The 278266-nt window shown below is 37.5% G+C and overlaps 2 protein-coding genes and 1 pseudogene across 24 annotated transcripts; 1 reads left to right on the top strand and 2 right to left on the bottom strand.

Moving 5' to 3' along the window:
* Window positions 1–7913: 7913 nt before the first annotated feature.
* CDC14A (cell division cycle 14A) lies at window positions 7914–159465 on the bottom strand. Of its 22 annotated transcripts, none has more exons than XM_077120111.1 (16): window positions 159285–159465; window positions 151560–151650; window positions 133725–133800; window positions 128604–128648; window positions 122425–122517; window positions 90293–90372; window positions 69859–69925; window positions 66804–66866; window positions 53387–53474; window positions 45843–46073; window positions 38707–38845; window positions 19047–19206; window positions 13239–13354; window positions 11705–11752; window positions 9186–9308; window positions 7914–8447 (listed from the first exon to the last, which is right to left on the bottom strand). In XM_077120111.1, exons 3-16 carry the CDS (start codon window positions 133764–133766, stop codon window positions 8000–8002), a joined length of 1743 nt encoding a protein of 580 aa, XP_076976226.1. In that variant the 5' UTR covers window positions 133767–133800; window positions 151560–151650; window positions 159285–159465; the 3' UTR covers window positions 7914–7999. The 22 variants fall into 22 exon arrangements, with proteins under 22 accessions (XP_076976226.1, XP_076976229.1, XP_076976237.1 ...); XM_077120114.1 differs by lacking the exon at window positions 159285–159465 and adding an exon at window positions 153689–153790; XM_077120122.1 differs by lacking the exon at window positions 159285–159465 and adding an exon at window positions 153772–153788.
* Window positions 159466–219553: 60088 nt separating this feature from the next.
* RTCA (RNA 3'-terminal phosphate cyclase) lies at window positions 219554–256162 on the bottom strand. 2 transcript variants are annotated; one of them, XM_077120125.1, is made up of 11 exons: window positions 255866–256162; window positions 255656–255756; window positions 254283–254426; window positions 249223–249346; window positions 246789–246847; window positions 245351–245492; window positions 244968–245092; window positions 244008–244066; window positions 242657–242751; window positions 224610–224714; window positions 219554–219930 (listed from the first exon to the last, which is right to left on the bottom strand). In XM_077120125.1, the coding sequence occupies exons 1-11, from the start codon at window positions 255908–255910 to the stop codon at window positions 219829–219831; spliced, it is 1101 nt and encodes a 366-aa protein (XP_076976240.1). In that variant the 5' UTR covers window positions 255911–256162; the 3' UTR covers window positions 219554–219828. The 2 variants fall into 2 exon arrangements, with proteins under 2 accessions (XP_076976240.1, XP_076976241.1); XM_077120126.1 differs by lacking the exon at window positions 255866–256162 and having other exon boundaries at window positions 219555–219930; window positions 254283–254441; window positions 255656–255744.
* LOC143650913 (iron-sulfur cluster assembly 1 homolog, mitochondrial pseudogene) lies at window positions 239851–240301 on the top strand (annotated as a pseudogene).
* Window positions 256163–278266: the final 22104 nt, after the last annotated feature.

The following is a 278266-nucleotide window of genomic DNA, read 5'->3' on the forward strand; positions in this document are numbered from 1 at the left end:
AGACGGAAGGGAGAAAAAAGGCAAAATAACATTCTAGAAAGATTACACGGAAAGAAGGTGGTCAGTATTGTCAAATCCTTCAGAAAGACTGAGAAGAATGAGGACTAGCAAAAGACCAACAGATCTAGTCTTAAAGAAATCAATAGCGACCTGTAGAAGGGATTTTCACTACTGGGAGAGGAGGGCATGGGTAGAGGGGTGCCTCCCAGCTACAGAGGGCAGGGGGTAACCTGGGAGGTAAGGGAGGCCTGAATGTGGAGGTGTGAATGTAGGTTCCTCTTCACCAAGCAAGGAGAACTTGGCCCAAAAGGAAAAGTTATAAAAGAGAGACATGACCGAGGGAAGACTCTTCTCCATCTCCACCACCTCTGCCAACCTGGGTGAACATGTTTGCAGGTAAGGGGACAGGAGCACAGAGGAGAAGAGACTGAAGATATAAAAGAGGGCAGCCAATGGTGGCACAGTGGCAGAGTCCTCACTTGCCATGACAGAGACCTGGATTCGATTCCTGGTGCCTGCCCATGCAAAAAAAAAAAAAAGAAAGAAAGAAAAGGAAGGAAATAGGGCAACTTCCTAGAAAAGCTTGGAAAGAATAGTGCAGTAGATGGGGTTATCATTGGAAAATAATGGGATTGCTTTTTATTTAAAAGGCAGGGGGGAAAGGAAGAGAAGAGGAAAGTTAAGTGATAAATTCTATATTCTTAGAGGAACTCAAGGCAAGGTTAACCATCTGTGGAGGTTAGGAAGGATTGTACCGATGAAGGGTGTTACAAAATTTTGGAACAGTGTGGAGAAGAGAAAGAGAACCAAATAGAGATATGTAAACTAATACGAGCACTCAAGGGTCAGATAAAATAGAAATTAATTTAAAATGGAAACAAATGGAAAGTTATAAAATTTCATACAGCAGTGTTTAGAAGAGCGAGAGACTTTGACCAGATACTGGAAATGCTTGAACTGATCTAATTTTGGAGGCCGGCAATAAAATAGATACAAAAAGAAGGTCCAAGTGGAAGTGAGAATGTTAGAAAAAGGAAGCAGAAAAGACTATGTAATCTGAAGAAGTAAGTAAACTGTGAAGGCTGGAGAAATAGGGAAGAGTTAGAAAGAGGTCATGGAGCAGAATCAGTAAAGAAGACAGGTTTTGAGAAGACCCTCACAGGATTCAAGTAATCATAAGCGATGCTCTAAGCCCAACAACAAGGCCTAGCCATTGAATTTCCAAATGAATAAAAATACATGGCAAGAGTTAAGGACATTTAAAATACAGTAAATAAGAGAACCTGGACAGGTTACTGTATGAGTCTTGATTTCTCTATCTGCAAAATGTGGGTTATTAATCAGTGTAAACAAAATAGTGCATATAAAGCACTTCACGCAATGGCTAGAACATAGAAGGTAACTATCTATGGTTGATGATGATGATGATTTTTAAAAAGTTAGTTGCCTAGGCAATCCATAGTAGCCTGGTAGTTAAAAAATATAAACCAAAGTCCTGGGTGGGCCACAGTGGTTCAGCAGGGCGGGCCACAGTGGCTCAGCAGGCAAGAATGCTCACCTGCCATGCCAGAGGACCCAGGTTCGATTCCCGGTGCCTGCCCATGTAAAAAAATAAAATAAAATAAAAATAAACCAAAGTCCTAAGGAATGAAGATAAGTGGATGACAGAAATGAGGACAAAAAGAGCAACATATCGGACAGTGTTTCCAAAGGAGAAGAAGTTACTGAACCAAGGTGTCTGATAGGAACCCAGAAAACTGCCTTTATTTCTAAACCATACAATGTGAGAGCTATTAGAGAGTAAGCAATTGGCATTAGGGGTGAATGAGGAGAATCAGGTAGGAATGGGTCAACCTTATTTTTGTTCACTTTCAAATGGAGACTTCCTGATTTCCTCTTTTGGCTGTTTTCTGTATCTTTTCTTTCCACCTCAACATTTTCCAACCAGAGACTGAACCTGAGAATGCTTAATTATCTGCTTAGCCCATAGAGAGATGACCTCACTAACATCACAGAAGATTCACAATGGCATGACCATGAGAAAGAAACATCCACTTCTATGCATAGAACATTTCGTTGTCTCCTAACACATCTCAACCACTCGTATGAACCAAGTTTAGGATTTGGAGACTAGTCTTACATATATGGGCTATAAATAAACAAATATAGATATGCATGTATGCTAAGAGCAACATTATATACTGATATAACAGAGTTTCATCATGGATAAGAACAGAAGATAAAAAGTAAAACACTGGGAGGATTTGATTTATTGGGGAAGGTTTCACAGAGGGCTTCCAATTCCAAGTAAGTGCTTCCCAAAAGCCAGCAAGTGGGAGAGGACAGAGTAGGGGAAGAGGATAAGGAAGCACAACCTTCAGGACAAGCAGGGTAAATGTGGGTGCTTACAAACAGTACTGGGAACAGATTGTCAAGGCCTGAAAGTTCAGCAAAGGAATTCAGAATTAATGTTCTAGCACCGGAGGATCACGAGGTATACTGAACCAGGAACTAAGAGGATGAAATCAATATCGATTATCTGGCAACGCTTTAAAGCAGGGGTCGACAAACTATAGCTCATGGGCCAAAGCCAACCCACAACCTGTTTTTGTCCAGTTTTATTGGCACACAGCCACACTCACTAATTTACATACTGAGTCGAATAACTGGGATAGATTGAATAGCCCAGAAAGCTAAGTCTGTTTACCATTTGGCCCTTTACATTAAAAAAAAAAAAAAGTGTGCAGACCCTACTCTAAAGTATAAATTAAAGGTAGGAAGAGACTGAGTCAGGAAGACTGAAGAGGTAAACACAACAAAGGGGATGAGGAAGAGATAAGAGTGAGAAAACTCCAAGAGACACTGAGTGGTGTCACTGTCATACCTTACAACCTTCCCCATGAGAACAAACCTGGAAATCTCTGCAGAGTAATAATGAGTGGATGACAAAGCTTAATACATGATTACTTAATAAAAAATATTTTCATAGGTGATAGCCAAACCAGATTCCAGAAGAACTTCATTATAGCATAGCTTAGCATTACATACATTTTTATACCCTATAGGTCAATGTGATAAAAGCTCGTTCTATAAGGTTGCTCTCATGAACAAGGATTAACGTGACTATCAACACAGAAGTTACACAAATTTCTCTGTAACTAAACTGACTATACACACACACACATATATGTTATTATACAGCAATTATTTTACAAATCTGCATGCTCAAATGTAAAAAGATGCTTACCACTAAGGACCACGATTTTTCTTTGGGTAATGAAGTTTTTACTTTCAAAAACAATATCATTTAAAAAATTCATAACAAAAATATGTTGGCGCTATGGATCATACATGAATGTTTAATAGTATCAACACTATTACATGCATTCAAACAGAACAATCCTTGAATAACCACTGCATTTACTCAAGGAAACCTCCTGAAGTAGAGAATGGGGCAGGAAATAGGCTCAAGCTATTTTCCCTGCCTTTGGGGTTTTCCTCCAAGAACTATCATCGACCCTAGCCAGAATTATCTTCATCCATTCGGATCTGATCAAGTTACTGTGGACAAGATTCCTGGGGCTCATCACTGCACCTTCCAATATGGTTTCAGCTTAACTTCCAGCCTCATCTCCTAACTCCTTCTGCTTTAGCTACATCAGATTGCTCACTGCTGGGCGGGCCACAGTGGCTCAGCAGGCAGGAATGCTTGCCTGTGATGCCAGAGGACCCGGGTTCAATTCCCGGTGCCTGCCCATGTTAAAAAAAAAAAAAGAATGCTCACTGCTCTTAAATTAATAATAGCTAACAATTACTGAACACTCTTAAGTTCTTGCAAAATATTTCAAATGGCTTATATCAATCATCATAACCAGTTATTATTTTCATTATAATATTTAAATATCAAGGCCTCACAGTCCCACAAACCCCTTTTCAAAGCATAGAGCCATATGTTTGTATAAAATTTACAAAAAATAAGACATTTAGGTATTTTTATCTGAAATAGGTCCCCCGAATTGTATAAGCTTCAGGTTATACAAAACCTAGATCTGCCCCTGACTATTATGTTTCCCATTGTACAGGAAACAGCTCAGAGAGGTTAAGTATTCAAGTATTTCACTTGCCCAAATATTTTATCACTAGGATATGTCAGAACTAGGATTTGGATTACCTGACTTTAGAGCCTAAGATCTTAAACTACCTCCTGCTATTCTCACTGCCTGCAATGCCCATCCCTCCCCTTCTAACTTTCATCCCTAGATTCCTGGCAGGCTGCTATTTGCCCTCCAAAGCCCAACTAAACTGCTACCCCTTCTACATAGGTATCCCTGACACTTTCAGACAAAATGAAGTATCTTTTGCATAGCTATTTTAAATAACTACAATATATACATGGCATAACATAATCAAAATATATGTCTTTTGGAGTCCAATTGACCTAGATTCAAATTATGGCTCAGCAGTACAATCTTGGGCAATATATCACCTCTCAGGCTCTCAAGTTTTTCATCTTTAAAATAGAGTATAATAATTCTTACCACATTCACTCAGTTAAATATCCATCCATTTATCTATTAGACAAATAGCCAATGGGTGTCTAGAATATGCCAGGCACAGGGCACACAACTGTGACAAACAGAGATGTAGTCCCTGCCCTCACTGAGGTTACAATCTAGCAGAGGACAAAGACAGGGGAAGAGATGATTAAAACGCAGAGCGAGAAGAGAATTGTGAGTGAGCCCAAGGCAGGGTACAGAACAGCTTATGGGAGAACCACCATCACCTAACCCAGACTTGGGGGTCAGGTAAGGACAAGGGAGATGAATAGCAATTCAGTGATAAGTCTCTTAAAAAAAATTATTCAAGACAGATACCTCAAGTAATTTCAGTTTAATAAAATACTTCCACCACACCCACACCATAATCACATGCCCCTCATTTCTCAAGCATTTGAAAACTACTCTGAGTGTCAGGGAGTGAAACTGATTTTTTACAGTAAGTGGGTCAAACTAAATAAAGCCATTTGCACTGCACTGGGCAGGAGAAACCTCATGACTAACAGAAGAGGCCAAAGGAATAAAAATAAAATTTGACTGTTTCTCACCATTCTGTCACAATCAAGGATTCCTTAACAGTTGCTCTTGTTTTCTGTGTTAAAGCATTTAATGACAGAACAAGGAAATCATTTTTACATTTTTCTGGGGGCTGAGCTGCTGCATAGAGTGAGAAAGCAATTGCAGCTTTCAAAAGAGATGCTAATTGTAGCTTTTAAAATATTAGACTCCCTCTAAACACCCGTCACCCACATCACCTAAGAGTTTCTGGGTCTTTCCAAAGGTGTTGAGAGGATATCGCCATGCAGATTTCATTTTCTACCTAAGGATTTAACAACTTTTTGTTCAGTGGTTTATTCCTATCTTTTAGAATCCTGTGCCCCAAATCTTCAGAAGCGCTGGAAAGATGGAAGATCTTATTTAGACAATAAACCCACAATAATTTAAAAAGCTGCACTGGATCGGTAAAGGAGAAATAACTTACAACCTCATTTTATTCTACCTAAAATGGGAATTTCCATTCTTAAGTTAGACTTTCTGCCAGAAGCCTTCATATATGTGCAGGAGATTTTCTAGGCAAATATAAAGAAGGAGGGTCTGCTATATCAGAGACCTACTTCTTCTTACTTCCTGGGGGGGGGCAAGAGGAGGAAAATGTTGTCATGCTGGCAATTCCATTTATAAATATTTTTCTTTAAAACGAGGTGACAAATTTAGGAAGGAGAAGAGGGGTGTAGCAGCAGCTGCCCACACAGACTATTACTTTAAATTCAATTATTGGAAAATTAGTCTATTCCAGCCAGAAGAAGGATAAGGAGGAGGAGGAGAAGTGACAAGAAATAAACTATGTAATGAGACCAAAATTGAATTATATAAAAAATCACCAGGCAGGGGGAACCTAGCAGTTTCCTAAAGAATGCTCCCAGGCTTCCACAGACAAAGAGGAAAACTGATACCTAGATAAAGAAGGACAAATTCTTGTCAAGTTACCGATCCTTCTGGTATTCAGCTGTAAGTGTGGATTATACAAAAGCTTTAGCTATGAAATCTGCAAGAAATGTATATGATTATCTACAGAGCTACATATATAACACCTTCCAAAACTGGAAAAGATCTGTACTCCTGTTTACAAAAGAGGCTGACATAAGATACAATGTTCACGACAATCCGTATGTGGAAAAAATTGGCTGAACTCAATCCCTGCTGTGAAGTACTTGTAAACATAGCTGTGAAGATTTAAATATATTATCATTTTCCATCTCATCCCCAGTTACATGGGTCTAAGTTTTAATGATATACAGGTACCCAATTTATTTATAATAGGATGAGGGTCAGATTAAGGGTGGGATGGCCTGTCAGATTAGATTACTAATCTATAAAGTAATCTAAAATAATGCTTAAAAAATCATTAGGAATAAAACCAGATGGAGAAAATTATATATCTCATAAAGCCTCTTAGGGAAAGAAGTGTGAGAGGATATAGAAAAACAGAAAACACTGAAAAGTGGGCTAGGATGGGGATGTGGGTGGAAATGCATTCACACTAGTCACACACATATGCACATGCCCATTTCATACATGAAATATAATGAAATTTCATATACATTTCTTGCAGATTTCATAGCTAAAGCTTTTGCATAATCCACACTTACAGCTGAATACCAGAAGGATTGGTAGCTTGACGAGAATTAGTCCTTCTTTTTCTAGGTATCAGTTTTCCTCTTTGTCTGTGGAAGCATGGGAGCATTCTTTAGGAAACTGCTAGGTTCCCCCTGCCTGGTGATTTTTTATATAATTCAATTTTGTTCTCATTGCACACACACCACGTCCTCATGTTGGGAAAGGGTTTTCTAAACTGCCACCTAAGAGGAGCGGATCCCAGTAACTCTCAGCAGCAGGACTGCTGCTTTGCTAAGTGGGCCATGGTGGCACATCATGCACTTCCACCAGCACTGTTCCTTCTCGCCTCTTCTCCCATGCAGAAATCAGCTTCTCCCTGGAGAATGGCTGAGGGGACATTTAAAGAACAGTGGGTGTGAAGGGGTGGGGTGCCAGACTGTAGCCTTCCTGGGACACCCAATTATTTGCCTTTCCAGGATACTCCCAGGGCTTGCTTGAGCCCTGGATACAATTAAAAGTTTCAAATTTTCTTGAGACATAGGATCTATTTCTCCTTCCTATTTCATCCTTTTGCCTCTCCAATCAAAACTCACATGTCTTAGATCTCAATTTTTTTGAGGCAATCAAAATAAGTGATTTAAAGTGATTCATAGTAGGGAGTGAATCAATATTACACTAACAGGGATTATTGGTAATTTCAAAAGGAAGTCTGGGGACCTAAATAAATATCTCATTGATAATATGGATTTAGGGCTCTTCCTGCCTGTCTTTAGAAGAATGATGGCTAATTTTAAACATCTTCTGGATACTCTGCCTTCCCCTCCCCCTACAGTCCCAATACCCCCTATAAGCCTTCCTTATAAGCAGCTTCCATTTGCCACTTAGTTAATTCTGGGTCAGTTCCCTGCAGGAGGTGAAATATTCATGGCCTGAAGCATGGTTCTTGGAAGATACTGTTCAGTCAGCACATTCCATTTCTAAATACTCCAAAATCCATTCATGAATAAAGGATGTGGAAAAAGCCATAATTCCTAACACCACCACAACCAAACCAAATACTGTGTATCACACAAATCGTTTCCTGGCTTTCTGCTAGACACTCAAAGCGGTTTGAAAACTTAGCTGAAAATTAATTAAATGAACAGTATCCATGATGAAGGGAATGAAAGGTGCTTCCCTTTTAAGAGAAACTGCTTTAAAAGGATGAAGGGAGAAAGAGAAAAAAGGAAAGACAAAAACCCAGTTGAAACTCGGCATTTACTTGAAGAGGCGCCAGCAGAATGTACATGCGGAGACAGTCTCAGAACACAGAGGGAAGGCAGGGCTCAGAAGGCTTCCTCAGCGCTACTAAATTTCTTTGGTGGCAGCCTTGGCTGGGAAGGCAAGGCACAAAAGTTGCGCTCAGGGTTCTGAGGACCAAGAGGTGGTGTCTGCGAACTTACGGGGATTGAACGGCTCAGGAATCTGGCAGGAGAAGAAGAGAGTCCGCTATAGGAGGGCCGGAGGATGGCTGTGTGTTCCTCTGTCTTGGCACTCCGGGGCGGGGAGTGACTGTTGAGGTTGCTTCCACTGCTGCTGCTGCTTCTGTTGTACTGGTTGTTGTTGAGCTCAGGGTAATTTCTGGCATTCGGCTGGGAGCTGCCATTCAGGAGGTTGGTGAATGGGCTGGCTATGAAACCTGCCTTAGAGGGTGATGAGGTCTTTTTCTCTGGATCATCTGCTGCAGCATTCAAGTTCCCTAGAGAACTGGCTAGCCGGGAGTTTATGGAAAAGCTGAATGGAAAACACAGGAGAGGAGGGAAAACACACTGACAATAATGTATACTCATGCAGAGAGTTCATGTTTCTAAAACACATATTAATGGCATCAGGGGAATGTGATGAAGACAATTCTGATCAATGCAAATGATGACAGAATGGCTTCTTTATCATTCTTGGTGATTATATAATATGTGACCCTTAGTTCCACATAACAACGTCCTCTGTCAAAAGTAGCTAATTAAGACCCAAGAAGCTGGCTGGTACACTCTCACTAGAGAGCTTGAAATAGAACATATGGGGGTTCTATTTGTCCTGAGGTAGGAAGTAAATGACACAGCCTTCACAGGGGAGAATAAAAAAAGAAAAGCACACTTAAGTACAAGGTTAACTTATACATATTCAATCACCCAACTACATCAAGTGCCTGACCCATTTGAGTTCTGTCTATGGTGTCAGGCGAGAAATGACAATACCATTTTATCATTTGCATGTGCAAATGAACTCTGGGTCACGTTAGGCAAGCTGGAAGTTCACTAGAAGAAAGGGATGCTATTCAAAAACTGTCTGCACAACCTTGTCCCCTGCAATGCAAAAGAGGAATAGGAGCACCAGGACATCACAGTGTCTTTTGCAGTTTCTCCCTCTCTCGCAGGTCCCTTCTTCTGACACAACTACAGCCAGACTCAATTGTATGCTACAGATGTCCTTTACTTCCTGCCAGTACCTTGGAAGAAGGGAGAAAAGAATTACCTTCTTACACTGGCACCTGAGGACAAAGAACCCCTGTTTATCTTCTTGGCTGTCACTGAAGGGGACAAAGCCACTTTTGAGGTCTTCAAAGAAGATGCAGATCCTTGTGGGGAAGAACTCAGCCTTTAAGATAAAAAAATGTACAAAGTATCACACTAAAGTTGTATCATCTTAAACTTTCAGCCATTGACTAAGATAACTAATAAACACTAACCTATCGTGAGAGGTCTTCAGAATAGTGACGGCAGCAGCAGCCAACACTTACGCAGCACTAACTCTGTGTCAGGTGTGGTTCTAAGAACCTTAGCAATGTTAACTCAGTCAATCCCCACAAACAATCCTAGGAGGCAGCAGTGCTGGTTTGAATCTCTTATGTACCCCAGAAAATGCCATGCTTGTTTAATCCTTCCCTGTGGGTGCAGACTTGTTGTTGGCTAAGACCTTTTGTTTAAGTTGTTTCCATGGAGATGTCACCCTGCCCCTTCAAGGTGGGTCTTAATCTCCTTGAAGGAGTCCTTTGCAAGAGAATAAAAGGCAGAAACATTTTAGAGAGAGCTCAGAGAAAGAAAACACCCTGGGAGAAGCCAGAAGGACCCACAGGAGCTGAGAGAGCCTTGAAACCAGAATCCAGGAGAGAAGGACCAGCAAACATGGCTATGTGCCTTCCCAAGTGTTAGAGGAACCCCAAATGCCAGCTTCCTTTCCTCAGAGAATGTATCTCCCTCTCAATGCCTTAATTTGGACACTCTCATAGCCTTAGAGCTGTAAATCTGTAACCTAATAAATCCCCTTTGTAAAAGCCAACCCATTTCTGGTATATAGCATTCCAGCAGTTTTAGCTAACACGGCTGCCTCCAACTGACAAGTGAGGAAACGGATGCACAAAGGAAAAGCTCCTTCAATACAGGATTCAAAGTCCTACTCTTCACCATGATCCCATCAGCCTTGATGACTCTCCTTCCTGACTGCTGGCTTTCACTCCTTGGCAATTCTACCTCTTCATATTTCATGTCCATCCTCTCCTTTCCACCATTCAACTGCCCTAGATGATGGCACCATCATTTCTTCCCTGGACTACTAGGAATAAAGTTTAATCTTACTCTTTAACAATTCAAATTCTGAATTGCCTCCAGCGAAATCTAAAATATAAATTTGATCATGTTGCTTCACTGCTTAAACCACTTCCTCAGTTACAACAAAGTCTAAACTCCTTGGCTTAGATTATAAAATCCTCCAAAATCTGACCCCTGCCTCTCTGAGCAGATCCGACTATTGAAACCTTCTCACTCCAGCTGCACAAAACTCCTTGACTTGCCTGCATGTGCTACATTCACAACTTTGTCTTGTTTCCATATGCTATTTTTCCCGCCAGGGCATCTTATCTCCTTACCTCCCACTTCCATCTGATTCACTCCTATTACTTATCCTTTAATAGTCCGCTCCGCTTTTACCTCATATAGCTATCACTGAATTCCCAGGTAGGTTAAACATACCATTTCATCATATATTCTCATAGTAAAACATAGCTCTTATACAGTACTTCATTGCCTGATATTTGTCCATTTCCTTCACTCGATATAAACTCCCTGAGAATAAAGAACTGCCTCTCATTTCAATTTCCAGTGACTGTCACCCTGTCAACCTCCGAGAAGGTGTTCAATCAGTCAAAACGGAAAAATGACTCAAATCTAGACAGCCAGGGCCAAGTCATGGTTTCAATACCAAATCTGTTTTACCCTGGGCAAACCATCTGATGCATCTGGACCTTGTTTTCCTATCTGCTTCAGAAAGTTTATTTATTTGTAGACTTTCCCCTTGCCATCCTCCCTCCAAAGAACAGCTTAAGTACATGGAAACAATCGGAAAAGCTGGACAAGGAAGCTACTCAAGCTTCCAGAGAAGTCTGTGCCCTCCCTGAACAATCACCACTAAACAACTGGAAGCCTAGGGTTGGAAAAAAGCTGAAGGCGGAGAATGAATCAGCTCCTTTCTTCTATTCCAACAACAGTTTTGGTCAAATGTTTCTATTGCTCTCACCAAGCCCTACACTGGTACCCCTGCATCATCTCTGGGAGACATTTTTCCAGAGAAAAATACTGATATTTTTTCTCCTTAAACAGAGGACAGGAAAGGGAATAGGCCTAAAAATATTAAGGAGTTGAATAAACATATGCATAAATAGGGAGAAGGAAAACTAACAAGATCTCTTCTGATGAGAAAGTAATGTGGCAGAGCAGCTGTAACAGGGGCCACCATGGGCTGTGTGCAGAGTACCTTGAGATGGCTACGAAACCACACAGACCTGTAGGGTCACAGGAAAACAGAAGTCCCTTTTCATGCGGAATATTAAAAATAAAATGAACTGTCACAATCCAGGATGGGGAGAAAGAAACTTAAAAAGTGTAAAGGTGGGTGCAGTTTATTTTCTTTAGTGTAAGGTTGGTTAGGAAATTTATCGAAAAAGTAGCTCTTTTTTTTTTTTTCACAGGTTACTAGAAATTTAACCTCATTAATAGTACCTGAAAGGCTGGGATACTGCTCTTGGGTGCCCTTTCATATCATCCAACCTAGGGAAATCAAAAACAAATGTTCATACATTACGAAGTTCACACATTTAAGGAAAGACTAAAAGGTACATCATATGGAGTCTAGACTAATAAAAATATGAAATTGACAGAAGGGAGAAACTTTACAAATGGATATTATTCAACTACTTTATAAAATAAGTCCTAATTAACCGAGCAGGTAATTCATTTTACTCATTTTACTTCATCTTGAACTTCACTTACAACATCTTATTTTTTAATCAGAATATGGTATTGGATCCTTTTGGGGTAAAAATTTTGGATGATGGTATCATGATGCTGTCAAGAAAACTAAATTCTAAGAAATGAGAAGAATTCTAAAAATAAAAATTAAAGTAAATAAAGAAAATAGAAAAATCATATTGTAACAAGCCTGCTAAATTTATGTAGCAGATTTTCTCACACTTCTTTTGCCTATTTATTTGCCAAATTATACACTTTTCCAACTTATCCTTTCTTCCCCATTATGATTAAACAATCAACTATAAATCTGTTTCAAATGAACTATAAACAATGTAAAGCAACTTCATAGATTTCATGAAAAAAAGTGAGTAAGAAAGATTGATAACATAAATTGGTCTCTGAGGACCTTGTGCTAAAAAAGAGGCAATACATATAATACATTTCCTGCAATTCTGTCTAATGTTTATCATGCTGGTGAAGGTGAAACACTCTTTCTGCTATGCAAGTCTCTCACTTAAAAAAGTCAAATAAAAGTAGCTGTTTCCCAGTATATTTGTCGATAGACCGAGTTATATCCACCTGATCTATCAGATCAACAAACTAGTATTCCAAGCACAAGAAAGCAATCATGAGACCACCCCAATCTTGCACCCCATATACAGCAATAAAAAATCTTGATGATACTCACCGATTTTTACACCCATATTGATCCTGAAACCTTTTTTTACCCAACCTGAACTATCAGCAGATTTCAAATATGGTGGTCATAAGTTCCATCATCAGCTCCTGATAAGTAATTTTAGGCTTCAAAATCAAGATGGTTTATAACTTTATAGGAACAGGTAAGAACTCCTTATTCATTTCTCAAAAAGAAGGAGGTATGGCTAAGGAATTAGTTCAGGAATGCATACCAAAGGCTGGCACAGGACACTTTTTCTGCATACCTGGCTTCAATATAAAAGCCTTAGCATACCTGTGAGGATTTGCCGCGAGGCAGGGAGCCTAGTCCCAGGAGAAGGGTCTAATTCTAAGTGGAACTTGGAACAGAATTCTCAGAGACAGCTAACTGCGTAGCAGCTTAAAGTAGAATTCCAGCACTTTCCTGCAATACACTGCTAAAGTTTAACTACTCCCCATAATGATAAAATAAATAACACAAAATGTAACAAACTAAAAAATGAGAGGTAAACATGGTAGTTGTAGAATGATATTCAAAAGAGAAGATCAAATATTCTAACCACACAGGGAAGCACGCTATACATTTAAAAGTTTAAAATGGAGCTACCTAAATGCACAGGATGGTGAGGAGCGTGGTTGTCTCTGACTTTTTAAGGCACGTAGTTTGTCTCCTTGTGTTATACCATTTTTCATTTCCACATCTTCATCCTCTACTAAATTATCCTGGAAAAAAAATTCACATTCCACAGGAAAGTCATTCCAAATAATTTTGTTTTATACAGATTATATTAATTCATTTATATGCATGGTGAATCAGCATTGCCCACACATAGGATACTCACCTATTGGCCAGTTATATATACCGATCAAACTCTAAACCAAAGTAGCAAGGACATGGATGTGGCAGAATTAAATAAGCGCTGTTTGTTACAATGGGCCACAAGCAGAGACCCTCATGCACACATAATCATGCTTTGAGATGTAGTCTGGACAAAGCCAGCTCAACGGATATAGTTCAAATATGTTCCCAAATAACACCAGGGTCCATTGTTGCAAACTCCGTAACTTGTTTACAAAAATAAAAGATAAAAACATTTAGGATATCTACATGGTAACTTACCATCACTTAGCACTAGTAAAAGCAGTCAAGGCCTAGACTACGAAAGTGTGTTTCCTGCCAAAATTTAGTCTTATAGTTTGAAAACTCTTAAGTACCATGCTACATCTTTTTGCATGCCAGCTCCCATTTAATTCTTATAACAATTTTGTGGAAAAGGCATAGTTGTCCTTAATTTTAGAAGAAAAAAGAGAAGTGCTCAGAAGTTAAGAAGACTGCCCAAGCTCCCTTAACTCTTTATGGCAGAGTTATGATTTTAAAATCAGGTATCTTATCCCCAGAAGCAATGTTCTTTCTAAAACATACGCCGCAGCACACTAACAAGGCTATCAGTGAAGACAGTACTTTGCCTATTTCCTCACCTGAAAATCAAAGGGCTGGGATTTCAGCCATAACAGTTTCCTCCCGTCTTTAAAGCTAGAACTCTTATTTGGTAAGGAATATTGAAGAGTATACCTTTTTCAGTCTCACTCCAATTATTTCTGATGGCCATTCCTGGATCAAAACATCTGTTCCCCTACCCCCATACCCTCCCCACCCCACTACCTATGTTGGGTTCCATGGATACATCTGGGGCTCAGTAGGTATGTCCTGGGTAAAAAAACCACACATCACTACTACAGCTCTGAGTTTAAAAAGGAAGAAAAAAAGACATGCAAAGCATACTGCAGAAGTGAATGTCCCAGTACAGTCAGCACACAATCATTCACTCACTTAGTCATTCATTTGTTCATTTCAATGAATGGGCCAGAACTATCCTATAGCACAGAATAGACAAAGATGAATAAATTCCAACTAGTCATATTTAAGAGCTGCTTTTCCCTGGATCCTTGACTGTACTGTATGTGTTTCTTTAGTCTCACACAACTCAATAGCATCTCATCATTTGAATTTGTGTTTAATTTCTACATAAGTAGAATATTTTTTATTTTTGCCAGCCATGAAGGTGCCCCCACCTTTTTTTTTTTTAGGAGGATGGTATTTTCATATTGGCTCTTAAAAAGTCTTTTACACAGAAAACCTTCATCACATGTTACAAATATTTCCTGAGTTGGTTACTGTGAGGAGAATGGATTGAAGAGGGTCAAAATTGGATGTGGAGGAGTACAGTTAGGCAGCCAGTGCACAGTCTAGGGAGAGGCAACAAATTGGATTAGGGTATGGGAAACTGCTAAGAAGTAAAGACCTGGGGAAGAGGGAGGGAAGGAAATGGATAGGTCTGAGGAAATCTACAAAAATATAAACCATGTTTGTTTGTTTTTTATCTCAACTTATCTTCTCTTATTTCGGTAGCTATTCTATGATGTTTTGGAAATTTAAGGACTAAGCGGTATAGAACACATAGCCTTCTGCCTTGACAAAAATAGCTAAATGTTATTCAAAAGATATTTGAATTTAATTACAGAACTGACACTAAAAAGCTATATAGAGAAAGACTGGCCTCCTGAAATACTCAATATGAGACAAAGACATGAATACAACTAAGCCCTTGTATTTATTAGGGGACCCTACTACACAAACAAGATCACAGGAGCCAGTGGAGGGAAAAAAGTATATTAGAAAGCAAGTTTCTATTATCATGGAGTATAAATCAATCCCATGAATTGGTGGATCTGAAACAGTTTAAACGGTATTTATCATAAGGTGCTGTTAGGCCTCATTCTTTTATATCCAATTCATTCCTCATGATGGCTAATGCATACCAATGAATGCATTCAGAAATGACGAACATGGAGAACCTAACTTTGACTGCCCTTCAGCTCTTGGGCTTCAGTCCCTAACCCCACACGGTCCTAACATGCTCTGAGCTGGTCAGGAAGATGGAGATTCCCTGAAACCTACTTGAAGAAATCAAAGTCACATGAGAAAAGGTGAGGAAGCCTACTACTGGTAAGACCCTCAAATCTTTGCTCCCTAAAAGAGAAGGGTTTGCTCTCAGACTCTCTGCTGCCCTGTGGAGGGTCCAAGTACTGACAGTCTTTCTTTCGGTGGCCATGCATAAAGGTAGGAATTGAGAGAAAACTAAAATACATAAAGAAATGCTGTTTTCACAGATAACTTTATTTACAGACAATAATCTAGCTAAAGAACAAATAATAGGGTAAAGTATGAAAAATTATCTTATCCCATCAGTTGTTCTTTATATAAAGATAAGATAAAAAAAAAAAAAAAAAAACCAAAATAAAATAAAGTGTGTCCATAGAATTCGGTTGGATAAAGTAATTACTGACTAACATCAATAAAATTAGGGCAGAGGAAGCTACTGGGAGGGCATGTTGTGTGCCATTAAGAAAATATTTATTAGATAAAATGTAGCACTCTAGGAGAAAAAAATGGAAGAGCTAAAATAGAAATAAGATTTAAAAGGAGAGCTTCCTTTTATATAGAAACGAGTAAAAATAGAAGTCAAAGGATTGGAAGATAAAGACGAAGATGAATTTTTAGCAAATTTAAATGATCTGGCTAGAAAAGTGGCTAGTTCATCTTTAAAGTTCTTTTCAGCTCTCAGATGTTGAAACTAGGAGATTAAAAGTTGGGGAAAGGCAAAGATGCCCTTTTAATAATAAGCTGCTTCAGGTCAATAGAAAGTTTGGACTTATCAGAGCCTCTCAAATATGCCTTCTCTCCTTCCTCGCCACCCCTCCCTTGGTTCAGATGTTATCACCTGGTCCGCTCTACCATCAGCAACTTCCCATTACACCACCCTACACACAGCTCACCTTCCATACCACAGCACAGTCATTTCCCCGAAACGTGAATCTGTACACCATTTAACAGCTTCCAGTGTATCCCCATGGTATTCAGACTTGAACTGAAATGCCTTAGTGGCTGTTCCTCAGAGGGGAAGGAAAAGCAGGGAGCCTACCTACACATACAGGATGAGCTGTGTCCTACATGCTCTCTGCATACTTCATAATGCCTAGTCCAGTACCAAGCACCAGGCTCACTAAAGGCAAAGACTCTATTTTTAAAAGATTTCTTATAACTCTAAGCAGGCTAAGGAAATTTATTAAGAACACAGACTCATTCATCACCATGACCTGCATCACTCTGGTTGTTCATACTTTGTTTATTTTTCTTTCACACAACTCCTGAGTGCTGAAAAATCATGCATTCAAATCCTCCAAGTCAGGTAATTGCAGAGCTTCCTAAAAACCACTCACAGGCAAATTCCTGTAGGTCTAGGAACTAAAAATAAATAAATAATTTAGTATCTCTGCTTTCAATCTGACTTTAAATTAAAAATAAATAAGTAAATAACGTGACCACTTGAGGAATGTTGGGTTTTTTTTGTACTTTCTTTATTCACAATCTAAATTAAATGCAGAACTTTTATGGGATTCTATCCCCAACATTGGTATGGAACTTAAAATCCATGCAGCAATCTCAACTTATTTTCCCACTTATAACTAACTCTCTAGAAGAAGAAAGATATTGCTAACTCTCTTCAGTTCACTTTTGAGTAAACTAACCTTCCATATTAATATAATGTTCTGGAACTCATACATGCACCAGATAAGAATGGTGAGTAAGGACTAGAGTTACTGGCACAAAGCATTACCTAACTACAAAGTGGCCCAAAAGCCATATCACCATTCTCTGGTTATTTCCAGATTACTTCATTTCTATCCTTTCAGAAACAATAGCACTTACGAATGGCTAGAGGAGAAATGGCCCAATATTTGAATACATGCTCATATTTTAAACTGACTAATTTTTCATTATTATTTTAAATTCCTTTCCTTTCCGGTGATAAATTTTACTCTTAAGTTCAACAAACTGAGGCCTAAAAATGAGAATGAACTGTTCTAACCACCAGATATTAAAATATAGATTATAATATTGAAAGCATTACTATCCTGTAACTAAATATGTTTCTCAGATATGGTGATAAATTTTATCTTGCCTTTTCACACGACATCACTCTAGCTCAGCTTGGGAAGGAAATGTTGATCAGAGCAGGAAAGTATTCTCACGTAGCTGTATTATCACATTAAAATGTCAGTTCACATCCCTTTTGTTTGTTTCTATTAGGCCAGACAGCAACACAGACACAAGAAAAAGTGAGTAATGACTCTGAACATCAAATTGACCTCCACTAAGATTTACATTTCATCAGGACCAACGACTCAAACAAGCAAGCTTAGTCACTTCAACAGTGTCTGTCTTGGAGCAAATACTGCAGGGTTTAAAGATCAGTTCCTTTGTTGTTGGAAGAAAACTCACTCTCCTTGACTCCAAGCATCTTGGTCTTCTTTTTTGCTGAACAAAACCTGATTTGGATCCCTATTGTTGACCTGAGAGAGTTACAATGCATTCTTTCCATTTTAGATTCCTTGAAGGTTAAGACTGGGTTATGGTATTTTGATCGAGGCCCTTGGGATCTAAGAAGTCACCGTCTAATGAAATACAAGTTGACGCTTGCTGTTTAAATATTTTTTACAGCTTTTTTTTAATCATTTGAGGACATAAGAATATAAGTCAGGTGCTTAGCTTTACCTCAGATGTAATGTGAAAAGAATTAAACCAGGAGTTATGTACGTCACAAGGAGTTCTCAAGCTGGCCCCATGACAACTGTGTGACCTGGGTCACAAATTTCAGTTGTTTCTATCTCCAAAAATGCCCATGATTCTAACTCTTGATAAATCTATTTACATTGTTAAAGAGAGGTGGTAGGGTATAAGAGAAAAACACACATTTGGAAGCAGCAGACATGAATAATGTTTTTTAACAATGAATTAGAACATCTCTGAATGCAATTTCCTTATCTATAAAATGAAGATAACTAACTCATCAGGTACTTATGAAGAGTAAATCAGACAACGTATATCAAGCCTCTAAAAGGATTTACTTATAGCAGAAAATCAATTAAAAAGTTGCCCCTAACTAGATTTTGACTCCGGGCTAACTTGAAAAATCAGAATGATCTGAGACTTTCAAAGTACCATTTGTGGTCTGTATTATTTCTTCAATTGTCACGTTAAAGTTTTTTCTTCTTAATACCTATTTCCATTTTCAAATACAAAGCATGCTTTTCTATTTCCATTCTGTAAATATTCTCCAAACTAGAGTAGCCTTCTGTATAACTATATACAGAAGTTACAGCTTTTTCCTTTTTAAGGGCAATTGCTTTCTTTGCTCTGGTTCTTGTAGGTGGATGACTCCACAGCTAAAATTTGGTACTGGCAATTCCTCAGAGAACAGAGAGTTTCAAATTATATGTGCTCAATTGGAAAACAAAGAAATGCAGGACATTAGTCTAAGTATATATGAAAATCTTTCTGGAGGAAACTCACCTCTCCAAATCTTTCCACATTTTGTATTTTAGTTAAGTTTCCACTAATAGACATGTCATCCAAGTTAGAAAGAATTTTGTTAATACTTCCTTCACTAGATGGTCTATTTTTCAGTTTGGATCGAAAAATGTCTCCTTGGACCCACAATGATGCTTGTTTTCTGCAAAAAGAAGAGAAAACAAAATTATTCATTAAAATAAACCACCATCATTTCCTCAGATGTCTTAGAGACAAAAAGATCAGTAGACAAAGATTTACATATCAGACTAGAAGATAATGAAATCTCAGAATAAGGAAAATGAAATCCCTTCTAAAAATAAAATTTAAAGTTCCATGTTAAAAATAAAGACCCATCTTCCATATATATATATATAAAATCAGACATGGGTTGACTACTGGATTCCTTAGATGCCCAGAACAAATTCCACACCAATAAAGACTGAGTCCATCTGTCTTTTAAATGTGAACTTGAAATTTGTAAGATATTTCTCATATAGCAATTTGGGGTGTTCATTTGTGAAACAGCTGGAGTTAACTGAATCCAAAGACATACTGAAGGAAGCTGAGTTGGAATGGTGATATTACCTTAAAAAGTATTAAGTACCTAATTGTGCATGTCACTATGAAAGTCTCTGAACAAATAACTTAAGAAACTCGCTCTTACAATCTAAAAGCAAACCTTATAGCCTCAATGAGATTTCCCTCTAGGAAGAGGAAACAGGTTTGTAGTTCATCTATAAGCTTCCTTTTATTTAATAAGGTACAATTACAACTGCTTTTCAAGGTTAAAAGAACTTAAAATATGTAAGCAAAACGACAATTGGAGTCATCTTCATACGCTAAAACTCCTACACAGAAAAGCTTTAATTCCATTTCGTAGCATGCTATACAAAATAGAATTAAACTAAAAATACTATGGCTCATTATGAGGAATATCAATGTCCAATGAGATAATAACAACCCAGGAGATGCTCTGAAAAAGTAAGCGCAGATTTTCTTTTTTAAAGCAAAAGGCAGACTGAGTGATACTTTCTCTCAAAGATTTCACATAGCAAATAAAATTCAGGTTAAAGCATGAGGGAACAGATGAATGGACAAGCAAAATATAGTATAGATATACAACAGAGTATTATTCAGCTGTAAAAAGGAATGAAGTTTCTGATATATATAACAACATGATGAACTTTTAAATTATTATGTTGAATGAATTAAATTAGACACAAAAGGACAAATGTTGTATGATTTCATGTGATGATTGGAAACTATATGCACCCCAGAAAAACAATTTTCTTAAATTTAATCCATTCCTGTGTTTATGAACGCATTGTAAATAGGACCTTTTGATGAGGCTACTTTACTTCGATATGACCCACCTCAATCAGGACAGAGTTCTTTATAAGAGAATGAAAATCAGACAGAGAGAAGCCACAGATGCTAGAACAATGAAACCCAGAAGAGAAGGGAGAGACCAGTAGATATCGCCATGTGCCCTCTTATGTGACCGAGGAGTTAAGGATAGCTACAGCCAGCATTCAGGAAGAAAGCATTGCCTTGATGAAATCTCAATTTGAACAACAATTTTCCTGGCCTCAAATCTGTAAGCAAATAAATTCCCACTATTTAGCCTGACCCATTTCACGGATTTACTTTCATCAGCCTAGGAAAATAAAACATTTCACTTACATGAAATATTTAGAATAAGTAAATTCATAGAGACAGAAAATAGAGATTATGAGAAACCAGGTGAGGTGGAATGGGCAATTATTGTTTAATGAGTACAGAGTTTCTGTTTTGTATGGTGAAAAAGCTTAGGTAATGGGTGGTGATGGAAATACAACATTATGAATCTAATTGATACCACTGAATTGCTAATTTAAAAAATGGTCAAAATGGGAAATTTTGTGATATATATGTGATTTCATATAAATATAATATATACATATATATAAAATGTATATATATATAAAATCACAATTTAAAAAAAAAGTGGGAATAAACAACAACAAAAATCCTCCCTGAGCTGTATCAATGGGCCTCAGAGACAGAAATCAGATTCTCCTTTTAAACATAGTTTATTCTCAAATCAGAACTTTATAGTTAAGGGTAAAATATTAGAAGTCTTAAAAGAAAAATTACAGGAATCTGCTTAAATTACAGCAAAACTTTACATGCAATCCCACGTTCAGGCATCATCCAATAGAAATACTATTGTTTATAAAATATAAAATATAAAAATACTTATTGTAGCATTATTTATAGTAGCAGAATATTGGTGGCACCCCAATGGAGAACGAATCTATTAAGTTACAATAGACACATTCTGTGAAATATTAGATAACCACTTAAAAGCCTAAATTGGATCTAACTGTGGTGACAGGGAAGAATGGCCATGAAATATAACATTAGTGAATGAAAAATACAAGTGACTTAGTATGGAAAGTGTGATCCTATTTAGTAAAAAAAAATTAAAAAGAGGGTGGAGGATATTAAAACGTTAATGAAAGTTTAGAGTTATCTAGAAGAAAATTATACACCAAAATATTAACTAGTTATCCCCGAGGACAGGGAAATGCAAGCTTTCTATTGTATAAGATCTACTGTTTGACTTTTTAACAATGTGCCTCATTTGCTTTTTAACAAAATAAATGATCTAAAAGCAAATAAATTTTTTTAAAAAAACATAAAAGCAGAACAGTGCTAGAGTTGAGTATGAAAAGGAATCTTTAAAGTTATCATGAAAGTAGACAGCACATCAATTTATTGTTTTAACAGCAGCACCTATAAACTATCTTTAGAAGTTAATAGAATAAATGCCAAAATGTTAACTGCATGGGTAGGACTGGATGTCTGGGGAACTTTGATTTATATATATATTCTACCCTACTTCCAAATGAGGTAAAATTTTTTCTTTTACCTTTTGCCTATTTTGTCATCATTTTCTAAATAAAACAAAAGAGAAAAGGAATACCTTTAGGTCCAATATCTGAGACAGCCAGTATAGAAGCACTAGGAATAAAATATATTGTCCACAAAGAAGATAAACTTACACTTCAGGCACTGTTTCATGGTTGACACTAATTTAAACTATCTTAAGAAACTTTCAGTATATTTCTAAATAGATTAAATTTTAAAAGCAAAAATCAGGTGAGTTTTTAAATATATGAACAAAATAAGAATTCCAGAAGTCTACTCACACCAATTCACTAGGGAGTGTGGCGGTATCTGCCTCCTATTATGGCAAAAGTTCCTTTTTGTAAGCAGACCATTTCTGAGCTAATGGTATATAAATTCATGAGGTCAGCATAACCACTGAGTTTCAATTAATTTTTCTATATTAACTGTAAAAATACATATTCAAAACAAACTCTTCTTTACATTTCCATCCTTTGTGTAAATCTTTATAAAACCATGTAATAACCTCCCCTATATTTCGCATCTTCAAAAATCCTTGCTTTAATTGGTTGTATCCATTCTCTCTACTTAATGCTGCACCCAGACAATCCCTCATCTGATGCTTGAATCTTATAAACTCCAAAGAATAGTAAACAAACATCACAGACCTTGGCACAGAATGAGTGGTTCAAAAAATAATTATTTAATTCATAAATGTTGTTTTGGGCCTTTGGCCAAAACTTCGGGTAATGAAGAACTCACTGTTTCACAGAAAGAGCAGATAAAGCTCTATCACAAAGAGTGAGAAATTAAATGAAACTCATGAAAGGGATAGGGATATACAGATAAAAGACAGAAGCTCTGCCCCTCAAAAAGTTCCAGCTGAGCACGAGGAAGTAAACAACAGATATCCAGTATCATGGGCCTTATGATCAAGATTTACACAGAATCCTAGCAGGAGGGACCCCCTTTCTCAATCAGAAGGAATCAGAGAAGTTTCCCCCAAATCCTGAAGTATCTGGTAAGATACACAGGACTTAGCTTGCAAAGGGCATACCCAAATCAGAGAAAACAACACAGGCTGAAGAAACAGTGACATCCAGGAATAAAGCATGTTTGGGAAACGGGTTGTTTGATTTAGCCAAAGCAGAGGATATGAAAGGAGAAGCGGGTATGAACCAGATGATGATTGGCCCTGCATGCATGCTAAGGAATTTAGATTTTATTCCAAAAATGAAGTGAAGACCCTGAAAGGGTATTTAGGAATAAAAAACAGAAAGTATAAACAGAGGCCAAGACACTGGAGGACCTAAGAGGCTAAAATGAAAAAAAAATTTTAAGATCCAATTCCAAAACTAGTTATAAAATGAAGTCTGATGCAGCTTCCAACCTAAGATTAAAATTACAGTGACATCTTTTACCTGCTTGGTTTAAAAGACTCAGTCAGCCCCATCATGGGAAAGACTTATCTGAACCTGAATATTAAAGATGAATAAGGTGTCAAAGCTGATTTGTGTGTTGCTAAGCAATGCTGTACGCAAGTGCTTCTTAAGAAAAAGCAGTACTTCATGCGAAAACCTTTTTTATTGACAATGAAAACTACTTTAGCTTTTATTGTGGTGTCTGTTACTCCTTAAAAGCTTTATCTCAAACAAAAGAAGTAAAACATGTATTTTTACATATTTGGCATTTAAAAATCAAATCCTTTGACGCTATCACACCAGCTCAAAGTAAATTCCCCAACAATGTAGTATACTTTCAAGTGAGAAGGACATTACTGACCCTTTGCCAATAGGACATGAGCTTTGAAATGACAGGAGGAAATCTGTCTCAATCTATGTAGAACCTTATGGAAAACTAGACAATGTTGGGGCAATTTTTTCAGACATGTCCTGGCTCTAGATTAATCAGACTTGGACTAGCTAGGCCTGGGACATAAGAAAATAACTAAATTGGCTTCATTGTGAGCCAAACAGCAGTTAATCTGGTATTGAGCATTTGAGTATTCAGCAGGTCTTTTTAAAATCTACTTTTTAAATTGCTTTAAAGAAGCTCAAGACCATTGCATTGTTCTTAGTACTTTGGGTTTTGAATTTAGAACACAATGGAGGCCATTGTGGGCTTCTTCTGTTTGTAGCTGACTTGTTTTTCCTCACCTCCTTAAATCCAACCTAATCCTTTATCTACACTTTAACTCTCCATCTTCATCACTCCTTCCACCTGGACATATCTTTTCCCAGTACAACCAACCCTGATCCCAATGACTATCCAAAGCTACTATCTGAGAATTTTGCATAGAAACCCAACCTACTTTCCAGCTCGGCCCTAGGCCTACTCTAGCTATGACTCGGATACCAATCTGCCCTGCATACCTAGTACTTCACTGCCCCAGTGCTATTACAGAAACAGAGGTTGACTTAAAAAATATCGAATTAACGAAAAAGCAACACCCAAGATGCAGGGGGCAGGTATTCAGGAAATTCTACTCATTCTGAGATGCCACTGGAAGAAGTTGTGAGAAGATGTTTACAAACAGAATTTATCAAAGTACGGGGGAAAACTCCTGATTCTGAAACATACACACAAAAAAATGGCTAGAAGGGAAAAAAGTGAGTTTGGGAATTCTTGAAAAGATTTAACTAGCTAAACCTAGGTATAGAGTCATACAATCAGAGCATTGGCATCATGCCAACATACAAACTTTGTAACGAAGCTTATGCATTCATGGCTTACAATATATTTTTTGTCCTAGTTCTAATATTTTTCACGCATCTTTATTCAGAACCCAGAAAATCAAACAAAAACCATTCAGTTGCTATTGGCATGAGTATTTCAATCTAATTATCTGATGCTACCATTGCCAAAAATTCTGTTACCTAATTATCTTTTAATACTTAAACCATAAAGGATTTTATTTTTGCTTAATAACAAATAGTTCAATGCCAACTGACAGTAAGGATCAGATGATGCAACAATAAAAACTGGAAATTGGAAGCTTCTATAATTGAATATTTTATTGCAGAAACGAGACAATAAGCAGTGAAAATGTGAAACCTATACAATATGCTCATATGCTAATCAAAAAAGCAAGATATCTTCTATTGTTATTGTCTGTTTTTAATAATATTTCAGATTTTAATTTCTGTATTCAGGAATGACAAATTTTTAATCCTTAAAATAGATTATAAAAACTGATCCACATTCCTTGATCTACTGCATGTATCTGAAAAAATAAATTATAAAAGCAAACAGTGGCATCATAATGAAAACTTCAAGCCATTATTGTTTGATAAATATTCAGTGTGGTCCATGATCAGCAGCTATTGGCATATGGTGCATGTTAGAAATGCAGGCACTCATGTCCCAACCCAGACCTATAAAACCGGAAACTGCATTTAACAAGATATCCAAGTAATTCTTATGCATTTTAATGTTTGAGAAACACTAGCAGACAACTAAGTTAGAATGGTGAAAAATATCCAACTGACTAAATGTTGATGAAAATATCTATGATAATAAAGCAGAATGGGAGAATTTTCCATTTATACTTCTACAGTCTGTCTTTGAAAAGGACAAGTTTAGAGTTGGCTTAATAACAAAATAGATGTGTTTGTGCATCATTTTAAGAACACTGAGGATGTTTGGTAGAAGGCACATTTCTGGGTTCAGGATGGTATTTTTAGGCGAAGAACATCAGCTTTAGGTAGAAGAAAAACATTTATTGGTGTTTTGTAAATAGATAGCTTTATTTATATCCGAGGAAAAAATTTTAATATAAAATTTCCAACTGTAACAAAGGAAAGGTCTGGATTTGTTTACACAAATTCACCAACAACTCACAGGATACCAATAAACATCTCACTGCTGAAGGTATAAAAGAAATGTTTTTTTTAAGACACAGAAATCAAACACCTGGACATATTTTGGTCTTCAAATACTAGCAGGATATGACAAATCAGCTTTCATAAAGTCATAGATTTGGAATGAAAATCTAAAAAGCACTGATTGGCTTTTTTCACCTTTTACAAGCTTTTTATCTTGTTCAGTTATTTTTAACACATGAAGACCTATCAGAAAACTTTTTTTTACCCTCTAATTTCTTTTTTAATGAACACCTTACTTATTCATGCTTTTGCGTCATCATTGACTTCACTCTCTTCGTCTCTTATATCCAATCAATCATTAGTCAGTCTGCACTGCCTGATATTTATTTCTTTGAATTGTCCTTGGCATCCACCTCTAACTCTTCAGAGTCAAAATTCTAGTTCCTTCAAAAAGTCCCGGTCCCCAAGGCAAATTAGAGTGGTCTCTTTTTTAGCCTTTCTGATTCCAGTCTCCCACCCACACACTGCTTGCAACCCAATCTTTTAAATAACACTTGGATCACAAGACTCCCCTACCTCAAATACTTCAAATTAGAAACTAATTTGAATGGAAAGTGCCGCACACCTGTGCTCATCACTATAATCTGCACATCTCACTGTACAAATTTACCAAGTATCTACACAAAATAGATGCTTTGTTTCCTATGGCTGCTGTAACAAATGACCACAAACAGTGTTTATAACACAAGTTCATGCTCTTAGAGAAGCCCAAAGTAAGTTTCTCTGGGCTAAAGCCAAGGCGTCAGCAAGGCTGGTTGGTTCTGGAGGCTTGCCTTTTCCAGCTTCTAGTGGCCGCTCATATTCCCAGGCTTGTGGCTCCCATCTCTGCTTCCATCATGACATTACCTTCTCCTTTAAATGACCCTCCTGCCTCTTCTTATAAGGACTATTGTGATGACATCAGACCCACCTGGATCATCCAGGATAATCTCCCCATTTCAAGATCCTCAACTTGATCACCTCTGCAAAGTCCCTTTTGCCATATAAGGTAACATTCACAAAATGTTGCGGACATATTTTGGGGGCCATTATTAAGCCCAACACAGCGGATTTCAGGCTGAACAAAACAGCCAGACTAATTCTTTGAAAATATAAGGCAAGCCTGCCCTCCCCGCTACGTGGGCCATAACTCCCAGGGGTGTAAATCTTGCAGAAATGTGGAAACACAACTCCTGAGATTTGCCAGGACTGGTATCATGGGAATAAAAAAGCCTTCTTGACCAAAAGGGGAAAGAGAGAAATAAGACAAAATAAAGTATCAGTGGCTGAGAGATTTCAAACAGAATTAGGAGGTTATCCAGGGGGTTATTCTTATGCATTATATAGATATCCCTTTTTCAGTTTACGGTATATTGGAGTGGCTGAAGGGAAGTACCTGAAATGACTGAGCTGTGTTCCAGTAGCCTTGATTCTTGAAGATGATTGTATAATGACATAACTTCTACAATGTCACTGTGTGACTGTGAAAACCTTGTGTCTCATGCTGTTTTTATCAAAGGTATAGACAGATGAATTAAAAAAAATAAGGATAAAAAATTAATAATGGGGGGATACAGGATAAAATAAATTGGGTAGATTGAAATTCTAGTGGCCAATGAAAGGGAAGGGCAAGGGGTATGGGATGTATGAGTTTTTTCTTTTTGTTTCTTTTTCTGGAGTATATGTTCTGGATGCACATGTTCTAAAAATGATCATGGTGACAAATACACAACTATAATATTGTGACTCCTTGATTGTACACCATGTATGGACTGTATGTGTGTGAAGATTTGTCAATAAAACTACTTTTTTAAAAAATTAACCCTTCCAACATGAAAAGGCTAGAATGGCCAAAGTCCAAACATATATTTAATACATGAATATGACTGCTGAATCATTAAATTTTTATCTCTTTTAGTCTCCGGTATCTTAGAGCAGCTAGCAGTAAAAACCTAAATTTATGGAAGAGTATCCCAGGTCAAACTCTGAAATATGTTCTACAACTAATTGTGGTGCTGTGCTTTGAAATTTATTGCTTTTATATATATACTTTATTTTTCACAAAGAAAAAATGCCAATTGTGGTGATAAAAAATATTTACGCCTTCTAGCCTCCTATATTCTGGAGTAGCTAGAAGGAAAAATCTGAGAGGATCGTATGGTAGCCCATGACAAACACTGGGATCTGTTTGCAACTACTTGTTGAAGAGTGCTTTGAAAACTATTGCCTTTTTATTTCTTTGCTTTGTATATATGTTATCCTATACAATAAAAAAGTTTAAAAAAAATATTTTTAAAAATGCAAGACAAGATTTCCACTTACAGGAAGGTCAAATAAATATACTTTTCCCTATTCCTCCCATAAGTACAACAATATATTACATATATTACATTAAAAAGACAAGATTTTAAAGGGTACAGAGAAATAGGCAGACCATTTAAGAACCTCAGGACATGAGGAACAACAATTGTATATTGCAATTATATGGCCATAAAAAATAATTAAGTACTAACAAATGCTACAACTTGGAAGAACACTGAAAATATTATGCTAGGTGGAAGAAACCAGATGTAAAATTGTTATATTGTTAGATGATTTCTTTTATAAGGAATATCAAGAATAGGCAAATCCTCAGAGACAAAAAACAGATTACTGGTTGCCAGGGGCTGGGGGTTCAGAGGACTTGGGAGTGATTATTTAAAGAGTATGGAATATTCCTTTTGGGTAATGAAAAAGCTTTCAACTAGAGACAGGGTCACTGCAGAACATTTGTGAGTGCAATATATGGCAGTAAATTGTACACTTTAAAATGCTTAAATGTACGTGTACCAGTTTGAATCTGTTGAGTACCCCAAAAAGCCCAGTTCTTTAATCCTCATTCAATATTGCCAAGTGGGATCTTTTTATTGTTTCTGTGGGGATGCGACTCACCCAACTGTGGGTGTTAACTTTTGGTTAGATAGTTTCCATGGAGACGTATCTCCACCCATTCAAGCTGGGGTTGCTTACTGAAGTCCTGTAAGAGGGAACCATTTTGGACAGAACCACTAGAGCCAAAAGAGCCCACACAGCCAGAGACTTATGGAGATGCATAAAGAAAATGCCACCGGAAAGCCACTGAAGAAGCTGGGAGAGAAAGCTAGCAGTTGTCACCATGTGCCTTCCCAGCTAAGAGACAGGTGTAGAACCCAAAGACCCCAGGAAGCCAGCCACATGACTTCCCAGCTGACAGAGCTGCTTGGATGGCATCAGCCTTTCTTGAATAAAGGAAACCGCTTGTTGGTGCCTTAATTCAAATATATTCACAGCCTTAGAACTGTAAACTTGCAACTTAATAAATTTCCTTTTTAAAAGCCGGTCCATTTCTGGTATATTGTATTCTGGCAGCTTTTACAAACTAAAACAGTATGTTAACATGAATTACACCCTCAATTGAAAGAAAAAAGAATGAGAAATCAAGACACTCTCAGATGAAGAAAAACTAAGAAAATTTGTCACCAGCAAACATACCCTAAAAGAATCACAAAAGATATTCTCAAAATGAAAGGAAACAAAAAAAATATGAGGAATGTTGGAGCACAAGGAAGGAAGAAAAGAAAACGTGGAGGAATAATATGGATAAGAGGAATAAGTTTGTTGTATTTATCAATAAACTTTCCTTCTCCTCTTGAGTTTTCGAAACGATGTTTGAAGGAAAGATTATAACACTTCTGATGTGGCTCAAAATGTTCACAGATGAAATATTTAAGACCATTTTATTATTAACAGGGAAGGTAAAGGGATGCAAAGGGAGGTAAGAGTTTTATACCTTACTTGAACTGGTAAAATAACATTCTAAACTGTGATAAATTATGTATATATAATGTAACACATACCTAGAATAACCATGAAAAAAAGCTATATTCTCTAAAACACTATAGATAAATTAAAATAGCATCCTTAAAAAAAGTTCAAGTAACACACAGGATGGAGGGAAAACAAAAGCTAATTAAAAAATAGGACAATCACAAAGTAAAGTGACAGATTTAAGCCCTAGCATGTCAATAATTATATCAAATATAAATGGCTTAAATATACCAATCAGAAAACAGAGATTGGCAGAGTAGTTTAAAAAACTTGCCCCAACCATGTATTGTCAACTAAAACTCACTTCTAAGGTAATGATACAGGCAAATTGAAAGTAAAAGGATATGTATATGAACATTAATCAAGGGGAAAGAGAAGTAGCTATATTGATATCAAATATGGTATTCTTCAGAGTAAAGAAAATTACCAGAGACTGACAGGGACAAAATATAATGATAAACTTTTTCACTCCATCAAAAAGATATAACATTCCTAAATAAGTATGCATCAAAGCTGCAATATATGTGAGGCAAAAACTGATAGAATGGAAAGAAACAGACAAATTCACAATTAGAGTTGGAGATTTCAACATCCCTCTCTTAACAATTGATAGAGCACTAAACAGGAAATCAGCAATGATTCGGAACAAGCAACACACCATCAACCAACAGAATGAAATCAATATTTATAAAATATGTCACCCAACAATAGCAGAACATACATTCTTTTCAAATGCTCATGGAACATAATATAAGACAGACCATATCCTGAGTCATAAAACAAACCAACAAATTTTAAAGAATTGAAATCATATGAGTATGCTCTCTAACCACAATGATATCAAACTAAAAATTAATGACAAAGATAACAGGAAAGTCTCCAAAATTTGGAAACTAAACAACACATTTCAAAATAATCCATAGGTCAAAGAGGAAGTCTCAGGGAAATCAATAAAACCTCAAACTGAAGGAAAAGGAAAATATATCAGAACTTGTGACACAGATGTAAAGTTGTGCTGAGAGGGAAATTTATAGCACTAAATGCATATATTAAAAGAGGAAAAGTCTCAAATCAATAATCTAAAGTCCTACCTCAGAGCCTAGCGACAGCAGAGCAAAACAAACCCAGAACAAATGAAAAAATAAATAAATATAAGAGTAGAAATCAATGAAATTTAAGACAAAAGAAAGCAGTAGAGAAAATCAATGAAATGAAGAGCTTATTTTGAAAAGATCAATAAAATTGACAAACTACTACCAAGACTGACAAGAAAAAAGAGAAAAGAGAAACTAATATCACAAATGAAACTGACAGTACCACTACAGACCCTAGAGATATGAAAGGAAAATAAGGGAATACTGTAAATAATTCTACATACATAAATTTTTTTTAGATAAAATGGACCAATGCTTCAAAAAACACAAACTATCACACTCACTCAACATGAAACAGATTATTTTGAATAGCTCAATAACTATTAAGGAAATTTAATTCATAATCTTAAAACTCCCAGATCTAGATGGTTTCACTGGGGAAGTCTATCAAATGTTTAAAGAGTAATTAATTAAATCAATTCTACACAATCTTTTCCAAAAAAGCAGAAGTGTACAGAACAATTCCCAATTCACTGTATAAATTCTGGTACCTTAATACCAAAACCAGACATAGATAGTACCAAAAAGGAAAACTGCAGAACAGTATTTCCTATCAGTATAGATGCAAACATCCTTAAAACAAAGTTAATAAATAGAATTTAGCAAAATATTAAAAAAAAAAAACACTGTAACAAAGTGGCATTTATTCCAAGGAATCAAGGCTTGTTTAATACCTGCAAATCAATCAGTGTAATCTACAATATTCACAGGCTAAAGAAGAAAAATCTCCTGGTAATATCAATTGATGCAGAAACAGCATTTTAAAAAATTCAACCCCATTCATGACAAAAAGAAAAAAAGCTCTAAGAAAAACAGAAATAGAGGGGAACTTCCTCAACTTGATAAAATGTATCTATTAAATATTCTATACTTAAAATTATACTTAAGTGAAAGACTGGATGCTTTCCCTCCTCATATTGGTAACAAGGCAAGGACGTCTCCTCTCACCACTCTTATTCAATATGGTGATGAAAGCTCTAGCCTGAGCAATAAGGCAAGAAAAATAAATAAAAGGCATGTAAATATAATATAGAGGCTTAATGCATTCCTATCAAAATCTGAGCAAGGTTTTTTTGAAGATATTGATAAGATTATTATAAAATTTACAAGGAAAAGCAAAGGAATTGGAATTACTAAATCAATTTCGTTAAAGAAGAATATATGCAAACCACATATCTGACAAAAGGCTACTATCTAGAATATACAAAGAACTCTCAAACTCAGTATTAATGGGAATTCCTTAATGAGTAGAGAGTTTGTTTGGGGTCATGAAAAAGTTTTTGATGGTGGCAGTGATAATAGCATATCATTGTAAATGTAATTAATTCCACTGAATTGTGGAGAATTGAAAATGGTCAAAAGAGCAAATTTATATGGATGTTACCACACTTTTCAAAAACTCAAAAATAAAACAGACCTCCAATAAAAAAATGAGCAAAAGATTTAAACAGATACATCACACTTCACAAAAAAAGTTATACAGGTGGCAAAGAAGCAAATGAAAAGTTATTCAACATCATTACTTCTTAGTAAAGTGCAAATTTACAACCACATGATTTCATTACATACCTATCAGAATAGCTAAAATTAAAAAATAGTGACATCGCCAAATGCAGGCCTTCACAGAGAAGCTGGACCATGCACACTTTTTCGGTAGGTATGTAAAATGATACAGCTATTCTGAAAAAAGTTTGTCAGTTTCTTAAAGATCCAAACATGCAACTACCATATGACATAACAGTTGTACTCTCTGAGTAGTTACCCCAGAGAAATAAAGTTATGCTCACACAAAAACCTGTGCATAAAGGTTTACTGAAGCTTTATTTGTAATAGCCAGAAAACAATAAACAACCTAGATGTCCTTTATCAGGTGAGTGGTTAAATAAACAGAGGTGCATTCATAACTTGTCAGACTTCTTAGCAATAAAAAGGAACCAACTATTGAAGCCTGCCACAGCGTGAATGAATGTGCTCCTACTTCCTCAAGACTGTTGCTCAAAAGCTATCTTTTCAATGAGGCTTCTTCTGACCACCATATTTAAAACTGTCTTCCCTTCTGTTCCCTATTCTTCTCTGCTCTTTTACCCACATAACATTTATCCTCATATTTTATTCATTTGTCTCTTAATCCCCTCCCCCAAAGAAAAACACTCTACTATGTAAACTCCAATGGTCAGGGATTATTTTTTTACTTTTATAGCAATGTCTCTAGTGTTTAGATCATTGCCTAATACATACTGGCTTTCAACCAGTATTTATGGAAGGAAATGAGGAAGAAAGGAGCAGAAGGAGGAAAGCATGCTAGCTCTGAGACTACCTCAAAGGTAGACAGGAGTGATGTGGATATTAAAGACCAATGAACATACAACCATACAGATAATTATAATAGCACAGTTCAAGGTGGGGAATGATTATTTAGAAGTCATATCACTAGGAACTTTAGGACGCATGTTGAAATACTTCCACGTTATTTTATAAGGTCAACAAAATCCTGATGTCAAAACTTAAAGGCATTATAAGAAAATTATGCATTAATATTCCTCTTGTGAACGTAGACACAAAAATCTTTAACAAACATTAGTACATAGAATCCAGCAATATATAAAAAGAATAGTACATTTATGATCAAGCCAGGTTTATCCCAGAAATGCCAGCTGCTCAAGATTCAAAATTCAATCTAATCATCAAATTGGCAGAATAATGGAAGGAAAGTATATGATTATCTCAATTGATGTACAAAAAAATGACAAAATTCAATGCCCGGTCTTAAATAAAACTCTGAACAAACTAGGAATAGAAAGAAAATTCCTCATCCTGTTTAAAAGGCATCTATAAAAACCTATTGTTAGGTTGGACCTTTTGATCAAGCTGTTTCCATGAAGATGTGACCCTGCCCATTCAAGGTGAGTCTTAATCCACTTGCTGGAGTCCTTTAAGAGAGCTGAGAGAGTTTAGAGAAGCTAAGAAAGAATACACCCCAGGGAGAAGCAAGAAGAACTCCCAGGAGCTAAGAGAGCCATTTTGAAACCAGAATCCGGGATAGAAAGATCAGCAAACACTGCCATGTGCCGTCCCATGTGACAGAGGAACCTTGTCTTTCCTCCAATAAGGTATCTTCCTCTTGATGCCTTAATTTGGACATTTTCATGGCCTTGGAACTGTAAATTTGTAACCTGATAAATCCCCTTTGTAAAAGCCAATCCATTTGGGTATATTGCATTCTGGCAATTTCAGCAAACCGAAACAATCACCAATTAGTGTCTAAAATTATTCAATCACGTTGGAAAACTGTTTGGTAGTTTCTCATCAAGTTAAAATACTCTAAAATCCAGCAATTTATTCCTAAGAATTTACACGAGGGAAATGAAAACATACATACACAAAAAGACTTAGACAGAAATATTCATAGCAGCTTTATTCATAACAGCCAAAAACTGGATATCATTCAAATGTCCATTCACAGTTCTATAGATAAGTTTATCATATTTTCATTCAGTAGAATGCTAATAATAAAAAGAATGGAATATTGATATATTCAACATAGTTGAATCTCAGAAACATTATTCTGAAAAAAAAAAAAGGCAGACATAAAAGAATACGTACAGCATGACATAAAGTCCAAGAACAGGTAAAACTAATCTATGGTGATAGAAATCTGAAAGCAGTTGCTTCTGAGGTATGTCAGGAGAAATGACTACAAAGGAGCATAAGGAAACTTTCTGTGGCATATGAAATTCTTTATATTTTGTTTCGGGTGGTGGTTACACAGGTATTGTCAAAACTCATCAAACTGTATTCTTTACATTTTATTCTATGTAGATCACACTTCAATTTTTAGAAACCTATGTGAATATATTATTTGTAAAAAAAAAAATCAATTGTGTTTCCATATACAAGCTTTAGACAGAAAATAAACCTAAAAAAAGATGCCATTTATAATGCATCCAATATCAAATATCTAGGAATAAAAATAGCAAAATAAAAATAGCAAAAAAACACCTCTCCACAGAAAATTACTGAGAAATTAAAGAAGGCCCAAATAAATGGAGGGACAAAGAAAATCATGAATATGGTCAAACTGGAAGGCTTACACTACCAGACATCAAGATTCATTTTAAAGGTATAGCAACTAAGACATTGAAGTAGTGGTGTCAAGATAGACAGATTAACCAATAGATGGAATACAGTCCAAAAACAAACCAACCTGTACACAGACAGTTGATATATGATAAAGGTGACACATAACAGCAATCGGAAAAAGGTAGTCTTTTCAATAAGTTGTGCAAGGTCAACTGGATTATCCACATGGGTGAAAAAAATAACCTTGGCCTCTAATTTACAATATAATTTTTAAAAAGCATTTCTTAACAAATCAATACCTAAAGGTGATATTAAAATCAACAAAGCCTCTTAGAGATAGCATAAAAGAACACATTCATATATTATAATTGACAAAGAAGTTTGAAGTAGAATATAAAAAGCATCACTTAGAAAAGATTAATGAAATTGGACAATATTCAAATTTAAAAATTCTATTCATCAAAAGAAACTATTCAAAGAGTAAAAAAGCAAACCACAGAGTAGAAGAATATATTTGAATTGCATATAATAGACAATGAACTTTTACCCAGAATTTATAAAAACTACAAATCAACAAGAAAAAGACAATCTAATAAAAAATAATAGTCCAAGACATGAAAAGATACTTCATAAAAGAAAATATGCAGATGTCCAATAAATACATGAAAAGATATGCAACTTCATTAGCCATCAGTGAAAAGCAAATTAAAACTACAAAACAAATTACCACCTCAAATAAAATATAATGACTTGAATTTAAAAGACTGACAATACCAGTCTTAGCAAGCATTGAAAAAACAGGAACCTCCCAACCATGGCTGGCAGGAATGTAAACTGGTATATCTACTTTGAAAAATGGTTTAATAATGTCAGCTTAAGCTGAAAATGCACATCCCAGACTGTTCTACTCCTAGATATACATCCAACAGATAGGCATACTAAAGAACGTGAAACAGCCAAAATCTGGAAACAACCTAAATATCCATGGATAGGAGAATTAAAATGTCATATATTCAAACAATAGAATGTTACACAGCAATGAAAACAAAATTACTGCTACACAAACAATAAGGTTAATTTTGAGTAAAATAAGTCAGAAACATATCTCGTGCGGTCCTATTTATAGAATGTTCAAAAATAGGCAAAACTCTTCTATGGTGTTAGAAGTCACAAAATGATAGCAAGGGGGCACTAGCAGGGCTTCTGAGTGCTAATAATACCCTCTTTCTTGATCTAAGGATGGTTACAGGGGTAGCTCACTCAATGAAAAGACACTCAGCCTAAGCCTCAAACCACCCACTCCTAGCTCATTATACTCCAGTCACACTAGGCTTCTCTCTGGGCTTCCAAAAATGGTAAGCTTGGCACCATCTCAGGGCTTTTATGTGCCTCCTGCCTAGGACACAATTCAGACTTTGACAGAACCAGCTCCTTGCCCATCAGGTGTGACCTCTCCTTAGAGATACCTTCCTCCATGGCTCAATCCAAATGACTCACCTCACCCTCATCAATCACAATCACACTCGTCTTTATCACATTTTCATAACACTATCACATCAGAAATCATCTTATACATAAACTTAGATACCTGTTAATTATGCTCTCTCTCCACTAGAAATATAAGCACCTGGGACCTTGTCGGCTAGGTTAACTGCTGCATTCCCAGGACCAAAAACATTGCCCGAGAGGGAGCATGCACCCAGAAAATATCTGCGGAAAGAATGAATGCCACCAATGTGCTAAGCAATGCTGTCTGCCATGGGAACACCAGGACAAAGGCTTGGAAGGGAAAAAAAAGAGAGGAGGAAGAAAAGGGAGGGAGAGAACAAAAGAAGACTACACAGTCAGGTAAAGCAAAATACTAACTCTGGTGCCACTTAGAGGCATAAAGCAGAATAGGCCATGGACCCTGAAGAAGGTATTCTCATAAAGAGTGGAAAAGCCTAAAAGAGTGCAAGCATTCTTCCATGCCAGCTCTATAAAAAATATTGTAAAATATAAAAGGGAGTAACCCAAACAAAAAGAACTTTAACCTAAGCATTAGTAATGATCTACTATAATACTTTAGGTATATAAGTAAGTCATTTCTATACCTTAATTTTCACAGAAAAAAATACTTGGAAAACTATGGTATTGACCCAAACTTAAGGAAATATACTAACTTCTACAGCTTATCTATAAATTAAAAAAACAAAAACTTTCCTCAACCTAGAATGCCTTTGTGCTTTATAACCTTAATTATACTTGTATTATTATTTTGAGATATTGCAGAGAAAAGAGGCAGAATAGAGAGGAAGAAGGGAAGAGTACGCAGGTACGAAGTGGGAAGGCTTGTGGTACGCTGACACCCTCAAAAAACTAAATGAACTAGTATTCTCAGAGCCACATCTCCTCACTTTGTTCGCTGTCTCTAGTTGAGTGCCCAGGGCAAGGTGAATATTCAATAAATATCTACTGAATGAACATTATTCAAAAAAAATGGTTTGAAGAGATTGACTAGAGAGCTTAAAGAACCAGGCTTAGGAATTCTTTTTCTTTTTTTAACCCAAAGACCATTTGATGTTAACAAGGAATAAATATAAGCCCGTGCAAACATATAACAAATTTCCATGCTATAGGCACACATATGCAAAATTGCAAAATTGAGGAAACCACTGGCTGAGAATCTGATAAAGAATGACGCTCTAAAAGAACAGAATTATTTAATTTGTTTCTCACAGGCCAAAAACTTTGTCTTAATGATCCCTTTCTTGGGTAATTTTTTCCTTGCTTATTCACTCTACTTTACCTCATTCTTTTGAACTAAGGTATACCCGCATATTTTTAGTACTTGTTTTCATATTGGTTATTCCCTTTGGGATTAGCAACTAAAATGAATAATCCCTCAGCAAGTTCAAATTCTCTTAATCATTTCAGGTGCTAAGAACTTACTTATGTCATCTTTCTGTGAAATTCATGATCATTTGCTTCTCACGAACCTAAAATGATTTAAATTGAAAAGGAAATAACTATATGGAAAAGAACACTACTAAAAATAGTCATCCCAGTATTAAAAGAAAAACAAAAAAGAAATTTTAGTACAAGATATCCCTAGTTCATAACATTTAGAGGTTGCACTGGATCTGCTAACATTCTAAGGGGAAACCAAGTGAATTAGAAAGGGCTGTGCCCTTACAGGTAAAAGCTCTCTACCTGATGGACTGCAGCAGGGTGCCTGGTAGAGTGGGGCTGCCAAATAGTTAATGAATGAATGAATAAGTGAATAAATATGTAAATGAATTTAGAAGTGCTCTTCTAAATAGTGGTCCTAAACTGTTTAGTGGCAGGGCCAGGATTAAAACCCAGTTCTCCTCTTTTCCTTCTTGAGGTATACTCATAAGTTGCAGCTACATTAGAAGTTCAATTAGCTGTCAGGAGAGCAGCAATCTTAATGAAATCATTGGCTGACCTTAGTTGTGTGTGTGTGTGTCTGTTTTAGATCTGCTTTTAGACATGCAAACAAAAGGAAAGAATGAAAAGTGCCAAGTGGGATGACATAAGAAAATTGCACTGTAGCCAGATCAGACATAGAAAAATGACAGAAAAAAGGTAGGCAGAGATGGCTCTGTGATTTTCTTCTCACTCTTGCCTGATCCAAGAGATATAAAAGGTACGAAGTTAGAATGCATTAGCTGTCAAGCCAACAATATTCCATTATAGGCACAGACTTCTAACAATGCAGCCATTTTGTAACCACGGGCTTGACACAGTCCATAACCCAAAGAACAGGAGATAGAAATAATCAGGAAACAAGATGTAACAGGATAATGGACACAGTATACTCACTCTTCCAGGAAGTGCTGCTGGGGTCCTATAATGGAACCTGGCCGGCATATTCTGATCCAAGCAATGATTTCAGCATGGGTAAACCTGTAGTGCTTCATTACATAACAGGCTATCAACGTCCCTGTTCTGCCAAGACCAGCTATAAGAGAAGGAAATAGAACAAGAAATACAAAGTACAGCAAATGCACCCACAACTACAATGAAATCAAGTCCTGCCCTGAAAATGCATTGGTCTCTAACGCAATCTAAGATTTTTTAAATGCAGACAAGAATGAATTTTACATAATGTGGGGTTAACAGTTAATTCTAACTCAAGAAATCTTTCAAAGTAGATCACACGATTAAAATTAAAAAAAAAAAACATATGTAAAGAGAACACAAAAATCAGAGCAGTCTTGAAAAATTATTGAGTTCAATCCCTTGAGGTCTTGGGGGAAAACTGTCATACATAAATATTGTTAAGGCAATGCTGGTTCCATGATAAGCACTTACAAAATATCACCTGTCAGGTGGATCCTCTTATCCTCAGCTCCTGCTTAAGTGGGATAATCTATAGTTAAGACTTTCTTGGTGTGACCTCTGAATCACTGGTATAGCTGATTATATTATCATGGTCTCTTTTTTCTAACCAGTTAACTTATTAGAGAATAAAGACTAACAGAATCTAAGTCAGAAAACACAATAGCCCCTATCAACCACCTAACTCACAGTTGTTTCAATACTGTCAGGTGGCCATACTTACCTCTGCCTAACTCGTTTGGACACCAGGATTTTGTCATTCAATAGGTACTGACAGAGCACCTACTACCTCCCAGGTACCATCCTAGGGATACAGGGCAAAGCAAACACGGCCTCTGCCCTTGTGAGCGTACACAGAGGACTGATAAAGAACCAACCAAATGATTGAAAGTGTTCACGTTTCTTTTCCTATAGCTATCTATTTCATGTTTTGGTGACTTTAGTGTCAGAATATTTTCTTTATACTGAACCAGATCTGTTAACACAATATAAAACATAATACAACTGGAAATGATTTGCAATGAAGTAATGATTACTAACGTGAACCCTGATTTCTTCAGTGTTTTTACAAATTCTTATATATTTCCCCTCTCCAGAGAAATGAATGTTTTTAATATAAAATGCTTTACAAATAAATCTGTTTTTCTAAATATGTCAGCTTCCTTCTTCTTCTCCAAAAATATTTTAAAACCTATGAAGGTAGGTTCTCAAAAATAGTAGTGACTGCTCCTGTACCAGAACAACTGAGACCCCAAAATACTAAACGATGGACTCACATTAGCATAAAAGTGACTATGGAATTTAGGACTAAAATTCACCAGGTGTCCAGCCTCCCTTCCTTCCACGCACCGTTCATTCACATTTAGCCACTCGTTGTGTACTAGGCAATATGGGGATGCAGGAATGAAGAACACAAGCAGGATGCTGAGCCAATAATGCTTACTTACACTGACTTCTCTAAATCTTTTCAATTCAATTGTGGCTTCTTGAAATTAAATTCATCACTATGAGTTTATTTATTAAGTACCACCCATGAGCAAGGTCCTGTGCTATTTTCCCATTACTTAAACATCTGTTCCTAACATACAAACTTGTTCTTACAGAAAGATAAAGTATTTGTATCTGTTTTTAAACATTAGGTTCTGCTATTCATAAATTAATTCATTGCTTACAAGTTAACTCGGGACAGGGTTCTGCTCATGTGTATAAGGATATAAGCAAGAATAGGATATAAGTATAGGACATAATTCTTGACCATGATGAGTTGCTGAACAAGTTATGAACACAAGAATATTAACCAAAAAGCAATTTAAGTAAAGAAATTAGGTTTAAACTGAAACTAGGCATTCAAAGAAAGCAGGAGAAAATGTAGATTGATGTCTTCAAGGAATGTGTCCCTGGATGTCAAGAAGTTTTAGCAGACGCTAAAGAACAGAAAGATCAGAACATTTTGGACAGAGGTATCAAGTGAGTGAAAACCTGGCTGGATAGTCTATGGAGAATATGTTAGTGTGTGTGTAAAGTGGAAAATAAGGTTGGGTAGATATGGAGGGACCCGATTAAAGCCTGAAGTTGGGTAAAGTAGGTTATAAATCTGTGGACAGAAGACACATTAAGTTACTGTCAGGAGTTCCTAAATCCATATATGCATGGTATTCTGAGGACTGATTTTGTCATGTCTCATGGAAATATGGATTATTTCTTCTCAAGTATATGCAGATGATGCATTGATGAATAAAATTCAATTCATTTAAAGTATTACAGAATTCATATTAGCAATAGCTAATAAACATACAATTACTATGAAGCTGCCATGAGTTTGGGGGCAGGAAAAGTTACATGATAAAAACAGATGGATATGGGGTGGGCCACGGTGGCTCAGCAGGCAGGAATGCTTGCCTGTGATGCCAGAGGACCCGGGTTCGATTCCCGGTGCCTGCCCATGTAAAAAAAAAAAAAAGATGGATATGAATTGGAAAGAACAGAGACTGAAATCAAGAGATAAGTTGGAAGGCTGGGGCAGGAGGGGCTGCCAGGGGCTTAGATAAGGATAGTCAGTGGTAATGGAGAGAAACAGCTGAATTAGAAATCCATTTTCAGTGGGTCACAGGGAAAGTTAAAGATGACTGACATTTCTGGCCGGATAAGCTGGTACAACATTGATTTCATCCATGAAAACATTTAGTTAGGAAAGGAAACAGAAGAAAGTTTATGGCTTGGTTTTCTGATAAGGTAAGAATGCACTGCTTTTGCGGGGAGCCTTTCATCAGCTTTCTCTGGTCAAATAATAAAGAGAATCTTCTCTAATCTCAATATTTTGAAATACATAATATTTCACCAAATCTAAAACACCATCAGTTATAACAAACACTATTATTTAAATTGCACTAAAAAAGAAAAAATGCTCCCAATTAACCATGATGTCATATCCATCGTAAGATGCATCCTAACTTCAGAGATGTTGAAATGCGGAAAAGGTATGTCTCTAAATCAGTTTCTCAGCCTTTATTTTTTCATTATTGCTCATGCCCCACTTTCAGGAGATATTTTAGACATTTTTTTTCCAAATGCAAACCCTCCCCCTTAAAATTTTAATACCACAGGTAATGAATAACTGTATATGGACAGTATACTTATCTATGGTTCATACATACAAAGAATATGAATTTTTTTGCACCCTACCTAATTTTGCCCCCTTGGGGGTGATATCACCTGGGTTAAGAATGCATATACATATTCAGATGAAATCACAATCAAGCTTATGTGCTGACAATGCCTTGCATTATCTACCCTTCCTTTAAAAAATTAAACATACAGTTTTATTAGTAGATGGTTTGTGTGTTTGTGTGCGTGACCTGTTTTATCCTGAAAGGCCTCTTGTCCCAGATCAAATACCAACATCTTTTAGAAAAGAGTGAACTGGAATTCAGTGTGTCTCTTCCTCTAACACTAAGAATTGAGACTAATTTTCCTTTCGGTTCTTGCCCAGATCCTATTGTCTTTAGTTCCCCAAATTCATGACAAGACTACAAGTAACCATATGGATAAACCACAAATGAACGGCCTCGAGCAAAAGCCAGGGCCCTGTTAGTTTACAGAGTCCCTCCTTGAAGTCACTGGTTTGGGTCTCTCTGGACCCAATTATGCAAGAAAGCACGAACTCACTAATCCTCACTGCTCCCTTCCTCATGCAAGGGGCTGCCTGGTTCCCTCAGTGAGGCTCCTAGGCACACTCACAACCAAAAAACATGCTGCAGAAAATTTCCAAATTCCTCAAACTAAAGTTCTTTCCCCTTTTAAAGAAAACTAACCTCTCTACAAAATCTGTAATTTAGAGCTATAAAAAGAATGTACTTAGCACTCAATAGTTAGGAGCTCTTACCACAATTGAACAGAATAGGAACATTTCACTAAGTTTCTATAAAAACTTGAAAAAAATTGTTTTAAGCATTTGTAATTAAAGGGCTCCCTGGCACAGCTCGACAAGACACTGAAAAGTATTCTATTTATGCCAAGTCAAACGACAATTGCTCTACAATTCCAGGCATTTTTCTGAAATCCCTATAGAACATCAATAATCATATACTGGAACAACACAATGTTCATGTTCCCATTTTTATAATAATTATTATTTGTGCCAGAAAATTCCAAGAATTCATAACCCTCCCTTTTATCAACCACAAGATGAACTGCAGATATTGATTCATTGTAAGATTTCACATATTCCCAGTGAATTAGTTTCTAGTTAGTCTCTGTATCTAACTTCATACTGAAGCGTGACATATTCATTCTCTTTCCAGCAACTCACAAAGTTCATTTGACACAGGACAAGATTCTTACTCCCTCCTTCTTTTAGTTCAATTAAAATCCTCAGTGCTGCTTGAATTCCCAGAAAATTAAGCTGACTTAATTAGGACAGATGTCAAAATAATTAACAGGCCTATAGTAGATAAGTATGCTATTAAAAGCAATACAGCTGTAATTAAATTGAATGTGTAATCCTTACTAAAGAATCCTACATGTGGAAGCAAATGAAATAACACTCTAAGGATGCCACAACATGTAAATGTGACCTTCCCATAAAAAAAATTGTCCTTCAAGCTAAAGGTTCTGATTTTATACAAAATGTAAAATAAATATATTTCTTAAAATGTCAACATTTACATACTAAGGATATAATACAGAGAATACCTGTAACAATAATGTTCAACCTCAGAGAGTTTTATTTTCACATTGTTTCTGAGATGAGGAATACTATCAGGAAAGATGCTGAAATGTAATGCAAGCTTTATATCTCTTCTCCCTTTAATTTTCAATCTAAGCTAAGATATACCGATAAACTATATGACTTGGAAAGTGTAAAAACTGACTAAAGTAAATAAGGTCAAATTAGTTTCAGTAAAATAAACTGATTTTTATAATACAAAACAAAATTTTGAAAGAGAGCACATGAATACCTCTCCTACCAAGCGTTGGTAGCTGCTACATTCCCATTAGCTTGCAAGCTCCACTGACATTTGAAATATTTGAAATCCAAGCTTTTTCTTGGATCTGGGAAATCTTTAACAAAAACGGGATGAAAAGGAAAACTTAGGGTGCAAATGAATCACACCTGGGACACACCAGTTCTCCCGCACTGTGGCCTGATTAGAACCTAAACAGCAGCACCCAGCAACCCAGCACTCCAAGCCCAGAGACCCCATCCTGCTAGGAGACGAAGCACGGTGGGAGGAGGCTGTGTCAATCGTGGAGAAAGCCTGACAGAAGGAGACCTGATCTAAATCAGGGGCCACGTGCTGCTCATTTCATTTCTTCAGGTCTCTGGCAAATGCAGCTTCCCTGAGCTGCTCACATGTTCAGCAAAGTACCTCCACCTACACGAATCTTAAACATAGAAACAAGGCCTACAAAATGGTATTTTAATTTCTGTCAGAACCAAAGCCATGCTCGCCTGAAAAAGTCAGTTACAAAGGCACTAGGCACTTGAAAAGAATGGTACCGTTCCCAACACCTACTAGAGAATTAGCATAAAACACTGCAGAAACCAATTCCCAGACTCACAGCCACGAGAACAGCACCACCCAGTGACACTCTGAAAAGTCACATGTGAGGAACTGGAGGCTTCGTTTAGGGGTGGTCAATAGGATTTCATAACCGAAATCAAAGATCCCAGTCGAGCACCTCCTGCCACATTGGAAAATCTAAAATGAGCATCCTCGGAATCTAACAGGTTAGCTTAGTGCAAATGTTATTTCAGATTTTCTGAGCAACTGACATAGGATTTGCCAGATAAAATATAGAATGTATGTTTCATTATTTGGGACATACTCATATTTACTCATACACAATTCAAATTTAACTGGAAATCTTGTATCTTTCTATATCTGGCAGCCCCACACCTCCATTCATCTTAATAACCACTGCCCCAAAGGACCCCCATTCCACGCCAGAAACCAGAGATTTGGTTACATAACCTAGCTGTTCAGTTAATTCAGAGAGGCAGTATACATTGGTGGCAAGTAAGCTATCTGATTAACTCAGTATGCCACAGTCCCCCCGCAAGGGGCCTGGGAAGACCCTCTGTTCCATGATGCAAAAGAACAGTAACGACAACCTCCAGATGGGTCCCAGGACCAGGTGAGTCCTGAAATGCAGAGGGCCCAGCCTCCCCAGAACACCAGCTAATGCCATCCCCCTACCCCATGTTATCGGCAGCCTCTTGCAACATGAAAAAGAAAGAATGGGCATAGCCCAAATACCCTTAAAGAGTTGAAGAAAGATCAAAGGAGAAGGAGGAGTTATACAAAGAAGGTAGGGTTTCAGAAATGAATATGGCTGCTCAGTCATTGCATTGATATTTCTTTTAGTCTGAGTAGCTAGAAGTAAAAACCTAAAATTATGAAATTGTAACCCATACCAAACTCTGAAATCTGTTCTACAGCTAATGGTTGCAATGTGCTTTGAAATTTATTGCTTTTTTACACATATGTTATTTTTCACAAAAAAAGGGAAAAAAAGGCAATTGTGATGATAAATGAGCAGCTACATATGACGATATTGTGAACCACTGATTGTACACGTTGGATGATTACATGGTATGTGAATATATATCAATTAAAAAAGTAAAAAAAAAAAGAACAATAAGGAAAGGAGAGGAGCAAAAGGTGAGATGAGAGACTACATAACTGGTTCAGAAAATGGAGCAGAAAATAACACGCACAGTGGAAGAGAATGAAAAGGAGATGGGAAATTCTCAAAGAAAAGGAGAAAGAATAAATGGCCCTTATCTCGTGACAGTTTTACCTATTTAAAGTGTTTGTGCCAGCCTAAGAAGGCTGCTGCTGCTCCTTTCCTGCTTTGGGGCAGATGGCATCAGTGAGTATGGGCTTGGGAAGGTCAGAAACAGTGTGCTGCCAAGAAAGCCACACCACACTGACTGCCCCCGTTCAAGCACTCCTCTCCTGAAGAAAGGGGTTATTGAAATGGTTTTGTGTTTTGGTTTTTTGACATTTAAAAAAAAAAAAAGCTTCCTGTTTTTCTAAGACACTAATTTTGTTTTATATGATTTGCTTTTTTTTTTTGGCTCGCCCCTTTCAGAGGCACAGGGAGGCACGCACCTTTGCAGTGAACCGCGATAGCCCCTTCTGCGTTCTCGCAGATATTCAGGAACCTTCGCACGATGTTATCACTGGGTGTGCTGCCATCGATGAAGAACAGGTCGTAGTGCTCAAAGCCAGCATCTGTGAAGCGCTTGGCCTCATAAATCTTTTTATTCAGCCTCACGATCGCAGTCACATTATGCTTTTTGAAATAAGGAAAGTAGGCTTCAGGGGCGTGAAGAGGATAACCTAAATAGAGGAAAAAAACAAGCAGTAGGCTAAATGCATAATCTAGAACATAATCCAGAACAACAAAAACCCTTAAGGATAAAGTTGACAAATCTCAGCGGAGCTTAGGAGTCAACGGTTTCATAGGAGAGTTCATGGGGCACCCCTAGAAGCAGCAGTCTAAACGACTATAAACACTGCAGTGTTTCTAAATATTGGCAGCAGCTCATTAAAGTTTAAAAACTTGACCTCTAAAAAAAAAATGGGAAGAGAACTGTACAAATGCATCACTTTTTAATATGCTGCTTGAACAGGCGGAGGGAAATTGTCAACATTTGGGCAAAAATGCACAACACAATTCCATTTTGTCCCTGTTTATTGTTGTATTGGATTTTAAAATTGCTATCATTTTGATAATTTAAATCTGTTTTGCATTCTATGAAAGTCAGAATTATCCTATTCTGCAACTATTTTAAAAAGCTGAAAAAGTGATCAGACTTCTTCGAGAAATATGAGTGAAGTTGATCTGGATAGGACTAAGGAAAATCAGAATTATACCCAGTATTCTGATGTGCTGGTCTGAAGGATTTATGTACCATAGAAAAGCCATGTCTTAATCTTAATCCAATCTTGTGGGTGCAATGGTTTCTTTTAAACCCTATTCAGTACTGTATGTTGGAAACTTCATTAGGTTGTCTCCACAGAGATGTGCTCACTCAATTGTCTGTATGAACTTTTGAGTAGAGGGCACTGTGACTCCACCCATTCCGGGTGGGTCTTGATTAGTTTACCAGAATCCTTTAAAAGAGGAAGCATTTTGGAAACGGTTGCAGATTCTGAGAGAAACAGAGCCCACATAGCCAGAGACCTTTGGAGATGAAGAAGGAAAACACTCCTGGGGTAGCCTCATGAAACAAGAAGCTGGAAGAAAAAGCTAGCAGATGCTGCCATACTTGCCATGTGCCTTTCCAATTAAGAGAGAAATTCTGAACATCATCGGCCTTCTTGAACCAAGGTATCTTTCCCTGGATGCCTTAGACTGGACATTTCTATAGCCTTGCTTGAGTTGAGACATTTTCATGTCTTTCCAACTGTGGACTTACAACTTAATAAATTTTCCCTTTTTAAAAGCCAAATAAAAAAAACAAACAAAAAATAAACTTGATCTCTAGGATTCAAAATGTGGCAGCCTATTCTTCCCAACCCCCAAACAAAGGCATGCCTGAAGCACTCAAATGTGCCCAGTAGGCCTGGAATGATTCTTTGTGCTTTTTTCTCCCCCTAGAGCACTGGTCTCCACTGGACATATAATTTTCAATTACAATTAAAGCCTTTTCACAGATGTGCAGCCTTAGTCTATAATACAATCCCCCACAAAGGAGATCAATGATTCCTAAGCACCAACTATGTACCAATCCAACTGTATACAAATTCTCTTTTAATCCTTTGGAATAGCCTGTTGGATTCAGAATAATGAATCCCATTAAGAAATTAAAAGATGTTGGGATTTTTATTTTTACTCAAAAATGTGGCCAGTTTTCTTTTGGCGGGGGTGGGGGGACAGCAGGTTCTCAGCCTCTGCACTCTCCTCTGCTGAGGGATAATCCATTGCATGAGCACTGGTGGGAACTACTAGGTCCACCAGAGTTGGCTGGGTCACAGAGACAGAACCAGTTTGGGCCAGTTAACCAAGGGGATCACTGGGGGCTTTGGTCACACCAGGCCTTACCCAGCAGCCCCAAGCTTTATGGGGTAATTTCTCAGCACACTGTTTGCCACACCTGTAACCCATTCAGGACTCACTGAATTGCAGCATACCAAATGAGATGCTCTCTTCAGAATTCATTCATGATGGTGGGCTCCAAAGATGGCAGCAGCAAAAGCTAGTTAAGTGACCCAGGCGGGCCCAACACTGTGTCCCTGGCTGTATTTCTTACTACTTTAGATCCTGCTTATGCTAGGCATTTCCTATTTTATCTTATCTCCAGGTCAGTCCTACCCTGCTCTGTGATGCTGAAGCTGTGTTCCATATATAACATATCCCGGACTACCTGCTCATCTGGCTTCCCATCAGGTCTAAAAATGAAAGTCAAATTAAAAAGGTGATTGCAGGCTGGAGGAGGAAGAAGGGACTTCTTATTTTCCTGCAATTATCACTTTAGCAGAAGGTAGGAGTAGCAAAAGCTTGCAACTTAGCTTGGCACTCCCAGCATCAATCACAGTCAAGAACCAGCACCATCCAGAAGTACTTCCCTCTGAGGTCAGAGCCCAGCTTCACTATCTCTCCCTCAACCCCCACATCCAAACACCAGCCTCTGGTTTCCACTCAGAACGCCCAGGTTCTGACAACCCTACCTCTTCCTTTTCGTTTTGCCAGCCTTAGAAGCAATAGCTGTTTCCTGCATAATACTGTGGTTTCTTCAATACTTTTTAGCCTTCTTGTAACAAATTCCTTGAATTAAATCCCCTCCCATTTGATAGAACTAGCGTGGTTTTCATTTTCTAGCCTGTACCCTGCTGATGCATTATCTCCTTTGTATTCTGTTCATTTTCTAAACCCAGAGTCTGTGAGCCAACCCAACATACTTCCATGTTTATTGATCATCCTGTTCAGCTACCTGCAACTTAGAGCCTTAACCCGGAACCTTGCCCAAGGTCACAGCAGGGACAGCAGCAGGCCTGGAAGGCTGGACTAACAAATCCACAGCCTAGATTCACAAGCCATGCTACTTTTGAGAAAACAAATACAGAGCTTTCATGCAATCTTCTGATAGAAACAATAACATAAACAAATAGAGAGAGAGAAAACAGATGCTTTTCAACTTGAAAAAATCAAATTGTTTTTCCAGTTGGCTTATTTGTGGCAGGCTGGCTGATGAGGGCTTCTGCCTCTGGGCTCCTATCACACCCTGCACCTCCACCATGCACTCTGCTAACACCTGGTGTGCTAACGCCTTGGTGTCTATCTCCCTCCCTCACCAAGGTGTAAGAACCTCTATTTTCACATATGAATTTCCTTTAGGAGTCAGTGGCATCATGGGTTACAGTCATGAACAGAATACTAAGAGAATCAATAGGTATCTTTTGAGATAAGAATACTGGATAAAATTGTCCAAACATAAAACAACATTAAGATAATAACAATAATGATAATAATAATAGCACTTAAACTATATTGAGTACTTAGTATGTGTCAGGCACTATGTCAAGTGCTTTATGTTGATTAGCTCATTCAAACTTTACAATTAACCAATTAGTGGTACTGGAAAAAGTCAATTGGGCCATGCACACTCAGCTAGTAAGACCAAGAGTCATGGTTTGAACCCCGACAGTCAGATTCCAGACTGGGGCTGATTTCAGGTAAGATCAACTTGATTCTATCTGTTAGGCATCCAAATAAAGGAACATTATATGCATATTACATACTATGCAGTGATTAGCTAAGGGAAGACTGTGATGAACTAAATGGGATCCCAAAGCCTGATGTACCTTAGATTGTACTTTCTAGAGGTGATGAGCAGATTTCTTAAAAACCCACAAAACTATTTCAATTAAAATATCCTGTGACCTCTAAACAACTGTTTATGCATGTTGTCAATGTATCTGGATGCTTCTGATGGAAGACTGGTTTTAGCAAAGTGCACTGCTCTCTGGGAATCCTCAAGGAGACGTGGAGCTGAACTCACATTCACAAAGCCCTTACTCTATCTGGCCACAAGATGGTGCACTAACAGCAGTTAAATCACTTGCAGCCTGCAGGCACAAGGGAGTTTTGCTAACTAAACACAGAAACAAAATGTCAGAACTAAAGAGATCTTAAACTGCATCGCTTTCTAACCTCTCATTTTAAAGTTGAGGAAAATGAAGGATAGCAGAGTTAAGTGGCTAGTTCACCCAACTATTATTAAAAGTAAAAACTGCAAAATGGAAGGTAATTAAGGGAAGAAAAATAAAATGTTTTTCTATCTAATACCCATCTATTATGTGTTCAACACTATGCAAGACACTCTCATCCTTAATGAATTCCTGCAGTGTGGATCTTATTTCCCAGTTTTGATATATGAGGAAATTGAAGATCAGAGACGCTGAGGAACTCCAGGAAGTTCACACAGCTAGGAAGGGGCAGAGCCAGGCTGAAGCCTGCCCAGCTCTTTAAAATAGGCTGTTCTCATTAAATGAACTTGGAGATGCATCAAATTGTTGGGATTCTGTCTCAAGTTATCCTTCTCTGTGCTTTTTTTTCCAAACAGAGTTAAGAATGACATTGCCACTTTAAAATTTTTTGCAGAAATGTTTTAAATTGTTTGGCACAAGAAATAGTAGTGCTCTTCCCTCAAAACAATGTGAATCAAGAGGTGGAAAGAAATGCTGAGTTGCTCACTGTTGACACAAATGCATACTTAAGACACTTATAATGCATTCTGCCCAGATCCCAAGAATTTAGGGCTTCCTTTTGCTACATCCTAGCAACAGCTATTTGATTAATTCCTTAAAAATCTCAGCTTTTCTACTAACAAGTCCCTAAAATGATTTCCACAGCTTCTCAGGAAACACGGGGTTTCTCAATTCAAAGAAAAAAAAAGTGACAAGAAAAACTTTCCTGTAACTAGATGAAATTTATGAGATTCACCAAAATACTTTTTTAATTTAAAAAAGATTTTAAAAGTTACAGCCCTTTGTAATGAACTTTCTAGTGGGAGTCAAAGTAAAATAAGGAGTCAGGTAAAATATCAATAGTTTATCAATGTCAGTCTTAAATGAAATTGTTCTAAGCATCATAAAGACAGGCAAAAATTAGTGGCACTTTCAGACTTTTTGGCTTTAATGTGCATAGGCACAATATATGCATAGAAAAAAGTTAGATATTATTTCTAAATTATATAACTACAGGTGGTTTTTATTCTTTATCTGTTTTACCTAAATTTTCTACATTGAACATGTATTTCCTCTGTTTAAAAAAAAAAAAAAAACAGACCTTGAAATCAAATTGACCCTTGTTTGAATCCAGACTCTGCACTTACTGACTGCATGAACCTGGGCAAGTTACATAACTCCTCTAAGTGCCCGTTTTCTTCCATAAAATTACCATCATCTACTCCAGAAGATGGTTCTGACCATTAAACAGGTGATATATGTACAAGAGGCTTAGCATCATTCCTGGCATGTAAGCAAAGATGGCTATTATTATTTCCTTTATTGCAAAACGGGACAAAAAAATTTTTAAGATTTTGACAATGAAGAATTATTCTACTTCTAAAAATGTATCCTAAAGAAGAAACTAAGGCTGCATTGAATATATATGCCAACCACATTAGTTTTTTTAAAGTGAAAACTGTAAACAACCTCAAATTTGTTCAAAAATAAATTAAATTATAGCACAATCATGTAATGGAATAATGTACAATAGAGTCATGGAAAATGATAAAATGGATCTACATTTACTGCCCTGGAAAGAAGTCTATAATATGTTAAATGAAAAAAACTGGCTATACGACAGTAAATGTATCACATGATCCCATTTTTGTAAAAAAGAATATATTTATAAATGTGTGTGTATGTATGTGCAGACATACAGAAAAATGTTTACTAATAAAAAAAATGGAGAAGCACATGGAAGAAAGTTAGAACACTAATAATCTCACCACTGATTTTTAAAATTCATAAACTTGGATAGAATTATAGGTTAGCTTTATACTTTTATTAACTTACCTATATTTTCTTCATTTTTAAATAAGCATTACATCTATAAAAATATTTTAAGTTATTCTTTAAATTACATCTCATATATCATAAAATATATGAGCTCAAATAGCAAAATCCCTTCTGCTTTGCCATATGAGCATACAACAACAAAACCACTGCTGAAACAATACATCTACTAAGATTTTCTGGGCCTGAGTCAGATAATTTTGTACAGAAGGCCAAAGGTAGGTTTAACCAATCCTGTCTGGAAAAACCACCTGTCAGGAAGCAGTTTCCTCAGGCAATCAACGTGTTATTCCTAACAACCCAATATGACAGAGATTAATAAATATCCAGAGCAGAAACAATTCATTAGTAAATTCAAGAGTGAGATCTGACTCTGGTTTCACAGTAGAGTCTCCCATTTGTTAGCTTAACTCTCTAGACCTAGCTTGCACATCCAGAGATGAAACGCAAGATTCAAGCAGAGTTCCTTGTTAGAGATGCAACAGACATAAAATAAAAAGCACACTTTGGGAAATCCAAAAAAAATGATGAAATCGCAATGCATGAATAACAATATATAATGAAATTAGACATTAAAAGAAAAAATTCTGGTGGTGATGAAAGAATTAAAAATCAAAACTAGGGTTTTCAATTTATGTTCCCTCAGAAGAACTAGTCTTCTACCTCTAAGGCCAAATAGAGGGCCAAAAGAGTTATTATATTCATAGGTAATATTTTTCAATGTTATGTACTTCTTCCATAAATTAGTCTTAAATCTCTGGGGTCCATTATTACTGGTCTTCTAAAGAGTGTTAACAAATTTAAAAAATAAATACCTGAGTTAAAAATAAATATTAGCAGAAAAACTTAAATAGTTGATCACGTAAGGGGATTATATTTTGTTTTGCTTTTATTTCTTTTCCTGAATATGTATGTCCACGGCTATACATATAAAAAATACATATAATATAATAATATAATTACTTTCAGTTCAAAAATTCTTCCTAATTGTCATAATGGAACTAAATATATTAGGTCAGCGGCAATGTATAGGAACTCAGTTCTGGGTTGGGGTATCAATTCTGTCGATTACTATGTGGCCTTGAGCAAATTCTCTAACTTCCACCCTCTGTAAAATGAAGATCATATGAGTACCTAGACCTCCCAGAGTTATGTCATTAAATGAGATAATGCTGTGATTAGTTAGTACCTTGCACAGTAAGTGCTCAATAAATGACACCTCTTGTAATCATCATTATTCAAATAGCGTTCCCCAAGAAAAAAAACCCTGATGTGTAGCACTCTATCATTCTATCTATCAGAGAAACACTGACAGCACTCAGCAGTTTGCTTTTCCATTTGCCCAGTGTTTGTCAGATTCTTCTTTGATAACTAGGTCAGGCGAAACGGTCATCCTATTAATGGCAACCTAAATTTTGCCAGTTTTAAAACAGTGATTATAGCTTTACTTTACTGGAACTATGATACTTAACACACTAATGACTACTGTTCACATTTTAAAATTGTGAATAAATATTCTTTTGAGAATATTTTCAACAAAGAAAAAGATTATCTGAGGAAATTGAGAATATTAAAGAAGAAGAACCAAAATAAAATTTTTGGAGGGAAAAAGAAAAAAAACCTACCATTTTCAATTTTGCTTTTTGGATGTGGTCCGCTAAATGCTAAAAATTTTCCTGGAACAATCCAATTGAAGTCACCATTTTCAACTCGCTGGCAGAATTTGGCGAGAAAAGAGAAGAAAAATATTTTATAATTCTTATACAATTTAGGAAACCCTTACAAATAAAAGTGTTTTCCACTCTATTAGTGGAATTAGACTAATTGGCTATGTATTAAGATAACGTAAATTAACTTAAAATAAAAACATGGATCTTTACTGTATGCATTATGAATCCAATCTACTCCAAAAAAAAAATGCTTATCTAGACTTCATTAAGAAAGAGAACTTTAGAGATAGATGCTTATTAAAATAATTTTGTCTTAGCCACTTTACAATAAAATGAACTACTACTTGTCCCAGCAATAAATAAAGGAAGGAAAAGAAAAAGGTAAATATATGCATTTTCTATGAACATGGGAAACATACTTTAAGCACTGAAAAATCTTTATCAGGGCCATGATGAACACACTTCCAAATGTCTTCGGTTTTTATAAAGACTGATGTCTGCTGTCAATGGGAATTTTTAGACTAGGAAAAGGAAGGAAGAAGAGATGAAGGATAGAGCTCATTAAACCCTCAAGGTAGAACACAAACTAGGGTCAGTTGAGGTCTACTTCAGAGTTACCCCAAATAGCTACCTGGGGTCCGGAAGGTGACACAGAGAAGGGCAGCTGCTGCTCTGCTCTAGTTAATTAGTCACCTTGCAGGAAAGCTAGCCAAATGTGGTGCCAACCTCCTAATTGGATTGTCATGTGAAATCTCCCTATTTTTTTTTAAATGATGTTGACTATTTTAAATGAAGTTTTCAAATTCTGTGGAACCAGATAAAAAGCACCTATGGGCTGACTTTGATCGCCAGTTGTCAGCCTCTGGTCTAAGGAATCGTGAGAGAAGGTTTGAACATCAAGAGCAGAGTCAAGCATTCTCCCACTGCTCTAATATTTCCTCTACCTTCTTCCAATTCTCATGTGTCTCTGAATACACAGAACACTGAGGCTGGGCTAAGGTGATCCAAGATTTTGCATGTAACTGGGAGACATCTGTGTTATATGTTACAGAAATATATGTATCGCCTCCTCACTGAAGCCTTCCTTAGCTCTCCCTGTGAGACACAGCTGCGAGCCTCCAGGTCTCCATCTGTTCTCAGGACTCTATGGCACTTGACTGATATGTCCCCGTAGCAGGGAGGGAGCGCTGGGCCGCATGGCTCTTCCTATAATAGGCCTGTCCCCTACCACAAAGCAAGGACTGCGATGGTAGGGTCTGGACTGAACACAGAGTCTGCACTCTGCAAGAGCTCAATAAACGTTAAATAAATTAGAGAAATGCCATAAAGGAAATCTGGAGCCTCCACTTTACTTCTATTACCCACAATCATTCCCCTGAAAACCAAAACTTGGCTGTGTACAGTTTTCATTTTAAAAAGCATATGTTTCTTTCCAGTTATAAAAAGTTACAAAGGAAACTTTACATCTTATAAATGAAAGAACTGCATTAACCTCATTGTAATAAACATGAATATTTCCATAACGCCCTAAATAAAACCTTAGAGACTCTAAGAGAATTATGAGTACACATTGCAAATTAAATCTCAAGCATAGCTAGCTTTTCATAACAAATTTAATAAAGAAACTGATATACAACCCTTTATGACAAACATTTCGTTTAAATAGAACATCCCAGAATCAATGTTCATACACAGCATGTCTTTAAATATATTAAGGGAATGGATATACTTGGGAATTTTTTGAAATGGACAGTAATAAACAAATGTTCTTATATCATTTTGCTACTTGACTTCTATAAAATGTATTTGACAAGCCCAAATTCTAGGACAAAGAAATCTGGAAAAAAATCATTTCCTGGGATTGAAGTAGACAACACCTTGAAATGATATGGAGTGATTTTTCTTTCATCACATATGAATCTATGCTACAAGGGTGACTTTTTTTTCTTTTAGTCAGTTATTTGCAACATGGATTGCTAGATATTATAATCTTGGACTAGTATTTGTATTTACTTTATCAATTTAGTTTAATATCTGAACAGGGACTGTCTCCAGGTTGACATTGTCATCCTTCATTGCAGTGAATTAGTAAATATTCAAAGTGACCGGAGGGCACAGACTTCTCAGGCTGCCCTGCACCACAGACCTTGAGATAAAGGATCCTGAGGTCTCCCATGTCTTAACATGCTACTTTAGGTCAACAGCATGAGTCAGTCTTGCTGAACACCTTATGTATAAGGTTTTTAGTCTTTGATTTGGATTAGAATTTGTACAGCAAACTAGAGTGCAATCTAGTTTGGTGTTTTGTGTGCTTGCTCAAAAATATGGAAATGGAAAGCATAGACCCCTGACATTGCAATTGTGAATTCCTGCCACGAAACCAGAGTCAAGCAAGCTCCAGATGCAGAGAGGCGGGCAGGTCTGCACATGGAACTACTGTGGGGGTGTGCCACCAATCGGGATTTGACTATTAGAAGAACTATTAGAAGCATTACCCTGGAGCCATCCGATAGTGTTGATTACACCATGCAAAAGCCACAAGTTTAAGGAAGCAAAATTCCTTTCCGGCCACAGCAACTGCTAAAGTGGAAGAACCTGTTGCTTCCACATCTACTGATGCACTACACCCATTGATTTGGCATATGTTTGTTACGTTGGTTAAGTCTAGAAAAAATTTAGAGGTCTTTCCTGTCCAAAGAGAAAAAAATTTCTCCTGATTTTTTTTTTCACTTTCTCTCTAATGATTTTTCAGTCTCTGTCCACTCTTTTACATCCACACTTCTTGAGAACCATCTCTACTCCCTTGGCTTTTACTCAACCAGCAACTGATTATAGAATGACCTCTACCTTTGTGGCACTACTGAAACTGTCTTGCTAACACAGGGAGTTAGTAAAACCAAATGGCTGGGCTCAGTCTTCTCCCTACTTAATGCTGTAGCATTTTACTCTGTGGCAACTATTTCTGGAAATTTCCTGTCCTTTCCTAACTTCCAAAGTTCTGTCTCTTCCATTTTTCCTCCTGGTATCTTTGGCTGTTCTTTCTCAGTCTCCCTTGCAAGTCATTTCTCTTTCTTTGCTCACCCTGAAATGCCAGTTTCCTACGACCTTATGATTTCTGATTATACACAGTCTCTGTGATTGAGTGCGGCTGTTTCTGAATTTCAGAAACCATGGATATGCTGAGGAGACCCCAGTCTTCATTTCTTGAGCACTGGAAAAACCATCCCTAAATGTGGCCTGGATACTGCTCCTTCCCATTGCATCAATAGATATGTTTGCTACTCTGAACTGTTGCAGCCATCTCCTAAATGGTTTCTACCACCCTGGTGTCCCCACCCCAACTGTTGCAAAAGCTAAGCAGCAAAACACATGGGGCATTCTCTTCTTTTCCTCCTCCACTCTGTCGCTTTGAAAATCAAATCTAAATTAATAATCTAGAGTTTGTTTATTATTTATAGCGAATGGCCTGGCAACTTAATTTAAACCAAATAATTCAAATATTTACTTTGCCTTAAGCTCATAAAGTGCTAATCATTACAGCCTGTTTGAGTTTATGGGATACATCTGTAATGTCAACACTATTTTACTGCTTTCGAAGTTAGAGAAATATAAAGAAAGCACTTTTTAATGAATAAAAAGACACTGTAGTTCTTCTGATTTTTAAAAGCCTTCTTTGTCTGACCATTACGTCCTATATATAACTTTATTATAGAATTTACCATGGTTTAATGGAATTTTTCTGTTCATGCGATTAATTTCTCAAGAGTTTTTTTTTATTATTGATTTGAGAAATTAGCAGCATTTCCACTTCACTGCAAGCCTTTCCCACATTTTACTGAATTAAGTTGTCACTTAAACATTGACACGTTTTTGCTTTTGGATATGCATGCATACATGTATTATACAAATACAACAGGTTTTACCACTGAAGATCTGTCATTATGATAACACCATTTGGTAGCCTAACTTTGTGTGTGTATACTTAATTGCTACAAGAAGTCAATAATCTGCAACAAACAAGGTTTTGAATGTTTGCTTTTAAGTGCTGGCTATGTCTATGCCTTAAAAGCTAAAACAGAATTTCCAAAATCAACAAAGGAAACAAAAAAAAAATTTCTGAATTTTGAAAAAAAAAATAGAGCAATCTTAAATTAGTGGTTCAAGATCTCTCATGAATAATTTTTAAACCAAAACATTAGTAAATCTTCTATTTAATAAAGGTATGCTCTTAAGATCAAAAGGCTAAAACCAATCTTTAAGAACAGTAAAAGAAAACAGATTTCTATGTGCAATATTTCAGTATCCTTTAAAACTAAGTAAGTCTAGATTAATATATTGTCTGTTTATTTGGGTTCTAGATATACATTTAGTTAAATAGTAACCTTTTATAATCAATCATATGAGGAGAGGCAATGGACTCACTAAGATATATTCACTCACAGAACCAAAAGATTAAGTTTGCAAATCTGCCTACCCTAAAAGATAAATATTAGATAATACTGGACTATCTCCAGCAGCTTGGATAAGGTTGATGGAATAAATAAAGAGATTCAGGTCTTAGATCTAAATCTGAAAAAAAACTAATAAGGAAGTGAGTGCTTTTAATAGACCTAATATAATAAAAATTTACTTTAGTAAGCCTCTCAAATTAGTATTTGTGCCTTCTTTCATAGTAAATAATACAAATGCCAATATTTATTAATAACTCAATAATTTAAATCACACAAATTGGGTTTTCTAACTAGGTACACACATGCACACAAACACACACTTAAAAGAAATCTATATCAGACAAGAGTTTAAGGTACTTTACAATCCCACTTTTAAACATCTTTGAAACGTGCAATTCTCCTGCTTTTAGCATTTATTCACTCATTTATTTATTAGTTCTTTCACTCACCATATATTTAATTTCAACATTTAATGACTGCCTGCTATGAGTGTATTGTACTACCAGGTTACTTTTTCATACAAAGATGAACAAGACAGTTTCTGCCTTCAAGTATCTACAAAATGCAAGGGAAGACACAGATGGGTAAACACTGTGTGAGAAGAGCTTCCATAGAGCTAAGAATGACTTAACCATCAGCCATGTAAACACGGTGGGCAGGAGAGAAGGAATTCCAGGCAGGAAAAGGGAGCAAGACAGTGTCCAAAGGCCTAGAAGTAGGAAGATTCACTCCCACCTGTGAAGCTGCATCAATTTAGGTGTGAGGAGGGAGTGAAAAAGAACAAGACTGGTGAAGAAGGAAAAGGCAATGTCCAGATGGACATTTAGTATTGTGTTAAGGAATGTGCGTTTCCTCTTATAGTCAGCATGAGCCCATTTAATTTTTAAACCAAACAATCTGACAGCAATGTGATGATCAGGTCAAAGAGGCTCAAGATTAAAGAATGACTCAATCCCAGGCAATAAGAAACAACCAGTGCTTTCTCACAAACAGTTCCCAGATAGGCTGCAATGAGACATGGCCAAGAAAATGTGAAATCACCTTCTAGAATAGCGATGTGCTTTTCCCAGAAGAGCATCCTTTAGGTGAAGATAGAAATAATGACGCCTTGCAGATTGCTGCAATTTCTCAGGAGCAAAATTTTCCACTTTCAGTCTGTCACTGATCAACCAAAAATTCTGTATACTCAACTAATTTGATAAGCATAAAGATAGGGACTGGGGGCAAGGTCGGAGTATAGACATAACTCATTTTATGGTCTTCGCTTTATTGTACTTCAAATACACTGTGGTTTGTTTTTTTTTTAACAAACTGAAAGTTTATGGAAAACCTGCATCAAGCAAGTCTATTGACACCATTTTTACAACAGCATGTGCTTTCTTTGTGTCTCTATGTCCTATTTTGTTAATTCCTGCAAAAATTCAAACTTTTTCATTATTATTTCATCTGTTATGGTGATCTGTGACCAGTGACCTTACCACTGTAATTGTTTTGCATGCCACAAACCATGCTCATATAAAACCACAAACAATCCATAAATATTCTGTGTGTTCTGACTGCTCCACTGACAGGCCATTCCTGTCTCTCTCCCTCCCTTCAGGCCTCCCTTTTCCCTGAGACATAATAATACTGAAATTAGGACAATTAACAACCCTACAAAGACCTCTATGTGTTCAAGTGAAAGGTAGAGTTGCAGGTCTCTCACTTTAAATCAAAAGCTAGAATAATTAAGCTTAGTGAGGAAGGCATGCTGAAAGCTGAAATAAACTGAAAGCTAGGCCTCTTGTGCCAGTTAGCCAAGCTGTGAAAGCAAAGGAAAAGTTTTTGAAAGAAATGAAAAATGCTACTCCAGTGAACACACAGATGATAAGAAAGCAAAACAGCCTTATTGCTGATATGGACAAAGTTTTAGTGGGCTGAATAGAAAATCAAACTGGCCTCAACATTTCCCTAAACTGAAACCTAATCTACAGTAAAGCCCTACTCTCTTCAATTCTATGAAGGCTGAGAGAGGTGAGGAAGCTGCAGAAAAAAAATCTGAATCTACTGAGGTTGATTCAGAAGGTTTAAGGAAAGAAGTCATTTCCATAACATAAGAGTACAAGGTAAAGCATCAAGTGCTGATATAGAAGCCACAGCAAGTTATCTAGAAAATCCAGCCAAGATAATTGAGGAAGGTGGCTATACTAAACAATAGATGAAATAGCCTTCTACTGGAAGAAGATGCCATCTAGAACTTCAATAGCTAGAAAGAAGTCAATGCCTGGCTTCAAAGCTTCAAATGACAGGCTGACTCTCTTATTAGGTGCTAATGCAGCTGGTGACTTTCAGTTAAAGCCAATGTTCATTTACCATTCCTAAAATCTTAAGGTCCTTAAAACTTATGCTAAATCTACCCCACCTGTGCTCTATGAATGGAACAACAAAGACTGGATGACAGCACATCTACTTACAACATAGTTTATTCAATGTTTTAAGCCCAGTGTTGAGACCTACTTCTCAGAAAAAAAGATTCCTTTCAAAATATTAGTGCTCCTTGACAAGGCACCTGGTCATCCAAGAGCTCTTATGGAGATACACAGTGAGATTAATGTTGTTTTCATGCCTGCTAACACAACCGCTATTCTGCAGCCCATGGATCAAGGAGTAATTTTGACTTCCAAGTCTTATTATTTAAGAAATACATTTTGTAAGGCTATTGCTACCATAGATAATGATTCCTCCAATGGATCTGGGCAAAGTAAATTGAAAACCCTCTGGGAAAAGAAAAAAAAAAACCTTCTAGAAAGGATTCATCATTCTACATGCCATTAAGTACATTCATGATTCATGGGAAGAGGCCAAAATATCAACATGAACAAGAGATTGGAAGAAGTTGATTCCAATTCACATGGATGACTTTGAGGAGCTCAAGACTTCATGGAAGGGATGAAGTAACTATAGATGGGGTGGAAACAATGAAAGAACCAGACTTAGAAGTGGAGCCTTAAGATGTGACTGAATTGCTGCCATCTCATGATAAAACTTTAAGAGATGAGGAGTTGCTTCTTATGGAGAAGCAAAGAAAGTGGTTTCTTGAGATGGCTTCTACTTCTGGTAAAGATGCTGTGAATATTGTTGAAATGACACAAAAATTTAGAATATTACATAAACGAAGTTGATAAAACAGCAGCAGGGTTTGAGAGGACTGCCTCCAATTTCGAAATAAGTTCTACTGTAGGTAAACTATCAAACATTGCATGCAACAGAAAAATCTTCCATGAAAGGAAGAGTCCATAGATGTGACATACCTCACTATTGTCTTATTTTAAGAAATTTCCACAGCCACCCAAACCTTCAGTAACTACCACCCTCATCAATCTGCAGCCATCAACACTGAGGCAAAACCCCCCACCAGCAAAAAGATTATGACTCACTAAAGACTCAGATGATGGTCAGCATTTTTCAGCCAGAATATTTTTAAAGTATGGTATGTACATTGTATTGGTGGACATAATGCTACTGTACACTTAGCAGACTACAGTATTGTGTAAACATAACTTTTACATGCACTGGAAAAAGAAAAAACTCATGTGACTCTCTTTACTGCAATACTCATTTTATTGGGGTAATCTAGAACCAAACTCACAATATCGCCAAGATATGCCTCTAATTTCTGCAGAATGAGGCACAAGAATATATGTATTCTTGATAGCAAATCACAAGAACATGAAATTATAGATAGACTTCTGGGGGAAAAAAAACGGAACTGGTATACATAGCGATCAAATAGGAGGCACTTAACAGATATCTGAAAATTATAAATTGGAGAATACAATGTGACTTCTTGACTTATAATAACAAAAGTGAGTCTGCACACCATTATTTCTGTAAAATAAAGTTTCCCAACCAGTGCGGAAGAATGGAACTGCCTGGGCATGGACTGGGTCTCCAGGCCAGGTGCCAACAGCTGTGAGGTATTATCACAGGTCATTCAGCAAATATGATCATTTTCTACAAGTGCCATGATAAGAAAAACAGAAGAAAGTCCTGTGTAGTAACGCTCCTCTTATGCTCAGGCGTGCAGTATAAATCAGGTAGCCAGTAACAAAGAGGAGGCCCAAGCATGGCAGCATGTAAAAACACAGGGTCAAGAAAATAATACCTTATTATACTGAAAAATAGCCTCATTCTGACAAAGACAACGTCACAGAAAGCATTTTTTTCCACAAAAAATGCAATGTTTTATGAAAAAAAGGATAATAGTAAATATAAAATAGTTCAATGAAAGAAGTCAATTTATTTGTTAAAAGTTATTTTCAAAGTTTTTTAAGTAGGAGCTAAATGAATTATTTTAAGCTCTATCTCCCCTCACCAAAAAAAAAAAAAAAGTGTATAAGGCAGTACCCTGACACTGCATGGTCCTGACACAAATTCTGGATGGGGTAATAAACAAAAACCACAGTGGTAAGACATCCCCAAGTGTTACCACTGAAGCTGTGTTTCTGCATTTCATTTTTCTCCCACTAAGAACAGGGTCCTCCTACAGGATAAGACTGCCTCCATAATTTTCTGTTGATTTCTTCTACATTTGCCGACACAAGGACACAATCGAAAATGGAAAGGCCTCTGGTAAAAAGTGGGAAAGTCCCTCAGCAGCAACTAAAATAATGAACGACAGACACAAGCTCAAATTGCCTTTGAGGAATAACGACTGCTTAAGAATAGCAACATTAATGATGGGTGTGGTTTAAGCAAGGTCTTGTTTGGTAAGTTCTGTTCCCCAAAAGAGAAGAGAGAAAAGCTACCTGAAGACACACTCTGCATATGGACTCTTCAGGGTCTTACAAACAGAATACATTAGTGCTAATGTAGCACTAATTAAGCTTTACTACTGGTGAGCTTTACTACTGGTGAGTATATGAGGATATACACAGGTACATGATTTGACTGAATATTCAAGTTATTTCTATTTCATTGTTTTTCCCTAGAGCAAAAGGCTTATTTCTATATTTCAAGTGAATTGATCAATGGCTAGATTCCAATGGAATAACTACTCTCTTAAGTTCTCACGTTCTCTGAGAACACCTTATGAAACTTACAGTTCAGCTTCTGTAGAAGTACCAAACTGTCTTAACGTTGATTTGCAGTGGAAATTTTTGGACCACCATCTTGAAGTTACTTTACCAGTCCTTCACAGCAAAGCTGCCAGAATTATATCTATATGGATCGTTGCAAATACAAGGAATGCACAGATCCACAACGGCTTGGAAAAGGACCTGACAGACCACATTTTGGAAGACACTTTTACAAGATCGAAGCCAACCTCTGTTATTCATCAGAAGCTAATACAGTGGGCCATTTGCAAATCATGGGGAAAATAAAGCAAAAGCATATTAAATATGACAGGGCCTTAAAATTAACTCTCATGTGAACCATTAGATCACCACATACTTGGAGATAAAACCTATTCTGCTTATCCTGGGCTTCATTTCATACTGATGGACTCCAACAGTGCATTGTCAAGACTGTCCTTCTTGCACAATCTGCACTCTAGCCCACAGGTGGCTAATGAGCACTTGAAATGTGTCTTCTCCAAACTGATATTTGCTATGTGTAAACTACACACTGTATGTCAAAGACTCAATTTTTTAAAAAAAAGTTAAAACTCCTCAGTAATTTTTATAATAACCATATGTTGAAATGATATTTTGGATATACTGGGTTAAGTTAAATAAAATATAATATTAAAATTAATTCCACTTGTTTCTTTTTACTTTTTTTAAATATGGCTACTAGAATATTTTTAAAATATATATGCCTCTCATTATATTTCTACTGGACAGCACTGCTCTAGACCTCCTTGAGTCACAGAATGAAGATGGATATAACCTTTGGTAGAATGAGCAGAGATTGACCTGCAAACTTCATAAAACAGGTATTTCCCACATTTTGTGGGACCTAGTTGTTGACAGCATTTAGAAGTAGCATTCTTATTATAAAATTTTCCTTTAATCTCACACAGAGATGCAGTCTCACTGGTTTAGGTTTTTCCTTCAGTCGTATTATATACTAAATGTAGTTAAGTCAAGAACCTAAGATTTAGAGTCTCACAAATTATTGTGGATATGAAACAATTTTACTTTGCAAACTACTTTGTTGTAGCAAATAAAGCATATGAATTGAACTATTCCACAGGTTTACCAAATGTCCACACTCAATAAAGCAGGGAAAACAATGAGAAAAGTTAATGACAGAAAGTGTTTGAGCCAAGAGATAGTTTGGAAGAGAGTTATTTCTTTATTTCTATTTATTAAACAAACATTCATGCAATGCCTACCATCTGGCAAGCAATATTTCTATTTGTAATTTTTTATTTTAAAGGCTTTAAGATAGATAGGATATACCATTCTCAAAAAGGAAGTTTACTTGACAGAAAACTTCAAATGTTCACTAACTGACTGCTCCTTTCCCATTACCTGGGTGGTGGTAGTGATGGTGGGTGCTTACAGGGAAAGGTTTGACCACATTCTTACCATATTTTGTTTCTTTGGTTGGTTGGTTTGCAAGGATGAAATTTTACTGTCTGCTTCAGGTTTTTCAATAGCTTTTTCAGCTAGCCCTCAACATTACCATAAAAGTTAAACCAAAAAAATGAAGGAATAAGAAAACATCAACTAGTTTTTCTGTGTATTGTGTTATTTGCTCTGCCTCTTCCTCTCCATCTCCCACCCCCAATATCTCCTTTATTTGAAATCATATTTTGTCATAAACTGCTCCAAGCTCATATACATGGGGCAGAGATCCAAATTTGGAGGTATCTGAAATGTACTTAACTTGAGGGCCTACTTTAAGAAAATAATACAAAATTATGAACACAAAATTAAGTATAGGACCTTAAAAGGGGCCCATGCAAGTAGAGAGTATCTCAAGTTTAAGCTTTATTAGCTTCAAAGTCTCTGCTCATACAATGCATACATACACATTTATGGAGGAAGGTTCTTGTTATTGTTTGTTTTTTAATAAGGGGGTATTATATCATAAGCACTATTTTGCATCTTGTTTTATTCTCAACAATGCATTATAGAAATCATTCGAAGACAATTAGCATAGCTCAAATTCAGTTTTAAAATGATTATCCTTATTTGTGTGTATGCCCTTTGTTTCTAGTTTTTAGTCCTTCTTTTTTTTTTCAGTTTAGATTTGATTTTCTTTGCCCCTACTAGAAGTTTCAAAGTGTAAGTACTTTTATCGGTTTTTTAAAATATATTACATTGAATTTATTAATTTTGAGGTAAGTGGCAGTTTTATAATGTTAAGTCTTTCTGTCCAAGAACATGATATAGGTTTTCCATCTGGTTATATCCAATTCACAGAGTAGGTACACTCTTACAAGGGAAAATACAGCTTGTATACAAAACATCATAATGTAAGGAAAATGGAAAGTACAAATGTAGCACATGGAATTGAGGGGAACAGAATATTCTTGACTTCAGAGAAAGAGATCTGAACTGTAGAGGACTTGAACACACACAAAATGAAGGAGGGGAAAGGTTACAGGACACAGGTATCTGGGGCAAAGAAAGCTCAGCCCAGGGCATGGAGATATTCAGTAAACAGTAAGTGAACAGCTCAGCTGGGCTGGAACACAGGGTGCATATAGAAAAGAAACAGGAGACTGGGCTGGAGAGGTAAGCTGGAGCTCATCCACAGTAAACGATGCCAGGACAGAGGAGTTTATCCTCACTTCAGAAGGGCAATGGGAGCTGCAGCCAGTTTGGAGTCAAGACCAAGACGAGAACTCTGCTTTAACATCACTCAGCCAGTTGTGTGAAAGGTGGCCTAATAGGAGAAAAGCCTGGAATCAGTTCGAAGGCAGGGAGGGGAAGTGAGACTTGAACTAGGGAAAAGGAAATGCAAACAGAAAACAAAGGAGAGATGTGTGGCACACCAGAGAACACCAGAAATGGGGACTTGAATACTCCTTGGATTAGGAAAAGAGTTGGTTCTGGTCTAGTCTGATGAACGGGAGGATGGTGATGTCATGATCATAGATGCACAAAGCAGAAAACCATGTTTGAGTGAAAATGATCAGTTTCTTTTTGGGCATGCTAATTTAATATGGAGGCAGGATATCTAAACAGACATATCCTGAACTACAACCCAAATGTGGGGGCTGCCTTTGTCATATTAAGAATGCTGAAAATTTTTATAACTCCTCTGGAGAAACCCAACAGACAAGCTCAGTTTCACAGAAGGCTGAACTTATTCACATTCTACAGATTTCTTATCTTTCAGGAAAAGTTAACTACTTCCTACAGATTTCTTATCTTTCAGGACAAGTTAACTACTTCTAGACTATTTATCCTACTCAGAAAGTATTCTTTGTCTCCTTATAACACAACCTAGCTTAGACAGCCTTTGCCTAAACTCCACATCACAGAGCAAGACAGTACTAGAAAGCTCTGTAATGTGGTTCAGGGAAGGTGGGGGTAATCAATCAAATCTTAAACCTAAGTAAATTTAGCCATTTTTAAAATAAAATTATGTAGTCAATAATATTTATAATGTACAAATCTACTTCATTTTAAATGAAATCTGAATTAAAAATAAAATTAACTTATAATTTCACTACCAAACTATACTTTGAAATTATTTTCTTTTAAGCTAAAGGAACAAAGTGATTATTTAAAAAGGTTTAATAAGTTAATACAGATCAATAGATGATAATAGACAGACAGATAAGAGAGATACGGCATTTTCCCAAACTAAAATTTTGGTGACTCCTGATTCAAAGGCAGTAAGTAAAGCTGAAGGGGCAATACAACCAATTATGTTTTTATTTAGTAGCCACTCATAATGTATAATACATGAGTATTAGAAAAAAAAATCATTTGCATCAACATGAAGTTATATCTTGCAAAAAATTGAAATGTACAAACCTCATAATGTTCATATTCATCCACATCAAATGTCTCAAAGTCAAAAAATCCATGTTGTAATCCCTAAAAGCAGAATTTGAATTAGTTTTTTCCACAGTAAACTGATAAAAGTCTACTAGTCTTTCCTGGAACTCTTGTTCACAAAATGATCCTCACTGACTTGGAGGAGAAAGCATAAAACTTTGATTTTTAATGCATACCTATAAATTATCTTATAATCTAGCTAGTAATTTGGCTTTCAGACTATAAGTGAGACTGAACACTTAAAAGAATATGAAAACATGTCTCATAAAATATGCTCATTGAATTTCAATTTATATTTTGTATATAAAAAAATTATGCATATAAATAACACATAGTAGCAAATCTATAGTTAAAACTTACTGAAGACTATGCATTTAATTCATATCCATGACAAAATATATAATAGTGATTAACTTCTCAGGGAAAAAAGCCAATTATTCTTAGGAAATTTTTTTTTCCTTTTATCATTAATGAGATACTTAGAAGAAAGGGCATTTCTAATTAATAGTCCCTTATTTCTCCCTAAAACTCTTCTTTGGGATTTGTTTCATTATGATAGCTTCTAACAGAGTAAAAGTACACTTGACTGCTCTTACAATTTAGAAGAAAAATTTTTAACAACACAAAGAAAACTACATACTCCTAAATTGTAACTTAATGGATTAGAACTTTCAAAAATTATCCAGCTCACTCAGATCTAATATTTTGAAGAGGACAAAGAATCTTTTATTATATAATACATGACGCTCTACAGATTACAATAGAATACTAAACCACGGGTACTTTTAAAATTTACATGTTAGTCGTTAAAAATAGATGAAACTATTAAGCCAAATTCCAGAACACCTTTGAAAGTACTTCAGAGAACAGTGTTTTTCAAAATGTCGACCCTGAAGCACCTGCATTAGAAACATCTGGGGTTATTATTAAAAGTGAGATTCCTAAGCCCTATTCCAGAACTTTTAAATCAGAATTTCTGGGGCTGGGGCCCAGGCCCAACATTTTTAACATCCTACCTAGGTAATTCTTATAAATGCTAAATTCCGGCAGCACTGGTTTAGATAAAACCTACAAAATAAGGAGAAGTTCTTAAAATTATTTCCCTTTAAACAAAGGAACTTAGTTCATCCATTTGTAGAGAATATAGTAAGAAAAAAGTTCTTTCTCAACTATTCCCCTTTTCTTCCTTTCTCTTTAAGTGTGTGAGTCTATGCATAGTATTTCACACAATACATGAACTATAGTCATGACAATGTTAATATATCAAAATGTGAACAATATGCTTCCTAAAAGGCAAAAATGTGTACATTCTTAGGAGACCACTCTCTCCACAAAATAGCCCAGAATATGGTACATTAGGTACAGTATAGGCAATGCACCTCAATTGCCTAAACATTTGTTGAACAACCCAATATTCTCTAAAATCTCATCTGTATTTGGGTAAAACAACCCCCAACATTTGGTTAACAGTAAGTTTACAGGTGACCTTCTGAGTGAAGTCACACCTTTCCTCTACAAAAGGAAGGCGTTATAAATTTTTCTACCAGTTACCATAATAAAAGGTAGGAAACATTCTAGTGTGAACTTTTTCTGAATTTCATAGTGTTATAAAATATGTGGGCTATACCAAAGTGGGAGAAAGGGCAAAATAATGGTAATACTGATAACAAATTACATTTTTTCCTTTCGGCATAATTTTTTTGACATGCCATAATTGTAGGTATATATTGGATACTATCTCCATAAGCATTCTTAACTGGTGTTACTGGAACTGCATGTTGGAGATATTGTTTGCAAGGGAGTGGACTAGAGCAGGTATATATTTTTTAAGTGGAAGGGAAAAAATACTTGAAAACTTTTTAAAAGTTATACAAGGCTTAAATTCATTTTAAAATGAAATATCAAAATCAGAAATAAACATAAAACCTGGAGCATATTTATCACCCAATTTTCTCAACTCAAAATATAGCAAAGTAGGATTTACACCACATCAGAGAAAAGAAACGAGTTAGAATCACTAGTTACATTACATTTAGAGTCCATGATGACCCTTGGCAATGGTTATGTAAAACATACATTCCTGACTGATACATCACAGCTGTATGTTCAAGATAGAATTATGTACTTTAAACCCTGATTAGAACTCAGTATAGCTTGTATGACTCCTCAGATTAAAGATTAATGTTTGAAAGCATATTCCAAAAGTTCTCGATGACCTTCCAGATTAATTTTCCCAATTTATACCTAAATAAATACGTAACTATGACCCGGTTCTCAAGCTTTTGCATGCATTAAATGACCTGGAGAGACTATTCGAAAACAGACCGCAGGTTCCCACCCCCAGAGATTCTGATTCAGTTAGTCTAGGGTAGGGCCTTAGATTTTGCTTTTCTAATGAATCCACATAGTTTGAGAACCAATGATTTATAATATGTGCTGTTAAGATATTAGAAAGAATTCTAGATTGGATTAGGAAATTTGAGTTAGAATTAGCTCTCCTAATAATTCCCTGTGACCTCAAGAGAGGGACTTAACCTCTCTGTGCTTCTGTTTTCGCATCCGTAAAAAAGGGGATAATAATATCTGGCCTACCGATGACTTCATGTGATAATATCCAATTAGAAAACCAATGTGGAAAGGCTCTCCACACTAACAAAGGAGAACAGTGGCTTAGATAATTTCCTGTCTCTCCCATGCCAAGATCCAGCCTGATAATGAAGCTGAATGGGTTATAAAGCAGTCACAGCCACAGCAGAAGAGAGAAGTGATAAATCTGCCCCAGAATACCAATAGTTTAAATGAGAAAGGCATGCACAGCTGGCTACCATACGGAGTCAGAGTTAGCCCTCTGTTTGCACTATATTCGGTATTTCACACATCAATCATCATTCAATGAATGAAGAACCTTATGTTTACTGGCCCCACTCCGACCACAGCCCATCTTCTCTCCAACCACAAATAAAGACAGTGAGATTATTCCCCTCTCATATCTTTAAACTTCTGTGTCAACTACAGCAAGGAGAATTATTACCTTTCTGATTCCCTGCAAACAGTCCAGGATGGTGAGATTGTAAGTGCAATTTCCAAAGGAAGCATCCCTATAAACATAAATAAATTTAATATTAACAATTTTGCATTTAGAATATTCAAATAATAAAATATCAAAGTCAGTGGGAGATATGCTTGTTTGGCTTCACAGCTATCAATGTGGTAAACCTAGGCAGTACATCAGATGCTACAGTTAACTATTCCAGAAGCACTTCTGAAACTGCTTTAATCTAACAGTCAGAATTAATAAACCAGATCCAAGAGCCTAAGCTCAGAGTCAGACAGCCTTGGTTCAAATCAAACTCCAGCCCTGCCACATACTGGCTAGGATACTGAGCAGGTAATTACGTCTTTATGAGTCCTGGTATCCTCATCTGTAAAATGAAGTTAATGATAGAGCTATCACTGAGAGGACTGTTGTGAGACTACATAAATAATATATTAAATCCTTAGTATAGGGCTGCACACAAAGGAAGCACTTAGTAAATATTGTGACTATTCTTACTATTATTAACAATGAATTGGACTGTTTCATTAAGCAAATAATTCATCATCATGAGAGGTATTTTGGCAGAGGAACAACCAACTGTCAGGCACATGGTAAATAAGGAGGTAAGGAAGACAATATATATAGGTTAACAGAATCTGGCAGTTGTTTTCATGGATTAAAATGCCCCCCAAAAAACTGAAGAAAGTGTAGTCACACTTCCAAATACCACATTTTGGCATTAATGGGATCTGTGGGAGTTTCTAATGCACCATGGAGTGCTCTAAAAAAGAAGGGGTTGCCTACCAAAAATTGAGTGCTTCATCCTTTAAGTTTTCAGAGCAAACTTAGCAGATCTGCTTTAGGCAACATAAAACTCAAGTATCAAGTTCAGGTTGGTTCAGCAAGAACAGGCACTGGAGCTTTAACACTAGCAGTGTTCCAAGGTGTCCAAAACAAGAAATTTGACCCCAGGCTCAGTTTCTCTGCCCAGCCTCCACTGCTGACCTGAGGACAGAGCTGGCAGACACCCACCGATGACAAAGTCAAATGCACTGCACAATTCGTCTGAGGGGGGAGGGTACCAGAAGATGTTCCAGGGAAAAAGCAACTTTGAAGGGCTTTAATATGTAATTAACAAAACCAAGTTTTATATCACTAACCATTCCATGGTAACTTGAATCTATGGCTGCTAAACCCTGAATTAAAAATGTGACTTCAACACTGCATTTCAACATCCTGATAGCCTAATATAAAAATAGCAAATTAGCAATGCATCCTAACAAATGTCTCCTAAGTCCCGAAACTTCAAATTCAACCTATGTAAATAGAAACAGTTATCCAAGTAAGTCTGATTTCAAGAGGCTTTTTGTTTTGATTGAACATTTTTAAATTATGAAATATAACAAATACACAAAAAAGCAATAAACTTCAAAGTACATTGTAAGAAGTGGTATAAATAGATTTAAAAGTTTGGCATGGGTTATAGGTCCACAACTTCAGGTTTTTCTTTCCAGCTGCTCTAAGACACTGGAGACTAAAAGAAATATCAATATAATAATTCAGTATCATACTCATTTGTTAAATCCTACCTTCTCTGTTATATCTCCTCCTTCTTTGATCCTTCTCCCAATCTTTAGGGATATTTGGGTTCTGCCCATTCTAACTTTTTTCATGTTGAAAGGGGTGTCGACATTATGGGGTAGAAGGATGGAACTGGTTGCTGTTTTTGGAGAGACTGGCACCTCTGAGTTTCAGGACTTATCTGGCTTAGGAACCATCTGAAGGTTTTAGGTTTCTGAAAAGTAAACTTAGTATGTGAAACTTTTATAGAATCTTCAGCTAGAGCCCTGCATGGTCTTTCAGGTTAATAGAAATGACGTTGGTTGGTGTTTGGCAATCTGTGGCAATTGGAAATATCTGGCTGAAGTTTATATAAGAGAAGCCTCCAGAATAGCCTCACAACTGTATTTGAACTCTCTTAGCCACTGATTTTGTTACAATTCTTTCTCCTCCTTTTGGTCAGGATGGCATTGTCCATCCCATGGTGCCAGGGCCAGGCTCATTCCTGGGAGTCATGTCCCTGTTGCCAGGGAGACTCACACCACTGGACGTCATATTCACATAGAGGGGTGGGTAATAATTTTACTTGCAGAGTGAGGCTTAGTGAGAGAGAGGCAACATCTGAGCAACACAAGCAGTTCTCTGGAGGTAACCCTTAGTCATAATTATAGGTAGCTTATAATTCTCCCCTACAGAAGTAAGCTTCATAAGAGCAAGCCTCGAGATCAAGAGCTTGGCCTCTTAACTTGGGAATCCAGGGGTTTCTCAGGTGGTAAAGTTTAATTTTTTCTCCAGTCCCTCAAGGGACTTTGACAATACTCTTTAATTATCTGCCCAACATACTCTGGGATATATCTGAATATTGCCTTAAACGATACAGAATTACAACCCCTTGTTCCCATTCTAGGTTCCACGTGCTTGGGTTGTTTAAATGAACTATCCACACAGGTGAGGTTAGATTGTGTGCTATAGAAAATTTTAGGTTTTAGACAAAATAAAGCTCTCTTCCTTTGGTGTCATGAGTAGGTGAAGTTTTAAAATACAGACACTGTCATCCTTAACCCAGTATTCCAATTTACCTTAGTCCCAATCAGATTGGCTTCATTCTTATCTCTAATTGAAGCCTGATCTCTTCTTCAGTTTTCAAGAGGATTTTTTAAAATCATGAACTCATTGAAATTTAAATAGTTAATAATCTGTATTTTTTACTAATATATTATATTATGAGATCTGACAACTACTGTAATTTTGAAGGACTGAGCCTATAAATGATACTTAAGATATATGCAATAATTATAACGTGACATAAAAATGCTTGATTTCTAATGTGACAAAATTGCTAATACAACTATCATTTATTTCCAATATTTATAATTGAATATAATGTTATATTTCTGTTATAAGGGTAGTGAAAATAAAGATTTTTTTCCCTCATCCAAATTCATAGCCTCTCTGAATTATTTCCAAAGACCCTAGGTTAAATACTCCATTCTGGCTTAAAAAAAATTTTTGTATTTACATTAATAAAAATTATGAGAATTAGAGGTACCCTGATGTGTATACGCCCATGGCCAGACTCAGCTAAATAATTTCATATATATGAGTTATGGAGAAAGCTACAGAACTAGTCTTTCTGAATGTCTGTAAAGTATAGCAAGGCTTTCATGATATCTTTTATACCATCACAGTCACAAGTTTTGTCAGCGTCTTAAAAGAGACTCCGATGACTTAGTGATCAAAACCTGTGATCATCAAAGCTGGGTGGAAGAGTTAATATGCCATCTGACAATTAGGATACAAAGAGGTAACAACAGGCTGGAAAGACAGAATTTTACAAAATAAAACACAGGGATTAAACAATTAAGTCACATCCTTGAGTATAGGGAGTTAAAGACCGGATGGCAAACCTTTTTTTTGAGCACCTACTGTGAGCATGGCACTGAGCCTGGTGATTTACATACATTAGCATGTAATCCTCACAATAGCCACAGGAAGCCAACAGGTCCCCAAGACATGCCTTCACATATTGCAGAAGAAAGAAATGGCTTATTAGTGGCAGCTGGCTCATACAGTCTTATCTTTAGTGTCAGACACTGAGACAGGCCAAGAGAGTAACCATAATAGTGAAGAAACATAAAACATTTTATATAACTATTCTTTGGGGGAAAAACAGAGAGAGAAGATAAAGCAAACAAAATGAACCCATACTGCTACCAAAATCCCACTTAAAGGAGAATTTTAAAAGAGATTTTTTAAATGGTATATGACAAAGACAGAAAGAATTTGGAAAAAAAAAAGCAACAATATTTTGAAGCTGGAAATCAAATAGATGGGTGGTAAATAAATTAGAGGGCAAAGAAAACTGAATACTAAACTGACAGTAGAAAATCAGAAAACCAACCCAATTAATACAGATAACTTTACACAGCTCAGAAAATAGCAGCAGTGAATTCTGTGGAATTGAGGATGAAGGGAATAACTAAACAGAGACTGGTTAAAGGTTCACTTAAGAAGCTGAGATACTTAATTCTATAGCAGCAACATTACCTTGCATTTTATAATCAAACTTCCCTGTTGGCTCCCCTCACTCACTCAACACAGTTAGAACCACCTTCAAATAGAAGGGCTGGCCCTGGAAGGTAACACGATACCTGCCCCATGAATGGTCAAACTTGAATTGGAAGATCACTTGAGAGGAATTTTTGTCAACTGTGTTATTATATGAAATGGAGGTCAGAAGAAAGGAAAATATCAAGCTGTATTAACCTCAAAGAAAGATTAGATATCATTATTCAACAAGACTGATAATCTTCTCTTCCCTCACCATCTCTCTCTCTCTCCTGGATCCCATCCAATAGAATTTAAACACTCTCAGATCTCTCCCATGTTTAAAAGGAACAAACAAATCATTCAAAACCTCCTTACTCTGTACTTCCCCCCTTTCACTACCACCCTCTCTTTAACTTCACCTTTAAAATAAGACTCCTCTAAGGAACTACTCATCTTCCTGCCTCCATTTTCTCTCCTCTCACCCCTTAACACCCTCCATTCTAACACCGTCCACGCCATAAACGTGTCTTACTAAGGTCACCAGTGATCTCCACATTGCTAAGCCCAGGGGATATTTTGTAAGCATCATTTTACTTGATCTGTCAGCAGCAAGCAACTCTCTCCTTTGAACACTTCTCTTGGTTTCTTGAGTCTCTAACCACAACTTCTTTCTAATCTCTTTTGCAAAGTCATCCGCCTCCTACCAATCTCTAAAAGTTAGAGTTCCTCAACGTTCAGTCCTGGGCCCAAATTCTTCTCTCTATTCTCCTTAGAACAAAGCCTCTCAAACTTTAGCACGCATCATCATCACCTGGATGGCTCACTGAACGAGTTTTCTGGGCCCCATCTCCAGAGCTTCTGATTCATTACGTCCAGGGTGGGGCCTGAGAGTGTGCACTTCTATCAGGGCTCCAGGTGATGGTGATGCTATGGGTCCACATTTGGGGAACCACTGCCCTAGACAATCTTATCTATATAGATTACTATTTAACTGTCAGCTGCCCTCCAATTTCTTTGCAGTGCAAACCCCTCCTTAAATCGCTACAAGACATTAGGGTGTCTTAAAGGCATCACACTCAATGTGCAAGAATTCATTCTTGAATCCTCCCCCACCCTGAAAAACAACAATAGCGACAATAAACTGGTCCTCCAACACTACACACCTTGGTAAAGGACACAGGTTCTACTACTGCTCAAGTTAGAACCCAGAAGTCCCTCTATTTCTCTCTTCTCTCCTGTACATACCTATGTCCACTGTCTCTCCCTTGTAAATATCTCTTAAATCCATTTACTTCTCTCCAACTCCACTGCCACCTCTCCTATAGACTACTGTTAACAGACTTCCTACATCTATTCTTAGTTGTTTCTGACCGGTTTTCTTCACTATAGCCAGAGTGATATTTTTAAATTTGCTTATGTGATAGGGTCACTCCTCATCAGCAAACTTTCTCTGACTTTCCATTGCTCTCAAGGTAAAATTCAAATCCTTGACCGGGCCACAAGGCCTTGTGAGGTGTGGCTCTGCCTGCCGCTCCAGACTGCTCTCCCCTTCTTCTCTGCAGCCAAGTACCATGGCCTTCTCTGAGTTCCTGAGATGGGCGCTCTGCTCTCACCACAAAACCTTTGCACCTGATAGTCACATCTGCCCGGAATGTTCTTTCTATTCACCTTTGCCTTCGTTAATCCTACCCATTCCTCAGATCTCAGTTCAAAGATCATTTTTTTCAGAGGTAAAACCTTCAATGCCACCCTGGCTAAATCAGATCCCCAAACTTTTTTCCATTGGACTTTGCACAATTTGAAGTGATATCCTGATGCGCTGAGTTGATTTTCTGCCTCTTTCTGTATAATGGGCTCAAAAAGGCAGATCTATACAGTTTTTCTCACCATTGTTCTTAGCAATAAATGTTTTTTAATGAATAAATTAACTAAAGGAGAAGCAGCTCATCCCAAGGAAATATTCCATATTATTTTATGACTTTTGTTAAGTCAAGTAGCCTAATACTTAAGTCTTCATTACCAAGAAAAGCCTTCTCTGCATTAACCCCAAATCCCTTCTGTCAATTTAAGATCACCTTCTTCTGTTCTTTTCAATAAAGAGTATTAACTGAATAAAGTTGGAGCAGTGATTTTCAAGCTAATTCTTTCCTCCTTTCTCAAATGGTATTAAATACATTGTTCTGTTTTTAACTCAGATATTTTAGAAAAGTTTCAAACAGCGTTGAGGATTTAAAAAACTAAACCAATGGGCTAGAATAGAATCGTCAATAAGTTTTTAAATACTCACAATTTTGTTGCAATTACAGTGTGTAATTGCTTACATACCTCCTGATTTGCTCTTTCACTCATTAATTCATATTTATTGAACCAAATATTTACTGGATTGAATAAGAATATATTTTCCCACCTATCTCATGAAGGACCACCAAAATTCCATAAACTTCAACTAAGAAAAAAAGTTTGTACATCCCTTGCTGCCTGGAAGAACTATAGCATTTAACCTTATCTCTCAAGATAGTTTTACTATTTATTACATTATTCTGTTAAACTAGTAAACACAAAGCTACTCTGCATTCAGAAAATAAGGTAATATCTAAACACCAAGGGTTTCTAATCATCACCTCTGCTAAAGAATAAATTTGTTTGTGTTTAATCCCCAATATAAAAGGCTAATGTTACAGATGTATAGAGACATCCAAAAACAAATTTAGCTCAACCTCAGGCTTGACCATCTAAATTCCTTCCATCCTAGAAATTCTTTATTTCCATATATGACTTAGGAAATAATACTCAGCTGAAATATAAAGCTATTATGAAGTGATTATAAAAATCCACTAAAACTGTGACTTTGAAGGAGGTACTTGCAGTCAAAAATATTTTTTGAATGAATAACTAAAGAAATGAATATTTGGGTAGAAAGAGCAACTGGGATTTCTTATTTGTAGTTTTTGTATGAATTTTGCAGAGAGGCAGTCAAAAATTAACTTTAAGAAAACTGAATGTAATAAAGGCATTATGCCAAAACTAAATGAAAACAGGCAGGGGGTATGAGGGAGGGGTATGGATTTCTTGTGGACAAAAAAGAAATGTCTTACTACAGATTATGGTGGTGAAGGCATATCTACTTACTTAGGTTGGAATGTATGATATGCAAATAAAGCTGTTTAAAAATGAACAGAGAGAAACAAGTGCTAGAGAAAACAAGGAGATGTAACTTTGCACTGTCAGTAGGGATACTGAGAGGTGACGTCCCTTGGAGAGCAGTGTGATGTTTCCACAGAGGTTTGGGGTGGGGTTGCCATATGATCCTGCAACCCCATTGCTCAGAATACACCTGGAAGAACTGAGTGTGAGGACAGGAATGGACATTTTGCACACTAGTGTTTAAGGGTAAAATGACTGAGGAATGGAAAAGGGAACTATGGTGTATACATACAGTGGACTACTGAGTGGCCACAAGAAGGAATGACATTTGTGAGATATGCAATTAGATGTATGAACCTTAAGGACTGTTCTGGTTTGAAAAGAATTATGTACCTAGAAAAGTCATGTTTTAATCCTAATCAATCTTGTGGGAGCAACAGTTTCTTTTAATCCCTATTCAACAATAGAGGCTGGAAACTTGATTAGGTTGTCCCTAAGGAGATGTGACTCAATCAATTGTGGGTATTAAACTTGATTAGGTGGAGACATGCCTCCACCCATTCTACATGGGTCTTGATTAGTTTACTGGAATCCTATAAAAGAGGAGACATTTCAGAGAGAGTTCCTTTTGAGAACAAGGAGAGAGCCGCAGAACCACGACAGAAGGATGGGAGAACCACAGAGTCCACCAGTCAGCAACCCTTGGAGATGAAGAAGGAAAACACTCCCAGAGAGCTTCATGAAGCAAGAGGCCTGGAGAGAAGGCCAGCAGATGCTGCCATGTTCACCATGTGCCCTTCCAGTTGAGAAAGAAATGCTGAACCTCATCAGCCTTCTTGAACCAAGGCATCTTTTCCTAGATGACTTAGATTGGACATTCTAAAGACTCATTTTAATTTGGATAATTTCACAGCCTTGGAACTGTAAACTAGTAGCTTATTAAATTCCCCCTTCTAAAAAGCCATTCTGTTTCTGGTGTATTGCATTCCAGCAGCAGCAAACTAGAACAAGGACTATATTTTGAATGAAATGTCAGGGAGAAAAAGACAAACATTATCATGCCTCACTCCTATGGAATAACTATAACATAAAAGATCGGTGAACTGAAATAGAGAGCATGGGTTATAAGGGTGGTGCCTATTGTAAAGGGTCCTAGATTGTAAGTTCTCATAGCAGCCATAAATATTCAGGAGTTGTTAACTGTTATTTCTAAAATCTGAAATACTGAGCTGTTTTCTATAATCTGGTCATTCCCAGAAACTTTAGGTATTTATGTGACAACTAAGACTCAGAGTTAGAGCAGTACCCCATACAGGAACTCTTAGATGAAAAAGGAATCAGACTTTGACTGGAGATATGAATGAAACTGATCTGGATAGGACTGGGGTAGATCAGAATACAGGATAAAGGATAATGTCGTCCATATTTTAAAACTTCAACTTCTAGGTGAGACCAAAGGGAGAGATGTTTATTTGATGCAAAATTTATATTTTGGATAACGCATTACCTAATTTAACTTATATGGTCAGTTTACTTGAACACCATTAAGTACATGGAATCTTGAATACAGGCATGATTTGCCCAGGTTAGTGTGATCCCCCAACATATCCCAGAGTAATTTGGTCAGTGAATATAAGAGTATTTGCAAAGTTCTCTTGGGGGACTGGGGAGAGAGGAAGAATCATTCAACTTCCCCATTTGGAGGATTCCTGATATTCTCACAAGCAGTAGGGACAACCAAATCAATAGGCCGAGGCCTCAATCTTGGGGTTCACCCCTATGAAGCTTATTCCTGCAAAAAATAGGTTAAGACTATTTAAAATTGGACCTAAGAATCACTCCCAGAGAATGTCTTTTGTTGTTCAAATGTGGCCTCTCTCTCTTTAAGCCAACTCGGTAGGTGAACTCACTGCCCTCCCCACTATATGGGACATGACTCCTAGAGGCTCTCCCTGGTAATGTGGGCCAAAACTCCCAGGATGAGCTGGGACCAGGCATCAAGGGATCGAGAAAGCCTCCTTGACCAAAAGAGGAAGAGAGAAATGAGACAAAATAAAGTTTCAGTGACAGAGATTTCAAACAGAGGTGTAATATATTGAAGTGGATGGTAAACTGTGTTCCAGTAGCTTTGCCTCTTGAACACAATTTTATAATGATATAACTTTATATAATATATATATATGTGACTGTGTGATTGTGAAAACCTTGTGTCTGATGCTCCTTTTATCCAGGGTATGGACAGACAAGTAAAAAAATATGGATAAAATATAAATAAATAGGGTGGTGCAATAGTGGGTCAGTGGCAGAATTCTTGCCTGCCATGCCAGAGACCCAGGTTCAATTCCCAGTGCCTGTCCATGCAAAAAAAAAAATTTATTTTTTTTAAAAATAAATAAATAATGAGGAGGATAAGGAGTAAAATAAATTGGGTAGACTGAAATAATAGTGGTCAATGAGAGGAAGGGATATGGGGTATGGGCTGTATGAGCTTTTTCTTTTTTCTTTTATTTCTTTTTCTAGAGTGATACAAATGTCCTAAAAATGATCGTGGGTACAAATACAGAACTAAGTGATGATACTGTGAGCCACTGCTTGTATACCATGTATGGACTATATGTGTGTGAACATTTGTCAATTAAAATATTTTAAAAATAAATAAATAAAAAGCTAAAAAAGAAAACTAGAATCACCATACACAATTAGATACTAAGAGAACAAACTCAACTCACTGGCTGTCCAGAGTGGTTTATACAATCTCTCAAGAGTTGATTGTTAAATATTAAGAAATTTTGAGAACCCCAATCAACAATGGTAGGATTATTTACACCATGGAAATCAGTATTTTCTACTTAGCTGGTTTTCTAACACACCACTGCTTGTAATCTAAGAAACTGCTCCTTGTAAATACTAATAATGAGGATATGAAGTCTGAGAAGAAAGAACATATTTACACAAAACAATAAAAAAGCACTTCTGATAATGAGATTCTTCAAAATGAAGAATCAAATCACAATGATTGCAATGTGGAAACCTCACTCACTACAGAATAAAAAAGAGCTGATGGTAAATGGACTAAGAAGTGTTTGGAATGACCTAGATCTACATATGTCCGGATTTCATGAATCTCAGTAAATTTTTTAGGTAACAAGTAGTTCAGAGAATACAATTAACTTCAGAGCAATTGGGTTGGAAAGACTTCAACACCCATCTAAACAGTCTTCCAGACACTGAACAGAACCCCATCTACAGAACCACTAAAAAACCATAAGCTTCTCAAGGAGAGGGCTTTTGTTCTTTACATCTACATGCCCAAAGCCTAGTATAGCATCAAACACATTATCATGTTGTAGATACTGCTGAATGAATAAAGAAAATGAATAAATGGTCATTACCAAGAGGTCATCCAACTCACACCTGAATAATTCTAGTGGCTGAAAACTCTTGACCTTTTAAAGCAAAAACTATATAAATCAATCTTTAATCATCAGCGATATCTAATAGCAACAAGATATACTAAATATAATGGAAATATAATAGCAGCCACAATGAGAGCTACATATGTAATTTTAAATTTTCTCATAGCTAAATTAACCTAAAAAAAGAAACAAGTGAAATTAATCTTAATAATTAACATCCAATATAACCAAAATATTATATCAACATATAATCAATATAATTAACACACATAAGATACTTAACATTCTGTTTTTGTTTTAACATTCTTTTTCATTGTATTAAATCTTTGAAGTCCAATGTGTATCCTTTTTTTGCATGGGCAGGCACCAGGAATCAAACCCCACTCTCTGGCACGGCAGGCAAGAACTGTGTCTGCTGAGCCACCATCGCCCATCCCCAGTACGTATTTTAAACTTAGAATCTATCTCAGTTAGTCAGATTTCAAGTGTTCAATAAAAAAAAGCTACTAGATATTGCTAGTAGCTACTGCACTGGACAACTCAGCTCTACATTACGTATTTATATTAGAAACTAAGCAATGTTCTTTAAACAATTGTCCAACATAAAACCCTGGCTTCCAGTCTCTGAACAGATCCATAAGACATATATACTACTACAGAGAAATGAACTGATTGCTTATTATCAGGTCTTCAAGATGAAAACATAATTGATGTCAATTAGCGGGGTAACAAAACTGTCACCCACTCATGAAAGACGAAAACCGTAACCAAGAAGTTAGGAATTAACAAATGATTACTGAATCATTACACAGATGTTTCTTTTTACTTTCTAGTATATTAAATTAGCCAGAGGAAAATAACTGAAATTACTGAGCTGTAATCCAGATGCCTCTATCTTTGATAATGATTGTATAACTATATCACCTTTATTTTATGATGGTAAAACTCTTGTGGCTGGCCCCAATTTTACCCTCCTCCCCTGTTTTTCAACTTAGTCCTATGATCACAAAAGACAGCCCCTAATGTTTATTAATGAAGGAACTTGAGTCAACCCAGAACTAACCTACCTCAATTCCTAAACTATCTTGCTAGACAAAGCTGGATCTAACAGATTTGCCATGTGCAATAGCTTCATATTAAGGTCACCATTTCCTTAGATCCATTCTGTGACTGAGTATGTAATCAGTCTGTACATACTCAACAATGATCATCTCTATCTTCATCATCTCAAGCCATTGTCCTCATTATCCTAAAACCTGCCCATCTTTTGATATTATAAAACTGTCAGAATTACTACAGTTCAGGGAAACAGATTTTTAGGCCAATAGGGCAATTGATCTCCTACTTCATGCTTAGCAATAAACTATTTCTCTCTTTGAAACCCCACTGTCCCAGGAATTACTCATTTGAGAACATCAGGCAGAGAACCTCTGCTTCTGATGGGTATCAAAACCAAATGGCATTGAATGTACACCATGTATGGAATGTCTGTATGTTTAGAATGTTTGCATGTTAGCTTTTATCAATAAAAATACTTTTAAAAAAAAATGGCATCATGGGGCAGGGCTAAAAGCTCAGTACTACCAACACGTAATGAAAAACAGTACAATTTAAGATAAGGCTATACATTAGCTACAGTATTCAGCCAGAAAACTGGAGATATGTAAAAATGAATTCTAATTCTAATTCATGGTTTAAAAGTTTATATAAAGACAGAATACAATCTGTCAAGAACTAGCAACAGCAGGCACGAGAGAAACCAGGCCATGCTCTGGGCCTTTTATCGTCATCCAAGTGCCACCCATTTAACTCCATCAATTTTGCTTTAAAAATTAAAATAATCATAACTTATCTTTAACTCAGTAGAGAAAAGAAGAGCCTCATATAATAGGTAGTCAATAAAATAATTATTACTATGTTCATCAAGGTAAATGATTGCAATCTTATTCCAAACCCTCTTTATCACTTAAGGCTAGCTACTGGAAATTTACTATGAAGAGTTGTTGTATAATAAAAAAATTTGGCTTATCTTTGTCCTTCATTCCTGAGAAAGCAACCTTTAAATCTCTGTCATATCCTGTGGTAGGAGGTGGGGCCAGGACCACATCTGATAGTTCCTATGCTAAGGAGATCATTGGGAGGGGCCAGCCTCATTGCAGTCTTGGGGGTGGGGGGGTAATCATACCAGAAAGACGAACCTCGTGATGAGGCATTGCGTCTTTGAGCAAAGTCAGCTCAGCCTCATCTTCTTGACCTCTGGGAGTGGAAGGGGGCTACAGATTGAGCTCAACCCCATGGACAGTGATTCTGTCAATCATTCCTATGTAATGAAACCCCCAAGTAAAATCAGGGCACTCAAAGCCACAAGGAGCTTCCATGATTGACAAAAGATACATCACTGCTGTGCCAGGAGGATGACACCTTCTTACTCCACGTGGAGAGAATACACAAGCTTACATTTGAGGACACCTGGCCCCATACATCTCTTCCTTTGGCTTATTGGCATTTTTTTACTATAATAAAACTATAATCTTAAGTATAGCATTTTCAGTGTGTTCTGTGGGTTGTTCTAGCAAACTCTCAAACCCAAGGGGGTACTGCGAACCCCCAAATTTGTAATCAGTTGGTCAGAAGTATGGGTGGCCTGGGTTCCGACCTTGCAACTAGGACCTAAATGACAATCTTACAGAGGATCACCCTTGATCTGTAGGTCTGGCCGAACTTCAAGTACAGTCAGAATTGAACTGGGCTGAGTGACTCGGCAGTCTCTGTAGTTTCTGATTGAAGTTTTTGATACCAACACAAGAGTACAAAAAGGTTGGCACCGACTTTAACTACAGAAAGTTTGGTAATGCTGATCTAGGACCACAAACATAGGAATAGCAAAATACTCAACCAATTTTCAGAATGCAAATCATTGAACCACTGTCTTGTTCCAGCTGATAAAAAATAAAATAGATATAGTTCATCTCCCTTGAGATTATTTTAGTAGGTCACAAAGACCCTAACAGTTGTTTCTGTTCTCAGATCTCATACACAGTTGGTACTTTATCACTTTAACAAAAAAAAAATCTGATAAAGAGTCTGCTTTTCATGGTGGTCCAGGTTACTCAATATGCCCCAGCTACTAAGAATGAACTGAACAGTTTAAGATGGACAAAATACCACTGTTTGATGAGCCATCTATTTCCAACACTCAGGGAATTGGCACATCCTATTGAAAACTAATGCAGATTCTTTTCCATCATACCAAGTATCAAAAGCAAAGGTTTATTAAAGCTCCAGGGGCCAAATAGATCCTGAAGAGTAACTCCGAGAGGAGAGGCAGCAACCATTAAGAAAAAAAATAAAAATTGGAGAATGAAAGGAAATTATCTCTACAACTTTTAAGAGATCATAGAAGAAATTTGTTTCTACATTTTAAAAACTCAAGAGGAAAACAGGATAAGGAGAATTACCCATTTGACGTACAACTTTAATTGCTAAATACGTTTTGACAAAAATCACAAAACTATATTTAAGATAAATATCTGATTCAACATTTAATGTGATGAGATTTATTCAAAATTGCATTTAACCAGCACATGTTTATTTTGCTTTAGAAAAAAAGAAAGCAGTGTGATGCCAAGTTCTCAGTGGTTGACCCCTTTGAGCCTTTGTTAAGAGACCTACAAGTTTTGGCATGCCCAGAAGATCTCCAATAATTGCTTCTGAGATTTCCCAGTAAGTGAGACTCAGCCACATTAAGACTTAGCTAGGCAACAGGATATCACTAGGAGTCATCCTCAAAACACAACAAACGTTACAGTATGGATTCATTTTTGATGATACACGTCATTAAAGGATTGTGAATAAGAGGCTTGTGGGTCCTCTGTTAAGGGAGGTGTCTTATATCTGCTCTAAAAGAAAACTTAAATACTCCTGCTCACATTAGATAAAGCCATTTATTTCTAAGACTCTCAGAAAACAGCACAAAAAGATCCACAAATGGCAGCATATCATTCTAACTCGCGGAGTTTTTTAATTCCACCCGGGTGTAGATCAGGAAATGTGCCTGAGATATTTCAGAACACGAGTTCTGCTAAATGTTAACAGATATTGGGAGGGAGGAGAGATGAAGTACTTTGGAAAATTCTGGATTAAACAAAGTTAAACATGTTATTTTACTACTTAGAACCATTTACAATCTTTAGGATAAAAAGTGTTTTGTAAATCTCCAAGAAGGAAAGTTCTAAACTTATTTGATCATTCACTTTGTTTTCATGATACATCTTACAGAGCAGTAGTTCTCAACATTGGCCCCATATTGGAATCATGAAGAGAATTTTTTAAAATTCAATATCCAGCGTGAGGTTTGCTGTTGTGAAGCTTATGTATGTAGCAGAGAAGCTTAGCCTACCTATAGGCATGCCTAAGATTCACCTCCAGAGAACCTCTTTTGTTGCTTGGATGTGGCCTCTCTCTCTCTCTAAGCCCAACTCTGCAAGTGAATCCATTGTCCTCCCCCCTATGTGGGACATGACATCCAGGGTGAAAGTCTCCCTGGCAGTGTGGGAGATGACTCACAGGGATGAGCCTGGCCCGGGCACCATGGGATCAACAATGCCATCCTGAGCAAAAGGGGGAAAAGAAGTATAACTCATAAGGTATCACAGGCTGAGAGAATTCAAATAGAGTCGAGAGACTACTCTGGAGGTCATTCTTATACAAGCTTTAATTAGACATGCTACCTATCATAACTTGCCAGTTTCCAACCAAAACCATTCCTGCCAAACTCAAAGAATACCTAGGGCATTATATAAGATTCTACAAAGGTCCCCTGAACAAGGGTAACTTTTCAGAATCCTACAACCTCCAAATGGGTCTCCGGACCAGATAAGTCCTGAAATGCAGAAAGCCCAGCCTCTCCAGAATATCAAATAGTTCCAATCCCCTATTTCACATTATCGACAGCCTCTCTCAACATGAAAAAATTAGAAAGGGCATAGCCCAAATACCCCTAAGGAGTTGGAGAAAGAGTAAAGATGAGGGTGGTGTTATTCAGAAAAGGTAGGGCTTGAGTGCTGAATCATTATATTGATATTTCTTTCAGTCTACTGTACCTCAGAGCAGCTAGAAGTAAAAACCTAAAATAGTGGAATTGTAATATTGCTTTTTTGTATGTATGTTATTTTTCAAAAAAAAAGAAAAAAGAAAAAAGGAGGAGTGAGTATGATAGAGAAGACAGGAGTTAACAAATGAGTATGACTACTGAATCATCATATTGATATTTTGTTTGGTCTCCAGTGCCTTGGAGCAACTAGAAGAAAAAACAAAAAATCATGGAATTGTAACCTGTACCAAACTTTAAAATCTGTTCTATAACAACTTGTTAAAATATACTTCAAAATTTATTGCTTTTTTGTATATATGTGTTATATTCCAAAATAAAAGTAAAAAAAAAAAAAAAAAAGAAAAAATTGTGTTACCAGATGAAGGTGGTGAGTTCTTTGCCAGATGCACTCAATGACCAATTCCTAAGAGACTGGGGTTTCAAAGAAAGAGTTTATTGCTAGGTGTGAAGCAGGAGATCAGACGGCTATCGACCAAAAATCTGTCTCCTGGAACAGCAGTAATTCTGATAGTTTTATAGTAACAAAAATTGGGCAAGTTTTAGGATAATGAGCACAAAGGCCCAGATGATGTATTGAGGGGATTTGATTATTAAGCATATGCAGACTGATCATATGCTTAATCATAGAACATATGTTCTATGATTTATATGTTTCATTTATATGTTTATTTATATGTTTCATTTATATGTTAAAGTTTAAGCTACTGCACATGTCAGGTGGGGCCATTTTGGTTACCTCCAGCTTCAGTTATTAAGATAACTTTGGATTTGGGGTGGATTAGTTCTGGGCTGACCCAGGGCCCTTCATCAATAAACAACAGGGGCTGTCTTTAGTGATCACAAGACTCCAATGTCGAAAAATCAGATAAAATGAGTACAAGTGAGCATCAGTCACAAGGCTAGTACAAGGTAAAGGCTATACATCATTAACAGAGATCAAGGAAGTTGGATTACAGTTCAAAGCTTTCAGGTATTTCTCTCTTTCTACACCAATATACCAGAAAGGAAAAAGGAATATCTAAATAATGATTCAGAAACAATAATCACCCCTTAAATCTCTTAGTTACAAAGAGACTCACACAAAAAAACAAAATTAACGTCTGGAGAGAGGGCATCTAACATTCATCTGGCTTTATTCCACTGGATACTTGTACCACCTCACCTCCGAACTCGTCATTATCTTTCATGCCATGCTTTATAATGGCTTCAAAATTGAGTCCCTGAATGTTCTTTACTGTCTGCAAAGTTCATTCTCCATTTACTTTTATATGGCAGAGAAAAACTGGCTTTTAGCACATTTGTTAGTCACTACCAACATAAGAAACTTATTAAACTGGCACATACGAGCCAATAAACATAAAAGAAGGTGCAAAACAAAATTTAGAAATACAAATGGTATCTAAAAGAAAAGCTGTAAAATTTAGATAGGTTACCTTTTCAATGCTTTGCAAGACATTACATTTTCATAAATACTGTTTTGAAAACCCTTGCCATTGACTACCATGAGGACAATCTGGGAAATCCAGTCAGGGTCAGTGGTCTCTTGGGACCCTAGAGAAGCTGCCAATCAATATGTTCTTGCAGAACAATTCATAAATAGTCTTTGCCAACTCTGACCCCAGAATTGAAAGGCCCCTTGTTCTCTTGAAGGCTAAATGCCAAGCCAACGCTCAAGACAGATGGACTCAAAGAAAAGAATTTAAAATAGGTAAAAATACCCGTTCCCCCTACATTTCAACTCCAAGTGAAAAGTACAGGTTGTTTACCAATTCAATGGAACTTAACAGTAACCAAGTTCAAAATTTAACTCTCTCTAATGCCAACTACACTTAATGCAATCTCAGCAATAGGCAGTATCATATATGAATACACAAATACATTCAAGATATGTTAAGTGAAAAAAAAGCAAGGTGCAGAATAATATATATAATATGCTACATTTGTGATAAAAATGAGAAAAATAAGAATGTAAATTTTTATTTGCTTATACATAAAGACATTCTAGAAGGATATGGAATATACTAATAACAGAAGTCATCTGAAAAGAACTAGGCATATAAGGAACAAGGGTGAGAGGGTTTTCACTGTAAACATTTTATATTTTTAAACTTTTGAACCTTGTAATGTAGTTATATTTTGAAATATTTAAATAAATAAAATTTGGAAAAATAGACTACAAGCATAATAATTATGATTCAATTCTATGCTAAGTAGTAATCATTTTCTTACTATCTATTCTTCCATTCTGGACTTACTAATAATTCTAAGATTCTAGTTCTCAAAATTAGTTACCTGGTACATACAAGCTAAAATACAATTATGTTTATGGAAATAATTTGTCCTTTGTCTCCAACAAAATCTTCATTTTTTTGAAGGATAGCAAGACTATCTGACTAGTCAAACAGAAATGTACGCCTGTTGACTTCTGAGTAAACAATATCATAAGCATGAAAATTAATATATACTTTCTACTTAAAAATCATAAAAATATTTTCTTTCTGGAGCAATGAAAATGTTCTAAAATTGACTGTGGTGATGAAAGCACAACTCTATGATTATACTGAGAGCCAGGGACTGTACAAGTTGGATGGATTATAGGATGTGTGAATAAAACTGTTTTGAAAAAATTATAAAAATATATGCTGTTCACTGGGTCTATTAATTGGCAGTCCAGTTGTTGATATCCTGAGTGATTGTTAGACACACTGTTACAGACATAAAATTTCCAAATGCATGTATTATTTTCAAAACATCAAAAGAAAATTATAAATACTATTCTGATTTTAAAAAACAAATTCAAATCAGCAAGAAAAAACACTGCTCCTTCCAGAGAACTCCTGAAATTGCCTCAAACAAAACTTGTACTACCACGGCTCTCCACAGAGCACATCCCCTGCACCAAACTTTCCTTTTTCCTATCAAACTCTTACTCAGCTTTAAAAGCTCAGCTTAAATGAGTCTCACACTTTCCCAAATCTCTGAATTAGTCATTTCTTCTACTGTACAACCTAATTTTTGTACCTTTAATTATATGCCTATAGATCTGCCTAGCTCTACTAGAATGTGAGGTCATTAATATCTCTATTAGAACGTGAGATCATTTAAAGAAACACCGTGTATTCATAGTTACATCCTTGAGGATAACTTTTATTTCTTAGTAATAGTGACAGTACAAGCAACAATGAAAAAAACAAAAACCTGGTATTGTGCCAGGTACAGTGATAAATGCATTATCTCATTCAATCCTTCCTAGAGCCTTGGAAGGTATACCGAAACCATTCTCCCGATAAGGAAACTGAGGCTAACAGAGGACAGGTAACTTGCTCAAGGTTTCACAGGCAGTAAACAACAGAGTGAGGCTTCAAACCCAGTATGTCTGGCTCCAAAAAATATACTCTTAAACACCTGACTTAGAAATTAGGTAGACTGATTAATATATTGTCATTATTATCTTTTTTAAAATATAGGAACCATAAGAAGTAGGGGGGGGGGGCAGAAGGGAAGTAGGAGGAGTGGGGAGCTTTTATCTACACCATCAAAATGCTCCCATATATAATATGCCCTTCAATGGCTAAGCAGCTCCTTCTCTGAATTGAGAATATTTTCCTCTCACTGTCCCAATACCTAACCCTACATTACACTGAGAAGATTAAGTTCACCAGATGCTGCCTCTCCAAATCATCCTCCAACCCACCTTGAAGGTCTAATAACAGTCCCTTCTGTGGTCTCAGATCCACCTTAGCCCACATTTTAAGGAATTTAATCTTAACATACTGATCAATGTTTCTAAACACATCTTTAAGTGTCAGGCACTGGGGGTATTAAAATTACCAAGACCCAGGGCCTGCTTTTCCTAGGTTTATAGCAGAAGACCAAGAGGACTCATCAGTCTTTCCCACTCTTTTCTTTCATTGTTGTCAATTATGAAAACAGTAACAGTCATAAACAATACACATGCTTGTAATTCAGACACCCAAATAAGCTAAACGGAAAAAAAAATCATCTGAAATTCTATCAGAGATGGTTATTATGGGAGTTTTGATATATGCTCGCTTCTACTATTTAAATATGCTCAAGTTTAGCCCAAATTTTTAAAAGACCTTCTTCACTTGATACTTACAAAACATTCTCTTCCGACACTGTACTAAGAGATATATTCTTCAGGCTATAAGCCAGATTTGTGTTCTAAACAGTTAATTTATGGTTCCCATTAATCATGGGCTCCTGAAATTTACTTAAGAGGGTCTTATTCTATATATCAGCTCCTGAAAAGTTGCCAGAGTTCAATCAGTGTTCATGAAATGAAAGAATAAATGGATGAATGAATGTTATATATGGATGAAAGCTAACAAATCTTTACATGATTATTAGTTCATAAATCAGGCACTCCGTATACCTAAATTATCAAGATATAGGAAGGATTCAAGTAAAAATATAACTTCTAAAAAAGGAGAAAGCTATTTTATTCTTGCAGGTAGGAAAAGAGCTCTTCAAAGAAGAAATGATAAAAACTACCATCTCCTCTCATTCCATGTAGTATCATGATTACAGCCTTAAAACAATGAAAAGAACAAATAATCCAACTCTAACGTAGCAAGACCTGTAGCAAAGTGCTATATGGCTCAAGTATTATAAACAGTGATACCTGAATGGGAGATAGGGGGGGTTTGAACCAGATAGGAGTGCTCTGTAGGCTTCTTCTGGTGTCTTCTTTAAATAGATTACCTACAATAGATAAACAGCAACATTTAGAACAATGCCATAGAAAGATGCAAAACTAATTCACTTACTATCAACTTTGAGGTTTGCTTCTTCCACTTGGAATAACAACTGTCATGGTGATAACATCGAACTTTAGACAGCAACCAAGGAGCCAAAACTTCCTTTTCAGCTTGAAGCTGAGCAGCAGTCTTTGGCTTAAGATGTCTAAGAGCTTAGAGATAGAGGGCAGATCCACAGAGAGCTGTTCCGAGGCTGTTCACAAGGGCACGCTGCGCTGAGACAATGGCACGGAGAAGAGAGCAGTCTAATTCTACCTCCACTATTATTTTACTGTGTGCTCACTGAAGACCAAAACAGGCCTCCTTGTCACTCATAGATCTGCAGTGAGGTAATTCAGTGCCATGAATTTTGAAAGGCATCTCAGAGTGAACACAACACCCATGGGAGCTCTTCTGAGTTTTCTGTCTGCTCCGAGGAAAGCCAGGATTGCTCTGTAAATGCTCAATAAAATCACAATGAAATGGGTGAAGATACATGCAGGTAAGAGCACTTAGCTCTTGACACCAGGGACATTTAATCCCCTCTGGTCCAGTAGGATAAACTAATCCTAAAGAAAAAGGAGCTCTTAAAACCAACAAACAACTTCCACTTAATCAAATACTTAATGCTCACGCGCTATATGCCCGGCATGGAATCAGGTACTAGTACATCTCCATATAATTTACTTTCTAGTTCTGAATGTATTTGAATTAGTGAAAATAAATACATTCTAGGTTTGAATGTATTTGAATTACTGAAAAGTCTGACGTGCTAAAAAGGAAATAGGCAGAGTCCTGGGAAGAGAACAAAGAGGCTATTCTCAATGGCAATATACAGCACATACCTAATTATCAGTAATTTTAGGATTAGAAAACACCTGATTAAACTAAAGAAAGAAAACTAAAATAAATAGATAATCATTAACAAAATAAAAGATCCTTCTAACTTTAAGAAGAAAGCTTCCTATTCATTTGATAATTAAATGTGCAGGTCTGATAAAGCACACTTCAACCAAAGTGAATTGAGTATGAGATAAAAACAGCACAGAAAACAAAACCACTAAAAAAGTGCTGAACTTTCTAGGCTTGAAACACAGATTCTACAAACGAAGAACAACAATTCTTGTTACAGTTCAAATAAATTACCAAAATCCATTTAAAACAACCCGTGTTTTAAAGATACCATTTTTAGTAAACAACGTTAAAAACGGAATTTCATTGAATGTTTATGGGTAGGTTATATAATAAAATTAGTTTTAACACAGTGATTTCTCAAGCCAAAAAGATGCTGCAGTTTTAAAGTTGACTATGGCTACTAAACAGGAAAGACGCTTGTAGAATGCTTCTGTGTTTAGATTAGATAATTAAATCTTATACAACAAAAACTACATGTCCCACCTCAAGAGCAATTACATTTAATTTCCTTTAATTTTGAGGTAGTTGCTCCACAGAAGGCAGGCACCAGCCCACGTGAAACACTGCTTTAGACTGGCTATCCCACAGGGTTATGCTACTCATCTTACCTGCACAACTAAGCATGCATGACCCATGTTCTTACACTGTAAGATGAGAGCCTTTGTTTTTATTTTTATCTCACTACTAAAATATTAATACAAGTGCAAAGTGAAACCTAAAAGAGGCCATCTAAATTCCAAGATTCCAGGGGCAGATGTGCAGTGACCTTTTATAACCTGATGGCAGTACATGGGGAGAGTAGAGAAATGTCCCCTGATAAAGGAATGCATTACTGAATGCATATATGCTGGGCTCATTCAAACACCAAATCCCATTTTTCCAGGAGAAAACATGTATTCGGGTGTCAAAAGACATGTCCTTATTAAAAAAAGAAAGGGACAGAGAGGTAAGACAGACAAACTAGGCCTGATAAACAGAAGAGGAACATTTTTTAAGCCTTACCATTGAGGAACCTAAAGTTCAGAAAAGAAAGAAACCCTCTCAAACTCACACTGCTGCTCTGTGATGGAGTTAGATCAAACATAGACCTGACAACTACAAAGGACACAGAAACTGCATACATTACATAAGCCTGAAAATATAAACCCAGTCAACAGAGCACAAATCTGGAAGAAGGAACCTACTCTTCCTAATTCCTAAACAGCCTACACTTGACTTTTATAAAAACTAGGTGATGTCAAACTGTTAACAGTAGTTGTCTCTAATAAATAGGGCTGGATTGAGGATTGGAGGTAGAAAGGGGTACTTTCTACTTTATATATCTCCATATTTCTGGTATTTTGTACAGATGTGTAATAATCTGATCTTTAAACACTAAGCAATTAAAGTAGTTATGAAATGCCAAATTTCTTTCAAAAAATAAAACCTATATTTAAACTGAAAAATTTGTTAACAGATATTCTAATATTTCTAAAAAATAGTTTTTGAATAAAATTATTTGAAAGCATAATATCCTCCAAATATCCTGATTTTCCTTTCCTGCTTCTCAGGGGGAAACAAATACGTTGTATGTTGTCTATCCTTCTCACAAGATATTAGCATATATAAACCCAATCAGGAAGAATCTTCCCTATCTTTTGATTAATAAAAGTTAACAAAAGCCCTTCACAAAAATATACACGGAAGTACTGTGTTCAAGTAGAATGATGATGTTTATAACGTTTGTATTATTTTGTAACTGCCCTGTAAGTCTGAAACTATTTAAAAATAAAAAGTTTAAAAAAAAAAACAGCCCTATGCATAGGTTTGGTGTACCACTGCTGATTTATTCCTGGAATGGTGAATTCATGGAAAACTTTTATAAAATTGCCCTCCTCTTGACAGGAAGCCCTAGAAACCTTTTCAATAGAATAGCATTTGACATATACTTCCTTCTTTTTAAATGACCATCAAGCAGTGATTTTTTTTCTGCTTAATTATCTTGGATGATAGATACCAATGACCCAAATAACTCAGTTTTATTAATAAAAGATTCTTAAAGAGCCAGTATTCTAGTTTATATGTAGTACCCATAGCCATGAGATTTTTAACATAATAAAATAATTACAGTACAAGCCAGCAAAATTTACATTGTTTTTCAATAAACCAATGTTTCCCAAACTTCAGCTATTCACGTATCAACGTTCCCATCTTCTGCTATGCTGTCTTGGTCAGGTTCATGTGTCAACTTGGCCAGGCGGTGGTACCTGTTTGCCTGGTTGGGCAAGTGCTGGTCTGTCTTTTGTTATGAGGACATTTCATAGAATTAAATCATAATCACGTCAGCTACATCCACAGCTGATTCCATTTGTAATCAGCCAAGGGGAGTGTCTTTTTGTAATAAGTGATGCTTAATCTAAACACTGGAAGCCTTTTAAGGAGGATTCAGAAGAGACAGGCTCTCTTCCCTCTTTGGCCAGCGAGCTTCTCCTGTGGACTTCTTCCAGACCCTCCATCGGAATCGTGAGCTTATCACAGCCCGCTCTACAGATTTTGGACTCTACGTTCCCACCGTTACCTGAGACACTTTTATAAATTTTATATTTGTGACTATTTCCTGTTAATTCTGTTTCTCTAGAGAACCCTAACTAATACGTATGCTATGTACCACCAGGTACTACCATTTTTCTTTAAACAGACACGACAACACTGGAAACATAATTAACATCACTGCCTTATATCTGTGAATGTGGTTAAAAGGGGAAGCTTTAGAGTGGGCCACGGTGGGTCAGCAGGCAGAGTTCTTGCCTGCCATGTCGGAGACCTGGGTTTGATTCCTGTGGCTGCCCATGTGAAAAAAAAAAGCAGGGGAGGCTTTAGGTTGTACCTCTGTTACTAGAATTAATATTTTTTCAAAAAACCAACATGTGATTATACAGCAAATAGGGAGCTCCATTGTAAAAGATGGACCATAGTTAATAGTACAACTATAAAAATGCTATTTCATGAATTGCAACAAATGTACTTACCACATTATGGAAGATGTTATTAATAGGGTGGTATATGCCAGTGGTATATGCCTGATTTTTCTGTAGATCTATAACTTCTCTAATAAAAAATTTTAAAAATTTTAAAGATACACTTACAAAACAAGCAATAATAATATACCTGAATTTCAGAAGCATTTTGAAATTTATAATTATGTTTTCCTACTGAGATAATATAATCCCTCTGTTGCCTAAGGGATGATTTTTAAAACAACAAATGGCTTAATATAGAAGTCTAAACCAAACTCTGAGTCATAAATTTGCTAATCGTCCCTTTCTAAGGACATGTAACTCAGGCCTAACCACATTGTTAGCTTTGTTTTTAGGCGATATTGGTTCCAAAAAAAAAACCTCACCACAGAGTGAGACGAGACACACACCCACATAAACCCCTGGTACATTTTTAAATGAAACCTTTACTTCGATGTTAATTATATTTATATTCTGTGATCCGGAAAATGAAAATATTCTTGAGGATTAGACTTGGCCACTTTACAGCATTCTTCAATTTTTGGCATTTGATTTCCTATTACTTAATTTTTTCGTTTAAAAAGGAGGAAACAAACGCTGAGACCAGCCTTTCCCAGTCAGATTCTGCCATTGGAACACTGATATGGGAGATGTGAAATTAACATTCCAACCATTTCTGAGTCCATTAATTTTCTTGAACATAGAAGTTTCCAGAGAACAGATATCATGGACTTGAACATAATCTTAAAGCACTAAGATTTACCAAATATGGAAGACTTTATACCAAAAAGGAAGGACTGCCTTTAGAAGCTTCAAACAACCTTAAACAACAATATAAGGAGAATAAATGCCTAGGTTTAACGTACACAGAGGACCAAAGGCAGATACCTACAAAGACATCAGTGTGTTACACACCTCAAGCTCTAGTCCACTAATTAGTACTCATAGCTGTGTCCCTATCTCCAGCCTCTTAGAAATTAAAAGTATCACATCTGCATGACAGCAGGTGAACATGGGGATAGGGAGAATTCAGAAGAAAATGTTTCTTTCGCTGGTGAAGCTAACAGGTGCAAAGCACCTGGTCTGAAGCCCTGCTCTCTAATGGGCTCCTCCCAACCTCGCCGTTTCCCACCCTGGTCTCTCGCAGTCACCCAGCCTCAATATCGCATCAGAAGTCATGCTTGGTTTTTATTCTATGTGCCTCACTGTGCTCGTCCTCATCAAATCAATACCCGCATTGATTCTTATGGACAAGTCTCTTTCAACTATGGGGCAGTTTGGAGGCCTGATACATATTTGAGGGGACGCTCTTGAAGGAAAAGGACACAAAAGACGTTTTCAAATTTACAAAAGTATTTACCCCTTGAGAAAGGGGTCCGAATCTTAAATTTCACTAACTTCCTGGTAAATCTGCCCTGACCTTTCTTTCATGACTATCATCACCACATTATTTCAAACACTAGGACTAATACTATTTCTCTCTACCTCCACCTCCCTCCAACTCTAATATTCCAGTGAGGTTCTGAGAGTGTCAATTCTGCTTTAAAAGCCCCACCCAGATTGCCTCCCCCTCACAGGATATGATGCCAAGCTACCTTTCCATGTGAACTGGCTACTGTTCCTGAAACAAACTCTTCCTGCTAGAGTGGATCCCACACCATTCCCTAAATATAACTGTCTACTTCATGCATCTGAGAATATTTTCCTGACCACCCACCTTCACCTATTGAAATTCTTCCAATGCCATTAGACCTAACTCAAATACAGCCTCCAAAATGCCTTTCTTCTTCAGCTCTGAAAGCCCTCCCCTTACTCCTGAGACTCCAGAATAAAATGACACTATCAGAATAATAATTACCATAATGACAATAATAATAAAAACAATTTTATACAGCACACACTATGTGCCAAGCGTTTTAAATCATTTGGCTCACAATCACACTATGGGGTATGTTCTATTAGTATCTATGTACCATTATCACTCCCATTTTACACATGAAGCGCTGAGAATCAGTTGTCCAAGGTCACACAGCTAGGGCTCGGAGGAGTCAGGCAGTCTGGCTCCTCATAGGCACGCTATCCACTTCCTGATGAGCCTTTCACAGCTCTCCAACGATTATTTTCCTGTGCACTAAACTGGAAAGCTCGCTGAGTGCAGTAGCCTAGTTTTCCATACCTTTATAAACCTTACAATGCCTTCCGGCAGATAGATCCACAGTAAACATGTTCAGTGAATCACTGCTTTAAATTTATAAAGGTACTGAGAATGCATTCACCCTAGAGGCTTAATCCGGCTTAATTAATAATTAGTGATTGGGATACAAAATGTGTCACTATAACTTCAGTCTTAATGCCAGGGGAAGCTAATGAAATGAACCTTCTGAGCCAAGTTGTATGAGAGCATCAACACAGTCTTCTCCAAAGATAAGCTAAAGAGAAGGAATGAAGAAAATGAAATTAAAAATAAGAGCTATAGTTTAAATTATTGTATTTGCCCATAGAAAACATTTAGAGTCAAGGCATACTATGTGACTAGGACATTCTCTCTCCCATTTACCCTGTGTCTGTTCTGAGGCTACAGTCACCCACTCCCAACACCTGATCAAAGGCAGGAGGCAGAAAGTGGAGCTGAACACAAGTCACTAAAGATGACTGTAATTCAATCAATGCTTACAATTTGCACAGGACCCTGAACACATCTGAAGACACGGGAGGAGTCTGCAACCTCATTAAAGGCACTGACTGCAAGGGCTCTGCTGCGTGTCAGGAAGGCTCCGCGGAAGAGATCAAACTTGACCTGGCCTGCCTTGCATCACGATAGGTTTTAGGTGGCCACCTTCCCCTCTTCCTTGGAAACCTCCTCTCTGAATCACTTTGGGTGCCTTCTCTGGCAACCTGATAGGATCAGGCCTCTGGTTTACACTCTCAAAGTTCCCTGTCTTTCTTCTTCAACCTCTTCCCCTTGCGTTGCACATTTCTATAGTTATTTGATATAGTCTGTCACTCTGCCTAGTCTGTAATTCTAATTAGAGCAGGATTTCTGTCTCTGCTGTATCTGTAGGACCCAAGCTGTACCTGGCACATGGTACACACTCAAAAACATGTTTGATGATTGCATGACCAAACAAAGGGGGAAGAGGGCATTTTATGTGAGAACAAGCATGACAATCTCAGAACACCAATCATCTATCTGGAGCGTGAGGCGACAGGTGTAGTGGTTAGGTACCCCGAGACCAGAGCCAGGTGCGCGTCTTTCAAATCCAGGCTCTTTCACTGACGAGCTGCACTACCATCACCTCTCTGTGCTTCAGCTTCTTTGCTGCAAAGTGAAGTATAAATACTTCACTAGGTTGCTTTTGGGGAAGATTAAATGAATAATATATGTAAAGTGCTCAGAACTGTATCTAGTACTTCTATAGTAAAGAAGCACAGAAAAGAGATAAACTTTGGTCCCATAATATTTTTTTTTCTTTTTCATCATCTGAATCCATATGAAACAGGATTCCCAGCTGTTCTTCTCTCTCACCCCTTAGCCCTCTCGCCTGCCTTTGCATACAAACAACAAAACAGGAGGTGGTGTTTCTTCATGATTCCTTCATGAAGAATTTTCCTTCATGAAGATTTCTTCACTTCCTTCATGACTGCTACATAACAAAATCATCACACATTAGACCAGAATTTAGTTCAACCCTTTCATTTTACAGTGCAGATATTGATTCTCAGTCTCTTCAAAAAGTCTTCTGAATCTCCTGATATCTTAATATCAACAATAACAAAATAAATGACACTGGCCCCTGCTTTATTGAACTCACTCTCAAAATATCAGAAGATCCCAAGATGACCAATGACTCCCTCTCCGAAGAAATACATGTAAATAGAATAGAGTTGGTATTACTAGTTTTATACTCATTTTTTTCTTATTTGAACTTCTTATGAATAAAAACGATTACCAGGCCAGGGCATTGTTTTGTTTAGTGTTTTGTTTTGTTTTGTTTTAGGAAAGGAAAGCAACGACCAATTACCTGTAAAAAATGAACCTCAAAATTCCATGGAAAAACATCTATAAAAAACGTACTGCAAGGTGAGAATCTCTGCAAAGAGCAGAAACACAACTTTTACAGTCTCTTCCTTGGCTCCCAAGATTCTGGTTCTCAGACTACTTAAATGTCAAAGTAGTTAATTCATAAACTGCTTTTTCCTGAAGACAGTAGTAAGTTGTAAATGTCCTACACATGTACAAACAAAATGTTAATTTTTATTATTTTTAGCAACATTTTCTCCTTAAACGTTCCTCACATTATATTCAGTGGCTAAGAAAACAAAATCTGCATTCAAGTTTAATGTAAAAAAAAATAGGAGAAAGTGTATATTTCTCAAACGCACAGCAATTCAACATTTATTTTAATTGCTTATGAAACAGAAATATTCAACCTTCAACAGTCACTTACAATTAGATAGGTAAATCTAATTACAAACCAGAAATCCAGCTATATATTTTAAACAAAGTGTTTTAATCAATCTATTTTGAATATTTTGTGCTAAACAGGATAAGAATGAATGCATCTTGCCCCCTACAGAAAGCAAGTCATTCTTCCTGTTCTTTAAGTTTTGACTCTATTACAAATTTTAGAATTTGAGACCTAAAATGTATAAGACAATGTATTTGCTTAAGAAATCTGGAGCCAAGGGTAACAACTATAGAATAAGGAGAACCTGATGTCTAGTCTCTATCTCCATCACTTACTTCTGCCCTAAAAATACTAACTGATATGGCATCCTAATCATAAAAGAACAAGGTCTAGAAACGACTGTGCTTTCCCACTGAGGTAATGTTTGTTTTGAAATATTTTCATGTGACATCTCGACACTGTAATTTGAAGTTGGAATTGATATACAACCAAAAAGCAGTGGATTTTATTCTATACATTTGAGAATTAGTTAGAATAGAAATATTCTCTCCATTCTTCTCGTAGATATAATTATAGTGAGACCAGTGGGAGCTCTTTGATGAGCAATTTAGAGAATTGGGGACAAATTAGCCGTGTATATCTTCTCGCCTAATGTGATGGGGGCCATAATTTTCATAATAAGCCTAAAATGATGTCCTTCTAGAACTGACAGCTAAACCCAGGACAAATATATGTCTCTTGCTAACACTGGCTCAGTAATCCTTAGGGTCTGCTCCTGCCTGAGAAGAGCTCACTTTCCAACACAGACATGGCTGTATTTTGATGAAGTAGCCCAGCCCCTTATTCAACAAACCAAGGAAACACTAAGCCAATGTTCTCAGCAAACAGAAGTCTAAAGGGACCCAATCAAGGGAAAAGGGATAAAATGTTTAGTGCGAAGAAAATTTGAGCCCCTAGTACCACACAGGCTGAGCACAAACCTGATATGTTACAACACACGGGGTAAACATAACCCTGTGTATCATCTATCCCGCCATCATAAGAATACGGTCTCGGTATAAAACACAAACACAGATTCACTCCAGTATATCACTTGAATAATACATATTTTCAGAGGGAATGGTTTCATGTTAAAACTGATGCTGAGTTTCACTATCTACTTCTAGACATAGTATGAGTTTTAGTTCATAATATTTTTTCAAACTAAGAAAGGAAAGCGAAAATAAAAGCAAGAAAAGTGCATTCTTTACTAAATCAAAGGCTTTATTAGATCAAGCTTAGAGGACAAAGAGCCATAACTTCTTTTAGAATGAAGGTATTGATTTATGGATCTACTATAATAAACCAAATTCAATGCTGAAAGTCCTCTTAACACCTCTTATCAATTGCTAATGAATTATATTCCAAAAGTTATCTGTAAATGTTAATATTCAGAACTCTAGAAATACTTTCCTAAAGATAAAATCGTAGTTTTTAGGGTCCTAGGTTGGTCCAAAAATGATTATTTATTCCATATTGTCATGAAAATCATATATCTAAAATAAAATGTAGTGGAAAACTATTTCAAAAACTAAACACTAAAACATGAAAATAATTTTTAAAGTTTTCTTTTTAAATTATCTGCCCTCAATACTAATACTTGAGGAAAGACTAGATTAGAAAAACAGGAGGAAATCAGTGAACATGTTTATAATGATTCTAAAGTGAACCCTGAATTATTTCAAATGCTTTAGCTGGCACTTCATTATACATAATTACACTTCAAAATGCACAGCTTTCTTTAATATACTGGTATTATGATTAGGAATGATTTCAAATCTGAAGAGGTGGGAGGCAGGAAAAATAGGAAAAAAGAAAGATTTTCTTTCTATAACTAGAGGGAAATAATTGGGAAGAAAAGAGAGAAAGTTCAGAAATATTTTGGATATACATGAGAGGAAGACAGCCAAACTCGCCAGGAATGGAAACCAACTGGAGTGTAGGGGCAATAAAACCAATCTGTGGTTACTTCGCACCAACTTATAGAAGCCTATGATCTGTCTAAGAGAAATGAAGGTGGGCTAGATAATCCAATGTGTTCCTTTCAGTAACTAGAGCACACACCTGAGAGACTTTAAAAAAAAAAGCTTTTCAAACATAGCGTCTTACTACTTTTTGGATTTTAAGTTTATAGGTGAGATGTTATCTAAACTTCTAAGACAGAAGCCACCCAGCATGTGTACTAAATCTCAGATCTAGAATCTCCCAGTAACTTCTAAACCACTGTTCTTTGAACTTCCTTAAGAACAGAAAACAAACAAGGAAAACAAACAAGGAACGAGTTGTTCTCTTTCAGTATTTACAAAAGAGTTGTTGCTTAGAGAAAGGAGAAATAAGAGCTTTGCACACAAGTCAGATGTTTGCAGAAAAGATTCAGTGGCAATTTTTCTGTGCATTGGCCCAAACTGTTCAAACATATGCCACATGACAGGACCAACCTTCAAGAAGATAACAGAATAATCATTCCTATGTGTGTATAGACTTTTAAAGGAGTAACCGTATTCCTAAAGACTTTAGTTTACTAATTCCCACACAGTAGAACTGAAACAAGTGACAGCAACTCAAATTTAAATAAAAGTAACTTAAATTCAACCTACATATCTATTACATGCATAACCAATATACCCATACAAGAAGTCCATCAATCTTCCCTAGTTACTGGGAATTTCCCTCTCCTGGCTCACCGCTATAGGTAGCTCCACCACTTCCAGAAAATATCCCCCTCCTCCACTCCTGGTCAGCAACTTCTCACCTACATGTTTTGAGGAGCAGTAAGACTTGTACTGCAGATTTAGTAGTAGTAGAAAGGAAAATGAGGCAGAGGAATAAAAAGAAGATGAACAGAGACTTCTCCACAGCTCTACAGACCAGTGGTACATTCATTCATTCAGCAAAGAATGGATAAGACCATGAACAAGGAAGACATGTCCCTGACCTCATGGAACATCCCTTTGTATGTTACTGTAGATCCTCCAAGCCAGGAGATCCCAACTTCAAGTATTCTGCAGAAAAAAAACTTTAAACCTGTTTTAAGATATAGATATCCTGACCTCTCCCCTCTGAGAGTCTGATGAGAAAGGAGGTCTGGCCCATGGGCCGCTCAGATACATAATTATGGTGGAGATCCACCATTAAAAGCTTTTTTCCCTATATAAGTCAGAAGGCTTAATGCATGAACTGTATCACAGAACTACAAATAAACATGGCCTTAGTTTTCTGTTTGTTTTTGTGTTTGTTTGTTTGCACGGGCAGGTACCGGGAATCAAACCCAGATCTCCAGCATGGCAGGCGAGAATTCTGCCACTATGCTGCCACCATCGCCCACCTTGTTTGTTTGTTTTTAATACTTTCATTGAGAAATATCTACACACATACAGTCATACAGTCCAACCATAGCATACAGTCGATGGTTCACAATATCATCACATAGTTACGTATTCTTTACCATGATCATTTTTAGAACATTTGCATCACTCAAAAAAAAGAAGAACTCATACATCCCATACCCCTTACCCCTCCCTCTCATTGACCCAGAGTATTTCAAGCTACCCAATTATTACCTTTTATCTCACCCTATTATTTATTTATTTTTTGTCTATTTTTTTACGCATCTGTTCATACCCTGGATAAAAGCAGAATCAACACAAGTTTTTCACAATCACAAGTCACACTGTAAAAGCTATATAATTATACAGTCTTCTTCAAGAACAATGGCCTTAGTTTTAAGTGATAGCTGACATAAGAAAGGAAGTCTACACTCTCAATGAAACTCCAAGGGCGTATCAACAAGCTTTGCCAAAGTCCTTTTCAACCGTGCAATGAATCTACCTCTTCATTCATGTGTCTATTTCTGGCACTGAGCTATACTTTAAGGACATAAAAATGAAGATAATATGCTTTCTGTCTTAAAGAAGCTCACAGGGAAGGCAGACATGTAAACAATTCATCAGACCATTAAAGCATACGTAACATAAGGGAAATTTGGTAATTGCCTCATGGAGAGATTAGAGTGGAGTTTAAAAGATGAGTTTTAAAAATCTTTTGAAGTGCAAGTAAGATTATTTAATCTTTTTAATAGGTCCTATGTCATGGAAAACAAAATCCCAACTCTTCCCCTTACAAACAAAGGCCTGGCTGAGACCTCAGGTCTCATTGCCTCTTGATCCTCTGTGCTCCCATCAGCTTTCTCTTGGTTCCTATGTACACCAAGCTCACTGCCTCCTCAAGGTCTTTGTTCTTGCTATTCCCTCTGCCTAGAAGGTTCAACCTCTTATCAGCTTAACTGTCACCACCTCAAAAAGGACTTCTCTGAACTTCCAATCTGAAATAGCCAGCCAATCACCAGCCAATCACCACATTTTAATTACATGCATATCTGAAACTTCATTTCACTTGCTAGAATGTAAACTTCATGAGGGCAGGGGTTTTTTCTGTCTTATTCATGGCTATATCCCTAGAGCCTAGAAGAACATGTGGCACTGGTACTCCACAATTATCTATCTGATGAAAGAATGAAAGAACAAATGAACCAGACAGAAGGGGAGAGGGAAGGATTATTTCCTTTTAAAACGAATAAAGAGTTTCATTCAATAAAGACTACAGAGCTCCCTATTTCCCTGTTTTGACTAAGGTACCAGGAAATTCAGTAATACGTTTTAAGCTTTACTCTTCTACTATTTAATTGTTTAACAGCTCTCCTGTATCTAGGTTTTATATACAAACATATAAATACATATATTTATACATATATATATATATCTTATTTTGCTTGTCTGCACCTTCATCCTTTTTTACCATTTGATTTTTGTCTTTTTGCATTCATTTTATAGCTTTATGATATCATATAATATACATATATGTCAACTTATTGTGAAATTGAAAACACAAAAATATTTTTAAAGTGTTCAACCTATAGAGTTAGACAAGCAGGTATTTCTGGAAAAAAATAATATACCAATAAGGGCTTTATAAAAGTTGAGAGTAAAATTCATGTGGCTTTTTTTCTCCTTTAAAACTCCTTTTAAAGAGAAAATAGAATATTTAATAAATAATTTGAACACAAAATCTCATTCCATACACCAAATATTGAAAAAACATCTCTGGCATCTGTTGTTCCTGTTTCCCCCAACACCCAGCAGCTTCCCTGATTTTCCCCTGCTGCGGGTATAAGTCCCAAGTTAGGCCAATCAGACAAACTCTTTCAGAAATTCCAATCTTGAGTAAAATGACACAAGGACTGAAAGTATGAGTTAATTCATTTTGAGAACAGTACCCCAAAGAAACTCCTCCTAAATCCTTTTTTGCCTAAAGCCCCAGAGACATCCCTGTCCCTCACCTTTCCAGCCCTGGTTGATACTCGCATATCTGTCTTAAAAGAGCCAATTTCTGCTGCATGAAACCAAAAAAACTCCAACTAATACAATGCTGCTATTCTATATACTGGAGAGTTAAGAAAGGAGGATAAAGAGAAAGAAAACAAAGCAAGAGGGAAGAAGCAGGCCAGACAGAGAAGGAGGAAAAAGAGGTGAGAGTAACAGAAAAGAAAAAAGGAAAATGAGAGCTACAAAGAGATTATGAGGAGGGATGAGTTAACAGGCACAAAGAAAAACAGAAAGCAAAATGTGAGAAAAGATGTTATTTTCTCACATAATACTGTTCCCTTGGGCTATGAGTATCTGAGTAAGCTGGGGACTGCTAAGGCAGAACAGAAGGGACACTGGAATGCCAACAATCTGGAGGGTTCTTGTCTTTCCCAATTCTGTGTCTGCGGACAGGTTGCTTAATTTCTCTGGGTCTCCTAGTACAATGGGGCTGGGCCAGTGGGGAGGACTAGGTAAAGAGGGAAAGATCCTCTTTAAGGTTCATCTACTTCCATAACTCAGTGAAGAATCACTGTATACAACTGCAGAACAATTCATCATGGGGGGAATTGTTCTCTGGATTGCTAGAGTAGACACGGAAAAGCCAGAGACAACCCCCTACCCGACTCCACCCAATGTCACACTCAAATCTGGTATTCAATTTGATTTCAAGGTCAATGTTCATCTAAAAATAAAAAAGAAAGACAAAAAAGCTAAAGTGAATTAATAGAGGCAATCCAGTGACACTCTGGGTAAATTATAGAATATTTAATTCCATGGAAATCTGATTTCCTCTTCCATGAATTTTAAAACACTAGAGTTTTACCAGTCGGTACACATATTTAAAATTTAATATCTAATATATTTTTTAAATAACCTAATGCTAGGTGATCCTAAAACTGTTTTGGTTTTTATAACTTATACATCTGACTTAGTTAGAGACAGGAAAACAAAGATTTTAGAAAACTTTTAAATGCGAACTCCATTTTATCACTTATTCCATTAAATTTCACAAATGTGTTTTTCACAAAAGAAAAAAACTTAAATTTGGCTTTAGTTAAAACATGTAGCTTGCTGCCAAAACTACAATTCACTTGCAGGAACTGAGAAATTTCTCAAAATTTCAGGCATTTCTGAAGAGAAAAAAATGCTTTATCACATTCAAAATGATGGGATTTAAGGTTATCCCAATTCCAGGAAAGAAAATACCCTGCATGCCATTAGGAGAATCAGAGCATATCCTTAAGTTGATTTCAAAATCAAAGGCATTGTCAGGGCAGGACAAGGAGGTGGGAGCACTGTGACGAATGGACCTGGAACTTGGAGTCTATTTACAAAGCCCCATGCTGATACAGGTAGCAGGTACCACATCATTTCCTACACACTGTTAAAATGACATCCAAGATCATAGGAAATCCAAATTTGCTCCAGTGAGGTTTCCTATCTTGTTCATTCCTTTACTCATTAAAACAACAGAACCAGGAACTACGAAAGGAGTTAAGGATACAAATATGAATAAGAGACATCCCTTTGTCAAGAACCTCATTCTATTAAGAGAGTGAGACAAAAACAATGAATTGCAAGGGACTCATTCTGTAGATTATACGTGTATATGTCCATATATATTCATACACACACACACAATTAATTAATTGCAAGACAAGGTGAGTAAAGCTATAATGAAGCCATGTTCTGGGTCAGGTAATAAGAAAATGACCAAAAACATAGCTGGGAGTAAGGAGTAAAATAGTGGACAAATTAGGGAGGAAAGATCAGGAAAGGCTTCTCCAAAAAGGGGATTAGATTTGAACTAAGAAATTTCCCAGAGCAGGCCCTACCAAATGACTCCACACCCACGCACAGAAGAATTCTGACTCATGCTATAGTATGTATCTTCACATGGAAAGGCCTGTCTGCCTGCTCATTAATTTGAAACCATAAACCAGAAATGTTACTCCCCTAATTAAGTAATTCTATGGCATACTGTGGCCACTCTAAATATTTTTTCTTAGGATGAGATTACACTTTCCCAGCCCTACTGCTTATTCTTATTATCTGTGAATTTGTTATCTAACTACATCCCTGGCTTTAGGTCCTCATCAATCAAAAGCTTGATGTTCCATAATGAAAACTCTTCCAAAGGCTCCACGAGCATTTATCATGGGGGTGGGCAGAGGACTCAGGGGAAGCAAGGCTGAGGCAGAGGAGCCTCAGCTTTGAAAAAGAGAAAGCAAGAGAGACAGGACAGAATTACCCTAAAGTGAGCACGTAGGGCTCACCAATAGCTTGCATGGACACTAAGGTTATTAGTACAGAATCGTATTTTGGGCATCAAAAGTCTTAGGAATAATTGAATACACAGCAACTTCAAGAAGTACTGCTGTTATCTCTTCCTTTATTAACATTTCAGAAAGTATATATGGAGAGGATTTTTAATTTACTCATTCACTTTCAATTATGGGGAAAAGGCCACAATTTTAGTTGCTATATCAAATAGAAAAAGATTTCTTGAAATAAAATTTACATAGATTAAAATTATGCACAAAAAAACCCTTATAAGTCTAAGATTTAAGACTAAATGCCAGTGGGTAACTATGGCATTATATAACTTACAAGGTCAATTTCAGAAATAAAACTTGATAAGGCACAAATATAAACAGAGCAAATATGACAGGCTCAGGACACCCAAGGCAGACCCAAGCACATGCTTTTCTCATTCAAGGTTTTCCCCCATCTGAAATAAATGCACACTGGCTACCAGAAAGAAAGGAGTTTGAGAATAATAGTGATTCAAAAAATGTGGGAAAAAAAATTGAATCATATTATTTGAGACCTTAAAGCAAACTTGGGTTCTCCTAACAATCAAATATCAACTGAATCAATACCATCTGGAAATCAGCTGCACATCTAGATACTTAGAGATAAGAGCCTGTGAGGAGTTCAGAACACTTTCAGTATGCCTAAAGCTGTTCTTCTAAATTGTAGACTACCCCAAATGGGCAAACAATCACCTTTTCATTCAGTGCCCAAATCAAAATAGGCCTAAGAGATACACCCAGGAGAACTTCTTTTGTTGCTCAGATGTGGCCTCTCTCTCTCAGCCAACACGACAAACAAACTCACTGCCCTCCTCCTCTCTACGTGGGACATGACTCCCAGGGGTGTGGACCTTCCTGGCAACATGGGACAAAAATCCTAGAATGAACTGGGACTCAGCACCAAGGGATCAAGAAAACTTTCTGGGCCAAAAGGGGGAAGAGAGAAATGAGACAAAATAAAGTGTCAATGGCTGAGAGATTCCAAACAGAGTCGACAGTTGATCCTGGAGGTTACTCTTACACATTATATAGATATCACCTTTTTAGTTAAGGCATTACAGAGAGGCTGGAGGGAACTGCCTGAAAATGTAGAGCTGTGTATCAGTAGCATGTTTGAAGATGACTGTATAATGACACAGCTTTTGTAATGTGACTGTGTGATTGTGAAAACCTTGTGTTTGATGCTTTTTTTATCTACCTTATGGACAGATGAGTAAAACATATGAACTTAAAACAAATAAATAATAGGGGGAGCAAATGTTAAAATAAATTTAGTAGATTGAAATGTTAGTGATCAATGAAAGGGAGGGGTAACGGGTATGGTTATGTATGATTTTTTTCTGTTTTCTTTTTATTTATTTTTCTGAATTGATACAAATGTTCTAAGAAATTATCATGATGAATATACAACTATGTGATAAAAAAAGAATGTTCATATTGTATATTGATTGGTTTTATTAATAAAAAGAAAAAGACAAAAGAAAAGAAAAAAATGTAAATACATTTGTGATCTAAGCATAATAAGTAGATTCTCTAATAGTTGTGTCTTGCAGACTACTGGTCCTGACCCACTGATGAGTAGTGAAATCAATTTTATGGATAATGACTACTTTTTAAATAAATTAGAACAACTATAACATGTCAATATGCTTCACATGTTGTAAGGTAAAAATTACTTCATGAATCTTTCATTTCATTTCAACATGTGAATGATGAGGGTATGTGAATATGAGTGCGTGTACAAAGCTGCAATGTAAAATAAGTTTCATGCTGTGAACTATAGTAAAAAAAGTTTTAAAAACTCTGTTCTCCTGTTCCCCTATCACTCCCCTACACGTAGACATACCCTAAGATATCCATGGAGACATCACTAAAAGTGAATGTGAAAAGAACCAGCACTTCACTAGGTTGGTATCCAAGGGTATTTGGGGTGTTAACTTCATCAGCCACAATTAAAACTCAGATACTGCCTAGAAGAGAAACTGTATGATTAGTGAATTTGAAACAATGCTTTCTAAGTGGAAAAGTCTACCCTTCCACATTGTGTACTGTTTTCAATCTTCTGCAGACTAGTAAGGTCTAGACACAATGTGTAACTCCAAGAGGAGCACAACTCAGTTACACTGTGACTGGATAAATCTCCCAACAGACAATTTAGCAACCTCAATTTTAGTCTCCCTTTCATTAACTGGGTTTGAATTTGGGCCCTGGATTCATCAATCTGGGCTCAGATTTCCCAATTGTAAAATGAGAAAGCAGGACTGGAGCAAGGTTTTTCCAAGTGAGTTTCCTGTAGAGATATTTAAATGGTTTTACAAAATGGGGTCCAATTTTTTTAATTAATATATGCTTATTTTTAAACTAAGAGAAAACAATAAACACAATCAAATGCATTCAGTTTTAACTTTTTTACCATAGTGGAAATAATTGGCACATATACTGGGCAGCCAAATAACCTCATTTTTATGTAAAACATGGAAGAATTATCTCCAGTTTTTGTATATATTCTAATAAATGTCTTATTGATTAGGAAGATTGTAGCTTTGCACTAGAGATATGTTTAAATGTGAGCCTGTTCTTGTCCATATATTTCTATAAAATCAAACAGCATTGTTCCACAGTCAGGTTCGGGGAGACCCAGGCATGTTTGGGACATGATCTTATATCAGATATGGCAAATGCTTTTTCAGTTGCACTTAGGTAAGACCGGATAAATAAATATCTTCAGGGCTTTGGGCACCTTTTTCCTGATTTTTTTTCACAAAGGTTGAATAGGGTTGAAAATTTTTAAAGATTCAGCTTTGATTCAAAATTTTTCTAGTATTTATCTTTCAAGCCTTAGATTACTTCTTTTTTTTTGTATGCTGTATAGTAGGGTCACATTTCCTTATTTTTCCATGTGAATATCCTGTTATTGCAGGGCCACTTGTTGAATTTTTGTTTATTTGAGAAGTGCATGGACCAGGAATCGAACCTGGGTCTCCCACGTGGCAGGTGAGAATTCTACCACTGAACTACCCTTGCACCCCCTAGATTACTTTTTATTGCAAAAAGTCCTAAGATTGTAAGGACAGCTGTTAAAAAAATTGACATTTATAAGCAACTACTCATACGTACGAACAAAGATTTTCCCCTATTGAGAAAGCACAGAAATAATACTGAGGCTAAATTAAGACTATTATACACAATTCTGATTTCAAATAATTGTTTTTAATAACAAAGCTCATTTCAGTTTCAAAATTTTAGAGAACTATATAAAACACTTGTTTTACTCAATAACTTTACAAAAGATATTAACACCCCTAAAGCAAACACTATGATTCTTACTTATTATTTTTACAATTAAGAATGATTGCCATTTATTTTTAGACAATCATTTTTGGTTCTTCTATATATATAAACGTATAAATAAAGTAACAGTACATTCAAATCAATGTCTCCAAGTATAAGCCAGTATCACAGAGTTATTTCTAAGCCTTTCCTGCTTGGTATCTCCATATATTACCCCAACACTGAGAAATATACATCCCGTTATTTACAATTTAGTTATTTTTTCAACCCTAGCATACATACAAGTAGATTCATAGCTGAATATTATTTCTTTGAGAAAAATGTTATCTTACATTTAGCAATCAGTTTTTAAAATCATTCCATATTAAACTTAAAACAACTGTAAAATACAACATACTAAGCTTATTTATCAATTAAACATTCAGTCATTCATTCTACAAACATTTTTTGAGCACTTAGGAAGTTCTCATGTTTTAGATGCTAGTGCTAGTGTGGAAAACAAGGCAAATTTTCTTCCTTTAAAGGGAGAGATAATAAACAAATAATATAATTTCAGAACTTAAAAAAAGTACATTCCTATTCTGAAATGAAAATTTTCAAACAATCCCCTTCACAATAGCTCAAAAAAGAATAGCTAGGAATAAATTTAACTAAGGAAGTGAAGGACTTGTACACTGAAAACTACAAAACATTGCTGAAAGAAATAAAAGACCTAAATAAATGGCCAGACATCCCATGTTCATGGATAAGATGACTTAATATTGTTAAGATTTCATACCAAAGTTATCTATAGACTCAACATAATAGCTATCAAATTCCCAGTAGCCTTTTTGCAAATTGGAAAAGCCAATACACAAATTCATATGGAATAAGGTGGTTCAGTGGTAGAATGCTCGCCTTCCATGTGGGAGACTTGGATTTGATTCCCAGACTATGCATCAAAAAAAAAAAAAAAAATTCATACGGAATCATAAGGGGCTCCAAATAGCCAAATCAAGTTTGGAAAGAAAAAACAAAACTATGAGTCTCACACTTACTGATTTCAAAGCTTACTACACAAAGTCACAATAATCAAAAGAGTGGTATTGGCATGATGAAATAAAATTGAAAGTTCAGAAATAAATTCATACATCTATGGCCAACTGATTTTTGACAAGGGTGTCAAGCACGTTAATTGGAAAAAGAATACTCTTTTCAACAAACATACTGGGAAAACTGGCAGACAAATGCATAATAAGAATGAAGTTAGACCCCTACCTCACACTATACATAAAAATTAACTCTAAATGGGTCTAAAGGGCCATGGTGGCTCAGCAGGCAGAGTTCTTGCCTGCATGCTGGAAAACTGGGTTCGATTTCTGGTGCCTGCCCACACACAAAAAAAAAAAAAAAATGCTAAATGGGTCTACAAACAAGAGAATCTAAACACAAGAACTAAAACCATAAAACTCCTAGAAGAAAGCATGAGAGATGGGGGATCCTTCATAACCTTGGATTTGGTAGTGATTATTTTTATATATGACACCAAAAATACAAACAACAAAAGAAAAAATAGATTAAATGGACTTTTCAAAATTTAAAACTTTTGTACATCAAAGGATGCTATTAAGAAAGTGAAAAGAAAACCTACAGATTTAGAGAAAATAGTTGTGAATCATGCATCTAAGAAGGGTTTAATATTCATAATATATAAAGAACTGCTACAACTCAACAACAAAAAGACAAATAGCCCAATTTAAAAATGGGAAAAGGACTAGAAAAGACATTTCTCTAAAGAAAATACACAAATCGCCAATAAGCACATGTAAAGATGCTCAACACCACTGGTGATCAGAGAAATACAAATCAAAACCACTTCAAAATGGGATACCACTTCAAACCCACTAAGATGGCATTAATTTTAAAAAAACAGAAGAGTAATGTCAGTGAGGATGCAGAGAAATAGAAATCTTTATACACTGCATAGTAAGAATGGTGCAGCCACTGTGGAAATCAATTTGACAGTTCTTTAGAAAATTGAAAATAGAATTATCATATGACCCCACTACCCAACTTCTTGCTATATCTAAAAGAACCAAAAGCAAAGACTCAAACAGATATTTGTAACCAATGTTTATAGCAGCATTATTTATAACACAAAAGGAAGCAAGCCAAGGGTCCATCAATGGATGAATAGATAAATAATACACACACAATGGAATATTACTCAGCCATAAAAAATAAAGTTATGATGCATGCTACAACATGGATGAGCCCTGAAGACCTTAGGTTGAATGAAGCCACACACAAAAAGACTAATAGTGTATGACCTCACTTATATGAAATATAAGGAACAAATTTCATAGAGACAGATGGTGGTTTGCATGTTACCAGTGGCAGGGGTGAATGGGAAGAGAAAGTTATAGCTTAATGAGCGAGTAATTTCTGCTTAAGGTGATGAAAAAGGAGGGGTAATGGATGTCAGTGATAGCAGCACAATGTTGTGAATATAATTTATATTACTGAATTGTAAACTTGAATATATTAAAATGGGAAATTTTGTACTCTCTATTGATTACTAAAATAAAAAGTTTAAGAAAATACACTCCCTTAATTTAGTATAAAAATGAAGCAAATGAACAAAAGCTTTACACATAGAAGGTCTATGTCATTCCAAGGCTACTAATCAGATTCAGAAATGTACAACTGCTCAAAATATACATGATGCACCAGTACTAAATATACAGTGAAATCTATATAGAGATATACACACACATATGCATATATATACATATATGTATACATACACATGCATATATATACATATATGTATACATACACATATATTTCAGAGTTTATTTATAGCACAGAGGAAGTTTATCAGGTTGCTGAAAGGAGAACAAGAAAAAATGCTAAAAAAATTTATTCAGTTTAATCTGGGGAAAAACCCTTCCATAAATGAAAATAAACAGCTGATTTTCATAGCCCACAAAGCTAAATGGAACATGCAAGGAAAGATGACTAAGAGATGATACTGCTCTAACCATATGCAGAAGACTAACAGAACTTCCAACTCAAAGACATACAAAATTCAAAGATGCTGTATGTGTTCAGGAAGCATGACTGGGTTTTAAAGTCACCAAAATTACAGGCCTGCAAGGCTAAAACACTGTCTGGCCCATTTACAGGCAATATCACAAAAGCATTCTTGACTAACACTCTATAAAGGAAGGAACTGCAAACAGGAACCTGCCCTGCCCCAGCCATATGCCACCCCTCCCTTCCTCTCCAAGTTTCTATGAGCTGAAGCAAACATTATCTCTTAGAGTTACCAAACCACAGAGATGACAGAACATCACTAACTGACATCCATTATATTATTTTTTTAATAAATACATAAGGTAAATGCCTTTATTATTTTGAACCAGCATTTTTTTGATAAATTTATCTAAATTTTAAAGAATATGTGTTCAACTTACTTGTTTTTTAATGACAATTTAAAACAGTTCTGAAATCGCAATTTACTGATGAGGTAAGTTAAAAGAAACTAATATGCTTAGGCCAAACAATAAAAAATGTATTATTTCAGAGTTAGTTGACCTGCTTAATCAATTTTCAATGGTCTAAAACATACTCAAATCCTATCACTTTTAAATCAAACTGAATTGTTTTAACAACTATTTAAGGTAAATATTTATTATTTTGAACCAACATTTTTCTTGATAAATTTATCTAAATTTTAAAGAACATTTATTCAACCTAATGTTTTTTATGAAAATAATTTCCTATAATTCAGCAGACACCTCATTGTTAAGTAATTAATAGGTATATTTTCAGCAGATCTAATTAATTATCTTTACATCCAGGTATGAAGAAGTACTTATTAACAAAGCATCCAGATGAGTAAAAGAATTTAAGGTATATGGACTTCCTAATTTTTTTATAAAAAACTTGGACTGATGGGTGTGAATTCTAAGGGTCTGCATCTATTGGTACAGAGTATACACGAGGAAAAGAATTCTATTTTTAAGAAATGAGACCAATAGTCTCTTTCCAACTTTAAAATGTACTAAAACACAAAAATCAATTTTTAAAAATTAAACTATTTAAGAAGTTAATAAATCTATACATAAAACTACAGCAATAATACACTTCAAAAACCAAATAAGTGATTAGTAAAAGAATGTAATATTTTACACACCTACTAAATTTCCAAATTCTTAAGGTTTATACCTACTGTGCAAAGGAATGTGAAACAAAATAATACCAAATTTAGTGCAAACTGGCTCAAACATAATTTGCTCTAGGAACCATAATTTCACTTCTGCTGATCTAAAGATAAAACCCACCAGAAACATTTATGATGCAGATAGATGTTTGTCACATTATAAGAAATTTGAAAATCATCTAAATTGTTAAGCAAACAATGGTAAACCCTCCAAATGGGATATTATTTGACCATCTCAGCAGAAAAATGGCCAAATACATGTAGACTAAGTGAAAAGTGAAAAACTGATTCACATCACTACATTGCAACTACACTTAAGTAAACAGTTCGAGTTGAGAGTGATGTAATTATATACATATAGGAATTTTCCTATATTTCATGAAGTGGTTATGCCACTCTTTTAATTTAAAATCTGTGAGGAAAAAAAAAAATCTTCTCATTAATTCATCCTCTTTCAGACCAGATATTTAATACATAACTAATGTTCTCCCAATCCTCCCTCACTGCCTGCTGCCCACACACAAAAAGCCTTTACCTCCCTGCTATTCCCCGTTTGATATTCCCTTACCAACCTGGCCAGCCTGGGTTCATCATCTTTGATCCACCCAGGCTCCAGGGTTGACCCTCTTCTTCCCCAAGTGCACCAAAAGCCAGGAATATCAGATATTCACCTCAACACCCTCAACTCCTACATTACAGCCTGATGTAGGATAGAGGCTCAAAAAACACTCATTGAACGAATTTATATTTATCCAAAATTAGCATCTGTTGCAAACTCTCACAACTACTTATTGCTCATCTGTCTCCTCTTCCAATCTAGGCATTCTTTCTTTTTTTTAATTCCCCAGGGCACACGATAATGCCCAGCAGGGCTCATGGAAGCTTATACATATTTAGTGATTTAATGAATGCCTGAATACATGTCCCACAAATTAGAAAAATCACATGGTTTAGACAGGTTCTTCATTTAAAATGCAAACAATACCCTAAGAGAGAAAGAAAACCTCACACTCATACCTTCCAATGAATTATCCTAAACAGCAATCAGATTAACAAACCATCTGAGTATTATTGAGCCAGCAAAGGACTTAAGTATAAAATTGGGTAGAGAGGAGGGAAGATTAAGCATATAAAAGCAGGAAGTTGCCTTGAGATCGTCAGCTTTTCAGGGGAAGTGGTATGAGCACTGAAGTAGAAGTTCAGAAAACTTTTGGGGAGGCTACAAAGGCTTCCTTGTCTAGAGCCGCCAGGCACTGCAACGACATCTTTAACTGCAGGACTCCTGCAGTCCTCACCACTACTCTAGTAGGCGGGGTGTCATTATCCCTATTTTAAGGGTGAAAAACAAAAAATAGGAGTCTAGATGAATAGTGTGCTCAAGACATACAACTAACAGGGGGGCTCAAAGCTGAGCCTGTCATTCTGCTAAAGAAATTGCTCTCCACCACTACACCAGATTAAGAACAGCTCCTTTACAATTACAGATAGACTTAGTACTAGGGCACCACTGTTGTGGCTTTAAGTGTTGATCTACAAAAATAAATTGGAGACACAGACACAGCCTGGTCACACCCAATTCAGACCTGACAGCTGGTTCAAGCTAATGCCAGATATAATCCATAACAGAGCTCTCATTCAGCCACAGGAGCATTTAACAAGTGTGTTACGGAAAATACAATGTGGTTATCACCTGTTTAAGCACCCTCCAAATATGTAAAAGAAACAGCTTTAAGTCTCTTTAACTCTGAACCTAATTTGCTAGACTAAAGAATACCACTTATTTTAACTCCTCCTCATACACTTATTTTCCAATTTTGCCGTTATTTTGTGGTCTGATCCAAATTCTCCTTGACCTCTTTGTCACAGGCCTATGAACTGAAAACAATATATTAACAAGTATCAGTGAGGAATTGTTCTATAGTCACATCTTGAATAACTTAATTCATATTTATAATTTTTAAAATTTGCTTTCTTCAAACTCCGAGGAAAGGTTTTTGATGATGTGGTGGATTAAATTGTGTACCCCAGTTTAGACAAGGTCTTGGTCCTCATCCTGGCAAGTGTGGACCCATTGTAAATAAGTTACCTTCAAGAGGTTACGTCAGTTACGGTGTGGCCCAAATGAGACCCGTTGGGCTTTAATTCAGATTACTGGAGTTCTTTATAAGTAGAGTGAAAGTCAGATGGAGAGAGAAGCTACAGAAAGGGCAGGAAACCAGAAGTCAACAGAACCCAGAACAAAAAGATGGTGCAATGTGCAATGCCATGTGACAGAAAAGTAAAAAATACCCCAAAGATTGCCAACCAGCCAGAATTACAAACTCCAGAGGAAGCAAGCCTTCTGCCTCTGAAACTGTGAGCCAATAAATTCCTATTGTTTAAGCCAACCCATTATATGGCATTTGTTTTAGCAGCTATGAAACAAACAAAAGCTATGATGATTCAAGTGTCCTTACTTTAAAACTGCACAGATTATTAACTGGAAGGGAAACACCAGTCCAGCAAAGTTCAATTTTATTTTTTTCTTAAAATCTGAGCACATCTCATGGAGTACAATGTCACAGCTTAGAGAGTGAAGAGATGCTTCACCAGTAAGCACTCACCAGTAGGGTCTCCTCCGAAATGGACGCCTGCATCTGTGTCACTATCTCCAGTGGCCACAGTGTTCCAGCAACCCTGATTTTAGGATCACCCAGAGAGAAAGAAAATCCTTCCCTATTGAACATGATCTCCTATTTGAGCCTCATGACAGCAATATGAGACAAAGTATAAAGAGGTTCTTCCCTATTTAGATACAAGGAAATAGATTCACAAAGGCTTCTGTGATGTAGCTGAAATCATAATCTAACAGAGAAATCAGATTAAAGCCCTGACTCTGTAGGTACCTCATAATTTGACACAAGGTCTCATACTCAAAAGCATTTCATAAATTTGTATACCAGATACTACACTTACTCTATGACCTCTACTTTGACTCTATACCTTTAAAGACCACCACTGACTCAGTCATTACTACTACAACTATTCTGGTCATGAAGAAGCTACCACTTTATACTTTATGTCCAACTTGGGAGTTTTCAGAAGAGATCACCATATATTACCTTCCTTGTTTCTTTCATATTTTTTCATTTCATTATTCATTCCTTTAAGAGAAATTTACAGAGCACTTACTATGTGCCAGGCTGAGTTCTAAGCTGATATCTAGGGTTCAAACACTGAAAGAACTGCCTACCAGTTTGGTAAAGAGCTGCTGCCTGCAGCATCCCACTCCACCCAATCCTGGCCACCCAAGTCTCTTCCCTGGGAAACCCCACCCTCACCCCAGACTTCCCCAGGATTCAGCACAGCAGGAAGCTTCCAGAACTCAGTGGTCTGCTTCCAATTCAACTAGTGAAAGCCTGGGCCTAACCCTTTGTTAAATATTTTACCATTCCCTAGACACAACAATGAACAAAAACAGGCAAGGATCCTATATTCTAGTCTGAGTGAGAAAGAATAAGCAAGTACATACAAAAATGAAAAGGTAATTTCAACTTCTAGAGTACAGTTAAGAAAATAAAACAGAAGGGCTGGAGATAACTGGGCTAGGGTAACAGGGTGGAACTTCAGAGGGAGACTCTCTTGAGGAGATGACATTAGAAGGTACTAGGCATGCAAAGGTCTGAGATAAGAACCAGATAGAATGAACAGAAGTATCAAGGCCTCTGGTAGGAACAAACAAGGTCTTTAGAGTTAGAAAGCCCAGTACAACAGGAGCAGTCAGCAAGATCACAGAGATAGATGGGGCCTGATCAGAGAAGATCATAATGATCCGTAAGGAGGTTGAACTTCATGCCAAGAACAGTGAGTAATCATTAGACAGATCTGATACAGGGTAATGACATGTACATATGTAAAAAATTACTCTGACAATTGTGTAGATAAAAGGGAAGCAAGGATATAAAAAGGAGGGAATTATGAAGCTGTGGTAGTAATTCAGGTGAACAACGGCTGTGGCTTGAACTAGAGTGATAGTAACAAAGATGAAAAGCATATTCAGATTTAATATATGTCTTTCAGATTGAGCTGAACAAACTTGCTGATGAATAGAATGTGGAATGAGGGAAGAAGAGGGAACAAAAGACTACTAACTTTTGATTTATCACTTCACTGAATAGTAGCTCCATTTACTAAGAGGATGGCTAGGGGAATAAACAAGTTTGGGGAGAGAAGGAATGAAAAGTTCTGTTTTTACACAATAAATTTGAGATTATCTTTTAGACATTCACGTGGAGTAATCAAGCAGGTAGTTGGACCTTTGATCTTTGTAATAGTCATCTGTGATTTAGTCAAGGAAAACCTGGTATTATCCAATTTTTACATAACAAGGGAACTAAGGATCAGGAAAAAGGCTTATCTTAGAACAAAATATTTTTTTATTAGGCAATGGCCAGTTGAGAGAGGGCTGGAGCCCAAATTTAGAAGAGAAGAACATGTTCATGTTCACTGTTAAGGACTACTCTGAAAAAACACACCTACATAGCTTGACTCACATAGAATATGTGGCTACTCCATTGTAAAGGTCCATTGTATTCAACAAGATTCCCCCAGAAGATTGAGACTTATCCAAATGGACATAATGAATATACATACATTTTAATTGAAATGTATATATAACAAATATTATCTTCTTGCAAGATATGTCAACAATTAAATGCACAGAGTCAACAAAATTCTCTTTAAGGAAAGATTAAGATTCTTAGTCCTTCAACTTCTGTGTGAGACCAAAGGAAAAGATGTTTATTTGTTGCAAAAATTTATTTTTTTCAGTAACACACCATCTAATTGAACTTGTATGGTCATTTGAACACCTGTATTTGAACACCATAATTACATGGAACCTCGATTAGGGAATGAGATCTTGTTGGTTTGTACAGGTTGGTGGGATGCCCCTATACATTCCAGAGTAATATGGGTAGTAGATTAAAAAGTATTTGCAAAGCCCCCTTGAGGGTCTGGGGTAAAAGGTAGAAACATTCTACTTCTCCACCTGGGGACGACCTGATATTCTCACAATCATTAGGGACTGTCAATCTGATGGGCCAGGCCCTCAATCTTGGGGTTTGCCCTTGTGAAACTTATTCTTGCAAAAGAGAAGCTAAGCCTAATTATGATTATGCCTAAGAGTCACCCCGAGAGAACCTCCGTTGTTGTTCAGATGTGGCCTCTCTCTCTCTAAGCCAACTCTGCTAGTGAGCTCACTGCCCTCTCCCAACTCCTAGAGTTGTAAATCTCCCTGGCAACATGGGACATGGCTTCAAGAGATGAGCATGGCCCTGGCAGCGTGGTAGTGAAAAAGTTTTATTGCCTAAAAGAGGGAAGAGAAAGGAAACAAAATAAAGTTTCAGTGGCTTAGAGATTTTAACTAGAGCTGAGAGGTCATTCTGGAGATTATTCTTATGCAGTATATTGATACCCCTTTCAGTCTTTGATGTACTGTGGTAGCTAGGGGAAAATACAAATAATCAAACTGTTGAACCATAATTCAATAGCCTTGATTCCTGAAGATGAATGGATAACTACAGGGCTTTTAAAGTGTGTCCACGTGATTGTGAAAACCCTGTGACTGACACTCCCTTTATCCAGTGAATGGACAAATGAATAAAAAAAAAGAAAGAAAGAAAGAAAGACAAAAAATAAATAATAGGGGGAGGTGGGTATGGGATATTTTGACTATTCTTTTTCACTTTTATTTTTATTTTATTTGGAGTAATGAAAATGTTCAAAAATCAATTGTGATGGCAAATGCACAGCTATATGATGATACTGTGAACCACTAATTGTACAATTTGGATATTTATATGGTACATGAATATATAATATATCTCAATAAAATTGCATTAAAAAATAAAAGATTCTTAGTCTTCATTTTTACTGTTTGTGTCAAAAAGCTTTCTGAGGCATGCATTCCAAAATTAGAAAATAAAATCAACTGAGAAGTGCCCAATACAAGAACAATCACTTTATCCTGCTTCTCAGGACTGTACGTAGAGTGTGAGACAAGCCCAAGTTATACTCAGCACTTCTTCAAGCACACCAGGACTGACTGGGTTTTCCCCTTTTAAATTTCTCCTAGGTTGCTTTAAAGTAGTATAAACTTCTCTATTAAAAGATATATCTTATCACAGAGTATTTTATCACAAATTCAATATATCTACTGTAACTAAACTTCCTTTCCAAAAATCTAGAGAGGCAATGCTGAAATTAAAGACAATACTAAACGAAATGGGGCGAGAAGGTGTTTAAAAAGAAAAGTAGAGAGAGAAGGGGGGAAAAGAAGGAAGGGAAAGGGAAGGAGAGGAGCAACAAATGCCCTCTTTTCGATGGCAACCCCTTATGTCAAGAAGCCACAAACAACATGTTCACAAAGCACCAACCACAAAACCCCTCTACAAGGATATGGTTTTTTAAGTGGCTTGAATCCAGAGATTATTATAGAGTCTTCATATTTTCAGCATCGGGTCAATTACCAGTCTCAAAAAAGTAGTTTTTATCAATATAAAATGAAAAATAAGCATGCCTGCTTAATTCAGCTTATCAGCACTTCACTGAACCTTCATGCCAATAGCCAGTTTTTCATATTGGTTCTTAAAACAAAAGGAATAGCCTGGCTGGCACAACAAATAATCCTAGTATACTAAGAGTTGGAAAGAAACTTAGAGGTCATTACATCCAACCCTCTCGTTTTACAGATAAGGAAAAAGAAAGCTTAGACAGATAAAGTGGCTTACTCGCCATGACAGAGCCACTTCAGGACTAAAAACTCATGTTTTTCTGATACTTAGCTATTCCTTCTACTATACCATGATCTCTATACAGAGAGAAAGACCAAGTCCCCAAAAAACAGTCCAAGGCTTTAAAAAGCCACAGCACAGAGAAAAAGGTGGGCAGAGTTGGGCATCTCAGTTCTGGAAGCAAGGTTCTAGGCCAGCAGACTCGCTGTCTGCTTGCCGCTGTTTTCAGATCACACCCTGAAACTGCTGACAGTGTTTCCAACAACACAGCAGGACTTTCTACCCCCAGAGCTTTTGATTTGATATGGCAGAGCCTGATGTTTAGTATCTGGTACCTTCTTCTATCAAGGCTTACAGAATGAGGCTCTTTAAAGGTCATGGAGCGGTGTGCTTCCATGCTTCAGAGAAGCACAGCAACCCCCCAAGGATGAGAAATGATGCCTCTATTCTCCCTGCCTTTAAACCAGCATATACCTAACCAGATAATCACACATATCCCTAAAAAGGTTTCTGCCTACCAAGTTTGTACCCAATCTCAGTATATATATATATACTTATTATATATATTATATATATATATAATTATATATATATATATATATATATATATATATATATATATATATAATTCCAGACTTTTCCACTCCCAAACTCCCTAACATGTTCATGCACAACTTACATTTTCATTTTAGTGCTTCTGGAGAACAAAATTTCCAATCAAAATATTTTTTTTAAATCTTGTCTATTATTAGGGAAGCTATAAAACAAACTAATCTCCTCTGTCGTGATGACCGTGGACCTACAATAAATAAATCATTTATGGTCTTCCCACTGGCACTGGATTAAACCAAAAGTCCTTTGCCAATTCCAAAGTGCATGATAACTCACTGCTGCATATGGCTCTTCCTCCTCTCCTCCCTCGTACCCTCACCGCCACCCAGACCCTATACCTCAGTCATACCTAATTACAAGTCCCTATTTCATAGTTCCATATCCTATTTCCAAAAGGTGAATATTTATCCTTCAAGACCTAGCTCCGCTATTTCCTTTTCTATGAAGAGATCCCTGACCCACTCCAAGCAGAATGTATACCCATGGCTTTATGCCACTGCTTCACTACATACATATCTGGGTCATAACAAATGGCAATTCCATTTTTTTTCTGTCTATCCCCCATATCAAATTGTGATTTATTAATCAATTGTATCTCTAGCCCTTAGGACAATGCCTGACATATAGTGGATGCTTAAAGATACTGGATGGATGGATGGATGAATTAATGGATGAATGAAGAGACTGGAGGGATAGAATAATGACTAGATTAATTTAAAAAAAAAATTAATCCTCCCCCATGTAATCTAGGATATCTCCTCTTCCCCAAAATGGAATACCTCAAGGTTTTTTTAAAGTGTTCTACAGTATCATAAACAGATACACATACATATACTTCTCTTCCGCTAAAAATATCCCTACCTGGATTATTTTCATTAAAACATCTTCACAACTGTGGAATCCAAGTTATATATTTCAGTTCCAAGACTCTCACTAGCTACTAGAGGGTAAAATCTAGAAAGTAAAAAGCTTATGGACATTAGACCATACCTTCCATTCCTGATCAATTCCCAAACTGCTAATAAAGTGGCCTGGATTTACTCGAAAGTGGTAGCATTAGCCTGATTATAAAAAATAATCATGAAGAAAGTACTTACGGCATAAGAACCTATCAAAAATGCTGCGTTTGCTCTTTTCCGTTGATCAAAACAGGTATAGTGCACAATTTTCTTTCTTGATAAACTGTATGACTAGGCAGAGGAAATGAAAAGAGTTAGTGTAACCACAGAAACAATGCTAAAATACACAGAAGATAAACATCCTCTCTTAACTTTCAAAGACGCAGAACAATCAGTGAAATTTAACACCTTTCAACTTCAATTTCTCTGGCATTTAGATATGTGCATTTGGGAAGGGGAAATTACTAGCTCAAACTTCCTGTATCCCAATCATGATGTAAGAACTGTTTATGTAACAGGTATGTTTCTCACCAAGAAAGGAGACTGAAGCAGTGGAAATTATTAAATTATTGCAATCTCTACGAGCAGGAACCATTTTTGATGATTCTTTCCAATTCACTGGATTCTATAAGTCCACTCACCCTTTTTCATTCCCTACACCCCACCCTCACTCCCAGAAGTTATCTATACTTTCCATATTATGCATTTTTTAAATATGTCAATCACTCTATTTTCCTCTCAAATAATTTTTAAGTACCTATATTGGCTAGAGCACCAATAGTAATATTTTCTTTCTAGAATGTTCTATGAAAATTGCCTTTTAATTACATGAAAATAAGTGGTTAATAGGAAAAGAACCATCAAAAGAATTATATCAGGAAATAGCTTAATACAATATAGTAGTCATATATTAAATTCATGGATTCAAGCAGTTATTAAGCACTTGCTATCTGCCAAACAATATGCTACATGCTCAACTATTTAAATTTACAATAAGCAACATGGCATGTTCTATACATGCTTAGGAACATGAAAAGAAATAAACAAATAAAGAGCTCTATTAAAATCAAATGAGGGGCGGGCCACGGTGGCTCAGCAGGTAAGAATGCTTGCCTGCCAAGCCCGAGGACCCAGGTTCGATTCCCGGTGCCTGCCCATGTAAAAAAAAAAAAAATCAAATGAGGGCAAGCTACAGTGGCTCAGCAGGCAGAGTTCTCGCCTGCCATGCCAGAGACCCAGGTTCGATTCCTGGTGCCTGCCCATGCAAAAAATAAAATAAAATAAAATGACTAATTACAAGGAAAATGAATGTAAAACAATGAGAGCACAGATGCATGTCAAGGAAGTCTGTTCAATTTATTCATATTTCAAAACATACACAGCATTTTGACAAAAGGTTTTCAAAATACAGGCACATTTATACAGTTCACTTGTCTATAAGTTCATATTGACTATAAAAATTGCTTTTTTACCTTAAACAGTTGATCACAACCCACAAAGAATCCCTGCTTTAAGAGGCCCTTTAAAAATGGCAACAGAACTCAACTATTTACTTTTTCTTTATTTCCTGCAAGGAAAAGAAACTCTTCAATTCTGAAGTCTGTCTAAAATGAAACAGCAACATTCTAGCTTTAACATGTAACCACAATGAGCATGGGAACCCTTACCACTCAAGTCAGGTGTTTCTACCTTTGATAACCAAGAATTACATTTTCTGATTACTATTACAATACATCGCTTTTGTTTAATTCAATGTTTAACAATTATTGTTTATCTCAAAGAGGGCCTCTTATTACCAATGGTTTACTAAAATACCCCTACAAAATAAAGAGCATAACATTTAATTCAATTCTGCTCCGTCAGCTGTGAAAGAACTGACATTACATAAACACTTATAGGTCACTGCCTAAGGTGCTAACACTTGTCTTTGCTTTTTCAACTTGTTACTACTGACCACCTGCACATGTCCTTTTTCTATTTCATTTTACTACCTGTTCGTTTTTGCTAGTTATTATTCTCCATCAGTAAGTTATGTTTGATTCACCAAAGGAGGAATTAAGGACCTTAATCTAAACTCCTTTTATGGTCTCTGAATCCCAATATATCAGAATATCTAAAGACCGCCTTCCAGAGACCAAGCTCTCTATAGAGTCAGACTAAACACTGAGGGCTCAACCGCTCTCCCCACCATCTCACTCTTTACATTTCCTGGTTCCCCCAAACACCTGTGGGAAACAAAATATCAACAATCTACTCTGAGATTTGTACTGTTTTGATGCTCTTTTGTACTAAGAATTTATGTTCCACAATAAATTATTTCTATCATTTAATAATGTGGAACTATATTTATCTTACAGTTCCACCTGCCAGAAGTCACAACCTCAGTTATAACCTCAGTTATGTGCATCAGATTATGTCATATATTGCTGTTCTTTCATCACCAATGCTTATTTCTTGTTTGTTTGGGTCTTTTTGGATTATTTTATGTTTGCTTGCTTTTCCTCTTTTTTTTGTTGTCTCTCTTGTTCTGAAGTGTACGTAATACAGAGACCATCCTGGAATGGGAACCAAGAAGCCAGTGGACAGAATTCTGAGGGACATTTTCTTCTCACTGTATACTTCTAAAAAAAGAATTTTATGTAAATATAATGCAAATTAAAATTTTAAGGACTTTAGAAGAATTTTTAAAACTGTTCAAGCTTTCAGAAATTATAACATCAGGAAAACAATATTCTTCACAAACTATACCTAGATATTTTAACTATTTTTAAATATTTCCTACGGGAAGCTGTTGAAAGTGAACATTACTAGAAGCAAATGGTACTTTTTAAAAAAAAATTTAAATGAGAACTTCCTGTCTAATTTTCCAGGGGGAAAAAAATGTAAAACTACTAACTTAGGTATTTTGGGAATTCACATTTTTCTTTCTCAAAGGCACTACCCTCACCACCCAAGTCAGACATTTCTCTCTCTGATATCCAAGCACTAAAGCCGAGAAATCATCTTCTCTTAGCAAAGCTTGGCCAGTATCTCCTAGGTTAGCTCACAGAGAGTTGAGTTCTCGCTTAAGGAAATAAAACCAAATCAAAGTGAATTGTTACAGAAAAAAATCTTAGGTATTATAAGGCCTTGTCCTAATTTTCCTGCTTGCCAAAACAAGGCATCCCTTTTCTAAGCCTATCAGCCATTCTGCCACATAGGTTTATACTAGTGAGTTGGGAATGGTCTTCAACAAAGGAAATATTCTGGTATTGGGGTAGAAGATTTGGGGGATACTAAAACATTTTGTCATTTTGTCAACTGTTTAGCTGATGTTTTATTTTGATTGAACTGATTATACAAAAACCCTAATGTTTTTTCCTTTCCAATATTAATTATGTCCCTCCATTAAAAACAAACTAAAAAACAAACTACATATTACTTTTCAAAGCACCCCTAGAAGAAACAATGCTATCCAGTGGCAACCCTGATGACTGGCGAGCCTCTGGAGGAACACGCAGCTCATTCTCTGACACCTGTTGTGCCAGTACTAACCATTTAGGGAAAGAAAGGTAGTTTGGAGACCATAGGACTCTACCTTATGAATGAACCCAGTAGATATTTTCTCAAATTCTGCCTTAGTCCCAAGAGAACATCATACCTTAATACTCAACAGTTTCCTCTTCCTTACTCTGGCCTGTCTCTGGTCTAGTAGGCTGGCCAGACCCTTCAAGGGGAAGACTTGCAAAATCATTGGATGGCCTCTGACCTTCAATGAGATATCTATTCTATTGCAGATTCTTTCTGCTTTACACAAGAAGCTCAGAAATTACAAAAACTCTAAGTAAAGTCAGAAATAGGTCAAATCAAGTGAATACAGTCAAACATAAAGGGAAGAATGTCATCGAAGGAATACCAAGACCTGTTGATCTCTTTGCCTGCTCGGCCAAAGGCTGCACATTACCTATTACAAACCATAACCTGCACCCACTATCCACTCTATATTTTAGATTCTGTCTTGAAAGTGGAATATATAGCCTTCTGAACACTCAACTTAAATAAACACAGCCAGCCCACTACAACAACAGCAAAAACAACAACAGCTAACATTTATTGGTCACTTGCTACATTCCATCATTTCCCAAAGCAATAGGAACAATGCCAGATGGGTCCAGTTTGACAGGAACTGTAGGTCCTGTGCAAGGCTGACATATAATGAGCATGTTGTGCTTTACCAAGAAAACATAATTCAGTAGCCAGAAAGGGCCTGAGATGAACACTTACACAGTAAATGTGGTAGGCAGAAGAAGATTCAGAACTCTCTCGCTGAGCTGGGTAATTTGTGTAAATTTCAATTATGAGGCCATAAGTTTCATGATTCAAAATTTAAATAATTCTCAGGTTGAACTGGTCACTATTACTAAAACTTTTCGGAAATGAAAACAAACTAAATACTGTATTTTATTATCTTTTTGTATTATATTTCATCCTAAGATAGGGATTCAGCTCAGAATCAACTGGATTTGCAAGTGCCCCAGTGATACTCATGACACTGCTCCAGATAACACACCTTGAAACCCACAGCTCTAAAACATCACTAAACTTTGGAGAAGAGCTGTACAAAAATGTGACTAGTTACACTCCTGGAAATGGACTTTGTGCATCCGAAAATGCTGCCCATCCTTTCAAGCAGGCCCAAAAAACCTTTAAATTCTCTTATCAAGGAATGCCAAACCATGCCGTATGCCTTTATTAAGCATGTTTCAAAAAAATATATTTCCCCAGATTCCTAAGTAAAGTTTTATTACAATTTATAGTTCACACCTTCCAGGTGATAACAACTTAGGAGAAGGTTCCTTTAACGATTCTATAAGTAAGCTGCTTTAAATGGGGTTTTTCCAGAGGTTCCAACTTCAGATGCTCACAGGTTCTAAGACTTTGAAGGGAGCCAGTAGGCAAACTAGAGAAGCATGCCCTATCCAAAGCTCCAAAGTGCTACTCCCATGCAGGAATCTGGGCCCCAAACTGTCAGATACTGCAATATTTAAAAGAAGCCATAAATCCAGAATTGTATGGAAATTTTCATAAACTGCCACTGTTGACTGTAAATTCAAAATTTTAAAATCTCATTCATGTGCAGAAAAACAGGTCTGTGGACTGAATGCACCACACAGGCAACCAGTTTGCTGAATATGGTGCCATAATGAACTAAGTTCAGTTCATTCTATCAAGATATGTTAAGCAGCTCTTGTGTGCCAAGCACTGTGCTGAGCAATGCCCAGACAAAGGGGGGGGAACCTCAATCACCAGCCTCATAAGTATTCATAGTATATGAATATCTGATGTTAAACAAGGCCAAAGTATAGGCCAAGATTTATTACATAAAGAAGAGAATAACTCCATTGGGACGAACTTGCAATACACAAAGGACCAATGGAATGATCCTAATTATGGGGAGGATAATTGTTTCATTTCACAAGGTAAAAATAGTAGATAAGAGATGGGATTTATTATTTAATACTTATCACAATTAACATAATAAAACCTATTGAAATTTCTAGACCTGTATTGCTTACCTGACAGTCAAAGTTTTATCACTCTTGTGTAATGGAGATAAATGTGTAACATGAGGTAAATACTTTATGGTACTTGTAAACCAAAGTATAAAACTTCTGCAATAGAACAATGCAAACTAAGATGAAGTTACTGACCCTAGTCAGACATTTTCTATCCCATAAGGAAAGCTATGTGAAAGATTACATTCTAGTAGGATCACTCCTTGTGGAAAATAAGCCACAGCAACTTAAAGAGAGATTAAAATGATGACATGCTATACAAATAACAAATAGCCCAGGCTATCCTTGGATTATGGTGGCAGAGACGATTTACGCATTTGTTCACTTTAGGTCAGAAGACCACAAACTACTTAACATTCAACAACAAAAGGAGATGCAATCAAGTCAAAAGTAAGAAAGAAAAATAAGGGCCAATCTTTAAAAACAGATTTTAAGCAGCCTTTCATTAAAGTTGTTTGCCATGCTTTAAAAGTAAAATTCTCAAGCCATTTTGTTAAAACATTGCATTTAATGAAGCTGTGTGGAACAGTCTGGTTGAGCTAAAGAACACATTAGTACAGCCTGGAAAAGATGCTCTTCTAAAAAAAGAATCCATGCACTTCTCTAAACAAGAGCTCTGTCACGATAGTGGTCAGATGAAGGGGATCAAAACACAGGGACACTATAGTGACCAAAGGCATCATTCTCTTACAGGTAACTAAGCTAGTCCAGCAATTGTTGCAGCAATCAGCACCTCCATAGCAATCAGGGGTCATCTCACTGCAAAAGCGGTAACAATGAACAGGTCTTCCTGTGAGCAGCCATGACCGCTACAGGTTTTACCTTCAATATTTTCAGGAAAGGGATTCTCTTGAAAATTTTCTTTGGCTGTATAAAACAAAATATGGTTTACGTTTCTATTTATAGCTAAAATAATTAAAATAGATTGAACAGTTTTTTAAAAAAAAAATTACCTCTGTATTTTCCATTTGGTTTAAAACCTAATATATTTCATCAACGAAAGACACGTGTAATTAAAGTAGAAGTCAAAATGTCAGAGAACAGTTGCTCATAAAGATTATTTGATCATGCTGATAATACAGTTGAAGGCACTTGGGGATTCTTCTTATCTAGGAATTTCTGAATAAGCTTAAGAGGTCCATGCCCTGCAAACTCTGCATATGCTCCCAGGTGAGTTAGCACTACTTTAAAACCCCATTACGTCTTTAAACCACATGAACTTTCTCTAGAATGTAGCTTTTCCTTCCCCAGTGTCCATGAACCTGAAACAGAAGCTACTGCATGAAGAAATCTCAACATGTTTTTGTAGTTATAATAAAAGGGTGGTCTAATCATGACATCAAAAGAGTTCTTGTGTACAACCACCTGATACTGTGGCAGGTGCCCGGTTACCACTATCAGATTACTGCACTGATTCATTCAGCAACAAGGACATTCACTCAGCCCCAACCATCTGCCAGGTACTTTTAATGCTTTAATACAATCATTCATTCTTGGTACCCATCCCCTTCCCTTTTACTCTGAAAGGGCTATGTGGGATATTTTGTAAATTTGAAGTTCCATTTCTTTTAAAACCTTTTTAAGAGTCTCCAAGATTACTGTAATTGCCCTGTTGATTCATCGAAGCAGGTATTTTTTTCAAAGTCACTGCCCTAGAAAATGTCCCTTTTTTTTCAGTGATGCTCCTTGAAATGTTTTTTCCCCCAAGCTGAGGTCTTATTTTCCTTGAGGAAAAGTAAAATCAACAATTAAAACTGTACTGACTAATTTATGAAAAGCCAGTTAAGCCATTTTATGCTTATAAAATATGCAGATTATTAAATCAGTAATTGAAAGATTTTTAAACTGATTAGGTTTAGAGGTTTTTTTTTTAAAAAAATACTACTACTTTGTTTTTTAAAAGTACAGTCATCTCTTTTAAAAACCCTTATAAACTAGCCCACTGGTTTTAGCATTGCCCTTGCCAAGAATCCCTTTGAGAACCTGCAAAAAGCAGAGTCCTCCCAAAGAAAAAGGTAAATACACACAAAATTTTATACATAATTTCAAGGGTTTATAGATTCCTTGAACTACCACATTAATAATTCCTTCTATAACCTATCAATTGTTGATGAGGTTTTATGTTAAATAACATACACAATTTTGCAAATCGTTCTCACTTCAATATGTTTCTCCTCTTTCAATTGCTTCTCCCATTAAGATAACTATTAGCCAGAAATAGCAAAATGTAACATATTAGTGTAGAACTCTTAGTATGTACAATTTTCTAAAGTATACTTTAAAATAAGCAGCAGGATTTTTTGTTATTGGTGTTAGTTTCTGTTTTGGTTTCTTAATCTAAGCAAAGGTTTGATAGACAATTCTGCATCCTAATCAACATAAATAAAACTAAGGCCACTGGGAACATAATCCATACTGACACTCAAAAAATTAGCAATAAATCACACTTTCCAATCATCAATGTGAAAACATACTTTGACATATAAAAAAAGGACTTCAGGTTTGGAATTATTCCATTGAAAAATATTATCCAGTTCCATAAGGCATCAAATAAGGTAATTTTTCTTTTTTTAGTGGAAGGAATTAAAAAACCCTCCAACTAAAAAAATTAATTGTGCTTAAAGAGTTAGGAAACCACACAGCAGGAGAATTCTAAGGAGTTACTGGTTAAAATAGTACCAGATTATTCAGAGAACTATAGAAATCTGAGTATCTAGCAAATGCCACCAGATTCAGTGTTTAAAATGTCACTAGAGCACTTCCAGTAGATAGAGTAGGGATGGAAAAATTAAAGACCTATGAATTAAGAAATCAATGTGTAGCATAATGTAGTTACAAAAACTCCGAGGGCAGGCTATTCTGGAGGCAAAAGGATAAGAGATAATCTGTAAATCAAAGGGATCATAAGGTCAACAGAAATTTCTGAGTATTCAGTGACCTTGGGCATTGGAGACACAAAGATATAGAGGTGTCCCCAGCCACTAGGAGCTCATAGTCCAGAGAGAGACAGAAAGTACAATAAGTAATTGCAACTTGTCAATAATAGAGATCTGCACAAGAATATTTGGAAAACAAGGGAGATGCCTCTAACTCAGTCTGGAAAGGCAGGAAGTGCTTCTTAGAAGGGGCGTGCCTAAGCAAGGTCTTAAAGAACAAGGAGTTATCAAGCCACAAGGAAAGGGCATTCCCGTCAGAATGGGCATCATAGGCAAACGCGAGGAGCAATTGGTGTGGTCCAGTGTAAAGTCCAAGTCAGGGAAGAGCAAGAATACTGCAATCCTCCTAGTAAATTAAAGTGTGAAATCAGCAACTGAGAAAATCCAAGAGTTGGGAGTGGCAAGGCAAGTGAGGAGAAAGGCACAGAACAAGGTACTTGAAGGCTTTACCAAAATGACTGACCATGGGCTACAGGCAAGAAACATAAGCAGAAAGCCGAGAAAGGCAGGAATAAGGAAACTGAAAAGTCTAGAGATTACATGAAGGTGAGAGAGAAAGAGTATGGGAAATACAAACAAGAAGGGTGTACTCAGAGTGGGAAAGCCTGGAGTTAGGCTCCTGGAAGTGAAGCAGCTGGAGTAGCAGTAACAGTCGCTGCAATGGAAGAGGCAGAGGAGCCCCGCGGCCACTGTGGGACAACAAAGTGAAGTCAGTCAGAGTGAGCATGGGACGATTATAAACCAGAGGCTATGATTACCACGAAGGTAAAGAGGAGGCGCCTCAGTGATGAAATCTAGCCCGATTTTACCTTGCAGCCTTTGGCAAGTCATGTACCTCTTCAGGGCCTCCCTTTCTGTACCTATAAAATCAGGAGGCTGTACTAAATGGTCACTTAGACTCCTAAGATTATTCTAGACTGCTTTTCCACTGGAAGCGACAGCTGAGACTGACGAGCACATTTATAAACTTCATTGTTATAATAAATTTATAAAATCTATAAAATTCAAGAATTGTCTTTATTGTATTTCCTATCAGAATTCACAATTGTACATCAACTTTCTTTTGAGAAAGTCTATAATCCCTATTTTATAGACAAGGAAACTAAGATTCCACAAGGTTGAAACAAATTAGCACTTTGAATTGGTAAGACAATCTTTCCTCCTAATATAAAGATTCTACTTGGTTTGCTTCAATAAGATAACCAATGACTTGTAAAGATTTGAGTTTTGAAAATTCACACCTTCAATGAGTAATGGAGTGCCCACTATGGAATTAGGGCAAATTTTTAAATTGTTCTAAAACTAAAAATGTCATTCTAGGCACTCAACAGACCACCTGATCACTCAAATGAACCAAGGGGACTGTCTGAACTTTATTACAATTTCATAATGTTGAAAGAAAGTCTTGTAAACGAAAACAAATCTTTACACTTATACTGTTCAGTATAGATTATGGTGGAATAAAGTCTCTATTCAACCCATCTACTCTTATGCAGTTGGTATAAGTAGAGCACTGAATCAGACCAGAAATTTCATTTTCCTAATAATGATTTCTTTCTCTTTGGTCACTCCAGATACTCAGGTCCCAGGTTGTTAATTATAATACCCAGCTCACGCTAACTGCAGACCAACAGTATAATCAAGAAAACAAAGAAATTCCTTGATCTTCAAAAGGAAGAAATGGACTTCAATTATTAATAAATTATTCTTTCCTTGATAATTCATCCATTAGAAACACATTTATATAAAAGGGATATTATTTGCTTCTGTAGTAAAGACAAAAAAAATCAGTTTTATATTATAAATAACAGGCAATAGCATTTTATCTGAAAAACATAGATCTGGTTTAAATGATATTTAGTTCAAGGAATTTGCATGTGCTTCTGAGTCAGGCAGTATTTAAAAAAATGATTCCTAGAAAAATTGATTATTGACTAAAAAATCTCCTGATATCATCATTCCCTGATCATTTAGCATTTTAAACTAAAGGCAAAATTTTGTAAATTCATGAATATACTACATATTCTACAGCAAATTCTCCATAATAGATAATCTCTTAAATCTAAGCTCAATAAAAATCAATCAAATCAATATAATTACTGAGCAACTAATATGTATAAGGCACAGTATTATGTAACACCAGTGACATTTTATCCAACAGAACTATCTGAGCAGTATAATTTAGCAGTTATACTTAACAGCATGCTGTATAGCAATTTGCTTTCCAAACTGAAACATTTTATTCAAAGTCCTCATTTAGAAAATTGAAAGGAAATGGTAGATTAAATACTGCTCTCTAAGTGAGGAAATAAATTTATCAAAACAGGAAGTACAGATATTACTTTTGCTCATATATGCTTAGAGTTTAAGGGGTGGGGGGCGAGGGGAATGTCAAATGCCTAAACCCATAGATAAGTGGAGAGAATGAAACCAGATTCCCATGTAAGATAAAAAAATACATGAGTACTGTATATATGATCCTAATTCTGTCATAATAGGTAAATTCCATGCGCTATCACTGCTAGTTCATCAATCTCACTTGACTGTAGAGATGACATTCCAGCACTACACAAAAATTTCAATCTTGCTCAAAGAGAAAAATGTTTTGCCCCAGAGTACCTGGCATGCAATAATGAACCCCTTCTTCACCTAGTAACAGTGTCTAGAAGCAAAACCGAAGCTTTCAGAAAAATTATCCCAGGAGAGAATTTGAAAGAGACTCATCAATGACAATCTAAAAGGATCTGTGCTTTCTTTCTTAGATTACCACTCCAATGACTTCATTCAGCTCGTGTTTCAATTCATCCTGAAAAATGAAAGAGGCTAGCATATCCTTTGTGGTTATAATTAGGAGGATCAATTTCAACTTCTAGGTAAACTATTCACATGTATTTTCAAAAATCAAGATTATCTAACTAAATCGTATGTGCACAGCAACTTCATTTGTCAGATTTCATGGTTCGAAAATTTTAATAACAAAGTATATAAACAGCAGCACAATACTCACTTTCAGTTTCTTGTTTAATTTACAGCAGTATCTGTACACCATTGCCAAGTTCAAAGGTCCAAAATCTGCATAGAAACTGGGATTTTTAAAAAACATGGTTATTAGTAGAAAAGTAATTTTCAGTAACATCAATGCTCAATTTCCAATATCATAAAATTTGTAATCAAATTACAATTATTTTCAGGAATGAGGGCCATTTACATGACCAGTGTGATTCATGACAATCCAAATAACTAATGGTTTCACCTAACTCATCCACTCCAGTTTCAATAACCAATCTCTTAATAGGAAGCTAGTTGGACAGTGCTGTTTCATCTCTTTTTATCTCCCTGCCTGAATATGAAGCAAAAGGATAGAAAAGCAAGCACCTGAAGAACCAATATAAGCATAACATATGCATGCCCTACACCTCCTGTTTTTTATTTGCCTATCACGTACTTAGTCATAAAGTTCATGTACTCTGGGTTCTGCTTTCAACTATTTCACCATGACACTCTCAATTCTAAAGTATCTTAAATCCAGTGATCTTTTGCCGAATTCTCATTCTACTTGAATTTTCTGTATAATATGACACACTGGTTCCTCTCCCTCTCCCTACCTCCTTATATCTCCAGAATACAGTCATCAATCAAACCACAGATCTTCTCTTTCTCATCCACTGTCATGAATTTAATTGACAATCCTACAGAGAAGACATGTCTCCCATACTTACAATCCAAACATCAGTCTTTTCCATCTTTAGCTACCTACTGAACCTCACCACCTCCATGTTCTCCCATCATCTGCAACTCAAAATGTCTAAAACTCAACATATCTTTCCTTCAAATCAGCCCTTCAGACTGAAAAAAAAAGTTGCTTCTCCCTGTCACTAAGGTATGAAAACATAATTTCTCTCTTAATCACAAGAAATATTTGTTCATTTAAATCCTTCAGTATCAAATAAATTACATAAATTCATCTCTCCCTTTTCTGTCCCCTCTATAGAAACAGAAGTCCAGATTATCTTCATCAAATACCTGTAGTGTTTAAATCCTTTCTCTCCCCTTCCCAATCTTCCTATATTCCACTATAGAGATTAATCTTCCTAATATTAATGTCACTTCTCACATATTCTCCAACTACTTGTAAATGTTTAATGGCTCCTTATGGCCTCCAAAATAATTCCTTGGCCCAGCAATCAAAAACCTACATTTCATGCCTCTAGCTTCCATGCTGTCTTTATCTCCTGATATGTCTCCATATAAAATCTTCATTCCAACAAACATATCTATCCCTTATTCCCAAATATTCCATGTCTAATCTTTGCTCATGTTGATCTCCTTGTCTGGAGCCCTCTATCTTTCTGTTATACTCTAACTTCCTCAAAATCCAGTCAAATACTCACTTTTGAATTATCTTTTTAAATATAGATCCTACCTGACCAAATATTGTGTAAGCCACTTAGTCCATGTCTGTATCTTATACTTCATTAGAATGCCATGCTCATAACAGAAGACCTTCCAAAAATGGGACTTCACTATGAACAGAGCCTGCCCATTAATGTTCTCAATTTAATTTTAAACTAGAACACTAATTTTACTAAGTAACCATTTCAAAAAACTCATGTCCACATGACCCTTAGCTTGAGGGAATCATTTGCTTTAACTTGTTTCTGTCACGCAAATTACACCATTACAAATATGCCATTATACTGTATCAAATCTGCCAATACCCATTAGCCTTAGAGGAGTAAAGGATACTGAACTGCCCAATTAAGATGGTAGGGTTGAAATGCTTCAGGGCTCTGACTCCAACAAAAGCTTTGAACAACCTGCAAGATCTGGCATAAACATCTTTCCTAAAGCTCTAGAAAACAGGACTGCGGTAATGGGGTTAGTGCCCAAGCAAGAAAAAGGCTACCTAAAGTGGTAGGACCTTGTGGTGCCCTTGTTGACCACTCTCCTACCCTTTACAAGCTCTGTGCAGAGCAGGCCTGTGCTTTTAGTGCAGATGGTCCCAGTCTAGAGGGAGCAGAGTAATCCTTGTAGTACTATTGGGAGCATATATGTTTAGCCTAATCTATCTGATGGTAGCCCGACTATTCACTGTTCCAGGACTTGCACAACATGTAGAATGGAGCTCATCAAGTTCTTCTACAGAATGGTGTAGGAGAGCATCAAGTGGCTGCTTGGGGCAAAGGATTTATGTTAGTAAAACATACGGTATAGTGGCCAGAAGCATGACAAAAGAGGTCCCTAGGGAAGAGGGGATATCCATAAATGGGGAATTTCCAGTAACACATGAGCATGCCCAAGGGAAGATATACACAGAAAGGATCAGAGTGGACCCTACATTTTGGCCTAGAGCTATTCTCTAAACTCATTGTACAGAGAAGTTCTGAAGAAGAGCCCTCATGGGAGATCAATATGCAAAGACTGGGAAGGTGTTACCTTTTTGTCCTTTTGTTGGTTAGCTTCTGGCATTCAAGGAAGGCTCTGTCATAACGCTAGGGGGATAACACATTAAAATATCAAAATGTCCAAGTTTCAACAGAAGATCACAACACATACAAAGAAACAGGAAGTGGTGGTCCAGACGTTAGAAGCTATCCATGAGAAGGACATGGTCTGGTACATACCAGACAAAGACGTTTTTTAAAATTATCCTAAATATGCTCAAAGAGCTAAAGGAAAACATGGACAAAGAACCAAGGGAAATCAGGAAAATAACAGGTAAACCAAAGAGAAGATCAATAGAGCAGTGGAAATTATGAATAAGAACCAAACAGGACTGAAAACCACAGTAACAGAAATTTAAAATTCCCTGGAGGAATACAACATCAGACTGGAGCTAGTAGAAGAGAGAATAAGTAAACTTATTAATAACATTATTGAAACCATCCAGTCTGAGGAGCAGGAAGAAGAAAGAACGAAGAAAAGTGAGCAGAGCCTGAGGGACCTGAGGAACATCATCAAGCATACCAATGTACAACGTCGTGGAGGTTCCCAAAGGAGAAGAAACAGAGAAAAGGGCAGAGAAAACAGTCAGATAAATAATGGCTGAAGATTTCCAAATAAAACAACAGACATGAATATATCTATATACATACAAGACGCTCAACAAACTCCAAGCAAGATAAACTCAAATAGACCCATGTCATGACATATTATAATAAAGCTGTCAAATGCCAAAGATACAGAGAGAATTCTGAAAGCCAGAAGCGGGAAGCAACATGTTGGTCAAAACAAAATTAAATGCTGATTTCTCATCAGAAACTACTGAGCAAGAAAGCAGTAGAATGTGAAGCGCCAAAATTTAAAAACTACCAATCAAAAATTCTTTATCTGGAAAAACTGTCTTTCAAGAATGAGGGAGTGTTTAAGACATTCTGAGATACACAAAAACTGAGGGACTTTCTCACCACTAGACCAGCCCTTTAAGAGATGCTAAAAAGAATTCTTCAGGTTAAAAGGACAATAGACAAGAGAGTGAAGCTGCCTGAGCAAATAAAGATCTCCTGTAAGGGTATTTTGATTCATAATTCCACTTTTTACTCCCTATTGGAGTATAAAATGTAATGGTAAATCAGTGGTTTGGGACTCATGATGTATAAACATGAAACTTGTGAAAAGAATTACATAAAGGTGAGGGGGACACAGAGGTATAATGTACACCACTGAAGTTAATTTGGTATCAAAGCAATCAAGACTCTTACAGATTTAAGATGTTAAAATTAAGCCCCATAGCAAATACAAAGAAAATAATAGGAGAACACACAAACCCAGAGATGGAAATTAGAATACAGGTTGCCAGACACGATGGGCAGTGGAAATGGCAAAATGGGTACAGGGGTTCTGTTTAAGCAGATGGGAAGGTTTTGGTACTGCAACATAGTGAATGTGATTAATTTCACTGAATAGTATTGTTTAGGAGTAGCTGAAATGGGAGAGTTTATGTTGTATGTATTTTTCCACAGTTAAAAAAAAAGCAATTAAAGAGACAAGGTCAATTAAAGGCAAACATGATCTTAGACAGGATACAGCAAAGAAGGAAAGACTCAAAAGGATATTATTGAGACTGGATTATGAAAAACTGGAATACAGACTATAAGCTTTATATCAATATTAAATTTCTTGAACTTGATAACTTCACTTGAAGCAGAGACATGGGTGAGTACCCTTGTTCTTCAGAAATGTACATGGCAGTATTAAGTATTCAAGGAGCATGATGTATATAACCTACAGTAAAATCTTCAGAAAATAGACTGATAAACAGACAAACAGAAGATGGATGGATTGATGGATGGACAGATATAATAATATGGCAAATGTGTAAACTGCTACCATTGATGAATCTGGGTATCTGGGGAAAAGGAATATATTGGAGTTCTCCGTGTGTGGTATGCATTATTTTGTACTTGCCCTATAAGTATTTCAAAGTACTTCAAAATAAAAAGTTCAAAATTAAAAAAAAAAAAATACTGACGTTGTATATTTTATTAACTATGTTGGGAAAATTGGTAATATTTTAGAACTCACATTCCCAGCAGCACCAAAATTAGCTGCCCCTGTAAACAGATTTCATGAGAGAAAGAACAGTCACCAAAAAAGGAAGCTTACAATGATGTGAAACAAAAGGTCTTGATTTCCTTCTAAAGTTCCCAGTGTGGTGCTGTGCTGTAAATATAAACAAAATATCCAAGAATACGAACAAAATGAACTCTGCCTATAACCTACTTACTGACCAGCCCAAAAGCAGAATTGGCAATCAGCAAGAATCCACTCGAAAGAGCCAAAATGAAAACAGGATACAAATAAGTGCCTACCGGCATTGATCAAGATGAGCCTGTTTCTATCACAGAGAACTTTGTCCTTGGGTTATTTGAAGCAAATATACCTTGTTTTTTTCCTACTTGAACATGAACATTGACACTTGAAGAACTTTGATGTAAATCCTGAATATTTAGTTACTGTTATTTCAGCTTTTTAACTCACTTTGAACAAAGTTCAGAAAAGCCAAAAGAATTTAGGCCATCTAACTGCAGCTTCAGACTAATCATTATAGGCCAACTTCAACTTCAAAACTACACACTTTCTAACAACAAGCCATGACACAAGTGCTTTTGGAAGTAATATGACTAATAAACATATCTATTTCACCAAATACCAGGAAAATAAGATGGTATACTCCAATAACAAGGGAAAATGGGTCCCATTTAAAGGTTTACATTGCCTAGGGTGAGACTGCCCTAAAAAAAAAAAAGTTACAAGACATGAACGCAGCTGAGATCTTTACCTCAGGGTTTGACTTGTTTAATCAAACAAGACTTTGGGTAAGTCACAGATACCTATAAAGCAGCCAAGCTGTCACAAACACTGATCATATTAAAACACTGTCCCTAACTATTAAGCCATACTAACAAATACACCTAAAACAGCCAGTCATATTCAGGCATATCCAAACACTCCTAAGGAAAGATTTCTATAGTTGGAAAGTAATATGCAGGCTAGGGTCTGTTTTTTAACTTAAGATTTCCAAAATCCATTTGGCTCAGGATTATCTCTCTTTGACAAATTTTTGAGTAATAGAATCTAAATTCACTTATTTAGTACCTGTTTGTGTATTCAGTATATATCCACTGTGTCCTGTATACATCCACTATCAGAGTTAGGAAGTAAAAGTAAATCAAATACAGCCTTGTCCTTAAATTGATCTGCATTATCCAATATGGTAGACACTAAGCAGGTATGGCTAGTTACATTTACATGTAAATTAACTAAAGGTAAATAAATTAAAAATTCAGTTCCCCCATCACACTGCCCCATTTAGAATGTTCAAAAGCCGCATGTAGGGGCTAATGGCTACTGAATTGGACAATGCGAAAAAGAGCATTTCATCATCACAGAAAATGTTCTGCATTAATAAACAATACTGATCAATACGAAAAGATAAAATAAGAACAAAATGACCATAATGCTAGAGAAATTGCCTAGTATTATGAGTAAGTTATAGATAAATGTTTACAGACAATTGATGCCCTTCACCTTTAGGGGCTATAATGGGTTGAATAGTGTCTTCCTAAAATTCATGTCCACCCATAACTTCAGAATGTGATCTTATTTGGAAATAGGGTCTCTGAAGATTTAATAAGGGTAAGGATCGTGATGAGATCATACTGGATTAAGATAGGCCTTAAATCCAGTAAGAATATCCTTAGACAGAAAAGGACACACAGAGAAAAAGGTCACGTGAAGATGGGGGAAAAGAATGTAGTAATACATCTATAAGACAAAGAATGCCAAGAACTTCCAGGAACCACCAGAAGCTAAGAAAGAACCATGAAACAGATACTCTCCCAGTACATCTGTTTGGAAGTAATCAGTTCTGCCAAAACTTTGATCTCAGACTTCTGGTCTCTGCAACACTGAGAGAATAAATTTCTGTTGTCTTACCAAGTTTATGATAATTGGCTATGCCAGTCCTAGGAAATGAATTACAGGGGCCAGTTTATTTTCCAACAGTGAGGTTAGGTAATTCCTATCACCTTTTGTTCAAGGGGGTCGTACTTCTAAAAAGCCAGTATGGGACCTAGAGCAAGAAAGAAAGGAAAAGTAGCAGAGAATCTAATCCTCACTCTCCTTCACTATTCCTCAAAAGACCAACCATTTTAAGAGCTCTGGACAGCTACATTGAAGAACATAAGTCTCTTTCCTGGCAACAGCCTTCCAGGTTAAGAGTGTAAGAAAAACAAGCAATCTTAACCCAGCAGGCTTCCTATCCCACAACATTTTAAAGTTCAATGAGCCAGCGTTCATATCCCACCAAAGGATGGGCTTAAAAGTCACATTAAGAAATTCAAGACCTTCACAAAGCCAAGAGTAATTTGGAACAGGTCTTCAAAAGTCAGAATTGACACAGACAAATATGAAGTCAAAGAATTCGATCTTAAGGTCATTTTATATAACCTCTCCCTAATTTCTAAGAAAAAAAAATATATATATAATATATATATATAACAGATATATATAACTAAATATATGTCATTTTCTAACTAGCTAAATATATTTCTGAAAACGTCACAGATCATTGTAAAAATGGGCATATTTGCTCACATCATGCTGGGCTATCATAATTTCAGTATAATAAAATGTCATGAAAAAATGTCATGAATAAAGACAATTTCCAACAACATACTTCTTTGCAAGAATCTTCCTCAACAGAGGTTGTGGGGGGGGAATGGAAACACATTTATAATCCAAGACCATGAGCTATATGGAAATATTCAAATACAAAAATATGAATATATCAACTAAAAGTAAAAAAGTATGAAATATGTATTTGAGCAACTTGGAACAAAAGCAGGAGCATGGAATAATTGGGCTCAGAGTAGAAAAGAAGAAATGGAAGGTCACCAACCTGAGTACAGTGAAGAAGAGAAGGAAAAAATAATAGAGATAAGCCCTTTAATGACTCTATAAAGAAACTTCAGTGCTGGGTGGGCTCCTAAATCTCAAGTCAGTGGCACCAAACAGTGTCTTCTCTATCCTGGAAATTCCTAGGAAGAGGCCTCCAGAGCCATAGTCAAGCCAGGGTCCCACATTCTAGAGGTAGGGAGTTGGGGGTGTGGGATAAGGGGAAGGTAAAGGGGCTTTGATCTCATCTGAGCAGAGAAAAACATGGATATATTTCAGGGACCCCTCAGCTTCTCCTACTCAAAAACAAATGAACCAACCAACAAATAAATGAGTGACTGCATTGCGGCTAGGGCCTCCAGTGTTCTTTGCTTCTCCATCAGGCTGCGTGCTGTATGATGTTCTGGAGGTGGGACAGCCTCTTCCCCAAGAAGCTGACATAAATGTGACTGTGGTTGGTTTTGCTGTACAGGTGAAGCAAAAACATGGACCTTGAAATTGTGCCCTGATCTTAGATTAGTGTTAATTGATTGATTTTGAAATTTAAGAGTTCCAGCCTTGTACAGAAATTTTAACCTCATTTAAGGTTCCTGGGCTGGTGTCTTAGCCTCTCAGGGACTCCACATCCTCACCTATCAGATGAAGCCACCGAATTAGATGGAGTCTAAAGTTCTTTCCTGCTATCATATTTTATTAGTCTATTCAATAGTTCAAATGTTTCTTAGGGGCTGCCTGCCCTATTTGATCCACTCTGTCTTCTGAATGTGTTGGGTCTGGGTACAGAAAGCATTTCTACAAAAGCGTCTACTTGAGAAGGGGGCAGAATCTCAGACCATTCTCCCTCTTCACTATGCTTTCTGGAGGCAAGAACAACCCCATAAACAGCTTCATATATTAGAATCTTGACATCATTGTTATTTACTTAACTGCAGAAAGGTGAGCTCAGGAAAGGAAGGAAAGAACCCAATATAAACTGTCCCTCCTGTCCTTTAGTGCATTATCAGGCTTTTAAGAAAGCACAGCACTGGGAATATGAGGAAACCTTCTCCACTTACTGATTCCTTCCTGGGGCAAGTGGCACAGCCTCTCAGGGCTTCTTCCGTAGCTTCTGTAAAATGGGTTAGTGTCATCACTTGCCTTAAAGCCAAACAGCAAGGAACCTTCCATCATCAGAGTCTACATTTCTGTGACTTCCTTCTTTGAAAATAATAAGTCATCAGCTAATGAAAACTCCCTTCTATGTTTAGATTAATGAAAACAAAAGGAGGCTTCTTCAGGAATGTACTGGTAAGATTAAAATTCACTCCCACACAAATACTCTCCAACAGTGTAAATTAACCCCATTATTCATGAAAAGTGTTGAAGGTAAGGGGGGCTATGCAGACCGAATATACCACGTGGCTCTGGCAGGAAAGAGAACGATGATTGTTCCCGTGGACATACAAGACTAACCCTCACATTTCACAAAGCAGCTGAGGCCCTGAAAAGGAAAATAATCACTCTAAAACCTGCAGCGGTGATCACATTACCTCTCTAAGCTTTTGGAACTAAAACCACAGCTTTCATTGTTGCCTGCAAGGTCCTGGGTAGGTCTCTCTCATCTGCCTCATTTTGTACCCTGCTCCCATTTTATTACTAATAATCTCCAACCTTGGGATTTCTTTTAGTTTCTGCGTCAGGCCTTTAGCAATAGCCACTCTCCCTTTGCCTGGTTAACATTTATGCATCCTTTAGATCTATGTCTTTCCTTCAGAACACTTAAAAATACTGCAACCCTGTGTCTGAATATTTGATGACTATATCAAATACTCATCCACCCCTTCCACCCCTCCTTTCACCCCTCCCCCACCCCACCTCCCCCCACCCCCGCTGGACTAGAAGCTCCCTGAAAGCAGCAGCGGTGTTAAAGTTTGCTCATCCCTGTGTCCCTAGCATCTGGCACAGGGATGGTTGAGTAAGTGAATAACCGATAGCTCTGGTTGGTTCATCTGCAAAACTGCTTCCTCCTTGCTTTCTAATCCCTCTAAACTATACACTAGATTAGTGTGGGATAAGACATCAGATATCACAAGTTTTGGGGTTTTTTGGCTTTGGGTATAAAATAAGACTAAATAAACAATATTGACAAAAATGAACTAAGAAGGAAGAGAGGGCAAGAAGACCTAAGACTAGCAGGAACATCCACACCAGTCTATGAAAGAAAAGGTTAGAAACATCCCAACCAATTTCCCCTACAACCTGCATCTTTATAACTGGCATGCTGCAAATGTGACCTGCTCCAGAAGTAAACCCTGATACCTAAAAGGACTCATACTGCAACTATACATCCTTCAATTCCTTTTTTTCTTAGAAGCCCCTTCAATTCTGTCTGAGTATTGCCAAGTTACAAGCATCTAAAGCTTTGGGACACTGGAACAAAGTTTACCACAATGCTAGTGAGAGGTTGAGAAGAACAGGGAAAGCACTATTTTATAAGCCCACACTCACAGGGGCCTGGAAGCCTTTTTTTCTCATTTCACATTTAAAAAATTAATTAATAAATGGGTTTACCATTTCAGATTAATTTAGCTGCTGAGAGTCAATAATTTAACTACCAGGACTAATGCAAATGCAATATTAATTCAACGTTCCCTTAAAGAAGAGAAATGTGTAAATAAGAAATCAGTTCTACAAGAATGACAAGTTCAGAAATCTCACCATTTGGAACATAAGGGAGAGTCACAAGGAAGCCAAGAGGGCAAAGTCATTTTGTTCCTCCTAAAGGCTGCCAAAAATCCCATGCCCGTTAGCTATGTTTATAGAAGTATCCCAGTCTCACTCAGAACCTACTTAGCCTTATTTTGTAGCCAATGCTAATAAAATATTAGATCTGGTCTCCCTGACTATGGTATATTAGAAGTTTCATATGAGATTATAGGGTAGAAGCAGCTATCAGGGATGGTACATTTGCAACAATGTCAAAAGCTAACCCCAAAGCAAGTAACAACTAGCAAGCACTCAACTCATAGTAGCAAGTCACAGTAAAACCTGGCTGAATAAATTAAAACCACTAAAAGACACAAGATGTTTAGTAAACAGGGCCATCTGGCATGCAAGCAAAGAACCCTTTATTCCTTACAGCCTCTAAAGATATAGCTGAATTACAGTGAAACTGTACAATCAATGTATTCATAATGGTATAGTCTGAGTATTACAGAAAAAAGTAAATTCATGATCAGCAAATTCTTCAAGAAGGCAGGAAAACAGATTTCTTTTAGAAAGGTTCCCATAAATTATTTAAATTGAAAGACTGTTTTGGTATTTCAAGATGTGTTTTGTAATTCCCTTTAGAAACTGCCTCACTACAATGCCACACTCCCAGAGAAAACTAGGTAAATACATTACTAGACTACATCCATCAAAGAGACCAAATTTTGAATAAACTATCTTTTGTGGTTCTCAAAAGAAAACTAAATTTCATAACAAGTTAGCAAGTCCAAACTGGCAAGTTGTTCAATTCAGCAATAGGATATAAACATGTTTCAGACCAAAATATTAAATTATAATCACAAAAAGTGCTTGGCTGAAGCATTTTATTCAAAACTATACTTTTTATAAGGAAATTCATCATCAATCACAAATAATTGTGATCATTTACCAGATGTTTCCGAGCTGTCAAGGGCTCAGAATGTCACGTATTTTCAAGTAGTAGAGAAATATTTTTGATGGTTCTCATTTAATATATAATTCTTTGGTGGACCTGGAAGTGTTTAATTGATTTACAAAACCAGCATTTCAATGAAGTAAATTTAACTAAAGCTTTAAAAAAAAAGTTAAAAAGAAACAATGAATTGTACACAAGTATAGAAAGCCCAATTCAAATCACAAAGCCAGAAAGGAAACTGAGATCAGTTGTCCCACTCACCTCCCCAGACTGTAAACCAGTAAATATCTAATATCTAGGGGAACATTTTCTATTTTCTGCCTAAAGATCACAAAAGGCAAAGACTTCATTACAACGACCCCCCTTTTTTCTTCTGCTCTCCACCCTCAAAACAAAAACAAAACAAAAAATGCTGGCCCTCCTTGTGGTTTACATACTGCACCTATTAAAGGTGTTACTTTCTCCCGGTCACCCAAGCCAGAAACCTTGGACCCATCTTCCATCTCCTCCCACCCTTGTCCAGTCAGTCCCAAATCTTGTCAATCCATCATTCTGAGCCTCTCCCTCCAACATCTGGCCCTTCCTTTTTGTTCCCACTGTGACAACTCTAATCCAAGTCTTTATTACTTCCCTCCTAGATTCCGGTCATAGTCTAAATGCCCTTCACCTCCCAGCCATCAGAGCATTCTTCCTAAAGCCTCAGATATCTGCTCAGCCTCACTCCACTCTTCACAAGCATGCAGGGCTCAATGAGGTCCAAGAGACTTTCCACAATCCAGTCACCACTTACATGTCCAGACTCACCTGTGACCTCTGTCGAGCCTCATTTGTGACCACCCCCTTATTCAAATCTCGTGCTTCATCTAACAAAATCTTGCTATCCTCAAACACCTGTGTACCTTTTCTTAGGCATCTGCCAGAAATCTCTTCTTTCCTTTTACTCCCTTCCTCTTCGTTAGCTCACTGACTCATTCATCCAACTACATTTCTTGAGCACTAACCCTATGGCAGGCACTGTGCTAACAGATATTACTTGGCCACCCAAAGATCATAAAATATATTCTTCGCTCATCAAACTCTTACATACCATTCAAAACCTTGTTCAAACACCACTTCTAAGAAGTCTCAATCAATCTGAGCAGTAATGATCGCTTCCTTCCTTACAACCCTTGAAATCCTTGGATTCATCTACAGCCTTTATCATGTGTTGAACTGCACTGCATTTGTTTTCTCTTCTTTCTTTATGCATTTTGTAAATCCCCAAAGCATTAGCACAGTGGTCTGCATTAAAATCTATCTCACTTAAATGTTAGCTTCTCTACAGCAATTCCCAACCACTTACAGGTTTTTAAGTCATGCTGTAAAATGTGTCCAGTCTTCTTTACTTTTTACTTTTTTTTTTTTTTTAAGGTTCAGAGGTATTGAGCTTCGGTCAGAGTATAAGTCATTTACTTTTGGCTTTGGAATGTGTTTATGAAGTTACAAATGAAACATCTGATGTCTTAAGAACTTATTTCAAGCAAAACACTGAAGCTGCCCCAACTGGCTCCACAACAGCTGACATGGATCCCTCTATTTAGCACTTCAGTTACATCCTGGGTATTCACTCAAGCAAACTGAAAGAACTGAATAAGAGTTTATCATGATTAGAATTCTCACAAGCAGTGGGACAACCAAAGCTATAGGCTGAGCCCCCAATCTTGGGGTCTGTTCATATGAAACTTAACCCACAAAGATAGGTCAAGCCTACTTAAAATTAGGCCTAAGAGTCACCCCCAAGAGAGCCTCTTTTATTGCTCAGATGTGGCCTCTCTCTCCAGCCAACACAACAAGCAAACTCACCACCCTCCCCCTGTCTACATGGGACATGACTCCCAGGGGTGTGGACCTTCCTGGCAACATGCGTAGGAGCCAAGGGTTACTGGGAGTGACTGGCTTCAGAGTGGCATTGGCAGTAAACTGTGGAGACTGTTATCTGCTTAATTGGAGGACAGTCTGAGAGGGAGAGAATGTTTGTTTTTTCTTAAACCCCAAGGTCTTGTTAGCTATCTCTTGTATGTAGGGAGTAATATACTGAAAAGTAGGCACTCTGTTTTACCACGAAATGTATGCATGCTTTTAGTCACGCAAACCCTGCAGTATATAAGTAGGAACTAGTTAAGAATAAAGTTGTCTGTTGTTTGTTAAAGTTAAGTTTCAGACCCCCTGAACCCATCTGTGTCTTTCCTTCTTTCTCGTCATTCCTTAATATCCTTCGAGCTCCGTTTCATAGGAAGCAACAAACGTGGGACAGAAATCCTAGAATGAGCTCAGACTCAGCATCAAGGGATTGAGAAAACCCCTAGAATGAGCTGAGACTCAGCATCAGGGGACTGAGAAACCTTCACAACTAAAAGGGGGAAGAGTGAAATGAGACAAAATAAAGTGTCAATGGCTGAGGGAGGGCCACAGTGTCTCAGCAGGCAGGAATGCTTGCCTGCGATGCCAGAGGACCTGGGTTTGATTCCCAGTGCCTGCCCATGTAAAAAACAACAACAAAAAAGTGTCAATGACTGAGAGATTCCGAACAGAGTTGAGAGGTTATCCTGGAGGTTATTCTTACGCACTAAATAGAGATCACCTTGTTAGTCAAGATGTAATGGAGAGGCTGGAGGGAACTGCCTGAAAATGTAGAGCTGTGTTCCAGTAGCCATGTTTCTTGAAGATGATTGTATAATAATATAGCTTTCACAATATGACTGTGTGATTGTGAAAACCTTGTGTCTGATGCTCCTTTTATCTACCTTATCAAAAGACAAGTAAAACATGTGGAATAAAAATAAATAATAGGGGGAACGAATGTTAAAATAAATTTAGATTGAAATGCTAGTGATCAATGAAAGGGAGGGGTAAGGGGTATGGTATGTATAGAATTTTTTTCTGTTTTCTTTTTATTTCTTTTTCTGAATAGATGCAAATGCTCCAAGAAATGATCATGATGATGAATATGCAACTATGTGATGATATTGTGAATGACTGATTATATATGTAGAACGGAATGATCAAAAGTTAAGAATGTTTGCATTTGTTCGGTGTTTTTTGGTATTTTAAAAAAATTTTTTTAATTAAAAAAAAGTTCATCATCATTAGAGACTGCCTACTCACTTGGAATGCCTAGAAGTTGGTCAAACAGCAAGTATTTGAACAAATCAATATCTAGAAAGTTTAAAATTTGCCTTTAGTGGGTCATGGAATTAAGAATTAACAGGCGGATATACATAAATACATCTATATATTCATAATACATAATACACAGTAATGTTGGTTATATACATAGGTACACAATTACATAAGCACCCATCTTTAAATGTAAATGTTCAAAACAGAGGATGAAAAAAAGTGGCCCCGAGCAATACTGCATTATTTTTGCAAGGTTGGGATGGAGTAAAGGAAAAAGGAGGAAGAGAATACAAACTCATCATCCTTTAAAAGCGAGATAGTTTTCTGTACTTTTAGGAGAATTTTGTGCAGAAATCATTACATCATAAATTATACCAATTAAGCTGAGAGACCACTTACCAAGCAGTTTTCATAGGCTTATAAAAACAGCAGTTCTTTTGCTTTCATTTGTCCTACCAATATATAATTGTTAACTTAATTTACTTTTTCTTTTTGGCAGTTCACAGAAAGGAGAAAAGGCAAAATTACACCCACAAAAAAAGTGAAATTGTAAGAAAAAAATTTGAATTACCACTGTACATTCTCAGATAGGGCCTGGCAGCATATCTCCTACCACTGCCATCATATCAACTAAATGAGAGGGTCCAAGCCTACCAGGACAGGTGCTCCACACCCCACCCTACCAGCCTCAGGCTCAGGACATCTGGGAATTTCCTCTACATTAATAGCATGGACTCCTGAGCAGATTGCCTGCAACATGAACCCCAACTCGGCAATCTACTAGCTGAGTGACTTCTGGTACTTATTTATACTCTCCTGGACCACAAGAGTCCTTCCCACCAAAGCCAATTCTTCCACTCTGTTTTTGTTTCAGTTAATGGCATCAGCATGCTCAAGATGACCCAGGCTATCTTAAAGACTTATCTGACTCCTCTCTTTCCTTAGCTCCCCACTTTCTCACTTATCTACCTACCTGATCTGTAGTCAAGTCACCTGGATTATGATTCCTTCTTTCCACCATGTTTGCCACCATCCTAATCTAGACACTTGTTTCTTACCCTTGAATACTCCAGAATTTTTCTAAGTAGGTTCCCATCTCCTCTCTAATCCATCTTCAGTGATGCTATCATATTAATTTTCTGAGAGCATATATGTGTTTTCCATTAAGAGACGGTTTAGTTTCAAATTCCAGTTCTGCTACTTTTTACTTCTGTGACCACAGCAAGTTATCAAACCTCTCTGGGCCTCTCATCTATATAAAATGGGAATGATAATACTACCCGCCTCTTAGAATAGCTGTAAAAAGCAAATGAATTTATATTTGTAGAGCACCAAAAACAGATCCTGGCAAAAAATTAAATGCTTATTGAGCAATAAACATTTGCCATTATTTTCAATTCTATAGTGCAAATCTATGGACCGTCCCAAAACCCTCAATGGAGTCCTATGACCTACCGAGGAAACTTTATATGGATTCCTCACCCTGGTATTCATTCTGCCTCCATCTGACCTCTGAGCCTCCTATTCTACCTCCCCCACATGTGTCCTGGACACACACCAGGCAAACTGTAGAATTTACTGTCCCTGAACATGTGTCCATGGCCTCCTTCCTCTAAGTCACTGGTCCTTGCTATTCTCTCTTTTAGATACCTCCTCTGACTTCTCTACCTGATAAAACCCTGTCCATCCTTCAAACCCCTTTTAATTCCTCTATGAATCAATTCTTTTTTGAACCTTTCAACCAGATGTGTTACTACCCTATGAATTACTCCTAGAATAGAAGTTATGTTTCTCTTACAGCAGTCATCTTTTCCACACCCCTAATTTGCAGTACTTTTATTCCCCCTACAGGCTTGGAGCCCTTTCCCAAAATACTAATATTAAAATCACAAATCTTTTTCCTGATACATCAATATTAGAATTAAAAACCCATTCAACACTGCGTGTTGCCTTAGTTGAATAAACTAAAACTCTACTAGGTCTACCACCTAGATTAGAATCACAAACTCATTCAACACTGTGTGTTGCCTAAGTTATATAAATTAATTTTCTGCCAGCTCTACCACCTAGAAATCCCAAGAGAAGCAACTCAAGAGTTCGATGACTTGAGCTTATTCAATGGCACATTAACAACCTCTGGCATGTTAGTCACCGCAGAATTGAACATAATGGCATATGCACACTCCCTACCTCAGACGCATGGGAGGTTCCCAAACCTTAACCTCACAAAAAGACAGTCACAACAGTGCACATTCCTAACAATAAAGTGGACACTCAATAAACCCTGCTGGCAGTGACATCATCCAGGTACACAGGGTCAGGGAGCAGGCTGTGTGTAACTCCATTCTATGGAAAAGAGCTGTAATGTGACACCAGGCATTGAGACCTCTTTGCCTCAGGAACTCTGGACATTCAGGGCACAGCAAAGCGCTCTCTCATTCTCAGATTTACTTCAGACATTCAAGAAAAACCCTCCCCCCCCAGCACCACTAAGAAAAATGTCCTGAAGACATCAGTTTGTAGAACCCCTATGACAAAGTAGTAAATTCCATTTTCCCTAAAGTGAATGATAGGTTCTTGAAGGTTGAGAATATTCTCACTCTTTGAATGCAAGATGGTACCCACAATTCTTAGGCAGACCTGCCAATCTCCCTTTTAAAATATCCCTAGAAAATTTACTAGAGTGACTATGGTTCATTTAACTGTGTTCACTTAAATGCACATTTGGTTAAGACAACAAGAAAGTAAAATTAAATGTTTAAGTCAGAATATATCACTTAAATGCACATTTGGTTAAGACAACAAGAAAGTAAAATTAAATGTTTAAGTCAGAATATATTAGACTCCTTTGAAACACAAACTCTTTCAATGAAAGAACAAAGTCACTGCCTTATTCCTTATTACTGGTTGCTTTAACTGAATGGACATTTCTAATTTTTTTACTATGCTTAAAGTATGAGATATCTTTTTCCTGTAGATCAACGGTCCTTCATAGGAAACAATTTCCTACTCTAAACACTCTCCAACCCTAATCCCATAGAAGCAAAGTCAATCCGCACTCCTATGCTACTTCCTCAAAGGCAAAGATAATAATACCAAGAAACATGGGGCAACCAAATAAAATAACTCAATAATTTGCCAAACAAGCAGAATCTTACTCATAAAATAGGACTTGGATACAGCTCCCTACAGCTGAAGTGTCCCATTTTCCAAAAATGAACTGCACAAACAAAAATATCCTGAGATACAACAGAGGCTTTGTGAACTGTAAAGCTTAAACACCTGTAACACACACTGCCCTGTACCCTGCGGGTGCTCCATAAATGCTAGGTGGCTGATTCACAGGGCAATTAATCTGGTGAAGAGTGTGTCTCTCCTACTCTGGGGGGTGATAATGAGTCTATTAGTGCTGTTTGTTGTTGTGATAGGGAGAACTAATATAGACCGAAGTCTCAAAGAACCAAACTGTGACAGGTTCAAATTATATTAACTTTCCCTGAGCATCTGAGCCTAAAAAAATTTGGTACTGTTACTTGCACCATTGGGCAAAGTGACTAAAACTACCATAATAGTACCTGGTGTTTCCTCACCAAACAGCCAACAAGCCAAATGATTGAGAAAAAAAAAAACACAGAAACTTACTTTTCATAGACCAGCTCCTCATCGATGGAAAAATAGTGGGTATTTACTGTGCTTTTGGGTCTATTCCTTAAAGTAGCAAAATATAACCGATCTGAAAGACAAGTTTAAAAGATGGGAGAAAACACATGAGAAACAGGGAAGATGGAGGTGGGGATGGAGATAATAAACGAAAGATCACTGCAATGAAAATAACTGCTGCCCATAATTTAAAGATCCCAATAACACGTGAAATTCTTGTGAAAACCTGATCTCTCCCAGAATGCGTTTGAGACCCAAGAGCACAACAGTTTAAGAGGCAAGAGTAGGACTGGTTGAAGGAGCCTGGCAGGGAGCACAGTTCCCACATTTCCCTTGTTTCAGGCCAGTGGGAGTAGACAGGAGCTGGGGGTACTCCCCGAACTGGAGATGCAAGTTTGGTTCAGAAATCTCCAGACCTCGGCAGCTGCGGAGGAGGAAGAGGGAGGTAAGCTTCTCCCCAGCAGCTCCGGAGACTTCGAGAAGAGGAAGAGAGGGGAAACCTGGGGGTGTGGTGGGGGTGTCCGGAAAACGGAGGCCACCAAGGGTATGAAAAAGGCGGCCGAAGAAAACTCCCGCGGCAGGATCCCCAAGTTGTTGCCTGCAGGAGCCGGGGCAGAAGCCGGCACTGTACACCACAGGGCGGGGAGGCCATCTGAGGGAGCTGCAAAAGGAACGAGGGACGCAAGAAAGAGAAGCCGGAAGCAGGGGGTCCTCGGGGAGAGGAGAGTACGGAGTGGAGACCAGAGCGCGCACAGAGGCTTGCGGGACACTGGGGGGAGCCGGGAAGGAGCTGGGGGCCGTGGTTGGGACTTAGGGAACAGAAGTGTAGAGTCGGAGCGAGGGAGGGTTGGAGGATGCGGGGCGGCTGCTCCTCACCTTTCATGAACTCGCAAGCCCCGATTAGTTCCCCAGACTCCGCTGCCATCTTAAGCGAGATACGCACGGATAGGGGGCTGGGTCGTGGCCAGCTGAGGTCACCCACCCCCGGGGGCTTTCCCACTGCCCTGGAGCCTGGGTGCTCGCAGTCCCCAACGCCGAGACGGCCCGTGAGAGGCAGAAGGCGCCGAAGGCGGAGACGGCCAGGGGGTCAGCGCGCGGGGCGCCCCGGGGACATTCCGCCGGGAGCCCGAGCCCGCTCCGCGCGGTGCGCACACGCCCCGGGCTGTGGCCGCTCCGAGCCGGACCCGGCTGCAGCTTTTGCTGCTGCTGCTCTGCTGCCGCCGCCGCCGCCGCCGCGCCTGGGAAACGCAGACCAGCTCTCACAGCCGGGCAAAGTCTTCCCCCGGCTCCCAAAGTAATCATGGAGGAGGAGACGTCTGGCCCCGATCGCGCCCGTGGCTATTCGTGGGGCAGCGGGCAGGACTCCTGTGCCCGCGGGCTGGTAGCAGCTGCTCCGGCTGCACCTTCGCCACCTCCTTTCAGCAGCTCCTCTTCCTCCTCCTCCCCCTAGGCCCACCCCCAGACCTTCCTCCCCGCCTTCCCCCAGCCCCCTCCACTTTCACGGCTCTACGGCCCTCCCTTAAAGGGACAGTCCCGCTCCTTTCTCCGCACCGGTCCCGCACCCCAGTTTCCGGGCGCCCCATGGGTCACTAGGAGCCAGTTGCTAAGGCTTTGTTGCCGTTCACCAATTGCTGTACAGGAAACTGGGCCCTCGGCCGAGGGGAGCGGGCGGGGCCTCCAGACCAGAAACTTATGAATGAAACGGGGGAACTTGTGGGCGACGGGGGAATCGGTGGGGGACGGGGGAATTGGTAGGGGACGTCGAGGAGGGCGCTGTTGAGGCCAGCGAGGCAAGGATGCGCCGGCGCCCCCTCCTTTTCTGCCCCCACAAAGTCTTCTAGTCTGGATTTTTCTTCTCGGACCCTCATCCCCCTTCTCCCTTGCCCCGCCCACCCCCGTTCTCCTAAACTTTTAAATGCATGCACACACTTACAGCCCTCACATTTTCTCCACACCCTGCCTCGCTTCTAGCTAACTTGTTAATCAACCCCATCACTCAGGGTTTCTGTCTTCCCAAAAATGAGAGGAGTGCTACCTCCCAGTTCAGAAGTACACGTACTGGTTTCCTCTACACATACTAGAGTCTGATATAACTTGTGCTTTGTTCTCACGGGGAAAAACATTCCCATCCGGTTCCCCCGGCCCTCTTCCGCGGGCCGCCACCGTCGGCGCAAAGTCATCACAAACGCCTAACCTTTCTTCAGCTCGGGCCGCGGGAGGGGGCGGGGCAGCGCGGCCCGGCAGGGGCGAGGGGAGGGGGCCGCACGTCAAAGGGGGACAGGAACACAAAGCGTTTCTTCACGTAATCTCCGCTGGAGCGCTGCAGCGAGCGGTTCCTCTCACAGAGGTTCTTGACTTGCGTCGGCGAGGTCCTTCGTACTGTTTGAGCAACTTCCACGCTACAGGTCCCGTGGAAGTGTCTCATTAGTGGGCATTCCCTAGCCTGCAAAAATGGCGCTCCCGACCCGCCAACCGAAAAGCGTGCGCGCTGAGGGGCGTCTCCAGAAGAGGAAAGAGATGTGCGCCAGCCTTAGGGTCGGCGTCGCTTGTTTACCTTTAGGAAGCGAGGGGGCGCGCAAGGGAAGCGCCCCTGGACTGTCTTCGGGGAAGGGTTCTGAGGCAGGGAGTAGAGCTCAATGCGTTTGCTACTGTCTCTTTGGCTCTCCAAAAAGCTAAACGATAAACAAATATTACTTTGATATTTCAGATTACTTATTCGGTAAATCTCAGCAATGCTAACCAAGCATACCTTTTTAAGAGAGTTAAAACAGAACCTGCCCTAACATCAAACTCTCTATGACCTTTTAAGCCAGAACCATATAAACTTCGAGCTGGAAGAAACTACTAAGATCCTATCCTACAGTCCACTAATTTTCACCAGGGGGAAAAACTCAAGAGTCCTGCAAAGATTCATTTTAATGGGTGTTCCGCAGCTAACCTGAGATGCATTCCATATTTAACAGGTTACCAGCAGTGCCCATAGAGTTCTAAAGAATGAAACATCTCCCAGACATGTTGTCCACACGCACATTAGTTGAATTTTGCCTAATGTTTATTCCCCAAAATCTTAGTTTGTTCATCCAAAAACTTTTATTTAAAGGAAGTTCTAATTGTGATTTTATATGTGAAAAGCAGGGATCTTTCAGTAAATGTATTCACTTTGTTTTAAGGCTAAATTAATCCAGAGATGGCAATCTATTTCCAAATTTGCTGATTTTTAAAATTCTTGTAGAATCTAAGCTCGCTTAACATATTTCCTAACAGCATTTCAATGGACTGTTCTGTTAGAAAAATTGTGTTAAAAAAAGAAATCAGTTCTCATTCAAAGTAAAAATTTTTAATTTCACAAATAAAAATAGACGAATGAAAAGAACCCAAATATCTACACTTTGATTATGCTCTGGTTATTTTCTAAAATGAGTTTACAAAACTTTCAAGTAATTCCAGTACTTAGAAATTTTATTCGAGTGAATTATGACCTCAAAATTAGTCCTTAAAATCAAGAACTCAAGCTGAAAAGTTTATTTTTCCTTACCAAATAAGGAATATTTATTGGAGCATCATAATATGAATACTAGAATTAAATTTTGTAAGTATTAAGTGTCTATAAGTAATAATTTTTGCATGAAAAGAAAACAAATGGTTATCAATCTAAACAGATTTCTTTAAGTTTAAAATCTGCATAATCTAAATGGTATAGAAAATTCTTCAAGAAAAGTTGTGAAGAGAGTCACCACCCAGCAAACATACATAGAAAGGTTCTAATGAGATCATAAAACACTATTCTCTCAATTATCATGAGGTCAAAGTTTCTGTTGGTTATAGTTTCATAATAAAGGCATCTTTTTACAGTCTATGGAGGAATATAATGGAAGAAACTATTTTTAATCACCCAATTTAATATAAATGTAAGGAAATGAATTACATTTTAAGCAGTAAAATGTTTCACACATAAAGCAAATACAAAGAGAATTAAGCTGTAACCCAACTGCAGGAAAGGAAAGTGATATATGTAAACTTAAAATCAAGTATAGAACTGTCTTCAGGTTGAAAATATTTAATCTAGCTCTTCAAAAATTGCTTAAATTCTGCCTGTGAGGCAGTCCTGTAGCCTGTTCTTCTGTCCCTTTAGTGCTAGGAAGCTTACTGTCCCTCTCAGCCCCAAAATATGTGGTCACCCTTTGGTTCTAATTCTGCCCTGGAGACCATGCTGAACACCCCTAGTATCTCTTGCACATGAAAACTCCTCAAAGATGCCTTGTGCCATCTCTTCCCTTTAATCATCCTCAGATAAAATTCCCCTTTTCTTCAACCTTTTCTTAATTTACATGGCTTCAAGCCCCATCCCTGTCCACTCACTCTCTCCCCAATTTATTTATATTACTCATAAATCGTATCCCAGGACTGAATGCGGGCCAGTGGTGACCCAGTGTGACCATTTCTGAGATTAGAAAAAAGCATTCATGAAAGAGCCATATGTGAGTGAAATCAGTGAAAAACATTAAAAAATCTAATTTTTTTCCTTTAACTCCAAGAAGAAAGGGTAATATTCTTTCTTGTTTGAAGAGATCAAGGAATAATGAGCTCAGGATAGTCAAAATCCTGACAGCTGTGAAATTTACATATGCTAGTCTTATAAAATTATCAACATTTCTCATTAGAATAGCCCTCATTTAGTTACTTGTACAGTAGTGGTGATAAGTTATCTAGGCAAGTGAAAGAAAATGTAGAATAAATACCTTGAGTTTTTCCTCCAAATTAAATTTCAGATTACAAAATAAGAAGCAGTAGAAACTTGGACTTCTGAGTAATTTGAAATTGGAAGTAATTTGAAGGCAAGTAAACTCACTGCCCTGCCCCTCTCTATGTGGGTCACGACTCCCAAGAGTCTGAACCTCCCTGGCAACATGGGACAGAAATCCTAGAATGAGCTGGAACTCGGCATCAAGGGATTGAGAGAACCTTCTCGACCAGAAGGGGGAAGAGAGAAATGAGACAAAATAAAGTGTCAGTGGCTGAGAGATTTCAGAGTCAGAAGGTTATCCTGGAGGTTATTCCTACACATTATATAGACATTCCCTTTTTAGTTTCAGGTGTATTAGAGAAGCTAGAGGGAAGTGCCTGAAACTGTAGAGCTGTGTTCCAGGAGCCATGTTTCTTGAAGATGAATGTATAATGACATAGCTTTTGCAACGTGACTGTGTGATTGTGAAAACCTTGTGTCTGATGCTCCTTTTATCTATGGTATGGACAGATGAGTAAAAAAACTATGGATTAAAAATAAATTAATAATGGGGGAACAAACGTTAAAATAAATTGAGTAGATTGAAATGCTAGTGATCAATGAAAGGGAGTGGTGCGGGGTATAGAAAAACATAGGGAGAACAAAGGTTAAAACATATTGGGTAGATGAAAATACTACCCAATATATTTGGTCAAAGAGAGAGAGGTATGGAATATGGTATGTATGAGTTTTTTCTTTTTTTTGTTTTTCTTCTCTTCTTTTTATTTCTTTTTCTGGAGTGATGCAAATGTTCTAAGAAGTGATCATGATGATGAACATACAACTATGTGATAATATTGTGAACCACTGATTATACACCAAGTATGAAATGTTCATAATGTTAAGAATGTTTGTGTTTGTATGTTGTTTTGTTTGGTCAATAAAAATATTTAAAAAAAAAAAAAAAGAACGGTAGTTGAATTGTATAAAATTTTGATAATTCCTTGTCTGATGTCAAAAATAACTTGAAGCTGTTTTTATTAATGTATATATTTTTATATAAATTTTATATAAATATATATTTTAAATGTCACTAGCATAGAACCAAAAACAAAATATGTAAACAGTGTGTTCATATAATATATTGCCTATAGATGCTAAGATCTTGGCTTAATCTTGCCATATTTTCTATTAGACTAATCACCAATGCCTGTTTAAGAATTCCAAACCAGAATCAAAGACAGTAAGAACCAGGAGGAGAAGAGAAGAACTAGAGGCCATAGTGAATTACTGATTTTCCAAAGTTACATAGCTGTTTGCTCTAATATTAATAGAATCTTTTCTATTAAAAGTTTTCTCAACTTTCTCGTAAATTGGCTTAACTTTTATTCTTAAACTTTGAGAAAATAAAATAGCAAGCAAAAATAATATGCATGCATAATATCAATAACTATTTTCTTCAGAAAAAAATTGAAATAAGCTCAAAATGGAATAATGAAAGATGTTACATTATCTGCCATCGCAATTGTTATCCTGTGGCTTTTCTATAAAAATTTGTGTTTTCCTAGCCCTGTGATTTATTGATAGTATACCAGCATTCTATAGAACATAGTTTAAGAAATAGTGGTTTAGGGCAGTCAACGTTGGCTCAGTGGCAGAGTTCTCATCTGTCATGTTGGAGACTCTGGGTTCGATTTCTGGAGCCTGACTATGTCAAAAAAAAAAAAAAATCCTCTTTCAGGTGGGCCACAGTGGCTCAGCAGGCAGAGTACTTGACTGCCATGCAGGAGACCTGGGTTGGGTTCCTGGTGCCTGCCCATGAAAAGAAAAAGAACATAGTCTTTCGGGTGGGCCATGGTGGCTCAGCAGGCAGAGTTCTCACCTGCCATACCAGAGACCTGGGTTCAATGCCCAGTGCCTGCCCATGCAAAAAAAAAAAAGTGGTTTAGTAAACCTTAACTAAAACAATCTAATTAGCATTTCCAAATAAATTTAAAGAAATTGGTCATCCTTGACGAGTGCAGTTTTAGAAGTAAAAGAAAGTCTCATGGCTAGGTCAACATATTTATAAGTGGTCAATTTATTAACCAGTTTGCTATATCTTTCAAATAGGCTAACAAGCCAACGCATTTTTAAATTTGTATAGACTTTATTCATCTACATTTATTCATCATTTCTACTCTTACAAGAGAAAAAAAAGTGGACTTTTTTTCCCCAAAACTATATAAAATAACATTCTCCATACCACTCCTCATTTAACCACTACCACAACCTCAACTATCACCAGCATCCACCACTATTATACTGCTGAGAAAATCGATAGTGAGCTATACATTTTAATATCAAGTTTTGAATACTCACTTCCACATGCACATTTAATGTATGTCCCTACTATGCTCTGTACATATTTCTGTCAGGAAAGTAATAATAGCTAATATTATTAATATATTATACTATATTAATATTAATATAAAACCAAGCCCAGCAATTTATACCTCAGTGCTTATATTAGTTGCCTAGGAGGTAGACAATATTGTTCTTACTTTGTAGATAAGGAAACTGGCACAAACAGATGCTCAACAAATATTTGGAGAACAAATAACAAAATGAATAAAAACATGTTGAGAGATGAATGTTACTTGAAGCAGTGGGAAAAAGTACTGGAATATAAACTCAAAAGACTGGTTTTCAGGCATCCCTCTACCGCTAACTATATATATTATCTTGGACTTCGTTTCCTCATCATGTTAAATAGGGATTATAGTAATTTCTAATTCATAAGAATAATAGGAGAATTAAATAAAATTGTCATATGTAATTCTATAATACACAAACATTTGTTTTTGTTAAAGCCTAAATTAAGAAATATTGTATTATTTCCAAAATCTGATTTTCACAAGCCTCAAATGATTACATCTGCTTGTATCTATGTATTGTTATTTGATTTTTTTCTAGTCAACCACATAAGCAAAATACACACTCACAGAGAAGTTCCCTCTGTCAACTGAAGACAACGCCACAGGGTACAAGTTAACTTCCATCTTTCATTTCTGAAATCCTGTGACCATGGCACCTATCTCCAGGCTATGACTGGGGCCCACAATCCTACTAAAACATTAATGGATTCCTAAATTCCCCTTCTCTGGCTCACATTCTTTCAATCGTTCCGTTCCAGAAGGCTGGGGTGCAGATGTTATTGTTCTCTGAAGTTCCCACGGTGACCCTTGATGCCATTTTGGAACACCATGTTTCCTGGTGCGTCCATTGCATATGGAGAAATACTCCAGGAGGAAATAGTATTTTAAATAAACTAACAGGATACTTTTGGTTTTCATTTTTCCAATCACAAAATATTACATACCTATTGAACAGATTTCTGATGCTTGTTCTTGTTATTAATAACACCCATAATAATATTGAGTGCCATTCGGAAAAAAACCTCTTTACAACTTCTATGTACCAAGTCTTCCAAGAGGAAGAGTCAATGTTATTCTTTGAATTATATCTAAATTATAGTTGGAATTTTTAATGTAAGAGTGAAATGAATAATCTAACATAAAAAAATAAAAAATACTTTCTACTTATTCTAAAATATTTCCCTCCAGAGCTATGTTTTATTGCCCTTAATATAAAATATATTTTTTCTTTATATTCATTCATTCTCTGAGCAAATACTCACTGTCTGCTATTTGCCTGGGACTGTGCTAGGTGCAAAGATTACAATGGAGAGCAAGGCTGAGTTCCTGTCTTTACAGTATTTACAGTCTATAAAGGGAAATAGATAAGGCTCCATATAGCAGATACATGACAGGTTGCAATAAATACAGAGTTAAGGAGCTTTTGTGAAGAGCGCCAGTGCTGAAGTGTCAGAAAGCATTTTCTGAAGAATCCTAGACTTGAAGGATGAATAGGAGTTAGCCAGTGGAGGAAATCTAGATGAAGGGAGCAAGGTAGTAGAGGAAGCGGGGAGAAGGAAGACAAGAGTCCCAAGCTGATCGAATAGTATGTGCTAGGCTGGGAGAGAATAGAAAGGTTAATCCAAGGACTTGAAGTAGTTCCATTTAGCTCCAGCATAGAGTACAAAGTGGGAAGGAGAAGGTGAAGGTCTTGGTTACTTGGGTTGGAAGTTTGGACTTCATTCAAAGACCAATGAGGCATCAAAATGAAACATATTCAGTGGAAAAAGACTAATCAGGTAGGCATTTAAAAATTGATATGATTAAAAAAATTTAAAAACCCAGGGAACTGTACAACACAGTGAACTCTAAATTAAACCATGAACTATAGCTAATAAAATTATTCAAATGTGCTTTCATCAATTGTAACAAATGTACTACATCAATGCAAGGTGTTAACAATAGGAGGTATATGGGAATTCTGTGCTTTATGTGTGATTGTTCTGTAAACCCATATCTTCTCCAAGAAAAAAAAAAGCGGGAGATGGTAGGAGTAATTTGGTAAAGAGGAAGACACAGATGAAGCAGATTGAAAGAAAGAGATGAAATCATTACAAGAACAAAAATTCTATAGAAAGCAAGACAGGAAGGGATCCAGAACTCAAGTGAAGGGGTTGATATCTGATAACATTTTATCCATAATACTGGAAGGGATTATGGGAGGAGGATTGGTAAATGGGTGCTTTGTAGGATGGTAACATAAGAATGTTCCTATCTGATAATCAATTTTCTTAAAGAAATTGGAACAGTTCATCTGCAGAAAGTGGAATGGGGAGGAGGCTTGAAGATACAAGAGAAAATGTGAAAGGGTCATTTTGAGGAGGAGAAAAGGGAACACATCAGGATCATTAGGTAGTTTTGCATGCCTACTTAAGATGCTGCCATACTGAAAGATTTCAAACAGAGTCAAGAGGTTGTCCTGGAAGTTATTCTTATGAATTATATACATATCTCTTTTTAGTTTATAGTGTATTGGAGTGGTTAGAGGGAAGTACCTGAAACTGTTGAACTGTGTTCCAGTAGCCTTGATTCTTGAAGACGATTGTATAACTATATAGCTTTTACAGTGTGACTGCGTAATTATGAAAACCTTGTGTCTGATGCTCCTTTTATCCAGGGTATGGACAGATGAGTAAAAAATAAGGATAAAAAAAAATAATTTATGGGGAGGAGATAAAGGGTAAAAAATTGGGTAGATTGAAATACTTGTGGTCAATGAGAGGGAGGAGGTAAGGGGTATGGAAAGTATGAGTTTTTCTTTTTTTCTTTTTATTTCTTTTTCTGTGACAATGCAAATATTCTAAAAATGATTGTGGTGATAAATAAACAACTATGTGATGATATTGTGAGCCATTGATTGTGTACTATGGATGGACTGTATGTGCGTAAACATTTCTCAATAAAAATGTTTTTTTTAAAAAAAAGGATGATGAAACAAGATCCTGCCATAAATTAAAAGTGGCATTATTCGATCTGGCTTTTCTCAATATTTGGCTGGTTGAAATCAGACAAGGAGTAGATGTTTATCCAGGATTCAGGCCTTACCAGACAAAATAAGATGGAAGAAAAAGGTAAAGTGTTTTTGCCTATTAATAATCCCACTGAAGACTGCAGAATCTAAGCCTGCTAAAGAAGGAAGTGAATCCTTGAGGGGATCATGGTTGATAGTAGTAAGAGGCAAGGTCTTTGCAGGGCAGCCCTCAACAAGACTGAAGAACATAAGTAAGACAAGTATCTGGAAGGATAGGAGGTGATGGTCAAAGGGTAGCATATTGGAATTACAGATTTGGAGGTATAGTAGTAATATATACTCCCCAAAGTTTTTCACACTGAGGAACACATTGAAAATTGAAAAAAATTTTATAGCATATTGGGCTAAAAGACATATTTGGGGTCTTCTCCAAGGACTGAAGGAGCCAATGTCTCTGCCCACCTGAAACACACTTACAGCACACCAGTGTGTCTCAGCATGATATATTTTAAGAAACAACCATGGGAACAAGAGGTGAAGAACAAGCAAATGGGTTAAGTACCTAGATTACAGTAAATTCAGATTTCTGTTCAAAGTTCATAACACTATATAAATTTATAAGCTGCCAGAGAGGTCTAATTATGATGTATGTGAAATCTCTTCCAAGTCTCATCAGTAAATACCTGGTCTCGTGATAGCTGGAGAGGCATGCAAAAAGTTTTCGCATTCCTTCAAGACCTGGAAGACTGTTTAGATGTTGTAGAAATGCCTGTCAAGTTATTGATTAATTAGAGCATCCCCAAATACAAATTAACAACATAGCTGCTTATAATGTCTGCTGTGAAAGAGAGCTATTCACATTATAAGAATATAACTGCTAAAATTTGTTATAGGAACATAAAACAAATTCCTTCACATATTAATAAATGATTGGAAAGCTATGAAATCTAAATTTGAGTTAGTGCAGCAAATTTGACTCAGTTCTTTTTTTTACATTTACTAAAGATTCAGAAGCTTTTTAAAATTGACCCATTGCCTTAAAGTGCTTCTCACCTCTGAATACATCAGTTACCTCTTTAAAGTCAACCCCTTTGGTTTACCATCTTTTGCAAGACTGTTAGTGATGTCTCACTTCACCTCCACATACATATATCCACATAAACATAAACACACTTTGGGAAAGAGCCCTCTTTCCACTGTAATAAGCCACCTATGTCTTCTACCTACCAACCATAAGTGAAATCTGGCTCTCTGACAGTATCCATTTGGCAATCTTCATGGGTAGACGCTTTTCACCCTCACAGCCTGTATCCCAAGGGATGAGGACATGAGGTCCAACATTCTGCCAGTTTCACAATACCACTTCAAATCTAACCTTGTGAAAAATTTCTGATGCTAAGAAAAAACAAGATCATTCACCATAGTTCTAACTCTAAAATTAAAACTAAAGTCACTAACAAGATAGTCTACATTCCTTTCAATTTCTTAAATCTGAGTATCACCACCACGACCCTCAACCATCACCATCACCATCATCATATCTTTGTACAAAATGAATTATAGTTTGATATTATTTTACTATTTATAGAAAATCATGATGAGCTACTTAACGATTGCATTTCTTTCTTACTAAATAACACAGAAAAAAATGCTGTAAATAGTCTGCAAAGCAAACGAACTATAATAGAGTGGAGTTTACTCCATTAATGCCAAAGAAGCAAGAATTATAAGAGGAACCTTATAGATAAGGTCTACTTAATAGGATCTTTCATTCTTTCTTAATAGTCAATTCTCTTCTTATTCTCTCTTGAAATCACTTCAGTCAGGCTTCTGTACCCACCATTCCACCAAAACTGTTCTTGTCAAGGTCACTAATTGTGATACTAATGTCAATGACCAATTCTCAGTCCTCGTCTTACTTGACCTATTGGAACCACTTTCCTCACTTGGCCTCTATAACACCATATTTCCTGGTTTCCTTTCAGCCTCATTGGCTACTACTTTTGTAGACTTTTCCTCCTCATCTCCTCAACTTCTTAAGTTGGAGTGTCCCTGAGCTCAGAACCTATACCTCTTCTCTTCTCTTCTATTTTATCTTATCTTATCTATCTCAGCCACGTCCATAATGATCTCTCCTTATCATCTGGCTTTAACTATGAACTGTGCTGACTTCCACTGTTTTTCTCCAATACTGACCCCTCCAATATATCTTAAGTTACACATCCAACTGTACACTAGACATTTCCACTTGAATGCCTAAAAGGCACCTGAAACTCAGCATGACTCAAACCAAAGTCCTGATCTTTACCCCAAGGCTTAATCCTTGTGCAGTCTTCCTCATCTCAGTTAGTGGCAATTCCACCTTCCAGTGCTCAGAGCAAAAACCTTGGATTCATCCTTGACCTCTCTCCTTCTTTAATACACCACATCTAATCTGTAGCAAAGCCTGGCATCTCTACCTTCAAAATATATTCAGAACTGAACAGTTTTCGACTATAGTATCACACCCAAGCCACCATCATCTCTGGGTAATTGCAACAATCTCCTAACTTGTTACCCTCCTTCTGCCCTTATCCCCTATGATCTAATACTATCACAGCAGCCAAAGGGATCCTTTTAAAATGTTAAGTCAGATCATATCCCTTCTTAGATCAAGACCCTCAAATAGCATCCCAAATGATTCAGGGAAAAAGCAAAAATCCTTAGACTGGCCTATAAAACATCATTTCCCTTTGCAGTAGATTAAGATATGTGTCCCAGTTATGTACCCTAGACAAAACATCCATAATCCCCCATTGTTGTACTTGTGAACCCATTCTATATAAGACCTTTAGAAGATATTATTTTTAATTAAGATGTGGGCAACTGTGTCGAGATGGTTCTTAATCTTGTTCCTGGAGGGCTTATCAAGAAGACCACAGAGAGGAAAGCCACAGGAAGCAGCCAGAAGCTGGAAGTCAACAGAACTTGGAAAAGAAAGAAGACAATACCACCATGTGCACTGCCATTCAAAAGAAAAACCAAAGAACACTAAAGACTGTGAGCCAATCAGGACATACCAACCTCGGGAAGAAGCAAGCCTTTTAACCTCTGAAAACGTAAGCCAATAAACTGTTAGGACAAACCATTGTATGGCATTTGTTTTAGCATCTAAGAAATTAAGATACCCTTCGTCATTCCCTCAACTCCGTCTCTTATCACTCTGCCCCTTATTCACTTTACTCTTGTGGTTTGTTGAACATTACAGATACACTACAATCTCAGGGTCCTTGCCCTTACAGTTCCCCCTGCCAAGAATTCTTCCTCTGATATTTCTATGGCTCGCTCCCTCACCTCTTTAGGTCTTTGTTCAAATGTCATCTTCTCAGCAAAGCCTTCCCTGACCACCATTTAAAAGTCTGAACCCTACACTTCCCCCACCAGTATTCCCTCTCTGAGTTCTCTGATTACTTTTTCCATAGTACTTATCAGTTTTGAACATACTGGATATTTTATTTCTTTATTTTGTTCATTGTCTAATGCATAACCGCTAGATCATAAGTTCCATAATGGTAAAAATTTATGTGCATTTTGCTCACTACTCACTGTTCTATCTTCAGAGTAGAACAGAACCAGATACCTAGCGGTTCTCCAACACATTTTTTTTAATTAATCAACTAACTAAACTGATTAACTACCTGACCAACTAATAATCGTTGTGGTTGGTAATGACAGAAGCAAGACTGAAGTGGTTTGAGAAGTGTCTGGACGGTGAGGGATATAAGAGAAATTATGAAAACAAGTTTTCAAGAAGCTTGGAAGATAAGAGCTAAGGCAAGGTGGTGAAAGGTTGAAAAACTAAGGGAATGCTGTTTTGTTTTGGTTTTGTTAAGGCTGGTATCTTTGAGCACATGGTAGATTGATGCAAAGAGACCAGTAGAGTTGGAAAGGCTGAGGGCATCAAAGAGGGAAAGCCTAAATGACCTGATGAAGCAGAAGAGGTCAAGATCAAGAATAAGAAAGATTAGCCTTGGGCAGGCCATGGTGGCTCAGCAGGCAAGAATGCTTGCCTGCCATGCCAGAGGACCCGGGTTCAATTTCCGGTGCCTGCCCATGTAAAAAAAAAAAAAAAAAGAAAGATTAGCCTTGGTCAAGTAGAGGATCACCCTGTTTTTGTAGATGAAAATCAAAGAACTTTATCTTAAAGGGCCAAATAGTAAATATTTGCAGCTTTATAGGCCATATTACTCAGGGTTCTCCAGAGAAACAGAACTAACAGAGAAATTAGTAGGTAGATATAAATACTGATCTAATGTAAATATTATGAGATTTATTATAAGAATTGGTTTATGCAACCATTTGGATCCATTCAGAATTGACAAGTTAGAATTCCATAGCGCAGGCTGCAAGATCAAAACGCCAACGAAATTTTTGATAAATTCCCCAAGAGGAGATACCTGGTTGAAGTAGAGATAGAAATTCTTCTTTTTCTGACTTTAAGGCCTTCAGATCAGATGAGGTTGTTATCATTGCTGAAGACAAGCTCCTTTGTTGATTGTAGATGTAATCAGTCAGAGATGCAATTAACTGACTAGTGATTTAAATCCACAAAATACCCTCACAGTAATACTCAAGCAGTGCTTTCCTGACCAAACAACTGGACACCATAACCTAGCCAAGTTGACACATGAGTTTAACCATCACATAGGCCATACAGTCTCTATTGCCAAAGCAGTCAAAGACAATACATAAACAAATTGGCATAGCTGTGTTCCAATAAGTTTTTATTTACATAAACAAGTGGCAGACCCATAAGCTATAGATTCCCATTCCCTACTCTAAGATTAGAGGGGAATAAATAAGATTGGGTGCAAATGTAGATGAGCTTGTGAGTTGGATAGGAAGGTGGTAAAGTGGTAGGAATGGTATACTTATCTAATTACTTCATTTCTCTATAATTTGGAAGTTAAGATCACCTGCTAAGAAAGAAGGAGTGGAACTAACTAGAGGTTTTGTGGAGAGTGGTGGATATTTGAAAAAAATGGAGAGAAAAATTGTCCAACTTAGATTAAAAACCAATTCACCCAGCTGTAGTCCATCATAACCAATCTTGTGAACAGAGAGCAATTCCAAGACTGAAAGAGTTGTCTTGTATTGGCTGCCTCCCCAACATCCAGTGGCAGGAGGAAAGAAGAGGGATAGAGGAACAGTAAATAAATAAACAAACAAATAAATAAGTAACTATATCAGGAGGTGATAAGGGCAAAAAATAAAATAAAATAGGGTACAAGGATAAAGAGTAATGAGATGCTATTTTACATAGGGTAGTCAGGAGAATCTCTCTGATAAAGTATTTTTGACAACACCTGAAAGATATCAAGGAGTGGGCTGTGCAGATATTTGGGGGAAGATTTTTTCAGTTAAAAGAAACATCAGTGCTACATTCTGAGATGGGAGCATGCTTGGAGTATACAAGAAGAATCAAGATGGTAGAAGTAGAGTGAATGAGAGGAAAGTAGTAGGAAATGAGGTCAGAGATATAGGGCTGTGGGTAAGGCAGATCTTAGAGGACTTGGTAGACTTTGGTAAACTCTTTGTATTTTAAGGTATCTATCACATTTAGAACAAAATCCAAATTGCTTATCAGGAACCTTGAGATCCTTAGCCATCCATTCCTGACCACCTTCCATGCCGATCTTTGGCCATTCTTGGTTTTACCATTTTTCCTGCCCACACTATATAGATATCTCTTTCCTGGCCTCATCTTGTCCTTTATGGTCAATGCCTTCCACAACACCACAGCATAGCAATGCGTAGAATGCCCTTTTCACCACCTCTCCCTGCCAAAATCATCTCAGTCAAAACCTAGCTCAAATGCTATGGGTCACATTTAGTCATTCCCTCTTCTATGTTCCTACAACATTTTATCTGTACTTTGCTTTACAGGTGCTTAAGATCTATAATAAAAGCATCTGGGTCCATGATCATTAACACCACAAGATGGTGGAACACCTATTCTTTAAATTTCCCCAAATTTATAGTGTCTTGCATGTATTCAAGCCTTAACAAATCTTTTACATAAAAGGATAAAGCATGCCTGAGGTCCAAGAAATAATCTAGTATGACTGGAGCAAAGGGTAAATGAAAGGCAGCTCTGGGATATAGAACTAGAAAGATCATGGAGAGCTTCTAACACCAGGCTGAGGCATTTGGAGTGCAACACCATAAACCTGTATTCCCCATTCCTTAGTCAAAGAAAATACAGTAAATAAAAGCTAATAGTATTTTTTAAAGCTTTAAGTCTATGCTGGGGCTGAAAGAAGAGCACTGATTTTTAGCAAGGAATAAAATAAGATGCTCCCATACATTTAACCCTTATTAACCTGAAGCCCCGACACTATTGATGCAAAATTTAAAATATTAACAGGAAGTCAGACCCATGACTCAGTCTAGGATTTTTCACTAATTGTAAAGTGAGCTAGCTTACAACCCCTCTAAATCTCAGTTTTATCATCTGTAAAATGGGGATAACACTAGGACCTATGTTTAGGGTTGTGAGAATTAAATTATATAATGCGATGTAAAGTACTTAACCTTAGCACAGAGCCTACAGGTGAGTGTTCAATAAACATTACTATTATTATACCTTACAGTGAAGTATCAGCTAGCTGCAAACTCTACAATTTTTTTTTTTGATGAATCAGGTGAAAACCCTGAAGGTATAACACCTGAATTAAAAAGCAGGTACAAGTCAGGTACAAACATTCAGAATAAATCTATATTTCTTATTTTTCCAAGAGATTTATGATCTGCACAAAGACTGCAAAGCTTAAGTATTGTGAAATGTCCTTCCAAAGGACATTCTATCCAAAGAACTTTGGATAGAAATTATAATTCAGTATATTGCATCTCTAAACAGATGATTACTATTCTATACAAAGGGCAAGGTAGGAAATTCCACTTCACATTAGTCTTAGATCTTTAAAACTAAGAAAGTTCTTTAGATGCTTGCTCTTAAAAAATAAAACTTACGAAATATTTTATTAACTATTAGAAAGTGGAATCAGTTTTTCTAGAACGATTTGCCACTTTTAGAACTGGCATAAAATACAGAAACAGAACTTGGCTGGGAAAAATTAGAAACAACTGATACTTAATGAGTTTCCTGAAAGAAAGTTCAACTCCTTTATCCTGACTCTATTCCATTCTTATCCTCTATTCACTTCTTATTCTATTGTCTTTAGGTTCTTCAATCCTTCAGCTAAATCCTGAGCCCAAGAGCAGAGCTCCCACTGTAGGAGAGTGATTATCACATGAACCTTGGTATCAGCCAGCCTGTGTTCAAATCCCAGGTTAGCTGCTTTCCTACCAGCTGTGTGACTAAAACCAACCTGCATTACTTAATATAAATTCACTTTTCTCCTCTGTAAAATAGGAATAAGTGAAAGGGTTATGGGGATAAGTGAAGAGAGCATACTTAAGTAGTCAGTACATGCCTGGCACATTGTAGTCAGTAGATGGTAGCTGCTATTATCACCATATTATTGCTTAGTTGGGACCATAAGTATTTCTAGAGCCAAGCAGGGTTTACAATATCAATAGACATTTCTAGGAGTCGGTTGAATAACAGTAGACTCACTATAAGCCTTTCTGAAGATTACAAAATGTAAAGTTACACTACTGAACAAAAGTCTTGACCTGTTGTGAATATTTAAGATATATAACCTTTCTGTGGCTTTTAAAGACAAGAAGGGAGGAATACCAGACAGCCGCCCCCATTCCAGGAATTCAGAGAAGGAGTTAATGAAGCATTGTCTGTGAGACTTGTTGAATTATATGGGAGAATGGTGATACACCAGTCTTGATAACAGGAGAGAAAGGGTGCTTACCCGCAAAAACATCATTGCCTGCCACCCTTCCCTTTGGATTACAACAGTTTCGAGTACAGAAATCATATAAAAAAAAAAAAAAGTCAGCATCCTTGACGACTAACTCCCTAGAAGCTGTTACTGGTCCTGAGTACGACTAGGTTTTCCCTCTCTGCCAGCCAAACAGATGTGAACTCCAGGAAAGTTACTCTTTCTAAAAATGCCTTAGCATATTAAGATGCTCATACCCCCACCTATCTCAAGGATCCACCAATGAAACAGCCAAAACTATGGGTACATGCATACATATTGCTCCCAGAAAGTCATTTCAGAAACTTACTGGGACCAAGACAACACTAACTTCACACTAACCTGCAATTTGTGGGGCCCATACTTCTTCTTCTCCTTCATACGGATATCCTCCTGGACTGTAAGGACCCCACATATTCTGAGTTACCTTTTCATTCTTCTGGGTGGCACAAGCCTGTTGTACTCAGGCGAGAAGACAGAAGAATTCTGCCTGATCACATGGGCAGACATGGTGTTCCATTACCTTCCATCAGTTAGATTGTAAGGTTAGGGAACTAGATTAAATTACAGTCTGGGCATGTGCTGACATTGTAATGCAAGTAAAGGTATGGATGACAGCAGACTGTGTTTTGTATTCAGAAAACACCAAACTTTGCAGGAAAGTGCATTGTGGGTCTTAAAAATGTTTATCAAAACCTTCCCAGAAGCTCTTAGTAAAGCAGAAACCCAGTGTGAAATAATGAAAGCTGACCACATCAGAGCCTCTCAGCTGGATTTTGCTGTGTCTAATATTGTGACTTACTCTTTGTCAACACAGCCACCACCAAATTGGATAACTAACAGTTTGCTGATTCTGTTTAATTGGGTCAAATTAACATGCCAGCCATGTAACCATGTGGGGGGAATACTGATCACAAACTATATGTTGATGTTTTAAAATATAAAATTCTCTTTCCCCAAACCTGGGTTGAATTACACAGGGTTATGTCACCTTCTCTCACCCTTCAGGCTTCCAACAGCAGCATACAAACAAGAGGGCTGAACTAGTTCAGTCTGCCAATAAAGTAACGTCTAATGAGCTAACATGAAGGGAGGGCCTGGCATGGGAGTTAGAGATGCCAACTGTTTGTGGTGGTAAAGAGCAAAGAGTCAGACCTCCTGAGCTCAACTCCCAGTTCTGCCACTTACTAGTGATGAGATCTTGGGTAAGTTTTTTAAACCCAGCTAAACCTGTTTCTCCATCTATAAGATAGAGCTAATAATAATACCCACCCTAAGGAGTTGTTTTATGATTAAATGAGATGGTTCATGTTAAGTACTTACCATAATGCCTGTTATATAATAAGCCTTCAAAAAGTGTTAGCTACTACTAGCAAAAAATACCAGGCTAAAGAAAGCTTTGCTGATATTTGCTGTCTCAGAAACATTCTGTTTCAAATAGACACTAGCCTGGGATTCCCAGCCTCAGTGCTGTGGACATTTTGAATTGAATAATTCTTTGTTGGGGGTAGCTGCCATGTACATTGGAGCATGCTCAGCAGCATCCCTGGTTTCTGACCACTGTGTAGTGCTTCCCAGTTGTGACATCCAAAAAATCTCCAGACAACACTGATAGACAAAACCTCTAGGTAGCAAAATCACCCCAGCTTGAGAACCACTGTGCTGGACTGACTAATAGTCTCCAATAAGGATTTGCTGTTCTTTGTCAAAGGCTCTTGCCTAAATGCCGGATCAAGGTGGCTGTGTAACTAAATGATAATCAAAGCTCATGCAAAAAAAAAACTGCATGGAAAGTACTTTCTCGCTTACTGTTGACTCAACTCTGTGAAGACAGACAGCGTGTCTGTCTTGTCTACCCCTGTGTCCTCGGTGCCTGGCACACAATGGGGAATGAATGAATGAATGAACAAAGCTTTGACCTTTTTAGTTTTGTTAAACAACACTGAGCGTTTAGGTTGCCTAACTGACACCAGGCAATGAAGAAAGGAAATAAAAACTGATCACGTTCTCCCACGCACTCACATACCATAATGAAACATGGCAAGCTGGGCTAAACTGGGTCAGGGCCACGGGAGCAGGGCAAGGCAGGAGCACCCTTTCCGCAGAGAATCAGGGCTTGAAGCCAAGGGCCGAACAACAGATAATATCCAGGAAACAGCACCTACAGCCTAGCTGGAGAAGTGGGTCCAAGTAGGTCACTAAACAAAAGGATCTGCAGCAAATCCTGGCATGGGAGGCGTGGGGCAAGTAGAATCAAGGGGTTAGGGAATGGGGGCAGTGGGCAGAGGTTGAGAACAGGAAAAGGACTGGGAAAATCCTGTAGACAGACAGATGTACCTTTGGCTGGATTTTAAAATGATTCAGACAAACTGTGATATGGCCATTTAAAGAACCTGATATGAAGCGAAACCCAGATTCTATCATCCATCATTTGAATTAACTCTGCCAGCTTCATGTCTGTTACAGTTTCAATTGGTGTTCTTTCTATGTCTTAATCCAGGTCAGTGATAAGCATGCTAAACAAAACTTTTGAACAAAAACTGTTATTTCCCCTATGTCCCATTAAATGGAGGTACTTAATGATGTATAGAACATCTTAAATATGCTATGAGTACATATCACTAAGTCCAACAAACAGAATTATCAAGTGAACATCACTTCAACTATTTTCATATGAACCAAAAAAAAAAAAAAATGATGCAACTTTATCAGATGATTGCATGATATTTCCAAAGCACACACATGAGGATTCATAAATCCCTAGTTATTTGCTACTGAGATATAAATTGGTAAACAAATACACAGCTCTCTCAAGCCATGTCAGCTATGTCTACTGTTTCTTTCACTTCCCAATGCACAAGTTAACCATTCAATTTTGATTTAGCTAAAATTTCTTTATTTTTTCTTTGCGTTCTTTATTATTCAAAGATATGTAGAATCATTGCTTAATAATAAAAGCTTATAGATTTTGTGAGAAATTTCTTATGGAATCATGTTAGGAAAGACTACATATTTCTTTTATTTTTTAATTTGTATGCTGTATGGCGGGGGTCACATTTCATTCTTTTTCCATGTAAGTATCCCCTTATTGCAGCACCAGTTGTTGAATTTTTTGGTTTGGTTTGGTGTTTGTTTGCTTGTTTGTTTGTTTGGGAAGTGCATGGGCCGGGAACCGAACCTGGGTCTCCTGCATGGCAGGCGAGAATTCTACCACTGAACTACCCCTGCAGCCCCAAGACTAGGTATTTCTGTGGTCATAGTGAGCTTTTCCTTTTTGACAATAACCAGGGATCCTGGACCAAACTGAAACTCAATTCTAGTTCATTCTAATTCATTTGTGTTCTACTTTTATGCCTACACTCGACTTTCTAGTCTAGTCTTTATTTCTCTGTGCCTGATTTTTAATTTCTTATTTGTAACTTACCATGTCATGGTATGTACCTACTATAAGTCACCTCAAATCCTTTGTGAAATGAAGCAAGGTGTGAATAAAACTTGAATAAAATGATCACGTTTTTATATTATATAAATGATTTTGTACAACTAGAATCAGAATCAGCATTAGAAATTAGCCCAACAGTACAATAGAAAGGACAAGCATTAGAAACTTCTCCAATAATATTCATTTCTTTCAGTTGTGAGAGATTTTTGAGTTTCAGGATTTCTGATAAAATACAGAACCCCCCTTGAAAGGTGAATACTTTCTAAGGTTTATCAGTTTACTGAGAACTAGCTAACATGTATGTAAGATTATATACAAGAGAGGTTCCTGACAGGAAAAGATACAGAAAGGGCAGATAAGATGGTGTAAAGATCAACCCCAGTATACCATTTTACCATGGGATTGCTACAGCTATAAGGATCAGCCAGGGAGTATTTTATAGGTTCTTTGTACTGTCATACCAAACACACCAATCATGGTGACTGCCCCACCCAGAGCCTACTGAAGGAGCGGTACTTGCAGCCGTGCTTTACTCCAGCAAGATTCAGCCCTTGACCAAAGGGTAATCAATTCTCATTTCCACCATAGCCTGGGATAATGCACAAGATTGATTGTTTAGTCTTATTCAGCGTTGGATCACAAAACACAGGTGGAATCATTTCCACAATCACATTGCTACTTACTAAACTTATCCCCTGTTAAATCAGGACAGCCATATCTGAGCTAAACATGAATATCTGCTTTTTATTTATTTATTTTTTTGTACAGATAATACATAAGCATTAGAACTAAAAGGAGATGGTGGGAAGTATATATCCCTCCTTCCTCTGCCTGGGACTATTCAGTTCTCCACTGAAGGTAACCCTGTTGCCAGATTCTAGGTCATTTTCCAAACATTTGCTATTAATTTATAAAAATGTAGTCTCACAAACTAAAAAATAAAATAATCCTCAGTTTTTTCCTTTTAAAACCTATCACATAGATTACAATACTAGTGGTCAATGAGAAGGAAGGGTAAGGGGTATAAAGATGTATGGATTTTTCCTTCGTCTCTTTTTTTCTTTTTCTGGAGGGATGCAAATGTTCTAAAAATGATCATGATGACACACAGCTATGTGATGGCATTGTGAGCCACTGATTGCATACTTTGGATGGACTATGTGGTACATGAAAATATCTTAATAAAAACATTTTTTGAAAAATGAAAACAAAGAGGGAGATGAGAAGGAAAGAAAAGTCAGGTCTTTTTTTTAGTTGAAGTCCTGCAAAGGGTATCTTTCAAAGCTTGTGGCCTTTAACTATTTGCCAGTCCATGAGACTATTTAATTCTCAAGGATCTAGGCTCCATTCAGGTCATCTACCTCCATTTTATAGAATTACTCTCCAAATGTGTAGATCACAGTCACAGAGCTGAGCCAACAAAGACGAAAGCCCAGATCTACACTTTTTGTTTAGGAAACCTTTAGATATTTCAAAAATTGTCATCCTTTGACCAAAACAGGGAAAAGAAATGTTACAAAATAAGGTATCAGTGGCTAAGAGATCTCAAATATAGTCAAGAGGCTATTCTTGAGGTTACTCTTATGCAAGCTTCAGCTAGATATTGCTAATTGCCATGGCATGCCAAGCCCCAACCAACAGTATTTCTGAAAACCCTAAAGAATACCCAGGGCTCTTCCTGAAACTCTATAAAAATTTCACTCACTAAATTTATTTTTCAGAAATCTAAAACATCCAGGTGGTTCCTAGATAAGCCCCGAAACCCAGAGTTACCAGTCTCTCTAAGAACATCAACCAGTTGCATCCCCCTGCCCCATGATGTCGACACCCCTTTTCAATATGAAGAAGTTAGAATGGCCATTGCCCAAATATCCCTAAAGACTTGGAGAAGGATCAAAGGAGAAGGAGGAGTTGTAACAGAGAAGATAGGATTCAACAAATGAGTATAACTACTGAATCATCGTATTGATATTTCTTTTTAGTTTGCAGTGTCTTAGAGCAGCTAGGCGGAGACATTTGAACTTGTGGAACTGTAATCCATACCATATATTGATATTTGGTCTAGAACTACTTGGCAAAATGTACTTTGAAATGTGCCACTTTTTGTTTATATGTTACATTTCACAATAAAAAATGTAAAAAAAAAAAATTAAATCTACCACTCCAGCTAATTCATAAGTCCTAAGTTCTATTTCAAGGAGACTGGTGACCTCTGCTCCCCTTTTCCAATTTCTCACGGCTACATCTGTGTCTACGTTGACCTCCGTGACTCAATTGACCTCTTCTCTCCCATATAACTACCAGAGTAATCTTTAGTGCTGTTTCTGTTTTGATGAAATATATAAAGACAAAATTGTATATATAGCTTATACGTACATTCTATGTGATAGTAAGGCAAAATTTGTTGTGCATACCATCTAGCTTAAGTCACAGAACATCACCGACACTTTGGAAGCTGCTTTGTATCATTTTTTGACTCCTTCTCTTTCTCTCCTTCAGCCCCAGAGTAATCCACTTTGCTGAATATTGATTCCATTGTCTTGGTATTATTGTAGCCCAATAAAATAAACTTCTAGTTTTGCATGTTTCAGGAAAAGGACACTATACTGGATGTATGCTGTTCTAGTTTGCTAGCTGCTGGCATGCAATATACCAGAAACGAATGGCTTTTTCAAAAGGGGAATTTAATAGGTTGCTAGTTTACAGTTCTAAGGCTGAGAAAATGTCCCATTTAAAGCAAGTCTATAGAAATGTCCAATCTAAGACATCCAGTAAAAGATACCTTGGTTCAAGAAGGCCAATGAAGTTCAGGGTTTCTCTCTCAAGTGAAAGGGCACATGGTGAACACAGTCAGCATTCCTCTCTCATCTGGAAGGGCACATGGCAAACACGGCATCATCTGCTAGCCTCTTCTCCTGGCTTTCTGTTTCATGAAGCTCCCCAGGAGCCATTTTCCTTCTTCATCTCTGAAGGTCACTGGCTGGTGGACTCTGCTTCTCATGGCTATGTCGTTCTGCTCTGCTCTCTCCGAATCTCTTATTCTCCAAAATATTTCCTCTTTTATAGGACTCCAGAAACTTACCAAGACTCACCCAAATGGGTGGAGACATGTCGTCACCTAATTCAACTTAACAACCACTCTTGATCAAATCACATCTCCAGGGAGATGATCTAATTACAGTTTCAAACACACAGTATTGAATTGGGATTATGTCCGCAGCCGTCTCGTTCGGCTTCTGATCCCCGGCCGGCGAAGGGAACAGGAGGGGAGAAAGAGACGGACGCAGGCAAACCGACTCGAGTGATAAACACGGGTTCGAGGCACGCAACGGTTGTGAGCACAGACCTTTACTGGAGTTAAGCTTGCATTCTCTGTTACAGGTTCCACGCGGGACAAGATACCCCGCGGGGGAACAACCTCTATGCGGCCGTCAGGTACGGCTCCCTGTGGGTCGTCTCCACCCACCCTGTCCGGGTAACCTCTTATATACTGTGCCCAAACCCAATAGGTTAGTGCCACGTATACAGAGGTGATTGGAAGATAGGGTTGGTGGGCACGTACGTCATACGCGGAAACAGGATGCGGGCGCCATCTTGACTCACTCGATGGGCGGGGGGAACTCTAGAGCAGGCTGCAGCGCGACCACTAGGCCTGACCCGGGAGGCGGCTCTCCACATCTCCCCCTTTTTTATTATTTTTGGTCCGTAGACCCTTTCTTAGACCCAGTGTCTCCATTGATGAGTGAGCTCCCGTGAGCTTGATTAGCCCACTACTTGTTTTGGTGCTTTGGGGAGTCTGGACTAGGCTTGCTAGGCACCAACCAGAATGCCTCCTCATATAGAGACCGGAGAGCCCGTGAACTGGAAACAACGTGACTCTCCCTGCAGTGCTTCGCCTCGCAACTGGGCTAAGCGGGGCTCAGGAGAGCGGCAACCAGAGTCGAGAGTGTCACTAGATGTCTCTGTGCAATGGCCGGAGTCTAGTCTGGCCAGGACCGTGACTCTGCCTTAGAGATCATCCTAAGACCAAAATTATGACATCTGGTGCCGCCTTTTATACCCGGGACACAGCCATGGGCCTTGCCGCTGACCTTGCTTTCGAGCGTCCCGCCCTGAGTGGCCGGGATGGGTCATACGGTGAAATGGGGGACTGGGCAGCAGGGCGGTCGTTGTCAGGAGCACCAGGGGCGAGTGACATAGCCAACATGGTAGTGACACGTAATTGCTGCTGTGTCTGGAACAAGTGTTCTAACAAACATTTAACAGTGACTAAACCCACTAATAGTCCCACTGCCACGAGGATCCAAGTAGTCAAATTGGGCCAAGAGAACCAAGAGGTGACTCGGTTCCACAGACTTTGTACAGTCTCGCCCAGTTTGGAAAGGTCGAAGGCAACGGGGGTTAACTTGATCTTCCCAAGCACTTTAAGGTCTGATTCCACCTGTTGGGAGAGTGGGGGGTATTAAAACTGGTCCCCTCTCTGAACGGTCGGAGGGTGACTTGCACTTTTGTTGTCATCTTGTCGGTCGCCGCCATCATCAGCAGAGCTGGAGGCCGGGTCGGACGGTTCAGGTTGAAGGTTTGCTGATTTGTTGGGCAGCAGCTCCTTGGCCTCCTCGGGCGATGTCACGGTTCTCACCAGTCTTTCCGGAACCCACACTGGTTGACGTCCTGGCTCCTGGGGAAAAACACAAACAGAGCCTCTGGCCCAGCTGAGCACTGGGTCAGGGCCTTGCCATTGTCCTGACAGGACATCCTTCCATCGGACTAGACCTCTATGTGGAGGACTCGGAGTGGTGTGTTGAAGGGCAGGTGTCATTCCCTGTGAATTTTCATTTAAAAAATTGTACGTAAACAAGGCTATAGACAGTTGAGCCTTTGGGGACAGGCCGTGACCTATTCCCCCTTTCTGTTTCTTTAGTAAGTCTTTGATGTCTAAGATGAAAATAGGCCAATGCTCTGGCAGAGCTGAAAGAAGGGGCAACCCCATCTGAACAGGTCCTAAGGACTCCATGCAATTATTAACGGCTCTTAAATCATGTAACAATCTCCATCTGCCTGATTTTTTCTTTATGACAAATACGGGTGTGTTCCAAGGCGATGTGGAGGGAATGATATGGCTCTCTTTTAGCTGTATAAACACTAGAGTATGCAATGCTGACAGCTTTTCTTTTGGTAAGGGCCACTGAGGCACCCACACCGGGGTACTGGTCTTCTACTTTAGTTTTATAGGTGTGGGTGGGAGTCTCCCCTCAGTGGCCCCTAGGAAAAACCCAGGCCTCGTCTGTCAGAATTGGAGACAGCTTGTATAGGCCTTGCGCGCCTGTGCAATGAGGCTCCTAAGCCTTTGCCGGGGACATATCCCATTCCTTTTAACAAGCGCTTAGAAGTTGGAGAGCAGCCACTGTAATTACCTGATTCGGCCACCAGAGGGAGCCCGTGGTGAGGGTTTTTGGCGAGATCACCAAAACCATTCACCGGAAGCCGCCGCGCCCCTGCAGCAGGCGCTGGCGGGGCGGAAGGCTGCGTGGGTGAGACAGGGGGCCTCCCCCAATCGATCAGCGGAGGCGCGTCTGCACCCTCGGTCTCATCACCATCTGACTCTGAGTCAGAGCTGTCTGAACTATCGCTTGACTCTGGCGGCTTGCCTTTACGGGAGCCGTCCGCAGACGAAACTGACTGAGTTTCTTGGAGCGCGTGCCGTGCCTGCAGCAGGGCGGAAGACGGACTTAGGCCTGTAGCATTCTCCGCCTCAAGACAAGCACGAACGGTCTCCCATATAGGGACCAGGATCGGGTCCATACAAAGGCCCGTCCGGCGCGCCCGTTCTATGTCATTACCAAGTTTTAACCAAGAAGGCAAGCTGAGGCTACCGGAATGGGCGAACCAAAGGGCAAAGGTAACAACATCGTCAAGGAACCGCAGGAGGGAACTCTTCCTAACCGAGATGCCCCGCTGCTTCAAAAGGGTTTTTAAAGGAGCTAACAAAGGTGAACTTCCTGACTGCCCCATGCTTGCAGTCGGCACTGTACTTTAATCAATCGGGGAGCTCTCCCGATTCACTGGGGCTACCTGAACGCCCACAGCCCTTAACTCTCACGTAATAAGAAGTACTCACCTTCTCGCGGTGATCAGGCGCGGGAAGTCCGCTGCGAACTCAAGAAGCACGTCCTCACCAGCTCGGGGAAAGGCAGCAGAAGGGTTCCCCGTACGGGCCACCACTTGTCCGCAGCCGTCTCGTTCGGCTTCTGATCCCCGGCCGGCGAAGGGAACAGGAGGGGAGAAAGAGACGGACGCAGGCAAACCGACTCGAGTGATAAACACGGGTTCGAGGCACGCAACGGTTGTGAGCACAGACCTTTACTGGAGTTAAGCTTGCATTCTCTGTTACAGGTTCCACGCGGGACAAGATACCCCGCGGGGGAACAACCTCTATGCGGCCGTCAGGTACGGCTCCCTGTGGGTCGTCTCCACCCACCCTGTCCGGGTAACCTCTTATATACTGTGCCCAAACCCAATAGGTTAGTGCCACGTATACAGAGGTGATTGGAAGATAGGGTTGGTGGGCGCGTACGTCATACGCGGAAACAGGATGCGGGCGCCATCTTGACTCACTCGATGGGCGGGGGGAACTCTAGAGCAGGCTGCAGCGCGACCACTAGGCCTGACCCGGGAGGCGGCTCTCCACAGGATTATTCTGCCTTTATGGAATGGGATTTTGATTAAAACATGGCTTTTCTAGAGGACATATATCCTTTCAAACCAGCACATATGCCTCTGTGACTTGTCTTATTAGTTTAAAGTTGTTTTGACATTTATTCATGTAGCAGTAGATCATTGATTATTCCTTTTCACTGCTGCTTAATATTCCATTGTATGACCACACCACAATTTTTTAGGCCATCTTCCTATCAATATGCATTTGAGTTGTTTGCAGGTTCTGTGATATTTCCAATAATATTTTTATAAACATTCTTGTACATATACCTTGGTACACACATACAAGAGTCATAAATTATATATGTAGGAGGAGAATTCTGGGTCATAGGTTATGCATATCTTCAAATTTATTGAGTAATATAAACTCTTTCTCCAAAGTGGTTGTGCTAATCTACACTTCCACCAGCAGCACATGAAAGTTCCTGTTGTTCCACAACCTTACTAATCCTCAAGATTTAAAAACTTTGCCAATCTCTCATGAGTGTGATATAATATCTTAGAGTGGTTTTCATTTGCATTTCCATGATGACGTTGTGATCAAGCATCATTTCATGTCTCTTTTAAGTAGGATTCTAGCTGCCTCCAACAAGCGTTGACTTATAAAATTTTTATTATCATTCAGTTATAAGTATTTTCTAATTCCTGTTATGATTTATTCTCTAATCCATAGTTTAACTCCCAAATTTGGGGAGTATCTTTAGGCATATTTCTCTTATTGGTTTCTAATTTAATTGGTTTAACATCAGTAAATGTGTTCTGTTTAACATGAAAGTTTTCAAAGCATTTTTCTTTGGATGAGTACTTGCCATTTTCATATATAATGATTTTACTTGAAAAGAATGTGCATTCTCTAACTGGGTGTAATTAGTTTAATAAATATGTTTTGAGTTTCTACTATCTGCTAGATCCTTTTTTATAGTCTGTCACATGGGTGTTGAAGGCTTTGGTAAGCCTCAGAAACATAAAGTTGAATGGTACAGCTTAACTCATTATCATCTTGGTTGACATTTACTTTAAAATAAACCTTTGTGCAAGAGTATCAGAATTGGCTTGTGAAGAAAAAAGGAAAGTAAGTTGGAGTAGAATTCAACATTAAGGTTGCTAAAAGGGGAAGTGAGAAAAGAAACAAAATCAACTTCTCCTACTCATAATTTCGTCAAGGGACAGCTTCTACCTTTCCCATTTCATTTACTTTTACTAGGTGGTAGCAAATTAATCTGTAAATTAATCAATGCTAAAATCATCCACCATTGCAGATGCTAAGCTAATATGACACCCTTCCAAAGTGATATTTGCATTTGAACAGTCTTTCTGAAGACTCAGTGCCATAATCCAATTTTATGACCAATTTTTATCCAGTCACCTCCATCTCCCCCTCTATCTTTCATTAGTATTTATTTCCACAAATATGAGAGAAAGAAATATCCTTCTTCTACTCCAAAGCTAATCCTTCACCCAAGATCCTCGATTCCATCCTCTCTGTCTGCTGGTGTGAGACCGTGAGACTGACGTCTTCAACTTCTCCTTTTGCCTTGGCTTCTCCTCTTCAGCTTGTAAGCATACCCAATTACCCACCATTTAAAAATCCTTTATGAGGTATTGCCACTTTCTTCTCTGCAGACAATCAGGACTCTTTCTTCTGAATCTAGCTTTCTAAGAGAGCCTTTCTTCAATGGTTCCTGTCCAAGGGAGCCTCCTAAGGGAGATGCTCCAGTGATTTCACAGTACCTACCCCCTTGATCTTGGTGAAGGGAAGGTTTGCCCTTCGGAGTTCCAAGGCAATTCCCTGGCAAGTTTCTCCTTAGAGAAGAGAACAAATAACCTCTGACAGAGCACAATGATAATCCACCTCCAGCACTTCAATATTGCATGGAATTGTGACATAACCAATAGTAATAGAAATAGCTAGAATATTAGAAATATGCTTAATGGAATCTCTGTTGTAGCAGCTGCAAAACTGAAACATTCTTTCTAATTAGAATATCAATTCTGATAGAATAAAGTAAACAATTATCAGGAAGCCTCATGAAGACCTTTCTACTGTTCAACCTTGGATTTTCTTGAACCCAGGGGCTTTTTTCCTCGTTCACCATATTGTCTCTACAGTGTATCCCAGTCTGTAGACTCTCCTGCCACTATTTCTTGGGCCACAGCCTCTCCTGTTGCCCCTATCTTTCTACCCTGGAAGGAAAGCCCAGAAGTTCTCTTTTTGTACGGAGTTTACTACTCACATTAGGGAAACTGAAGAGGAAAAAAAATCAAAGAAAACATAAGAGCATTACAAAGATTAAGAAATCCAAAATGTTCTCAAACCCATGAATGATCCTTTCTGACTCTATTGCTAGGATGAAAACTAGGATGAAAATCAACTGGATTTCTGCTGTCTCTTCTTTTTGTCAGAGAAGAATACACGAAAAACCCTTCTTGCCTCTTTTGTGTCCCTGTTTAAAGAGGAAGTTTGCTAATCCCTGCCACAAAATGATCTTTTCCAACGTATTTGATCAAGGCAGAATAATAGGTGACATTCATTCTACCGAGCCTTCACTCCATTAAAGAATAATCACCTGAGACTAGTACACATGGACAGGCATTGATTAGTGTAGCATAGGTCATAGAGGAAGGGACAACAGTGAAGAGAGCCAAGATCAGATGGAAGACACTACATTTCTGGATAAAGTCTAAGCCACTTACCTGATAAGAACAATTTCTTTTTAAGTACCGGAACCATTTGACTCTGTAATAAGTGCATATTATTTGCACTTATTACTGGTATATATTAACTGTCACAGGTATATATTAACTGCTGGTGAGCCTTATAAATAAAGCTTTTCTTTACAAGTCTCTGTCATCTTTGTAAAGGCTCAAATTAAGCAAACTGGGGGTGAAAGTGTAGTTCAGTGGTAGAATTCTCACCTGCCCTGCAGGACCGGGTTTGATTCCCAGTCCATGTACTTCCCAATAAACAAACAAGCAAAACAAACAAACAAAATTCAACAAATGGTGCTGCAATAATGGAATACTTATATGGTAAAATAATGAAATGTGACCCTGCCAAACAGCATACCAAAAAATGTGAAACAAACCACTGAGAGTATTTTAGGTACATATGTCTGAATTTAAAAACACAATCATAATCTGCTATTGCAGTGGAGTCTAGATCTGTTTGATGAGATAAGCAACACCTTATCCATTACGGTGCCTGCACACAGTCTGTCTTTGTTGAGTGCACCACCCCCTCTACACAGACATGGCCACTCATTTCAAGGGTGATACCCAAATGGGGAGAAGAGCATCTAAGCAAAGCCTTCTATTTGACGACTTTGTCTACATCAGTCCGATATGTCACTTCTTTTCAGTGCTTCCATGAGCTCTTGTCACCTTCTTTTGACTGCACCCAAATGACAGTTAGTCACGCAAAAAGCTTTATAGACAGGCCTAAATCTGAAGAGCTTTGAAGTGGCATCACTTCTGAGATTCTAGGGTTTCATTGACCAGGAACACTTATGGGCATTGCCACATATAACAACCATTAAATACATTGAAAAAGAGATCAGGCTTCAATCAGAGGTAGGGACAAAGCTGATCAGGGCAGGACTAAGGTAAATCAGAATACAGGGGTAAGGAAGACAGTCTATATTTAAGAACTTCTCTTACTCTCTGAGACCAAAAGAAGACAGGTTTATTTTGTCCAGAATCTAAATTTTCTGTAGCACATAATGTAACTCAACCTGTCTGGATAGATTATTATACAACTTAAAACACATGGACCAGAATGGGAATGGGGGCTGATAATTCTTACAGCTTATTATAATGCCCAGATACATCCCAGATTATATTGAGCAGATAATTAAAAAGTATTGGGAAAGTCCCCTGAGAGATGGGAAAAAAATACATGGAACTATTAAACTTTACTACAACGTTACAACGTTACCAGGGAAACGCTTGATATGGTCTCAAACAGTAAGGACCCCAAAGTCAATACGCCAAGCCCTTATCTTGAGGTTTGCTCTTGAGAAGCTCATGTATGCAGTGGAAAAGCTTAGCATACCTATAGGTTTGCCTAAGAGTCAGCTCTGGAGGACCTCTTTTGTTGCTCAGATGTGGCCTCACTCTCTCTCTAAGCCCAACTCTGCAAGTGAAATCATTGCCCTCCCCTCTACATGGGACATGACATCCAGGGATGAAAGGCTTCCTGGAAACATGGAATATGACTCCCAGGGATGAGCTTGGCCCTGGGACTGTGGTATCGACAATGCCTTCCTGACCAAAAAGGGGGAAAGAATTGTAACAAATAGGTATCACTGGCTGAGAGAGTCCTATAGAAAAAAAGGCTACCCTGGAGGCTACTTATATACACGCTTCAGCAAGACATTACTACTTATTATGATTTGCTGAATCCCAATCATTCCTGCCAATCCTAAAGAAAACCTTTATCTGATATGCTACAAAGGTTCCATGCACTATGATTACTTTCCAGAAACCTACAACCTTCAGATGGGTTCCTAGGCCAGACAAATCCTGAAACTCAGAGGCCAGCCTCTCCCGAACATCAACTAGCTCCATCCCCCTATTCCAAATTATCAACAAGCCCTTTCCAACATGAAAAACTTAGAATGGGCATAGTCAAAATACTCTTAAAAATTGGAAGAAAGATCAGGAAGAGAAGATGGAGTTATAACAGAGAAGATAAGATTTAACAAATGAGAATGATTGCTGAATCATTATTTTGATATTTCTTTTAGTCTCCAGTGTCTTGGAGCAGCTAAAAATAAAAACCTAAAATTTGGAATTATAACCCATACCAAACACTGAAATCCATTCTACAATTAATTGTTGCATTGTGCTTTGAAATTTATTGCTTTTTTTGTATACATGTTATTTTTCATAGTAAAATAAAATATTAAAAAAGAACAGTGCTTGGCATATTGTAAGTATGATCTAAGTGTCTGATATTATTATTACTATTTACATGAGCATTAGCTTTATAACTACATTTTCAGAAAGCCATTTTAGCCCCAGGAACTTTGGTCCAAAATTGGATCTATTACATTTGGCAGAAAGAAGAAAAACATTTTTATATTTAAAAAAGACCTCTGAGTCTTAAATTGAATAAGTGTTTGTTATTGATAGACTAGATTTTCTTTACCTGCAAAACTGAATAAATTCCTTTCCATGTAGGATGAGTAGAATAAAATAAGTATCTTCTGGCATTGGTTACCTAAAGCATCAATATCTACATTCGGATTGGCCAAAATACAACAGTTTCCTTCTTATTTTCACAGCCAAAATCCCCATAAAGAGTTACATCTGTGCAACTCTTTCCTGATTCCCTTCTGTTCTTAAACAACTTTTTAATGACTTTTGATCCAACCATTCTATGATATTTCACTCTTCCAAGTTATCAATAATTTCCTAATTGCGAAATTCAATAGCTTCATCTTAACTGCACTCTTCTTGTCAAAATGACAGTAGCATTTGATTCTATTTGCCCACCCTTTCTTCAAGAACCTCTACCCTTCACCCCAAACTGTGCTTCACTTTGATTCTTCTCTACCTCCCTACCTCCCATTGCCCTGTCCAAAGAGAAGAATTTATTAAACATTTAAAATTCCTTACTGTGGAACATGTTCCTGCCTTCAAGGCACTTTATAAAACACAAAACAAGCACCAAGCTTAACGGCTGTCACATAGAAGCTACTCAACAAATTTCATTCACGTTGAAAGAATGATAAAATAATTATATAATATATAACTCTCTATATAATTCTATATATAGCCATAATTAAGGACTCGAGTCTGTGGTGCGTTGGAAATTCAGAAAGGATTGAAGTGGGGCTGAAGACGTTGGGAAGGTTTTGTCAAGGGAGGTTGACTTGGACCATGCTCTGCGGAATGGGAAGCAATTGAAAAGGCAGAGGGAAAGGAGGAAACAGACCAAGTCAGAGGATTAACAAGGGCAGAGTCTTGGAGGCAGGAAAGAGAACGGCATTTTCTAGGGCTTTAAAGAAACCACAATGACAAGACAAAGTTTTGTGCTAGCCTTAATGAGGCTAAATTATGAGGCTCTCAAGGGCCAGGTAGAGAATTGGAGGAGTGAACATTTGATTCAGTAGTCATTGAGGTCCATAAAAGCTATGTAAGAGATTATTTTGGCAGTGATGCTAAGAAAAGCTAGTGAGAGAAAAAAACTAGGGACAATTAGATTGTTCTGTAGCCTAGAGGTCGCATTGGTCTTGCCAAAGTGTCTTTAGCTTCCGTTGTAGAATATTATGTTTAAAAGACTTCACCATTAAAACATTTTTGAAGCACTTAACCTACATGAAGACACACTTACGATATAAAGCAGGGGGGGGGGGCGAGGTGGAATACTAGACATGGCTGTATTGAATATGATCCCAATTTCATTTTTTAATATATTTACTAACCCATCTCTACTTTCATATACATATATGTGTAAGCCCTCAAATGGTGGTTGAACCACAGATAACTTTAAATTTTATCCTTACGGTTTCCTTCGCTCAGTCTTTGCCACAACCCAGAGCCTACATTTCTCGGCTACACCAGATTGCTTCCCTGATTCTCTAAACGCTGCCTCCTCCTGCCCAGCACAGGTAGTCCCAGAACGTAAACACAAGTGAAATCTGGGTCAAACTTTTCTCTAAGACTTTGGCCCCCAGTGAGGAAGGTTCCTGCTTCTTCATGAAATTTTGTTTGTTTGTCAGTTCTGCTGTTACCTTATAACATCATAGAAAGATCAGAGAATCTGAGTCTATAAGCTTTGAGAAACATAAAGCAGTTGCTAAAGAACCTCTTTTTTTTTTTTTGGCAGAAAAAGTTTTGCTGTATCAGTAATTAAACATAAATGGAATAAACTTTCCAACCAAAAGACATAAATTTTTTTCCTTTTTTTAAAAACCTTTTTTTATTGTATGGTATAACATATATACAAAGCAAAGAAATAAAAAAGCACTCTTCAAAAAGTGGTTACAGTATAGATCCCAGAGTTTGTCATGGGCTGTCATATGATCCTCTCATATTTTTCCTTCTAGCTGCTCCAGAATATAGGAGGCTAGAGGGCTTAAATACTTTTTTATCATCACAATCGACTTTTCCCTCTTTTTTTGTGAACAATATCATATATACCAAAAAAAGCTATAAATTTCCAAGCACAGCACCACAATTAGTTGTAGAACATATTTCAGACTTTCACATGGGTTACAATTTCACAATTTTAGGTTTTTACTTCTAGCTTCTCTAAAATGCTGGAGACTAAAAGAGATATCAATTTAATGATTCAGCATTCATATTCATTTGTTAAGTCCCATCTTCTATGTATAATTCCGCCATAACCTTTAATCTTTCCATACCTCTCATTGGGGTTGTTTGGGCTATGGTAATTCTAAGTTTTTGACATTGGAAGGGTCTTTCACTAATGTGGGGTAGAGAGATGGAACTATCTGATGTTCTGGAGAGGCTGGACTAGGTAAGAGGACTTATTTGGACCAGGGGCCCATCTGGAGGTTGTAGGATTCTGGCAAGTTACTCTAGTACCTGGAACCCTTGTGGAATCCTATAAGTTGCCCTAGGTGTTCTTTAGAATTGGTTGGAATGGTCCTTGTTGGGGGTTGACAAATTATGATAGGTAGCAAGGTCTACCTGAAGCTTGCATAAGAGCAACCTCCAGAGTAACCTCTTGACTCCATTTGAACTCTCTCTGCCACTGATACTTTATTAATTACACTTCTTTTCCCCCATTAAAGAACCTCTTTTGAGCTATAAGTTGGCCATTCATGACCTCCATTTTCATAAATGTGAACAATAAAAACACTGATGCGAAAGGTACCACACAATGCAAAATGTTAATAATAGTGAAAACTGGTGGTGGAAACGGTGGTGGGCTATATGGAATTAATTGCTCTGTACTTCCTGCACGCTTTTTCTGTGAACCCACAACTGCTCAAATTAAAAAAAAAAAATTGATTGGGCCTTATAACAGAATTTTCAAAATTAATATTATTCATGTTATAACCAGATTCCCACACAATAAATTCAAGTTACGTCCAAAAATCCTCTTTTTCAACTTCTAAAAACATGATGGTATAATGATTGGAAAGGAAGAAACAAAACTGCCACTACTTGCAAATGATATGATTATCTAAATAGAAGATACAGATAATGTTCAGACAAATTATAATTAATAACAGAGTATGGAAAATTTACTGACTATAAGTTCAATATACAACAGTAACAAGAATTAGAAAATTGAAATTCTAAGACGACATTATGTTCACTGGTAACAAAAATATACAATAACTAGGAATAGCAAAAAAAGAGTAAGTCCTTTATGAAAAAAAGTGCTAAGACGTTATTAAAAGACATTAAAGAAGACCTGAATAAATCCAGAGACATAATAAGCTTTTGAACAGGAAGCCTCCAAATGAATCTATAAATTTAATGCAACCCCACTCAAAATCCCAACAAGTTTTCAAAGAGCCTATATCAGTCAGAGGTACAATCATAGAAGCAGAACCAATTATAACACTTCACATATAGTATAAGAAACAGACAATAGCATACTTTCATCTTGCTCTTCCTAGCCTTTGTGCTACTGTTGTCATACAGTTTACTTCTCTCTTTCTCACTCTTTATATGCATATATATTTATATATAATGCCTGTATATTCATATTACATATAAATAAACTCCATATTACATTGTTATTTTTGTTATAACAGTTCATTCTCTTATATATATTGACCTACCATTTCTGGTGCTCTTCATTCCCAAGTGTAGTTCTAGGTATCTTTGATATCATTCTCCTTCTACCTAGAGGACTTCCAATTCATAAACACAGAATATTCTTCCATTTATTTAGGTCTTCTTTTATTTTCTTATGCAATGTTTTCTAATTTTCTGTGCACATGTCCTTTATGTCTTGATAAGATTTATTCCTATATATTGATTCTTTTATTTGCCATTGTGAATATAATTTTTCCCTTGATTTCTTATTTCAATTTTTCATTGTTTGTGTATAGAAACACTACTGATATTTGGGTGTTGATCTTCTACCCTGCCACTTTGCTGAATTCATGTATTAATGCTAGAAGTTTTGTTGTGGATTTTTCAGGATTTTCTGTATATAGGATCATATCATCCACAAATAAGGAAAGTTCTACTTCTTCTGTTCCAATCTAGATATCTTTTATTCCTTTTTCTTGCTTAATTGCTCTGGCAAGAACTTCCAGGTTAATTTTGAATAACAGTATAACAGTGGTGACAAAGGGCATCCTTGTATTTTGGCTGATCTTAGAGCGAAAGTTTTCAGTCTTTCACCACTAAGTAGGGTGTTAGTCGTGGGATTTTTATAAATGCCCTTTATTGTTGAGGAAGTTTCCTTCTATTCCGTTCTAAGTGTTTTTATCAGTAAAGGGTGCTGTATTTTGTCAAATACCTTTTCTGTGTCGATTGAAATGATCATGTGATATTTTTTCCCCTTCATTCCGTTAATGTGGTGAATTACATTAATCGATCTTCTTATGTTTTACCATCCTTGTATACCAGGGATAAATCCCACCTGATCATGGTGCATAATTCTTTTGATATATTGTTGGATTTGGTTTGCTAGCATTTTGTTGAGGATTTTTTTGCATCTATATTAATAAGAGATAGTGGTCTGTAGATTCCTTTTCTTGTGGTACCTTTTTTTTACCCCCTGCATCCAACAACCAGTTTATGTGGGGTGTAATGGCCCAGTCCCCTTGCCCCATTTGAGACAAATTTCAATGGTCAACCAACTCAGACTCCCCAAATCATCTGAGGCCTCCATTTCAACCACATCACCATCCAATTCCTCTGTCTGCCTAAACCTGCTTCCCTCATCCCCTTGGAGGCATTATTAACAAATATATTTCCCCCAAATTTTCTGTACATAAATCTCCATTGCAGACTCAGTAGTCTGGAAAACTCAACTCGAGTCACTTTAGGAAAGGAAAGAATAGGGGCCAAGGGCAGATAACAGTCAAAATGCTTTGCTTGATTCTTTGTTTTTAACCTGCGGGAAACCCAGTGGGACAGAATTTTATGGTTTACAACATCTAGTTTTACATTTTATTCCAGGATGGTGTCATGGGTTGAATTGTGTCCCATAAAAAGACATGTTCAGATCCTTGTCCCCAGTCCTGTGAATATGAACTTATTTGTAAATAGGAGCTTTAAAGATGTTTTCATCAAGAAATGATGTTGAATTTTGTCGGATGCCTTTTCTGCATCAATTGAGATGGTCATGAGTTTTTTCCACTTTGATTTGTTGATATGGTGTATTACATTAGTTGATTTTCTTATGTTGAAGTAGCCTTGCATACCTGAAATAAATCCCACTTGGTCATGGTGCATAATTCTTTTAATGAGCTGCTGGATTCCATCTACAAGTATTTTGTTGAGTATTTTTGCATCTATATTCATTAAAGAACTTGGTCTATAATTTTCTTTTCTTGTAGTATCTTTGTCTGTCTTTGGTATTAGGGTGATGTTGGCTTCCTAGAATGAGTTAGGTCACTTTCCCTCTTTAATTTTTTTTGAAGCGTTTGAGAAGGATTGGTACTAATTCTTCCTTGAATGCTTGGTAGAATTGACATGTGAATCCATCTGGTCCTGGACTTTTCTTTTTGGGGAACTTCTTGATGACTGATTTGATCTCTTTACTTATGATTACTTTTTGAGGTTGTCTATTTCTTCTTGAGTCATTGTTGGTTGTTCATGCTTGTTTTAGTTGTAAGCAGCCTAAATGTGATGTGCCAGAAATGGAAGGACTTTTAAAAGGGTAATTTATTAAGTTGCAAGTTTATAGTCCTCAGGCTGTGAAAATGTCAAAATTAAGGTACCAACAAGAGGTTACCTTCACTCAAGAAAGGCCGATAAAGTTTGGGTTTTCTCTCTCACCTGGGAGGGCACATGGCGACATCTGGTTGTTTAAGAGTGTATTGTTATCAGAAACAAGGATATATGATTAAGACTGAGATGGTATAATCTAGGAATGCCTAGAGTGTATAATGATAGTGATTAAATGTACAAATTTAAAAATGTTTTTGCATGAGGAAGAACAAGGGAATGTCAATACTGCAGGGTGTTGAACATAGATGGTAATTTATATTTTAAAACTTAAACTTATGTGTGAGACTAAAGTACAAAATGTTTATTTGGTACAAAATTTATATTTTGACTACTGCATTTCTTAATATAACTTATGTGGACAGCTTAATTGAACACCATAAGTGCGTGGAACCTTGAGTAGGGCTTAAGATTTTGTAGGTTTCTCCACAGTGATGCCCTGATAAATTCCAGAGTGATTTGAACAGTGAATAAAAAAGTATTAGCAAAGTCCCCTTGGGGAAATGGTGAAAAAGGGGGAAAATTCCACGTCCCCAAGTAGAGAATTCTTGATGTTCTTTGGGGATAACCAAAGCAATAGGCTGAACCCCAATCTTAGGGCTTCTTCATTTGAAACTTAACACCCAAAGGATAGGCTAAGCCTACTTAAAATTAGGCTGAAGAGTCACCCCCCAAGAGAACCTCTTCTGTTGCTCAGATGTGGCCTCTCTCTCTCTCTCTCTCAATCAACATGATAAGCAAACTCACTGCCCTTCCCCTCTCTACATGGGACATGACTCCCAGGGGTGTGGACCTTCCTGGCAACTTGAGGCATAAATCCTAGAATGAGCTGAGACTCAGCACCAAGGGATTGAGAAAACCTTCACAACCAAAAGGGGGAAGAGAGAAATGAGACAAAATGGAGTGTCAGTGGCTGAGAGATTCCAAACAGAGTCGAGAGGTTATCCTGGAGGTTATTCTTATGCATTAAATAGATATCACCTTTTTAGTTAAGGTATAATGGAGAGGCTGGAACGAATTGTCCAAAAATGTAGAGCTGTATTCCAGTAGCCATGTTTCTTGAAGATGACTGTACAATGATATAGCTTTCGCAATGTGACTGTGTGATTGTGAAAGACTTGTGTCTGATGCTTCTTTTATCTATCTTATGGACTGATGAGTAAAACATATGGGTTAGAAATAAATAAATGATAGGGGAAACAAATGTTAAAATAAATTTAGTAGATTGAAATGCTAGTGATCAGTGAAAGGGTATGGTATGTATGAATTTTTTCTGTTTTCTTTTTATTTCTTTTTCTGAATTGATGCAAATGTTCTAAGAAATGATCATGACAATGAATATACAACTATGTGATGATATTGTGAATTACTGATTATATATGTAAAATGGAAGAAAAAAAAACGAAATTTGAGTCCATGACAAAAAAGGAAAAAAGCATGCTGTGAGCCTACATATATTTGTGAATTTTCTAGCCTCTTGCCTGTTGTTGAATTCCAGCTTCATTCCATTGTGATTTGAGAAAATGTTTTGTATGATTTCAATCATTTTGCATTTAAGTCTTGCTTTGTAACCCAGCATATGAATTATCCTTGATAATGATCCATGAGCACTTGAGAAAAATGTGCATCCTGCTGTGGTGGGTGCAACGTTCTATAAATGTCTGTTATGCCTACTTCATTTATTGTATTATTCAAATTCTCTGTTTATTTTTAATTTTTATTTTTTGTTTAATCCATCAACATCAGTGTTATTAATGCCCGGGCAGTACCCTCCTCTACCATTTTGCCTTTTGGCTTTTATACATCCTTCTAATTTTCCTTCTTTTTACCTTTACTCATGATCTTCCTTTCTACACTCTTCTCCACACCTCTCTCTTCTGCCTTCATATCTGTCTCTAGTGCTCCCTTTAGTATTTCTTGCAGAGCTGGTCTCTTGGTCATGAGTTCTCTCAGTGATTCTTTGTCTGAAAATGTTTTAATTTCTCCCTCATTTTTTTTTCCATTTTTAAAAATTTATTTATTAATTAAAAAAATAAAGAAAATAAAACAACATACATAATCAGTAATTCACAATATCATCACTTAGTTGCATATTCATAATTTCTTAGAACATTTGCATTAATTCAGAAAAAGAAATAAAAAGACAATAGAAAAAGAAAGAAAATGAACACAGGAAAGAAAAAAAATAAGAGATTATACTTACCATACCCCTTACCACTTGCTTTCATTGATCACTAGCATTTAAACTAAATTTATTTTAGCATTCGTTCCCCCTATTATTTATTTTTTCCATATGTTCTATGCCTTTGTTGACAAGGTAGATAAAAGGAGCATCAGACACAAGGTTTTCACAATCACACAGTCACATTGTGACAGCTGTATCATTATTCAATCATCCTCAAGAAACATGGCTACTGGAACGCAGTTCTACATTTTCAGGCAGTTCCCTCCAGCCTCTCCATTACATCTTGAATAACAAGATGATATCTACTTGATGCATAAGAATAACCTCCAGGATAACCTCTAGACTCTGTTTGGAATCTCTCAGCCATTGACACTTTGTCTCATTTCCCTCTTCCCCCTTTTGGTCGAGAAGGTTTTCTCAATTCCTTGATGCTAGGTCTCAGCTCATTCTAGGGTTTTTCTCAATCCCTTGATGCTGAGTCTCTGTTCATTCCAAGATCTCTGTCCCACGCTGCCAGGAAAGTCCACACCCCTGGGAGTCATGTCCCACGTAGAGAGGGGTAAGGTGGTGAGACTGCTCATTGTTCTCCCTCATTTTTGAAGGACAATTTTGCTGGGTATAGAATTCTTGGTTGGCAGTTTTTCTCTTTTAATAATTTAAATATATCATTCCACTGTCTTCTCGCCTCCATGGTTTCTGCTGAGAAATCTATGCATAGTCTTATTGGGCTTCCCTTGTATGTGATGGATTGCTTGTCTCTTGCTGCTTTCAAGATCCTCTCTTTCTCTTTGACCTCTGACATTCTGATTATTAAATGTCTTGGAGTATGTCTATTTGGATCTATTCTCTTTGGGGTACGCTGCACTTCTTGGATCTGTAATTTTAAGTCCTTCATAAGAGTTGGGAAATTTTCAGTGATAATTTCCTTCATTAGTTTTTCTTCTCCTTTTCCCTTCTCTTCTCCTTCTGGGACACCCACAACACATATATTCATGCACTTCATATTGTCCTTCAATTCCCTGAGTTCCTGCTCATATTTTTTTTCCCTATATTTTCTTTTGCTTGTTGGATTTCAGATGTTCCATCCTCCAGTTCAGAAATCCTCTGTTCTGTCTCTCTAAATCTACCATTGTAGGTTTCCATTGTTTTTTTCATCTCTTGTACTGTGTCTTTCATTCCCATAAATTCTGTGATTTGTTTTTCAGGCTTTCAGTTTCTTCTTCTTGTTCTTTCCTTGCCTTCTTTATATTCTCCCTCAATTCATTGATTTGGTTTTTGATGAGGTTTTCCATGTCTGTTCGTACATTCTGAATTAGTTGTTTCAGCTCCTGTATGTCATTTGAATTGTTGGTTTGTTCTTGTGACTGGGCCATATCTTCAATTTTCCTAGTGTAATTTGTTATTTTTTGCTGGCATCTAGGCATTTAATTACCTTAATTAGTTTATTCTGGAGATTGCTTTCACTTCTTTTATCTAGGGTTTTCTTGCTGGATGAATTTGTTGTCTATCTGTTCTTTGACATTCTGTTCAGCTTTATCTGGACCTTTAGCTTAAGTTTTGTTTAACAGAGGAAAATTTTTCAGTTCTTGTTTTCTTGTTTCTTGTCTTGCTTGTGTGGTGCCTTTCCCCTCCATCTCTCTGTTTATTTTTTATAAATATTTTTTAAATTATGAAATATAACATATATACAAAAAAGCAATAAATTTCCAAGTACATTGCAATAATTCATGGTAGAATAGATTTCAGAGTTTGGTATGCGTTACAGTCCCACAATTTTAGATCTTTATGTCTAGCTGCTCAAAAGTACTGAAGACTAAAAGAAATATAAGTATAATGATTCAACAATCATGTTCATATTTGTTAAGCCTGAACTTCTCTGTATAACTCCACCATCACCTTTGATCTTTCTCACACTCTTTGGGGGTATCTGGACTATGGCCACTCTAACTTTTTCATGTTGGAAGAGGCTGCCAATAATATGGGATAAGGGGATGGAATTAGTTGATGTTCTGTAAAATCTGGTTCCTCTAGGTTTCAGGACACATCTGATTCAGGGACCCATCTGGAGGTTGTAAGTTTCTGGAAAGTTCCCCCAATACATGGAACCTTTATTGGCGCTTACATAATGCCCTAGGTATTCTTTAGGATTGGCAGGAATGGTTTTGCTTGGGGATTGGCAAGCCATGATAGGTAGCAATGTCTAACTGAAGCATGCATAAGATGGACCTCCAGCGTAACCTCTTCTGTTTCTTTATTGATCCTCTGTCTAGATGCTCTATCCATTGACAAGAGCAGGGAATTTAAGTCTCCAAATATTATGGTAGAGGTGTCTATTTCTCTCTTCAGTGTTGTCAGTGTTTACCTTATGAAGCACTCTGGCTCAGTGAGTAAATATTTGTAATTGTTATGTCTTATTGATGAATTGTTCCTTTTATTAATACATAGTGTTCTTCTTTGTCTCTTTTAATGGTTTTACATTTGAAGCCTAATCTGTTATATATTAGTATAGTTATTCCTGCTCTTTTCTGATTGGTGTTTGCATGAAATATCTTTTCCCAACTTTTCACTTTCAACCTATTTTTGTTCTCAATTAAAAACTGACATCATATAGATGGGTCTTGTTTTTTAATCCATTTTGCCAGTTGATGTCTTTTGAAAGGGGAATTTATTCCATTAACATTTAATGTTATTATTGTAAAGGCAGTACTTTCTTCTACCATTTTGTCTTTTGGATTTTATATGTCACATCTATTTTTTTTCTCTTTTTACCTTTACTGAAAGTCTTCATTTCTACATTCTTCTCCAGACCTCTCTATCCCACCTTTCCCTATCTACCTACAGGCTTTCATGCAGAGCCAGTCTCTTAGTCACAAATTCTCTCAGTGAATGTTTTTATGAAAATATTTTAATCTCCCCCTCATTTTTGAAGGACAATTTTGCTGGATATACAATTCCTTGTTGGCAATTTTTCTCTTTTAGAATCTTAAATATATCATACCACAGTCTTCTTGCCTCCATGGTTTCTGCTGAGAAATTCACACATAGTCTTGTTGGACTTTCTTTGTATGTAATAGATTGTTTGTCTCTTGCTGCTTTCAAAGTTCTCTCTTTGTCCTTGACATTTGACAATCTGATTAGAATTATCTTGGGGTATTTCTATTTAGATCTATTCTGTTTCTGGTATGTTGCACTTTTTGGATCTGTAATTTTGTCTTTCATAAGAGATGGGAAGTTTTCAGTGGTTATTTCCTTCATTAGTCTTTCTCCTCCTTTTTCCTTCTTTTCTCCTTCTGGGATACCCACAACATTTATATTCATGCACTTCATGTTGTCATTCAATTCCCTGAGATCCTCCTCATATTTTTCCATTCTTTTCCTTATCTTTTCTTTTGTGTGTCAAATTTCAGATGTCCAGTCCTCTCATTCACTAATCCTTTCTTCTGCCTCTTCAAATCTAATGTTGTAGGTTTTCATTGTTTTTTTCATCTCTCCTACTGTGCCTTTCATTCCCATAAGTTCTGTGATTTATTTTTTCAAGCTTTTGAGTTCTTCTTTTTTGTTTGCTCAATGTCTTCTTTATATCATCCCTCAACTAGTTGATTTGATTTTTGATGATATTTTCCATGTCTGTTTGAAGATCCTGAATTAGTTTTTTCATCTCCTGTATCTCATTTGGAGTGTTGGTTTCTTCCTTTGGCTGGGCCACATCTTCAATTTTCTTAGTATGACTCAGTATTTTTTGTTGGCATCAAGGCATTTGATTTCCTTAATTATTTTTTTGGAGGTTGTTTTCACTCTTTTACCTAGGATTTTCTTGCTAGATGGCTTTATTCTCTATCTGTTCTTTGACATTCAGTTCAACTTATTCTAGACCCCTGGCATAGGTTCTGTTTGATCAGAATTTTTCAGTTCTTATTTTTCTGTTTCTTGTACTGCCTATATGGAGACTTTTTTTGAGGGGGGTCTCCTCAGATATTATAGACCCCAATCAGATTTTCCCAGACCAAACGGGACCATGTCTTAGGAAGAAAGAGTAACCAGCATCAGTTGTCCCTGGGAGTGAGACACAGCAGCTTGTCATACTTTCTTATGAAGCCTCTAGACTCTGTGTTTTCCTATCCTGCCCAGCATGTGGCACTTGTCTGCCCATGTCTTCCCATCAGCTTAAAGTGATGTGGTGCCTCTAATTTCAGCAAACACTCCCTTTCAGGGGCATGGTTGAGCAGAATTGAGATAGTATGATGGCTATAACTGCTTCCATTTTCCAATACCTGGGCCTGAATTACCTGAAGGAGAGATTCCATTTGAACTGGATCCACCCCCTTTTTCTTGAGGAAGATATACCCTTTAATGCATTAACTCCCTTCACCTGATTAGTTACTTTGTCTCTCACAGGAGTTTTATTTTGCCCTTACCTGGGACAGTACTAGAACCTGAGAGTGCTTCCAGTTCTATCTAATGAGCTGTTAAGGAATTTTTTTAAAAGCCTTTTCAGAACTGGATCCCTGCTCCTCAGGTTTGTCAGTCAAAAGCTTAGGTCAGTACATGTATCTCCAGGCTCTATGTACCCCCTTTTCTTGGGATCCAGCCCTTTTCCAGTGTTTTCTGCTCTCCAATTAAAAAAAAATCTGTCTGTATTTATTGCATATATTAAGGTCCCTGATTGTTTTGCTCTTTTTTTTTGGCAGCCCCACCCCCTCTCTGCTGGGGCAAAAATTCCTAGTTCCTTCAGGGCTTACTCCAGCTTTATCTGTGCTGGGAATCTGTTTTCAGTAGTCAGAATCTGTTAATTCAGCAATCAGAGCTTGGTTGAGCTAAGCCCTTGCTGCTAGTAAAGTCTGTTTCCTTTCATCTCAGGGAACCAGTCTGTTGTGCCCATGGGGAAGAGGCACCAACCTCAGCAGCCTGGGGTACTTGAGTTATATGTGAGATCTCAGCCATTCTACCTGGTCCAGACTGGTATACACTGTGTGGCCAGTCACTGATGTTCCCCTAGCAGTTGTTCTGTACCATTCCTAGCTGTTTACTAGCTGTTCTGGAGGACAAACTAAATTCCACACCTCACTGTGCCACCATCTTACCCCCTCTTGTGGTATCTTAATCTGGCTTTGTTATGAGGATGATGTTGGCTTCATAGAATGAGCTTGGAGTAGTCCCTCCTGTTCAAATTTTTTGGAAGAACTTAAGAATTGGATTTAAGTCTGCTTGGAATGTTTGGCAAAATTCCCCTGTGAAGCCACCTGATCCTGGAGGGTTTTGAATTCTGATTCAGTCACTTTTCTAGTAATTTGGTTTGTTGAGCTCTTTTATTTCTTCTTTAGTCCACATAGGTAGTTTTTTGTGTTTCTAAGAATTTTTTTCATTTCATCTAGGGTGTCTAATTTAGTGCTATACAGTTTTTCATAGTATACACTTATACTCCTTTTTATTTCAGCAAGGTCAGTAGTAATGTTCCCTTTTCATTTCTGATTTTCATTATGGGTTTCCTCTTTTTTTTCTTTGTCAGTCTAGGTAAAGGTTTGTCAATTTTATTGATCTTTTCAAAGAACTAACTTTGCTGCCTCCCATAGTTTTGGTATGTTGTATTTTCATTTTCATTTGCCTTAAGATTAAGTCTCCTAATTTTGATTCCCTTTAATAAACCATTGGTTGTTTAAGAGCATGTTGTTTAAGTTCCACGTATTCGTGAATTTTCCCTTTCTCTCTCTGTTACTGATTTCTACCTTCATTTTTGTGATTAGAGAATATACATTATAAGATTTCAATATTTTTAAAATTTTTGAGACTCTTTTTGTGACCCAACATATGGTCTATCCTAGAGAATGATACAGGTGTGCTTGAGAAGAATGTGTATTCCGTTTTTTGTTGAGTGTAGTGTTCTATATATGTCTGTTAGGTCTAGTAGATTTAGTGTACCATTCAAGTCCTGTCCATCCTTATTGATCTTCTGACTAGATGTTCTATCCATTATTGAGAGTTGATATTAATATTTCCTACTATTGTCAAATACTCCCTTCAAATCTGTCTGTATTTACTGAATATATTAAGGTCTCTGGTCTTAGATGCATATATAACTGTTACATCTTCCTTTGGATTGTTCCCTTTATTAGTATGTAATGACCATCTTTGTCTCTCATGTGCTGGTTTGAAACTGATGTGGACCCCAGAAAAGCCATGTTCTTTAGACCTCATTCAACATTGTTGGGTAGGATCTTTTTTATTATTTCCATGGAGATGTGATCCACCCATTTCTGAGTGGGGCCTTTTAATTAGGTGGTTTTCATGGAGATATATCTGCACCCATTCAGGGTAGGTCTTAGTCTGTCTACTGTAGCCCTTTAGGAAGGAACCATTTTGGAAAGAGCAGATAGAAGTGAAAGAGCCCACACAGAGAGAGAAATGTTTGGAGATGCAGAAAGAAAATGCTCCAGGGGAAGCTGTTGAAACTAAAAGCCAAACAACTAGCAGATGCCAACCATGTGGCTTCCAGCTGACAGAGGTGTTCCAGACCTATCAGCCTTACTTGAGTCACTTTCCCTGAGTGCCTTAGTTTGGACGTTCTTATGGCTTTAGAGCTGTAAACTTGTAACTTAAATAAATCCCCTTTATAGAAGCCATCCCATTTCTGGTATATTGCATTCCAGCAGCTTCAACAACCTAAAACATGCATAACTCTTTTTGACTTGAAATCTGTTTTATGTGATATTAATAAAGTCACCCCAGCTCTCTTTTGGTTACTGCTTGCATGGTATATATATTTTTTCCATCCTTTCACTTTCAATCTACTTGTGTCTTTGACTTTAAGATGGGGTCTCTTTCAAACACTATATAGTTGGATCATGCGTTTCTATCTATTCTGCCAATCTCTGCCTCTTGACTGGAGGGTTTAATCTATTTACATTTGAAGTCACTACTGGCAATAGTGGACTTTCTTCTGCCATTTGCTATTTAGGCTTTGTAATCTTACACTTTTTTTGTCCTTCACTTCTGTAAAAGGCTACTTTTGTTTTCATTTGCTTTCCTGTGTTGTACCATATGAAATGCCTTTCCATTTCTATCTGGATATATTTTTCATCAGTTTTCCTTGTAGTTAGTATATGGCTAAAATTTAACATCTTAAACATATAACAAGTATATTCACATTGACACCACCTTAAATTCAATAACACTCACCTACAGTTTTCATACACCCTTCTGCCTCCCCACCTCTTCTTTTCACTTGTTACCACTTATATCTTTGTACATTGTATGTCCAAGAACCTAGATTTATCATTATTTTTTATGTATTTGCATTTTAGCATTTGTAGGAAGTAAGAAGTGGAGTTACATTTCACATAATACAATAATACTGTCATTTATCATTACCCAAATTGTTACCTTTACCATAGGTATTTATTCCTTTTTACTGCTTTGAACCACTTTCTAGTGTCTTCCCTTTCAGTCTGAAGAACTTCCTTTAGCACTGCTTGTAAAGTGGGTCCAGTGGTGATGGGCCTTTGTCCTAGACTGTCCCTTTCTATAGATTTTTACACTCCTTTCAGTGTGTCCTGATGCTTTTGCCTGGAGCACAAATTCTGGGAAGCAGGTCATCCCAGAAGGACTTACCCAATTTGAACTTTTCAGCCAAAACAAGCCCAGAGCTCCCATGAAGGGGCCACAGACCAGCTTCAAAATGTTCTGTGGAAGGGGTCAAAAAGGACACCAAAAACTTCCTGGCAGCTCCCCAAATCTGAGCTATCCTGGCCTGCTTAGCAAATGCAGGTCTTCAGCTAACATTCCCTCACAGCCCTGTGGAAGCCTATATGTTTAAATCTCTACCACCTCTGCCCATATACAGGATGGGGTGAAAAAATAGCTGCCTTAAGAGCCAGGACCCAGCAATCTGAATTTGATAATCAAAAACCATGATCAGTAATCAGCTGTTCCCCAAGACAGAACACATCCCTGTTCTCGGGGAAGAGGATTTTTTTTATGTCCCTTTCTGTTAGTAGCAGCTGGCCAGGTTTTGGACCCCAGGGTGGCCTTCTGTGAGTGTTAGGGATGGGTCCCCATAGTTTGTGTGGAGAGAGCAATTTATAGTTCTTTATTAAAATTCATCAGCCTCTTCCACTCTTCACTGGATTCTGGACAGTATTCTTCTGGCCTCTGGAGTTTCAAAAAAGTTGTTTCAGACAATTCCTCCCTGTCTAATATTTGTTTTGGTGGGAAGATTGAGTCCCTGAGCTCCCTAGTCTACCATCTTCTTGGAAAGTATGCCCCCCGTCCTCTCCCCCCTCCACCTTTTTTTTGCATGGGCAGGCACGTGGAATCGAACCCAGGTCTCCGGCATGGCAGGCGAGAACTCTGCCATTGAGCTTCCGTCACACTGTCCTCCTCTTTCTTCTTTTAAGAATTCATTTTGCTTGGAGTGTTTTGTTTTTATTACTGTCTTCAAGTTTACTAATCTACTTTTCTGCAACGTCCAATCTATATTTAATCCCATCAGTATATTTTTCATCTCAGATATGATAGTTTTCATCTCTCAAAGTTCTATTTGTGTCATTGTTACATTTTTCATGTCTCTAATTAATATATCCACTCTTTCTTATAGCTTTTTGAGCATATGTAATGCAGTTATTATAATTATTTTAGCATCTACTAATTATTACAACTTTGTCAGTTCTGGGTCAGTGTCTAAGAATTTATTTTTATTAAGAGTTTTATTTTCCTGCAACTTTGATTGACAGGCAATTTTTAATTTGATGGCATATATTGTGAATTTTATCTTGTTAGGGACTGTATATTTTTGTGTTCTTGAAAATATCCTTAATAGCCACAGTTAACTTACTCGGAAACAGTTTCAACCTTTCAGATCTTTCTTTTATGTTTTTCAGGTGGGACTAGATCAGCAGTATTCTTAGGCTAATTATTCTCCACTTACAAGGCATGGCCATTGTATGTACTCTACATAATGCCCTGGGAATTATGAGGTTTTCCAGTTTCAGTTGGGATGGCGGGGGAGGTGTGAGTGGAGAGGCACTTTTCCTAGCCTTGTGTAAGCATCAAGTTGTACTCCTTCTAATCCTTCTGGGTGAATCTTCCACAGCATCGTTAGCTTTCTCCTCTGCATGCATTCTTCAGTAGTCTGCTGAAAACCTGAGGCGAACCCTCTGCAAGTCTCTGGAGTTCTCTCTCTGCCATGCTTTTACTTGTCCAGGACCCTGTCCTGCAAACTCTGGCCACCCTGGTCTCCTCAAGCCCTCAGTCATATCGTCAACCAGGGAGTTCACTGTTTCTGAGTTTCCCCTCCCTGCACTATGGCTCAGAAAATTTTTCCAGAGAGCATCCTCCTGGGGCAATTGTAGAACTCACCTTGTTTCTTCTTATCTTTCAAAGATCACTATCCTTCACTGCCTGATTCCTAATATCTTGAAAATTAGTGTTCCATATATGTGGTCACCTTTTTAGTTGTTTCAAGCAGGAAGGTTAATCTAGTCTCCATTATACTATTTTGACTAGAAGTGGAAGCCTAACAAATTCTTTTATTATAATGCTAAGAAAATATTTAGAAAGAGAAAAATAGTTACCAAACTCTTATGCATATAACTATTACACAACTAGAAAGTTAAAGCAAATTTAAGGATTAATTATAAAAAAAAATAAAATGAGTAAAATTCAAATTAATAACATTAATTTAAGGTGGCAAATGATATAATTTGGTTGAAACTAAGTGGGTACTGATTGCTTGAATGCAGGTTTGTTTTAGTTTGGCAGGCTTTTACTGTCTATGCTATATGATGATGACTCCTGCCAGTTTTCAGTATTTGAGCCCTGAGAAAATGTTCATCTGTACAATACAACATGATGTAATTCAGCCTATATTTAGTTCATATGCATCACTTATCTATTTCATCTACCTCTGTTCTCTCTGGTGCCTATTTTAGTTTTTTAATGCTTCCAGAATGCAATATACCAGAAATGGGTTGGCTTTTATAAAGGGAATTTATGAAGTGCAAGTTTACAATTCTAAGGCCATAAAAATGTCCAAACTTAGGACATCCAAAGAAAGTTACCTTGACTCAAGAAAGGTCAATGGGTCCAGCTGGAAAGGCACGTGGCTGACATCTGCTGGGGTCTTTGGCTTCTGATTTCAAATAGCTTCCCTGGGGGCAATTACTTTCTGCATCTCCAAATGCCTGGGTCTTGTGCTGGCTCTGAGCTTTCTCCAAATGTTTCCCCTAAGAGGACTCCAGTAAACTAAGACTCACCTTGAAAGGGTAGAGTCACATCACCATTTAATCAAAAAGTCACACCCACAGCTGGGTGTGTCACATCTTTATGGAAACAATCCAGTCAAAATTTCCCACCTTAAACAATAGGTCTGGCCTCACAATTTTGGATCAGGATTTTAGCATGGCTTTTCTGAGTGTACATAATAGTTTCAAACCAGTACACTCCACCCTCTAGACCCCCAAAAGACATATTCTTTCCATATACAAAATACATTTATTCCAACACAATATCATAAAAGCCTTAAACCATTTCAGTAATAATACAAATACAAGTCATAAACAGCACAAAATCTCATCAAAGTCACTTACAGGTATGGTCTATTCCAAGGCAAAAAATTCTCTTCTGGCTGTGGACCTATGAAACTCAAATAAGTTATCCACTGCCAATGTACGAAGTAGGGACAGTCATAGGATACATATTTTCATTTCCATAAGGAGAATGTAAAAGATAAATAAGGGTCACTGGACCAAAACACTTCCAAAAACCTGCAGGGCAAAATCCATTGAATTTTACTCTAACAGTCACTTATCACGGCTTTAGAAAAGGGTAGACCCATCCTTTTCAAGGGCCTATGCAGTGACCTCACTCTGCAAATGCTGGGCGAGGGTTGCAATACTGAAGATAATTGGGAGACCACCTTTTACTTGACTCCACTGTCTCCAAACATTGGGGCATCACCTGGGCTCTCTGCCATCACCAGAGTACACACTCAACCCCTTCAGAATAAGGGATGATGCCAGATTCCCCTCAATTCCAGGTTTACGTGCTCCACCCTCTCTGAGGCCTAGGACACCAAAACTCTTCCTGAACGTCGAAGCAGAAGGCCCGCTTTCTGCTTCCAGGGCAAACTAACCCTCTCCACGAGTATGGGTAGATCCACTCTACTGGCCCAATATTTCCTGGCTTCAGACCTTAGCTTCCATGGTTTTGCCTCTAAAGTCAGCTTTCCTTCAATTTGTTTCTTTTCTGTCCCTTTTAGTCCAGAATGGCAATGGTTCCATTTATACAGAGCCACAGCACTCTTTTTGGTTTTCTATTCTGTATTCAGGGATCATAACTTTCAAACAATAGGACTTTCCACAGATCCTTTCTGGATAATTCCATCTTCAATGCTCACTTGTCCTATAATGACTGACTGCTTACATGTTTGGTTAAATCCTCATGTGGGGCCCTATTCAGTGGGATCTCCCTTTCTGGAAGCCCAGAATGTTCTAGACATTTATTTTTGTTTTCTTTGTACCCAAGAGATCAGTTCTCAACTAATCTTTTTCCTGTTGTATTTTATTATAAGCTGCAGGGAGCAGCCAGACTGCATTTTCCACATTTAGTTTAGAAATCTCTTCAGCTAAGTATCCAGGTTCTTCACCTTCAAATTCTGCCTTCCATCCACAAAGATTGCCTTCCTTCTAGTTTGCAATGACATGTTCATCATTTCTGTCTAAAGCCTCATTAGGGTATCTTTAGAGTCCACATTTCTACCAATAGTCTATTTAAAGGAATTCAAACCTTTTCTATTAAACTCCTGACAACTCTTCCAGAATCTTCCCCTTATCCATTTAAAAAGCTGTTCCAACATGTTTGGTATTTGCAAACTGCAGCATTCCACTCCTGGTACTAAATTCAGTTTGGGGTTGTTAAAACTGCCAGAATGCAGTGTACCAGACATCAAACTGCTTTTATTGAGTAAGTTGCAAGTTTACAGTTCTTGCAATGAAATGTCCAAACTAAGGCATCCAGAGACTTAAGAAAGGCCAATGGGTCCAGAACATCTCTATCACCTAAGAAGGTATATGGCTGGCATCTGCTGTGGTCTTTGGCTTCTGGTTTCAAGCAGCTTCACCTCAGGCTTTTACTGGGTCTCATGTTGGCTCTTAATTTTCTCCAAAATGTTTCCTCTTTTAAAGGATTCCAGTAAACTAATCAAGGTCCATCTTGAATGGGTGGAGTCACATTTCCATCTAATCAAAAAGCCACACCCACAATTTGGTGTGTCATATCACCATTGAAGTAATCTAATCAAAGGGTCACCCCCCACAGCTAGGTGTGTCACGTCTCCATGGAAACAATCCAATCAAAGTTTCCCAATCTAAACAATAGGTCTGCCCCTACAAGATTGGATCAGGATTAAAATATGGCTTTTCTAGGGGTACATAATAGTATCAAACCAGCACAGTGCCTAGGCAACTGCATGTACAATTGCTAATATTAAAATTTTGTGATAGTATTTAGTTATAAAATTGGCACCCAGATTATCTCAAATATGTTTATATTAATTTTTAAAATAATCATTGAATTTGAGAAACTGTTTTTAAGAAAATTCTTGTAGAGAACTTGCAGTTTGGTATACACTGTTCTAATGCAAGACAACAAAATATTTCTCAATTGCTAAGCCAAGTTGAGAAGGTTAAAGCTGTGTTTGAGCCAAGAGATTCCTAAGAGAGAGTTTATACTTTGCCCAAAGGATTGATATTAGGGAAAAAAAAAAAAAAAAAAAAGAAAAACTTGTTGTGTTAGTTTGCAAGCTGCTGGAATGTGATATACCAGAACTGGAACAGCTTTTTAAAAGGGGAATTTAATAAGTTACAAGTTACAGTTCTAAGGAAGTGAAAGTGCCCAATTAAGGCACCAACAAGAGGTAAAAACTTCACTCAAGAAAGGCTGAAGGGTCTAGAACACCTGTATCAGCTGGGTAGTCACGTAACTGGCATCTATTGGTCCCAGGTTCCATTATTTTCAGCCTTTGTTTCTGTGGGGGTGCCTCACTTGGCTTCTCTAAAGCAGGCTTCAACTCTTTTCTTACCGTGGCTCTCTCCAGGTACTGGCTTTGTTAACATCTCATGGAGACATCTGCTGGGCGCCAAGCATCTCCAAACATCTGTGTCTCTGTTCTCCAAGTGATTGACTTCTGTGTCACCTCTGCTCTGAAGTTTCTATCGGCTCTCTCTCTGTAGGCTCTGAAGTTTCTGTCATTTTCTTTCTCTCTTCCAAATGTTTCCCCTTTTAAAGATCCCAGTAAGCTAAACAAGACCCACCTTAAATGAGCAGAGTCACATCTCCATCTAATCAAAAGGTCACACCCACAACTGGGTGTGTCAAATGACATGGAGATAATCTAATCAGAAGTTTACATACAATATCTAATCAGGATTAAAAGAAACAGCTGCCTCCACAGAGTGAATCAGGATTAAAACATGGCTTTTCTGGGGTACACAATACTTTCAAACTGACACAGTTGTGATGAGCTAAAAAACATACCTGCAAGAGGAAGAAGGGGTGAACGCTGAGAGAATAACTAAAAAATATGCCCGAAAAAAATCACAGGGTAGAAAAGAAAGTGTGATAGCAGAGCAATTACAAAGGAGAAAAGTAAGAGGAAAAGAAGCCCAAGAGGGAGAATCCAAAGAACGGAACTGTCTGATAGAAAAAAAAATTAGGAGACAAAAAATTATGTCATCCAGAACCTTTATGTATACCACAGGAGTGAGAGTGTAGCAGGCAGGCCTTGCCCTCTTTCTGGTTTAGCTGTGCTCTCTGTGGAAAATCCCCAGACCCCCTCTCCTTGCAGGCAAGTGAGATAAGGTTCATTTCCTGGTATAGAAACCCCCTCCCCTAGCCTTAGGAACTGGTAAAGATGCACGTAGGCAAAAGAAGACATTCCTGGGGTGGGGGCCCCTCAACGGTTCAGCTCTGGGCCATTCTCAACTTAAATCAGCCAATTGTGTACCTTGTCTTTAATATGTCAAAAAGCCTATAAAAGCTAAGGTTGCCTTTTGTTCGGGGCTCAGACTTTTGAGGTGACTTAGCTGGGCCCTCGTGCACACGAGCTAATAAAACCTACTTCCCAAAACTGCGGATCCTCAGTCTTAGGGATCCTTAGTCTCAGCCTGTTCTAACTTCGCGGAACGTTCCTGGAGGCCTGCGGCCTCATTCCTGGTTTTCGCGCTACGACAGAAAAAGTAGTATCTCCAGGGCAAGAAAAGAGAAAATACACCAGCCAAATAAGGGAGAAAATCAGTGTAGCTTTTAGCAACAGCAACAGTGTGGACCTGGAGCACAAACAGGGTAGACTCAAATTGGGCAAGCTGAGTTTTCCCCTGCTTGTCTTGGAAAGTAAGCCACTGGGATCCCTCATAAACAAGAACTCAGCAAGACAATAAAAAGAGAACATTAGTGCTTCCTTCCTGTGACAGACTTCAGTTTACTTTCAAGGTCTTGTATCTGCTTCACATTTCCTGAGCATTTTCCAGATTTGACCTGTAAATTCTCCATGACTTCTGACTTCCACTATTTTTTTTTTTTTCACTGTGGAACTTGAGAGCACTCACTCCATTTTCTTTTTATGCTTCTTTCTTGACCTTTACATTGACTTTCTTGGACCTGCTTTACTTAATATTGTTTCTCCTTGATTCAAGGATGCGGTCTACCACCTATCAGGGTGAGGGAAACAGTCCTCCACAGGACAGAAAAGTCCACACTATGAAAAGGGTATTCAAAATAGCTATATTCATAAGGGCGCGGTCCTTACAGAGGCCCAAGAGCTAAATGGGATCCCAAGAAGGGTATCTATCTGTTCAGATTCAACTACAGGTCCTTTGGCAAGTGCATAACTTGGAGCTTTAATACTGTGAAAAGCCCAAGTGAATGATATGAAGTTCATCTGAGAAGAAATCTCAACTGTAATGCTTATGCCTCAGAATCCCCACTACGCAATAAAAGTCGGTTGTCTACATAAACCTAAACAATATATGTTGGAGTGGACCAATGGGTGCCAGAAGAGTGAGGTAAAGTGGAAAAAGGAAGGAATCCTGGCTCCTGGTTTTTGATAGGAAAAATTTTCCCTTTTGTATACTCTGGTGGTGACAGGGAATGGGAAGCCTGAGACAAATCAGGGGTAAGATGAGATGCCATGCTCTATTTCAGCTCAAAGACTGCTTAGGAATTTAGCGTCATTCACTCTTTCTACACCCCACTTTGGCCCCATTAACTTCAGGGTTAGAGTGTCAGGATGCCAATTCCTAGTCACTGGACATTCTCCTTCCAAGACAGAAAGTCCATTAAGGACATTCATAGTATTTGTCTGATAAGGTGGCATTTAAGGGTCAGGTACAGGGATTGCCCTTAGCTCAGGAGACCCTATAGCTTCACCGTGTAGACTCATTTCACCTAAAGTAATCACCATATTATCTGTCTTTATTTAACAGTGGAATGCACTGCTTTTTAGAACATTTCTGCCCCAGGAAGCAGAATTAAAATAATAGTTTTTATCACAACATCATGGTTTTGTTTTGTGCAAGTTATCAGAAAGTTTCCACTTAGTTTGTAATAGTTTAATAGTCAAATAATTTTAGATCTGGAAAGAATATCAGATACTCTATTTCTCTTTTTAATTCAATTTTATTGAAGATATATTATATATATTCACATACCATATCATCATCCAAATTGTACAATCAGTTGTTCACAATATCATCATATAGCTGTACATTTGTCATCACAATGATTTTTAAATATTTTCATTACTCCAAAAACAAAAGAATAAAAGTAAAAATAAGAGTGAAAAAGAACACCTAAAATATCCCATGCCCCCATCCAACCCTAGTATTTATTTGTTTAGATCTTGTTTTTTTTCCTTATTCATCTGTCCTTACACTGGATAAAGGGAATGTCAGTCACAAGGTTTCCACAATCACATGGTCACACCTTAAAAGCTCTATAGTTATTAAATCAATTTCAAGAATCAAGGCTATTGGATTACAGTTTAACAGTTCCTAGTACTTCCCTCTAGCTGCTCCACTACACCAAAAACTGAAAGAGGATATCTATATACTGCATAAGAATAATCTCCAGAATAACCTTTTGACTCTTTGAAATATCTCAACCACTGAAATTTTGTTTTGTTTCATTTCTCTTCCCTCTTTTGGTCAAGTCTGTCTCACTCCCATAATGCCAGGGCCAGGCTTATCCCCTGAAGTCATGTCTCATGTTGCAGGGAGATTTACACTCCTGGGAGTCATGTCCCACATAGGGGTTTGGGCAGCGAGTTCATCTGCAAAGTTAGCTTAGAGAAAGAGTCCATATCTGAGCAACAAAAGAGATTCTCTGGGGGTGCTCTTAGCATAATCATAAATTTAGCTTTTCCTTTGCAGGAATAAGTTTCATAAGGGAAAGCCCTAAAATCAAGGGCCTATCTCATCAAATTGGCAGTCCCCACTGATTTTGAGAATATCAAGTCTTTCCCAGCTGGGGAAGTTTAATATTTCTACCTTTTTACCCAGTTCCTCAAAGGGACTTTGCAAATATTTTTTAATCTTCTGCTCAGATTACTCTGGGATGTATTGGGGCATCCCACCAACCTGGACAAACTAACAAGATCTCACTCCCTATTCATGGTTCCATGTAATTATGGGGTTCAAATAAGCTGACCGTACAAGTTAGACAGCATGTTACTGAAAATATAAATTTCGCACGAAATAAGCATCTCTTCTTTGGTCTCACGCAGAAGATACTCTATTTCTCTTTATTTCATGAAAGAATTGAGTGTAGAATGATTAAATATTTCAATTCAAGGGATACTTTTCTAAGCTCAAAAAAATTATTCCCATGAGCGCTCTAAGGCTCTCTCTAGAGAGAACAGTTAACTCACATGAAGTAGACAACTAATAAGTGGTGAAGCTGGTATGCAAACTCAGAGCTATCTGTCTCCATTGTCTTTGGAGGCAGCTATGATATGATAGTGAAAGAGCAATCTAATACCAGCAGCCATTATTTTGGAAAGTCTTTCTTATGCAGATAGAGAACTGCTCTGCTTACCTAGATTGGTTATGTGAGTGCAATGACTGCTGTATATTGAATCAATGCTAAGCAAAAGCAAAAAAGAATTTTGTGCTATCTTTCTATATGTGTTTTTGGAATCTGATTCTATTGACAAGAGAATAACCATTTGTATCTGTTTGTTCTTGAGTCTTATTTGACCTCTTCCTGAATTTTTCTCAGCCTTGAAGGCCCCTGTAAGCCTAGAGCAGTGTTCTTTAAAGAATGTTATATGGACCACCTAACCCAGGCATTCACTTGGGGTCCTTAAAAAAAGTACACAGATTCCAGGGTCCCACTCAGAATTACCCAGTCAGATTTTTCTGGAGGAGTGGGCTGGTATTTTGCATTTTTATAAGTCTCCCTGAAGATTATTATGTACACTGAAGTTTGAAAATCAATGAGATAATAGCGCAATGACATTGGCTGAGACTACAATAATCTGTGTCTGAGTGATTGGAAAATAATAGAACCGAAACCCTGGTTAAAATCACAACAGTCTGTAAGCAATCGTTTCTTAATCAGAAAACAAATTATTCAGGAATGCAGTTTAAAAACTATCTTCACTTGGCTTTATACTTTATTTTCCGTGCACATGATAATTTGGAAAATAGGAAAAAGTTAAAGGAAAAGGGAAAAATATATACTACACCAATCCCCATTAGACAACTACTTTTAATCTACTTTTTTTTAAGAAAGCTGGTTTTCTCTTAACATAAGGATAATCTGGGAATCAGTTTCTTTGTGAAAAGCTGGGTCAAACATCCTTAAGTACAGATAGTGGCAGAAGCACTTGGTGAGGGAAGACAAACCCATATCCTACATATGTTCTTTCCTGTGACAACAAATTTCTGCCTCTTCTGTTAATCATCTATCTGCTATGTTACCCTGCCATGAGGTAGTCTGCAGGCCTTTTCCAGGAAAAATTGCTATGTAAAGGGCTCCACACCAGTCTCTGCTGTCGGCAGTTAGGTACTCAGCAACGGCAGTGGCCAGACTAGCCTTGGTGAGGGAAGTCCATGTTGTTGAGCCCATGCAAAACCTTTATCCCCACCACTGTGGCCACTCTGGGCTCATTCTTTAAGGTAAATCCATATGCTTCTTCCTTGTCTCCAATCTGTCAGTCCTTTTTATCTGAGTCTCCAGCAGTAATACCAAGCTGTCAATCATGACCCGTGACTCAGTAAATTTGTACTCCTGACCATCTCTCAAATCCAGACAGTGGACAATCAAATATATAGCTTGGAATTCAGCCCACTGGAAGGATTTTTCAATGCCACTGTCTTGCTGGACCAACTCTAAGAGGGGTTGTAATGCTGCAGCTATCTGCTTCCAGTTGATACCAACATATTGTGCAGAACCATCTGTAAACCATGCTTTAGCTTTTCCTTCCTCAGCCAACTCGTGATTGGGAACGTCCCACGAGGCCGTAGTTGTGAGGTGACAGGGAGATGGTAATGTAGCAGAAGTGCTATAGGAGACTAAGCCACCTCTCATGCAACTGACTTACATCTTCAGGACCTCCATGTGCCTAATCTCAATCACATCATTTCTACTTGATATTGGACTGCTGCTGATGCCTCAACCAGATGTATGTCTTGGTCAAAAAATGTCCAATTCATTATGGGTAGCTTAGGTCATATGGTCACTAAATGTTCCATGACCAGAAATTCAGTCTTTGTCAGGACCCAGTAGCAAACCAAGACTGTTTCTGAAAAGATGAAGAGTTATTTATTTCAAAACCCCAGTGGTGGTGCTTCTGCCAGTATGATTGTTGTAGGGAGCCTCTGAGATGACCCCCAATGATCCCCTCTCCTGTTATCCATACTTTTGTGTAATCCCTTCCCCTTGGATGTGAGCTGGATTATTGGCTTGCTTTTGATTGATAAAACACAGCAAAAGTGAAAGGATATCACTTCTGAGATTAGATTATAGAAAGCTCCACACTTCTTGGTGGTTCTCTTTCTTGTTATCTCTCTCTCAGATGAGTCATACTAGGAGAAGCAAATTGCCATGTTATGAGAAGCTCTATGGAAAGGCCCATGTGGCATGACAAGGAACTGAGGCCCTCAGTCTTTTAGCCTTGAGAATCTGAAGCCTACCAATAAGCAAATGAAGGAGCTAGGAAGTGGGATCCTTCAACCCCAATCAAGACAATTACAGCTCAAACCAGGTACTTGATTGCAGCCTCTTGTGATACCATGAGCCAGAACTAGTGAACAAAACTGCTCTGGATTTCTGACCAATAGAAAAAGTACAATTATAAATGCCTGTTGCTTTAAACTGGTACATTTTGGTAATGGGTTATACAACAACAGATAAATACCATGGCTATCCACAGATGTGTGGATGTTATGCACAATATTGCTTCTGAACAAGGAACTCATTTTTCAGGTAAAGAAGTGTAGAAATGAACACATATTCACAGAATTTACAGGTCTTACCATGTATGACATCCCTCAGAAACAACAGATCCGATAAAATATCCAGCTAAAGACTATTACTGTGCCACCTGAGAGATGACACTCTGCAATATTGGGGCACTGTTCTATAGGATTCTTGGAAGCAAAGATTAATTTAGGGTATTCTTTCTTCCGTTGCCAGAATACATGGATCTGGGAATCAAGGGGTAGAAATGGGAGTGGCTCCTTTGTTATTACAGTTAATCACTTATGAAATTTTGTTTCCCTTCCCTGTAACTCTGATTGCTGCTGGCTTATGTTTTAGATCCCAATGGAGGAATGATTCCACCAGAGGTCACAATGTCTCCACTGAAGTGGAAGATGAGACTCACTGGCCATATTGGACTTTTCATATTATTGAAAAACAAAGAAAGAAGGGATTGTTGTTTTTGCTTGGGAAATTGCTCCCAATTACCAAGGGTAAATTGAGTAGCTGCCCTAACAATGGAGGCAGGGAGACTGTCTAGAGACCAGGGGATTCTTTGAGATGCATTTTAGAACTAGCTAATTCAGTAGAGCCCTGGGCACTATCTAAGGGTCTAAAAAGTTTTTCCTAGTAAGTTTATTTTTTTCAGAAATTTAAGACCTCCAAATTGATCCTCGGCCAGATAAGCCCTGAAACCCATAGGTAGCCCTCTCTCCGAGAATAACAATCAGGTTCATTCCTCTACCGCAGAAGGTCAGCACCCCTTTCCAGCACCAAGATGTTGAAATGGTCATTGCTAAGATATCCCTGAAGAGTGAGAGAAAGATCAAGTGAGAGGAAGGAGGTGTAACTGAGAAATTTTAGATTTAACAAATGACTGTGACTGCTGACTGACTATATAGATATTTCTTTTTAGAGTCTGGCATTTTTGAATGGCCAGAAGGAAATACCTGAGGTTGCTGAACTATATAATCTAATAACCCAGATCTTTGATAATGACTGTATAACTATATTGAAAAAAAATCAGTTGCCTGTGTTTGTATGGATCTATTTCTGGATGTTTTATGTTGTTCCACTTTTATATATATTTGTCAATATGACAGTCTTAGTTAGCCTACCTCTATTGTAAGTCTTAAAATTGGGCAGATTGCCAATATTAGTGGTCAATAGAAGGAGGGGTAAGGAGTATGGGATATAGGGGTTTTTTCCTTTTTGTTTCTTTTTCTGGGGTAATCCAAATTTCTAAAAATGATCATGATGATGAACACACAACTATGTAGGATATTGTGAACCACTTGTATAGTTTGGATGGATTGTATGGTATATGAAGGTATCTAAAAATATGTATATATATATTTTTAATTACAGCAACCCATTAAAGACAGACCCCTAAGATTCAGATCTTTTGGGAGGGAAGGCTTGAATCACCTGCACCAGGAAAGAACTCTTTCCGGCTGAAGTGCCAATTGAGGACAAAAGGAACACAGACAGGATGGTCGGTATGAATGCTTAGGACTATAGCAGTTATGCAAATTTTCTCCCTTGCTTGTTATATATATATTGATATATATTTACTTACTTCTCCCTCCATCTTTTTGTCCTTTTTTATTTTATACAAAGATTGCTATTGGTAGCTAACTTTACAATTTAGTCTAAAATATAGAATATTCAGGTAGGATGGTGTGAGATAGATAAGCCATCTAGAGATGGCTATGGTGACTGTTACAACTTTGGGTCTCCTTTTTGAGGAAAAGGGTGAAAACACCTTTTGTAAAAAAGATAGTTGCATCTTATTGGGCAAAATGCAGAAGATGCTACCTTTGTTAAACAACAAATATGTATTTGGATGCTCAATGACCAAAGGGATAGATTCTGTTGGCCATTTATTGCCACTCTGTTCCATGACATTTGGGTGTGCAAGCTATAATTCCATGATCTTCTTGCTATCTGGCTCTGGTTAAGTTTGGGGAAGCCAGGGGTAGAAACCTGGAAAGTAGAAGGGAAAAAGGACTCTCTTTTGCTTCCAGTTCCTGTCAAGAAAGTGCAAGCAGCATGTAACTGTAGTTCCAGCTTCTAGCTTCTTTCAACACTATCATCACTGGCCCTGCCATGCTACCTTCTTATGCAACCCCTGGCAGCAGGGATACTAATCCCACGGTGCTCCCTCATCTGCTGGACATACCACCTGAATCATCAAAGCACCTGCAAATTACAGAGAGAAACAAGTGCTGGAGAAAATGTGAACAAAGAGGTGTACCTATTCACTGTTGACAGGGAAGTTGAAGATGCAGCCCCTCTAGAGGACAGTGTGATGGTTTCACAGGAGGCTAGGGATGGGGTTGCCATATGATCCTGCAACCCCTTTGCTAGGTTTATCTGGAGGAAATGAGAGTGGGGACACAATAGACATTTGCATTCTGGTGTTTATGGCAGCAGTATGCAAATGTACCCAAGGGTACAACGACTGAGGAATGGAAGGGGGGAACCGTGGTGTTTACATACAAAGGACTACTGAGCAGCTACAAGAAGGAATGAATTTGTGAGGCTTGCAAACTAGGTGAATGGTCTTTGTTGAATGAAATGAAATTTAAAAAGACAAATATTATCATGCTTTACTCATATGAACTATCTATAATACAAAAACATGGAAAATTGAAGTCAAGAGGATATCAGGTTGGGGCCGATTGCAAAGGGTACTAGATTGTAAGCTCTTACAGCAGTCACTTCTGTTCTGGAGTTGTAACTGTTATTTCTGAATTCTGAGATACTGAGCTATTTGTATATAATCTGGTCGTTCCCTGAAACTTTGGGTTTTATATGACAATCTATTCTTCAGTCAAGGGTGATAGTGGAGAGTGGGGAAAGGATACTGGCTTGGGAAGGGGGAGTTATTTAAGACTTAACAAAAGAAACCAGGGGATGCAGATGAAGCACACACACCCTCAGCAGTAGTCCCACATACTGGGACCAGAAACCTTCATTTCACATCTATTCTAATAAGGGGCCCCAATTTGGATGATTGTTGTAGGGAGAAAAGGAAGGAGGAAGGAAGGGGGAGTAGACAGAGATCACTGGCATGTAATCAGAACAAGGTGATTGTGTCTTTTCAGTCGAGTTAAATGTGGCCCACAGTTATGATGGAAACCAATTTGAAGTTTCTTTTTTTTTTTTTTTTTTACATGGGCAGGCACTGGGAATCGAACCGGGGTCCTCTGGCATGACAGGTAAGCATCCTTGCCTGCTGAGCCACCATGGCCTGCCCTCAAATAGTTTCTTCTAGAAGTTCAACTATGTGGACTATGGTTATACCTGACAATATGATTTGTTACAGCATAACTTTCACATTTAAAATAGACAAAAAATTAGTATCATTTACATGTCTTAAGATAAAATGCCTTTGCATGGGAGCTTTCTTTCCAGTACTTTGAGGTCCACAAGATGTATCTAAAAAATTTACTACTATGGAAAATGAAGACTGCTTCAATTGATTGGACCTGAGGGAAGGGCCTGTGGGTTTTTTTAAAAAATTAATTGCTGTAACACTGTCATTCAGTAGGCTGAGGGTGTTTTCTATTTTCATTAGACATCATTAGGTATAAAGGTCTTGCAGGAAAACTATGCTAAATGAATTCCGCCATTTTGCTAACCCTGATATGGCTCTTGGGTTCAGCATTCCATTAGGACTATTGACTCCATTCATATTCATTTTTGTTACGAATCTTACAAAGGGGGGTGCTTCTGAGTATTTAAGTCCACATTCTATTTTAAGGCTGTATATTTGTTTTTCTAAATTTTTCTTGAAGCCCAATCATCATTTTGTCCATCTTGTGTCATGTCATCTTCTAGAACCCAGCTAACTGTGCTATCTCCTACTTCTTTCTGGCCTTGAGTTCTTACAACAGTCAGAAATTGTAAGGGACTTTTACTCCTGAGCCCATGGTAGCTGCCATCTTGTGTCGCTGTTGCTCAAAAGCCAGCCACTCAATTAGTTTTTAATACCACAAGCCAAACAAAAACTTATCTGAAGCTGAATTTGGCCAACTAGAATTTAAATTTTGCAACTCACTTAAACTGTTTATTTTTTAAACATACTCAACAAAAGTCACCTAGAGGCTGCCATGTGCTTTGCTATGTGACAGAGGAATCCAGGATCACCAGCACTGGGTCTTAGAAAGAAGATTGTTTGCTCTAGAAGAAGCCATGTCATAAACAACTCTGGAAGGCAAACACAGTGAGGAACAGAAGCCTTCCCCCAATGGCCATATGAGCAAGCTCAGAAGTTGGACCTCCAGCTCCAGAATTCAGACTGCAGCTTATGCCAAAAGCTTGGCTGCAATTCATGAAAAACCCTGGGCTAGAACTACTCAGCTAAGCCACTCCCAGATTCCAGCTCTTCAGAAACTCTGAGATAATGTTTATTGTTTCAAGCTGCTCAGTCTTGGAGTAATTTGTTAATACAGCAATAGATAATCTGCATTTAAGTACCTGGAAATAGGATGCTTCCATTAATAGAAACCTAAAATAAGGGAGTGACTTTGGAACCAGGCAGTGGTGGGCTTTGAGGGGAGTATTAGAGCCTTGAAGAAACTGTTATAATAGAAGCCACATGGCCTTGATAAAGCTGTAGGTGAGGCTGAGTAGGAAAGTGAGGTAAACATTATTGGAAACTGGAGGAGATGCTTGTAATGGCAAACAGTTTAGAAACACTGTCACCTGCAATAATGTAGAAGGTACGAATTGTCCTGAATAATCTAGATAAAGAGAACTCCAGGCCGAGTATTGAGGGTGCCATCTGGTTTATTCTTGCTGATTATAATAAAATGGATATAGTAAAATATAGCAAAAAAGGGGCCAGGACTTGCTGGCTTTGAAAATGTCCAGCCTCTCTAGATGGCAAACAATGCTAAAATTAAGAAATGGCTTCCAAACGAATCGAGGGCACTTCCAGGAAAACAGTACAAAAATAAAGCTAGGGGGCAGGCAATGGTGACGCAGTGGCAGAGTTCTTGCCTGCCATGCTGGAGACCCAGGTTCAATTACTCGTACTTCCCCATGCAAAAAAATAATAATAATAATTTTAAAAAATTAAAAACTAGGTCATAAAGATAAACATATTGATCAATGGGATAGAATTGAGAGCTAAGAAATAGACTCTCAGATCTATGGTCAATTGATTTTTGATAAGGTTACCAATCCCACTCAATTGGGACATAACAGTATCTTCAATAAATGTTGGGAGAACTGGATATCCATAAGCAAAAGAATGAAAGAGGACCCCTATCTCACACCCTATTCAAAACTTAACACAAAATGGATCAAAGACCTAAATCTGAGAACTAGCACCATAAAACTCCTAGAAGAAAATGTAGGGAAACATCAAGATCTAGTGATAGCTGGTAGTTTCTGAGACTTTACCCACAGTACAACTGCAAAAGAGAAAACAGATTAATGGGAACTCTTCAAAATTGAATACTTCAGTGCTTCAAAGGACTCTGTTAAAAGGGTGAAAAGGCAACTGACTCAATGGGAGAAACTATTTGGAAACCACATATCTGATAAGGGCCTGATATACAGAATATATGTAGAAATTCTACAACTCAACAATAAAAAGATAAACAATCCACTTTAAAAATAGGCTAAGGACATGAATAGACATTTCTCCAAAATGGAAATACAGATGACTAAGGCATATGAAAAGATGCTCAGCTTCACTAGCTATTAGGGAAACCCAAATCAAAACCACAGTGAGATATTATCTCACATCTAAAAGAATGGCAGCTATTAAACTAACAGGCAACTACAAGTGCTGGAGAGGATATGGGGGAATTGGAACACATATTCAGTGCCGCTGGGAATGTAAAATGGTATAATCACTGCGTTTGGCAGTTCCTCAGAAAGCTAAGTATAGAGCTGCCTTATGACCCAGTAATCTCACTACTCGGGATATACCTGGAAGATATAAACAAGGACATGAACAGACATTTGCTCACCGATGTTCATAGTGGCATTATTTACAATTGCCAAAAGATGGAAACAACCAAAGTGTCTATGAAGAGATGTATGGAAAAATAAAATGTGATATATACATATGAGGGAATATTATTCAGCAGTAAGAAGAAATGAAATCCTGAAGCACATTACAGCATGGATGAATCCTGAGGACATAAGTGAAATAACTCAGATACAAAAGGACACATATCTTATGATCTCACTAATATGAACTAATTATAATGTTTAAACTCACAGAAACAAAATACAGAGTATAGGTTACCAGGATATAGAATGAGGTTAAAGAACAGGGAGAAGTTGCATAATATTTATCTAGGTTTCACTTGTACATCTGAAAATGGACAGAGATGACAGTGGCATGTTACTGTGAGAATAATTAACAGTGCTGAATGGTGTGTGAGTGCAGTGAAAAGGGGAAGTTTAGAGCCATGTTTGCCACCAGAAGAAAAGTCAGAGGTTAAAACATGTGACTGTATAAAACGGTGAATATTGTGGTGAACAACGTCCATTATTAACTATACAAATATAAAAAAGTCCTTGAACTAGAGTTCAAGAATTAGAGCAGATGTATGACACTATGATAAGGGGTTAATAACGAGGGGTATATGGGAAAAATGTACCTATTGCCAACTATGGACTACAGTTAATAGTGATATTTTAATATTCCTTCATCATCAGTAACCAATGTACCACACCAATACTATGGGTCAATAATATGGGATGGGAAGAAGTATTATTTCTTTTCTGGAGTGATGAAAATATTCTTAATTTGATCATGGGGCTGTATGCACAACTATGTGATGGCACTGAGAGTCAGTGCTTGTGTGCTTCAGATGATTTCTATGCTGTGTGAATATATCTCAATAAAATTCCATTGAAAAAAACATACTCAACAAATTTAAATTTGATAAATACTTAGGAAGTGTTTAGTAAATAAAATGTACATGCAATCAGCATGAGACAATGCTTTAAATGTTATTGCTGAACTATAACCCATACAAACTTTAAAATCTGTTCTGTAACTACTTATTAAAGTATACTTTGAAATTTATTGCTTTTTGTGTATATATTTCACAACAAAAATAAAATTTTAAAAATGTAATTGTTGGAACAGCAAGACATTTGCATAAAATTGTCATATCATACTTTAGATGAGATTTCAGCAGAGGTTAGCATTATACTTGGATTACAAATCAAAGCTACTATCTTGTCTTGTATGACATAAAAAAAGGAAAGTACACTTATTTCAAGTGAAAAGAATATTTTATTTCACTACTTTAATATTGAAATCAGCTATTATACATATTCACCAACTCTTATATTTCAATATTCCTATCTCAGGAGATATCAAAGAGACTAATTTGATGAAGCATTCTCAGCAAACCTAGAATACTGTATATTTCATCTCCAAATTTGTCAGATCCTTTAATAAGTTACTGCTTATTCATCATATTTTAGTATTTATGAAATGAATTAGTGCAATACATCACTGAGGTATTATTTAAAAGGCCCTATACATTTGGATTTGTCATCCCAATTCCGTGGCACTCAATAATATAGGTGTCTTTAGAGGCATCTTCCTCATCTTCTGATTTCTTCACAGTAAATTTAGCCTGGAACCAGAAGAATATTTAATATATAAGTAATATGAAGAGAGCTAGAGGAAAAAAAAACATAAATCCTGCTTAAGCAAGATGGTAGTTAACATCAAAACCATTTTACTGAAGAATCTACATATACACAAAGACCGAATTATTCAGAGAAATTCAATGGCATACAGATAAAATATTTTGTTCTAGAACCATGGTACTTTTCAAAGATGCACATACCTATGGAATTGTTTTGGAATATAACTGGACTCCAGTCCATACCAATCAGAACCCTCAGGAGTATGGCCTGGGCAAATATTAATTTTAAAAGATCAACTGTTGACTGGAAGACACCTCCAATTTTTACCCCTAAAAATTTCCTTAAAAATGGAATTGACATACAAAACACTTTCTCAGATCATAAAGGAATGAAGGTGGAAATCAATAATAGGCAGAGTGCCAGAAAATTCACAAATATATGGAGGCACCCAACGAACTCTTAAACAACCAGTGGATCAAGGAAGAAATTATAAGAGAAACCAATAAATACCTCGAGACAAATGAAAATGAAAACACAACATATCAAAATTTATGGGATGCAGCAAAGGCAGTGCTAAGAGGGAAATTTATTGCCCTAAATGCCTATATCAAAAAAGAAGAAAGAGCAAAAATTGAGGAATTAACTGTCCACTTGGAAAAACTAGAGAAAGAACAGCAAATTAACCCCAAAGCAAGCAAAAGGAAAGAAATAATGAAGATTAGAGCTGAAATAAATGAAATTGAGAACATGAAAACAATCAAGAAAATCAACAAAGCCAGAAGTTGGTTCTATGAGAAAATCAATAAGATTGATGATTCCTTAGTGAGGTAAAAAAAGGAGAGAGAGGATGCAAATAAATAAAATCAGAAATGAAGAGGAGACATAACAACTGACCCCACAGAAATAAAGGAAGTAATGAGAGGACACTATGAACAACTTTATGCTAATAAATTCGACAATGTAAATGAAGTGGACAACGTCCTAGAAAGGCATGAACAACCAACACTGACTCAAGAAGAAATAGATGACCTCAACAAAACAATCACAAATAAAGAAACTGAATCGGTCATTAAGAAGCTCCCGGAAAAGAAAAGTTCAGGCTTCACATGTGAATTCTACAAGTCAAGAAAAGAATTAGTACCAATCCTGCTCAAACTCTTCAAAAAAATTGGAGGGAAAGCAACCTAACTCATTCTACAAAGCCAACATTGCCCTCATACCAAAGCCAGACAAAGATATTACAAGAAAAGAAAACTACAGGCCAATCTCTCTAAATAATATAGATGCAAAAAACCTCAACAAAATACTTGCAAATAGAATCCAACAGCATATTAAAAGAATTATACACCATGACCAAGTAGGATTCATCCCAGGTATGAAAGGATGATTCAACATAAGAAAATCAATTAATATAATTACACCATATCAACAAATCAAACAGAAAAAACACATGATCATCTCAATTGAGGCAGAAAAGGCATTTGACAAAATTCAACATCCTTTCCTGTTGAAAACACTTCAAAGGATAGTGTGTTCACTATGTAGTGAGATGTAGACATATTGTAGATGTCAAATGGTACAACCACTGTGGAAGGCAGTTTGGCGGTTCTTCACAAAGCTAATTATAGAACTGCCATATGACCCAGCAATACCATTGCTAGTTATATACTCAAAGGACATGAGGGCAAAGACACAAACAGACATTTGCACACCAACGTATACAGCAGCATTATTTACAATTGCCAAGAGATGGAAACAGCCAAAATGTCCATCAACAGATGAGTGGCTAAACAGGCTGTGGTATATACATATGATGGAATATTATGCATCTGTAAGACAGAATAAAATTATGAAGTGTGTAACAACATGGATGGACCTTAAGGACATTATGCTGAGTGAGATTAGCCAGAAACTAGAGGACAAATTGTGTGGTCTCACTGATATGAAGAACATTAATGAATGAACTTGGCTAACTTCGGTTAAGAACAGAGGTCATCAGGAGATAAAACAGAGTGGATATTGGGTAATTGGAACCGAAGGGATACAGATTGTGCAAAAGGGCTGATTGTAAAAATTCAGAAATGGATAGCACAGTACTATCTAACTGTAATACAATAATGTTAGAACACTGAATGAAGCTGAGTGTGAGAATGATAGAGGGAGGAGGTCTGGGGTCACAAATGAAATCAGAAGGAAAGATATACGATAAAGACTGAGATGGTATAATATAGGGATGACTAAAGTGTATAATGATAGTGACTAAATGTACAAATTTAAAAATGTTTTGCATGAGGAAGAACAAAGGCATGTCAATAATTGGAGGGTGTTGAAAACAGATGGTAATTCGCATTTTAAAACTTTAACTTATGTGTGAGACTAAAGCAAAAAATGTTTATTTGGTACAAAACTCAAATTTGACTAGTGCATTTCCTAATATAACTTATGTGGACAGCTTAATTGAACACCATAAGTACATGGAACCTTGAGTAGGGCATGAGATTTTGTAGGTTTGCCCAGAGTGATGCCTCGATAAATCCCAGAAGGATTTGAACAGTGAATTAAAATTTGCAAAGTCCCCTTGGGGGAATGATTAAGAAAGGGGGAAAATTTAACTTCCCCAAGTGGAGAATTCTTGATATTCTCACAAGCAGTGGGGACAACCAAAGTAATTGGCTGAGCCCCCAACCTTGGGGGTTGTTCATATGAACTCAACCCCACAAAGGATAGGCTAAGCCTACTTAAAATAAGGCCTAAGAGAACCTCTTTTGTTGCTCAGATGTGGCCTCTCTCAGCCAACATGACAGGCAAACTCGCTGCCCTCCTCCTCTCTACATGGGACATGACTCCCAGAGGTATGGCCCTTCCTGGCAACGTGGGCCAAAAATCCTAGAATGACCTGGGACTCAGCACCAAGGGTTGAGAAAACCTTCTTGACCGAATGGAGGAAGAGAGAAATGAGACAAAATAAAATGTCAATGGCTGAGAGATTCCAAACAGGGTCAAGAGGTTATCCTAGAGGTTATTCTTATGCATTTAATAGGTATCACCTTTTTTAGTTAAGGTATAATGGAGAGGCTGGAGGGAACTGCCTGAAAATGTAGAGCTATGTTCCAGTAGCTATGTTTCTTGAAGATGACTGTATAATGATATAGCTTTCACAGTGTGACTGTGTGACTGTGAAAACCTTGTGTCTGATGCTTCTTTTATCTACCTTATGGACAGATGTGTAAAACATATGGATTAAAAATAAATAAATAATAGGGGGAACAAATGTTAAAATAAATTTAGTAGCTTGAAATGCTAGTGATCGATGAAAGGGAGGGGTGGGCGTACAGTATATATGAATTTTTTCTGTTTTCTTTTTATTTCTTTTTCTGAATTGATGCAAATGTTATAAGAAATGATCATGATGAATATACAACTATGTGATGAAAAAAAGAATGTTCACATTATATGTTGACTGGTTTTATTAATAAAAATTAAGAAAAAAAAGAATTACACAAACTGTTAAGAATAAGGTAATAGTTGCTTTGTCTTGGTACATTTTGAATGTTTAATTTTTTTTTTTACCAGCACCCATTATTTTTGTAATTTAAACAATTCTTAAAGTAAGCGCCATTCCTTGTAAGATGCTACATTAAAATTTTTATATTACATTGTGAAATTACTTTACAAAATTATGTTATAAAGACTACAGCAAAATGGAAATATGTTTCATATTATCGAAAAAGGCAAGAAACAAACCTGTATGCATTAACTGTAAAGAATGGGAAGAGAAACAATTTCAAGAGAAAAAAGAACATACACAAATGTTAACAGTGGTTTTACTGACAAGGCGACTTATGGGCAGGTATTTTTCCTCAATTTTTCCTATTTTTAATAGAGAAATTATATTAGTTTCATGATGAAAATCTGCACATTAATCATTTTTTTAAGTCTCAATATGAGCTCATACAATGTTAACTGTATGACTCCCAGAGGTATGGTCCTTCCTGGCAATGTGGTACAGAAATCCTAGAATGGCCTGGGACTCAGCACCAAGCTGAGAGTATGGGAACTCATACAATGTCCTTCGCACTATAAAATTTTAAATCTACTCTTCTAAGTTGTGATAAAATATACAAATCACATTAAAATTGTAAATACTTTTCTAAAAGCAGACTAAAGAATGTTAAAATCTCAGCAAATATTCTTCATATTCTACCAAGACAGCCAGAAGAAAATAAAACATTTAAAACTTTATGTATTTATCTATGTTTATAGCAACTATGAATTCCTTGTGATATGATATACAGTTCTTATCAAAACACCTTTACTTACTCTGTAAAGCAGTAACTACAATGATTTGAAGTATGCCTTCCCAGGCTTTGCTCAAAACCCAGTTTTGTACCACTGAGAAATTATGAAGGCTTTGAGCAATTTACTTTTTCTTTCAGCTCCTGTGTACTCATATGCAAAATGGGAACAGGAACAGTAATAAACAGCCATCTACAGTAGTTATGATGAGTTTTAGGGTAATTCAGGCAAATTACTAGTTAACAGAAATGCCTGCCACATGGAAACTGATAGCAGGTATGATTACTATTAAGTTTTCTCTAATTAAAATTTGACCTAAAATTGGCTCCCATAAAAATCAACTGTTCTTTAGGATGGAAATACATACCTTTGCTAGTTGTTCAGCAAAATGGATAGCTGTTTGTGTATGCATCGTAACTGGTCCTGTTTTTATTCTGGAAACTCCATTGGCTAATGCCATGAAAATGATCAGCTATATAAATAAAAGAACAAAGAAGACAAAGCTTCACACATCTGTTAATAATAGAATTTAAAACTCTATTGCTGGTGATGTCATCAACACGGCAATGTAAACAACTATTGAAAACCTCTCCCTAGGGAGTGAAAAAAAAAAAGACAATTCTGATTTGTCCAGAATGCTGGAGGAACATATAAACTGATTTGTCCAGAATGCTGGAGGAACATATAAACTGCAGAAGGACCCTACAAATGTTGAATTTAAGAATAAGAAAAATTTCAGGTAGGAAAATTCCATCCTAGACTGGCTGGTCTTCTCCCCATCCCTCACCTGGTCTCATACAGCACAGGAAGTACACAAAAGAAGTGGTCAGGAATCCTCTCACCTTCCACCAGGGACAGAAACTATAAAATCAACAACAGTAGACATATCCCCATCGTTTGGAGAACTGGGGGACAAAGGGGGACAATTCAAGGCCCAGGTCAGTGAGGGACAAAGACTATGAGACAATGTAGACAGAGACTGTATTTCCAGCCCAGGGATCTGGTGCCCTGATCCCTGCTTGGGGGACAGCTGAAAACTGGGGCAGTTGGGGGGAGTCCTCTGCTACAAATACACTGACAGCCCCAACTGAGTCAGACTTTGGTTGGCAAAGTGAGGGCACAGGAACCCCATGGTTTTAGGCCCACCTAGTCAGATGCAGCCTGGGTGCCAAAAGGTAAACACCTTCTGAGGACAACAAAGTTACCGAACAGTGCTATCTGCTGGGTAGACCAGAAAGTATAAGGGAATATTACAGAGACTCTACAGACTCTACCCCAGGCCCAAAGCAGCAGGTCTATATACCCTGCATGGGAACTGGTCCCTGTTTTGGACGACAAATGGACAACCCAACTCTTAAAGCAGTGTCCTAAAACAAACTCAGGTCTTGCTGGCCAGCAAAAAAACAGATCACCACTAGAAGCTAGCATACTTGTTTTATGTACAAACAGAGACCATGCTGTGGTGCCCAATGCCTACCCCCATCCCTGTGGGTGCTGAGTTTTTGGAGCGAGAAGAGGGGACAGAGCCAATCTAACAACTGGCCAGTGAGAGAGACAAAGAACACATAAAAATCAAGGCAAACCAATAAGAAAACCCTAGGTAAAAGAGAGAAAATGAACTCCAGAATAAACCAATCAAGAAAATCAGATGTTTAGACATCAGCAAAAGATTATGTCATACTAGGAAGCACAAAGATATGGCCCAAAGTAACAAATCACACTTCAACTGAGATACTGGAATTGAAACAACTAATTAAAGATGCTGAAACAAAACTAAATCAAATCAATGAGTTGAAGGAAAATGTGGCAAAAGAGATAAAGGATTTAAAGAAGACACTGGGTGCCCATATAGAAGAACTCAAAAGTTTGAAAAAACAAATGGCAGAATTTATGGGAATAAAAGGCACAATGGAAGAGATGAAAAACACAATGAAGACATACAAAAGCAGATTTGAAGAGGCAGGATTAATGAACTAGAAGACAGAACATCTGAAATCCTACACACAATAGATGGGTAAAAGAATAGAAAAATATGCTCAGGGTCTCAGGGAGCTGGGTGACAAAATGAAGTACATGAATATGCATGTTATTGGGTATCCCAAAAGGAGAAGAGAAGGGAGAGAGGGAAGAAAGAATAATGAAGGAAATAATCAATGAAAATTGCCCACTCTTATGAAAAACACAAAATTACAGGTCTAAGAAGTACAGTGTACCCCAAACAAAACAGATCCAAAGAGACCCACTCCAAGACACTTACTAATCAGACTGTCAAATGTTAAAGACAAAGGGAGAATTCTGAAAGCAGCAAAGAAGTGTGATCCATTGCATACAACAGAAGCTGAATAAGACTAAGTGCAGCTCTCTCAGCAGAAACCATGGAGGTGAGAGGGCAGTGGTATCATATATTTAAGACACTGAAAGTGAAAAATTGCAAACAAGAATTCCTGATCTGGCAAAACTGTCCTTCAACAATGAGGGAGAGTTTAAAATATTTACAGATAGACACTGAGCAAGTTCATGAACAAGAGAACTGCTCTACAAGGGAGTGCTACAGGCAGACAGGAAAAGAGAGGAGAGAGGTTTGCAGAAGAGTGTAGAAATAAAGATTATCAGTAAGCATTACTAGTAGGGTAAAAAAAAGAGGGAAATACAAGATATGGCATATAACGACCAAATGATAAAATGGTTGGACAAAGTACTGCCTTTACAATGATAACACTAAATGTTAATGGATTAAACTCTCCAATCAAAAGACAGAGATTGGAAGAATGGATCCATCTATATGCTATCTACCAGACTCACTTTAGACCCAAGGACAACAAGAGGTTGAAAATGAAAGGCTAGAAAAAGATATTTCATGCAAGCAATAGGCAGAAAACAGCAGGGATAGTTATACTAATATCAGACAAATTAAACCTCAAATGTAAACAATTAGGAGGCAAAGGAGGACACTATTTATTAATAAAAGGGGCAATCCATCAAGAAGACATAATAATCATAAATATTTATGCACCAAGCCAGAATGCCCCAAAATACATGAGGCAATCACTGACAACTGAAGGGAGAAGTAGACACCTCTATAATAATAGTTGGAGACTTCAATACACCATTCTCATCAATGGATAGACTAAACAGAAGATCAATAAGGAGACAAGTGATTTTGAATATGATAAATGAACTAGACTTAACAGACATTTACAGAACATTTCACCCCACAACAGGAGGATATATATTTTTCTCAAGTGCTCATGGATCATTCTCCAAGAGAGATTGCATGCTGGGACACAAAGCACGTCTCAATAAATTTAAAAAGACTGAAATAATAGAAAACACTTTCTCAGATCATAATAGAATGAAGATGGAAATCAATAACAGGCAGAAGGCCAGAAAATTCACAAATATATGGAGGCTAAACAACCAGTCTTAAACAACCCGTGAGTCCAGGAAGAAATTACAAGAGAAATCGGTAAATATCTTGAGGCAAATGAAAGTGAGAACAAAGCATATCAAAACATGGGATGCAGCAAAGGCAGTGCTGAGAGGGAAATTAATTGTGCTAAATGCTATATTAAGAAAGAAGAGCAAAAAAAAAAAAATGAACTGAGGAATTAACTGTTCAACTGGAAGAACTAAAGAAAGAACAACAAATTAACCTCAAAGCAAACAGAGGGAAAGAAATAATGAAGATTAGAGCAGAAGTAAATGAAATTAAGAAAATCAACAAAATCAGAAATTGGTTCTTTGAGAAAGTCAGTAAAATCGATGAATCTGATTTTATTGGTCTGACAAAGGAAAAAATGAGAGAGGATGCAAATAAATAAAAATCAGAAATGGGAGGGAGGACATAACTACTAACCCCACAGACATAAAGGAAATAATGAGAGGACACTATGAACAACTATATGCTAACAAACTAGACAACTTAGATGAAATGGACAATTTCCTAGAAAAGTATGAACAAACACTGACTCGAGAAGAAACGGACGACCTTAACAAATAATCACAATTAAAGAGATTGAATCAGTCATCAAAAAATACAAAAAAGAAAAAGTCTAGGACCAAATGGCTTCACATGTAAATTCTACCAAGCATTCTAGAAATAATTAGTACCAATCCTGCTCAAACTCTCCAAAAAAATCAAAAGAGAGCTACCTACCTCATTCTATGAAACCAACATTACCCTAATATCAAAGCCAGACACTACAAGAAAAGAAAATTACAGACCATTTCTTTAATGAATATAGATGCAACACTCTTCAATAAAATACTTACAAATTAAATCCAGCAGCACATTAAAAGAATTATACATGACTCTCCTATTTTGAAACTGTTGTGCACCTCAGAAAAGCCATGTTCTTTAATCCTCATTCAATATTGTTGAGTGAGATCTTTTTTATTGGGTTGTTTCCATGGAGATGTGACCCACCCAAATGTGGGGGGGACCTTTTGATCAGCTGGTTTCCATGGAGAAGTGTCTCCACCCATTCAAGGTGGGGTCGCTTACTGGAGCCCTTTAAGAGGGAACCATTTGGAAAGAGCTTCAAAGCCCACACAACCAGAGACCTTTGGAGATGCAGAAGGAAAACACCCCCAGGAAAGTCCTTTGAAATGAAAAGCCTGGAGAAAAAGCTAGCAGATATGACCATGTGTCTTTCCAGCTGACAGAGGTGTTCTAGAGTGACTGGCATTTCTTGAATCAAGGTATCTTTTATTGGATGCCTTAGTTCGGACATTTTAATGACCTTAGAAATATAAACTTGCAACTTAATAAATTCCCTTTCTAAAAACCATTTCATTTCTGCTACATTGCATTTCAGCAGATTTAACAAACCAATATAATGATGACCAAGTGGGTCTTATTCCAGGTGTACAAGGTTGGTTCAAAACAAGAAAATCAATTAATGTAGTATACTACATGAATAAATCAAAGGTGAAAACCACATAATCATCTTGAATGATGCAAAAAAAGGCATTCGACAAAATGCAGCATCCTTTTTTGATGAAAATACATCAAAAGATAGGAACAGAAGAAAATTTCCTTAACATGATAAAGGGCATATTATGAAAAACCCACAGCTAACATCATACACAATGGGGAAAGACTGAAAGTTTTCCCTCTAAGATCAGGAACAAGACAAGGATGCCCACTGTCACCATTCTTCTTCAACATTGAGCTGGAAGTTCTAGCCAGAGCAATCAGCAAGAAAAAGAAATAAAAGGCATCAAACTGGAAAGAAAATAGTAAAACATCACCACTGTTTGCATATGACAGGCTCTTATATGTAGAAAGTCCCCCCAAAAAATCCACAGCAAAGCTACTACAGCTAATAAATGAGTACAGCAAAGCAGCAGAATACAAGATCAACAAGCAAAAGTTTCTGTACACTAGTGATGAGCAATGTGAGGAAGAAATTAAGAAAAAAATTCCATTTACAGCAGCAACCAAAAGAATAAAATATTTAGGAATGAATTTAACCAAGGACATAAAAGACCTATACATGGAAAACTAAAAAACACTGCTAAAAGAAATCAAGGAAGCCTGAAATAAATGGAAGGACAGACCATGTTCATGGACTGGATGAATAAATATAGTTGTCAATTCTACCCAAATTGATTTATAGATTCAATGCAATACCAATTAAAATCTCAACAACTTACTCTGCATCAATAGAAAAACGAACATTTTTTTTCCGATGGGCACGGTGGCCCAAAGAGCTAGAAATATCCTGAGAAAGAAAAATGAAGTGGGAGGCCTCACACTACCTGATTTTAAAGCATAGCACAAAGCTACAGTGATCAAAACAGCATACTGGCATAAAGACAGTCATAATGACTAGTGGAATCGAACTGAGAAGTAGACCTCTCATCACTGATTTCTGATAAGGCAATCAACTGGGAAAGAGCAGCCTCATCAACAAATGTGCCTGAAGAACTAGACATGCATATACAAAAAAAAGAAAGAGGACCTCTATTTCACACCTCACATAAAAATTAACTCTAATAAAATTAACTCTGATAAAAATCTATCAAAGACTTAAACATTAGTGTTAAGACCATAAAACTTTCAGAAGAAAATGTAGGAAAATATCTTTAAGATATTTTAAAAATATTTTTAAGATCTTGTGGTAGGAAGTGGTTTCCTAGACCTTGCACCCAAAGCTCGAGCAATGAAAGAAGAAATAGATAAATGGAAACTCATCAAAACTGAATACTTTTGTGCATCAAAGGACTACGTCAGCAAAGTAAAAAGGTAGCCTATGCAATGGGAGACAATATTTGGAAACAATATATTAGATAAAAAGGTTTAAGATCCAAACAAATAAAGAGATCCTACAACTCAACAACAAAGACAAACAACCCAATTAAAAAATGGGCAAAAGACATGAACTGACACTTGTCAGAAGAGGAAATACAAATGGCTAAAAGGCAATAAAAAAGATGCTCAATTTGATTGGCTATTAGGGAAATGCAAATCAAAACCATAATGAGATATCATCTCACACCCACCAGAATGGCCATTATCAATAAAACAGAAAATGGCAAGTGCTGGAGAGGATGTGGAAAAAGAGGCACACTTATCCACTGTTGGTGGGAATGTCAAATTGTACAACCGCTGAGGAAGGCAGTTTGGCGGTGCCTCAAAAAGCTAATTATAGAACTGCCATATGACCCGGCAATACAATTGCTAGGTATCTACTCAAAGGACATGAGGGCAAGGACACAAATGGACATTTGCACACCAATGTTTATAGCAGCATTATTTACAATTGCAAAGAGATGGAAACAGCCAAATGTCCATCAACAGACGAGTAGCTAAACAAACTGTGGTATTTACATATGATGGAATATTATGCAGCTGTAAGACAGAATAAAGTTATGAAGTATGTAACAACATGGATGTACCTTAAGGACATTATGCTGAGTGAGATTAGCCAAAAACAAAAGGACAAATACTGTATGGTCTCACTGATATGAACTGACATTAGTGAATAAACTTGGAATATTTCATTGGTAACAGAGACCATCAGGAGACAGAGATGAAGGGATACAGATTGTGCAAGACGACTGAAGATAAAAACTCAGAAATGGATGGCACAATACTACCTAACTGTAATACAATTATGTTAAAACACTGAATGAAGCTGAATGTGAGAATGGCAGAGGGAGAAGGGCTGGGGGCACAAATGAAATCAGAAAGAAAGATAGACGATAAAGATTGAGATGGTATAATCTAGGAATGCCTAGAGTGTATAATGACAGTGACTAAATGTACAAATTTTAAAAATGTTTGTACATGAGGAAGAACAAAGGAATGTCATTACTGCAGGGTGCTGAAAATGGTAATTAATATTTTAAAATTTCAACTTATGCGTGAGACTAAAGCAAAAAATGTTTATTTGGTACAAAACTTATATTTTGACTAGTACATTTCCTATTATAACTTATGTAGATAGCTTAACTGAACACCATAAGTACATGGAACCTTGAATAGGACATGAGATTTTGTTGGTTTGTCCAGAGTGATGCCCTGATAAATCCCAGAGCGATTTGAACAGTGAATTAAAAAGTATTTGCAAAGTCCCCTTTGGGGAACGGTGAGAATGGGGGAAAATTCAACCTCCCTAAATTGAATTCTTGAGATTCTCACAAGCACTGTGGACAACCAAAGCTACAGGCTGAGCCCCCAGTCTTGGGATTTGTTCATATGAAACTTAACCCCACAAAGGATAGGGCAAGCCTACTTAAAATTAGGCCTAAGAGTCACCCCCAAGAGAACTTCTTTTGTTACTCAGATGTGGCCTCTCTCTCTCCAGTCAACACAACAAGCAAACTCACCACCCTCCCCATCTATGTGGGACATGACTCCCAGGGGTGTGGACCTTCCTAGCAACATGGGACAGAAATCCTAGAATGAGCTGAGACTCAGCATCAAGGGATTGAGAAAACCTTCTCCACCACAAGGGGGAAGAGTGAAATGAGACAAAGTTTCAATGGCTGCGAGATTCCAAACAGAGTGGAGAGGTTATCCTAGAGTTTATTCTTACACATTAAGTCGATATCACCTTGATATTCAAGATGTAATGGAGAAGCTGGAGGGAACTGCCTGAAAATGTACAGCTGGGTTCCAGTAGCCATGTTTCTTGATGATGATTGTATAATGATATAGCTTTCACAATGTGACTGTGTGATTGTGAAAACCTTGTGTCTGATGCTTTTATCTACCTTGTCAACAGATGAGTAGAACATATGGAATAAAAATAAATAATAGGGGGAACAAATGTTAAAATAAATTTAGATTGAAATGCTAGTGATCAATGAAAGGGAGGGGTAAGGGGTATGGTATGTATAATTTTTTTTTTCTGTTTTCGTTTTATTTGTTTTTCTGTTGCCTTTTTATTTCTTTTTCTGAATTGATGCAAATGTTCTAAGAAATGATCATGATGATGAATATGCAACTATGTGATGATATGAATTACTGATTATATATGTAGAATGGAATGATCATAAGTTAAGAATGTTTGTGTTTCTTTCTTGTCATTATTTTTTTAATTTTAAAAATAAAAAAATTAAAAAAAAACAGAACATAATGAGATGTTATCTCACACCACTAGAGTGGCTATTATCAATAAAATAGAAAAAGACAACTGCTGGAGAGGATGTGGAAAAAGAGGCACTTAACCACTATTAGAGGGAACATAAAATGGTACAGCTGCTCTGGAAGGCAGTTTGATATTTCCTTAGGAAGCTAAGGATAGATCTGTCATATGATCCAGCAATTCCGCTATGAGGTATATACTCGGAAGACCTGAAAGCATGGGCATGAATGGACATTTGCACACCGATGTTAAAGCAGCATTATTCATGAGTGCCAAGAGATGGAAACAGCCCAAAAGTGCATCAACAGACAAGTGGCCAAACTGTGGTATATACATACAATGGAATATTATGCAGCTGTAAGATGGAATAAAGCCATGATGCATACAACAATGTGGATGAATTGAGGACATTATGTTGAATGAAATAAGCCAGAAACAAAAGGACAAATACTATATGCCCTTACTAACAAGAACTAACTATAAGGAGCAAACTTTGAGAGTTAGGGTTGAAAATATGGGTTATTAAGAGAAAGAGGATAGAGATTGGTCATTTGATACTGAAGAAGCACAAAGCATTCAACAGAAATGGATACAAAGTTTCAGAAATGGATTGCATAATACTGTGAAATGGTAGTACAATATTGTAAGCATAATGAAAAAAGTTGAAGGGAGAATATGGTTAAATGAGGAAGGTTAGGTGCTTTTTTGTCATCAGAAGGAAAGACAGGATAAAAACTGGGAGTTTATAACTTAGGAAAACCTAGAGTGAACAATAATAGTGATTAAATGTATAAATATGATAGTTTTTACATAAGGGAGAACAAATGCCTCCATGTCAAGGTGTTAAAAATGGGATGGTATACTGAAAAAATTGCACACCAGCATCTATGGTTAACAGGCAATATACTAAAACTAACTGTCAGTAAGAGGCAGATGTAAGGGAGGGTTATGGGATTCTTATTGTTTCTCCTTCTGTTTTTTTGTTTTTTTTCTTTTCCTCTTTTTTCTTTGAGGAAAAAATGGAAATGTTTCCATATAGATTGTGGTGATGAATACATAACTATGTAATTATACCAGGAACCACTGACTGTACACTTAGGATGGATTATATGGTGTGTGAACAAAACTAAAAAAACAAACAGAGAGATACAAGTGCTGGAGATATGAAGAGAGATACGTATCTATTAACTGTTGGTAGGGAGGCAGAATGGTGTGGGAGGGCAATGTGGTAGTTCCATAGGAAGTTAAGTATAGGGCTGCCATTTGGTTTTGCAATGCTATTATTAGGTATATACCTGAAAGAATTGAAAGCAGGGACATGAATAGACATTGCACACTGGTGTTTATGGCGGCATTATTCACGATTTGCAATGGATGGAGAAGGCCTAAGAGTATATCAACTGATGAATGGACAGATGAACTGTGATGTATACATATGACAAAATATTGAGTGACTGCAGGAAGGAATGATGTTGTGTAGCAGGAAACTAGATGAATGATCCTTGAGGACTTTATGCTGCATGAAATAAGCAAGAAACAAACGGACAAATATTGTATGGGATCACTGATATAAATTTGGTGTAACAATCAAAGTCTGAGAATTGAATTTTAGAGCACAGGTTATCAGGGGATAGAAACTGGGCACAGACCGGGCAATAGAAGATTAAGGAGTATGAAAAGTTCAATAAGGCTCATTGTAAAGGTTCCTAGATTATAAATTCTTACAGATGTTACAACTATTCCTGAGTTTTAACTGTTATTTCTAAATTATGAGATGCGATGCTCTTTGGTAGTATCCTGGTATCTCTATGATAACTCAGGCTCAGAGTTAGAGTTTTGTAGCCTTGAAAGACAGTATTATTCCATACAGCAACTGAAAAAGAAATCAGACTTCAATTAGAGATATGAATGAAATGGACCTGGTTAGGACTAAGGTAAAGCAGAATACAGGGTAAAGGATGATATTGTTCTGTCTTTCAAAACTTCAACTTCTGTGAGACCAAACATTCTAGTTTGCTAGCTGCTGGACTGCAACACACCAGAGATGGATTGGCTTTTAATAAAAGGGGGTTTATTTCATTAGTTCTTCAGAGGAAAGGCAGCTAACTTTCCACTGAGGTTCTTGCTTATGTGGGAAGACACAGGGTGATCTCTGCTGGCCTTCTCTCCAGGCCTCTGGGTTCCAACAACTTTCCCTGGGGTGATTTCTTTCTGCATCGCCAGAGACCTGGGCTGAGTTGCAAGTGCTGAGCTGAGGTATGCTGAGCTGCTTAGGCTGTGCTACGTTGTGCTGTCTCATTTAAGCACCAGTCAATTAAGTCAAACATCTTTCATTACAGCAGGCACACCTCCTAGCTGACTGCAGATGTAATCAGCAACAGATGAGGTTCACGTACCATTGTTTCATGTCCATAGCAACAGCACTAGGTGCCTTCACACGGCCAAGGTGACAACTGAATCTAACTACCGCACCAAAGGAAGAGATGTTTATTTGGTCTGAAATCTAATTATTCTGTAGCGCACTATCTAGTTTGTCAGGTCAGTCTATCTAAGCAACTAAATTACACAGAACCTAGAGAAGGGAATGAGGTCTTGCTATTTTGTACAGGTTAAGGTAATACCCTAATACATTCCAGAGTACTAGGGGCAGAAAACAAAAATGTATTTGCAAAGTCCCCTTGAGGAACGAACTAGGGAAAAATGTGGAACTATTAATCTTCCCCACCTGAGGAATTTCTGATATTTTCCCAAGTATTAGTGACTCCCAATTGAACAAGCTAAGCCATGATCTTGAGGCTTACCTTTATGAAACTTATCTCTGCAAATGGCAAAGCTAAGCCTATTTAAAACTGTGACTAAGAATCGGCCCCAGAGAACCTCTTCTGTTGTTTGTATGTGGCCTCTCTCTAAGCCAACTCAGCAAATAAAATCACTACTCTCCCCCCTACATGGGACATGACTCCCAGGGGTGTAAGTCTCCCTGGCATGTGGGACACACTCCCAGGGATGTGCCTGGCCCTGGCTTCATGAGACTGAGAATGCTTTCTTGACCACAAGGGTCATAAGAAATGGACAAAACAAAGTTTCAGTGGCGAAGAATTTTCAAACAGCATCAAGAGGTCATTCAGATATTACAAATTGCCACAGACTACCAAGCCCCAACAAACAGTATTCCTGAAAACCCTGGAGAATACCTTAGATCCTGGGCTTTATCTAAGTCTTTACATTTTACCTAATAAGTTTACTTTTCCATAAAGCTAAGACCTCTTTAACTTAACTCTCTCCAAGTTGCTCCAAGAACATCAACCAGTTTCATACCTCTACAGCATACAGCCAACACTCCTTTCTACCACAAAGAAGTTAAAACAATCATTGACCAGATATTCCTGAAGACTAAGGGAATGATTACATAAGAGGCAGGAGGTTTAATCAAGAAATTCGGATTTAACAAATGATTATGACTACTGACTCATCATATAGATACTATTTTTTAGTTTCTACTGTGTTAGAATAGGTAGAAGGAAATACCAGAAACTGTTGATCCCTGATCTTTGACAGTAACTGTGTAGCTACATAGCAAAAAAAAAAAAAGAAAGAAAAAGAAAGAAGTCAGTTGCTCCTGTTTGAATGCATCTACTTCTGGATGTTTTATTCTGTTCCACTCATCTATATATCTCTCTCTGACAATACTACACTGTCTTAGTAAACTTACCTTTATTTTAAGCTTTAAATTGGGTAGAATGAGATATTAGGGGTCAATGGGGGAGGGGGAATAAGGGGTATGGGATGTTTGGGGTCTTCTCTTTTCTTTTTCTTTTTTTTTTTTACTGGAGTAATACAGATGTTCTAAGATTGGTCATGGTGATGAATGTACAACCACGTGATGATACTGTGAACCATTAACTGTACACTTTGGATGGATTGTACATACCATGAATAAATCTCAATATTACATTTGAGAAATAAACTCTATTGCTGATCACAATGAAAATACTACTAGAAAGCAAAATAACTAAATAATTTCTATTCCTTTAGGTTTCTAGAAACTCTGAAATGTCAGAAAACCCAAAATCTTAAATATTTCTTTACCAGAAATAAAATAAGGAGTTGAAAGTTAACAGATTAAATAGGACCAACCATCTCTGCAAGCTGATATATGATGGTTCTTCAACTATCTAAATATTACAGCATTTTAACAGGTATGAGTACACTAATACACAATAACTGGGAGGATCAAATAGACCAGGGAAGGAGAAGACTAAAAATAGACAAAATTGTCTTACGGGAAATCCTTGAGGGATGCATTTCTAAATGCAGACTCTGATTATCTGAGATTAAGGAGAGAAAAGAACGCAGAAAGAAAAACCTATCAAGACAATAGATCATAAATAAGATCTTGTTCTAATTTGCCAGCTGCCAGAATGCAATATACCAGAAAGGGAATGACTTTTAAAAGGAGAATTTAATAGGTTACTAGTTTACAGTTTTAAGGCCGAGAAAATGTCCCAATTAAAGCAAGTCTATAGAAATGTCCAATCAAAGGCATCCAGGGAAAGATACCTTGGTTCAAGAAGGCCGATGAAGTTCAGGGTTTCTCTCTCAAGTGGAAGGGCACATGGTAAACATGGCGTCATCTGCTAGCTTCTTCTTCTGGCTTCCTGTTTCATGAAGCTCCCCAGGAGCCATTTTCCTTCTTCATCTCCGAAGGTCACTGGCTGGTGGACTCTGCTTCTTGTGGCTGTCATTCAGCTCTGCTCTCTGAATCTCTCTCATTCTCTAAAATGTTTCCTCTTTTATAGGACTTCAGAAACTTATCAAGACCCACCCAAATGGGTGGAGACATGTTGTCACCTAATCCAGCCTAACAACCACTCTTGATTAAATCACACCCCCAGGGAGATGATCTGATTACAGTTTCAAACATACAGTATTGAATAGGGATTATTCTGCCTTTATGAAATGGGATTTTGATTAAAACATGGCTTTTCTAGGGTCCATACATCCTTTCAAACCAGCACAAATCTTATTTGAAAATATTCAATATCATTTCTCAGTGTGCCTGGAACTTTCTACAAATCCTTCCTGGATAACTACATTTCCAATCCTGACTGGCTGATTGGTTCTAGGTATAGTTAAATCCTCAGATGGAATACTATTTTCTGGCAATTTGCCTTTCAAAAGGTCAGAATTTTACAAACCGTCTATTTGCTTTCTTTGTACCTAGGAGTTCAGGTCCCAGATTATCCCTTCTCTTTTGCATTTTACTATAAGGTGCAAGGAGGAATCAGGCTGTACTTTCCACATTTAGATTGGAAATCTCCTCAGCTAAATATCCAAATTTGATGGTTTGAAAGGATTTATGTACCCTAGAAAAGCAACGCCTTAATCCTAATCCAGTCTCGTGGAGGCAGCTGTTTCTTTTAATCCCTTTTCAGTACTTTAGGTGGGAAACATAATTAGATTTTTTCCACCGAGATGTGAGACACCCAATTGGGGGTATTAACCTTTGATAAGAGGTGGGTCTTTCCATGTGGGGCTTGATCAGTTTACTGAAATCCTTTAAAAGAGAAAGCATTTTAGAGAGAGTCCCTTTTAGAGCCAGGAGAGAGCCATGAGATCCACGAGAGTCGAGAACCCAGGCAGCCAGAGACCTCTGGAGATGAAGAAGGAAAACAGCCCTGGGGGAGCTTCATGAAACAAGTAGCCTGGAGAGAAAGCTAGCAGACATCATCACGTTTGCCATGTGCCTTTTCAGTTGAGAGAGAAACCCTGAACTTGATCAGCCTTTCTTGAGTGAAGGTAACCTCTTGTTGGTGACTTAATTTGAACATTTTCGTAGACTTGCTTTAGGGGACATTTTCACAGCTTTAGAACTGTAAATTTGCAACTTAATAAATTCCCCCTTCTAAAAGCCATTCTGTTTCTGGTATATTGCATTCCAGCAGCTAGCAAACTAGAACACAAGTTCATCACTTTCAAGTTCTGCCTTCCACCTACCATCAGAACTCAATTTTGTCAAGTTCTCTGCCATTTTAAAACAAGGGTTGTCTTTCCTCCTGTTTCCAATAACACATTCATCATTTCCTTCTAAGGCCATATTGAAAGTACTGTTACCATCCAAATTTCCACCAACAATCTCTTCAGAGCCATCTAGGCTTTTCCTATAAGTACCTTACAATTCTTCAACCTTCTTAACAATTATCCTATTCTAAAGCCACTTTAACATTCTTGGTATTTACAATCGCAGTTTCCCACTTTTGGTACCAAGGCTGTATCAGTCACGGTTCTCTAAGGAAACAGAACTGACAGGAGATATACAAACGTGGAGATATAAAATGTAAGTATCATGCAATTTTTATAAGAATTGTCTCACACTATGGGTATGGATAACTCCAAGCTGCACAGGGCAGAGTACAAGCTTGCAACTCTGATGAAGGTTCTTGATGTATTCCCTAGAAAAAGATGGCTGGCTGAAGTAAAGATGGAAATTAATTCTTCTGACCGCTGAAATCATCACCTATCTTTTAAAGGCCTTCAACTGATTGGATGAGACTTCTCTAATTATTGAAGGTAGTCTATTCAGTTGATTGTAAATGTAATCAGCCACAGATGCAATCAACTTATTGATTATTTAAATCCATGAAATATCCTCACAGCAATAATCACTCCAGCATTTGCCTGACTATAGAACTGGATAGAATAACTAGGTCAAGTTAACACATGAACATAACCATCACAGATGAGATGAAATAATCAAAGGGAGTGAATGTGAAGAAAGGAGGTATAAATCTACACCCATGGGTTCTCCAAAATTTGAATGTTGAGAAGAACGAAAAGAAAAAACAAAAGAAACAACAAGGAGACTAAGAATTTGTGGTCAGTGAGGCAGTGAGGTAGAAAGAGAATTGTGTTTCAGAAACCAAACAAAGAGATTGCACCCGCTATGTCCATGGAGAGAGGCTGAGGTGACTGAGCTCCAGCCGGAGGCACTAGGGCACTGGGACAGCCAAGATGTCAGCTTCATTAGTCTGGACCACCATTTGGGCTGTGAGCAAAAGGAAGCAACAATCCACCCAGGCTGCCCTCACTCTGATACCTTCAACAGCAAACAAGACAAAACAGCTTCTTAAAGATAAGCCCAAACAATAAGTGTGAAAGTTGGTGTCCAAACCAGGGGTTGTAATGTTCTTTCTTATACTCTAGGTTATAGGAAGACAAAAGGAGATTCTGATGGAGAAATTGTTCAAGATGGGGTCAGTGTTCATCGAAAAGAAAGACTGCTAACACTTTTATGAACTAGAAATGGACTATGTCAGGAGACACATTATCCAGAGAGTTTGTGTTCAATAACTCAAACATCAAAAGGCCTTGTTGCTGCTGAGACAGCTTTAATATTTGGCTCCCCAGGACTCCTCCTTCAGCTCCTTCCAGGGATGTTCCTGGAAGACCTGGGGCTTATTAAAAATATAATGTGACTGTCACATTCTCAAGGTTTCTAATGTACAGATGCCTTCTGAGGAACCAAATGCATTTTGAAAATGAATCCAGTGTGTTGAATTCAAGAAGTGATATTTGTACTCTTTTTATTTTATTTGTATTTATATTTTACTTTTTTTTTTTTTTTTTTGAGGGGGGATGCATGGTCCGGGAATTGAACCCAGGTCTATCGCATGGAAGGCAAGCATTCTACCACTGAAGCACCCATGTACCCTTGTATTCTTTACAGAAGATGAAAAATGAGAAGTCATTACTCTCTTTAGAACATTTTTCTCTTCCATAAAGAAAGAGAAAAACCCTATACTGTGCTTAACTCTCTTGCATCCTTTCCGTTAGAAACAGTTTCATTGAAGTTGCCTTAGTGGTAGGACTTCAGGTAGATCCCTATCAAATGGCTTTCTTGGCATTTTCCTGATCAAATTGATGGGTCTTGAAATTCAGAGGCAAGAAATCCTGACTGCTTATAGTAATGTGGCAGTGCATTGCTTTTATGCCCAAATTTGTCATGGCCTTTTGATCTTTTAATTAAAAATGTTATTACCGAATACCTCATTTGCCTGCTCTTTAACTGTACCAACCATCAGATGAAAGTTTTGGGCAACCATTTCCTGGAACTGAATAATGGTACAAAAGATGGAAAATACTCCAGCATCTCTTTCTTAATGCATTTATTTTACCACCCAAAGTGTCTGTTCAAAATGTGGTCTGGAGCTCACTCAGATTCTTTTAGTTGAAAAATCTCATAAAAGCCATTTAAACATGCTCTGCTCAATCCTATAGCTGAGTAAGCAGAACCCCAGGGAAGCTAAGGGCTTGTCCAACCTCATACCACAAGCTACGGCAGCACCAAGACTCAAAAACCCAGGTCTCCCGCCACCATAAGTGATACATTAGGCAGTCAGAAAAGTTAAATGCAGATCTAGTTTCTCTGTCTGGTCAATGTTTCGATAAAATTTTTTCATAATATGATAGAGATGAGATAAGTTTTTATTTTATTTTGAATGGCAAGAATCTTATTTTAAAACCCATTTATGTGAATTACCATTTTGTTTTTTCCTTGAAACTATGAAACAATGGTTTACATTAGCAGGGAAACCAAATAAGAATACCGTAGAAAAGAACATTACAGACTAACACCCCTTATGAATACGGATGTAAAAGTCCTCAAACAGAGAACCATAATGTAAACTACAGACGACAGTTAATAGTATAATTATAATATTCTTTCAGCAATTGTAACATATAAGTGTAACACTAATACAAAAGGTTAATTTAGTGAAAACTGTGAAAGGGGGATTATGGGAACTCTGTACTTTCTGCAAAACTACAATTTCTCTAAATAACAACAACAAAAAAGGTGGGGGGTGACAAACAACTTGAATAGATATTTCTCCAAAGTTATTACAAAGGGCCAATAAATACATGGAAAGATGCTTATGATTGGTAGCCATCAGAAAAACTGAAATCATGGGATACCACTTAACACGTACTAGGATGACTGCTATTTAAAAATTGGAAAATAACAAGTATTGGTAAGGACACTGAGAAATAGGAACCCTTGACACTGTTGGTAGGAATGTAAAATGGTGCAGCCTCTATGGAAAACAATTTGAAACTTCCTCAGAAAGTTAAAAAAAAACTACCAAATGACCTGGCAATCCCATCTCTAAGTATGTATATAAAAGTATTGAAAGCAGGGACTTGAACAGATATTTGTACACCAGTATTCATAGCATTATTCACAGTAGCCAGAAGATGGAAGAAAGCCATGTGTCTATCAACAGATGAATGGATACATAAAATGAGGTATATTCATATAATCGAATATTATTCAGCCATAAAAAGGAAAAGTTCTGATATATGTTATAACATGGATGATCCTCAAAGATATCATGTTAAGTGAAAGAAGCCAGCCACAAAAGGACATATTTTGCATGATTTCACTTAAAAGGAAAAAACAGAATAAAAAAATTCAGAGAGAAAGAGGGAGAACCAGAAAATCCACAAATATGCAGAAAGCAAACAAAGCATTATTAAACAGATTACAGGTTATGGGAGGATTAAAAGGCCGGGATGAGGAGTTAGAACATAATGGTGCACAATTTCTGTTCAGGATGATGAAAAAGTTTCAGTAATGGATGGTGGGGATGGCAGCATGACACTGTGAATGTTAGTTGTACCACTGAACTGCACGCTCCACAGTGTTAAAATGAAATATTTCAAATTGTTTATATGCTACCACAGTAAAAACATATATTCAATCTAATTATCAAATATTGAAATCTAATAGGCTGGAAGATTTTTATCTTAAAAGTATTACCTGATCTTGCAGATATTCATCCATAGCACCACCATGCCTGAGATTAGCTAATAGCATTTCGGCAGCTTCAATTCCAACTTTGTCAGCATTTACTCCTAATACAGACAGAAAATTTTAAAATTTAAATGAATTACTAAGAGGCAAATGATTTAATTACTACATCCCAGTTAGCACTGGTATAACTTATTTTAGGCCCCTGAACTCATCCAATCCACTCTTATCTTTAAATGCACTAGGGAAAGAAGCAGCAGGCCACTTTCCCCTGTTTATAAAAGTAAGAATTATGAAGCCAGTTTACAATAAAGTTATGACCCCACAATGCTGTCTCATTACTAAATTTAAAACCTGCGATTACACTCGTTTATAATTAGTCTCCAGGAAATTCCATCCGAATTAAATGATTAAAAAAAAAAATGGAATGCAAGTTAGTTTAAAGGACAGTAGATGAAAATGATCAGATCAAATATTGTGAGATTTTTTTTTTTCCTTTTAAGATTTGAACTGCTATTATCTTATTTTGAATATAAGTCAGAACACTTATCCCCACCCTTACTCTCCCCGCTTTTCCACATGTCCCAAATCTTTGGCACAACGTTTGAGTATAAAATAAGTCTGTCAGAAAAAGTGGAATGTCAAGTGATTCCTTCAAGCTATTCAAACCAAAAGAATCTCTTGGCTACAAATGAAAATATCTTAAGTGAAAATATGGTTAATTTTGTTTCTACTTTATATCAGACATTCATTTAATCATATATAAATCACCTTGTTAAAAGTTTCTGGAAAACCTGAAATTACAAAATTTTAACTCTATTTTTCTTTAGTGCAATTATTATAACATTTTAATAAATTTACTACTTTTATAACATCAAACAGCCAAGTTTTCACATAACTGAATAAATGGTTTGGCACATCTTGGCTTCTTGGGTAAGTACTTAACTTCTTCCATTTTTTCATCCAGATGGTGTTGGGATTGGAGATAATACTTACATTTCAAAATTGTTATAGAAATTACATATAGTATTTATAAAGCAACTATTACCAAGACCAGTGCATAATGAACTGTTAATCTGTATAAACTGGCAGTCAGAGATAAGAACAAAGTCGATCAGGTCAGGATTAAGGTAATTCAGAATACAGGGTAAGGAAGACATTGCCTGTATTTTACAACTTCACCTAACTTTTTGAGACCAAAGGAAGAAACATTTATATTATCCAGAACCTAAATTTTCAGTAGCACATAATCTAACTCAACCTGTCTGGATAGATCATTTAAACAATCCAAACACAGGCAGAGAGCTTAGAATCAGAATGAGGGCATTTGAAACTGCAGACACCCTTCATTTATCCATACCTCGTTTACCAAGTGATGATCCAGCAAACAAACAGCCAGTTGATGTTTCAGCAATAATGCTACACAAAAAAACAAACAAGTATTACCACCTATGTTATAAATAAATTCTAAAAATTACATGCAAATATGACACAGAAAAACATTGATTGTTAAGTAGGCAGAATTAAATCCAGCTAACATATAGCTAAAGTAAAATTCTTCATACAGAGCAGCATGATTAACATTCTCAATCAGCTGTAAGCAGATCTGCAGTATCCTTCGGTAATTCTGACATGGGGACATTACACACCAGTCTTTTCACAGTGGACTTCCACAGTCCACTCAAAGCTAAGGAAAAGCCCCAAGAATTATCATGTCATCAGCACTAAGTAGCACCATATCACAGGCAAAAGTATAGTAGGACCTTAAATGAAAAGGTCTATTTTATTTTTGTTCTATGCTTTTCAATAGTAACACATGCAGAACAAGCATTTACTTTAAAACCTTTAATAGAGATGCTTAGTAAGAAGCTTTAAATTTCAAATATCCAGAAAAGACACTTTTGTTCTTCAAAAGTACCAATTTAAGAATTTTGTAAAACCTTAGATCAATAGCACTTAATTAGATGAACGACAGCTATATTCCCTTTTCTAAATAGATCCTTGCCATATTTAACATCGATTTCTGAGCTGATTTCATCCTTGAGGTACATAAAAGCAACTGGAGATGTTTCTCTGAGGATCAACTTCAATGCTTAACTTCCAAGCAGCTTAAACATTTAAGTTCAGTATATAAATGAAGTGGCTTTTACAAAGGGGCATATCCTCAGAAAAAATCATCTTAATTCATCAGACTATTGATTTAAGAGAGGATTGTCCTAAAAACGTACCTCCCTGAAACTACGAGTCTTTTCATTTAAATAAGATAATTACCTCAGGGCTCTCAAGCCACGACCAGGACAATGTTAATACACTGACTCACATTATTCCATTGCCATTGCCAAAGGCTTGGTCTTGAGGCTCCTGAACGGGCTGGATGTTCACGTACAGGTCCCTGACCTCCTTCCTGATGCACCTGACCGCCGCCGCCGCCATATCTTTTGCCACCTATTTTGGCAAGATGTAAAACAGAGTTAAATAAATTAATGAAAGACTATTTTGACAATTATTTCTCAGTCTCCACAAACACATAAAATAATAACTTTTATATACATTATTTAAAATTTTGATTTCAAGAGTCGAGAGTACTGATTTTCAAGAAAAATTTCGTGAAAAGATTTATTAAAAGATAAATTATTTCGATAATTAAAAAATTTAGAAGACAATGCTGATGAAGATATATGTGAATATATCTAGACAACTTACTTTAAATGGTAAAACGCCAGCTACGAAAGCTCTTCCATATATCTTAGTCACAGAGCCACGGTCAGTTAAATTTATTGGGTTCAACTGTTTAACTGGTGACATTCGGACAATTACTTCACCACCCCCTTTTGGGTAGTAGCCCCTACAAAAAGTACGGCAAATAAATGAATGGATTGCATGACAAACAGAAAGATCAAACATTTACAATTAAATAAGCTCTAAATAATATTTTAAAACTGTGCTGTCCAATATGGTAACCTCAAGCTACACGTGACTATTTAAGTTAAAATTAATTAAATAGAATTAAAAATTCACTTCCTCAGTTATATAAGCCACATTTCAAGTGCTCAATAACAACATAAGGCTAGTAACTACCCAAGTGAACAAAAATATAGAATATTTTCTTCATCACAGAATATTCTGTTTGACTGTACTGCTTTAGAATATAAGCTCTTTGAATGCAAGAACTTTGTCAATCTTGTCCTCTGCTATATTCTCAGGGCAAAGTAAATATTTATGCACAAATAAAATTGTAATTCAAATATTTAGTGGCATTTATTCCCACTGATAACGCTGAGAAGGCACAGATGAGAATGACAGTGCTCCTATCCTCCAGCAGCTCACCATCTAGCAAGGAAATAGCTTCATATACAATCTACTAGGACACAAGTCAGTCCCCAAGGAGAACTAAAATAGAGGCATAAATACGGATTCCAACTTCCATGAACTCATGGAAGGTTCACCCAAGAAATTACAAGTTTCATTTTGAAAAAACATAATAGGATTTCCAATTTTTACAGGAGCAAACGAGGAACAGCACGAACAAAGACATGAGAGTCTGAAGGCAAAGTGTAGTTTAAGGAATAGCTAGAAATCCTGTGGTTAGAATATATAGTATGTTGAAAGGAAGGGAGGGAAAATAAAGCTAGAATGGTAAACTGGGGAAAGAATGCAAAGCATTGAAATGCCATACCAAGAAATCTGGCCTTATTATTAGGTAGCAGAAGGGAGGCCTTAAAGAGAAATATCCTGAATGTACAATGTGTTTCTTAGAAAAATAATTCTGATACCATTGCCAAAGACTAGAAGAGAGGCAAACTTCTTCCTTTTCACACCCCCACTGGGCTCAGCTCAGCTATATGCACAAAATAAGCATTCAATCTGTGCTGGGACACATATACCACTATGCACAGATCTCAATGTGGAAAGTCCCCTGAAATTTATTTTTCCCAAGAAACAAATGAATAACATGCATACCTGCTTTCAAGTCCCAATGTCCCTGCTGCTTATTAATTTTTAAGCCACAAAGTACAATCTTTTCCTACAATAAACAAAATGTATGCAGTAGGTTCCAATGATGGTTCTCTAAGGCCTAGCTTTTCCACTATTTTAAGCATAAATAATATGGATCATAAGGGCTAAGAAATAAACTACTTACCTCATTTTAACATCACAATTAAATTTGAAACCAAATTTTTCCACGATTGGCTTGAAAACCTGAAAAATCAGTTTACTGTTAATCACCAATGTTCACTCATTCAACAAGTATCACTATAATAAGTATGTTTATATATTAAACAAAGTGTTCTAAACTGAACTTGGGACTAGGCAGTACATTCTCCAGTGATACAGACAGTATTTATACTAGCTCCATTTTTTCCAAATAAAATTCTGAAATGTTTAACACTTAATCAGGGCTGTACAAGTCCATCTAAGAAAAAAGTACATCAGAATTCAGGATACTTGATCCCAGTGGTTCTTTACTCCAGAGGCCAATATTTCCTAACCCTTGCCAATAAAGTCCACTATAAGAAATTAGACATTGGTGAAAAGCATTTCATTCTGTCACCTCAATTTTTTTTTTTTTTTTTTTAACACGGGCAGGCACCAGGAACTCAACCCAAATCTCCCTTGTGGCAAGCAAAAACCCTGCCTGCTAAGCCACTGAGGCCAGCCTTCACCTCAATTTTTTTAAACAGTTGAATTCTTACTGCATATAGTGTTTCAACTGCATTTTTTCTACTTACCATTATAAACACAAGTGTTTTCCTGATACCATGAAGTTCTTCCTAAACAATACTTTAATGACTGCAGGGCACTCTATCATACTTAGCCCTTCCCCAAATTTTCATTGTTATATAACACTGTTCAAATACCTTTCATATTTATCTTTTACTATAGATTGTATACATTTTGCCCGGCACTTTCCTTGAAGTGGAATTACTTTGGTCTCATTATATATTCTAAAACTGACTTAAAAAAGATTAGACCACTTTTAGAATGGCAATTAATTAACACAGGAGAATAACAAGTGCTAGAAAGGATGCAAAACAGCTGGAGGCCTCATATATTGCTGGTGAAATGAAAAATGGGACAGCTACTTTGGAAAATGGTTTGGCAATTTCTCATAAAGTTAAACATACATTTACATACAATCCAGCCATCCCACTTGTAAGTAAGTATTTACCCAAGAGAACTGAAAACAATGTTCACTGAAAATCTATACATAAATGTTAATGGTGTCTTTATTTGTAATTGCAGAAAACTGGAAAGAACCTAGATGTCCTTCAACAGATGAACAGCTTCTAGTATATCCATACAGTAGAACACTACCTAAAAATAAAAAGGAAAGAACTTCTGATTTCACACATATAGATGAATACCAAGTGCATTATGGTAAGGAAAAAAAGCCAGACTAAAAAGGGTACAGAGTGTATTATCCTATTTAAATGACATTTTGAAAGAAGGCAAAACTACAATAGAAAATAGATCAATGGTTGCAAGGGACTAGGAGCAGAACTGACTATGAAGGACATTTTTGTACAAATGGAATTGTTTTGTATCTTTTTTTTGCTTCTTTTTAAATTTTATTTTTTTAAATACCAAAAAACACGTAACAAATGCAAACATTCCTCTTTTGATCATTCTGTTCTACATATATAATCAGTAATTCACAATATCATCACACAGTTGCATATTCACATTATGATCATTTCTTGGAACATTTGCATCTATTCAGAAAAAGAAATAAAAAGAAAACATTAAAAAAAATTTATACATACTATATCCCTTACCCCTCCCTTTCATTGATCACTAGCATTTCAAACTAAATTTATTTTAACATTTGTTTCCCCTATTATTTATTTTGAAAATTGTTCTATACCTTGATTGCATTAGCAATGCTATGTGTTTATCAAAACTTATGGAACTGTACTCTAAAAAGGGCAACTTTTATTGGAAATAATAATACCTCAATTAATCTAAGGAAAATGATTAAACCACTTTTCTCCCCCACTAGTTGTATATGAGCATGCCAGCATTGAATTTTTTCTTTTTTTTTTTTTGTTTACATGGGCAGGCACTGGGAATGAATTTTATCATTTTAAAAATCTATAGGCATTCAGGGTAGGCCATGGTGGCTCAGTAGGCAGAGTTCTTGCCTGCCATGCCAGAGACCTGGGTTTGATTCCCAGTCCCTGCCCATGCAAAAAAAAAGAAAAAGAAAATCTATTGGCATTCGGTTTCTGGAGCCTGCCCATGCAAAAACAATATATATATATATATATATTTCTATAGGCAAACCATGATGTCTAATTATTGTTTTGAGTTTTTCCCAAATTATAATTCCTATATTTATATAACTGATACATAGTTTACAAAGTAACTACAACTGAGATTTTCCAAGAATTCAATATGAACACCATTCTGAGATACAAAACATAAACATAACACTACTCCAGCAATAAACATCACAAAGAAGCAAACAGGAATGTACACAAAAATACTCAGAACAGATGTAAACAGAGTATGGAAATTCAGAAGAACATATGAGATAATCTTAGTTTGCCAACAACAACAACAAAAATCCTCACCATCACCGTGTAATCAATCTGCGGTGCCATTTCAGCGTTAGTTCCACCTTTCAAACGGAGTTCTGATGGAGAAGCAGCAAAGAGAACACAGGGCATCGAGACCTGCATCAAGAGGCACACACTCCTAAGGAGAAGGCAAAACAGGCTTAGCTGTGCTTTCTTTATCTGGTCTCAGGTATCAGATATCAAGAAAGGTGCATTTCTACATATCACCATCAGCTAAAGGAATCACAGCTGGGAAGGCAGGTACATATCCTTAGCTTTGAAGTTTAAACACACTTAAATATCTGAATGATAAAATCCTGAATTTTAAAGAAACACACTATTGCATGGTAAAGAAATGACTTTAAGTAAAAGGCAAACCTACGTTTGAGTATCAGTCTAAATGCTTCTTAGCTGTCTGACCCTGGATAAGTTCTGATTCTTTTCTTCAAATTACAAAGAAGTAAAAAAAATACATAAAGTATAAAATCAAATCAAGTCTTCTTCACGTCACTCTTTTTTAAAAGGATTCTTAAAAGTAGCAGTTGTGAAAATGCAATCAAAACAGTAAAAGTCTAGAAATATTCAAGTGACTATATCTAAGTCACTAAAGTGGCTAAGGCATAGCTTCTTCACATTTCAAGTTAAGATGTAGTTCCAATCATCGTGGAGTTCAGGATAAAAAAGAAAACAACATGTTAAATAAACTTTTACAAGAATTGACAGTCGAATATTTCACATGAAAAAAAGGCTTGCTTTATTAGTCTGTTTGGGCCTCATAAATAACGTGAGAAATCAATATTAAATGCAAAGTATTTTATAAAAAGAGAAGATTTTGTCAGATTTTCTAAATAAGCTATTATTTCACCTTCTTTCAAACTCAAGGGAAAGCAATCACATTCATAAGTAGAGTGTAGTTTGAAAGAGAATTTAACCTAAGTCTCAATATACCAAAAGAGGAATCTTTACTTAAGTTCCCTATGACAACCATTCAGATACTTAACTGGGAAGTCTCTAAACTAATATGAATTTCATTAATTCAACAATATTTACTGATTGGGAAAAATGTATGAGATATAATCTCTGTTCTCAAGGAGTTCAGCGTAGGAGAAAATTAAAAGAGACTTGGAAATGCTATTTACTATATAAGTTTCCAACTATTGTACTTCTCATTTTTTATTCCCTCCGAGGAATCCAACATTAAAAGTGTTCCTTGAAAGGATTTTAAGATATTCCTTAAAAGGATGTTCTCCCCAACAAAGCTAGATTCTAGGAATAATAAGGGAAACTTTAATTTTAGGACAGTAAGGAACTACAAAAACAAGAGTGGACCCTTTGAGAAAGCCCATGATACAGTAATCACATTTAGGGATAAAACATTAGAAATGAATAAACAAAATGTTTTCTTGCTAAGATTTTGCTTGTCTTAATCTCCTAAATGGAACTGGATTATTAACTTTAAACTCATTTTCCATACATTCGAGAGGTTTAGAAGCCAGGAGATCTGAATTCTAACTCTAATTCTGAACCTGATCTATGATCCTGGGTAAATCACGGACACCACAGGCCTTGATTTCCTCAATCACAAAATGGAGGCAGGATTGGTATATATGGTTTCTATTTTCCCTTTTGCAACTCCAAAATTCTATGATTCTGCTTTAGTTTATTTCTAGACAGTTGGTTAAATATGACTCCCTGCGATTGTTCAACTCAACAACAAAAAGATAGCCAACCCAATTACAAAATGGGAAAAAGACTTGAATAGACACCTCTCAGAGGAGGAAATACAAATGGCCAAAAGACACATGAAGAGATGCTCAATGTCCCTGGCCATTAGAGAAATGCAAATCAAAACCACAATGAGATATCATCTCACACCCACCAGAATGGCCATTATCAACAAAACAGAAAATGACAAGTGCTGGAGAGGATGCGGTGAAAGAGGCACACTTATCCACTGTTGGTGGGAATGCCAAATGGTGCAACCACTGTGGAAGGCAGTTTGGCGGTTCCTCAAAAAGCTGAATATAGAATTGCCATACGACCCAGCAATACCATTGCTGGGAATCTACTCAAAGGAATTAAGGGCAAAAACTCAAACGGACATTTGCACACCAATGTTTATAGCAGCGTTATTTACAATTGCAAAGAGATGGAAACAGCCAAAATGTCCATCAACAGACGAGTGGCTAAACAAACTGTGGTATATACATACGATGGAATATTATGCAGCTTTAAGGCAGGATAAACTTATGAAGCATGTAATAACATGGATGGACCTAGAGAACATTATGCTGAGTGAGTCTAGCCAAAAACTAAAAGACAAATACTGTATGGTCCCAATGATGTGAATCGACACTCGAGAATAAACTTGGAATATGTCATTGGTAACAGAGTTCAGCAGGAGTTAGAAACAGGGTAAGATAATGGGTAATTGGAGCTGATGGAATACAGACTGTGCAATAGGACTAGATACAAAAACTCAAAAATGGACAGCACAATAATACCTAATTGTAAAGTAATCATGTTAAAATACTGAACGAAGCTGCATCCGAGCTATAGGTTCTTGTTTTGTTTTGTTTTGTTTGTTTTGTTCTTATTATTATTACTTTTATTTTTTTTTCTTTTTCTCTATATTAACATTCTATATTTTTTTCTGTTATACTGCTAGTTCTTCTAAACCGATGCAAATGTACTAAGAAACGATGATCATGCATCTATGTGATGATGTTAAGAATTACTGATTGCATATGTAGAATGGTATGATGTCTAAAAAAAAAAAAAAAAAAAAAAAAAATGGTCAGCACAATACTGCCTAACTGTAATGTAATTATGTTGGAACGCTGAATGAAGCTGCATCTGATCTATAGTTTTTTTTTTTCTTTCTCTTATATATTTTTGTACTTTTTATTTTTATTTGTGTTTTCTCTGTGTTATCACTTTAGTTCTTTTTCTGTTGTCGTGCTATTTCTTTCTCTAAATCGATGCATATGTACTGAGAAATGATGACCATACACCTATGTGATGATATTAAGAATTACTGATTGCATATGTAGAATGGATTGATTTCTAATGTTGTGTTAGTTAATTTTTTTAATTAATAAAAAAAAAAAAAATATGACTCCCTGCTTCCTTTTTCTACAGGAGAATGCTCTAAAAAATGTCCTGACTATAAAGATACTTCAAATTCCTTAGTTTCCTTAGCAAAGTTCTCATCTGGCAAACCTCACCTCGCCTAGCAACAGGTCCTAAAGTCTATTAAAATAAGAATTCAAATCACAACTATCACTAAACATTTTCCTAAACTAAAAAAATCCTAATCCTTTAAAATAATCACTTTTGAAACAAACCAGCACCAGATTTACAGTACTATTTCTTATTTTATCAAAAATCCTAGTAATTGGATAGAATTCTGATAAAAGGATGATGTTTAAAATAGCATTAAGTGGGCGGGCCATGATGGCTCAACAGGCAGAGTTCTTGCCTGTCATGCCAGAGACCCAGGTTCGTTTCCTGGTGCCTGCCCATATTAAAATTAAAAAAAAGGTAAGAAAGGGGAAAATTCAACTTCCTCAAGTTGAATTCTTGATATTCTTACAAGCGGTGTGGATAACCAAAGCTATAGGCTGAGCCCCCAGTCTTGGGGTTTGTTCATATGAAACCTAACCCCACAAAGGATAGGGCAAGCCTACTTAAAACTAGGCCTAAAAGTCACCCCCAAAAGAACTTCTTTTGTTGCTCAGATGTGACCTCTCTCTCCAGCCAATACAACAAGCAAACTCACCACCCTCCCCTTGTCTATGTGGGACATGACTCCCAGGGGTGTGGACCTTCCTGGCAACGTGGGACAGAAATCCTAGAATGAGCTGGGACTCAGCATCAAGGGATTGAGAAAACCCCTAGAATGAGCTGAGACTCAGCATCAAGGGATTGAGAAAACCTTCTCGACCAAAAGTGGGAAGAGTGAAATGAGACAAAATAAAGTGTCAATGGCTGAGAGATTCCAAACAGAGTCGAGAGGTTATCCTGGAGGTTATTCTTAAGCATTAAATAGATATCACCTTGTTATTCAAGATGTAATGGAGAGGCTGGAGGGAACTGCCTGAAAATGTAGAGCTGTGTTCCAGCAGCCATGTTTCTTGAGGATGATTGTATAATGATATAGCTTTCACAATATGACTGTGTGATTGTGAAAACCTTGTGTCTGATGCTCCTTTTATCTACCTTGTCAACAGATGAGTAGAACATATGGCATAAAAATAAATAATAGGGGGAACATACGTTAAAAGAAATTTAGTTTGAAATGCTAGTGATCAATGAAAGGGAGGGGTAAGGGGTATGGTATGTATAAATTTTTTTCTGTTTTCTTTTTATTTCTTTTTCTGAATAGATGCAAATATTCCAAGAAATGATCATGATGATGAATATGCAACTATGTGATGATATTGGGAATTACTGATTATATATAGAATGGAATGTTCAAAAGTTAGGAATGTTTGCATTTGTTTGGTGTTTTTTGGTATTTAAAAAAAATAAAAATAAAAAATAGCAATACGCTAAATGCCACATTAAAGCAATATAAAAATTAATTACTCTCTGTTTTGCCAATAAAAAGGATACTTGAAAGATAAGCGCCCAATTTAATTGTTAAATATTTCCCAATGGGAAAAAATCAGGATATCTAAAAACCTGTAAATAAGGTTACATATTTATGACAACAAAATAACTAGACTAAAATTAGACTATGACTCCTAATTAGCTGTAAGGCAAGAAATAAATTTACTAAAATGCAAAAATGATAACTAGAGTGGATGCAAATTTAGTTTTACATATTCAATATCTAAATGTTAAAAAGTAAAGAAACAAATATATTACATACTACATACATGAGAAATTCCAGATATAGTTATAGCTACAATTAATGGGCACTTATATCCCCAAAACTTTACATATTATCTCCAACTTTGAAAAGTGTTTTATCTCTACTTTAAGGTCTTAATAAAATGATAGATTTTTGAGATTTGAGCCCAGGTCTCACTCCAAAGCCCATACTTAAATGGAATGTATGTGGCACATACCCTGCTGTTTTGGTATCAGCTGTGTGGGTTCCACCTCGGATCTTCTCTGGTGTAAAGGTGATTTCTGTTGAGCCGATTTCTGCCCCTTCCAGTTGTCCATCACACAAATCCCGAATCATTTCCAGTCCAGATAAATGTTGAGGCCTTCAGGTCATAATACTGCATCAAAACGTGTGCTTTCAGACTGCCTATCTCCCCACATTTTATGACAGGAAAAGCAATGGAAAGAAAACAGCAACGTCTAACCTAGTGGAGTTAAGTGCCACATCTTCAATTTCAAAGCTTCATTTGGGGCTTCGTCTTTTGGCATCTATACTACCTATGAGTAAGCATCATTTATTTGGACCACTTATTTGGACTATAAACACATACACTGATGTAGTGTTGCAATTCAGATGTGTGCAAAAGAGGGAAACTAGTAAAATAACCTAAGAGCCAACAGTTGCACTTCACTATATAATCTATGGTACCTTAACACAGCTTTAATGAATTGGACTCCCCTGTTGGTGAAATGGATTGTCACAAACTGCTGTGACAAATAGTCACATATATCAGTAACTGCCTTTCAATAAATTCAAAATGGTTTGTGAATAAGAAACAAAGAGATAGGTGATCTACTAAAAGGAATTTTACATGGAATACACGAGCAGGAATTAGTTGGGTGTCTCCACCCAGCTTCTGTTCTAACATGTGCATATACCTGAAGCTTATCTAGTGTATGCCCAGCTTTCCAGACAGAAGTAACCAGGAAATCAGAAGCTTCCCTCACCAAGTAATTCTGGTCTTATTCATGGCTACCTGGAGGTATGAATCAAAGATGAGGTAACACATCTAAGGTCCTCTTCTGTTCGGATGCATTTTAGTGTGCAGCAAGAGGGTGAAGTAGCAAGAAAAACGGGCTTTCCCGTCGCTATACAGACGGTTCTAATCCATATTCTTCACCAATACTTGCTCTCTGGGTACCTGTAATGCCCGATGAGGTGATGTAGCATTCCCCCCCCCCCCCCCCCCCCACGGGCAGGCACCGGGAATCGAACCCAGGTTTCCTGCACGGCAGGTGAGAACTCTGCTACTGAGCCACCGTCGCACCGCCCGGATGTAACATTTTAAAGGGTAATTCTTTAGGAAACGAGACTTGAGCCCTGTAGAAAACGCGCAGGTCTATTCCTAAACTCGCCTCTTGATGTTTTCAGGAATGCACAACCCGGCCGCTCCTCACTGTCCTGGCAGAGCATCCCGGGGCTAGTAACGAAGGCCGCGACGCAGCCCCCCGAGATCCCGCCCCCCGGCCCCCAGACGCAGGAATCCTCGCCCACCCGACCCCTCCCCCTGCTACTGCCCACGGCGGCGGCCCGGCCCCCGAGCCGACTGACCTCAAGCCGGGCGTGCTGCGGCCGGCTCGGATCTTCTGCACGCGCAGAGAAAGGCCCAGAAGACAGCTCAGGGCCGTAGAAACCCGCAGGATCTGGCCGCCCTGTAAAATGTGGGGGTTAGGGAAGAAGAGAAGAAGGTGAGTCGCGAAAGCTCTCCTCCCGATCCCCGAACACAGCCGCAACCCGCTCTGCCGCGGGTCCCGCACTCACCCCTTCCAAGATCCCACCGTCGACCTCCACCCGCGGCCCCGCCATGGGGAGGGTCCCGGGGCCCGGCCTGCAGCCACGAAGCCCTCGCCGCCACCGGGGGAAGAAGAGACACTGGCTGTGGCTCCGCAGCTCTAGACCTCGGACCCCGCTGGGGGTCGCGGAGGCCTAGAGGTACGGAGAAGAAAGCGGCCGCTCCCCCCGAATCCGATTCAGCAACAAGAACCCCGACCAGTCTACCCCCAGAAGTCCGGGTCCTCCAGCCCGGCAGCGCGTGCGCCTGCGCGCTGTGAGCTGCTGCGGCGCTTAAAGAGGCCGCGCCGGGAAAATTGTGGCGCGGGACTCGGAAGTCCTCCGGGGGGGAGGGTTGGCGGCCGGGAAAGTGCTCGCGTGGCTGTAGGAAACGTGACGGTCACAGACTTGTGCCTTGAACACGGCAAAACTTGCTGATTGCAGAAATTCTCCTTTTCCACTCTGACCGCATCCTCCAGTTGCCCGTAAATTTGTGCAAACTTTGTTTTTATCTCTGTTATCTCGAGTATCCCACAGTACCCAGAGCTGGAGACTCTTACAGCTGAGAACGAAACCCCGCAAGCCACCGACCACTACCTCTCTTGATGGGTGTGCTTTCCCTGAAGCCTGTACCTGGAAATGTGTGTGCCCTGGTGCATGGAGACCAGTGAGCTTCTTGTGCCTGATGGGTATGTTTTTTATATGTGTGTGTGTGTGGAGAGTATTCTCATAGTGTATTCTCTTGGGAGTCACTGTTTATTCGGAGAAGGATGGAGGTGGGTGGGGAGAAACAGAATCAGTAATATATGACTCTAAATGCCAAAGGACGCCAGCTTGTCCAGTGTGAGTGCAAGCTCATTATTCCAATAAACAGTGCAATAACTAACTCATTTCTGGCCAGTGCAGAAACAATAGCCAGTCTTTTGGTTCTGTTTGAGTGCCAAAAAATAGCTAAGCCTAAGTAAGCAAAGAAAATTAAGGCAGTTTTTACCCCGAAGTTACTGGAGGCAAGAGTAGGGGAGAGATTAAGTAATCAATTACAATGTCATTAGCAATGATAATAAAATAATTATTATTAACATGTACTGATCTCACATGTTATTAGGCTGACAGCTAGTTAATTACAATATAATAAGAAAACAGCCAACCTTTATTGAGCACTTACCACTAATGAAGTACTTACTCTATTTACCTGTTTTACAGCTGCCTTCATTTAGCAATTTGCCACAAGGTCACATAGTTAAGCAGAAAACTGGAATATGAACCTTATGTGAATACCACTATCTTGTAATCCAACATTTTACCACTTTTGTGACAGAGAATTTTATAGGAACACTGAAGATATATACCTAATCCAATTTGGGACATCAGTGAAGACTTCAGTAAGCTATTGATCAAGGAAGTCATCATATTTCCATTTTAGAATGATGGCTTTGAAAGCATGTGGAGTGGGAATTAGAAGCTTAGGAGGCTAGAGGGAGAAATGCCAATGATGCAAATAATCCAACACGAGATCATGAGAAGTTGAAGCAAGGCAGCGGCAGTGTGGATGAAATTTAAATAATCTACTCCTAATTAACTGATGTCTTAGATTTCTGTTACAGAAACTTAACTTTGCCAAAAGCCTTGGACTCCTTCGCTTCTAACTTCACTATGAATTCCTGGTTCTAGTCCATTTGCCACATTCCAGCTACCTTCAATGATAGGGGCAGATGAATAAGATGGTAATATGATGGAGAGACAAGCCAGGCAAGAGTAGAAAATAATACTTGGCACTTTCATGTACATTATCTGTGTTGATGTTCACAACAAACCTCTGAGGCTGGTGTTATTGTCTCTATTTGGCCAACGAGAACTGAGCCTAAAAGTGAAGCGACATGCCAAGTAGACATAAAAGTGAGAGGCAGAGTTGGGTTAGGTGCTGGGTCTTTTCAGTTATCTTCAAAGAAAGGACATTTAGGCTGACAACAGATACCTTCACAATGCTCAAGGAAAATAACCAACTTAGAATTGGATACCAAGCAAAATTATCTTTCAAGAATGAGGTTGAAACACAACTCTGCAAGTAAAACGATTGCGCTCCCCACTACGTGGAACATGACATCCAGGGGTGAGAGTCTACTTGGTGGTGTGAGACATGACCCCCAGGGATGAGCCTGGCCCTGGCACTGTGGGATCAGCAATTCCCTGCTGACCAAAAGGGGGGTAAGAAGTGTAACTAATAAGGTATCCATGGCTGAGAGAGTTCAAATAGAGTCATGAGGTTACACTGGAGGTCATTCTTATGCAAGCTTCAGTTAGACATTACTACCTATCATAGTTTACCAACCCCCAGCCAAAACCATTCCTGACAATCCTAAAGAACGTCTAGGGTATTGTATAAGATTCTACAAAGTTTCCATGCACTAGGATAACTTTCCAAAACCTACAACCTCCAGATAGTTCCCTGGACCAGATAAGTCCTGAAATACAGAGAGGCCAGCCCTTCCAGAACATCAGCTAGTTCAATCCCTCAATCCCATATTATTGACAGCCCCTTCCAACATGAAAACGTTAAATGAGCATAGCCCAAATACCCGTAAGGAATGGGAGAATGATCAAATGTGATGGTGAAGTTATGTACAGGTCAGGTTTAACAAATGAGTATGAGTGCTGAATCATTATACTGATACTTCTTTTAGACTCCAGTACTTTAGAGCAGCTAGAAATAAAAATGTAAAATTGTAGAATCATAAGCCATACCAAACTCTGAAATCTCTGCTAACTGTTGTGATGTACTTTGAAAATTATTGCTTTTATGTATATATGTTATTTAAAGAGACAGACTATAACAGAGAAAATAGGATTTAACAAATGAGTGTGACTGCTGAATCATTACATTGATATTTCTGTTGGTCTTCAGTATCTTGAAGCAGCTAGAAGGAAAAACAAAAAAATTGTAGAACTATAACCCATACAAAACTTTAAAATCCGTTCTATAACTACTTGTTAAAATATACTTGGAAATTTATTGGGCTTTTGTATATATGTTATATTTCACAATTAAAAAAAAATAAGTGATTATATTTAAAAAAAAAAAAAAGAAAGGGTGAAACAAAAACGATTTCCAAGTACACAGAAGTTTATTTAATCAATACACTTCTAAAGGATATGCTTCAGAGAAAAAATAATTACACCAGAAGGAAGGTCTGCGATGTAAGATATGATAAGCAAAGAAACTGGTGAACATACAAGGGTGATTCTAAACAAATATTATATAAAATAAAACCAGACAACAAAAGTATGTAAGTCAAGAGGTGGATGATCAAAGTAGATGAATTCTAAGATCCCTCTTGGGAGTAGAGCTAACATATAAATTCATTTAAGACTTTAAGATAGGAATACATGGTTAAATTTCAAGTGTAACCACTAAAAAGAACTACTTGCATTTGGGTTTGGAGAAAGTTATCTGTATGATACAATTCCTTGATTTTGTGGGACTTGCTTTATGACTATCATTTTTACAAATGCATCACAAGTTCCCTATAATAATTGATTGAAGGTTGCCTATATAATTGCCATTAGAGCAAACTTATTAGTTTTTTTTTTCCCAAATTGCCTATTTTTTCTCTGCTTGATCTACCAGTAATTGAGAAAGTCTTGTCAAAATTTCGTAATGTGGTAGTGGACTTACCAATCTCTTCTTGTATTCTACCAAATTTTGACACATATTTTGAAAATATTTTACTAAGTGCATACCAGTTTTGAATAGTTTGAAAAGCATACTGAATTTATATAAACTCTCCCATATAATATGAAAAATAAAACTCCCCAATTCATTTTATAAAGTTTGTATGACTTGGATACCAAAACTAACAAAGACAACACGGGAAAGAAAAACTACAAGCCAGCCTTACTCACAAATCTATATGCACCCAATCTCAAACAAAATATTCACAATCAAATCCAACGATGTATACAAAATACAATACATTATGACCATGTTGGGTGTGAAAGACTGAACAGTAGAAAAACTTAACACTAGAAAGAACTCCATAAAATTTACCACATCAGCAGATTAAAGAAGGAAAAAACATTTAAGATCATGTCCATAGAAGCAGAAAAAGCATGTAAAAAAAAAAAATCAACATTCACGTATAATTTATCAAAATCAAAACTAGGAATAAATAAAAACTCTCAACCAGATTAAGGGCACGTGGGAAAAAATCTACCACAAACTTCTTTCTTAATATGAAAACATTAGGAACATTCTTTTAAAATTGGCAACAAAATAAGGCCATTTATTATGGCTTGTTTTCAACAGGATGATGGAAGTCCTAGCTTAATTCTATAAGAAAGAGATAAAAGATATAACATTGGACATGCCAAAACAAGGCTATCATTATTCACAGATGGGGACTTAATTACCTATAAAGAAAACTCCACCAACTAGATGTATTATTGAAAATATAGTTTCAAAGAAATTCCAATCTAATGCCCAACAGGATATTTTTGAGGATCCTGATGCGCTGATTCTAAAATTTATAAAAAAGGACAAAGGCAAGAATTGCCTAAGAAAAAATGAGGTAGAGAGATACCTGCCCTATTAGAACCCACATTTTAAAGTTAAAGTAATTAAGATAGTGTGAGATTAGCAAAATGATAGTCAAATAGACTAACAAAAGAGAAAAAATCGCAGAAACATTTCTATGACGGGTGAAATGCCAGATTAGTGGGGGAAGAGGAACTCTTCAATTTATGGTGCTGGAACAATGGATTAACTATGAGGTAAAAAAGGAAACTGGTTTCCATCTCACACAATTCATAAAAACTATTTCAGGATGGTTTAAAGACTTACGTGTTGTGGTAATTAGGTTCAGTTGTCAACTTGACCCGGTGATGGTGCATTGTTCTCTTGCTGGGAACTAAATCATCAGCATGTGAAATTCATCTATGGCTGATTACATTTGTGGTCAGCTAAGGGGAGTGCTAAGGGAGTGTATTAGTCAGGTTTTCTAGAGAAACAGGATCAGCAGAAAATATCTGTAGGTATAAAATTTATGAAAGTGCCTCACATAACTGGGAACATAGAGTCCAAAATCCATAGGGCAGGCTGTGAAGCTGACGACTCTGATGGAGGGTCTGGATGAACTCCACAGGAGAGGCTCACCAGCTGAAGCAGGAAGAGAGCCTGTCTCTTGTGAATCCTCCTTAAAAGGCTTCCAGTGATTAGATTAAGCATCATGCATTGCAGAAGACACTCCCCTTGGCTGACTACAAATGGAATCAGCTGTGGATGCAGCTGATGTGATCATGATTTAATTCTATGAAATGTTCTCAGAGCAACAGACAGGCCAGCACTTGCCCAACCAGACAAACAGGTACCACCACCTGGCCAGTTGAGACATGAACCTGATCATGACAGTCCACCCCTTGTCAACTTGGCAGCTGTACACACCAACTTAAACCATATGTAATTTCTAAATAGAAAACAATAAAAGACACATTTTTTGCTCACCTAACAATACTCAGCTGTCCTGCATACAACTGGGAATACATTAAATCTCCCCAGAATAGGGTGCAAGTCCTTGGTAATATTCATTCTTAAATTTGATATCTTACAACTTGAATACTATAATATGAACAAAACAGCATTACACTCCTTGTTTCTGTCACTGATCACATGGTCATAGTTTATACTGATCGTTACCTACTTCCACTACCCATTCTATGTTCCCTTTATCCTCAGCAAGGATTTCAGTTGGCTGTGGTTCTTTGCCTGGTGGGGTGACCCAAACCTTCATTCCTGAAGTTTCAGAGCCATTGGTAGTCCTGCCTGGATTGGGTTGTTGCAGTTTTCCATTGATTTTAATCACAGGGCATGGTAGTACCAAAAGACGTCCTAGGAAATGAACTGGGACTCAGCATCAAGGGATTGAGAAAACCTTCTACACTGAAAGGGGAAAGAAAGAAATGAGACAAAAGAAAGTGTCAGTGGCTAAGAGATTTCAAACAGAGTCGAGAGGCTATCCCAGATGTTATGCTTACAGGTTATATAGATAACCCCTTTTTAGTTTAAGGTGTATTAGAGAGGCCAGAGGGAAGGGCCTGAAACTGAAGAGCTGTGTTCCAGTAGCCATGTTTCTTTAAGATGATTGTATAATGATACAGCTTTCACAAAGTAACTGTGTGATTGTGAAAACCTTGTTCTGATGCTCCTTTTATCTATGGTATGGACAGATGAGTAAAAAATATGGATTAGGGATGGATGAATAATAGGGGGAACAAATGTCGGAATGGACTGAGTGGAGGAAAATGCTGGTGATGAATGGGGCTGGCGGGGTATAGTGTGTGTGTGTTTTTCTTTTTTCTTTTTCTTTCTTTTTCTGGAGTAGTGTAGATCTTCTGAGAGGTGATCATGGTGATGAATGTACAACTATGTGGTGATATTGTGAGCCATGGATTGCACACAAAGTATGGAATGTTTGTACATTAAGAATGTTTATGTTGTATGTTGATTGGTTTTATTAATAAAAGAATGTTTAAAAAAATGACAAACATTCTTGATATACAAACATTCCATACATGGGGTGTGTCAATGGCCTGCAATGTCATCACATGGTGGTATGTTCATTACCATGATTGTTTTTTAGAGCATTTTCGTTGTTCTGGAAGGGGAAATAAAAGGAGAAGAGAGGAAATTCGTGTATGCCATGCCCCTTGCCCCTCCCTCTCTTTGACCACTGATGTTTCCATCTACCCAGTGTATTTTGACCTTTGTTCCCCCTATTTTTTCCATACCACTTATGACTCCCTTTCATTGATGACTAGTATTTCAATCTACTCAATTTGTACTAACATTTGTTCCCTCTATTATTTATTTATTTATTTATTTTTTAACATGGGCAGGCACCAGGAATCGAACCCAGGTCCTCTGGCATGGAAGGCAAACATTCTTGCCTGCTGAGCCACCGTGGCCTGCACTGTTCCCCCTATTATTTATTTTTGATTCATATTTTTTACTCATCTGTTGATACCATAGATAAAAGGAGCTGTCTTGAGATACTTACTGATTTATCTTGCAATTTCTTCTTTGACTCACTAATTGTTTGATTGTTTTTAAAACAGAAGAAATTAATGCTACTAGTAAAGAAAACATGAATGATATGGAAAATAATTTTATGATTTAATTCAGTAAAAACTAAGTAAGAAACTTCATTTTAGAGTTTTGGAATGCTCACTCTAAGTGTGGACAAACAAATATAAATATAACAATTTTTTAAAAACAACAAAAAAAAAGAGGCCCTAGGGGATCTCCTATATTTCAGGAAAACTCTTCTTTACCTCCATAGTGTAGCTGCAGTCCTAATTCCCCCTGATAGTCAGGGTCAATTACCCCAGCCAGTAACCAAATCCCCTTCTTGGCTTTTTGATCCAGGGGCATGAGTAACCCAAGGTGACCAGGTGACAATCTTAGATTCCAGTTCAATGGAATAATTGTTTCTCCTGGTGGAAGCGCTCCCCCTTTTGAAACCAAAGCCTGTAGACCAGCAGAGCTCAAGGTTGCAGGGACAGGAAGCAAAGATTTTCCTAGTGGATCACTACCAGTAATAGTGAGTGGTGCCACACCCACTTCCACCCATTGGTTCCTTGGCCCATGGATCCTAGCTATGGGAAAAACAGCACCATACAGTGGTCGCTGATTCAGAACATACACAGCTTCCTGGAGAACATTTCCCCAGCCCTTAAAGATATTGCCACCTAGTTGGCACCATAATTGAGTTTTCAAAAGGCCATTCCACCGTTCTATCAAACCAGCTGCCTTTGGATGATGGGGAACATGGTAAGACCAGAGAATTCCATGAGCATGTGCCCATTCCCGCACGTCATTTGCTATGAAGTGTGTTCCTTGATCAGATGCAATGCCGTCTGGAATACCATGACGATGGATAAGGCATTCTGTAAGTTCATGAATGATAGTTTTGGCAGAAGCATTGCATGCAGGGAAAGCAAACCCATGTCCAGAGTATGTGTCTATTCCAGTTAGAACAAATTGCTGCCCTTTCCATTAACGGAGTGGTCCAATGTAATCAACCTGCCACCATGTAGCTGACTGGTCACCTCGGAAAATGGTGCCATTTCAGGGGCTGAGTGTGGGTCTCTGAAGCTGGCAGATTGGGCTCTCAGCAGTGGCTGTAGCCAGGTCAGCCATGGTGAGTGGAAGTCCATGTTGCTGAGCTCATGCATAATCTACATCCCTACCACCAAGACCACTTTGTTCATGAACCCATTGGGCAATGACAGGAGTTGCTGGGGAAAGAGGCTGACTGGTATCCACAGAATGGGTCATCTTATCCACTTAATTATTAAAACCTTCCTCTGCTGAAGTCACCCCCTGGTGCTCATTCACATGGGACACAAATATCTTCATGTTTTTAGCCACTCAGAAAGGTCTAGCCACATACTTTTCCCCAGACCTCTTTGTTACCGACTTTCCAATTATGGTCTTTCCAAGCCCCTTACCATCCAGCCAAACCATTAGCAACAACCCATGAGTCAGTATACAAACACACCTCGGGCCAGTTCTCCTTCCAAGCAAAATGAACAACGAGGTGCACTGCTCGAAGTTCTGCCCACTAGGAGGATTTCCCCTCACCGCTGTCCTTCAAGGACACTCCAGAAAGGGGTTGGAATACTGCAGCTGTCCACTATAGGGTGGCAACTGCACATCATGCTGAATCATCTGTAAACTAAGCCTGAGTTTTCTCTTCCTCAGTCAATTCACTGTAAGGAACTCCCCAAGAGGCCATAACTCTGATCTGGTAAAAAAAAAAAAAAAAGGTAATGTGGCAGGAGTGGAGACCATGGGCATTTGGGCCACTTCCTCATGTAACTTATTTGTGCCTTCAGGACCTGCTGTAGCCCTATCTCATATATATCATTTCCAATTTATGATGGGGTGCTGCTGCATGTGCCCAACTTTATGGCTTCTTCATTCAGACAACACCCACTTCATGATAGGCAACTCAGGTCTCATGGTGACTTGGTGGCCCATGGTCAAGTGTTCACTCTTTACTAAGGCCCAGTACCAGGCCAAAAGCAGTTTCTCAAAAGGAGGGTAGTTATCTACAACAGATGGTAACACTTTGCTCCAAAATTCTAAGGGTCTGCATTGTGATTCTCTTATAGGGGCCTGGCAAAGGCCCCAGACAGCATCTCTATTTGCCACTGACACTTCCAGCACCATTGGATCTGCTGCATCATATGGTCCAAATGGCAGAGCAGCTTTTACAGCAGCCTGGATCTGTCACAGAGCCTCCTTTTGTTCAGGTCTACACTCAAAATTAGCAGCTTTTCTGGTCACTCGATAAATGGGCCAGAGTAGTATACCCAAATGAGGAATATTTTGTTGCCAAAATCCAAAGAGAACAACTAGGCGTTGTGCCTCTTTTTTGGTTGTAGAAGGGATCAGATGCAGCAACTTATCCTTCACCTTAGAAGGAATACCTCTATATGCCCTACACCACTGGACATCTAGAAATTTCACTGAGGTGGAAGGCACCTGTGTTTTTGTTGGATTTATCTCCCATCCTCTGACACACAAATACTTTACCAATAAGTCTAGAGTCGGTGCTACTTCTTGTTCACTAGGTCCAATCAACATGATATCATCAATATAATGGACCAGTGTGATGTCTTGTGGGAGGGAGAAACCATCAAGTTCCCTGCAGACAAGATTATGACATAGGGCTGGAGAGTTGATATACCCTTGATATAGGGCAGTGAAAGTATATTGCTGACCTTGCCAGCTGAAAGCAAACTGTTTCTGGTGGTCATTACTAACAGCTATTGAGAAAAAAGCATTTGCCAGATCAATAGCTGCATACCAGGTACCAGGGGATGTACTGATTTGTGCAAGCAATATACCACACCTGGAATAGCAACTGCAATTGGAGTTACCACCTGTTCGAGCTTATGATAATCCACTGTCATCCTCCAAGACCCATCTGTTTTATGCACAGACAAAATAGGAGAGTTGAATGGGGATGTGGTAGAGATCACCACCCCTGCATCCTTCAGGTCCTTAAGAGTGGCAATAATCTCTGCAATCCCTCCAGGAATCCGATAATGCTTCTGATTTACTATTTTGCTAGGTAGAGGCAGTTCTCCTGGCTTCCATTTAGCCTTTCCCACCATAGTAGCCCTCACTCCACTAGTTAGAGAGTCAGTGTGGGGATTCTGCCAGTTGCTCAGTATGTCTATTCCAGTTATACACTCTGGATCAGGAGAAATAGCTACATAATGGGCCCAGGGACCCACTGGACCCACTGTGAGACAGACCTGAGCTAAAACTCCAACGATCACCTAACCTCCATAAGCCCCCACTCTGACTGGTGGACTTGAGTGACATTTTGGGTCGCTTGAAATTAATGTCACTTCTGAACCAATGTCTAATAATCCCCAAAATATCTGATGATTTCCTTTTCCCCAATGTATAGTTACCATGGTAAAAGGCCATTGGTCTCCTTGGGGAAGGCTTGAAGGAAGATTAACAGCATAAATTTGTGGTAGTGTAACAGAGTTCTTCCCCAAAGGGACCTGGCCTCCCCCTTATTCAAGGGGCTCTGGATCTGTAAACTGTCTCAAGTCTGGAAATTAAGGGGATGTGACTCTCTGTTTTTGTAATTCAAGTTAGACTTCTGTCCACTTGACCTAGAACTCTTTTATTCATACAGCTCAAACAAGAATTTAGTAGACTGCCCATCTACTTCTAGGTACCCCATGATTTACTAGCCAATGCCACAAATCTCTGTGAGTCATATAATTTTGACTCCTGCTTTGAGTTTGCTGTCTATTATAATAGTCACGTCTGTCTTTCTTTGGCAATTAAGTGCTGCCACCTGGCTTCAGTCAACTCAGGATCTGGTTATCCCCATTGTGTTTAAGGATTCCAGCTCAGTGATAGCAGTTCCTATAGTAATATCTGACCTACAGAGAAGGGCAACTACTGGGCTCTACAGGGATGATTACACTAGTCTCACAAATTTATTTCTCATTGTTCTGGTAAAAAGGTGCGTTCTGTGGACATTCCTGTGGTGTAAGAGCAGGCTTTGCATGATAAATCCACTATAACACTCCAATCTCTCTAAGCCTCTGGATCCCCTCATTTACATTATACCAAGGAAGTTCTGGCATTTCAACCTCAGGTAATGTCGGCCACCTTTTGATCCATGTTTCAGCCAACTATCCAAACAAACTGTTAATAACTTTTCTAACCCCTTGAGCTATAACATTGAATGCAGAATCTCTGTGTAGTGGGCCCATATCAAGTTTTATATTCCTCCCACCAGTATCCCATACCCTAAACCCCATTGCCACACATATTCCCCTGATTTCTGTCTACATAAATTTGAAAACTCATGCAATTGTTTTGGAATATAACATACCTCCTCATGGGTGATACTTTGTACCTCACCTTTTGGGGCCTGTTTGGACTTTAGTCTAGTTATAGATCTGGAAGAAATGAGGGTTGGTGGGTGTGGGTCACGAAAGGAAGTAGAAGTATCTTCCAAGTCATTTGCTTCAGGGCATTCATTTGCAGTTTCATCTGGTGAATCCATTCACTCTAGGGCTGATCCCTTCAGGTGAAGGTTGGGTGGCCAACTCCTCAGGGAAGGCTGGAGGTGGGGTGGCTATGTCCTCAGGGCAGACTATTACAGAGTTATCTAGAGAAGACTCAGCATGACCTAGGGTTTCAACCTCACCCCCGACATCATTATCAATCCATATATCACCATCCCATTTTTCAGGGTCCCACTGCTTTCCAATCAATGCCCTCACTTTAACAGCAGACACCATGAACATTGAGATTTCCGTTTATGTTGTAAAGTTGCTACACTGACAATAAGATTCTGAGCCAGATTTTCAGAGATCTCAAGTCTACGGCTACAAGAAATAAGATTTTCCTTCAGGATACTAATAGAAACATTTACATCTGTCAGATGGCACTTAAGTTCTTATTTAAAGCCTTAAGCCCATCCCTTTCACTCATTAATGTATACAATGTATCTAACAACAACATCTCTATACCTCCTATTTCCACAAAACTCCATAAAGGTGTCAAAAATATTATTCCCCAAAGCCTGGCTTCATACAAGCAAAGCATTAGAAGAATTGAATATTTTGACTATCTCTTTTGCCAACTCACTCCATGCATTGGCAGTATCATTCTGATTAAGAGAATCAGAGTCCTTAGTGCCTCTGAGTCCAGTCAGAGTAGGAAACCAATCATAAAAACCCATTTAAGATTTTGTTTCCTAAGAACCACCCCACTTCTGGTATCAAGCTGTATTAGTCAAGGTTCTCTAGAGAAACAGAATCAATAGGAAATATCTATAGATATAAAATTTACTAAAGTGCCTTACATAACTGTGGGAACATAGAGTCCAAAATCTATAGGGCAGGCTGTGAACCTGATGACTCTGATGGAGGGTCTGGATGGACTCACAGGAGAGGTTCATTGGCTGAAGCAAGAAGAGAACCTGTCTCTTCTTAAAACTCCTTTTTAAAGGAGTGAGTTCCAGTGATTTGATTAAACATCACTCATTGCAGAAGACACACCCCTTGACTAATTACAAATGGAATCAGCTGTGGATACAGCCAACGTGATCATGATTTAATTCCATGAAATGTCCACATAACAACAGACAGGCCAGCACTTGCCAACCAGACAAATGGGTACCACCACCTGGCCAAATTGACACATGAACCTAACCATTACAGAGAATGAGGCTTAAAAGGAGGATCAGGAGAGAGAAGCTCATCAGCTCAAACCCTGAAGTTTGGAGATGCAGAAAGGAATCAACCCAGGGAAAGCCCTCTGAACAGAGCAGCTTTGAGGACAGGCCTGCAAACATCTCCATGTGCCTTCCCATGTGACAGAGAATTCAGATGAAAACCAGCTGCCTTTCCTCCAAGGAACTATAAATTTGTAAAAATTTTAATTATTAATTTTTTATTAAAAGCCTATCCATCCCTCTGTGTCACATTCCAGCAACTGCAACAAATTAAAACATGTCTTGTGCCATATATAAAAATTAACTCAAGGGAAGATGGCGGCTTAGTAAGACGCGCGGATCTTAGTTTCTTCTCCAGGACACCTACTAGGGGAGTAGAAACGATACAGAAAGCGCCCAAAGCCACAACAGAGATAAAAAAGACAGCGTACCCCATCCTGGAACGGCTGGCTGGCTGAGAGAAGCAGCTCGGGTGAGATCGCCGAGGCGCGCGGGCCTTACCGGGCGGGGTGGCAAGCGGCCGGAGTTGCTCCCTTCCCCCTTCCCGGGCCGGCTGGGAGAATTGGAGAGGTGGTCCCCTGAGACCAGGGCGACTGGCGCCCACACCGCGCGCAGCCCCCGGACCAACTGGGAGAGTTGGATCGGAAACCCCCAGGCCGCGGAGAACGGTGACCCCGTGACTCCCGGGGAACGTGCACTCTCTCGGGCGGGCCACTGCCGCTGGCGCCCTCCCGCCACGCTTGTTGCCCAGGGCCGACTAGGAAATTCGGACGGGCTCTTTCCCTGGCTGCGGCGACCAGCAACCCTCCCTGCGTTCGGACACCCTCCCTGCATTCGGACCCCGGGCCGGCTCAAGCCGCTTCGGCTAGCGAACCCCCAGGACGGCGAGAGTTTTCCAAAGTTTAAGGTCCCACAGCTCCTTTTACTGGTGGGACCCGCAGACAAACGTGTGCCACGAGCGCTACCTACTGGGCAGGATAAGAAAAACAGAACCCAGAGATTTCACAGAAAAATAATACAACCTTGCTGGGTCCAACACCAAGAGAAATCTGAATAAATGCCCAGACGCCAGCAGCAGAAGATAACTGTCCACGCTCAAAAGATTGAGAATATGGCTCAGTCAAAGGAACAAACCAATAGCTCAAATGAGACACAAGAGCTGAGACAACTAATGCTGAATATACGAACAGAAATGGAAAACCTCTTCAAAAATGAAATCGATAAATTGAGGGAGAACATGAAGAGGACATGGGCTGAACATAAAGAAGAAATAGAAAAACTGAAAAAACAAATCGCAGAACTTATGGAAGTGAAGGATAAAGTAGCAAACATAGAAAAAATAATGGATAGCTACAATGATAGATTTAAAGAGACAGAAGATAGAATTAGCGATTTGGAGAATGGAACATCTGAACTCCAAAAAGAAACAGAAACTATAGGGAAAAGAATGGAAAAATTTGAACAGGGTATCAGGGAACTCAAGGACAATATGAACCGCACAAATATACGTGTTGTGGGTGTCCCAGAAGGAGAAGAGAAGGGAAAAGGAGGAGAAAAACTAATGGAAGAAATTATCACTGAAAATTTCCCAACTCTTATGAAAGACCTAAAATTACAGATCCAAGAAGTGCAGCGCACCCCAAAGAGATTAGACCCAAATAGGCGTTCTCCAAGACACTTACTAGTTAGAATGTCAGAGGTCAAAGAGAAAGAGAAGATCTTGAAAGCAGCAAGAGAAAAACAATCCATTACATACAAGGGAAACCCAATAAGACTTTGTGTAGATTTCTCAGCAGAAACCATGGAAGCTAGAAGACAGTGGGATGATATATTTAAAATACTAAAAGAGAAAAACTGCCAACCAAGACTCCTATATCCAGCAAAATTATCCTTCAAAAATGAGGGAGAAATTAAAACATTCTCAGACAAAAAGTCACTGAAAGAATTTGTGACCAAGAGACCAGCTCTGCAAGAAATACTAAAGGGAGCACTAGAGTCAGATACGAAAAGACAGAAGAGAGAGATATGGAAAAGAGTGTAGAAAGAAGGAAAATCAGATATGATATATATAATACAAAAGGCAAAATGTTAGAGGAAAATATTATCCAAACAGTAATAACACTAAATGTCAATGGACTGAATTCCCCAATCAAAAGACATAGATTGGCAGAATGGATTAAAAAACAGGATCCCTCTATAGGCTGTCTACAGGAAACACATCTTAGACCCAAAGATAAACATAGGTTGAAAGTGAAAGGTTGGGAAAAGATATTTCATGCAAATAACAACCAGAAAAGAGCAGGAGTAGCTACACTAATATCCAACAAATTAGACTTCAAATGTAAAACAGTTAAAAGAGACAAAGAAGGACACTATATACTAATAAAAGGAACAATTAAACAAGAAGACATAACAATCATAAATATTTACGCACCGAATCAGAATGCCCCAAAATACGTGATGAATATACTGCAAACACTGAAAAGGGAAATAGACTCATATACCATAATAGTTGGAGACTTCAACTCACCACTCTCATCAAGGGACAGAACATCTAGACAGAGGATCAACAAAGAAATAGAGAATCTGAATATTACTATAAATGAACTAGACTTAATAGACATTTATAGGACATTACATCCCACAACAGCAGGATACACCTTTTTCTCAAGTGCTCATGGATCATTCTCAAAGATAGACCATATGCTGGGTCACAAAGCAAGTCTCAACAAATTTAAAAAGATTGAAATCTTACACAACACTTTCTCGGACCATAAAGGAATGATGTTGGAAATCAATAATAGGCAGAGTGCCAGAAAATTCACAAATACGTGGAGGCTCAACAACACACTCCTAAACAACGACTGGGTCAAAGAAATTGCAAGAGAAATTAGCAAATACCTCGAGGCGAATGAAAATGAAAACACAACATATCAAAACTTATGGGACGCAGCAAAGGCAGTGCTAAGAGGGAAATTTATTGCTCTAAATGCCTATATCAGAAAAGAAGAAAAGGCAAAAATTCAGGAATTAACTATCCATTTGGAAGAACTGGAGAAAGAACAGCAAGCTAACCCCAAAGCAAGCAAAAGGAAAGAAATAACAAAGATTAGAGCACAAATAAATGAAATTGAAAACATGAAAACAATAGAGAAAATCAATAAGGCCAGAAGTTGGTTCTATGAGAAAATCAATAAGATTGATGGGCCCTTAGCAAGATTGACAAAAAGAAGAAGAGAGAGGATGCAAATAAATAAGATCAGAAATGGAAGAGGAGACATAACTACTGACCTCACAGAAATAAAGGAGGTAATAACAGGATACTATGAACAACTTTACGCTAATAAATACAACAATTTAGAGGAAATGGACGGGTTCCTGGAAAGACATGAACAACCAACTTTGACTCAAGAAGACATAGATGACCTCAACAAACCAATCACAAGTAAAGAAATTGAATTAGTCATTCAAAAGCTTCCTAAAAAGAAAAGTCCAGGACCAGATGGCTTCACATGTGAATTCTACCAAACGTTCCAGAAAGAATTAGTACCAATTCTCTTCAAACTCTTCAAAAAAATTGAAGTGGAGGGAAAACTACCTAATTCATTCTATGAAGCCAACATCACCCTCATACCAAAACCAGGCAAAGATATTACAAAAAAAGAAAACTACAGACCAATCTCTCTAATGAATACAGATGCAAAAATCCTCAATAAAATTCTAGCAAATCGTATCCAACAACACATTAAAAGAATTATACATCATGACCAAGTAGGATTCATCCCAGGTATGCAAGGATGGTTCAACATAAGAAAATCAATTAATGTAATACACCATATCAACAAATCAAAGCGGAAAAATCACATGATCATCTCAATTGATGCAGAGAAGGCATTCGACAAGATTCAACATCCTTTCCTGTTGAAAACACTTCAAAAGATAGGAATACAAGGGAACTTCCTTAAAATGATAGAGGGAATATATGAAAAACCCACAGCTAATATCATCCTCAATGGGGAAAAATTGAAAACTTTCCCCCTAAGATCAGGAACAAGACAAGGATGTCCACTATCACCACTATTATTCAACATTGTGTTGGAGGTTCTAGCCAGAGCAATTAGACAAGAAAAAGAAATACAAGGCATCAAAATTGGAAAGGAAGAAGTAAAACTATCACTGTTTGCAGACGATATGATACTATACGTCGAAAACCCGGAAAAATCCACAACAAAACTACTAGAGCTAATAAATGAGTACAGCAAAGTAGCAGGTTACAAGATCAACATTCAAAAATCTGTAGCATTTCTATACACTAGTAATGAACAAGCTGAGGGGGAAATCAAGAAACGAATCCCATTTACAATTGCAACTAAAAGAATGAAATACCTAGGAATAAATTTAACTAAAGAGACAAAAAACCTATATAAAGAAAACTACAAAAAACTGCTAAAAGAAATCACAGAAGACCTAAATAGATGGAAGGGCATACCGTGTTCATGGATTGGAAGACTAAATATAGTTAAGATGTCAATCCTACCTAAATTGATTTACAGATTCAATGCAATACCAATCAAAATCCCAACAACTTATTTTTCAGAAATAGAAAAACCAATAAGCAAATTTATCTGGAAGGGCAGGGTGCCCCGAATTGCTAAAAACATCTTGAGGAAAAAAAACGAAGCTGGAGGTCTCGCGCTGCCTGACTTTAAGGCATATTATGAAGCCACAGTGGTCAAAACAGCATGGTATTGGCATAAAGATAGATATATCGACCAATGGAATCGAATAGAGTGCTCAGATATAGACCCTCTCATCTATGGACATTTGATCTTTGATAAGGCAGTCAAGCCAACTCACCTGGGACAGAGCAGTCTCTTCAATAAATGGTGCCTAGAGAACTGGATATCCATATGCAAAAGAATGAAAGAAGACCCATCTCTCACACCCTATACAAAAGTTAACTCAAAATGGATCAAAGATCTAAACATTAGGTCTAAGACCATAAAACAGTTAGAGGAAAATGTTGGGAGATATCTTATGGATCTTACAACTGGAGGCGGTTTTATGGACCTTAAACCTAAAGCAAGAGCACTGAAGAAGGAAATAAATAAATGGGAGCTCCTCAAAATTAAACACTTTTGTGCATCAAAGAACTTCATCAAGAAAGTAGAAAGACAGCCTTCACAATGGGAGACAATATTTGGAAATGATATATCAGATAAAGGTCTAGTATCCAGAATTTATAAAGAGATTGTTCATCTCAACAACAAAAAGACAGCCAACCCAATTACAAAATGGGAAAAAGACTTGAACAGACACCTCTCAAAAGAGGAAATACGGATGGCCAAGAGGCACATGAAGAGATGCTCAATGTCCCTGGCCATTAGAGAAATGCAAATCAAAACCACAATGAGATATCATCTCACACCCACCAGAATGGCCATTATCAACAAAACAGAAAATGACAAGTGCTGGAGAGGATGCGGAGAAAGAGGCACACTTATCCACTGTTGGTGGGAATGTCAAAGGGTGCAACCACTGTGGAAGACAGTTTGGCGGTTCCTCAAAAAGCTGAATATAGAATTGCCATACGACCCAGCAATACCATTGCTAGGTATCTACTCAAAGGACTTAAGGGCAAAGACACAAACGGACATTTGCACACCAATGTTTATAGCAGCGTTATTTACAATTGCAAAGAGATGGAAACAGCCAAAATCTCCATCAACAGAAGAGTGGCTAAACAAACTGTGGTATATACATACGATGGAATATTATGCAGCTTTAAGACAAGATAAACTTATGAACCATGTAATAACATGGATGGACCTAGAGAATATTATGCTGAGTGAATCCAGCCAAAAACTAAAGGACAAATACTGTATGGTCCCACTGATGTGAACGGACATTCGAGAATAAACTTGAAATATGTCATTGGTAACAGAGTTCAGCAGGAGTTAGAAACAGGGTAAGACAATGGGTAATTGAAGCTGAAGGGATATAGACTGTGCAACAGGACTAGATACAAAAACTCAAAAATGGACAGCACAATAATACCTAATTGTAAAGTAATCATGTTAAAACACTGAATGAAGCTGCATCTGAGCTATAGGTTTTTGTTTTGTTTTGTTTTGTTTTGTTTTGATTTTACTATTATTACTTTTATTTTTTTCTCTATATTAACATTCTATATCTTTTTCGGTTATGTTGCTAGTTCTTCTAAACCAATGCAAATGTACTAAGAAATGATGATCATGCATCTATGTGATGATGTTAAGAATTAATGATTGCATGTGTAGAATGGTATGATCTCTAAATGTTGGGTTAATTTCTTTTTTTCCGTTAATTAAAAAAAAAAAAAAAAAGAGAAGGGATAATTGGAGATGAAGGGATACAGACTGTACAACGGGACTGGATATAAAAACTCAGAAATGGACAGCACAATACTACCCAATTGTAATGCAATTATGTTAAAACACTGAATGAAGCTGCATGTGAGGTATAGGTTTTTTGTTTTTGTTTTTTTTGGTTTTTTTTCTTTCTATTATTGTTTTAATTCTTATTCTGTTGTCTTTTTATTTCTTTTTCTAAATCGATGCAAATGTACTAAGAAATGATGAATATGCAACTATGTGATGTTATTAAGAATTACTGATTGTACATGTAGATTGCAATGATTTCTAATTGTTTTGTTAATTCTTTTTTTAATTAATAAAAAAAAAAAAAAGAAAAAAAAATTAACTCAAATACAGCAAAGACCTAAATTTAGGAGCTAAATTATAAAACTCTTAGAAGAAAATATAGGTATGAATCTTCATGTCCTTGGACTAAGCAATGGCTTTTGAGATATGACATCAAAAGCACAAACACACACAAATTTAAAAAAATCAATTGAATTCAATTTAATTAAAATTTAAAATATTTGTGCTTCAGGAGAAAGTAAAGAAAGCATCAAGAAAGCAAGTAAAAGAAAGACAAGGAAGTATCAAGAAAGTAAAAAGACAAATCACAGAATAGAAGAAAATATACACAAATCATATATCTGATAAGGGTCTAGTATCCTGAATATATAAAGAACACTTAAAATTCAACGATAAAAAGACAAATATCCCAATTTTAAAATGGGCTAAGGCCTTGAATTGACATTTTTCCAAAGAAGATATACAAATGGCTAATAAGCATGTGAAAAGATGCCCAACATTGCCAGTCATTAGGGAACTGCAAATCAAAAACCACAATGAGCTATCACTTCACATCCACTAGGCTAGTTATAATAAAAAAGACAGGCAATAACAAGTATTGGCAAGGATGTGGAACCTTCATACATTGTTAGTGAGAATGTAAAATGGTGCAGCTATTTTGAAAATGGTCTAATAGTTTCTTCAAGTTAAGATGAGTTATACAGATGCTAATATCTATATAACTCATCTTAACTTATTATCAAATGACTCAGCAATTCCACTATTAGGTATATACCCAAGATAAATGAAAATATATGTTCACACAAAAATCTGTACAAAAATTTTTATGACAGCATTATTTATTGTAACCAAAAAAATGAAACAACCCAAATGTCCATTAGCTGGTAAATGGATGAAATACTATTCAACCATTCAAAAGAATGAAGTATTGATTCATGCTGCAACATAGGTGAACCAGACAACATTATGCTAATGAAAGAAACCAGTCACAGAATTGATTGATTGCATGATTTCACTTACGTGAAATATCTAGAAGAGACAAATTTATAGAGACACAAAATAGACTAGTGGTTGTCAGGAACTGGGAGAGGGATTCTGGAATGGGGAGTAAATGCTAATGGATATAGGGTTTCTTTTCAGGGCTGATGAAAATGTTTGCAAATTAGATATTGGTAATAGCTGCAGAACTTTGGAATATACTAAAAAACATTAAATTGTACATTTTAAAAGGCTGAGCTATATGGTACGTGAGTTATATCTCAATTAAAGTATTACAAAAGAACAAAAATTAAAATGTAAGGAAAAATACCACTTTACCTTTAGGACCTTTGGATATGGAAGGATTTCTTAAATAAAACACATGGGAAAAAATGCTAACCATAAAGAAAAGTTTGATACATTTAACTATATTAATATTAAGAAATCTGTGTAACAAAAGACACTCAAAAAGCGAAGAAAAACCACAAACAAGATATTAGTAATACATATAATTGAGAAAATCCAGAATATATAAAGAGCTCCTATACAAATTGAAAAGAAAAAGATACACATAGAGTAGGGAGGAAAAGGAGCCCAAAACATGAGCATAAACATATGAAAATGTGCACAACTTCATTAGTAATTGCAGAAATTCAAATTAAGACCATGATGAAATACCACTTTATAACTACCATATTAGCAAAAAAAAATTTGTCTGACAATATCAAATGGAGAGCAATGGGTAGTCCCTTACATTGCTGCTAGGGATATATTTTGCACAATCTCTCTGGAAAACAATTCAGCATTGCTGAAGATAAGTATAACCAATGTCTCACCAGTAGCACTTTAAGATATATCTTTCTGTTATGATTCCAGGTGTGATCACTAACATCGAAGGGGCCTCTTAGAAATATGGAATCTCAGTCTCCACTCCAGATCTACTGAATTGGGATCTACATTTTAACAAGATCCTCAGATGATATAAATGCCCATTAAAGTTTGAGAAGCATTGCCCTAGAGAAACTCTCACACATGAAAGAGAAATGATCAAGAATGCTCCCAGCATTAGCGATGATAAGCAAAGATTTGGAAACAATACAAATGTCCATTGCGTAGAGATTAGATAAATTGTGGTACTGTCATAAAAGCTAGTTACAGAAAGTTTGTTATATAATGCCATAAAAGCTAGAGATATATACAGTTTGATATCATTTTCATAAGACTCAAACAAGAAAAAATAAAGGATATATTGTTAGGGATCTTTATTTATTTATATATGTATGTATATCTGACTACAGTTATCCCTCCCACTTTGCGACTTCCTCCATCATTGTTTTCGTTATATTTGTGGGTCAGCATAAGCAATTAAATGGGAATTTGGGGGCAGTTTTGTGGAAGCCACCATTATGGAATTAATGGAGTGATACTAAAGCATATGAAGAAAAAAAAAGTAGGAAATCCGTGAAGTTGGTTGCTGCAGCTATGGCAACAATTGCAAAGCATTTGCATAAATGTGAGATCTGCTTCTCTTTTGCTTAGATCGTGCTACTTTCTTTTGGGTGCAGGATTCTTGTTGTTATTATTAGTTGTAGTAAAGGCATTCTGGTAGACTCTGGCTTCATATGAAAAGACTAAGTCCCTGTATGCTTCCCTAAAGGAGAATGAAGGTAAAGGGTCTACCCCCACAGATTTTCAAACCAGAAAAGGCTGGTTTTTAAATTTTTTTAAAAGTTTCAGCCTACAATGGTAAAGGCAGCCTCCACCCATCAAGAGGCAGCTAAGAAGTTTCCTGAAACACTGAAAAAAAAATTTTTGCCGCAGATTTTCCAGATCATGGAGATCTTGGGGCTGTGTGCCCCTAACCCCCATAATATGGAAGGGATAATTGCCTATACTTATGTATAAATGTATATACATATATATTTTGATATTCTAAA

This window comes from Tamandua tetradactyla, chromosome 11, assembly GCF_023851605.1.
Source record: "Tamandua tetradactyla isolate mTamTet1 chromosome 11, mTamTet1.pri, whole genome shotgun sequence".
Taxonomy (NCBI): domain Eukaryota; kingdom Metazoa; phylum Chordata; class Mammalia; order Pilosa; family Myrmecophagidae; genus Tamandua; species Tamandua tetradactyla.

What these genes read in the sequence shown, in the direction of transcription:
- CDC14A (XM_077120100.1), bottom strand. Translation starts at nt 153,706, where the DNA reads ATGGGAATGTTTTTCCCCGTGAGAACAAAGCACAAGTTATATCAGACT. An exon ending in TTTTGATAGGTTCTTATGCC is followed by an intron (nt 90,373 to 122,424) that starts GTAAGTACTTTC and finishes TATCTATTGTAG; the next exon opens with GTAATCTATTTAAAGAAGAC. An exon ending in GTTTGCAGGGAATCAGAAAG is followed by an intron (nt 66,867 to 69,858) that starts GTAATAATTCTC and finishes TTCTGCTTTTAG; the next exon opens with GGATTACAACATGGATTTTT.
- RTCA (XM_077120125.1), bottom strand. Translation starts at nt 255,910, where the DNA reads ATGGCGGGGCCGCGGGTGGAGGTCGACGGTGGGATCTTGGAAGGG. An exon ending in ACGGTGGGATCTTGGAAGGG is followed by an intron (nt 255,757 to 255,865) that starts GTGAGTGCGGGA and finishes CACATTTTACAG; the next exon opens with GGCGGCCAGATCCTGCGGGT. An exon ending in GGCAATGGCAATGGAATAAT is followed by an intron (nt 244,067 to 244,967) that starts GTGAGTCAGTGT and finishes TTTTTTGTGTAG; the next exon opens with CATTATTGCTGAAACATCAA.